We start from the raw sequence: 288,358 nt of genomic DNA, 5'->3' as shown, positions 1-288,358 counted from the left end.
CTTAAGATACACAACTAGTGGCGTATCGCTTCAGGCACACTGGAAACAGTATCTAAAAAATGTGTATTTGGGTGAGCAACTGGCACGAAACACTGTGACTCTCTTAGGGTAACCAATATCTCGTCACCAGTATAATCACATCTTCAAAGTCAAGAAACCACTGGCAAGAGTAACGATGTTTCTCTTAAGATACACAACTAGTGGCGTATCGCTTCAGGCAGACTGGCCACAGTATCTCAAAATGTGTATTTGGTTGAGCAACTGGCAGAAAGCACTATGACTCTCTTAAGGTAGCCAATGCCTCGTCACCAACATAATCACATCACCAACTTCAAGAAACCGCTTGCAAAGGTAACGAAGCTTCTCATAAGATACGCAGCTAGTGGGGTGTCACTTGAGGCAGACTGGCCAAAGTATCAAAAAAATGTGTATTTGGGTGAGCAACTAGCAGGAATCACTATGACACTCATAGGGTAGCCAATGCCTCGTCACCAGCATAATCACATCAGCAACTTCAAGAAACCCCTGGCAAAAGTTACAATGACTCTTAAGATACACAACTAGTGGCGTAGCTATCAGGCAGACTGGAAAGAATATCTAAAAAATGTGTATTTGGGTGAAGAACTGACAGGAATCTCTATGACTCTCTTGAGGTAGCCAATGCTTCGTCACCAGCAGAATCAAATCAGCAACTTCTAGAAACCCCTTTCAAAAGTAACGATGTTTCTCTTAAGATACACAACTAGTGGCGTATCGCTTCAGGCACACTGGAAACAGTATCTAAAAAATGTGTATTTCGGTGAGCAACTGGCACGAAACACTGTGACTCTCTTAGGGTAACCAATATCTCGTCACCAGTATAATCACATCTTCAAAGTCAAGAAACCACTGGCAAGAGTAACGATGTTTCTCTTAAGATACACAACTAGTGGCGTATCGCTTCAGGCAGACTGGCCACAGTATCTCAAAATGTGTATTTGGTTGAGCAACTGGCAGAAAGCACTATGACTCTCTTAAGGTAGCCAATGCCTCGTCACCAACATAATCACATCACCAACTTCAAGAAACCGCTTGCAAAGGTAACGAAGCTTCTCATAAGATACGCAGCTAGTGGGGTGTCACTTGAGGCAGACTGGCCAAAGTATCAAAAAAATGTGTATTTGGGTGAGCAACTAGCAGGAATCACTATGACACTCATAGGGTAGCCAATGCCTCGTCACCAGCATAATCACATCAGCAACTTCAAGAAACCCCTGGCAAAAGTTACAATGACTCTTAAGATACACAACTAGTGGCGTAGCTATCAGGCAGACTGGAAAGAATATCTAAAAAATGTGTATTTGGGTGAAGAACTGACAGGAATCTCTATGACTCTCTTGAGGTAGCCAATGCTTCGTCACCAGCAGAATCAAATCAGCAACTTCTAGAAACCCCTTTCAAAAGTAACGATGTTTCTCTTAAGATACACAACTAGTGGCGTATCGCTTCAGGCACACTGGAAACAGTATCTAAAAAATGTGTATTTGGGTGAGCAACTGGCACGAAACACTGTGACTCTCTTAGGGTAACCAATATCTCGTCACCAGTATAATCACATCTTCAAAGTCAAGAAACCACTGGCAAGAGTAACGATGTTTCTCTTAAGATACACAACTAGTGGCGTATCGCTTCAGGCAGACTGGCCACAGTATCTCAAAATGTGTATTTGGTTGAGCAACTGGCAGAAAGCACTATGACTCTCTTAAGGTAGCCAATGCCTCGTCACCAACATAATCACATCACCAACTTCAAGAAACCGCTTGCAAAGGTAACGAAGCTTCTCATAAGATACGCAGCTAGTGGGGTGTCACTTGAGGCAGACTGGCCAAAGTATCAAAAAAATGTGTATTTGGGTGAGCAACTAGCAGGAATCACTATGACACTCATAGGGTAGCCAATGCCTCGTCACCAGCATAATCACATCAGCAACTTCAAGAAACCCCTGGCAAAAGTTACAATGACTCTTAAGATAAACAACTAGTGGCGTAGCTATCAGGCAGACTGGAAAGAGTATCTAAAAAATGTGTATTTGGCTGAAGAACTGGCAGGAATCTCTATGACTCTCTTGAGGTAGCCAATGCCTCGTCACCAGCAGAATCAAATCAGCAACTTCTAGAAACCCCTTTCAAAAGTAACGATGTTTCTCTTAAGATACACAACTAGTGGCGTATCGCTTCAGGCACACTGGAAACAGTATCTAAAAAATGTGTATTTGGGTGAGCAACTGGCACGAAACACTGTGACTCTCTTAGGGTAACCAATATCTCGTCACCAGTATAATCACATCTTCAAAGTCAAGAAACCGCTGGCAAGAGTAACGATGTTTCTCTTAAGATACACAACTAGTGGCGTATCGCTTCAGGCAGACTGGCCACAGTATATCAAAATGTGTATTTGGTTGAGCAACTGGCAGAAAGCACTATGACTCTCTTAAGGTAGCCAATGCCTCGTCACCAACATAATCACATCACCAACTTCAAGAAACCGCTTGCAAAGGTAACGAAGCTTCTCATAAGATACGCAGCTAGTGGGGTGTCACTTGAGGCAGACTGGCCAAAGTATCAAAAAAATGTGTATTTGGGTGAGCAACTAGCAGGAATCACTATGACACTCATAGGGTAGCCAATGCCTCGTCACTGGCATAATCACATCAGCAACTTCAAGAAACCCCTGGCAAAAGTTACAATGACTCTTAAGATACACAACTAGTGGCGTAGCTATCAGGCAGACTGGAAAGAATATCTAAAAAATGTGTATTTGGGTGAAGAACTGACAGGAATCTCTATGACTCTCTTGAGGTAGCCAATGCTTCGTCACCAGCAGAATCAAATCAGCAACTTCTAGAAACCCCTTTCAAAAGTAACGATGTTTCTCTTAAGATACACAACTAGTGGCGTATCGCTTCAGGCACACTGGAAACAGTATCTAAAAAATGTGTATTTGGGTGAGCAACTGGCACGAAACACTGTGACTCTCTTAGGGTAACCAATATCTCGTCACCAGTATAATCACATCTTCAAAGTCAAGAAACCACTGGCAAGAGTAACGATGTTTCTCTTAAGATACACAACTAGTGGCGTATCGCTTCAGGCAGACTGGCCACAGTATCTCAAAATGTGTATTTGGTTGAGCAACTGGCAGAAAGCACTATGACTCTCTTAAGGTAGCCAATGCCTCGTCACCAACATAATCACATCACCAACTTCAAGAAACCGCTTGCAAAGGTAACGAAGCTTCTCATAAGATACGCAGCTAGTGGGGTGTCACTTGAGGCAGACTGGCCAAAGTATCAAAAAAATGTGTATTTGGGTGAGCAACTAGCAGGAATCACTATGACACTCATAGGGTAGCCAATGCCTCGTCACCAGCATAATCACATCAGCAACTTCAAGAAACCCCTGGCAAAAGTTACAATGACTCTTAAGATACACAACTAGTGGCGTAGCTATCAGGCAGACTGGAAAGAATATCTAAAAAATGTGTATTTGGGTGAAGAACTGACAGGAATCTCTATGACTCTCTTGAGGTAGCCAATGCTTCGTCACCAGCAGAATCAAATCAGCAACTTCTAGAAACCCCTTTCAAAAGTAACGATGTTTCTCTTAAGATACACAACTAGTGGCGTATCGCTTCAGGCACACTGGAAACAGTATCTAAAAAATGTGTATTTGGGTGAGTAACTGGCACGAAACACTGTGACTCTCTTAGGGTAACCAATATCTCGTCACCAGTATAATCACATCTTCAAAGTCAAGAAACCACTGGCAAGAGTAACGATGTTTCTCTTAAGATACACAACTAGTGGCGTATCGCTTCAGGCAGACTGGCCACAGTATCTCAAAATGTGTATTTGGTTGAGCAACTGGCAGAAAGCACTATGACTCTCTTAAGGTAGCCAATGCCTCGTCACCAACATAATCACATCACCAACTTCAAGAAACCGCTTGCAAAGGTAACGAAGCTTCTCATAAGATACGCAGCTAGTGGGGTGTCACTTGAGGCAGACTGGCCAAAGTATCAAAAAAATGTGTATTTGGGTGAGCAACTAGCAGGAATCACTATGACACTCATAGGGTAGCCAATGCCTCGTCACCAGCATAATCACATCAGCAACTTCAAGAAACCCCTGGCAAAAGTTACAATGACTCTTAAGATAAACAACTAGTGGCGTAGCTATCAGGCAGACTGGAAAGAGTATCTAAAAAATGTGTATTTGGCTGAAGAACTGGCAGGAATCTCTATGACTCTCTTGAGGTAGCCAATGCCTCGTCACCAGCAGAATCAAATCAGCAACTTCTAGAAACCCCTTTCAAAAGTAACGATGTTTCTCTTAAGATACACAACTAGTGGCGTATCGCTTCAGGCACACTGGAAACAGTATCTAAAAAATGTGTATTTGGGTGAGCAACTGGCACGAAACACTGTGACTCTCTTAGGGTAACCAATATCTCGTCACCAGTATAATCACATCTTCAAAGTCAAGAAACCGCTGGCAAGAGTAACGATGTTTCTCTTAAGATACACAACTAGTGGCGTATCGCTTCAGGCAGACTGGCCACAGTATCTCAAAATGTGTATTTGGTTGAGCAACTGGCAGAAAGCACTATGACTCTCTTAAGGTAGCCAATGCCTCGTCACCAACATAATCACATCACCAACTTCAAGAAACCGCTTGCAAAGGTAACGAAGCTTCTCATAAGATACGCAGCTAGTGGGGTGTCACTTGAGGCAGACTGGCCAAAGTATCAAAAAAATGTGTATTTGGGTGAGCAACTAGCAGGAATCACTATGACACTCATAGGGTAGCCAATGCCTCGTCACCAGCATAATCACATCAGCAACTTCAAGAAACCCCTGGCAAAAGTTACAATGACTCTTAAGATACACAACTAGTGGCGTAGCTATCAGGCAGACTGGAAAGAATATCTAAAAAATGTGTATTTGGGTGAAGAACTGACAGGAATCTCTATGACTCTCTTGAGGTAGCCAATGCTTCGTCACCAGCAGAATCAAATCAGCAACTTCTAGAAACCCCTTTCAAAAGTAACGATGTTTCTCTTAAGATACACAACTAGTGGCGTATCGCTTCAGGCACACTGGAAACAGTATCTAAAAAATGTGTATTTGGGTGAGCAACTGGCACGAAACACTGTGACTCTCTTAGGGTAACCAATATCTCGTCACCAGTGTAATCACATCTTCAAAGTCAAGAAACCACTGGCAAGAGTAACGATGTTTCTCTTAAGATACACAACTAGTGGCGTATCGCTTCAGGCAGACTGGCCACAGTATCTCAAAATGTGTATTTGGTTGAGCAACTGGCAGAAAGCACTATGACTCTCTTAAGGTAGCCAATGCCTCGTCACCAACATAATCACATCACCAACTTCAAGAAACCGCTTGCAAAGGTAACGAAGCTTCTCATAAGATACGCAGCTAGTGGGGTGTCACTTGAGGCAGACTGGCCAAAGTATCAAAAAAATGTGTATTTGGGTGAGCAACTAGCAGGAATCACTATGACACTCATAGGGTAGCCAATGCCTCGTCACCAGCATAATCACATCAGCAACTTCAAGAAACCCCTGGCAAAAGTTACAATGACTCTTAAGATAAACAACTAGTGGCGTAGCTATCAGGCAGACTGGAAAGAGTATCTAAAAAATGTGTATTTGGCTGAAGAACTGGCAGGAATCTCTATGACTCTCTTGAGGTAGCCAATGCCTCGTCACCAGCAGAATCAAATCAGCAACTTCTAGAAACCCCTTTCAAAAGTAACGATGTTTCTCTTAAGATACACAACTAGTGGCGTATCGCTTCAGGCACACTGGAAACAGTATCTAAAAAATGTGTATTTGGGTGAGCAACTGGCACGAAACACTGTGACTCTCTTAGGGTAACCAATATCTCGTCACCAGTATAATCACATCTTCAAAGTCAAGAAACCACTGGCAAGAGTAACGATGTTTCTCTTAAGATACACAACTAGTGGCGTATCGCTTCAGGCAGACTGGCCACAGTATCTCAAAATGTGTATTTGGTTGAGCAACTGGCAGAAAGCACTATGACTCTCTTAAGGTAGCCAATGCCTCGTCACCAACATAATCACATCACCAACTTCAAGAAACCGCTTGCAAAGGTAACGAAGCTTCTCATAAGATACGCAGCTAGTGGGGTGTCACTTGAGGCAGACTGGCCAAAGTATCAAAAAAATGTGTATTTGGGTGAGCAACTAGCAGGAATCACTATGACACTCATAGGGTAGCCAATGCCTCGTCACCAGCATAATCACATCAGCAACTTCAAGAAACCCCTGGCAAAAGTTACAATGACTCTTAAGATACACAACTAGTGGCGTAGCTATCAGGCAGACTGGAAAGAATATCTAAAAAATGTGTATTTGGGTGAAGAACTGACAGGAATCTCTATGACTCTCTTGAGGTAGCCAATGCTTCGTCACCAGCAGAATCAAATCAGCAACTTCTAGAAACCCCTTTCAAAAGTAACGATGTTTCTCTTAAGATACACAACTAGTGGCGTATCGCTTCAGGCACACTGGAAACAGTATCTAAAAAATGTGTATTTGGGTGAGCAACTGGCACGAAACACTGTGACTCTCTTAGGGTAACCAATATCTCGTCACCAGTGTAATCACATCTTCAAAGTCAAGAAACCACTGGCAAGAGTAACGATGTTTCTCTTAAGATACACAACTAGTGGCGTATCGCTTCAGGCAGACTGGCCACAGTATCTCAAAATGTGTATTTGGTTGAGCAACTGGCAGAAAGCACTATGACTCTCTTAAGGTAGCCAATGCCTCGTCACCAACATAATCACATCACCAACTTCAAGAAACCGCTTGCAAAGGTAACGAAGCTTCTCATAAGATACGCAGCTAGTGGGGTGTCACTTGAGGCAGACTGGCCAAAGTATCAAAAAAATGTGTATTTGGGTGAGCAACTAGCAGGAATCACTATGACACTCATAGGGTAGCCAATGCCTCGTCACCAGCATAATCACATCAGCAACTTCAAGAAACCCCTGGCAAAAGTTACAATGACTCTTAAGATAAACAACTAGTGGCGTAGCTATCAGGCAGACTGGAAAGAGTATCTAAAAAATGTGTATTTGGCTGAAGAACTGGCAGGAATCTCTATGACTCTCTTGAGGTAGCCAATGCCTCGTCACCAGCAGAATCAAATCAGCAACTTCTAGAAACCCCTTTCAAAAGTAACGATGTTTCTCTTAAGATACACAACTAGTGGCGTATCGCTTCAGGCACACTGGAAACAGTATCTAAAAAATGTGTATTTGGGTGAGCAACTGGCACGAAACACTGTGACTCTCTTAGGGTAACCAATATCTCGTCACCAGTATAATCACATCTTCAAAGTCAAGAAACCACTGGCAAGAGTAACGATGTTTCTCTTAAGATACACAACTAGTGGCGTATCGCTTCAGGCAGACTGGCCACAGTATCTCAAAATGTGTATTTGGTTGAGCAACTGGCAGAAAGCACTATGACTCTCTTAAGGTAGCCAATGCCTCGTCACCAACATAATCACATCACCAACTTCAAGAAACCGCTTGCAAAGGTAACGAAGCTTCTCATAAGATACGCAGCTAGTGGGGTGTCACTTGAGGCAGACTGGCCAAAGTATCAAAAAAATGTGTATTTGGGTGAGCAACTAGCAGGAATCACTATGACACTCATAGGGTAGCCAATGCCTCGTCACCAGCATAATCACATCAGCAACTTCAAGAAACCCCTGGCAAAAGTTACAATGACTCTTAAGATAAACAACTAGTGGCGTAGCTATCAGGCAGACTGGAAAGAGTATCTAAAAAATGTGTATTTGGCTGAAGAACTGGCAGGAATCTCTATGACTCTCTTGAGGTAGCCAATGCCTCGTCACCAGCAGAATCAAATCAGCAACTTCTAGAAACCCCTTTCAAAAGTAACGATGTTTCTCTTAAGATACACAACTAGTGGCGTATCGCTTCAGGCACACTGGAAACAGTATCTAAAAAATGTGTATTTGGGTGAGCAACTGGCACGAAACACTGTGACTCTCTTAGGGTAACCAATATCTCGTCACCAGTATAATCACATCTTCAAAGTCAAGAAACCGCTGGCAAGAGTAACGATGTTTCTCTTAAGATACACAACTAGTGGCGTATCGCTTCAGGCAGACTGGCCACAGTATCTCAAAATGTGTATTTGGTTGAGCAACTGGCAGAAAGCACTATGACTCTCTTAAGGTAGCCAATGCCTCGTCACCAACATAATCACATCACCAACTTCAAGAAACCGCTTGCAAAGGTAACGAAGCTTCTCATAAGATACGCAGCTAGTGGGGTGTCACTTGAGGCAGACTGGCCAAAGTATCAAAAAAATGTGTATTTGGGTGAGCAACTAGCAGGAATCACTATGACACTCATAGGGTAGCCAATGCCTCGTCACCAGCATAATCACATCAGCAACTTCAAGAAACCCCTGGCAAAAGTTACAATGACTCTTAAGATACACAACTAGTGGCGTAGCTATCAGGCAGACTGGAAAGAATATCTAAAAAATGTGTATTTGGGTGAAGAACTGACAGGAATCTCTATGACTCTCTTGAGGTAGCCAATGCTTCGTCACCAGCAGAATCAAATCAGCAACTTCTAGAAACCCCTTTCAAAAGTAACGATGTTTCTCTTAAGATACACAACTAGTGGCGTATCGCTTCAGGCACACTGGAAACAGTATCTAAAAAATGTGTATTTGGGTGAGCAACTGGCACGAAACACTGTGACTCTCTTAGGGTAACCAATATCTCGTCACCAGTATAATCACATCTTCAAAGTCAAGAAACCACTGGCAAGAGTAACGATGTTTCTCTTAAGATACACAACTAGTGGCGTATCGCTTCAGGCAGACTGGCCACAGTATCTCAAAATGTGTATTTGGTTGAGCAACTGGCAGAAAGCACTATGACTCTCTTAAGGTAGCCAATGCCTCGTCACCAACATAATCACATCACCAACTTCAAGAAACCGCTTGCAAAGGTAACGAAGCTTCTCATAAGATACGCAGCTAGTGGGGTGTCACTTGAGGCAGACTGGCCAAAGTATCAAAAAAATGTGTATTTGGGTGAGCAACTAGCAGGAATCACTATGACACTCATAGGGTAGCCAATGCCTCGTCACCAGCATAATCACATCAGCAACTTCAAGAAACCCCTGGCAAAAGTTACAATGACTCTTAAGATACACAACTAGTGGCGTAGCTATCAGGCAGACTGGAAAGAATATCTAAAAAATGTGTATTTGGGTGAAGAACTGACAGGAATCTCTATGACTCTCTTGAGGTAGCCAATGCTTCGTCACCAGCAGAATCAAATCAGCAACTTCTAGAAACCCCTTTCAAAAGTAACGATGTTTCTCTTAAGATACACAACTAGTGGCGTATCGCTTCAGGCACACTGGAAACAGTATCTAAAAAATGTGTATTTGGGTGAGTAACTGGCACGAAACACTGTGACTCTCTTAGGGTAACCAATATCTCGTCACCAGTATAATCACATCTTCAAAGTCAAGAAACCACTGGCAAGAGTAACGATGTTTCTCTTAAGATACACAACTAGTGGCGTATCGCTTCAGGCAGACTGGCCACAGTATCTCAAAATGTGTATTTGGTTGAGCAACTGGCAGAAAGCACTATGACTCTCTTAAGGTAGCCAATGCCTCGTCACCAACATAATCACATCACCAACTTCAAGAAACCGCTTGCAAAGGTAACGAAGCTTCTCATAAGATACGCAGCTAGTGGGGTGTCACTTGAGGCAGACTGGCCAAAGTATCAAAAAAATGTGTATTTGGGTGAGCAACTAGCAGGAATCACTATGACACTCATAGGGTAGCCAATGCCTCGTCACCAGCATAATCACATCAGCAACTTCAAGAAACCCCTGGCAAAAGTTACAATGACTCTTAAGATAAACAACTAGTGGCGTAGCTATCAGGCAGACTGGAAAGAGTATCTAAAAAATGTGTATTTGGCTGAAGAACTGGCAGGAATCTCTATGACTCTCTTGAGGTAGCCAATGCCTCGTCACCAGCAGAATCAAATCAGCAACTTCTAGAAACCCCTTTCAAAAGTAACGATGTTTCTCTTAAGATACACAACTAGTGGCGTATCGCTTCAGGCACACTGGAAACAGTATCTAAAAAATGTGTATTTGGGTGAGCAACTGGCACGAAACACTGTGACTCTCTTAGGGTAACCAATATCTCGTCACCAGTATAATCACATCTTCAAAGTCAAGAAACCGCTGGCAAGAGTAACGATGTTTCTCTTAAGATACACAACTAGTGGCGTATCGCTTCAGGCAGACTGGCCACAGTATCTCAAAATGTGTATTTGGTTGAGCAACTGGCAGAAAGCACTATGACTCTCTTAAGGTAGCCAATGCCTCGTCACCAACATAATCACATCACCAACTTCAAGAAACCGCTTGCAAAGGTAACGAAGCTTCTCATAAGATACGCAGCTAGTGGGGTGTCACTTGAGGCAGACTGGCCAAAGTATCAAAAAAATGTGTATTTGGGTGAGCAACTAGCAGGAATCACTATGACACTCATAGGGTAGCCAATGCCTCGTCACCAGCATAATCACATCAGCAACTTCAAGAAACCCCTGGCAAAAGTTACAATGACTCTTAAGATACACAACTAGTGGCGTAGCTATCAGGCAGACTGGAAAGAATATCTAAAAAATGTGTATTTGGGTGAAGAACTGACAGGAATCTCTATGACTCTCTTGAGGTAGCCAATGCTTCGTCACCAGCAGAATCAAATCAGCAACTTCTAGAAACCCCTTTCAAAAGTAACGATGTTTCTCTTAAGATACACAACTAGTGGCGTATCGCTTCAGGCACACTGGAAACAGTATCTAAAAAATGTGTATTTGGGTGAGCAACTGGCACGAAACACTGTGACTCTCTTAGGGTAACCAATATCTCGTCACCAGTGTAATCACATCTTCAAAGTCAAGAAACCACTGGCAAGAGTAACGATGTTTCTCTTAAGATACACAACTAGTGGCGTATCGCTTCAGGCAGACTGGCCACAGTATCTCAAAATGTGTATTTGGTTGAGCAACTGGCAGAAAGCACTATGACTCTCTTAAGGTAGCCAATGCCTCGTCACCAACATAATCACATCACCAACTTCAAGAAACCGCTTGCAAAGGTAACGAAGCTTCTCATAAGATACGCAGCTAGTGGGGTGTCACTTGAGGCAGACTGGCCAAAGTATCAAAAAAATGTGTATTTGGGTGAGCAACTAGCAGGAATCACTATGACACTCATAGGGTAGCCAATGCCTCGTCACCAGCATAATCACATCAGCAACTTCAAGAAACCCCTGGCAAAAGTTACAATGACTCTTAAGATAAACAACTAGTGGCGTAGCTATCAGGCAGACTGGAAAGAGTATCTAAAAAATGTGTATTTGGCTGAAGAACTGGCAGGAATCTCTATGACTCTCTTGAGGTAGCCAATGCCTCGTCACCAGCAGAATCAAATCAGCAACTTCTAGAAACCCCTTTCAAAAGTAACGATGTTTCTCTTAAGATACACAACTAGTGGCGTATCGCTTCAGGCACACTGGAAACAGTATCTAAAAAATGTGTATTTGGGTGAGCAACTGGCACGAAACACTGTGACTCTCTTAGGGTAACCAATATCTCGTCACCAGTATAATCACATCTTCAAAGTCAAGAAACCACTGGCAAGAGTAACGATGTTTCTCTTAAGATACACAACTAGTGGCGTATCGCTTCAGGCAGACTGGCCACAGTATCTCAAAATGTGTATTTGGTTGAGCAACTGGCAGAAAGCACTATGACTCTCTTAAGGTAGCCAATGCCTCGTCACCAACATAATCACATCACCAACTTCAAGAAACCGCTTGCAAAGGTAACGAAGCTTCTCATAAGATACGCAGCTAGTGGGGTGTCACTTGAGGCAGACTGGCCAAAGTATCAAAAAAATGTGTATTTGGGTGAGCAACTAGCAGGAATCACTATGACACTCATAGGGTAGCCAATGCCTCGTCACCAGCATAATCACATCAGCAACTTCAAGAAACCCCTGGCAAAAGTTACAATGACTCTTAAGATACACAACTAGTGGCGTAGCTATCAGGCAGACTGGAAAGAATATCTAAAAAATGTGTATTTGGGTGAAGAACTGACAGGAATCTCTATGACTCTCTTGAGGTAGCCAATGCTTCGTCACCAGCAGAATCAAATCAGCAACTTCTAGAAACCCCTTTCAAAAGTAACGATGTTTCTCTTAAGATACACAACTAGTGGCGTATCGCTTCAGGCACACTGGAAACAGTATCTAAAAAATGTGTATTTGGGTGAGCAACTGGCACGAAACACTGTGACTCTCTTAGGGTAACCAATATCTCGTCACCAGTGTAATCACATCTTCAAAGTCAAGAAACCACTGGCAAGAGTAACGATGTTTCTCTTAAGATACACAACTAGTGGCGTATCGCTTCAGGCAGACTGGCCACAGTATCTCAAAATGTGTATTTGGTTGAGCAACTGGCAGAAAGCACTATGACTCTCTTAAGGTAGCCAATGCCTCGTCACCAACATAATCACATCACCAACTTCAAGAAACCGCTTGCAAAGGTAACGAAGCTTCTCATAAGATACGCAGCTAGTGGGGTGTCACTTGAGGCAGACTGGCCAAAGTATCAAAAAAATGTGTATTTGGGTGAGCAACTAGCAGGAATCACTATGACACTCATAGGGTAGCCAATGCCTCGTCACCAGCATAATCACATCAGCAACTTCAAGAAACCCCTGGCAAAAGTTACAATGACTCTTAAGATAAACAACTAGTGGCGTAGCTATCAGGCAGACTGGAAAGAGTATCTAAAAAATGTGTATTTGGCTGAAGAACTGGCAGGAATCTCTATGACTCTCTTGAGGTAGCCAATGCCTCGTCACCAGCAGAATCAAATCAGCAACTTCTAGAAACCCCTTTCAAAAGTAACGATGTTTCTCTTAAGATACACAACTAGTGGCGTATCGCTTCAGGCACACTGGAAACAGTATCTAAAAAATGTGTATTTGGGTGAGCAACTGGCACGAAACACTGTGACTCTCTTAGGGTAACCAATATCTCGTCACCAGTATAATCACATCTTCAAAGTCAAGAAACCACTGGCAAGAGTAACGATGTTTCTCTTAAGATACACAACTAGTGGCGTATCGCTTCAGGCAGACTGGCCACAGTATCTCAAAATGTGTATTTGGTTGAGCAACTGGCAGAAAGCACTATGACTCTCTTAAGGTAGCCAATGCCTCGTCACCAACATAATCACATCACCAACTTCAAGAAACCGCTTGCAAAGGTAACGAAGCTTCTCATAAGATACGCAGCTAGTGGGGTGTCACTTGAGGCAGACTGGCCAAAGTATCAAAAAAATGTGTATTTGGGTGAGCAACTAGCAGGAATCACTATGACACTCATAGGGTAGCCAATGCCTCGTCACCAGCATAATCACATCAGCAACTTCAAGAAACCCCTGGCAAAAGTTACAATGACTCTTAAGATAAACAACTAGTGGCGTAGCTATCAGGCAGACTGGAAAGAGTATCTAAAAAATGTGTATTTGGCTGAAGAACTGGCAGGAATCTCTATGACTCTCTTGAGGTAGCCAATGCCTCGTCACCAGCAGAATCAAATCAGCAACTTCTAGAAACCCCTTTCAAAAGTAACGATGTTTCTCTTAAGATACACAACTAGTGGCGTATCGCTTCAGGCACACTGGAAACAGTATCTAAAAAATGTGTATTTGGGTGAGCAACTGGCACGAAACACTGTGACTCTCTTAGGGTAACCAATATCTCGTCACCAGTATAATCACATCTTCAAAGTCAAGAAACCGCTGGCAAGAGTAACGATGTTTCTCTTAAGATACACAACTAGTGGCGTATCGCTTCAGGCAGACTGGCCACAGTATCTCAAAATGTGTATTTGGTTGAGCAACTGGCAGAAAGCACTATGACTCTCTTAAGGTAGCCAATGCCTCGTCACCAACATAATCACATCACCAACTTCAAGAAACCGCTTGCAAAGGTAACGAAGCTTCTCATAAGATACGCAGCTAGTGGGGTGTCACTTGAGGCAGACTGGCCAAAGTATCAAAAAAATGTGTATTTGGGTGAGCAACTAGCAGGAATCACTATGACACTCATAGGGTAGCCAATGCCTCGTCACCAGCATAATCACATCAGCAACTTCAAGAAACCCCTGGCAAAAGTTACAATGACTCTTAAGATACACAACTAGTGGCGTAGCTATCAGGCAGACTGGAAAGAATATCTAAAAAATGTGTATTTGGGTGAAGAACTGACAGGAATCTCTATGACTCTCTTGAGGTAGCCAATGCTTCGTCACCAGCAGAATCAAATCAGCAACTTCTAGAAACCCCTTTCAAAAGTAACGATGTTTCTCTTAAGATACACAACTAGTGGCGTATCGCTTCAGGCACACTGGAAACAGTATCTAAAAAATGTGTATTTGGGTGAGCAACTGGCACGAAACACTGTGACTCTCTTAGGGTAACCAATATCTCGTCACCAGTATAATCACATCTTCAAAGTCAAGAAACCACTGGCAAGAGTAACGATGTTTCTCTTAAGATACACAACTAGTGGCGTATCGCTTCAGGCAGACTGGCCACAGTATCTCAAAATGTGTATTTGGTTGAGCAACTGGCAGAAAGCACTATGACTCTCTTAAGGTAGCCAATGCCTCGTCACCAACATAATCACATCACCAACTTCAAGAAACCGCTTGCAAAGGTAACGAAGCTTCTCATAAGATACGCAGCTAGTGGGGTGTCACTTGAGGCAGACTGGCCAAAGTATCAAAAAAATGTGTATTTGGGTGAGCAACTAGCAGGAATCACTATGACACTCATAGGGTAGCCAATGCCTCGTCACCAGCATAATCACATCAGCAACTTCAAGAAACCCCTGGCAAAAGTTACAATGACTCTTAAGATACACAACTAGTGGCGTAGCTATCAGGCAGACTGGAAAGAATATCTAAAAAATGTGTATTTGGGTGAAGAACTGACAGGAATCTCTATGACTCTCTTGAGGTAGCCAATGCTTCGTCACCAGCAGAATCAAATCAGCAACTTCTAGAAACCCCTTTCAAAAGTAACGATGTTTCTCTTAAGATACACAACTAGTGGCGTATCGCTTCAGGCACACTGGAAACAGTATCTAAAAAATGTGTATTTGGGTGAGTAACTGGCACGAAACACTGTGACTCTCTTAGGGTAACCAATATCTCGTCACCAGTATAATCACATCTTCAAAGTCAAGAAACCACTGGCAAGAGTAACGATGTTTCTCTTAAGATACACAACTAGTGGCGTATCGCTTCAGGCAGACTGGCCACAGTATCTCAAAATGTGTATTTGGTTGAGCAACTGGCAGAAAGCACTATGACTCTCTTAAGGTAGCCAATGCCTCGTCACCAACATAATCACATCACCAACTTCAAGAAACCGCTTGCAAAGGTAACGAAGCTTCTCATAAGATACGCAGCTAGTGGGGTGTCACTTGAGGCAGACTGGCCAAAGTATCAAAAAAATGTGTATTTGGGTGAGCAACTAGCAGGAATCACTATGACACTCATAGGGTAGCCAATGCCTCGTCACCAGCATAATCACATCAGCAACTTCAAGAAACCCCTGGCAAAAGTTACAATGACTCTTAAGATAAACAACTAGTGGCGTAGCTATCAGGCAGACTGGAAAGAGTATCTAAAAAATGTGTATTTGGCTGAAGAACTGGCAGGAATCTCTATGACTCTCTTGAGGTAGCCAATGCCTCGTCACCAGCAGAATCAAATCAGCAACTTCTAGAAACCCCTTTCAAAAGTAACGATGTTTCTCTTAAGATACACAACTAGTGGCGTATCGCTTCAGGCACACTGGAAACAGTATCTAAAAAATGTGTATTTGGGTGAGCAACTGGCACGAAACACTGTGACTCTCTTAGGGTAACCAATATCTCGTCACCAGTATAATCACATCTTCAAAGTCAAGAAACCGCTGGCAAGAGTAACGATGTTTCTCTTAAGATACACAACTAGTGGCGTATCGCTTCAGGCAGACTGGCCACAGTATCTCAAAATGTGTATTTGGTTGAGCAACTGGCAGAAAGCACTATGACTCTCTTAAGGTAGCCAATGCCTCGTCACCAACATAATCACATCACCAACTTCAAGAAACCGCTTGCAAAGGTAACGAAGCTTCTCATAAGATACGCAGCTAGTGGGGTGTCACTTGAGGCAGACTGGCCAAAGTATCAAAAAAATGTGTATTTGGGTGAGCAACTAGCAGGAATCACTATGACACTCATAGGGTAGCCAATGCCTCGTCACCAGCATAATCACATCAGCAACTTCAAGAAACCCCTGGCAAAAGTTACAATGACTCTTAAGATACACAACTAGTGGCGTAGCTATCAGGCAGACTGGAAAGAATATCTAAAAAATGTGTATTTGGGTGAAGAACTGACAGGAATCTCTATGACTCTCTTGAGGTAGCCAATGCTTCGTCACCAGCAGAATCAAATCAGCAACTTCTAGAAACCCCTTTCAAAAGTAACGATGTTTCTCTTAAGATACACAACTAGTGGCGTATCGCTTCAGGCACACTGGAAACAGTATCTAAAAAATGTGTATTTGGGTGAGCAACTGGCACGAAACACTGTGACTCTCTTAGGGTAACCAATATCTCGTCACCAGTGTAATCACATCTTCAAAGTCAAGAAACCACTGGCAAGAGTAACGATGTTTCTCTTAAGATACACAACTAGTGGCGTATCGCTTCAGGCAGACTGGCCACAGTATCTCAAAATGTGTATTTGGTTGAGCAACTGGCAGAAAGCACTATGACTCTCTTAAGGTAGCCAATGCCTCGTCACCAACATAATCACATCACCAACTTCAAGAAACCGCTTGCAAAGGTAACGAAGCTTCTCATAAGATACGCAGCTAGTGGGGTGTCACTTGAGGCAGACTGGCCAAAGTATCAAAAAAATGTGTATTTGGGTGAGCAACTAGCAGGAATCACTATGACACTCATAGGGTAGCCAATGCCTCGTCACCAGCATAATCACATCAGCAACTTCAAGAAACCCCTGGCAAAAGTTACAATGACTCTTAAGATAAACAACTAGTGGCGTAGCTATCAGGCAGACTGGAAAGAGTATCTAAAAAATGTGTATTTGGCTGAAGAACTGGCAGGAATCTCTATGACTCTCTTGAGGTAGCCAATGCCTCGTCACCAGCAGAATCAAATCAGCAACTTCTAGAAACCCCTTTCAAAAGTAACGATGTTTCTCTTAAGATACACAACTAGTGGCGTATCGCTTCAGGCACACTGGAAACAGTATCTAAAAAATGTGTATTTGGGTGAGCAACTGGCACGAAACACTGTGACTCTCTTAGGGTAACCAATATCTCGTCACCAGTATAATCACATCTTCAAAGTCAAGAAACCACTGGCAAGAGTAACGATGTTTCTCTTAAGATACACAACTAGTGGCGTATCGCTTCAGGCAGACTGGCCACAGTATCTCAAAATGTGTATTTGGTTGAGCAACTGGCAGAAAGCACTATGACTCTCTTAAGGTAGCCAATGCCTCGTCACCAACATAATCACATCACCAACTTCAAGAAACCGCTTGCAAAGGTAACGAAGCTTCTCATAAGATACGCAGCTAGTGGGGTGTCACTTGAGGCAGACTGGCCAAAGTATCAAAAAAATGTGTATTTGGGTGAGCAACTAGCAGGAATCACTATGACACTCATAGGGTAGCCAATGCCTCGTCACCAGCATAATCACATCAGCAACTTCAAGAAACCCCTGGCAAAAGTTACAATGACTCTTAAGATAAACAACTAGTGGCGTAGCTATCAGGCAGACTGGAAAGAGTATCTAAAAAATGTGTATTTGGCTGAAGAACTGGCAGGAATCTCTATGACTCTCTTGAGGTAGCCAATGCCTCGTCACCAGCAGAATCAAATCAGCAACTTCTAGAAACCCCTTTCAAAAGTAACGATGTTTCTCTTAAGATACACAACTAGTGGCGTATCGCTTCAGGCACACTGGAAACAGTATCTAAAAAATGTGTATTTGGGTGAGCAACTGGCACGAAACACTGTGACTCTCTTAGGGTAACCAATATCTCGTCACCAGTATAATCACATCTTCAAAGTCAAGAAACCGCTGGCAAGAGTAACGATGTTTCTCTTAAGATACACAACTAGTGGCGTATCGCTTCAGGCAGACTGGCCACAGTATCTCAAAATGTGTATTTGGTTGAGCAACTGGCAGAAAGCACTATGACTCTCTTAAGGTAGCCAATGCCTCGTCACCAACATAATCACATCACCAACTTCAAGAAACCGCTTGCAAAGGTAACGAAGCTTCTCATAAGATACGCAGCTAGTGGGGTGTCACTTGAGGCAGACTGGCCAAAGTATCAAAAAAATGTGTATTTGGGTGAGCAACTAGCAGGAATCACTATGACACTCATAGGGTAGCCAATGCCTCGTCACCAGCATAATCACATCAGCAACTTCAAGAAACCCCTGGCAAAAGTTACAATGACTCTTAAGATACACAACTAGTGGCGTAGCTATCAGGCAGACTGGAAAGAATATCTAAAAAATGTGTATTTGGGTGAAGAACTGACAGGAATCTCTATGACTCTCTTGAGGTAGCCAATGCTTCGTCACCAGCAGAATCAAATCAGCAACTTCTAGAAACCCCTTTCAAAAGTAACGATGTTTCTCTTAAGATACACAACTAGTGGCGTATCGCTTCAGGCACACTGGAAACAGTATCTAAAAAATGTGTATTTGGGTGAGCAACTGGCACGAAACACTGTGACTCTCTTAGGGTAACCAATATCTCGTCACCAGTATAATCACATCTTCAAAGTCAAGAAACCACTGGCAAGAGTAACGATGTTTCTCTTAAGATACACAACTAGTGGCGTATCGCTTCAGGCAGACTGGCCACAGTATCTCAAAATGTGTATTTGGTTGAGCAACTGGCAGAAAGCACTATGACTCTCTTAAGGTAGCCAATGCCTCGTCACCAACATAATCACATCACCAACTTCAAGAAACCGCTTGCAAAGGTAACGAAGCTTCTCATAAGATACGCAGCTAGTGGGGTGTCACTTGAGGCAGACTGGCCAAAGTATCAAAAAAATGTGTATTTGGGTGAGCAACTAGCAGGAATCACTATGACACTCATAGGGTAGCCAATGCCTCGTCACCAGCATAATCACATCAGCAACTTCAAGAAACCCCTGGCAAAAGTTACAATGACTCTTAAGATAAACAACTAGTGGCGTAGCTATCAGGCAGACTGGAAAGAGTATCTAAAAAATGTGTATTTGGCTGAAGAACTGGCAGGAATCTCTATGACTCTCTTGAGGTAGCCAATGCCTCGTCACCAGCAGAATCAAATCAGCAACTTCTAGAAACCCCTTTCAAAAGTAACGATGTTTCTCTTAAGATACACAACTAGTGGCGTATCGCTTCAGGCACACTGGAAACAGTATCTAAAAAATGTGTATTTGGGTGAGCAACTGGCACGAAACACTGTGACTCTCTTAGGGTAACCAATATCTCGTCACCAGTATAATCACATCTTCAAAGTCAAGAAACCGCTGGCAAGAGTAACGATGTTTCTCTTAAGATACACAACTAGTGGCGTATCGCTTCAGGCAGACTGGCCACAGTATCTCAAAATGTGTATTTGGTTGAGCAACTGGCAGAAAGCACTATGACTCTCTTAAGGTAGCCAATGCCTCGTCACCAACATAATCACATCACCAACTTCAAGAAACCGCTTGCAAAGGTAACGAAGCTTCTCATAAGATACGCAGCTAGTGGGGTGTCACTTGAGGCAGACTGGCCAAAGTATCAAAAAAATGTGTATTTGGGTGAGCAACTAGCAGGAATCACTATGACACTCATAGGGTAGCCAATGCCTCGTCACCAGCATAATCACATCAGCAACTTCAAGAAACCCCTGGCAAAAGTTACAATGACTCTTAAGATACACAACTAGTGGCGTAGCTATCAGGCAGACTGGAAAGAATATCTAAAAAATGTGTATTTGGGTGAAGAACTGACAGGAATCTCTATGACTCTCTTGAGGTAGCCAATGCTTCGTCACCAGCAGAATCAAATCAGCAACTTCTAGAAACCCCTTTCAAAAGTAACGATGTTTCTCTTAAGATACACAACTAGTGGCGTATCGCTTCAGGCACACTGGAAACAGTATCTAAAAAATGTGTATTTGGGTGAGCAACTGGCACGAAACACTGTGACTCTCTTAGGGTAACCAATATCTCGTCACCAGTGTAATCACATCTTCAAAGTCAAGAAACCACTGGCAAGAGTAACGATGTTTCTCTTAAGATACACAACTAGTGGCGTATCGCTTCAGGCAGACTGGCCACAGTATCTCAAAATGTGTATTTGGTTGAGCAACTGGCAGAAAGCACTATGACTCTCTTAAGGTAGCCAATGCCTCGTCACCAACATAATCACATCACCAACTTCAAGAAACCGCTTGCAAAGGTAACGAAGCTTCTCATAAGATACGCAGCTAGTGGGGTGTCACTTGAGGCAGACTGGCCAAAGTATCAAAAAAATGTGTATTTGGGTGAGCAACTAGCAGGAATCACTATGACACTCATAGGGTAGCCAATGCCTCGTCACCAGCATAATCACATCAGCAACTTCAAGAAACCCCTGGCAAAAGTTACAATGACTCTTAAGATAAACAACTAGTGGCGTAGCTATCAGGCAGACTGGAAAGAGTATCTAAAAAATGTGTATTTGGCTGAAGAACTGGCAGGAATCTCTATGACTCTCATGAGGTAGCCAATGCCTCGTCACCAGCAGAATCAAATCAGCAACTTCTAGAAACCCCTTTCAAAAGTAACGATGTTTCTCTTAAGATACACAACTAGTGGCGTATCGCTTCAGGCACACTGGAAACAGTATCTAAAAAATGTGTATTTGGGTGAGCAACTGGCACGAAACACTGTGACTCTCTTAGGGTAACCAATATCTCGTCACCAGTATAATCACATCTTCAAAGTCAAGAAACCACTGGCAAGAGTAACGATGTTTCTCTTAAGATACACAACTAGTGGCGTATCGCTTCAGGCAGACTGGCCACAGTATCTCAAAATGTGTATTTGGTTGAGCAACTGGCAGAAAGCACTATGACTCTCTTAAGGTAGCCAATGCCTCGTCACCAACATAATCACATCACCAACTTCAAGAAACCGCTTGCAAAGGTAACGAAGCTTCTCATAAGATACGCAGCTAGTGGGGTGTCACTTGAGGCAGACTGGCCAAAGTATCAAAAAAATGTGTATTTGGGTGAGCAACTAGCAGGAATCACTATGACACTCATAGGGTAGCCAATGCCTCGTCACCAGCATAATCACATCAGCAACTTCAAGAAACCCCTGGCAAAAGTTACAATGACTCTTAAGATAAACAACTAGTGGCGTAGCTATCAGGCAGACTGGAAAGAGTATCTAAAAAATGTGTATTTGGCTGAAGAACTGGCAGGAATCTCTATGACTCTCTTGAGGTAGCCAATGCCTCGTCACCAGCAGAATCAAATCAGCAACTTCTAGAAACCCCTTTCAAAAGTAACGATGTTTCTCTTAAGATACACAACTAGTGGCGTATCGCTTCAGGCACACTGGAAACAGTATCTAAAAAATGTGTATTTGGGTGAGCAACTGGCACGAAACACTGTGACTCTCTTAGGGTAACCAATATCTCGTCACCAGTATAATCACATCTTCAAAGTCAAGAAACCGCTGGCAAGAGTAACGATGTTTCTCTTAAGATACACAACTAGTGGCGTATCGCTTCAGGCAGACTGGCCACAGTATCTCAAAATGTGTATTTGGTTGAGCAACTGGCAGAAAGCACTATGACTCTCTTAAGGTAGCCAATGCCTCGTCACCAACATAATCACATCACCAACTTCAAGAAACCGCTTGCAAAGGTAACGAAGCTTCTCATAAGATACGCAGCTAGTGGGGTGTCACTTGAGGCAGACTGGCCAAAGTATCAAAAAAATGTGTATTTGGGTGAGCAACTAGCAGGAATCACTATGACACTCATAGGGTAGCCAATGCCTCGTCACCAGCATAATCACATCAGCAACTTCAAGAAACCCCTGGCAAAAGTTACAATGACTCTTAAGATACACAACTAGTGGCGTAGCTATCAGGCAGACTGGAAAGAATATCTAAAAAATGTGTATTTGGGTGAAGAACTGACAGGAATCTCTATGACTCTCTTGAGGTAGCCAATGCTTCGTCACCAGCAGAATCAAATCAGCAACTTCTAGAAACCCCTTTCAAAAGTAACGATGTTTCTCTTAAGATACACAACTAGTGGCGTATCGCTTCAGGCACACTGGAAACAGTATCTAAAAAATGTGTATTTGGGTGAGCAACTGGCACGAAACACTGTGACTCTCTTAGGGTAACCAATATCTCGTCACCAGTGTAATCACATCTTCAAAGTCAAGAAACCACTGGCAAGAGTAACGATGTTTCTCTTAAGATACACAACTAGTGGCGTATCGCTTCAGGCAGACTGGCCACAGTATCTCAAAATGTGTATTTGGTTGAGCAACTGGCAGAAAGCACTATGACTCTCTTAAGGTAGCCAATGCCTCGTCACCAACATAATCACATCACCAACTTCAAGAAACCGCTTGCAAAGGTAACGAAGCTTCTCATAAGATACGCAGCTAGTGGGGTGTCACTTGAGGCAGACTGGCCAAAGTATCAAAAAAATGTGTATTTGGGTGAGCAACTAGCAGGAATCACTATGACACTCATAGGGTAGCCAATGCCTCGTCACCAGCATAATCACATCAGCAACTTCAAGAAACCCCTGGCAAAAGTTACAATGACTCTTAAGATAAACAACTAGTGGCGTAGCTATCAGGCAGACTGGAAAGAGTATCTAAAAAATGTGTATTTGGCTGAAGAACTGGCAGGAATCTCTATGACTCTCTTGAGGTAGCCAATGCCTCGTCACCAGCAGAATCAAATCAGCAACTTCTAGAAACCCCTTTCAAAAGTAACGATGTTTCTCTTAAGATACACAACTAGTGGCGTATCGCTTCAGGCACACTGGAAACAGTATCTAAAAAATGTGTATTTGGGTGAGCAACTGGCACGAAACACTGTGACTCTCTTAGGGTAACCAATATCTCGTCACCAGTATAATCACATCTTCAAAGTCAAGAAACCACTGGCAAGAGTAACGATGTTTCTCTTAAGATACACAACTAGTGGCGTATCGCTTCAGGCAGACTGGCCACAGTATCTCAAAATGTGTATTTGGTTGAGCAACTGGCAGAAAGCACTATGACTCTCTTAAGGTAGCCAATGCCTCGTCACCAACATAATCACATCACCAACTTCAAGAAACCGCTTGCAAAGGTAACGAAGCTTCTCATAAGATACGCAGCTAGTGGGGTGTCACTTGAGGCAGACTGGCCAAAGTATCAAAAAAATGTGTATTTGGGTGAGCAACTAGCAGGAATCACTATGACACTCATAGGGTAGCCAATGCCTCGTCACCAGCATAATCACATCAGCAACTTCAAGAAACCCCTGGCAAAAGTTACAATGACTCTTAAGATAAACAACTAGTGGCGTAGCTATCAGGCAGACTGGAAAGAGTATCTAAAAAATGTGTATTTGGCTGAAGAACTGGCAGGAATCTCTATGACTCTCTTGAGGTAGCCAATGCCTCGTCACCAGCAGAATCAAATCAGCAACTTCTAGAAACCCCTTTCAAAAGTAACGATGTTTCTCTTAAGATACACAACTAGTGGCGTATCGCTTCAGGCACACTGGAAACAGTATCTAAAAAATGTGTATTTGGGTGAGCAACTGGCACGAAACACTGTGACTCTCTTAGGGTAACCAATATCTCGTCACCAGTATAATCACATCTTCAAAGTCAAGAAACCGCTGGCAAGAGTAACGATGTTTCTCTTAAGATACACAACTAGTGGCGTATCGCTTCAGGCAGACTGGCCACAGTATCTCAAAATGTGTATTTGGTTGAGCAACTGGCAGAAAGCACTATGACTCTCTTAAGGTAGCCAATGCCTCGTCACCAACATAATCACATCACCAACTTCAAGAAACCGCTTGCAAAGGTAACGAAGCTTCTCATAAGATACGCAGCTAGTGGGGTGTCACTTGAGGCAGACTGGCCAAAGTATCAAAAAAATGTGTATTTGGGTGAGCAACTAGCAGGAATCACTATGACACTCATAGGGTAGCCAATGCCTCGTCACCAGCATAATCACATCAGCAACTTCAAGAAACCCCTGGCAAAAGTTACAATGACTCTTAAGATACACAACTAGTGGCGTAGCTATCAGGCAGACTGGAAAGAATATCTAATAAATGTGTATTTGGGTGAAGAACTGACAGGAATCTCTATGACTCTCTTGAGGTAGCCAATGCTTCGTCACCAGCAGAATCAAATCAGCAACTTCTAGAAACCCCTTTCAAAAGTAACGATGTTTCTCTTAAGATACACAACTAGTGGCGTATCGCTTCAGGCACACTGGAAACAGTATCTAAAAAATGTGTATTTGGGTGAGCAACTGGCACGAAACACTGTGACTCTCTTAGGGTAACCAATATCTCGTCACCAGTGTAATCACATCTTCAAAGTCAAGAAACCACTGGCAAGAGTAACGATGTTTCTCTTAAGATACACAACTAGTGGCGTATCGCTTCAGGCAGACTGGCCACAGTATCTCAAAATGTGTATTTGGTTGAGCAACTGGCAGAAAGCACTATGACTCTCTTAAGGTAGCCAATGCCTCGTCACCAACATAATCACATCACCAACTTCAAGAAACCGCTTGCAAAGGTAACGAAGCTTCTCATAAGATACGCAGCTAGTGGGGTGTCACTTGAGGCAGACTGGCCAAAGTATCAAAAAAATGTGTATTTGGGTGAGCAACTAGCAGGAATCACTATGACACTCATAGGGTAGCCAATGCCTCGTCACCAGCATAATCACATCAGCAACTTCAAGAAACCCCTGGCAAAAGTTACAATGACTCTTAAGATAAACAACTAGTGGCGTAGCTATCAGGCAGACTGGAAAGAGTATCTAAAAAATGTGTATTTGGCTGAAGAACTGGCAGGAATCTCTATGACTCTCTTGAGGTAGCCAATGCCTCGTCACCAGCAGAATCAAATCAGCAACTTCTAGAAACCCCTTTCAAAAGTAACGATGTTTCTCTTAAGATACACAACTAGTGGCGTATCGCTTCAGGCACACTGGAAACAGTATCTAAAAAATGTGTATTTGGGTGAGCAACTGGCACGAAACACTGTGACTCTCTTAGGGTAACCAATATCTCGTCACCAGTATAATCACATCTTCAAAGTCAAGAAACCACTGGCAAGAGTAACGATGTTTCTCTTAAGATACACAACTAGTGGCGTATCGCTTCAGGCAGACTGGCCACAGTATCTCAAAATGTGTATTTGGTTGAGCAACTGGCAGAAAGCACTATGACTCTCTTAAGGTAGCCAATGCCTCGTCACCAACATAATCACATCACCAACTTCAAGAAACCGCTTGCAAAGGTAACGAAGCTTCTCATAAGATACGCAGCTAGTGGGGTGTCACTTGAGGCAGACTGGCCAAAGTATCAAAAAAATGTGTATTTGGGTGAGCAACTAGCAGGAATCACTATGACACTCATAGGGTAGCCAATGCCTCGTCACCAGCATAATCACATCAGCAACTTCAAGAAACCCCTGGCAAAAGTTACAATGACTCTTAAGATACACAACTAGTGGCGTAGCTATCAGGCAGACTGGAAAGAATATCTAAAAAATGTGTATTTGGGTGAAGAACTGACAGGAATCTCTATGACTCTCTTGAGGTAGCCAATGCTTCGTCACCAGCAGAATCAAATCAGCAACTTCTAGAAACCCCTTTCAAAAGTAACGATGTTTCTCTTAAGATACACAACTAGTGGCGTATCGCTTCAGGCACACTGGAAACAGTATCTAAAAAATGTGTATTTGGGTGAGCAACTGGCACGAAACACTGTGACTCTCTTAGGGTAACCAATATCTCGTCACCAGTATAATCACATCTTCAAAGTCAAGAAACCACTGGCAAGAGTAACGATGTTTCTCTTAAGATACACAACTAGTGGCGTATCGCTTCAGGCAGACTGGCCACAGTATCTCAAAATGTGTATTTGGTTGAGCAACTGGCAGAAAGCACTATGACTCTCTTAAGGTAGCCAATGCCTCGTCACCAACATAATCACATCACCAACTTCAAGAAACCGCTTGCAAAGGTAACGAAGCTTCTCATAAGATACGCAGCTAGTGGGGTGTCACTTGAGGCAGACTGGCCAAAGTATCAAAAAAATGTGTATTTGGGTGAGCAACTAGCAGGAATCACTATGACACTCATAGGGTAGCCAATGCCTCGTCACCAGCATAATCACATCAGCAACTTCAAGAAACCCCTGGCAAAAGTTACAATGACTCTTAAGATAAACAACTAGTGGCGTAGCTATCAGGCAGACTGGAAAGAGTATCTAAAAAATGTGTATTTGGCTGAAGAACTGGCAGGAATCTCTATGACTCTCTTGAGGTAGCCAATGCCTCGTCACCAGCAGAATCAAATCAGCAACTTCTAGAAACCCCTTTCAAAAGTAACGATGTTTCTCTTAAGATACACAACTAGTGGCGTATCGCTTCAGGCACACTGGAAACAGTATCTAAAAAATGTGTATTTGGGTGAGCAACTGGCACGAAACACTGTGACTCTCTTAGGGTAACCAATATCTCGTCACCAGTATAATCACATCTTCAAAGTCAAGAAACCGCTGGCAAGAGTAACGATGTTTCTCTTAAGATACACAACTAGTGGCGTATCGCTTCAGGCAGACTGGCCACAGTATCTCAAAATGTGTATTTGGTTGAGCAACTGGCAGAAAGCACTATGACTCTCTTAAGGTAGCCAATGCCTCGTCACCAACATAATCACATCACCAACTTCAAGAAACCGCTTGCAAAGGTAACGAAGCTTCTCATAAGATACGCAGCTAGTGGGGTGTCACTTGAGGCAGACTGGCCAAAGTATCAAAAAAATGTGTATTTGGGTGAGCAACTAGCAGGAATCACTATGACACTCATAGGGTAGCCAATGCCTCGTCACCAGCATAATCACATCAGCAACTTCAAGAAACCCCTGGCAAAAGTTACAATGACTCTTAAGATACACAACTAGTGGCGTAGCTATCAGGCAGACTGGAAAGAATATCTAAAAAATGTGTATTTGGGTGAAGAACTGACAGGAATCTCTATGACTCTCTTGAGGTAGCCAATGCTTCGTCACCAGCAGAATCAAATCAGCAACTTCTAGAAACCCCTTTCAAAAGTAACGATGTTTCTCTTAAGATACACAACTAGTGGCGTATCGCTTCAGGCACACTGGAAACAGTATCTAAAAAATGTGTATTTGGGTGAGCAACTGGCACGAAACACTGTGACTCTCTTAGGGTAACCAATATCTCGTCACCAGTGTAATCACATCTTCAAAGTCAAGAAACCACTGGCAAGAGTAACGATGTTTCTCTTAAGATACACAACTAGTGGCGTATCGCTTCAGGCAGACTGGCCACAGTATCTCAAAATGTGTATTTGGTTGAGCAACTGGCAGAAAGCACTATGACTCTCTTAAGGTAGCCAATGCCTCGTCACCAACATAATCACATCACCAACTTCAAGAAACCGCTTGCAAAGGTAACGAAGCTTCTCATAAGATACGCAGCTAGTGGGGTGTCACTTGAGGCAGACTGGCCAAAGTATCAAAAAAATGTGTATTTGGGTGAGCAACTAGCAGGAATCACTATGACACTCATAGGGTAGCCAATGCCTCGTCACCAGCATAATCACATCAGCAACTTCAAGAAACCCCTGGCAAAAGTTACAATGACTCTTAAGATAAACAACTAGTGGCGTAGCTATCAGGCAGACTGGAAAGAGTATCTAAAAAATGTGTATTTGGCTGAAGAACTGGCAGGAATCTCTATGACTCTCTTGAGGTAGCCAATGCCTCGTCACCAGCAGAATCAAATCAGCAACTTCTAGAAACCCCTTTCAAAAGTAACGATGTTTCTCTTAAGATACACAACTAGTGGCGTATCGCTTCAGGCACACTGGAAACAGTATCTAAAAAATGTGTATTTGGGTGAGCAACTGGCACGAAACACTGTGACTCTCTTAGGGTAACCAATATCTCGTCACCAGTATAATCACATCTTCAAAGTCAAGAAACCACTGGCAAGAGTAACGATGTTTCTCTTAAGATACACAACTAGTGGCGTATCGCTTCAGGCAGACTGGCCACAGTATCTCAAAATGTGTATTTGGTTGAGCAACTGGCAGAAAGCACTATGACTCTCTTAAGGTAGCCAATGCCTCGTCACCAACATAATCACATCACCAACTTCAAGAAACCGCTTGCAAAGGTAACGAAGCTTCTCATAAGATACGCAGCTAGTGGGGTGTCACTTGAGGCAGACTGGCCAAAGTATCAAAAAAATGTGTATTTGGGTGAGCAACTAGCAGGAATCACTATGACACTCATAGGGTAGCCAATGCCTCGTCACCAGCATAATCACATCAGCAACTTCAAGAAACCCCTGGCAAAAGTTACAATGACTCTTAAGATAAACAACTAGTGGCGTAGCTATCAGGCAGACTGGAAAGAGTATCTAAAAAATGTGTATTTGGCTGAAGAACTGGCAGGAATCTCTATGACTCTCTTGAGGTAGCCAATGCCTCGTCACCAGCAGAATCAAATCAGCAACTTCTAGAAACCCCTTTCAAAAGTAACGATGTTTCTCTTAAGATACACAACTAGTGGCGTATCGCTTCAGGCACACTGGAAACAGTATCTAAAAAATGTGTATTTGGGTGAGCAACTGGCACGAAACACTGTGACTCTCTTAGGGTAACCAATATCTCGTCACCAGTATAATCACATCTTCAAAGTCAAGAAACCGCTGGCAAGAGTAACGATGTTTCTCTTAAGATACACAACTAGTGGCGTATCGCTTCAGGCAGACTGGCCACAGTATCTCAAAATGTGTATTTGGTTGAGCAACTGGCAGAAAGCACTATGACTCTCTTAAGGTAGCCAATGCCTCGTCACCAACATAATCACATCACCAACTTCAAGAAACCGCTTGCAAAGGTAACGAAGCTTCTCATAAGATACGCAGCTAGTGGGGTGTCACTTGAGGCAGACTGGCCAAAGTATCAAAAAAATGTGTATTTGGGTGAGCAACTAGCAGGAATCACTATGACACTCATAGGGTAGCCAATGCCTCGTCACCAGCATAATCACATCAGCAACTTCAAGAAACCCCTGGCAAAAGTTACAATGACTCTTAAGATAAACAACTAGTGGCGTAGCTATCAGGCAGACTGGAAAGAGTATCTAAAAAATGTGTATTTGGCTGAAGAACTGGCAGGAATCTCTATGACTCTCTTGAGGTAGCCAATGCCTCGTCACCAGCAGAATCAAATCAGCAACTTCTAGAAACCCCTTTCAAAAGTAACGATGTTTCTCTTAAGATACACAACTAGTGGCGTATCGCTTCAGGCACACTGGAAACAGTATCTAAAAAATGTGTATTTGGGTGAGCAACTGGCACGAAACACTGTGACTCTCTTAGGGTAACCAATATCTCGTCACCAGTATAATCACATCTTCAAAGTCAAGAAACCGCTGGCAAGAGTAACGATGTTTCTCTTAAGATACACAACTAGTGGCGTATCGCTTCAGGCAGACTGGCCACAGTATCTCAAAATGTGTATTTGGTTGAGCAACTGGCAGAAAGCACTATGACTCTCTTAAGGTAGCCAATGCCTCGTCACCAACATAATCACATCACCAACTTCAAGAAACCGCTTGCAAAGGTAACGAAGCTTCTCATAAGATACGCAGCTAGTGGGGTGTCACTTGAGGCAGACTGGCCAAAGTATCAAAAAAATGTGTATTTGGGTGAGCAACTAGCAGGAATCACTATGACACTCATAGGGTAGCCAATGCCTCGTCACCAGCATAATCACATCAGCAACTTCAAGAAACCCCTGGCAAAAGTTACAATGACTCTTAAGATACACAACTAGTGGCGTAGCTATCAGGCAGACTGGAAAGAATATCTAAAAAATGTGTATTTGGGTGAAGAACTGACAGGAATCTCTATGACTCTCTTGAGGTAGCCAATGCTTCGTCACCAGCAGAATCAAATCAGCAACTTCTAGAAACCCCTTTCAAAAGTAACGATGTTTCTCTTAAGATACACAACTAGTGGCGTATCGCTTCAGGCACACTGGAAACAGTATCTAAAAAATGTGTATTTGGGTGAGCAACTGGCACGAAACACTGTGACTCTCTTAGGGTAACCAATATCTCGTCACCAGTGTAATCACATCTTCAAAGTCAAGAAACCACTGGCAAGAGTAACGATGTTTCTCTTAAGATACACAACTAGTGGCGTATCGCTTCAGGCAGACTGGCCACAGTATCTCAAAATGTGTATTTGGTTGAGCAACTGGCAGAAAGCACTATGACTCTCTTAAGGTAGCCAATGCCTCGTCACCAACATAATCACATCACCAACTTCAAGAAACCGCTTGCAAAGGTAACGAAGCTTCTCATAAGATACGCAGCTAGTGGGGTGTCACTTGAGGCAGACTGGCCAAAGTATCAAAAAAATGTGTATTTGGGTGAGCAACTAGCAGGAATCACTATGACACTCATAGGGTAGCCAATGCCTCGTCACCAGCATAATCACATCAGCAACTTCAAGAAACCCCTGGCAAAAGTTACAATGACTCTTAAGATAAACAACTAGTGGCGTAGCTATCAGGCAGACTGGAAAGAGTATCTAAAAAATGTGTATTTGGCTGAAGAACTGGCAGGAATCTCTATGACTCTCTTGAGGTAGCCAATGCCTCGTCACCAGCAGAATCAAATCAGCAACTTCTAGAAACCCCTTTCAAAAGTAACGATGTTTCTCTTAAGATACACAACTAGTGGCGTATCGCTTCAGGCACACTGGAAACAGTATCTAAAAAATGTGTATTTGGGTGAGCAACTGGCACGAAACACTGTGACTCTCTTAGGGTAACCAATATCTCGTCACCAGTATAATCACATCTTCAAAGTCAAGAAACCACTGGCAAGAGTAACGATGTTTCTCTTAAGATACACAACTAGTGGCGTATCGCTTCAGGCAGACTGGCCACAGTATCTCAAAATGTGTATTTGGTTGAGCAACTGGCAGAAAGCACTATGACTCTCTTAAGGTAGCCAATGCCTCGTCACCAACATAATCACATCACCAACTTCAAGAAACCGCTTGCAAAGGTAACGAAGCTTCTCATAAGATACGCAGCTAGTGGGGTGTCACTTGAGGCAGACTGGCCAAAGTATCAAAAAAATGTGTATTTGGGTGAGCAACTAGCAGGAATCACTATGACACTCATAGGGTAGCCAATGCCTCGTCACCAGCATAATCACATCAGCAACTTCAAGAAACCCCTGGCAAAAGTTACAATGACTCTTAAGATAAACAACTAGTGGCGTAGCTATCAGGCAGACTGGAAAGAGTATCTAAAAAATGTGTATTTGGCTGAAGAACTGGCAGGAATCTCTATGACTCTCTTGAGGTAGCCAATGCCTCGTCACCAGCAGAATCAAATCAGCAACTTCTAGAAACCCCTTTCAAAAGTAACGATGTTTCTCTTAAGATACACAACTAGTGGCGTATCGCTTCAGGCACACTGGAAACAGTATCTAAAAAATGTGTATTTGGGTGAGCAACTGGCACGAAACACTGTGACTCTCTTAGGGTAACCAATATCTCGTCACCAGTATAATCACATCTTCAAAGTCAAGAAACCGCTGGCAAGAGTAACGATGTTTCTCTTAAGATACACAACTAGTGGCGTATCGCTTCAGGCAGACTGGCCACAGTATCTCAAAATGTGTATTTGGTTGAGCAACTGGCAGAAAGCACTATGACTCTCTTAAGGTAGCCAATGCCTCGTCACCAACATAATCACATCACCAACTTCAAGAAACCGCTTGCAAAGGTAACGAAGCTTCTCATAAGATACGCAGCTAGTGGGGTGTCACTTGAGGCAGACTGGCCAAAGTATCAAAAAAATGTGTATTTGGGTGAGCAACTAGCAGGAATCACTATGACACTCATAGGGTAGCCAATGCCTCGTCACCAGCATAATCACATCAGCAACTTCAAGAAACCCCTGGCAAAAGTTACAATGACTCTTAAGATACACAACTAGTGGCGTAGCTATCAGGCAGACTGGAAAGAATATCTAAAAAATGTGTATTTGGGTGAAGAACTGACAGGAATCTCTATGACTCTCTTGAGGTAGCCAATGCTTCGTCACCAGCAGAATCAAATCAGCAACTTCTAGAAACCCCTTTCAAAAGTAACGATGTTTCTCTTAAGATACACAACTAGTGGCGTATCGCTTCAGGCACACTGGAAACAGTATCTAAAAAATGTGTATTTGGGTGAGCAACTGGCACGAAACACTGTGACTCTCTTAGGGTAACCAATATCTCGTCACCAGTATAATCACATCTTCAAAGTCAAGAAACCACTGGCAAGAGTAACGATGTTTCTCTTAAGATACACAACTAGTGGCGTATCGCTTCAGGCAGACTGGCCACAGTATCTCAAAATGTGTATTTGGTTGAGCAACTGGCAGAAAGCACTATGACTCTCTTAAGGTAGCCAATGCCTCGTCACCAACATAATCACATCACCAACTTCAAGAAACCGCTTGCAAAGGTAACGAAGCTTCTCATAAGATACGCAGCTAGTGGGGTGTCACTTGAGGCAGACTGGCCAAAGTATCAAAAAAATGTGTATTTGGGTGAGCAACTAGCAGGAATCACTATGACACTCATAGGGTAGCCAATGCCTCGTCACCAGCATAATCACATCAGCAACTTCAAGAAACCCCTGGCAAAAGTTACAATGACTCTTAAGATACACAACTAGTGGCGTAGCTATCAGGCAGACTGGAAAGAATATCTAAAAAATGTGTATTTGGGTGAAGAACTGACAGGAATCTCTATGACTCTCTTGAGGTAGCCAATGCTTCGTCACCAGCAGAATCAAATCAGCAACTTCTAGAAACCCCTTTCAAAAGTAACGATGTTTCTCTTAAGATACACAACTAGTGGCGTATCGCTTCAGGCACACTGGAAACAGTATCTAAAAAATGTGTATTTGGGTGAGCAACTGGCACGAAACACTGTGACTCTCTTAGGGTAACCAATATCTCGTCACCAGTATAATCACATCTTCAAAGTCAAGAAACCGCTGGCAAGAGTAACGATGTTTCTCTTAAGATACACAACTAGTGGCGTATCGCTTCAGGCAGACTGGCCACAGTATCTCAAAATGTGTATTTGGTTGAGCAACTGGCAGAAAGCACTATGACTCTCTTAAGGTAGCCAATGCCTCGTCACCAACATAATCACATCACCAACTTCAAGAAACCGCTTGCAAAGGTAACGAAGCTTCTCATAAGATACGCAGCTAGTGGGGTGTCACTTGAGGCAGACTGGCCAAAGTATCAAAAAAATGTGTATTTGGGTGAGCAACTAGCAGGAATCACTATGACACTCATAGGGTAGCCAATGCCTCGTCACCAGCATAATCACATCAGCAACTTCAAGAAACCCCTGGCAAAAGTTACAATGACTCTTAAGATAAACAACTAGTGGCGTAGCTATCAGGCAGACTGGAAAGAGTATCTAAAAAATGTGTATTTGGCTGAAGAACTGGCAGGAATCTCTATGACTCTCTTGAGGTAGCCAATGCTTCGTCACCAGCAGAATCAAATCAGCAACTTCTAGAAACCCCTTTCAAAAGTAACGATGTTTCTCTTAAGATACACAACTAGTGGCGTATCGCTTCAGGCACACTGGAAACAGTATCTAAAAAATGTGTATTTGGGTGAGCAACTGGCACGAAACACTGTGACTCTCTTAGGGTAACCAATATCTCGTCACCAGTATAATCACATCTTCAAAGTCAAGAAACCACTGGCAAGAGTAACGATGTTTCTCTTAAGATACACAACTAGTGGCGTATCGCTTCAGGCAGACTGGCCACAGTATCTCAAAATGTGTATTTGGTTGAGCAACTGGCAGAAAGCACTATGACTCTCTTAAGGTAGCCAATGCCTCGTCACCAACATAATCACATCACCAACTTCAAGAAACCGCTTGCAAAGGTAACGAAGCTTCTCATAAGATACGCAGCTAGTGGGGTGTCACTTGAGGCAGACTGGCCAAAGTATCAAAAAAATGTGTATTTGGGTGAGCAACTAGCAGGAATCACTATGACACTCATAGGGTAGCCAATGCCTCGTCACCAGCATAATCACATCAGCAACTTCAAGAAACCCCTGGCAAAAGTTACAATGACTCTTAAGATAAACAACTAGTGGCGTAGCTATCAGGCAGACTGGAAAGAGTATCTAAAAAATGTGTATTTGGCTGAAGAACTGGCAGGAATCTCTATGACTCTCTTGAGGTAGCCAATGCTTCGTCACCAGCAGAATCAAATCAGCAACTTCTAGAAACCCCTTTCAAAAGTAACGATGTTTCTCTTAAGATACACAACTAGTGGCGTATCGCTTCAGGCACACTGGAAACAGTATCTAAAAAATGTGTATTTGGGTGAGCAACTGGCACGAAACACTGTGACTCTCTTAGGGTAACCAATATCTCGTCACCAGTATAATCACATCTTCAAAGTCAAGAAACCACTGGCAAGAGTAACGATGTTTCTCTTAAGATACACAACTAGTGGCGTATCGCTTCAGGCAGACTGGCCACAGTATCTCAAAATGTGTATTTGGTTGAGCAACTGGCAGAAAGCACTATGACTCTCTTAAGGTAGCCAATGCCTCGTCACCAACATAATCACATCACCAACTTCAAGAAACCGCTTGCAAAGGTAACGAAGCTTCTCATAAGATACGCAGCTAGTGGGGTGTCACTTGAGGCAGACTGGCCAAAGTATCAAAAAAATGTGTATTTGGGTGAGCAACTAGCAGGAATCACTATGACACTCATAGGGTAGCCAATGCCTCGTCACCAGCATAATCACATCAGCAACTTCAAGAAACCCCTGGCAAAAGTTACAATGACTCTTAAGATACACAACTAGTGGCGTAGCTATCAGGCAGACTGGAAAGAATATCTAAAAAATGTGTATTTGGGTGAAGAACTGACAGGAATCTCTATGACTCTCTTGAGGTAGCCAATGCTTCGTCACCAGCAGAATCAAATCAGCAACTTCTAGAAACCCCTTTCAAAAGTAACGATGTTTCTCTTAAGATACACAACTAGTGGCGTATCGCTTCAGGCACACTGGAAACAGTATCTAAAAAATGTGTATTTGGGTGAGCAACTGGCACGAAACACTGTGACTCTCTTAGGGTAACCAATATCTCGTCACCAGTATAATCACATCTTCAAAGTCAAGAAACCGCTGGCAAGAGTAACGATGTTTCTCTTAAGATACACAACTAGTGGCGTATCGCTTCAGGCAGACTGGCCACAGTATCTCAAAATGTGTATTTGGTTGAGCAACTGGCAGAAAGCACTATGACTCTCTTAAGGTAGCCAATGCCTCGTCACCAACATAATCACATCACCAACTTCAAGAAACCGCTTGCAAAGGTAACGAAGCTTCTCATAAGATACGCAGCTAGTGGGGTGTCACTTGAGGCAGACTGGCCAAAGTATCAAAAAAATGTGTATTTGGGTGAGCAACTAGCAGGAATCACTATGACACTCATAGGGTAGCCAATGCCTCGTCACCAGCATAATCACATCAGCAACTTCAAGAAACCCCTGGCAAAAGTTACAATGACTCTTAAGATAAACAACTAGTGGCGTAGCTATCAGGCAGACTGGAAAGAGTATCTAAAAAATGTGTATTTGGCTGAAGAACTGGCAGGAATCTCTATGACTCTCTTGAGGTAGCCAATGCTTCGTCACCAGCAGAATCAAATCAGCAACTTCTAGAAACCCCTTTCAAAAGTAACGATGTTTCTCTTAAGATACACAACTAGTGGCGTATCGCTTCAGGCACACTGGAAACAGTATCTAAAAAATGTGTATTTGGGTGAGCAACTGGCACGAAACACTGTGACTCTCTTAGGGTAACCAATATCTCGTCACCAGTATAATCACATCTTCAAAGTCAAGAAACCACTGGCAAGAGTAACGATGTTTCTCTTAAGATACACAACTAGTGGCGTATCGCTTCAGGCAGACTGGCCACAGTATCTCAAAATGTGTATTTGGTTGAGCAACTGGCAGAAAGCACTATGACTCTCTTAAGGTAGCCAATGCCTCGTCACCAACATAATCACATCACCAACTTCAAGAAACCGCTTGCAAAGGTAACGAAGCTTCTCATAAGATACGCAGCTAGTGGGGTGTCACTTGAGGCAGACTGGCCAAAGTATCAAAAAAATGTGTATTTGGGTGAGCAACTAGCAGGAATCACTATGACACTCATAGGGTAGCCAATGCCTCGTCACCAGCATAATCACATCAGCAACTTCAAGAAACCCCTGGCAAAAGTTACAATGACTCTTAAGATAAACAACTAGTGGCGTAGCTATCAGGCAGACTGGAAAGAGTATCTAAAAAATGTGTATTTGGCTGAAGAAGTGGCAGGAATCTCTATGACTCTCTTGAGGTAGCCAATGCCTCGTCACCAGCAGAATCAAATCAGCAACTTCTAGAAACCCCTTTCAAAAGTAACGATGTTTCTCTTAAGATACACAACTAGTGGCGTATCGCTTCAGGCACACTGGAAACAGTATCTAAAAAATGTGTATTTGGGTGAGCAACTGGCACGAAACACTGTGACTCTCTTAGGGTAACCAATATCTCGTCACCAGTATAATCACATCTTCAAAGTCAAGAAACCGCTGGCAAGAGTAACGATGTTTCTCTTAAGATACACAACTAGTGGCGTATCGCTTCAGGCAGACTGGCCACAGTATCTCAAAATGTGTATTTGGTTGAGCAACTGGCAGAAAGCACTATGACTCTCTTAAGGTAGCCAATGCCTCGTCACCAACATAATCACATCACCAACTTCAAGAAACCGCTTGCAAAGGTAACGAAGCTTCTCATAAGATACGCAGCTAGTGGGGTGTCACTTGAGGCAGACTGGCCAAAGTATCAAAAAAATGTGTATTTGGGTGAGCAACTAGCAGGAATCACTATGACACTCATAGGGTAGCCAATGCCTCGTCACCAGCATAATCACATCAGCAACTTCAAGAAACCCCTGGCAAAAGTTACAATGACTCTTAAGATAAACAACTAGTGGCGTAGCTATCAGGCAGACTGGAAAGAGTATCTAAAAAATGTGTATTTGGCTGAAGAACTGGCAGGAATCTCTATGACTCTCTTGAGGTAGCCAATGCCTCGTCACCAGCAGAATCAAATCAGCAACTTCTAGAAACCCCTTTCAAAAGTAACGATGTTTCTCTTAAGATACACAACTAGTGGCGTATCGCTTCAGGCACACTGGAAACAGTATCTAAAAAATGTGTATTTGGGTGAGCAACTGGCACGAAACACTGTGACTCTCTTAGGGTAACCAATATCTCGTCACCAGTATAATCACATCTTCAAAGTCAAGAAACCGCTGGCAAGAGTAACGATGTTTCTCTTAAGATACACAACTAGTGGCGTATCGCTTCAGGCAGACTGGCCACAGTATCTCAAAATGTGTATTTGGTTGAGCAACTGGCAGAAAGCACTATGACTCTCTTAAGGTAGCCAATGCCTCGTCACCAACATAATCACATCACCAACTTCAAGAAACCGCTTGCAAAGGTAACGAAGCTTCTCATAAGATACGCAGCTAGTGGGGTGTCACTTGAGGCAGACTGGCCAAAGTATCAAAAAAATGTGTATTTGGGTGAGCAACTAGCAGGAATCACTATGACACTCATAGGGTAGCCAATGCCTCGTCACCAGCATAATCACATCAGCAACTTCAAGAAACCCCTGGCAAAAGTTACAATGACTCTTAAGATACACAACTAGTGGCGTAGCTATCAGGCAGACTGGAAAGAATATCTAAAAAATGTGTATTTGGGTGAAGAACTGACAGGAATCTCTATGACTCTCTTGAGGTAGCCAATGCTTCGTCACCAGCAGAATCAAATCAGCAACTTCTAGAAACCCCTTTCAAAAGTAACGATGTTTCTCTTAAGATACACAACTAGTGGCGTATCGCTTCAGGCACACTGGAAACAGTATCTAAAAAATGTGTATTTGGGTGAGCAACTGGCACGAAACACTGTGACTCTCTTAGGGTAACCAATATCTCGTCACCAGTATAATCACATCTTCAAAGTCAAGAAACCACTGGCAAGAGTAACGATGTTTCTCTTAAGATACACAACTAGTGGCGTATCGCTTCAGGCAGACTGGCCACAGTATCTCAAAATGTGTATTTGGTTGAGCAACTGGCAGAAAGCACTATGACTCTCTTAAGGTAGCCAATGCCTCGTCACCAACATAATCACATCACCAACTTCAAGAAACCGCTTGCAAAGGTAACGAAGCTTCTCATAAGATACGCAGCTATTGGGGTGTCACTTGAGGCAGACTGGCCAAAGTATCAAACAAATGTGTATTTGGGTGAGCAACTAGCAGGAATCACTATGACACTCATAGGGTAGCCAATGCCTCGTCACCAGCATAATCACATCAGCAACTTCAAGAAACCCCTGGCAAAAGTTACAATGACTCTTAAGATAAACAACTAGTGGCGTAGCTATCAGGCAGACTGGAAAGAATATCTAAAAAATGTGTATTTGGGTGAAGAACTGACAGGAATCTCTATGACTCTCTTGAGGTAGCCAATGCTTCGTCACCAGCAGAATCAAATCAGCAACTTCTAGAAACCCCTTTCAAAAGTAACGATGTTTCTCTTAAGATACACAACTAGTGGCGTATCGCTTCAGGCACACTGGAAACAGTATCTAAAAAATGTGTATTTGGGTGAGCAACTGGCACGAAACACTGTGACTCTCTTAGGGTAACCAATATCTCGTCACCAGTATAATCACATCTTCAAAGTCAAGAAACCACTGGCAAGAGTAACGATGTTTCTCTTAAGATACACAACTAGTGGCGTATCGCTTCAGGCAGACTGGCCACAGTATCTCAAAATGTGTATTTGGTTGAGCAACTGGCAGAAAGCACTATGACTCTCTTAAGGTAGCCAATGCCTCGTCACCAACATAATCACATCACCAACTTCAAGAAACCGCTTGCAAAGGTAACGAAGCTTCTCATAAGATACGCAGCTAGTGGGGTGTCACTTGAGGCAGACTGGCCAAAGTATCAAAAAAATGTGTATTTGGGTGAGCAACTAGCAGGAATCACTATGACACTCATAGGGTAGCCAATGCCTCGTCACCAGCATAATCACATCAGCAACTTCAAGAAACCCCTGGCAAAAGTTACAATGACTCTTAAGATACACAACTAGTGGCGTAGCTATCAGGCAGACTGGAAAGAATATCTAAAAAATGTGTATTTGGGTGAAGAACTGACAGGAATCTCTATGACTCTCTTGAGGTAGCCAATGCTTCGTCACCAGCAGAATCAAATCAGCAACTTCTAGAAACCCCTTTCAAAAGTAACGATGTTTCTCTTAAGATACACAACTAGTGGCGTATCGCTTCAGGCACACTGGAAACAGTATCTAAAAAATGTGTATTTGGGTGAGCAACTGGCACGAAACACTGTGACTCTCTTAGGGTAACCAATATCTCGTCACCAGTATAATCACATCTTCAAAGTCAAGAAACCACTGGCAAGAGTAACGATGTTTCTCTTAAGATACACAACTAGTGGCGTATCGCTTCAGGCAGACTGGCCACAGTATCTCAAAATGTGTATTTGGTTGAGCAACTGGCAGAAAGCACTATGACTCTCTTAAGGTAGCCAATGCCTCGTCACCAACATAATCACATCACCAACTTCAAGAAACCGCTTGCAAAGGTAACGAAGCTTCTCATAAGATACGCAGCTAGTGGGGTGTCACTTGAGGCAGACTGGCCAAAGTATCAAAAAAATGTGTATTTGGGTGAGCAACTAGCAGGAATCACTATGACACTCATAGGGTAGCCAATGCCTCGTCACCAGCATAATCACATCAGCAACTTCAAGAAACCCCTGGCAAAAGTTACAATGACTCTTAAGATAAACAACTAGTGGCGTAGCTATCAGGCAGACTGGAAAGAGTATCTAAAAAATGTGTATTTGGCTGAAGAACTGGCAGGAATCTCTATGACTCTCTTGAGGTAGCCAATGCCTCGTCACCAGCAGAATCAAATCAGCAACTTCTAGAAACCCCTTTCAAAAGTAACGATGTTTCTCTTAAGATACACAACTAGTGGCGTATCGCTTCAGGCACACTGGAAACAGTATCTAAAAAATGTGTATTTGGGTGAGCAACTGGCACGAAACACTGTGACTCTCTTAGGGTAACCAATATCTCGTCACCAGTATAATCACATCTTCAAAGTCAAGAAACCGCTGGCAAGAGTAACGATGTTTCTCTTAAGATACACAACTAGTGGCGTATCGCTTCAGGCAGACTGGCCACAGTATCTCAAAATGTGTATTTGGTTGAGCAACTGGCAGAAAGCACTATGACTCTCTTAAGGTAGCCAATGCCTCGTCACCAACATAATCACATCACCAACTTCAAGAAACCGCTTGCAAAGGTAACGAAGCTTCTCATAAGATACGCAGCTAGTGGGGTGTCACTTGAGGCAGACTGGCCAAAGTATCAAAAAAATGTGTATTTGGGTGAGCAACTAGCAGGAATCACTATGACACTCATAGGGTAGCCAATGCCTCGTCACCAGCATAATCACATCAGCAACTTCAAGAAACCCCTGGCAAAAGTTACAATGACTCTTAAGATACACAACTAGTGGCGTAGCTATCAGGCAGACTGGAAAGAATATCTAAAAAATGTGTATTTGGGTGAAGAACTGACAGGAATCTCTATGACTCTCTTGAGGTAGCCAATGCTTCGTCACCAGCAGAATCAAATCAGCAACTTCTAGAAACCCCTTTCAAAAGTAACGATGTTTCTCTTAAGATACACAACTAGTGGCGTATCGCTTCAGGCACACTGGAAACAGTATCTAAAAAATGTGTATTTGGGTGAGCAACTGGCACGAAACACTGTGACTCTCTTAGGGTAACCAATATCTCGTCACCAGTATAATCACATCTTCAAAGTCAAGAAACCACTGGCAAGAGTAACGATGTTTCTCTTAAGATACACAACTAGTGGCGTATCGCTTCAGGCAGACTGGCCACAGTATCTCAAAATGTGTATTTGGTTGAGCAACTGGCAGAAAGCACTATGACTCTCTTAAGGTAGCCAATGCCTCGTCACCAACATAATCACATCACCAACTTCAAGAAACCGCTTGCAAAGGTAACGAAGCTTCTCATAAGATACGCAGCTAGTGGGGTGTCACTTGAGGCAGACTGGCCAAAGTATCAAAAAAATGTGTATTTGGGTGAGCAACTAGCAGGAATCACTATGACACTCATAGGGTAGCCAATGCCTCGTCACCAGCATAATCACATCAGCAACTTCAAGAAACCCCTGGCAAAAGTTACAATGACTCTTAAGATACACAACTAGTGGCGTAGCTATCAGGCAGACTGGAAAGAATATCTAAAAAATGTCTATTTGGGTGAAGAACTGACAGGAATCTCTATGACTCTCTTGAGGTAGCCAATGCTTCGTCACCAGCAGAATCAAATCAGCAACTTCTAGAAACCCCTTTCAAAAGTAACGATGTTTCTCTTAAGATACACAACTAGTGGCGTATCGCTTCAGGCACACTGGAAACAGTATCTAAAAAATGTGTATTTGGGTGAGCAACTGGCACGAAACACTGTGACTCTCTTAGGGTAACCAATATCTCGTCACCAGTATAATCACATCTTCAAAGTCAAGAAACCACTGGCAAGAGTAACGATGTTTCTCTTAAGATACACAACTAGTGGCGTATCGCTTCAGGCAGACTGGCCACAGTATCTCAAAATGTGTATTTGGTTGAGCAACTGGCAGAAAGCACTATGACTCTCTTAAGGTAGCCAATGCCTCGTCACCAACATAATCACATCACCAACTTCAAGAAACCGCTTGCAAAGGTAACGAAGCTTCTCATAAGATACGCAGCTAGTGGGGTGTCACTTGAGGCAGACTGGCCAAAGTATCAAAAAAATGTGTATTTGGGTGAGCAACTAGCAGGAATCACTATGACACTCATAGGGTAGCCAATGCCTCGTCACCAGCATAATCACATCAGCAACTTCAAGAAACCCCTGGCAAAAGTTACAATGACTCTTAAGATAAACAACTAGTGGCGTAGCTATCAGGCAGACTGGAAAGAGTATCTAAAAAATGTGTATTTGGCTGAAGAACTGGCAGGAATCTCTATGACTCTCTTGAGGTAGCCAATGCCTCGTCACCAGCAGAATCAAATCAGCAACTTCTAGAAACCCCTTTCAAAAGTAACGATGTTTCTCTTAAGATACACAACTAGTGGCGTATCGCTTCAGGCACACTGGAAACAGTATCTAAAAAATGTGTATTTGGGTGAGCAACTGGCACGAAACACTGTGACTCTCTTAGGGTAACCAATATCTCGTCACCAGTATAATCACATCTTCAAAGTCAAGAAACCGCTGGCAAGAGTAACGATGTTTCTCTTAAGATACACAACTAGTGGCGTATCGCTTCAGGCAGACTGGCCACAGTATCTCAAAATGTGTATTTGGTTGAGCAACTGGCAGAAAGCACTATGACTCTCTTAAGGTAGCCAATGCCTCGTCACCAACATAATCACATCACCAACTTCAAGAAACCGCTTGCAAAGGTAACGAAGCTTCTCATAAGATACGCAGCTAGTGGGGTGTCACTTGAGGCAGACTGGCCAAAGTATCAAAAAAATGTGTATTTGGGTGAGCAACTAGCAGGAATCACTATGACACTCATAGGGTAGCCAATGCCTCGTCACCAGCATAATCACATCAGCAACTTCAAGAAACCCCTGGCAAAAGTTACAATGACTCTTAAGATACACAACTAGTGGCGTAGCTATCAGGCAGACTGGAAAGAATATCTAAAAAATGTGTATTTGGGTGAAGAACTGACAGGAATCTCTATGACTCTCTTGAGGTAGCCAATGCTTCGTCACCAGCAGAATCAAATCAGCAACTTCTAGAAACCCCTTTCAAAAGTAACGATGTTTCTCTTAAGATACACAACTAGTGGCGTATCGCTTCAGGCACACTGGAAACAGTATCTAAAAAATGTGTATTTGGGTGAGCAACTGGCACGAAACACTGTGACTCTCTTAGGGTAACCAATATCTCGTCACCAGTATAATCACATCTTCAAAGTCAAGAAACCACTGGCAAGAGTAACGATGTTTCTCTTAAGATACACAACTAGTGGCGTATCGCTTCAGGCAGACTGGCCACAGTATCTCAAAATGTGTATTTGGTTGAGCAACTGGCAGAAAGCACTATGACTCTCTTAAGGTAGCCAATGCCTCGTCACCAACATAATCACATCACCAACTTCAAGAAACCGCTTGCAAAGGTAACGAAGCTTCTCATAAGATACGCAGCTAGTGGGGTGTCACTTGAGGCAGACTGGCCAAAGTATCAAAAAAATGTGTATTTGGGTGAGCAACTAGCAGGAATCACTATGACACTCATAGGGTAGCCAATGCCTCGTCACCAGCATAATCACATCAGCAACTTCAAGAAACCCCTGGCAAAAGTTACAATGACTCTTAAGATACACAACTAGTGGCGTAGCTATCAGGCAGACTGGAAAGAATATCTAAAAAATGTCTATTTGGGTGAAGAACTGACAGGAATCTCTATGACTCTCTTGAGGTAGCCAATGCTTCGTCACCAGCAGAATCAAATCAGCAACTTCTAGAAACCCCTTTCAAAAGTAACGATGTTTCTCTTAAGATACACAACTAGTGGCGTATCGCTTCAGGCACACTGGAAACAGTATCTAAAAAATGTGTATTTGGGTGAGCAACTGGCACGAAACACTGTGACTCTCTTAGGGTAACCAATATCTCGTCACCAGTATAATCACATCTTCAAAGTCAAGAAACCACTGGCAAGAGTAACGATGTTTCTCTTAAGATACACAACTAGTGGCGTATCGCTTCAGGCAGACTGGCCACAGTATCTCAAAATGTGTATTTGGTTGAGCAACTGGCAGAAAGCACTATGACTCTCTTAAGGTAGCCAATGCCTCGTCACCAACATAATCACATCACCAACTTCAAGAAACCGCTTGCAAAGGTAACGAAGCTTCTCATAAGATACGCAGCTAGTGGGGTGTCACTTGAGGCAGACTGGCCAAAGTATCAAAAAAATGTGTATTTGGGTGAGCAACTAGCAGGAATCACTATGACACTCATAGGGTAGCCAATGCCTCGTCACCAGCATAATCACATCAGCAACTTCAAGAAACCCCTGGCAAAAGTTACAATGACTCTTAAGATAAACAACTAGTGGCGTAGCTATCAGGCAGACTGGAAAGAGTATCTAAAAAATGTGTATTTGGCTGAAGAACTGGCAGGAATCTCTATGACTCTCTTGAGGTAGCCAATGCCTCGTCACCAGCAGAATCAAATCAGCAACTTCTAGAAACCCCTTTCAAAAGTAACGATGTTTCTCTTAAGATACACAACTAGTGGCGTATCGCTTCAGGCACACTGGAAACAGTATCTAAAAAATGTGTATTTGGGTGAGCAACTGGCACGAAACACTGTGACTCTCTTAGGGTAACCAATATCTCGTCACCAGTATAATCACATCTTCAAAGTCAAGAAACCGCTGGCAAGAGTAACGATGTTTCTCTTAAGATACACAACTAGTGGCGTATCGCTTCAGGCAGACTGGCCACAGTATCTCAAAATGTGTATTTGGTTGAGCAACTGGCAGAAAGCACTATGACTCTCTTAAGGTAGCCAATGCCTCGTCACCAACATAATCACATCACCAACTTCAAGAAACCGCTTGCAAAGGTAACGAAGCTTCTCATAAGATACGCAGCTAGTGGGGTGTCACTTGAGGCAGACTGGCCAAAGTATCAAAAAAATGTGTATTTGGGTGAGCAACTAGCAGGAATCACTATGACACTCATAGGGTAGCCAATGCCTCGTCACCAGCATAATCACATCAGCAACTTCAAGAAACCCCTGGCAAAAGTTACAATGACTCTTAAGATACACAACTAGTGGCGTAGCTATCAGGCAGACTGGAAAGAATATCTAAAAAATGTGTATTTGGGTGAAGAACTGACAGGAATCTCTATGACTCTCTTGAGGTAGCCAATGCTTCGTCACCAGCAGAATCAAATCAGCAACTTCTAGAAACCCCTTTCAAAAGTAACGATGTTTCTCTTAAGATACACAACTAGTGGCGTATCGCTTCAGGCACACTGGAAACAGTATCTAAAAAATGTGTATTTGGGTGAGCAACTGGCACGAAACACTGTGACTCTCTTAGGGTAACCAATATCTCGTCACCAGTATAATCACATCTTCAAAGTCAAGAAACCACTGGCAAGAGTAACGATGTTTCTCTTAAGATACACAACTAGTGGCGTATCGCTTCAGGCAGACTGGCCACAGTATCTCAAAATGTGTATTTGGTTGAGCAACTGGCAGAAAGCACTATGACTCTCTTAAGGTAGCCAATGCCTCGTCACCAACATAATCACATCACCAACTTCAAGAAACCGCTTGCAAAGGTAACGAAGCTTCTCATAAGATACGCAGCTAGTGGGGTGTCACTTGAGGCAGACTGGCCAAAGTATCAAAAAAATGTGTATTTGGGTGAGCAACTAGCAGGAATCACTATGACACTCATAGGGTAGCCAATGCCTCGTCACCAGCATAATCACATCAGCAACTTCAAGAAACCCCTGGCAAAAGTTACAATGACTCTTAAGATACACAACTAGTGGCGTAGCTATCAGGCAGACTGGAAAGAATATCTAAAAAATGTGTATTTGGGTGAAGAACTGACAGGAATCTCTATGACTCTCTTGAGGTAGCCAATGCTTCGTCACCAGCAGAATCAAATCAGCAACTTCTAGAAACCCCTTTCAAAAGTAACGATGTTTCTCTTAAGATACACAACTAGTGGCGTATCGCTTCAGGCACACTGGAAACAGTATCTAAAAAATGTGTATTTGGGTGAGCAACTGGCACGAAACACTGTGACTCTCTTAGGGTAACCAATATCTCGTCACCAGTATAATCACATCTTCAAAGTCAAGAAACCGCTGGCAAGAGTAACGATGTTTCTCTTAAGATACACAACTAGTGGCGTATCGCTTCAGGCAGACTGGCCACAGTATCTCAAAATGTGTATTTGGTTGAGCAACTGGCAGAAAGCACTATGACTCTCTTAAGGTAGCCAATGCCTCGTCACCAACATAATCACATCACCAACTTCAAGAAACCGCTTGCAAAGGTAACGAAGCTTCTCATAAGATACGCAGCTAGTGGGGTGTCACTTGAGGCAGACTGGCCAAAGTATCAAAAAAATGTGTATTTGGGTGAGCAACTAGCAGGAATCACTATGACACTCATAGGGTAGCCAATGCCTCGTCACCAGCATAATCACATCAGCAACTTCAAGAAACCCCTGGCAAAAGTTACAATGACTCTTAAGATACACAACTAGTGGCGTAGCTATCAGGCAGACTGGAAAGAATATCTAAAAAATGTGTATTTGGGTGAAGAACTGACAGGAATCTCTATGACTCTCTTGAGGTAGCCAATGCTTCGTCACCAGCAGAATCAAATCAGCAACTTCTAGAAACCCCTTTCAAAAGTAACGATGTTTCTCTTAAGATACACAACTAGTGGCGTATCGCTTCAGGCACACTGGAAACAGTATCTAAAAAATGTGTATTTGGGTGAGCAACTGGCACGAAACACTGTGACTCTCTTAGGGTAACCAATATCTCGTCACCAGTATAATCACATCTTCAAAGTCAAGAAACCACTGGCAAGAGTAACGATGTTTCTCTTAAGATACACAACTAGTGGCGTATCGCTTCAGGCAGACTGGCCACAGTATCTCAAAATGTGTATTTGGTTGAGCAACTGGCAGAAAGCACTATGACTCTCTTAAGGTAGCCAATGCCTCGTCACCAACATAATCACATCACCAACTTCAAGAAACCGCTTGCAAAGGTAACGAAGCTTCTCATAAGATACGCAGCTAGTGGGGTGTCACTTGAGGCAGACTGGCCAAAGTATCAAAAAAATGTGTATTTGGGTGAGCAACTAGCAGGAATCACTATGACACTCATAGGGTAGCCAATGCCTCGTCACCAGCATAATCACATCAGCAACTTCAAGAAACCCCTGGCAAAAGTTACAATGACTCATAAGATACACAACTAGTGGCGTAGCTATCAGGCAGACTGGAAAGAATATCTAAAAAATGTGTATTTGGGTGAAGAACTGACAGGAATCTCTATGACTCTCTTGAGGTAGCCAATGCTTCGTCACCAGCAGAATCAAATCAGCAACTTCTAGAAACCCCTTTCAAAAGTAACGATGTTTCTCTTAAGATACACAACTAGTGGCGTATCGCTTCAGGCACACTGGAAACAGTATCTAAAAAATGTGTATTTGGGTGAGCAACTGGCACGAAACACTGTGACTCTCTTAGGGTAACCAATATCTCGTCACCAGTATAATCACATCTTCAAAGTCAAGAAAACGCTGGCAAGAGTAACGATGTTTCTCTTAAGATACACAACTAGTGGCGTATCGCTTCAGGCAGACTGGCCACAGTATCTCAAAATGTGTATTTGGTTGAGCAACTGGCAGAAAGCACTATGACTCTCTTAAGGTAGCCAATGCCTCGTCACCAACATAATCACATCACCAACTTCAAGAAACCGCTTGCAAAGGTAACGAAGCTTCTCATAAGATACGCAGCTAGTGGGGTGTCACTTGAGGCAGACTGGCCAAAGTATCAAAAAAATGTGTATTTGGGTGAGCAACTAGCAGGAATCACTATGACACTCATAGGGTAGCCAATGCCTCGTCACCAGCATAATCACATCAGCAACTTCAAGAAACCCCTGGCAAAAGTTACAATGACTCTTAAGATAAACAACTAGTGGCGTAGCTATCAGGCAGACTGGAAAGAATATCTAAAAAATGTGTATTTGGGTGAAGAACTGACAGGAATCTCTATGACTCTCTTGAGGTAGCCAATGCCTCGTCACCAGCAGAATCAAATCAGCAACTTCTAGAAACCTCTTTCAAAAGTAACGATGTTTCTCTTAAGACACACAACTAGTGGCGTATCGCTTCAGGCACACTGGAAACAGTATCTAAAAAATGTGTATTTGGGTGAGCAACTGGCACGAAACACTGTGACTCTCTTAGGGTAACCAATATCTCGTCACCAGTATAATCACATCTTCAAAGTCAAGAAACCACTGGCAAGAGTAACGATGTTTCTCTTAAGATACACAACTAGTGGCGTATCGCTTCAGGCAGACTGGCCACAGTATCTCAAAATGTGTATTTGGTTGAGCAACTGGCAGAAAGCACTATGACTCTCTTAAGGTAGCCAATGCCTCGTCACCAACATAATCACATCACCAACTTCAAGAAACCGCTTGCAAAGGTAACGAAGCTTCTCATAAGATACGCAGCTAGTGGGGTGTCACTTGAGGCAGACTGGCCAAAGTATCAAAAAAATGTGTATTTGGGTGAGCAACTAGCAGGAATCACTATGACACTCATAGGGTAGCCAATGCCTCGTCACCAGCATAATCACATCAGCAACTTCAAGAAACCCCTGGCAAAAGTTACAATGACTCTTAAGATACACAACTAGTGGCGTAGCTATCAGGCAGACTGGAAAGAATATCTAAAAAATGTGTATTTGGGTGAAGAACTGACAGGAATCTCTATGACTCTCTTGAGGTAGCCAATGCTTCGTCACCAGCAGAATCAAATCAGCAACTTCTAGAAACCCCTTTCAAAAGTAACGATGTTTCTCTTAAGATACACAACTAGTGGCGTATCGCTTCAGGCACACTGGAAACAGTATCTAAAAAATGTGTATTTGGGTGAGCAACTGGCACGAAACACTGTGACTCTCTTAGGGTAACCAATATCTCGTCACCAGTATAATCACATCTTCAAAGTCAAGAAACCACTGGCAAGAGTAACGATGTTTCTCTTAAGATACACAACTAGTGGCGTATCGCTTCAGGCAGACTGGCCACAGTATCTCAAAATGTGTATTTGGTTGAGCAACTGGCAGAAAGCACTATGACTCTCTTAAGGTAGCCAATGCCTCGTCACCAACATAATCACATCACCAACTTCAAGAAACCGCTTGCAAAGGTAACGAAGCTTCTCATAAGATACGCAGCTAGTGGGGTGTCACTTGAGGCAGACTGGCCAAAGTATCAAAAAAATGTGTATTTGGGTGAGCAACTAGCAGGAATCACTATGACACTCATAGGGTAGCCAATGCCTCGTCACCAGCATAATCACATCAGCAACTTCAAGAAACCCCTGGCAAAAGTTACAATGACTCTTAAGATACACAACTAGTGGCGTAGCTATCAGGCAGACTGGAAAGAATATCTAAAAAATGTGTATTTGGGTGAAGAACTGACAGGAATCTCTATGACTCTCTTGAGGTAGCCAATGCTTCGTCACCAGCAGAATCAAATCAGCAACTTCTAGAAACCCCTTTCAAAAGTAACGATGTTTCTCTTAAGATACACAACTAGTGGCGTATCGCTTCAGGCACACTGGAAACAGTATCTAAAAAATGTGTATTTGGGTGAGCAACTGGCACGAAACACTGTGACTCTCTTAGGGTAACCAATATCTCGTCACCAGTATAATCACATCTTCAAAGTCAAGAAACCGCTGGCAAGAGTAACGATGTTTCTCTTAAGATACACAACTAGTGGCGTATCGCTTCAGGCAGACTGGCCACAGTATCTCAAAATGTGTATTTGGTTGAGCAACTGGCAGAAAGCACTATGACTCTCTTAAGGTAGCCAATGCCTCGTCACCAACATAATCACATCACCAACTTCAAGAAACCGCTTGCAAAGGTAACGAAGCTTCTCATAAGATACGCAGCTAGTGGGGTGTCACTTGAGGCAGACTGGCCAAAGTATCAAAAAAATGTGTATTTGGGTGAGCAACTAGCAGGAATCACTATGACACTCATAGGGTAGCCAATGCCTCGTCACCAGCATAATCACATCAGCAACTTCAAGAAACCCCTGGCAAAAGTTACAATGACTCTTAAGATACACAACTAGTGGCGTAGCTATCAGGCAGACTGGAAAGAATATCTAAAAAATGTGTATTTGGGTGAAGAACTGACAGGAATCTCTATGACTCTCTTGAGGTAGCCAATGCTTCGTCACCAGCAGAATCAAATCAGCAACTTCTAGAAACCCCTTTCAAAAGTAACGATGTTTCTCTTAAGATACACAACTAGTGGCGTATCGCTTCAGGCACACTGGAAACAGTATCTAAAAAATGTGTATTTGGGTGAGCAACTGGCACGAAACACTGTGACTCTCTTAGGGTAACCAATATCTCGTCACCAGTATAATCACATCTTCAAAGTCAAGAAACCACTGGCAAGAGTAACGATGTTTCTCTTAAGATACACAACTAGTGGCGTATCGCTTCAGGCAGACTGGCCACAGTATCTCAAAATGTGTATTTGGTTGAGCAACTGGCAGAAAGCACTATGACTCTCTTAAGGTAGCCAATGCCTCGTCACCAACATAATCACATCACCAACTTCAAGAAACCGCTTGCAAAGGTAACGAAGCTTCTCATAAGATACGCAGCTAGTGGGGTGTCACTTGAGGCAGACTGGCCAAAGTATCAAAAAAATGTGTATTTGGGTGAGCAACTAGCAGGAATCACTATGACACTCATAGGGTAGCCAATGCCTCGTCACCAGCATAATCACATCAGCAACTTCAAGAAACCCCTGGCAAAAGTTACAATGACTCTTAAGATACACAACTAGTGGCGTAGCTATCAGGCAGACTGGAAAGAATATCTAAAAAATGTGTATTTGGGTGAAGAACTGACAGGAATCTCTATGACTCTCTTGAGGTAGCCAATGCTTCGTCACCAGCAGAATCAAATCAGCAACTTCTAGAAACCCCTTTCAAAAGTAACGATGTTTCTCTTAAGATACACAACTAGTGGCGTATCGCTTCAGGCACACTGGAAACAGTATCTAAAAAATGTGTATTTGGGTGAGCAACTGGCACGAAACACTGTGACTCTCTTAGGGTAACCAATATCTCGTCACCAGTATAATCACATCTTCAAAGTCAAGAAACCGCTGGCAAGAGTAACGATGTTTCTCTTAAGATACACAACTAGTGGCGTATCGCTTCAGGCAGACTGGCCACAGTATCTCAAAATGTGTATTTGGTTGAGCAACTGGCAGAAAGCACTATGACTCTCTTAAGGTAGCCAATGCCTCGTCACCAACATAATCACATCACCAACTTCAAGAAACCGCTTGCAAAGGTAACGAAGCTTCTCATAAGATACGCAGCTAGTGGGGTGTCACTTGAGGCAGACTGGCCAAAGTATCAAAAAAATGTGTATTTGGGTGAGCAACTAGCAGGAATCACTATGACACTCATAGGGTAGCCAATGCCTCGTCACCAGCATAATCACATCAGCAACTTCAAGAAACCCCTGGCAAAAGTTACAATGACTCTTAAGATAAACAACTAGTGGCGTAGCTATCAGGCAGACTGGAAAGAATATCTAAAAAATGTGTATTTGGGTGAAGAACTGACAGGAATCTCTATGACTCTCTTGAGGTAGCCAATGCCTCGTCACCAGCAGAATCAAATCAGCAACTTCTAGAAACCTCTTTCAAAAGTAACGATGTTTCTCTTAAGACACACAACTAGTGGCGTATCGCTTCAGGCACACTGGAAACAGTATCTAAAAAATGTGTATTTGGGTGAGCAACTGGCACGAAACACTGTGACTCTCTTAGGGTAACCAATATCTCGTCACCAGTATAATCACATCTTCAAAGTCAAGAAACCACTGGCAAGAGTAACGATGTTTCTCTTAAGATACACAACTAGTGGCGTATCGCTTCAGGCAGACTGGCCACAGTATCTCAAAATGTGTATTTGGTTGAGCAACTGGCAGAAAGCACTATGACTCTCTTAAGGTAGCCAATGCCTCGTCACCAACATAATCACATCACCAACTTCAAGAAACCGCTTGCAAAGGTAACGAAGCTTCTCATAAGATACGCAGCTAGTGGGGTGTCACTTGAGGCAGACTGGCCAAAGTATCAAAAAAATGTGTATTTGGGTGAGCAACTAGCAGGAATCACTATGACACTCATAGGGTAGCCAATGCCTCGTCACCAGCATAATCACATCAGCAACTTCAAGAAACCCCTGGCAAAAGTTACAATGACTCTTAAGATACACAACTAGTGGCGTAGCTATCAGGCAGACTGGAAAGAATATCTAAAAAATGTGTATTTGGGTGAAGAACTGACAGGAATCTCTATGACTCTCTTGAGGTAGCCAATGCTTCGTCACCAGCAGAATCAAATCAGCAACTTCTAGAAACCCCTTTCAAAAGTAACGATGTTTCTCTTAAGATACACAACTAGTGGCGTATCGCTTCAGGCACACTGGAAACAGTATCTAAAAAATGTGTATTTGGGTGAGCAACTGGCACGAAACACTGTGACTCTCTTAGGGTAACCAATATCTCGTCACCAGTATAATCACATCTTCAAAGTCAAGAAACCACTGGCAAGAGTAACGATGTTTCTCTTAAGATACACAACTAGTGGCGTATCGCTTCAGGCAGACTGGCCACAGTATCTCAAAATGTGTATTTGGTTGAGCAACTGGCAGAAAGCACTATGACTCTCTTAAGGTAGCCAATGCCTCGTCACCAACATAATCACATCACCAACTTCAAGAAACCGCTTGCAAAGGTAACGAAGCTTCTCATAAGATACGCAGCTAGTGGGGTGTCACTTGAGGCAGACTGGCCAAAGTATCAAAAAAATGTGTATTTGGGTGAGCAACTAGCAGGAATCACTATGACACTCATAGGGTAGCCAATGCCTCGTCACCAGCATAATCACATCAGCAACTTCAAGAAACCCCTGGCAAAAGTTACAATGACTCTTAAGATACACAACTAGTGGCGTAGCTATCAGGCAGACTGGAAAGAATATCTAAAAAATGTGTATTTGGGTGAAGAACTGACAGGAATCTCTATGACTCTCTTGAGGTAGCCAATGCTTCGTCACCAGCAGAATCAAATCAGCAACTTCTAGAAACCCCTTTCAAAAGTAACGATGTTTCTCTTAAGATACACAACTAGTGGCGTATCGCTTCAGGCACACTGGAAACAGTATCTAAAAAATGTGTATTTGGGTGAGCAACTGGCACGAAACACTGTGACTCTCTTAGGGTAACCAATATCTCGTCACCAGTATAATCACATCTTCAAAGTCAAGAAACCGCTGGCAAGAGTAACGATGTTTCTCTTAAGATACACAACTAGTGGCGTATCGCTTCAGGCAGACTGGCCACAGTATCTCAAAATGTGTATTTGGTTGAGCAACTGGCAGAAAGCACTATGACTCTCTTAAGGTAGCCAATGCCTCGTCACCAACATAATCACATCACCAACTTCAAGAAACCGCTTGCAAAGGTAACGAAGCTTCTCATAAGATACGCAGCTAGTGGGGTGTCACTTGAGGCAGACTGGCCAAAGTATCAAAAAAATGTGTATTTGGGTGAGCAACTAGCAGGAATCACTATGACACTCATAGGGTAGCCAATGCCTCGTCACCAGCATAATCACATCAGCAACTTCAAGAAACCCCTGGCAAAAGTTACAATGACTCTTAAGATACACAACTAGTGGCGTAGCTATCAGGCAGACTGGAAAGAATATCTAAAAAATGTGTATTTGGGTGAAGAACTGACAGGAATCTCTATGACTCTCTTGAGGTAGCCAATGCTTCGTCACCAGCAGAATCAAATCAGCAACTTCTAGAAACCCCTTTCAAAAGTAACGATGTTTCTCTTAAGATACACAACTAGTGGCGTATCGCTTCAGGCACACTGGAAACAGTATCTAAAAAATGTGTATTTGGGTGAGCAACTGGCACGAAACACTGTGACTCTCTTAGGGTAACCAATATCTCGTCACCAGTATAATCACATCTTCAAAGTCAAGAAACCACTGGCAAGAGTAACGATGTTTCTCTTAAGATACACAACTAGTGGCGTATCGCTTCAGGCAGACTGGCCACAGTATCTCAAAATGTGTATTTGGTTGAGCAACTGGCAGAAAGCACTATGACTCTCTTAAGGTAGCCAATGCCTCGTCACCAACATAATCACATCACCAACTTCAAGAAACCGCTTGCAAAGGTAACGAAGCTTCTCATAAGATACGCAGCTAGTGGGGTGTCACTTGAGGCAGACTGGCCAAAGTATCAAAAAAATGTGTATTTGGGTGAGCAACTAGCAGGAATCACTATGACACTCATAGGGTAGCCAATGCCTCGTCACCAGCATAATCACATCAGCAACTTCAAGAAACCCCTGGCAAAAGTTACAATGACTCTTAAGATAAACAACTAGTGGCGTAGCTATCAGGCAGACTGGAAAGAATATCTAAAAAATGTGTATTTGGGTGAAGAACTGACAGGAATCTCTATGACTCTCTTGAGGTAGCCAATGCCTCGTCACCAGCAGAATCAAATCAGCAACTTCTAGAAACCCCTTTCAAAAGTAACGATGTTTCTCTTAAGATACACAACTAGTGGCGTATCGCTTCAGGCACACTGGAAACAGTATCTAAAAAATGTGTATTTGGGTGAGCAACTGGCACGAAACACTGTGACTCTCTTAGGGTAACCAATATCTCGTCACCAGTATAATCACATCTTCAAAGTCAAGAAACCACTGGCAAGAGTAACGATGTTTCTCTTAAGATACACAACTAGTGGCGTATCGCTTCAGGCAGACTGGCCACAGTATCTCAAAATGTGTATTTGGTTGAGCAACTGGCAGAAAGCACTATGACTCTCTTAAGGTAGCCAATGCCTCGTCACCAACATAATCACATCACCAACTTCAAGAAACCGCTTGCAAAGGTAACGAAGCTTCTCATAAGATACGCAGCTAGTGGGGTGTCACTTGAGGCAGACTGGCCAAAGTATCAAAAAAATGTGTATTTGGGTGAGCAACTAGCAGGAATCACTATGACACTCATAGGGTAGCCAATGCCTCGTCACCAGCATAATCACATCAGCAACTTCAAGAAACCCCTGGCAAAAGTTACAATGACTCTTAAGATAAACAACTAGTGGCGTAGCTATCAGGCAGACTGGAAAGAGTATCTAAAAAATGTGTATTTGGCTTAAGAACTGGCAGGAATCTCTATGACTCTCTTGAGGTAGCCAATGCCTCGTCACCAGCAGAATCAAATCAGCAACTTCTAGAAACCCCTTTCAAAAGTAACGATGTTTCTCTTAAGATACACAACTAGTGGCGTATCGCTTCAGGCACACTGGAAACAGTATCTAAAAAATGTGTATTTGGGTGAGCAACTGGCACGAAACACTGTGACTCTCTTAGGGTAACCAATATCTCGTCACCAGTATAATCACATCTTCAAAGTCAAGAAACCGCTGGCAAGAGTAACGATGTTTCTCTTAAGATACACAACTAGTGGCGTATCGCTTCAGGCAGACTGGCCACAGTATCTCAAAATGTGTATTTGGTTGAGCAACTGGCAGAAAGCACTATGACTCTCTTAAGGTAGCCAATGCCTCGTCACCAACATAATCACATCACCAACTTCAAGAAACCGCTTGCAAAGGTAACGAAGCTTCTCATAAGATACGCAGCTAGTGGGGTGTCACTTGAGGCAGACTGGCCAAAGTATCAAAAAAATGTGTATTTGGGTGAGCAACTAGCAGGAATCACTATGACACTCATAGGGTAGCCAATGCCTCGTCACCAGCATAATCACATCAGCAACTTCAAGAAACCCCTGGCAAAAGTTACAATGACTCTTAAGATACACAACTAGTGGCGTAGCTATCAGGCAGACTGGAAAGAATATCTAAAAAATGTGTATTTGGGTGAAGAACTGACAGGAATCTCTATGACTCTCTTGAGGTAGCCAATGCTTCGTCACCAGCAGAATCAAATCAGCAACTTCTAGAAACCCCTTTCAAAAGTAACGATGTTTCTCTTAAGATACACAACTAGTGGCGTATCGCTTCAGGCACACTGGAAACAGTATCTAAAAAATGTGTATTTGGGTGAGCAACTGGCACGAAACACTGTGACTCTCTTAGGGTAACCAATATCTCGTCACCAGTATAATCACATCTTCAAAGTCAAGAAACCACTGGCAAGAGTAACGATGTTTCTCTTAAGATACACAACTAGTGGCGTATCGCTTCAGGCAGACTGGCCACAGTATCTCAAAATGTGTATTTGGTTGAGCAACTGGCAGAAAGCACTATGACTCTCTTAAGGTAGCCAATGCCTCGTCACCAACATAATCACATCACCAACTTCAAGAAACCGCTTGCAAAGGTAACGAAGCTTCTCATAAGATACGCAGCTAGTGGGGTGTCACTTGAGGCAGACTGGCCAAAGTATCAAAAAAATGTGTATTTGGGTGAGCAACTAGCAGGAATCACTATGACACTCATAGGGTAGCCAATGCCTCGTCACCAGCATAATCACATCAGCAACTTCAAGAAACCCCTGGCAAAAGTTACAATGACTCTTAAGATACACAACTAGTGGCGTAGCTATCAGGCAGACTGGAAAGAATATCTAAAAAATGTGTATTTGGGTGAAGAACTGACAGGAATCTCTATGACTCTCTTGAGGTAGCCAATGCTTCGTCACCAGCAGAATCAAATCAGCAACTTCTAGAAACCCCTTTCAAAAGTAACGATGTTTCTCTTAAGATACACAACTAGTGGCGTATCGCTTCAGGCACACTGGAAACAGTATCTAAAAAATGTGTATTTGGGTGAGCAACTGGCACGAAACACTGTGACTCTCTTAGGGTAACCAATATCTCGTCACCAGTATAATCACATCTTCAAAGTCAAGAAACCACTGGCAAGAGTAACGATGTTTCTCTTAAGATACACAACTAGTGGCGTATCGCTTCAGGCAGACTGGCCACAGTATCTCAAAATGTGTATTTGGTTGAGCAACTGGCAGAAAGCACTATGACTCTCTTAAGGTAGCCAATGCCTCGTCACCAACATAATCACATCACCAACTTCAAGAAACCGCTTGCAAAGGTAACGAAGCTTCTCATAAGATACGCAGCTAGTGGGGTGTCACTTGAGGCAGACTGGCCAAAGTATCAAAAAAATGTGTATTTGGGTGAGCAACTAGCAGGAATCACTATGACACTCATAGGGTAGCCAATGCCTCGTCACCAGCATAATCACATCAGCAACTTCAAGAAACCCCTGGCAAAAGTTACAATGACTCTTAAGATACACAACTAGTGGCGTAGCTATCAGGCAGACTGGAAAGAATATCTAAAAAATGTGTATTTGGGTGAAGAACTGACAGGAATCTCTATGACTCTCTTGAGGTAGCCAATGCTTCGTCACCAGCAGAATCAAATCAGCAACTTCTAGAAACCCCTTTCAAAAGTAACGATGTTTCTCTTAAGATACACAACTAGTGGCGTATCGCTTCAGGCACACTGGAAACAGTATCTAAAAAATGTGTATTTGGGTGAGCAACTGGCACGAAACACTGTGACTCTCTTAGGGTAACCAATATCTCGTCACCAGTATAATCACATCTTCAAAGTCAAGAAACCGCTGGCAAGAGTAACGATGTTTCTCTTAAGATACACAACTAGTGGCGTATCGCTTCAGGCAGACTGGCCACAGTATCTCAAAATGTGTATTTGGTTGAGCAACTGGCAGAAAGCACTATGACTCTCTTAAGGTAGCCAATGCCTCGTCACCAACATAATCACATCACCAACTTCAAGAAACCGCTTGCAAAGGTAACGAAGCTTCTCATAAGATACGCAGCTAGTGGGGTGTCACTTGAGGCAGACTGGCCAAAGTATCAAAAAAATGTGTATTTGGGTGAGCAACTAGCAGGAATCACTATGACACTCATAGGGTAGCCAATGCCTCGTCACCAGCATAATCACATCAGCAACTTCAAGAAACCCCTGGCAAAAGTTACAATGACTCTTAAGATACACAACTAGTGGCGTAGCTATCAGGCAGACTGGAAAGAATATCTAAAAAATGTGTATTTGGGTGAAGAACTGACAGGAATCTCTATGACTCTCTTGAGGTAGCCAATGCTTCGTCACCAGCAGAATCAAATCAGCAACTTCTAGAAACCCCTTTCAAAAGTAACGATGTTTCTCTTAAGATACACAACTAGTGGCGTATCGCTTCAGGCACACTGGAAACAGTATCTAAAAAATGTGTATTTGGGTGAGCAACTGGCACGAAACACTGTGACTCTCTTAGGGTAACCAATATCTCGTCACCAGTATAATCACATCTTCAAAGTCAAGAAACCACTGGCAAGAGTAACGATGTTTCTCTTAAGATACACAACTAGTGGCGTATCGCTTCAGGCAGACTGGCCACAGTATCTCAAAATGTGTATTTGGTTGAGCAACTGGCAGAAAGCACTATGACTCTCTTAAGGTAGCCAATGCCTCGTCACCAACATAATCACATCACCAACTTCAAGAAACCGCTTGCAAAGGTAACGAAGCTTCTCATAAGATACGCAGCTAGTGGGGTGTCACTTGAGGCAGACTGGCCAAAGTATCAAAAAAATGTGTATTTGGGTGAGCAACTAGCAGGAATCACTATGACACTCATAGGGTAGCCAATGCCTCGTCACCAGCATAATCACATCAGCAACTTCAAGAAACCCCTGGCAAAAGTTACAATGACTCTTAAGATAAACAACTAGTGGCGTAGCTATCAGGCAGACTGGAAAGAGTATCTAAAAAATGTGTATTTGGCTTAAGAACTGGCAGGAATCTCTATGACTCTCTTGAGGTAGCCAATGCCTCGTCACCAGCAGAATCAAATCAGCAACTTCTAGAAACCCCTTTCAAAAGTAACGATGTTTCTCTTAAGATACACAACTAGTGGCGTATCGCTTCAGGCACACTGGAAACAGTATCTAAAAAATGTGTATTTGGGTGAGCAACTGGCACGAAACACTGTGACTCTCTTAGGGTAACCAATATCTCGTCACCAGTATAATCACATCTTCAAAGTCAAGAAACCGCTGGCAAGAGTAACGATGTTTCTCTTAAGATACACAACTAGTGGCGTATCGCTTCAGGCAGACTGGCCACAGTATCTCAAAATGTGTATTTGGTTGAGCAACTGGCAGAAAGCACTATGACTCTCTTAAGGTAGCCAATGCCTCGTCACCAACATAATCACATCACCAACTTCAAGAAACCGCTTGCAAAGGTAACGAAGCTTCTCATAAGATACGCAGCTAGTGGGGTGTCACTTGAGGCAGACTGGCCAAAGTATCAAAAAAATGTGTATTTGGGTGAGCAACTAGCAGGAATCACTATGACACTCATAGGGTAGCCAATGCCTCGTCACCAGCATAATCACATCAGCAACTTCAAGAAACCCCTGGCAAAAGTTACAATGACTCTTAAGATACACAACTAGTGGCGTAGCTATCAGGCAGACTGGAAAGAATATCTAAAAAATGTGTATTTGGGTGAAGAACTGACAGGAATCTCTATGACTCTCTTGAGGTAGCCAATGCTTCGTCACCAGCAGAATCAAATCAGCAACTTCTAGAAACCCCTTTCAAAAGTAACGATGTTTCTCTTAAGATACACAACTAGTGGCGTATCGCTTCAGGCACACTGGAAACAGTATCTAAAAAATGTGTATTTGGGTGAGCAACTGGCACGAAACACTGTGACTCTCTTAGGGTAACCAATATCTCGTCACCAGTATAATCACATCTTCAAAGTCAAGAAACCACTGGCAAGAGTAACGATGTTTCTCTTAAGATACACAACTAGTGGCGTATCGCTTCAGGCAGACTGGCCACAGTATCTCAAAATGTGTATTTGGTTGAGCAACTGGCAGAAAGCACTATGACTCTCTTAAGGTAGCCAATGCCTCGTCACCAACATAATCACATCACCAACTTCAAGAAACCGCTTGCAAAGGTAACGAAGCTTCTCATAAGATACGCAGCTAGTGGGGTGTCACTTGAGGCAGACTGGCCAAAGTATCAAAAAAATGTGTATTTGGGTGAGCAACTAGCAGGAATCACTATGACACTCATAGGGTAGCCAATGCCTCGTCACCAGCATAATCACATCAGCAACTTCAAGAAACCCCTGGCAAAAGTTACAATGACTCTTAAGATAAACAACTAGTGGCGTAGCTATCAGGCAGACTGGAAAGAGTATCTAAAAAATGTGTATTTGGCTTAAGAACTGGCAGGAATCTCTATGACTCTCTTGAGGTAGCCAATGCCTCGTCACCAGCAGAATCAAATCAGCAACTTCTAGAAACCCCTTTCAAAAGTAACGATGTTTCTCTTAAGATACACAACTAGTGGCGTATCGCTTCAGGCACACTGGAAACAGTATCTAAAAAATGTGTATTTGGGTGAGCAACTGGCACGAAACACTGTGACTCTCTTAGGGTAACCAATATCTCGTCACCAGTATAATCACATCTTCAAAGTCAAGAAACCGCTGGCAAGAGTAACGATGTTTCTCTTAAGATACACAACTAGTGGCGTATCGCTTCAGGCAGACTGGCCACAGTATCTCAAAATGTGTATTTGGTTGAGCAACTGGCAGAAAGCACTATGACTCTCTTAAGGTAGCCAATGCCTCGTCACCAACATAATCACATCACCAACTTCAAGAAACCGCTTGCAAAGGTAACGAAGCTTCTCATAAGATACGCAGCTAGTGGGGTGTCACTTGAGGCAGACTGGCCAAAGTATCAAAAAAATGTGTATTTGGGTGAGCAACTAGCAGGAATCACTATGACACTCATAGGGTAGCCAATGCCTCGTCACCAGCATAATCACATCAGCAACTTCAAGAAACCCCTGGCAAAAGTTACAATGACTCTTAAGATACACAACTAGTGGCGTAGCTATCAGGCAGACTGGAAAGAATATCTAAAAAATGTGTATTTGGGTGAAGAACTGACAGGAATCTCTATGACTCTCTTGAGGTAGCCAATGCTTCGTCACCAGCAGAATCAAATCAGCAACTTCTAGAAACCCCTTTCAAAAGTAACGATGTTTCTCTTAAGATACACAACTAGTGGCGTATCGCTTCAGGCACACTGGAAACAGTATCTAAAAAATGTGTATTTGGGTGAGCAACTGGCACGAAACACTGTGACTCTCTTAGGGTAACCAATATCTCGTCACCAGTATAATCACATCTTCAAAGTCAAGAAACCACTGGCAAGAGTAACGATGTTTCTCTTAAGATACACAACTAGTGGCGTATCGCTTCAGGCAGACTGGCCACAGTATCTCAAAATGTGTATTTGGTTGAGCAACTGGCAGAAAGCACTATGACTCTCTTAAGGTAGCCAATGCCTCGTCACCAACATAATCACATCACCAACTTCAAGAAACCGCTTGCAAAGGTAACGAAGCTTCTCATAAGATACGCAGCTAGTGGGGTGTCACTTGAGGCAGACTGGCCAAAGTATCAAAAAAATGTGTATTTGGGTGAGCAACTAGCAGGAATCACTATGACACTCATAGGGTAGCCAATGCCTCGTCACCAGCATAATCACATCAGCAACTTCAAGAAACCCCTGGCAAAAGTTACAATGACTCTTAAGATAAACAACTAGTGGCGTAGCTATCAGGCAGACTGGAAAGAGTATCTAAAAAATGTGTATTTGGCTGAAGAACTGGCAGGAATCTCTATGACTCTCTTGAGGTAGCCAATGCCTCGTCACCAGCAGAATCAAATCAGCAACTTCTAGAAACCCCTTTCAAAAGTAACGATGTTTCTCTTAAGATACACAACTAGTGGCGTATCGCTTCAGGCACACTGGAAACAGTATCTAAAAAATGTGTATTTGGGTGAGCAACTGGCACGAAACACTGTGACTCTCTTAGGGTAACCAATATCTCGTCACCAGTATAATCACATCTTCAAAGTCAAGAAACCGCTGGCAAGAGTAACGATGTTTCTCTTAAGATACACAACTAGTGGCGTATCGCTTCAGGCAGACTGGCCACAGTATCTCAAAATGTGTATTTGGTTGAGCAACTGGCAGAAAGCACTATGACTCTCTTAAGGTAGCCAATGCCTCGTCACCAACATAATCACATCACCAACTTCAAGAAACCGCTTGCAAAGGTAACGAAGCTTCTCATAAGATACGCAGCTAGTGGGGTGTCACTTGAGGCAGACTGGCCAAAGTATCAAAAAAATGTGTATTTGGGTGAGCAACTAGCAGGAATCACTATGACACTCATAGGGTAGCCAATGCCTCGTCACCAGCATAATCACATCAGCAACTTCAAGAAACCCCTGGCAAAAGTTACAATGACTCTTAAGATACACAACTAGTGGCGTAGCTATCAGGCAGACTGGAAAGAATATCTAAAAAATGTGTATTTGTGTGAATAACTGACAGGAATCTCTATGACTCTCTTGAGGTAGCCAATGCTTCGTCACCAGCAGAATCAAATCAGCAACTTCTAGAAACCCCTTTCAAAAGTAACGATGTTTCTCTTAAGATACACAACTAGTGGCGTATCGCTTCAGGCACACTGGAAACAGTATCTAAAAAATGTGTATTTGGGTGAGCAACTGGCACGAAACACTGTGACTCTCTTAGGGTAACCAATATCTCGTCACCAGTATAATCACATCTTCAAAGTCAAGAAACCACTGGCAAGAGTAACGATGTTTCTCTTAAGATACACAACTAGTGGCGTATCGCTTCAGGCAGACTGGCCACAGTATCTCAAAATGTGTATTTGGTTGAGCAACTGGCAGAAAGCACTATGACTCTCTTAAGGTAGCCAATGCCTCGTCACCAACATAATCACATCACCAACTTCAAGAAACCGCTTGCAAAGGTAACGAAGCTTCTCATAAGATACGCAGCTAGTGGGGTGTCACTTGAGGCAGACTGGCCAAAGTATCAAAAAAATGTGTATTTGGGTGAGCAACTAGCAGGAATCACTATGACACTCATAGGGTAGCCAATGCCTCGTCACCAGCATAATCACATCAGCAACTTCAAGAAACCCCTGGCAAAAGTTACAATGACTCTTAAGATACACAACTAGTGGCGTAGCTATCAGGCAGACTGGAAAGAATATCTAAAAAATGTGTATTTGGGTGAAGAACTGACAGGAATCTCTATGACTCTCTTGAGGTAGCCAATGCTTCGTCACCAGCAGAATCAAATCAGCAACTTCTAGAAACCCCTTTCAAAAGTAACGATGTTTCTCTTAAGATACACAACTAGTGGCGTATCGCTTCAGGCACACTGGAAACAGTATCTAAAAAATGTGTATTTGGGTGAGCAACTGGCACGAAACACTGTGACTCTCTTAGGGTAACCAATATCTCGTCACCAGTATAATCACATCTTCAAAGTCAAGAAACCACTGGCAAGAGTAACGATGTTTCTCTTAAGATACACAACTAGTGGCGTATCGCTTCAGGCAGACTGGCCACAGTATCTCAAAATGTGTATTTGGTTGAGCAACTGGCAGAAAGCACTATGACTCTCTTAAGGTAGCCAATGCCTCGTCACCAACATAATCACATCACCAACTTCAAGAAACCGCTTGCAAAGGTAACGAAGCTTCTCATAAGATACGCAGCTAGTGGGGTGTCACTTGAGGCAGACTGGCCAAAGTATCAAAAAAATGTGTATTTGGGTGAGCAACTAGCAGGAATCACTATGACACTCATAGGGTAGCCAATGCCTCGTCACCAGCATAATCACATCAGCAACTTCAAGAAACCCCTGGCAAAAGTTACAATGACTCTTAAGATAAACAACTAGTGGCGTAGCTATCAGGCAGACTGGAAAGAGTATCTAAAAAATGTGTATTTGGCTGAAGAACTGGCAGGAATCTCTATGACTCTCTTGAGGTAGCCAATGCCTCGTCACCAGCAGAATCAAATCAGCAACTTCTAGAAACCCCTTTCAAAAGTAACGATGTTTCTCTTAAGATACACAACTAGTGGCGTATCGCTTCAGGCACACTGGAAACAGTATCTAAAAAATGTGTATTTGGGTGAGCAACTGGCACGAAACACTGTGACTCTCTTAGGGTAACCAATATCTCGTCACCAGTATAATCACATCTTCAAAGTCAAGAAACCGCTGGCAAGAGTAACGATGTTTCTCTTAAGATACACAACTAGTGGCGTATCGCTTCAGGCAGACTGGCCACAGTATCTCAAAATGTGTATTTGGGTGAGCAACTGGCAGAAAGCACTATGACTCTCTTAAGGTAGCCAATGCCTCGTCACCAACATAATCACATCACCAACTTCAAGAAACCGCTTGCAAAGGTAACGAAGCTTCTCATAAGATACGCAGCTAGTGGGGTGTCACTTGAGGCAGACTGGCCAAAGTATCAAAAAAATGTGTATTTGGGTGAGCAACTAGCAGGAATCACTATGACACTCATAGGGTAGCCAATGCCTCGTCACCAGCATAATCACATCAGCAACTTCAAGAAACCCCTGGCAAAAGTTACAATGACTCTTAAGATACACAACTAGTGGCGTAGCTATCAGGCAGACTGGAAAGAATATCTAAAAAATGTGTATTTGGGTGAAGAACTGACAGGAATCTCTATGACTCTCTTGAGGTAGCCAATGCTTCGTCACCAGCAGAATCAAATCAGCAACTTCTAGAAACCCCTTTCAAAAGTAACGATGTTTCTCTTAAGATACACAACTAGTGGCGTATCGCTTCAGGCACACTGGAAACAGTATCTAAAAAATGTGTATTTGGGTGAGCAACTGGCACGAAACACTGTGACTCTCTTAGGGTAACCAATATCTCGTCACCAGTATAATCACATCTTCAAAGTCAAGAAACCGCTGGCAAGAGTAACGATGTTTCTCTTAAGATACACAACTAGTGGCGTATCGCTTCAGGCAGACTGGCCACAGTATCTCAAAATGTGTATTTGGTTGAGCAACTGGCAGAAAGCACTATGACTCTCTTAAGGTAGCCAATGCCTCGTCACCAACATAATCACATCACCAACTTCAAGAAACCGCTTGCAAAGGTAACGAAGCTTCTCATAAGATACGCAGCTAGTGGGGTGTCACTTGAGGCAGACTGGCCAAAGTATCAAAAAAATGTGTATTTGGGTGAGCAACTAGCAGGAATCACTATGACACTCATAGGGTAGCCAATGCCTCGTCACCAGCATAATCACATCAGCAACTTCAAGAAACCCCTGGCAAAAGTTACAATGACTCTTAAGATACACAACTAGTGGCGTAGCTATCAGGCAGACTGGAAAGAATATCTAAAAAATGTGTATTTGTGTGAATAACTGACAGGAATCTCTATGACTCTCTTGAGGTAGCCAATGCTTCGTCACCAGCAGAATCAAATCAGCAACTTCTAGAAACCCCTTTCAAAAGTAACGATGTTTCTCTTAAGATACACAACTAGTGGCGTATCGCTTCAGGCACACTGGAAACAGTATCTAAAAAATGTGTATTTGGGTGAGCAACTGGCACGAAACACTGTGACTCTCTTAGGGTAACCAATATCTCGTCACCAGTATAATCACATCTTCAAAGTCAAGAAACCACTGGCAAGAGTAACGATGTTTCTCTTAAGATACACAACTAGTGGCGTATCGCTTCAGGCAGACTGGCCACAGTATCTCAAAATGTGTATTTGGTTGAGCAACTGGCAGAAAGCACTATGACTCTCTTAAGGTAGCCAATGCCTCGTCACCAACATAATCACATCACCAACTTCAAGAAACCGCTTGCAAAGGTAACGAAGCTTCTCATAAGATACGCAGCTAGTGGGGTGTCACTTGAGGCAGACTGGCCAAAGTATCAAAAAAATGTGTATTTGGGTGAGCAACTAGCAGGAATCACTATGACACTCATAGGGTAGCCAATGCCTCGTCACCAGCATAATCACATCAGCAACTTCAAGAAACCCCTGGCAAAAGTTACAATGACTCTTAAGATACACAACTAGTGGCGTAGCTATCAGGCAGACTGGAAAGAATATCTAAAAAATGTGTATTTGGGTGAAGAACTGACAGGAATCTCTATGACTCTCTTGAGGTAGCCAATGCTTCGTCACCAGCAGAATCAAATCAGCAACTTCTAGAAACCCCTTTCAAAAGTAACGATGTTTCTCTTAAGATACACAACTAGTGGCGTATCGCTTCAGGCACACTGGAAACAGTATCTAAAAAATGTGTATTTGGGTGAGCAACTGGCACGAAACACTGTGACTCTCTTAGGGTAACCAATATCTCGTCACCAGTATAATCACATCTTCAAAGTCAAGAAACCACTGGCAAGAGTAACGATGTTTCTCTTAAGATACACAACTAGTGGCGTATCGCTTCAGGCAGACTGGCCACAGTATCTCAAAATGTGTATTTGGTTGAGCAACTGGCAGAAAGCACTATGACTCTCTTAAGGTAGCCAATGCCTCGTCACCAACATAATCACATCACCAACTTCAAGAAACCGCTTGCAAAGGTAACGAAGCTTCTCATAAGATACGCAGCTAGTGGGGTGTCACTTGAGGCAGACTGGCCAAAGTATCAAAAAAATGTGTATTTGGGTGAGCAACTAGCAGGAATCACTATGACACTCATAGGGTAGCCAATGCCTCGTCACCAGCATAATCACATCAGCAACTTCAAGAAACCCCTGGCAAAAGTTACAATGACTCTTAAGATACACAACTAGTGGCGTAGCTATCAGGCAGACTGGAAAGAATATCTAAAAAATGTGTATTTGGGTGAAGAACTGACAGGAATCTCTATGACTCTCTTGAGGTAGCCAATGCTTCGTCACCAGCAGAATCAAATCAGCAACTTCTAGAAACCCCTTTCAAAAGTAACGATGTTTCTCTTAAGATACACAACTAGTGGCGTATCGCTTCAGGCACACTGGAAACAGTATCTAAAAAATGTGTATTTGGGTGAGCAACTGGCACGAAACACTGTGACTCTCTTAGGGTAACCAATATCTCGTCACCAGTATAATCACATCTTCAAAGTCAAGAAACCACTGGCAAGAGTAACGATGTTTCTCTTAAGATACACAACTAGTGGCGTATCGCTTCAGGCAGACTGGCCACAGTATCTCAAAATGTGTATTTGGTTGAGCAACTGGCAGAAAGCACTATGACTCTCTTAAGGTAGCCAATGCCTCGTCACCAACATAATCACATCACCAACTTCAAGAAACCGCTTGCAAAGGTAACGAAGCTTCTCATAAGATACGCAGCTAGTGGGGTGTCACTTGAGGCAGACTGGCCAAAGTATCAAAAAAATGTGTATTTGGGTGAGCAACTAGCAGGAATCACTATGACACTCATAGGGTAGCCAATGCCTCGTCACCAGCATAATCACATCAGCAACTTCAAGAAACCCCTGGCAAAAGTTACAATGACTCTTAAGATAAACAACTAGTGGCGTAGCTATCAGGCAGACTGGAAAGAGTATCTAAAAAATGTGTATTTGGCTGAAGAACTGGCAGGAATCTCTATGACTCTCTTGAGGTAGCCAATGCCTCGTCACCAGCAGAATCAAATCAGCAACTTCTAGAAACCCCTTTCAAAAGTAACGATGTTTCTCTTAAGATACACAACTAGTGGCGTATCGCTTCAGGCACACTGGAAACAGTATCTAAAAAATGTGTATTTGGGTGAGCAACTGGCACGAAACACTGTGACTCTCTTAGGGTAACCAATATCTCGTCACCAGTATAATCACATCTTCAAAGTCAAGAAACCGCTGGCAAGAGTAACGATGTTTCTCTTAAGATACACAACTAGTGGCGTATCGCTTCAGGCAGACTGGCCACAGTATCTCAAAATGTGTATTTGGTTGAGCAACTGGCAGAAAGCACTATGACTCTCTTAAGGTAGCCAATGCCTCGTCACCAACATAATCACATCACCAACTTCAAGAAACCGCTTGCAAAGGTAACGAAGCTTCTCATAAGATACGCAGCTAGTGGGGTGTCACTTGAGGCAGACTGGCCAAAGTATCAAAAAAATGTGTATTTGGGTGAGCAACTAGCAGGAATCACTATGACACTCATAGGGTAGCCAATGCCTCGTCACCAGCATAATCACATCAGCAACTTCAAGAAACCCCTGGCAAAAGTTACAATGACTCTTAAGATACACAACTAGTGGCGTAGCTATCAGGCAGACTGGAAAGAATATCTAAAAAATGTGTATTTGGGTGAAGAACTGACAGGAATCTCTATGACTCTCTTGAGGTAGCCAATGCTTCGTCACCAGCAGAATCAAATCAGCAACTTCTAGAAACCCCTTTCAAAAGTAACGATGTTTCTCTTAAGATACACAACTAGTGGCGTATCGCTTCAGGCACACTGGAAACAGTATCTAAAAAATGTGTATTTGGGTGAGCAACTGGCACGAAACACTGTGACTCTCTTAGGGTAACCAATATCTCGTCACCAGTATAATCACATCTTCAAAGTCAAGAAACCACTGGCAAGAGTAACGATGTTTCTCTTAAGATACACAACTAGTGGCGTATCGCTTCAGGCAGACTGGCCACAGTATCTCAAAATGTGTATTTGGTTGAGCAACTGGCAGAAAGCACTATGACTCTCTTAAGGTAGCCAATGCCTCGTCACCAACATAATCTCAACACCAACTTCAAGAAACCGCTTGCAAAGGTAACGAAGCTTCTCATAAGATACGCAGCTAGTGGGGTGTCACTTGAGGCAGACTGGCCAAAGTATCAAAAAAATGTGTATTTGGGTGAGCAACTAGCAGGAATCACTATGACACTCATAGGGTAGCCAATGCCTCGTCACCAGCATAATCACATCAGCAACTTCAAGAAACCCCTGGCAAAAGTTACAATGACTCTTAAGATAAACAACTAGTGGCGTAGCTATCAGGCAGACTGGAAAGAGTATCTAAAAAATGTGTATTTGGCTGAAGAACTGGCAGGAATCTCTATGACTCTCTTGAGGTAGCCAATGCCTCGTCACCAGCAGAATCAAATCAGCAACTTCTAGAAACCCCTTTCAAAAGTAACGATGTTTCTCTTAAGATACACAACTAGTGGCGTATCGCTTCAGGCACACTGGAAACAGTATCTAAAAAATGTGTATTTGGGTGAGCAACTGGCACGAAACACTGTGACTCTCTTAGGGTAACCAATATCTCGTCACCAGTATAATCACATCTTCAAAGTCAAGAAACCACTGGCAAGAGTAACGATGTTTCTCTTAAGATACACAACTAGTGGCGTATCGCTTCAGGCAGACTGGCCACAGTATCTCAAAATGTGTATTTGGTTGAGCAACTGGCAGAAAGCACTATGACTCTCTTAAGGTAGCCAATGCCTCGTCACCAACATAATCACATCACCAACTTCAAGAAACCGCTTGCAAAGGTAACGAAGCTTCTCATAAGATACGCAGCTAGTGGGGTGTCACTTGAGGCAGACTGGCCAAAGTATCAAAAAAATGTGTATTTGGGTGAGCAACTAGCAGGAATCACTATGACACTCATAGGGTAGCCAATGCCTCGTCACCAGCATAATCACATCAGCAACTTCAAGAAACCCCTGGCAAAAGTTACAATGACTCTTAAGATAAACAACTAGTGGCGTAGCTATCAGGCAGACTGGAAAGAGTATCTAAAAAATGTGTATTTGGCTGAAGAACTGGCAGGAATCTCTATGACTCTCTTGAGGTAGCCAATGCCTCGTCACCAGCAGAATCAAATCAGCAACTTCTAGAAACCCCTTTCAAAAGTAACGATGTTTCTCTTAAGATACACAACTAGTGGCGTATCGCTTCAGGCACACTGGAAACAGTATCTAAAAAATGTGTATTTGGGTGAGCAACTGGCACGAAACACTGTGACTCTCTTAGGGTAACCAATATCTCGTCACCAGTATAATCACATCTTCAAAGTCAAGAAACCGCTGGCAAGAGTAACGATGTTTCTCTTAAGATACACAACTAGTGGCGTATCGCTTCAGGCAGACTGGCCACAGTATCTCAAAATGTGTATTTGGTTGAGCAACTGGCAGAAAGCACTATGACTCTCTTAAGGTAGCCAATGCCTCGTCACCAACATAATCACATCACCAACTTCAAGAAACCGCTTGCAAAGGTAACGAAGCTTCTCATAAGATACGCAGCTAGTGGGGTGTCACTTGAGGCAGACTGGCCAAAGTATCAAAAAAATGTGTATTTGGGTGAGCAACTAGCAGGAATCACTATGACACTCATAGGGTAGCCAATGCCTCGTCACCAGCATAATCACATCAGCAACTTCAAGAAACCCCTGGCAAAAGTTACAATGACTCTTAAGATAAACAACTAGTGGCGTAGCTATCAGGCAGACTGGAAAGAGTATCTAAAAAATGTGTATTTGGGTGAAGAACTGGCAGGAATCTCTATGACTCTCTTGAGGTAGCCAATGCTTCGTCACCAGCAGAATCAAATCAGCAACTTCTAGAAACCCCTTTCAAAAGTAACGATGTTTCTCTTAAGATACACAACTAGTGGCGTATCGCTTCAGGCACACTGGAAACAGTATCTAAAAAATGTGTATTTGGGTGAGCAACTGGCACGAAACACTGTGACTCTCTTAGGGTAACCAATATCTCGTCACCAGTATAATCACATCTTCAAAGTCAAGAAACCACTGGCAAGAGTAACGATGTTTCTCTTAAGATACACAACTAGTGGCGTATCGCTTCAGGCAGACTGGCCACAGTATCTCAAAATGTGTATTTGGTTGAGCAACTGGCAGAAAGCACTATGACTCTCTTAAGGTAGCCAATGCCTCGTCACCAACATAATCACAACACCAACTTCAAGAAACCGCTTGCAAAGGTAACGAAGCTTCTCATAAGATACGCAGCTAGTGGGGTGTCACTTGAGGCAGACTGGCCAAAGTATCAAAAAAATGTGTATTTGGGTGAGCAACTAGCAGGAATCACTATGACACTCATAGGGTAGCCAATGCCTCGTCACCAGCATAATCACATCAGCAACTTCAAGAAACCCCTGGCAAAAGTTACAATGACTCTTAAGATAAACAACTAGTGGCGTAGCTATCAGGCAGACTGGAAAGAGTATCTAAAAAATGTGTATTTGGCTGAAGAACTGGCAGGAATCTCTATGACTCTCTTGAGGTAGCCAATGCCTCGTCACCAGCAGAATCAAATCAGCAACTTCTAGAAACCCCTTTCAAAAGTAACGATGTTTCTCTTAAGATACACAACTAGTGGCGTATCGCTTCAGGCACACTGGAAACAGTATCTAAAAAATGTGTATTTGGGTGAGCAACTGGCACGAAACACTGTGACTCTCTTAGGGTAACCAATATCTCGTCACCAGTATAATCACATCTTCAAAGTCAAGAAACCACTGGCAAGAGTAACGATGTTTCTCTTAAGATACACAACTAGTGGCGTATCGCTTCAGGCAGACTGGCCACAGTATCTCAAAATGTGTATTTGGTTGAGCAACTGGCAGAAAGCACTATGACTCTCTTAAGGTAGCCAATGCCTCGTCACCAACATAATCACATCACCAACTTCAAGAAACCGCTTGCAAAGGTAACGAAGCTTCTCATAAGATACGCAGCTAGTGGGGTGTCACTTGAGGCAGACTGGCCAAAGTATCAAAAAAATGTGTATTTGGGTGAGCAACTAGCAGGAATCACTATGACACTCATAGGGTAGCCAATGCCTCGTCACCAGCATAATCACATCAGCAACTTCAAGAAACCCCTGGCAAAAGTTACAATGACTCTTAAGATAAACAACTAGTGGCGTAGCTATCAGGCAGACTGGAAAGAGTATCTAAAAAATGTGTATTTGGCTGAAGAACTGGCAGGAATCTCTATGACTCTCTTGAGGTAGCCAATGCCTCGTCACCAGCAGAATCAAATCAGCAACTTCTAGAAACCCCTTTCAAAAGTAACGATGTTTCTCTTAAGATACACAACTAGTGGCGTATCGCTTCAGGCACACTGGAAACAGTATCTAAAAAATGTGTATTTGGGTGAGCAACTGGCACGAAACACTGTGACTCTCTTAGGGTAACCAATATCTCGTCACCAGTATAATCACATCTTCAAAGTCAAGAAACCGCTGGCAAGAGTAACGATGTTTCTCTTAAGATACACAACTAGTGGCGTATCGCTTCAGGCAGACTGGCCACAGTATCTCAAAATGTGTATTTGGTTGAGCAACTGGCAGAAAGCACTATGACTCTCTTAAGGTAGCCAATGCCTCGTCACCAACATAATCACATCACCAACTTCAAGAAACCGCTTGCAAAGGTAACGAAGCTTCTCATAAGATACGCAGCTAGTGGGGTGTCACTTGAGGCAGACTGGCCAAAGTATCAAAAAAATGTGTATTTGGGTGAGCAACTAGCAGGAATCACTATGACACTCATAGGGTAGCCAATGCCTCGTCACCAGCATAATCACATCAGCAACTTCAAGAAACCCCTGGCAAAAGTTACAATGACTCTTAAGATAAACAACTAGTGGCGTAGCTATCAGGCAGACTGGAAAGAGTATCTAAAAAATGTGTATTTGGGTGAAGAACTGGCAGGAATCTCTATGACTCTCTTGAGGTAGCCAATGCCTCGTCACCAGCAGAATCAAATCAGCAACTTCTAGAAACCCCTTTCAAAAGTAACGATGTTTCTCTTAAGATACACAACTAGTGGCGTATCGCTTCAGGCACACTGGAAACAGTATCTAAAAAATGTGTATTTGGGTGAGCAACTGGCACGAAACACTGTGACTCTCTTAGGGTAACCAATATCTCGTCACCAGTATAATCACATCTTCAAAGTCAAGAAACCGCTGGCAAGAGTAACGATGTTTCTCTTAAGATACACAACTAGTGGCGTATCGCTTCAGGCAGACTGGCCACAGTATCTCAAAATGTGTATTTGGTTGAGCAACTGGCAGAAAGCACTATGACTCTCTTAAGGTAGCCAATGCCTCGTCACCAACATAATCACATCACCAACTTCAAGAAACCGCTTGCAAAGGTAACGAAGCTTCTCATAAGATACGCAGCTAGTGGGGTGTCACTTGAGGCAGACTGGCCAAAGTATCAAAAAAATGTGTATTTGGGTGAGCAACTAGCAGGAATCACTATGACACTCATAGGGTAGCCAATGCCTCGTCACCAGCATAATCACATCAGCAACTTCAAGAAACCCCTGGCAAAAGTTACAATGACTCTTAAGATACACAACTAGTGGCGTAGCTATCAGGCAGACTGGAAAGAATATCTAAAAAATGTGTATTTGGGTGAAGAACTGACAGGAATCTCTATGACTCTCTTGAGGTAGCCAATGCTTCGTCACCAGCAGAATCAAATCAGCAACTTCTAGAAACCCCTTTCAAAAGTAACGATGTTTCTCTTAAGATACACAACTAGTGGCGTATCGCTTCAGGCACACTGGAAACAGTATCTAAAAAATGTGTATTTGGGTGAGCAACTGGCACGAAACACTGTGACTCTCTTAGGGTAACCAATATCTCGTCACCAGTATAATCACATCTTCAAAGTCAAGAAACCACTGGCAAGAGTAACGATGTTTCTCTTAAGATACACAACTAGTGGCGTATCGCTTCAGGCAGACTGGCCACAGTATCTCAAAATGTGTATTTGGTTGAGCAACTGGCAGAAAGCACTATGACTCTCTTAAGGTAGCCAATGCCTCGTCACCAACATAATCACATCACCAACTTCAAGAAACCGCTTGCAAAGGTAACGAAGCTTCTCATAAGATACGCAGCTAGTGGGGTGTCACTTGAGGCAGACTGGCCAAAGTATCAAAAAAATGTGTATTTGGGTGAGCAACTAGCAGGAATCACTATGACACTCATAGGGTAGCCAATGCCTCGTCACCAGCATAATCACATCAGCAACTTCAAGAAACCCCTGGCAAAAGTTACAATGACTCTTAAGATAAACAACTAGTGGCGTAGCTATCAGGCAGACTGGAAAGAGTATCTAAAAAATGTGTATTTGGCTGAAGAACTGGCAGGAATCTCTATGACTCTCTTGAGGTAGCCAATGCCTCGTCACCAGCAGAATCAAATCAGCAACTTCTAGAAACCCCTTTCAAAAGTAACGATGTTTCTCTTAAGATACACAACTAGTGGCGTATCGCTTCAGGCACACTGGAAACAGTATCTAAAAAATGTGTATTTGGGTGAGCAACTGGCACGAAACACTGTGACTCTCTTAGGGTAACCAATATCTCGTCACCAGTATAATCACATCTTCAAAGTCAAGAAACCGCTGGCAAGAGTAACGATGTTTCTCTTAAGATACACAACTAGTGGCGTATCGCTTCAGGCAGACTGGCCACAGTATCTCAAAATGTGTATTTGGTTGAGCAACTGGCAGAAAGCACTATGACTCTCTTAAGGTAGCCAATGCCTCGTCACCAACATAATCACATCACCAACTTCAAGAAACCGCTTGCAAAGGTAACGAAGCTTCTCATAAGATACGCAGCTAGTGGGGTGTCACTTGAGGCAGACTGGCCAAAGTATCAAAAAAATGTGTATTTGGGTGAGCAACTAGCAGGAATCACTATGACACTCATAGGGTAGCCAATGCCTCGTCACCAGCATAATCACATCAGCAACTTCAAGAAACCCCTGGCAAAAGTTACAATGACTCTTAAGATACACAACTAGTGGCGTAGCTATCAGGCAGACTGGAAAGAATATCTAAAAAAATGTGTATTTGGGTGAAGAACTGACAGGAATCTCTATGACTCTCTTGAGGTAGCCAATGCCTCGTCACCAGCAGAATCAAATCAGCAACTTCTAGAAACCCCTTTCAAAAGTAACGATGTTTCTCTTAAGATACACAACTAGTGGCGTATCGCTTCAGGCACACTGGAAACAGTATCTAAAAAATGTGTATTTGGGTGAGCAACTGGCACGAAACACTGTGACTCTCTTAGGGTAACCAATATCTCGTCACCAGTATAATCACATCTTCAAAGTCAAGAAACCGCTGGCAAGAGTAACGATGTTTCTCTTAAGATACACAACTAGTGGCGTATCGCTTCAGGCAGACTGGCCACAGTATCTCAAAATGTGTATTTGGTTGAGCAACTGGCAGAAAGCACTATGACTCTCTTAAGGTAGCCAATGCCTCGTCACCAACATAATCACATCACCAACTTCAAGAAACCGCTTGCAAAGGTAACGAAGCTTCTCATAAGATACGCAGCTAGTGGGGTGTCACTTGAGGCAGACTGGCCAAAGTATCAAAAAAATGTGTATTTGGGTGAGCAACTAGCAGGAATCACTATGACACTCATAGGGTAGCCAATGCCTCGTCACCAGCATAATCACATCAGCAACTTCAAGAAACCCCTGGCAAAAGTTACAATGACTCTTAAGATAAACAACTAGTGGCGTAGCTATCAGGCAGACTGGAAAGAGTATCTAAAAAATGTGTATTTGGCTGAAGAACTGGCAGGAATCTCTATGACTCTCTTGAGGTAGCCAATGCCTCGTCACCAGCAGAATCAAATCAGCAACTTCTAGAAACCCCTTTCAAAAGTAACGATGTTTCTCTTAAGATACACAACTAGTGGCGTATCGCTTCAGGCACACTGGAAACAGTATCTAAAAAATGTGTATTTGGGTGAGCAACTGGCACGAAACACTGTGACTCTCTTAGGGTAACCAATATCTCGTCACCAGTATAATCACATCTTCAAAGTCAAGAAACCACTGGCAAGAGTAACGATGTTTCTCTTAAGATACACAACTAGTGGCGTATCGCTTCAGGCAGACTGGCCACAGTATCTCAAAATGTGTATTTGGTTGAGCAACTGGCAGAAAGCACTATGACTCTCTTAAGGTAGCCAATGCCTCGTCACCAACATAATCACATCACCAACTTCAAGAAACCGCTTGCAAAGGTAAGGAAGCTTCTCATAAGATACGCAGCTAGTGGGGTGTCACTTGAGGCAGACTGGCCAAAGTATCAAAAAAATGTGTATTTGGGTGAGCAACTAGCAGGAATCACTATGACACTCATAGGGTAGCCAATGCCTCGTCACCAGCATAATCACATCAGCAACTTCAAGAAACCCCTGGCAAAAGTTACAATGACTCTTAAGATAAACAACTAGTGGCGTAGCTATCAGGCAGACTGGAAAGAGTATCTAAAAAATGTGTATTTGGCTGAAGAACTGGCAGGAATCTCTATGACTCTCTTGAGGTAGCCAATGCCTCGTCACCAGCAGAATCAAATCAGCAACTTCTAGAAACCCCTTTCAAAAGTAACGATGTTTCTCTTAAGATACACAACTAGTGGCGTATCGCTTCAGGCACACTGGAAACAGTATCTAAAAAATGTGTATTTGGGTGAGCAACTGGCACGAAACACTGTGACTCTCTTAGGGTAACCAATATCTCGTCACCAGTATAATCACATCTTCAAAGTCAAGAAACCACTGGCAAGAGTAACGATGTTTCTCTTAAGATACACAACTAGTGGCGTATCGCTTCAGGCAGACTGGCCACAGTATCTCAAAATGTGTATTTGGTTGAGCAACTGGCAGAAAGCACTATGACTCTCTTAAGGTAGCCAATGCCTCGTCACCAACATAATCACATCACCAACTTCAAGAAACCGCTTGCAAAGGTAAGGAAGCTTCTCATAAGATACGCAGCTAGTGGGGTGTCACTTGAGGCAGACTGGCCAAAGTATCAAAAAAATGTGTATTTGGGTGAGCAACTAGCAGGAATCACTATGACACTCATAGGGTAGCCAATGCCTCGTCACCAGCATAATCACATCAGCAACTTCAAGAAACCCCTGGCAAAAGTTACAATGACTCTTAAGATAAACAACTAGTGGCGTAGCTATCAGGCAGACTGGAAAGAGTATCTAAAAAATGTGTATTTGGCTGAAGAACTGGCAGGAATCTCTATGACTCTCTTGAGGTAGCCAATGCCTCGTCACCAGCAGAATCAAATCAGCAACTTCTAGAAACCCCTTTCAAAAGTAACGATGTTTCTCTTAAGATACACAACTAGTGGCGTATCGCTTCAGGCACACTGGAAACAGTATCTAAAAAATGTGTATTTGGGTGAGCAACTGGCACGAAACACTGTGACTCTCTTAGGGTAACCAATATCTCGTCACCAGTATAATCACATCTTCAAAGTCAAGAAACCACTGGCAAGAGTAACGATGTTTCTCTTAAGATACACAACTAGTGGCGTATCGCTTCAGGCAGACTGGCCACAGTATCTCAAAATGTGTATTTGGTTGAGCAACTGGCAGAAAGCACTATGACTCTCTTAAGGTAGCCAATGCCTCGTCACCAACATAATCACATCACCAACTTCAAGAAACCGCTTGCAAAGGTAACGAAGCTTCTCATAAGATACGCAGCTAGTGGGGTGTCACTTGAGGCAGACTGGCCAAAGTATCAAAAAAATGTGTATTTGGGTGAGCAACTAGCAGGAATCACTATGACACTCATAGGGTAGCCAATGCCTCGTCACCAGCATAATCACATCAGCAACTTCAAGAAACCCCTGGCAAAAGTTACAATGACTCTTAAGATACACAACTAGTGGCGTAGCTATCAGGCAGACTGGAAAGAATATCTAAAAAATGTGTATTTGGGTGAAGAACTGACAGGAATCTCTATGACTCTCTTGAGGTAGCCAATGCTTCGTCACCAGCAGAATCAAATCAGCAACTTCTAGAAACCCCTTTCAAAAGTAACGATGTTTCTCTTAAGATACACAACTAGTGGCGTATCGCTTCAGGCACACTGGAAACAGTATCTAAAAAATGTGTATTTGGGTGAGCAACTGGCACGAAACACTGTGACTCTCTTAGGGTAACCAATATCTCGTCACCAGTATAATCACATCTTCAAAGTCAAGAAACCACTGGCAAGAGTAACGATGTTTCTCTTAAGATACACAACTAGTGGCGTATCGCTTCAGGCAGACTGGCCACAGTATCTCAAAATGTGTATTTGGTTGAGCAACTGGCAGAAAGCACTATGACTCTCTTAAGGTAGCCAATGCCTCGTCACCAACATAATCACATCACCAACTTCAAGAAACCGCTTGCAAAGGTAACGAAGCTTCTCATAAGATACGCAGCTAGTGGGGTGTCACTTGAGGCAGACTGGCCAAAGTATCAAAAAAATGTGTATTTGGGTGAGCAACTAGCAGGAATCACTATGACACTCATAGGGTAGCCAATGCCTCGTCACCAGCATAATCACATCAGCAACTTCAAGAAACCCCTGGCAAAAGTTACAATGACTCTTAAGATAAACAACTAGTGGCGTAGCTATCAGGCAGACTGGAAAGAGTATCTAAAAAATGTGTATTTGGCTGAAGAACTGGCAGGAATCTCTATGACTCTCTTGAGGTAGCCAATGCCTCGTCACCAGCAGAATCAAATCAGCAACTTCTAGAAACCCCTTTCAAAAGTAACGATGTTTCTCTTAAGATACACAACTAGTGGCGTATCGCTTCAGGCACACTGGAAACAGTATCTAAAAAATGTGTATTTGGGTGAGCAACTGGCACGAAACACTGTGACTCTCTTAGGGTAACCAATATCTCGTCACCAGTATAATCACATCTTCAAAGTCAAGAAACCGCTGGCAAGAGTAACGATGTTTCTCTTAAGATACACAACTAGTGGCGTATCGCTTCAGGCAGACTGGCCACAGTATCTCAAAATGTGTATTTGGTTGAGCAACTGGCAGAAAGCACTATGACTCTCTTAAGGTAGCCAATGCCTCGTCACCAACATAATCACATCACCAACTTCAAGAAACCGCTTGCAAAGGTAACGAAGCTTCTCATAAGATACGCAGCTAGTGGGGTGTCACTTGAGGCAGACTGGCCAAAGTATCAAAAAAATGTGTATTTGGGTGAGCAACTAGCAGGAATCACTATGACACTCATAGGGTAGCCAATGCCTCGTCACCAGCATAATCACATCAGCAACTTCAAGAAACCCCTGGCAAAAGTTACAATGACTCTTAAGATAAACAACTAGTGGCGTAGCTATCAGGCAGACTGGAAAGAGTATCTAAAAAATGTGTATTTGGCTGAAGAACTGGCAGGAATCTCTATGACTCTCTTGAGGTAGCCAATGCCTCGTCACCAGCAGAATCAAATCAGCAACTTCTAGAAACCCCTTTCAAAAGTAACGATGTTTCTCTTAAGATACACAACTAGTGGCGTATCGCTTCAGGCACACTGGAAACAGTATCTAAAAAATGTGTATTTGGGTGAGCAACTGGCACGAAACACTGTGACTCTCTTAGGGTAACCAATATCTCGTCACCAGTATAATCACATCTTCAAAGTCAAGAAACCACTGGCAAGAGTAACGATGTTTCTCTTAAGATACACAACTAGTGGCGTATCGCTTCAGGCAGACTGGCCACAGTATCTCAAAATGTGTATTTGGTTGAGCAACTGGCAGAAAGCACTATGACTCTCTTAAGGTAGCCAATGCCTCGTCACCAACATAATCACATCACCAACTTCAAGAAACCGCTTGCAAAGGTAAGGAAGCTTCTCATAAGATACGCAGCTAGTGGGGTGTCACTTGAGGCAGACTGGCCAAAGTATCAAAAAAATGTGTATTTGGGTGAGCAACTAGCAGGAATCACTATGACACTCATAGGGTAGCCAATGCCTCGTCACCAGCATAATCACATCAGCAACTTCAAGAAACCCCTGGCAAAAGTTACAATGACTCTTAAGATAAACAACTAGTGGCGTAGCTATCAGGCAGACTGGAAAGAGTATCTAAAAAATGTGTATTTGGCTGAAGAACTGGCAGGAATCTCTATGACTCTCTTGAGGTAGCCAATGCCTCGTCACCAGCAGAATCAAATCAGCAACTTCTAGAAACCCCTTTCAAAAGTAACGATGTTTCTCTTAAGATACACAACTAGTGGCGTATCGCTTCAGGCACACTGGAAACAGTATCTAAAAAATGTGTATTTGGGTGAGCAACTGGCACGAAACACTGTGACTCTCTTAGGGTAACCAATATCTCGTCACCAGTATAATCACATCTTCAAAGTCAAGAAACCACTGGCAAGAGTAACGATGTTTCTCTTAAGATACACAACTAGTGGCGTATCGCTTCAGGCAGACTGGCCACAGTATCTCAAAATGTGTATTTGGTTGAGCAACTGGCAGAAAGCACTATGACTCTCTTAAGGTAGCCAATGCCTCGTCACCAACATAATCACATCACCAACTTCAAGAAACCGCTTGCAAAGGTAACGAAGCTTCTCATAAGATACGCAGCTAGTGGGGTGTCACTTGAGGCAGACTGGCCAAAGTATCAAAAAAATGTGTATTTGGGTGAGCAACTAGCAGGAATCACTATGACACTCATAGGGTAGCCAATGCCTCGTCACCAGCATAATCACATCAGCAACTTCAAGAAACCCCTGGCAAAAGTTACAATGACTCTTAAGATACACAACTAGTGGCGTAGCTATCAGGCAGACTGGAAAGAATATCTAAAAAATGTGTATTTGGGTGAAGAACTGACAGGAATCTCTATGACTCTCTTGAGGTAGCCAATGCTTCGTCACCAGCAGAATCAAATCAGCAACTTCTAGAAACCCCTTTCAAAAGTAACGATGTTTCTCTTAAGATACACAACTAGTGGCGTATCGCTTCAGGCACACTGGAAACAGTATCTAAAAAATGTGTATTTGGGTGAGCAACTGGCACGAAACACTGTGACTCTCTTAGGGTAACCAATATCTCGTCACCAGTATAATCACATCTTCAAAGTCAAGAAACCACTGGCAAGAGTAACGATGTTTCTCTTAAGATACACAACTAGTGGCGTATCGCTTCAGGCAGACTGGCCACAGTATCTCAAAATGTGTATTTGGTTGAGCAACTGGCAGAAAGCACTATGACTCTCTTAAGGTAGCCAATGCCTCGTCACCAACATAATCACATCACCAACTTCAAGAAACCGCTTGCAAAGGTAACGAAGCTTCTCATAAGATACGCAGCTAGTGGGGTGTCACTTGAGGCAGACTGGCCAAAGTATCAAAAAAATGTGTATTTGGGTGAGCAACTAGCAGGAATCACTATGACACTCATAGGGTAGCCAATGCCTCGTCACCAGCATAATCACATCAGCAACTTCAAGAAACCCCTGGCAAAAGTTACAATGACTCTTAAGATAAACAACTAGTGGCGTAGCTATCAGGCAGACTGGAAAGAGTATCTAAAAAATGTGTATTTGGCTGAAGAACTGGCAGGAATCTCTATGACTCTCTTGAGGTAGCCAATGCCTCGTCACCAGCAGAATCAAATCAGCAACTTCTAGAAACCCCTTTCAAAAGTAACGATGTTTCTCTTAAGATACACAACTAGTGGCGTATCGCTTCAGGCACACTGGAAACAGTATCTAAAAAATGTGTATTTGGGTGAGCAACTGGCACGAAACACTGTGACTCTCTTAGGGTAACCAATATCTCGTCACCAGTATAATCACATCTTCAAAGTCAAGAAACCACTGGCAAGAGTAACGATGTTTCTCTTAAGATACACAACTAGTGGCGTATCGCTTCAGGCAGACTGGCCACAGTATCTCAAAATGTGTATTTGGTTGAGCAACTGGCAGAAAGCACTATGACTCTCTTAAGGTAGCCAATGCCTCGTCACCAACATAATCACATCACCAACTTCAAGAAACCGCTTGCAAAGGTAACGAAGCTTCTCATAAGATACGCAGCTAGTGGGGTGTCACTTGAGGCAGACTGGCCAAAGTATCAAAAAAATGTGTATTTGGGTGAGCAACTAGCAGGAATCACTATGACACTCATAGGGTAGCCAATGCCTCGTCACCAGCATAATCACATCAGCAACTTCAAGAAACCCCTGGCAAAAGTTACAATGACTCTTAAGATAAACAACTAGTGGCGTAGCTATCAGGCAGACTGGAAAGAGTATCTAAAAAATGTGTATTTGGCTGAAGAACTGGCAGGAATCTCTATGACTCTCTTGAGGTAGCCAATGCCTCGTCACCAGCAGAATCAAATCAGCAACTTCTAGAAACCCCTTTCAAAAGTAACGATGTTTCTCTTAAGATACACAACTAGTGGCGTATCGCTTCAGGCACACTGGAAACAGTATCTAAAAAATGTGTATTTGGGTGAGCAACTGGCACGAAACACTGTGACTCTCTTAGGGTAACCAATATCTCGTCACCAGTATAATCACATCTTCAAAGTCAAGAAACCGCTGGCAAGAGTAACGATGTTTCTCTTAAGATACACAACTAGTGGCGTATCGCTTCAGGCAGACTGGCCACAGTATCTCAAAATGTGTATTTGGTTGAGCAACTGGCAGAAAGCACTATGACTCTCTTAAGGTAGCCAATGCCTCGTCACCAACATAATCACATCACCAACTTCAAGAAACCGCTTGCAAAGGTAACGAAGCTTCTCATAAGATACGCAGCTAGTGGGGTGTCACTTGAGGCAGACTGGCCAAAGTATCAAAAAAATGTGTATTTGGGTGAGCAACTAGCAGGAATCACTATGACACTCATAGGGTAGCCAATGCCTCGTCACCAGCATAATCACATCAGCAACTTCAAGAAACCCCTGGCAAAAGTTACAATGACTCTTAAGATAAACAACTAGTGGCGTAGCTATCAGGCAGACTGGAAAGAGTATCTAAAAAATGTGTATTTGGGTGAAGAACTGGCAGGAATCTCTATGACTCTCTTGAGGTAGCCAATGCCTCGTCACCAGCAGAATCAAATCAGCAACTTCTAGAAACCCCTTTCAAAAGTAACGATGTTTCTCTTAAGATACACAACTAGTGGCGTATCGCTTCAGGCACACTGGAAACAGTATCTAAAAAATGTGTATTTGGGTGAGCAACTGGCACGAAACACTGTGACTCTCTTAGGGTAACCAATATCTCGTCACCAGTATAATCACATCTTCAAAGTCAAGAAACCGCTGGCAAGAGTAACGATGTTTCTCTTAAGATACACAACTAGTGGCGTATCGCTTCAGGCAGACTGGCCACAGTATCTCAAAATGTGTATTTGGTTGAGCAACTGGCAGAAAGCACTATGACTCTCTTAAGGTAGCCAATGCCTCGTCACCAACATAATCACATCACCAACTTCAAGAAACCGCTTGCAAAGGTAACGAAGCTTCTCATAAGATACGCAGCTAGTGGGGTGTCACTTGAGGCAGACTGGCCAAAGTATCAAAAAAATGTGTATTTGGGTGAGCAACTAGCAGGAATCACTATGACACTCATAGGGTAGCCAATGCCTCGTCACCAGCATAATCACATCAGCAACTTCAAGAAACCCCTGGCAAAAGTTACAATGACTCTTAAGATACACAACTAGTGGCGTAGCTATCAGGCAGACTGGAAAGAATATCTAAAAAATGTGTATTTGGGTGAAGAACTGACAGGAATCTCTATGACTCTCTTGAGGTAGCCAATGCTTCGTCACCAGCAGAATCAAATCAGCAACTTCTAGAAACCCCTTTCAAAAGTAACGATGTTTCTCTTAAGATACACAACTAGTGGCGTATCGCTTCAGGCACACTGGAAACAGTATCTAAAAAATGTGTATTTGGGTGAGCAACTGGCACGAAACACTGTGACTCTCTTAGGGTAACCAATATCTCGTCACCAGTATAATCACATCTTCAAAGTCAAGAAACCACTGGCAAGAGTAACGATGTTTCTCTTAAGATACACAACTAGTGGCGTATCGCTTCAGGCAGACTGGCCACAGTATCTCAAAATGTGTATTTGGTTGAGCAACTGGCAGAAAGCACTATGACTCTCTTAAGGTAGCCAATGCCTCGTCACCAACATAATCACATCACCAACTTCAAGAAACCGCTTGCAAAGGTAACGAAGCTTCTCATAAGATACGCAGCTAGTGGGGTGTCACTTGAGGCAGACTGGCCAAAGTATCAAAAAAATGTGTATTTGGGTGAGCAACTAGCAGGAATCACTATGACACTCATAGGGTAGCCAATGCCTCGTCACCAGCATAATCACATCAGCAACTTCAAGAAACCCCTGGCAAAAGTTACAATGACTCTTAAGATAAACAACTAGTGGCGTAGCTATCAGGCAGACTGGAAAGAGTATCTAAAAAATGTGTATTTGGCTGAAGAACTGGCAGGAATCTCTATGACTCTCTTGAGGTAGCCAATGCCTCGTCACCAGCAGAATCAAATCAGCAACTTCTAGAAACCCCTTTCAAAAGTAACGATGTTTCTCTTAAGATACACAACTAGTGGCGTATCGCTTCAGGCACACTGGAAACAGTATCTAAAAAATGTGTATTTGGGTGAGCAACTGGCACGAAACACTGTGACTCTCTTAGGGTAACCAATATCTCGTCACCAGTATAATCACATCTTCAAAGTCAAGAAACCGCTGGCAAGAGTAACGATGTTTCTCTTAAGATACACAACTAGTGGCGTATCGCTTCAGGCAGACTGGCCACAGTATCTCAAAATGTGTATTTGGTTGAGCAACTGGCAGAAAGCACTATGACTCTCTTAAGGTAGCCAATGCCTCGTCACCAACATAATCACATCACCAACTTCAAGAAACCGCTAGCAAAGGTAACGAAGCTTCTCATAAGATACGCAGCTAGTGGGGTGTCACTTGAGGCAGACCGGCCAAAGTATCAAAAAAATGTGTATTTGGGTGAGCAACTAGCAGGAATCACTATGACACTCATAGGGTAGCCAATGCCTCGTCACCAGCATAATCACATCAGCAACTTCAAGAAACCCCTGGCAAAAGTTACAATGACTCTTAAGATAAACAACTAGTGGCGTAGCTATCAGGCAGACTGGAAAGAGTATCTAAAAAATGTGTATTTGGCTGAAGAACTGGCAGGAATCTCTATGACTCTCTTGAGGTAGCCAATGCCTCGTCACCAGCAGAATCAAATCAGCAACTTCTAGAAACCCCTTTCAAAAGTAACGATGTTTCTCTTAAGATACACAACTAGTGGCGTATCGCTTCAGGCACACTGGAAACAGTATCTAAAAAATGTGTATTTGGGTGAGCAACTGGCACGAAACACTGTGACTCTCTTAGGGTAACCAATATCTCGTCACCAGTATAATCACATCTTCAAAGTCAAGAAACCGCTGGCAAGAGTAACGATGTTTCTCTTAAGATACACAACTAGTGGCGTATCGCTTCAGGCAGACTGGCCACAGTATCTCAAAATGTGTATTTCGTTGAGCAACTGGCAGAAAGCACTATGACTCTCTTAAGGTAGCCAATGCCTCGTCACCAACATAATCACATCACCAACTTCAAGAAACCGCTTGCAAAGGTAACGAAGCTTCTCATAAGATACGCAGCTAGTGGGGTGTCACTTGAGGCAGACTGGCCAAAGTATCAAAAAAATGTGTATTTGGGTGAGCAACTAGCAGGAATCACTATGACACTCATAGGGTAGCCAATGCCTCGTCACCAGCATAATCACATCAGCAACTTCAAGAAACCCCTGGCAAAAGTTACAATGACTCTTAAGATAAACAACTAGTGGCGTAGCTATCAGGCAGACTGGAAAGAGTATCTAAAAAATGTGTATTTGGCTGAAGAACTGGCAGGAATCTCTATGACTCTCTTGAGGTAGCCAATGCCTCGTCACCAGCAGAATCAAATCAGCAACTTCTAGAAACCCCTTTCAAAAGTAACGATGTTTCTCTTAAGATACACAACTAGTGGCGTATCGCTTCAGGCACACTGGAAACAGTATCTAAAAAATGTGTATTTGGGTGAGCAACTGGCACGAAACACTGTGACTCTCTTAGGGTAACCAATATCTCGTCACCAGTATAATCACATCTTCAAAGTCAAGAAACCGCTGGCAAGAGTAACGATGTTTCTCTTAAGATACACAACTAGTGGCGTATCGCTTCAGGCAGACTGGCCACAGTATCTCAAAATGTGTATTTGGTTGAGCAACTGGCAGAAAGCACTATGACTCTCTTAAGGTAGCCAATGCCTCGTCACCAACATAATCACATCACCAACTTCAAGAAACCGCTTGCAAAGGTAACGAAGCTTCTCATAAGATACGCAGCTAGTGGGGTGTCACTTGAGGCAGACTGGCCAAAGTATCAAAAAAATGTGTATTTGGGTGAGCAACTAGCAGGAATCACTATGACACTCATAGGGTAGCCAATGCCTCGTCACCAGCATAATCACATCAGCAACTTCAAGAAACCCCTGGCAAAAGTTACAATGACTCTTAAGATAAACAACTAGTGGCGTAGCTATCAGGCAGACTGGAAAGAGTATCTAAAAAATGTGTATTTGGGTGAAGAACTGGCAGGAATCTCTATGACTCTCTTGAGGTAGCCAATGCCTCGTCACCAGCAGAATCAAATCAGCAACTTCTAGAAACCCCTTTCAAAAGTAACGATGTTTCTCTTAAGATACACAACTAGTGGCGTATCGCTTCAGGCACACTGGAAACAGTATCTAAAAAATGTGTATTTGGGTGAGCAACTGGCACGAAACACTGTGACTCTCTTAGGGTAACCAATATCTCGTCACCAGTATAATCACATCTTCAAAGTCAAGAAACCGCTGGCAAGAGTAACGATGTTTCTCTTAAGATACACAACTAGTGGCGTATCGCTTCAGGCAGACTGGCCACAGTATCTCAAAATGTGTATTTGGTTGAGCAACTGGCAGAAAGCACTATGACTCTCTTAAGGTAGCCAATGCCTCGTCACCAACATAATCACATCACCAACTTCAAGAAACCGCTTGCAAAGGTAACGAAGCTTCTCATAAGATACGCAGCTAGTGGGGTGTCACTTGAGGCAGACTGGCCAAAGTATCAAAAAAATGTGTATTTGGGTGAGCAACTAGCAGGAATCACTATGACACTCATAGGGTAGCCAATGCCTCGTCACCAGCATAATCACATCAGCAACTTCAAGAAACCCCTGGCAAAAGTTACAATGACTCTTAAGATACACAACTAGTGGCGTAGCTATCAGGCAGACTGGAAAGAATATCTAAAAAATGTGTATTTGGGTGAAGAACTGACAGGAATCTCTATGACTCTCTTGAGGTAGCCAATGCTTCGTCACCAGCAGAATCAAATCAGCAACTTCTAGAAACCCCTTTCAAAAGTAACGATGTTTCTCTTAAGATACACAACTAGTGGCGTATCGCTTCAGGCACACTGGAAACAGTATCTAAAAAATGTGTATTTGGGTGAGCAACTGGCACGAAACACTGTGACTCTCTTAGGGTAGCCAATATCTCGTCACCAGTATAATCACATCTTCAAAGTCAAGAAACCACTGGCAAGAGTAACGATGTTTCTCTTAAGATACACAACTAGTGGCGTATCGCTTCAGGCAGACTGGCCACAGTATCTCAAAATGTGTATTTGGTTGAGCAACTGGCAGAAAGCACTATGACTCTCTTAAGGTAGCCAATGCCTCGTCACCAACATAATCACATCACCAACTTCAAGAAACCGCTTGCAAAGGTAACGAAGCTTCTCATAAGATACGCAGCTAGTGGGGTGTCACTTGAGGCAGACTGGCCAAAGTATCAAAAAAATGTGTATTTGGGTGAGCAACTAGCAGGAATCACTATGACACTCATAGGGTAGCCAATGCCTCGTCACCAGCATAATCACATCAGCAACTTCAAGAAACCCCTGGCAAAAGTTACAATGACTCTTAAGATAAACAACTAGTGGCGTAGCTATCAGGCAGACTGGAAAGAGTATCTAAAAAATGTGTATTTGGCTGAAGAACTGGCAGGAATCTCTATGACTCTCTTGAGGTAGCCAATGCCTCGTCACCAGCAGAATCAAATCAGCAACTTCTAGAAACCCCTTTCAAAAGTAACGATGTTTCTCTTAAGATACACAACTAGTGGCGTATCGCTTCAGGCACACTGGAAACAGTATCTAAAAAATGTGTATTTGGGTGAGCAACTGGCACGAAACACTGTGACTCTCTTAGGGTAACCAATATCTCGTCACCAGTATAATCACATCTTCAAAGTCAAGAAACCGCTGGCAAGAGTAACGATGTTTCTCTTAAGATACACAACTAGTGGCGTATCGCTTCAGGCAGACTGGCCACAGTATCTCAAAATGTGTATTTGGTTGAGCAACTGGCAGAAAGCACTATGACTCTCTTAAGGTAGCCAATGCCTCGTCACCAACATAATCACATCACCAACTTCAAGAAACCGCTAGCAAAGGTAACGAAGCTTCTCATAAGATACGCAGCTAGTGGGGTGTCACTTGAGGCAGACCGGCCAAAGTATCAAAAAAATGTGTATTTGGGTGAGCAACTAGCAGGAATCACTATGACACTCATAGGGTAGCCAATGCCTCGTCACCAGCATAATCACATCAGCAACTTCAAGAAACCCCTGGCAAAAGTTACAATGACTCTTAAGATAAACAACTAGTGGCGTAGCTATCAGGCAGACTGGAAAGAGTATCTAAAAAATGTGTATTTGGCTGAAGAACTGGCAGGAATCTCTATGACTCTCTTGAGGTAGCCAATGCCTCGTCACCAGCAGAATCAAATCAGCAACTTCTAGAAACCCCTTTCAAAAGTAACGATGTTTCTCTTAAGATACACAACTAGTGGCGTATCGCTTCAGGCACACTGGAAACAGTATCTAAAAAATGTGTATTTGGGTGAGCAACTGGCACGAAACACTGTGACTCTCTTAGGGTAACCAATATCTCGTCACCAGTATAATCACATCTTCAAAGTCAAGAAACCGCTGGCAAGAGTAACGATGTTTCTCTTAAGATACACAACTAGTGGCGTATCGCTTCAGGCAGACTGGCCACAGTATCTCAAAATGTGTATTTCGTTGAGCAACTGGCAGAAAGCACTATGACTCTCTTAAGGTAGCCAATGCCTCGTCACCAACATAATCACATCACCAACTTCAAGAAACCGCTTGCAAAGGTAACGAAGCTTCTCATAAGATACGCAGCTAGTGGGGTGTCACTTGAGGCAGACTGGCCAAAGTATCAAAAAAATGTGTATTTGGGTGAGCAACTAGCAGGAATCACTATGACACTCATAGGGTAGCCAATGCCTCGTCACCAGCATAATCACATCAGCAACTTCAAGAAACCCCTGGCAAAAGTTACAATGACTCTTAAGATAAACAACTAGTGGCGTAGCTATCAGGCAGACTGGAAAGAGTATCTAAAAAATGTGTATTTGGCTGAAGAACTGGCAGGAATCTCTATGACTCTCTTGAGGTAGCCAATGCCTCGTCACCAGCAGAATCAAATCAGCAACTTCTAGAAACCCCTTTCAAAAGTAACGATGTTTCTCTTAAGATACACAACTAGTGGCGTATCGCTTCAGGCACACTGGAAACAGTATCTAAAAAATGTGTATTTGGGTGAGCAACTGGCACGAAACACTGTGACTCTCTTAGGGTAACCAATATCTCGTCACCAGTATAATCACATCTTCAAAGTCAAGAAACCGCTGGCAAGAGTAACGATGTTTCTCTTAAGATACACAACTAGTGGCGTATCGCTTCAGGCAGACTGGCCACAGTATCTCAAAATGTGTATTTGGTTGAGCAACTGGCAGAAAGCACTATGACTCTCTTAAGGTAGCCAATGCCTCGTCACCAACATAATCACATCACCAACTTCAAGAAACCGCTTGCAAAGGTAACGAAGCTTCTCATAAGATACGCAGCTAGTGGGGTGTCACTTGAGGCAGACTGGCCAAAGTATCAAAAAAATGTGTATTTGGGTGAGCAACTAGCAGGAATCACTATGACACTCATAGGGTAGCCAATGCCTCGTCACCAGCATAATCACATCAGCAACTTCAAGAAACCCCTGGCAAAAGTTACAATGACTCTTAAGATAAACAACTAGTGGCGTAGCTATGAGGCAGACTGGAAAGAGTATCTAAAAAATGTGTATTTGGCTGAAGAACTGGCAGGAATCTCTATGACTCTCTTGAGGTAGCCAATGCCTCGTCACCAGCAGAATCAAATCAGCAACTTCTAGAAACCCCTTTCAAAAGTAACGATGTTTCTCTTAAGATACACAACTAGTGGCGTATCGCTTCAGGCACACTGGAAACAGTATCTAAAAAATGTGTATTTGGGTGAGCAACTGGCACGAAACACTGTGACTCTCTTAGGGTAACCAATATCTCGTCACCAGTATAATCACATCTTCAAAGTCAAGAAACCGCTGGCAAGAGTAACGATGTTTCTCTTAAGATACACAACTAGTGGCGTATCGCTTCAGGCAGACTGGCCACAGTATCTCAAAATGTGTATTTGGTTGAGCAACTGGCAGAAAGCACTATGACTCTCTTAAGGTAGCCAATGCCTCGTCACCAACATAATCACATCACCAACTTCAAGAAACCGCTTGCAAAGGTAACGAAGCTTCTCATAAGATACGCAGCTAGTGGGGTGTCACTTGAGGCAGACTGGCCAAAGTATCAAAAAAATGTGTATTTGGGTGAGCAACTAGCAGGAATCACTATGACACTCATAGGGTAGCCAATGCCTCGTCACCAGCATAATCACATCAGCAACTTCAAGAAACCCCTGGCAAAAGTTACAATGACTCTTAAGATAAACAACTAGTGGCGTAGCTATGAGGCAGACTGGAAAGAGTATCTAAAAAATGTGTATTTGGCTGAAGAACTGGCAGGAATCTCTATGACTCTCTTGAGGTAGCCAATGCCTCGTCACCAGCAGAATCAAATCAGCAACTTCTAGAAACCCCTTTCAAAAGTAACGATGTTTCTCTTAAGATACACAACTAGTGGCGTATCGCTTCAGGCACACTGGAAACAGTATCTAAAAAATGTGTATTTGGGTGAGCAACTGGCACGAAACACTGTGACTCTCTTAGGGTAACCAATATCTCGTCACCAGTATAATCACATCTTCAAAGTCAAGAAACCACTGGCAAGAGTAACGATGTTTCTCTTAAGATACACAACTAGTGGCGTATCGCTTCAGGCAGACTGGCCACAGTATCTCAAAATGTGTATTTGGTTGAGCAACTGGCAGAAAGCACTATGACTCTCTTAAGGTAGCCAATGCCTCGTCACCAACATAATCACATCACCAACTTCAAGAAACCGCTTGCAAAGGTAACGAAGCTTCTCATAAGATACGCAGCTAGTGGGGTGTCACTTGAGGCAGACTGGCCAAAGTATCAAAAAAATGTGTATTTGGGTGAGCAACTAGCAGGAATCACTATGACACTCATAGGGTAGCCAATGCCTCGTCACCAGCATAATCACATCAGCAACTTCAAGAAACCCCTGGCAAAAGTTACAATGAGTCTTAAGATAAACAACTAGTGGCGTAGCTATCAGGCAGACTGGAAAGAGTATCTAAAAAATGTGTATTTGGCTGAAGAACTGGCAGGAATCTCTATGACTCTCTTGAGGTAGCCAATGCCTCGTCACCAGCAGAATCAAATCAGCAACTTCTAGAAACCCCTTTCAAAAGTAACGATGTTTCTCTTAAGATACACAACTAGTGGCGTATCGCTTCAGGCACACTGGAAACAGTATCTAAAAAATGTGTATTTGGGTGAGCAACTGGCACGAAACACTGTGACTCTCTTAGGGTAACCAATATCTCGTCACCAGTATAATCACATCTTCAAAGTCAAGAAACCGCTGGCAAGAGTAACGATGTTTCTCTTAAGATACACAACTAGTGGCGTATCGCTTCAGGCAGACTGGCCACAGTATCTCAAAATGTGTATTTGGGTGAGCAACTGGCAGAAAGCACTATGACTCTCTTAAGGTAGTCAATGCCTCGTCACCAACATAATCGCATCACTAACTTCAAGAAACCGCTTGCAAAGGTAACGAAGCTTCTCATAAGATACACAGCTAGTGGGGTGTCACTTGAGGCAGACTGGCCAAAGTATCAAAAAAATGTGTATTTGGGTGAGCAACTAGCAGGAATCACTATGACACTCATAGGGTAGCCAATGCCTCGTCACCAGCATAATCACATCAGCAACTTCAAGAAACCCCTGGCAAAAGTTACAATGACTCTTAAGATACACAACTAGTGGCGTAGCTATCAGGCAGACTGGAAAGAATATCTAAAAAATGTGTATTTGGGTGAAGAACTGACAGGAATCTCTATGACTCTCTTGAGGTAGCCAATGCCTCGTCACCAGCAGAATCAAATCAGCAACTTCTAGAAACCCCTTTCAAAAGTAACGATGTTTCTCTTAAGATACACAACTAGTGGCGTATCGCTTCAGGCACACTGGAAACAGTATCTAAAAAATGTGTATTTGGGTGAGCAACTGGCACGAAACACTGTGACTCTCTTAGGGTAACCAATATCTCGTCACCAGTATAATCACATCTTCAAAGTCAAGAAACCGCTGGCAAGAGTAACGATGTTTCTCTTAAGATACACAACTAGTGGCGTATCGCTTCAGGCAGACTGGCCACAGTATCTCAAAATGTGTATTTGGTTGAGCAACTGGCAGAAAGCACTATGACTCTCTTAAGGTAGCCAATGCCTCGTCACCAACATAATCACATCACCAACTTCAAGAAACCGCTTGCAAAGGTAACGAAGCTTCTCATAAGATACGCAGCTAGTGGGGTGTCACTTGAGGCAGACTGGCCAAAGTATCAAAAAAATGTGTATTTGGGTGAGCAACTAGCAGGAATCACTATGACACTCATAGGGTAGCCAATGCCTCGTCACCAGCATAATCACATCAGCAACTTCAAGAAACCCCTGGCAAAAGTTACAATGACTCTTAAGATAAACAACTAGTGGCGTAGCTATCAGGCAGACTGGAAAGAGTATCTAAAAAATGTGTATTTGGCTGAAGAACTGGCAGGAATCTCTATGACTCTCTTGAGGTAGCCAATGCCTCGTCACCAGCAGAATCAAATCAGCAACTTCTAGAAACCCCTTTCAAAAGTAACGATGTTTCTCTTAAGATACACAACTAGTGGCGTATCGCTTCAGGCACACTGGAAACAGTATCTAAAAAATGTGTATTTGGGTGAGCAACTGGCACGAAACACTGTGACTCTCTTAGGGTAACCAATATCTCGTCACCAGTATAATCACATCTTCAAAGTCAAGAAACCGCTGGCAAGAGTAACGATGTTTCTCTTAAGATACACAACTAGTGGCGTATCGCTTCAGGCAGACTGGCCACAGTATCTCAAAATGTGTATTTGGTTGAGCAACTGGCAGAAAGCACTATGACTCTCTTAAGGTAGCCAATGCCTCGTCACCAACATAATCACATCACCAACTTCAAGAAACCGCTTGCAAAGGTAACGAAGCTTCTCATAAGATACGCAGCTAGTGGGGTGTCACTTGAGGCAGACTGGCCAAAGTATCAAAAAAATGTGTATTTGGGTGAGCAACTAGCAGGAATCACTATGACACTCATAGGGTAGCCAATGCCTCGTCACCAGCATAATCACATCAGCAACTTCAAGAAACCCCTGGCAAAAGTTACAATGACTCTTAAGATAAACAACTAGTGGCGTAGCTATGAGGCAGACTGGAAAGAGTATCTAAAAAATGTGTATTTGGCTGAAGAACTGGCAGGAATCTCTATGACTCTCTTGAGGTAGCCAATGCCTCGTCACCAGCAGAATCAAATCAGCAACTTCTAGAAACCCCTTTCAAAAGTAACGATGTTTCTCTTAAGATACACAACTAGTGGCGTATCGCTTCAGGCACACTGGAAACAGTATCTAAAAAATGTGTATTTGGGTGAGCAACTGGCACGAAACACTGTGACTCTCTTAGGGTAACCAATATCTCGTCACCAGTATAATCACATCTTCAAAGTCAAGAAACCACTGGCAAGAGTAACGATGTTTCTCTTAAGATACACAACTAGTGGCGTATCGCTTCAGGCAGACTGGCCACAGTATCTCAAAATGTGTATTTGGTTGAGCAACTGGCAGAAAGCACTATGACTCTCTTAAGGTAGCCAATGCCTCGTCACCAACATAATCACATCACCAACTTCAAGAAACCGCTTGCAAAGGTAACGAAGCTTCTCATAAGATACGCAGCTAGTGGGGTGTCACTTGAGGCAGACTGGCCAAAGTATCAAAAAAATGTGTATTTGGGTGAGCAACTAGCAGGAATCACTATGACACTCATAGGGTAGCCAATGCCTCGTCACCAGCATAATCACATCAGCAACTTCAAGAAACCCCTGGCAAAAGTTACAATGAGTCTTAAGATAAACAACTAGTGGCGTAGCTATCAGGCAGACTGGAAAGAGTATCTAAAAAATGTGTATTTGGCTGAAGAACTGGCAGGAATCTCTATGACTCTCTTGAGGTAGCCAATGCCTCGTCACCAGCAGAATCAAATCAGCAACTTCTAGAAACCCCTTTCAAAAGTAACGATGTTTCTCTTAAGATACACAACTAGTGGCGTATCGCTTCAGGCACACTGGAAACAGTATCTAAAAAATGTGTATTTGGGTGAGCAACTGGCACGAAACACTGTGACTCTCTTAGGGTAACCAATATCTCGTCACCAGTATAATCACATCTTCAAAGTCAAGAAACCGCTGGCAAGAGTAACGATGTTTCTCTTAAGATACACAACTAGTGGCGTATCGCTTCAGGCAGACTGGCCACAGTATCTCAAAATGTGTATTTGGGTGAGCAACTGGCAGAAAGCACTATGACTCTCTTAAGGTAGTCAATGCCTCGTCACCAACATAATCGCATCACTAACTTCAAGAAACCGCTTGCAAAGGTAACGAAGCTTCTCATAAGATACACAGCTAGTGGGGTGTCACTTGAGGCAGACTGGCCAAAGTATCAAAAAAATGTGTATTTGGGTGAGCAACTAGCAGGAATCACTATGACACTCATAGGGTAGCCAATGCCTCGTCACCAGCATAATCACATCAGCAACTTCAAGAAACCCCTGGCAAAAGTTACAATGACTCTTAAGATACACAACTAGTGGCGTAGCTATCAGGCAGACTGGAAAGAATATCTAAAAAATGTGTATTTGGGTGAAGAACTGACAGGAATCTCTATGACTCTCTTGAGGTAGCCAATGCCTCGTCACCAGCAGAATCAAATCAGCAACTTCTAGAAACCCCTTTCAAAAGTAACGATGTTTCTCTTAAGATACACAACTAGTGGCGTATCGCTTCAGGCACACTGGAAACAGTATCTAAAAAATGTGTATTTGGGTGAGCAACTGGCACGAAACACTGTGACTCTCTTAGGGTAACCAATATCTCGTCACCAGTATAATCACATCTTCAAAGTCAAGAAACCGCTGGCAAGAGTAACGATGTTTCTCTTAAGATACACAACTAGTGGCGTATCGCTTCAGGCAGACTGGCCACAGTATCTCAAAATGTGTATTTGGTTGAGCAACTGGCAGAAAGCACTATGACTCTCTTAAGGTAGCCAATGCCTCGTCACCAACATAATCACATCACCAACTTCAAGAAACCGCTTGCAAAGGTAACGAAGCTTCTCATAAGATACGCAGCTAGTGGGGTGTCACTTGAGGCAGACTGGCCAAAGTATCAAAAAAATGTGTATTTGGGTGAGCAACTAGCAGGAATCACTATGACACTCATAGGGTAGCCAATGCCTCGTCACCAGCATAATCACATCAGCAACTTCAAGAAACCCCTGGCAAAAGTTACAATGACTCTTAAGATACACAACTAGTGGCGTAGCTATCAGGCAGACTGGAAAGAATATCTAAAAAATGTGTATTTGGGTGAAGAACTGACAGGAATCTCTATGACTCTCTTGAGGTAGCCAATGCTTTGTCACCAGCAGAATCAAATCAGCAACTTCTAGAAACCCCTTTCAAAAGTAACGATGTTTCTCTTAAGATACACAACTAGTGGCGTATCGCTTCAGGCACACTGGAAACAGTATCTAAAAAATGTGTATTTGGGTGAGCAACTGGCACGAAACACTGTGACTCTCTTAGGGTAACCAATATCTCGTCACCAGTATAATCACATCTTCAAAGTCAAGAAACCACTGGCAAGAGTAACGATGTTTCTCTTAAGATACACAACTAGTGGCGTATCGCTTCAGGCAGACTGGCCACAGTATCTCAAAATGTGTATTTGGTTGAGCAACTGGCAGAAAGCACTATGACTCTCTTAAGGTAGCCAATGCCTCGTCACCAACATAATCACATCACCAACTTCAAGAAACCGCTTGCAAAGGTAACGAAGCTTCTCATAAGATACGCAGCTAGTGGGGTGTCACTTGAGGCTGACTGGCCAAAGTATCTAAAAAATGTGTATTTGGGTGAGCAACTAGCAGGAATCACTATGACACTCATAGGGTAGCCAATGCCTCGTCACCAGCATAATCACATCAGCAACTTCAAGAAACCCCTGGCAAAAGTTACAATGACTCTTAAGATACACAACTAGTGGCGTAGCTATCAGGCAGACTGGAACGAATATCTAAAAAATGTGTATTTGGGTGAAGAACTGACAGGAATCTCTATGACTCTCTTGAGGTAGCCAATGCCTCGTCACCAGCAGAATCAAATCAGCAACTTCTAGAAACCCCTTTCAAAAGTAACGATGTTTCTCTTAAGATACACAACTAGTGGCGTATCGCTTCAGGCACACTGGAAACAGTATCTAAAAAATGTGTATTTGGGTGAGCAACTGGCACGAAACACTGTGACTCTCTTAGGGTAACCAATATCTCGTCACCAGTATAATCACATCTTCAAAGTCAAGAAACCGCTGGCAAGAGTAACGATGTTTCTCTTAAGATACACAACTAGTGGCGTATCGCTTCAGGCAGACTGGCCACAGTATCTCAAAATGTGTATTTCGTTGAGCAACTGGCAGAAAGCACTATGACTCTCTTAAGGTAGCCAATGCCTCGTCACCAACATAATCACATCACCAACTTCAAGAAACCGCTTGCAAAGGTAACGAAGCTTCTCATAAGATACGCAGCTAGTGGGGTGTCACTTGAGGCAGACTGGCCAAAGTATCAAAAAAATGTGTATTTGGGTGAGCAACTAGCAGGAATCACTATGACACTCATAGGGTAGCCAATGCCTCGTCACCAGCATAATCACATCAGCAACTTCAAGAAACCCCTGGCAAAAGTTACAATGACTCTTAAGATACACAACTAGTGGCGTAGCTATCAGGCAGACTGGAAAGAATATCTAAAAAATGTGTATTTGGGTGAAGAACTGACAGGAATCTCTATGACTCTCTTGAGGTAGCCAATGCCTCGTCACCAGCAGAATCAAATCAGCAACTTCTAGAAACCCCTTTCAAAAGTAACGATGTTTCTCTTAAGATACACAACTAGTGGCGTATCGCTTCAGGCACACTGGAAACAGTATCTAAAAAATGTGTATTTGGGTGAGCAACTGTCACGAAACACTGTGACTCTCTTAGGGTAACCAATATCTCGTCACCAGTATAATCACATCTTCAAAGTCAAGAAACCACTGGCAAGAGTAACGATGTTTCTCTTAAGATACACAACTAGTGGCGTATCGCTTCAGGCAGACTGGCCACAGTATCTCAAAATGTGTATTTGGTTGAGCAACTGGCAGAAAGCACTATGACTCTCTTAAGGTAGCCAATGCCTCGTCACCAACATAATCACATCACCAACTTCAAGAAACCGCTTGCAAAGGTAACGAAGCTTCTCATAAGATACGCAGCTAGTGGGGTGTCACTTGAGGCAGACTGGCCAAAGTATCAAAAAAATGTGTATTTGGGTGAGCAACTAGCAGGAATCACTATGACACTCATAGGGTAGCCAATGCCTCGTCACCAGCATAATCACATCAGCAACTTCAAGAAACCCCTGGCAAAAGTTACAATGACTCTTAAGATAAACAACTAGTGGCGTAGCTATCAGGCAGACTGGAAAGAGTATCTAAAAAATGTGTATTTGGCTGAAGAACTGGCAGGAATCTCTATGACTCTCTTGAGGTAGCCAATGCCTCGTCACCAGCAGAATCAAATCAGCAACTTCTAGAAACCCCTTTCAAAAGTAACGATGTTTCTCTTAAGATACACAACTAGTGGCGTATCGCTTCAGGCACACTGGAAACAGTATCTAAAAAATGTGTATTTGGGTGAGCAACTGGCACGAAACACTGTGACTCTCTTAGGGTAACCAATATCTCGTCACCAGTATAATCACATCTTCAAAGTCAAGAAACCACTGGCAAGAGTAACGATGTTTCTCTTAAGATACACAACTAGTGGCGTATCGCTTCAGGCAGACTGGCCACAGTATCTCAAAATGTGTATTTCGTTGAGCAACTGGCAGAAAGCACTATGACTCTCTTAAGGTAGCCAATGCCTCGTCACCAACATAATCACATCACCAACTTCAAGAAACCGCTTGCAAAGGTAACGAAGCTTCTCATAAGATACGCAGCTAGTGGGGTGTCACTTGAGGCTGACTGGCCAAAGTATCAAAAAAATGTGTATTTGGGTGAGCAACTAGCAGGAATCACTATGACACTCATAGGGTAGCCAATGCCTCGTCACCAGCATAATCACATCAGCAACTTCAAGAAACCCCTGGCAAAAGTTACAATGAGTCTTAAGATAAACAACTAGTGGCGTAGCTATCAGGCAGACTGGAAAGAGTATCTAAAAAATGTGTATTTGGCTGAAGAACTGGCAGGAATCTCTATGACTCTCTTGAGGTAGCCAATGCCTCGTCACCAGCAGAATCAAATCAGCAACTTCTAGAAACCCCTTTCAAAAGTAACGATGTTTCTCTTAAGATACACAACTAGTGGCGTATCGCTTCAGGCACACTGGAAACAGTATCTAAAAAATGTGTATTTGGGTGAGCAACTGGCACGAAACACTGTGACTCTCTTAGGGTAACCAATATCTCGTCACCAGTATAATCACATCTTCAAAGTCAAGAAACCGCTGGCAAGAGTAACGATGTTTCTCTTAAGATACACAACTAGTGGCGTATCGCTTCAGGCAGACTGGCCACAGTATCTCAAAATGTGTATTTGGGTGAGCAACTGGCAGAAAGCACTATGACTCTCTTAAGGTAGTCAATGCCTCGTCACCAACATAATCGCATCACTAACTTCAAGAAACCGCTTGCAAAGGTAACGAAGCTTCTCATAAGATACACAGCTAGTGGGGTGTCACTTGAGGCAGACTGGCCAAAGTATCAAAAAAATGTGTATTTGGGTGAGCAACTAGCAGGAATCACTATGACACTCATAGGGTAGCCAATGCCTCGTCACCAGCATAATCACATCAGCAACTTCAAGAAACCCCTGGCAAAAGTTACAATGACTCTTAAGATACACAACTAGTGGCGTAGCTATCAGGCAGACTGGAACGAATATCTAAAAAATGTGTATTTGGGTGAAGAACTGACAGGAATCTCTATGACTCTCTTGAGGTAGCCAATGCCTCGTCACCAGCAGAATCAAATCAGCAACTTCTAGAAACCCCTTTCAAAAGTAACGATGTTTCTCTTAAGATACACAACTAGTGGCGTATCGCTTCAGGCACACTGGAAACAGTATCTAAAAAATGTGTATTTGGGTGAGCAACTGTCACGAAACACTGTGACTCTCTTAGGGTAACCAATATCTCGTCACCAGTATAATCACATCTTCAAAGTCAAGAAACCACTGGCAAGAGTAACGATGTTTCTCTTAAGATACACAACTAGTGGCGTATCGCTTCAGGCAGACTGGCCACAGTATCTCAAAATGTGTATTTGGTTGAGCAACTGGCAGAAAGCACTATGACTCTCTTAAGGTAGCCAATGCCTCGTCACCAACATAATCACATCACCAACTTCAAGAAACCGCTTGCAAAGGTAACGAAGCTTCTCATAAGATACGCAGCTAGTGGGGTGTCACTTGAGGCAGACTGGCCAAAGTATCAAAAAAATGTGTATTTGGGTGAGCAACTAGCAGGAATCACTATGACACTCATAGGGTAGCCAATGCCTCGTCACCAGCATAATCACATCAGCAACTTCAAGAAACCCCTGGCAAAAGTTACAATGACTCTTAAGATAAACAACTAGTGGCGTAGCTATCAGGCAGACTGGAAAGAGTATCTAAAAAATGTGTATTTGGCTGAAGAACTGGCAGGAATCTCTATGACTCTCTTGAGGTAGCCAATGCCTCGTCACCAGCAGAATCAAATCAGCAACTTCTAGAAACCCCTTTCAAAAGTAACGATGTTTCTCTTAAGATACACAACTAGTGGCGTATCGCTTCAGGCACACTGGAAACAGTATCTAAAAAATGTGTATTTGGGTGAGCAACTGGCACGAAACACTGTGACTCTCTTAGGGTAACCAATATCTCGTCACCAGTATAATCACATCTTCAAAGTCAAGAAACCACTGGCAAGAGTAACGATGTTTCTCTTAAGATACACAACTAGTGGCGTATCGCTTCAGGCAGACTGGCCACAGTATCTCAAAATGTGTATTTCGTTGAGCAACTGGCAGAAAGCACTATGACTCTCTTAAGGTAGCCAATGCCTCGTCACCAACATAATCACATCACCAACTTCAAGAAACCGCTTGCAAAGGTAACGAAGCTTCTCATAAGATACGCAGCTAGTGGGGTGTCACTTGAGGCTGACTGGCCAAAGTATCAAAAAAATGTGTATTTGGGTGAGCAACTAGCAGGAATCACTATGACACTCATAGGGTAGCCAATGCCTCGTCACCAGCATAATCACATCAGCAACTTCAAGAAACCCCTGGCAAAAGTTACAATGAGTCTTAAGATAAACAACTAGTGGCGTAGCTATCAGGCAGACTGGAAAGAGTATCTAAAAAATGTGTATTTGGCTGAAGAACTGGCAGGAATCTCTATGACTCTCTTGAGGTAGCCAATGCCTCGTCACCAGCAGAATCAAATCAGCAACTTCTAGAAACCCCTTTCAAAAGTAACGATGTTTCTCTTAAGATACACAACTAGTGGCGTATCGCTTCAGGCACACTGGAAACAGTATCTAAAAAATGTGTATTTGGGTGAGCAACTGGCACGAAACACTGTGACTCTCTTAGGGTAACCAATATCTCGTCACCAGTATAATCACATCTTCAAAGTCAAGAAACCGCTGGCAAGAGTAACGATGTTTCTCTTAAGATACACAACTAGTGGCGTATCGCTTCAGGCAGACTGGCCACAGTATCTCAAAATGTGTATTTGGGTGAGCAACTGGCAGAAAGCACTATGACTCTCTTAAGGTAGTCAATGCCTCGTCACCAACATAATCGCATCACTAACTTCAAGAAACCGCTTGCAAAGGTAACGAAGCTTCTCATAAGATACACAGCTAGTGGGGTGTCACTTGAGGCAGACTGGCCAAAGTATCAAAAAAATGTGTATTTGGGTGAGCAACTAGCAGGAATCACTATGACACTCATAGGGTAGCCAATGCCTCGTCACCAGCATAATCACATCAGCAACTTCAAGAAACCCCTGGCAAAAGTTACAATGACTCTTAAGATACACAACTAGTGGCGTAGCTATCAGGCAGACTGGAACGAATATCTAAAAAATGTGTATTTGGGTGAAGAACTGACAGGAATCTCTATGACTCTCTTGAGGTAGCCAATGCCTCGTCACCAGCAGAATCAAATCAGCAACTTCTAGAAACCCCTTTCAAAAGTAACGATGTTTCTCTTAAGATACACAACTAGTGGCGTATCGCTTCAGGCACACTGGAAACAGTATCTAAAAAATGTGTATTTGGGTGAGCAACTGGCACGAAACACTGTGACTCTCTTAGGGTAACCAATATCTCGTCACCAGTATAATCACATCTTCAAAGTCAAGAAACCGCTGGCAAGAGTAACGATGTTTCTCTTAAGATACACAACTAGTGGCGTATCGCTTCAGGCAGACTGGCCACAGTATCTCAAAATGTGTATTTGGTTGAGCAACTGGCAGAAAGCACTATGACTCTCTTAAGGTAGCCAATGCCTCGTCACCAACATAATCACATCACCAACTTCAAGAAACCGCTTGCAAAGGTAACGAAGCTTCTCATAAGATACGCAGCTAGTGGGGTGTCACTTGAGGCAGACTGGCCAAAGTATCAAAAAAATGTGTATTTGGGTGAGCAACTAGCAGGAATCACTATGACACTCATAGGGTAGCCAATGCCTCGTCACCAGCATAATCACATCAGCAACTTCAAGAAACCCCTGGCAAAAGTTACAATGACTCTTAAGATACACAACTAGTGGCGTAGCTATCAGGCAGACTGGAAAGAATATCTAAAAAATGTGTATTTGGGTGAAGAACTGACAGGAATCTCTATGACTCTCTTGAGGTAGCCAATGCCTCGTCACCAGCAGAATCAAATCAGCAACTTCTAGAAACCCCTTTCAAAAGTAACGATGTTTCTCTTAAGATACACAACTAGTGGCGTATCGCTTCAGGCACACTGGAAACAGTATCTAAAAAATGTGTATTTGGGTGAGCAACTGGCACGAAACACTGTGACTCTCTTAGGGTAACCAATATCTCGTCACCAGTATAATCACATCTTCAAAGTCAAGAAACCACTGGCAAGAGTAACGATGTTTCTCTTAAGATACACAACTAGTGGCGTATCGCTTCAGGCAGACTGGCCACAGTATCTCAAAATGTGTATTTGGTTGAGCAACTGGCAGAAAGCACTATGACTCTCTTAAGGTAGCCAATGCCTCGTCACCAACATAATCACATCACCAACTTCAAGAAACCGCTTGCAAAGGTAACGAAGCTTCTCATAAGATACGCAGCTAGTGGGGAGTCACTTGAGGCAGACTGGCCAAAGTATCAAAAAAATGTGTATTTGGGTGAGCAACTAGCAGGAATCACTATGACACTCATAGGGTAGCCAATGCCTCGTCACCAGCATAATCACATCAGCAACTTCAAGAAACCCCTGGCAAAAGTTACAATGACTCTTAAGATAAACAACTAGTGGCGTAGCTATCAGGCAGACTGGAAAGAGTATCTAAAAAATGTGTATTTGGCTGAAGAACTGGCAGGAATCTCTATGACTCTCTTGAGGTAGCCAATGCCTCGTCACCAGCAGAATCAAATCAGCAACTTCTAGAAACCCCTTTCAAAAGTAACGATGTTTCTCTTAAGATACACAACTAGTGGCGTATCGCTTCAGGCACACTGGAAACAGTATCTAAAAAATGTGTATTTGGGTGAGCAACTGGCACGAAACACTGTGACTCTCTTAGGGTAACCAATATCTCGTCACCAGTATAATCACATCTTCAAAGTCAAGAAACCACTGGCAAGAGTAACGATGTTTCTCTTAAGATACACAACTAGTGGCGTATCGCTTCAGGCAGACTGGCCACAGTATCTCAAAATGTGTATTTGGTTGAGCAACTGGCAGAAAGCACTATGACTCTCTTAAGGTAGCCAATGCCTCGTCACCAACATAATCACATCACCAACTTCAAGAAACCGCTTGCAAAGGTAACGAAGCTTCTCATAAGATACGCAGCTAGTGGGGTGTCACTTGAGGCAGACTGGCCAAAGTATCAAAAAAATGTGTATTTGGGTGAGCAACTAGCAGGAATCACTATGACACTCATAGGGTAGCCAATGCCTCGTCACCAGCATAATCACATCAGCAACTTCAAGAAACCCCTGGCAAAAGTTACAATGACTCTTAAGATAAACAACTAGTGGCGTAGCTATCAGGCAGACTGGAAAGAGTATCTAAAAAATGTGTATTTGGCTGAAGAACTGGCAGGAATCTCTATGACTCTCTTGAGGTAGCCAATGCCTCGTCACCAGCAGAATCAAATCAGCAACTTCTAGAAACCCCTTTCAAAAGTAACGATGTTTCTCTTAAGATACACAACTAGTGGCGTATCGCTTCAGGCACACTGGAAACAGTATCTAAAAAATGTGTATTTGGGTGAGCAACTGGCATGAAACACTGTGACTCTCTTAGGGTAACCAATATCTCGTCACCTGTATAATCACATCTTCAAAGTCAAGAAACCGCTGGCAAGAGTAACGATGTTTCTCTTAAGATACACAACTAGTGGCGTATCGCTTCAGGCAGACTGGCCACAGTATCTCAAAATGTGTATTTGGGTGAGCAACTGGCAGAAAGCACTATGACTCTCTTAAGGTAGTCAATGCCTCGTCACCAACATAATCGCATCACTAACTTCAAGAAACCGCTTGCAAAGGTAACGAAGCTTCTCATAAGATACACAGCTAGTGGGGTGTCACTTGAGGCAGACTGGCCAAAGTATCAAAAAAATGTGTATTTGGGTGAGCAACTAGCAGGAATCACTATGACACTCATAGGGTAGCCAATGCCTCGTCACCAGCATAATCACATCAGCAACTTCAAGAAACCCCTGGCAAAAGTTACAATGACTCTTAAGATACACAACTAGTGGCGTAGCTATCAGGCAGACTGGAACGAATATCTAAAAAATGTGTATTTGGGTGAAGAACTGACAGGAATCTCTATGACTCTCTTGAGGTAGCCAATGCCTCGTCACCAGCAGAATCAAATCAGCAACTTCTAGAAACCCCTTTCAAAAGTAACGATGTTTCTCTTAAGATACACAACTAGTGGCGTATCGCTTCAGGCACACTGGAAACAGTATCTAAAAAATGTGTATTTGGGTGAGCAACTGGCACGAAACACTGTGACTCTCTTAGGGTAACCAATATCTCGTCACCAGTATAATCACATCTTCAAAGTCAAGAAACCACTGGCAAGAGTAACGATGTTTCTCTTAAGATACACAACTAGTGGCGTATCGCTTCAGGCAGACTGGCCACAGTATCTCAAAATGTGTATTTGGTTGAGCAACTGGCAGAAAGCACTATGACTCTCTTAAGGTAGCCAATGCCTCGTCACCAACATAATCACATCACCAACTTCAAGAAACCGCTTGCAAAGGTAACGAAGCTTCTCATAAGATACGCAGCTAGTGGGGTGTCACTTGAGGCTGACTGGCCAAAGTATCAAAAAAATGTGTATTTGGGTGAGCAACTAGCAGGAATCACTATGACACTCATAGGGTAGCCAATGCCTCGTCACCAGCATAATCACATCAGCAACTTCAAGAAACCCCTGGCAAAAGTTACAATGACTCTTAAGATAAACAACTAGTGGCGTAGCTATCAGGCAGACTGGAAAGAGTATCTAAAAAATGTGTATTTGGCTGAAGAACTGGCAGGAATCTCTATGACTCTCTTGAGGTAGCCAATGCCTCGTCACCAGCAGAATCAAATCAGCAACTTCTAGAAACCCCTTTCAAAAGTAACGATGTTTCTCTTAAGATACACAACTAGTGGCGTATCGCTTCAGGCACACTGGAAACAGTATCTAAAAAATGTGTATTTGGGTGAGCAACTGGCACGAAACACTGTGACTCTCTTAGGGTAACCAATATCTCGTCACCAGTATAATCACATCTTCAAAGTCAAGAAACCACTGGCAAGAGTAACGATGTTTCTCTTAAGATACACAACTAGTGGCGTATCGCTTCAGGCAGACTGGCCACAGTATCTCAAAATGTGTATTTGGGTGAGCAACTGGCAGAAAGCACTATGACTCTCTTAAGGTAGTCAATGCCTCGTCACCAACATAATCGCATCACTAACTTCAAGAAACCGCTTGCAAAGGTAACGAAGCTTCTCATAAGATACACAGCTAGTGGGGTGTCACTTGAGGCAGACTGGCCAAAGTATCAAAAAAATGTGTATTTGGGTGAGCAACTAGCAGGAATCACTATGACACTCATAGGGTAGCCAATGCCTCGTCACCAGCATAATCACATCAGCAACTTCAAGAAACCCCTGGCAAAAGTTACAATGACTCTTAAGATACACAACTAGTGGCGTAGCTATCAGGCAGACTGGAACGAATATCTAAAAAATGTGTATTTGGGTGAAGAACTGACAGGAATCTCTATGACTCTCTTGAGGTAGCCAATGCCTCGTCACCAGCAGAATCAAATCAGCAACTTCTAGAAACCCCTTTCAAAAGTAACGATGTTTCTCTTAAGATACACAACTAGTGGCGTATCGCTTCAGGCACACTGGAAACAGTATCTAAAAAATGTGTATTTGGGTGAGCAACTGGCACGAAACACTGTGACTCTCTTAGGGTAACCAATATCTCGTCACCAGTATAATCACATCTTCAAAGTCAAGAAACCGCTGGCAAGAGTAACGATGTTTCTCTTAAGATACACAACTAGTGGCGTATCGCTTCAGGCAGACTGGCCACAGTATCTCAAAATGTGTATTTGGTTGAGCAACTGGCAGAAAGCACTATGACTCTCTTAAGGTAGCCAATGCCTCGTCACCAACATAATCACATCACCAACTTCAAGAAACCGCTTGCAAAGGTAACGAAGCTTCTCATAAGATACGCAGCTAGTGGGGTGTCACTTGAGGCAGACTGGCCAAAGTATCAAAAAAATGTGTATTTGGGTGAGCAACTAGCAGGAATCACTATGACACTCATAGGGTAGCCAATGCCTCGTCACCAGCATAATCACATCAGCAACTTCAAGAAACCCCTGGCAAAAGTTACAATGACTCTTAAGATACACAACTAGTGGCGTAGCTATCAGGCAGACTGGAAAGAATATCTAAAAAATGTGTATTTGGGTGAAGAACTGACAGGAATCTCTATGACTCTCTTGAGGTAGCCAATGCCTCGTCACCAGCAGAATCAAATCAGCAACTTCTAGAAACCCCTTTCAAAAGTAACGATGTTTCTCTTAAGATACACAACTAGTGGCGTATCGCTTCAGGCACACTGGAAACAGTATCTAAAAAATGTGTATTTGGGTGAGCAACTGGCACGAAACACTGTGACTCTCTTAGGGTAACCAATATCTCGTCACCAGTATAATCACATCTTCAAAGTCAAGAAACCACTGGCAAGAGTAACGATGTTTCTCTTAAGATACACAACTAGTGGCGTATCGCTTCAGGCAGACTGGCCACAGTATCTCAAAATGTGTATTTGGTTGAGCAACTGGCAGAAAGCACTATGACTCTCTTAAGGTAGCCAATGCCTCGTCACCAACATAATCACATCACCAACTTCAAGAAACCGCTTGCAAAGGTAACGAAGCTTCTCATAAGATACGCAGCTAGTGGGGTGTCACTTGAGGCAGACTGGCCAAAGTATCAAAAAAATGTGTATTTGGGTGAGCAACTAGCAGGAATCACTATGACACTCATAGGGTAGCCAATGCCTCGTCACCAGCATAATCACATCAGCAACTTCAAGAAACCCCTGGCAAAAGTTACAATGACTCTTAAGATAAACAACTAGTGGCGTAGCTATCAGGCAGACTGGAAAGAGTATCTAAAAAATGTGTATTTGGCTGAAGAACTGGCAGGAATCTCTATGACTCTCTTGAGGTAGCCAATGCCTCGTCACCAGCAGAATCAAATCAGCAACTTCTAGAAACCCCTTTCAAAAGTAACGATGTTTCTCTTAAGATACACAACTAGTGGCGTATCGCTTCAGGCACACTGGAAACAGTATCTAAAAAATGTGTATTTGGGTGAGCAACTGGCACGAAACACTGTGACTCTCTTAGGGTAACCAATATCTCGTCACCTGTATAATCACATCTTCAAAGTCAAGAAACCGCTGGCAAGAGTAACGATGTTTCTCTTAAGATACACAACTAGTGGCGTATCGCTTCAGGCAGACTGGCCACAGTATCTCAAAATGTGTATTTGGGTGAGCAACTGGCAGAAAGCACTATGACTCTCTTAAGGTAGTCAATGCCTCGTCACCAACATAATCGCATCACTAACTTCAAGAAACCGCTTGCAAAGGTAACGAAGCTTCTCATAAGATACACAGCTAGTGGGGTGTCACTTGAGGCAGACTGGCCAAAGTATCAAAAAAATGTGTATTTGGGTGAGCAACTAGCAGGAATCACTATGACACTCATAGGGTAGCCAATGCCTCGTCACCAGCATAATCACATCAGCAACTTCAAGAAACCCCTGGCAAAAGTTACAATGACTCTTAAGATACACAACTAGTGGCGTAGCTATCAGGCAGACTGGAACGAATATCTAAAAAATGTGTATTTGGGTGAAGAACTGACAGGAATCTCTATGACTCTCTTGAGGTAGCCAATGCCTCGTCACCAGCAGAATCAAATCAGCAACTTCTAGAAACCCCTTTCAAAAGTAACGATGTTTCTCTTAAGATACACAACTAGTGGCGTATCGCTTCAGGCACACTGGAAACAGTATCTAAAAAATGTGTATTTGGGTGAGCAACTGGCACGAAACACTGTGACTCTCTTAGGGTAACCAATATCTCGTCACCAGTATAATCACATCTTCAAAGTCAAGAAACCACTGGCAAGAGTAACGATGTTTCTCTTAAGATACACAACTAGTGGCGTATCGCTTCAGGCAGACTGGCCACAGTATCTCAAAATGTGTATTTGGTTGAGCAACTGGCAGAAAGCACTATGACTCTCTTAAGGTAGCCAATGCCTCGTCACCAACATAATCACATCACCAACTTCAAGAAACCGCTTGCAAAGGTAACGAAGCTTCTCATAAGATACGCAGCTAGTGGGGTGTCACTTGAGGCTGACTGGCCAAAGTATCAAAAAAATGTGTATTTGGGTGAGCAACTAGCAGGAATCACTATGACACTCATAGGGTAGCCAATGCCTCGTCACCAGCATAATCACATCAGCAACTTCAAGAAACCCCTGGCAAAAGTTACAATGACTCTTAAGATAAACAACTAGTGGCGTAGCTATCAGGCAGACTGGAAAGAGTATCTAAAAAATGTGTATTTGGCTGAAGAACTGGCAGGAATCTCTATGACTCTCTTGAGGTAGCCAATGCCTCGTCACCAGCAGAATCAAATCAGCAACTTCTAGAAACCCCTTTCAAAAGTAACGATGTTTCTCTTAAGATACACAACTAGTGGCGTATCGCTTCAGGCACACTGGAAACAGTATCTAAAAAATGTGTATTTGGGTGAGCAACTGGCACGAAACACTGTGACTCTCTTAGGGTAACCAATATCTCGTCACCAGTATAATCACATCTTCAAAGTCAAGAAACCGCTGGCAAGAGTAACGATGTTTCTCTTAAGATACACAACTAGTGGCGTATCGCTTCAGGCAGACTGGCCACAGTATCTCAAAATGTGTATTTGGGTGAGCAACTGGCAGAAAGCACTATGACTCTCTTAAGGTAGTCAATGCCTCGTCACCAACATAATCGCATCACTAACTTCAAGAAACCGCTTGCAAAGGTAACGAAGCTTCTCATAAGATACACAGCTAGTGGGGTGTCACTTGAGGCAGACTGGCCAAAGTATCAAAAAAATGTGTATTTGGGTGAGCAACTAGCAGGAATCACTATGACACTCATAGGGTAGCCAATGCCTCGTCACCAGCATAATCACATCAGCAACTTCAAGAAACCCCTGGCAAAAGTTACAATGACTCTTAAGATACACAACTAGTGGCGTAGCTATCAGGCAGACTGGAACGAATATCTAAAAAATGTGTATTTGGGTGAAGAACTGACAGGAATCTCTATGACTCTCTTGAGGTAGCCAATGCCTCGTCACCAGCAGAATCAAATCAGCAACTTCTAGAAACCCCTTTCAAAAGTAACGATGTTTCTCTTAAGATACACAACTAGTGGCGTATCGCTTCAGGCACACTGGAAACAGTATCTAAAAAATGTGTATTTGGGTGAGCAACTGGCACGAAACACTGTGACTCTCTTAGGGTAACCAATATCTCGTCACCAGTATAATCACATCTTCAAAGTCAAGAAACCGCTGGCAAGAGTAACGATGTTTCTCTTAAGATACACAACTAGTGGCGTATCGCTTCAGGCAGACTGGCCACAGTATCTCAAAATGTGTATTTGGTTGAGCAACTGGCAGAAAGCACTATGACTCTCTTAAGGTAGCCAATGCCTCGTCACCAACATAATCACATCACCAACTTCAAGAAACCGCTTGCAAAGGTAACGAAGCTTCTCATAAGATACGCAGCTAGTGGGGTGTCACTTGAGGCAGACTGGCCAAAGTATCAAAAAAATGTGTATTTGGGTGAGCAACTAGCAGGAATCACTATGACACTCATAGGGTAGCCAATGCCTCGTCACCAGCATAATCACATCAGCAACTTCAAGAAACCCCTGGCAAAAGTTACAATGACTCTTAAGATACACAACTAGTGGCGTAGCTATCAGGCAGACTGGAAAGAATATCTAAAAAATGTGTATTTGGGTGAAGAACTGACAGGAATCTCTATGACTCTCTTGAGGTAGCCAATGCCTCGTCACCAGCAGAATCAAATCAGCAACTTCTAGAAACCCCTTTCAAAAGTAACGATGTTTCTCTTAAGATACACAACTAGTGGCGTATCGCTTCAGGCACACTGGAAACAGTATCTAAAAAATGTGTATTTGGGTGAGCAACTGGCACGAAACACTGTGACTCTCTTAGGGTAACCAATATCTCGTCACCAGTATAATCACATCTTCAAAGTCAAGAAACCACTGGCAAGAGTAACGATGTTTCTCTTAAGATACACAACTAGTGGCGTATCGCTTCAGGCAGACTGGCCACAGTATCTCAAAATGTGTATTTGGTTGAGCAACTGGCAGAAAGCACTATGACTCTCTTAAGGTAGCCAATGCCTCGTCACCAACATAATCACATCACCAACTTCAAGAAACCGCTTGCAAAGGTAACGAAGCTTCTCATAAGATACGCAGCTAGTGGGGTGTCACTTGAGGCAGACTGGCCAAAGTATCAAAAAAATGTGTATTTGGGTGAGCAACTAGCAGGAATCACTATGACACTCATAGGGTAGCCAATGCCTCGTCACCAGCATAATCACATCAGCAACTTCAAGAAACCCCTGGCAAAAGTTACAATGACTCTTAAGATAAACAACTAGTGGCGTAGCTATCAGGCAGACTGGAAAGAGTATCTAAAAAATGTGTATTTGGCTGAAGAACTGGCAGGAATCTCTATGACTCTCTTGAGGTAGCCAATGCCTCGTCACCAGCAGAATCAAATCAGCAACTTCTAGAAACCCCTTTCAAAAGTAACGATGTTTCTCTTAAGATACACAACTAGTGGCGTATCGCTTCAGGCACACTGGAAACAGTATCTAAAAAATGTGTATTTGGGTGAGCAACTGGCACGAAACACTGTGACTCTCTTAGGGTAACCAATATCTCGTCACCAGTATAATCACATCTTCAAAGTCAAGAAACCACTGGCAAGAGTAACGATGTTTCTCTTAAGATACACAACTAGTGGCGTATCGCTTCAGGCAGACTGGCCACAGTATCTCAAAATGTGTATTTCGTTGAGCAACTGGCAGAAAGCACTATGACTCTCTTAAGGTAGCCAATGCCTCGTCACCAACATAATCACATCACCAACTTCAAGAAACCGCTTGCAAAGGTAACGAAGCTTCTCATAAGATACGCAGCTAGTGGGGTGTCACTTGAGGCTGACTGGCCAAAGTATCAAAAAAATGTGTATTTGGGTGAGCAACTAGCAGGAATCACTATGACACTCATAGGGTAGCCAATGCCTCGTCACCAGCATAATCACATCAGCAACTTCAAGAAACCCCTGGCAAAAGTTACAATGAGTCTTAAGATAAACAACTAGTGGCGTAGCTATCAGGCAGACTGGAAAGAGTATCTAAAAAATGTGTATTTGGCTGAAGAACTGGCAGGAATCTCTATGACTCTCTTGAGGTAGCCAATGCCTCGTCACCAGCAGAATCAAATCAGCAACTTCTAGAAACCCCTTTCAAAAGTAACGATGTTTCTCTTAAGATACACAACTAGTGGCGTATCGCTTCAGGCACACTGGAAACAGTATCTAAAAAATGTGTATTTGGGTGAGCAACTGGCACGAAACACTGTGACTCTCTTAGGGTAACCAATATCTCGTCACCAGTATAATCACATCTTCAAAGTCAAGAAACCGCTGGCAAGAGTAACGATGTTTCTCTTAAGATACACAACTAGTGGCGTATCGCTTCAGGCAGACTGGCCACAGTATCTCAAAATGTGTATTTGGGTGAGCAACTGGCAGAAAGCACTATGACTCTCTTAAGGTAGTCAATGCCTCGTCACCAACATAATCGCATCACTAACTTCAAGAAACCGCTTGCAAAGGTAACGAAGCTTCTCATAAGATACACAGCTAGTGGGGTGTCACTTGAGGCAGACTGGCCAAAGTATCAAAAAAATGTGTATTTGGGTGAGCAACTAGCAGGAATCACTATGACACTCATAGGGTAGCCAATGCCTCGTCACCAGCATAATCACATCAGCAACTTCAAGAAACCCCTGGCAAAAGTTACAATGACTCTTAAGATACACAACTAGTGGCGTAGCTATCAGGCAGACTGGAACGAATATCTAAAAAATGTGTATTTGGGTGAAGAACTGACAGGAATCTCTATGACTCTCTTGAGGTAGCCAATGCCTCGTCACCAGCAGAATCAAATCAGCAACTTCTAGAAACCCCTTTCAAAAGTAACGATGTTTCTCTTAAGATACACAACTAGTGGCGTATCGCTTCAGGCACACTGGAAACAGTATCTAAAAAATGTGTATTTGGGTGAGCAACTGGCACGAAACACTGTGACTCTCTTAGGGTAACCAATATCTCGTCACCAGTATAATCACATCTTCAAAGTCAAGAAACCGCTGGCAAGAGTAACGATGTTTCTCTTAAGATACACAACTAGTGGCGTATCGCTTCAGGCAGACTGGCCACAGTATCTCAAAATGTGTATTTGGTTGAGCAACTGGCAGAAAGCACTATGACTCTCTTAAGGTAGCCAATGCCTCGTCACCAACATAATCACATCACCAACTTCAAGAAACCGCTTGCAAAGGTAACGAAGCTTCTCATAAGATACGCAGCTAGTGGGGTGTCACTTGAGGCAGACTGGCCAAAGTATCAAAAAAATGTGTATTTGGGTGAGCAACTAGCAGGAATCACTATGACACTCATAGGGTAGCCAATGCCTCGTCACCAGCATAATCACATCAGCAACTTCAAGAAACCCCTGGCAAAAGTTACAATGACTCTTAAGATACACAACTAGTGGCGTAGCTATCAGGCAGACTGGAAAGAATATCTAAAAATGTGTATTTGGGTGAAGAACTGACAGGAATCTCTATGACTCTCTTGAGGTAGCCAATGCCTCGTCACCAGCAGAATCAAATCAGCAACTTCTAGAAACCCCTTTCAAAAGTAACGATGTTTCTCTTAAGATACACAACTAGTGGCGTATCGCTTCAGGCACACTGGAAACAGTATCTAAAAAATGTGTATTTGGGTGAGCAACTGGCACGAAACACTGTGACTCTCTTAGGGTAACCAATATCTCGTCACCAGTATAATCACATCTTCAAAGTCAAGAAACCACTGGCAAGAGTAACGATGTTTCTCTTAAGATACACAACTAGTGGCGTATCGCTTCAGGCAGACTGGCCACAGTATCTCAAAATGTGTATTTGGTTGAGCAACTGGCAGAAAGCACTATGACTCTCTTAAGGTAGCCAATGCCTCGTCACCAACATAATCACATCACCAACTTCAAGAAACCGCTTGCAAAGGTAACGAAGCTTCTCATAAGATACGCAGCTAGTGGGGAGTCACTTGAGGCAGACTGGCCAAAGTATCAAAAAAATGTGTATTTGGGTGAGCAACTAGCAGGAATCACTATGACACTCATAGGGTAGCCAATGCCTCGTCACCAGCATAATCACATCAGCAACTTCAAGAAACCCCTGGCAAAAGTTACAATGACTCTTAAGATAAACAACTAGTGGCGTAGCTATCAGGCAGACTGGAAAGAGTATCTAAAAAATGTGTATTTGGCTGAAGAACTGGCAGGAATCTCTATGACTCTCTTGAGGTAGCCAATGCCTCGTCACCAGCAGAATCAAATCAGCAACTTCTAGAAACCCCTTTCAAAAGTAACGATGTTTCTCTTAAGATACACAACTAGTGGCGTATCGCTTCAGGCACACTGGAAACAGTATCTAAAAAATGTGTATTTGGGTGAGCAACTGGCACGAAACACTGTGACTCTCTTAGGGTAACCAATATCTCGTCACCAGTATAATCACATCTTCAAAGTCAAGAAACCACTGGCAAGAGTAACGATGTTTCTCTTAAGATACACAACTAGTGGCGTATCGCTTCAGGCAGACTGGCCACAGTATCTCAAAATGTGTATTTGGTTGAGCAACTGGCAGAAAGCACTATGACTCTCTTAAGGTAGCCAATGCCTCGTCACCAACATAATCACATCACCAACTTCAAGAAACCGCTTGCAAAGGTAACGAAGCTTCTCATAAGATACGCAGCTAGTGGGGTGTCACTTGAGGCAGACTGGCCAAAGTATCAAAAAAATGTGTATTTGGGTGAGCAACTAGCAGGAATCACTATGACACTCATAGGGTAGCCAATGCCTCGTCACCAGCATAATCACATCAGCAACTTCAAGAAACCCCTGGCAAAAGTTACAATGACTCTTAAGATAAACAACTAGTGGCGTAGCTATCAGGCAGACTGGAAAGAGTATCTAAAAAATGTGTATTTGGCTGAAGAACTGGCAGGAATCTCTATGACTCTCTTGAGGTAGCCAATGCCTCGTCACCAGCAGAATCAAATCAGCAACTTCTAGAAACCCCTTTCAAAAGTAACGATGTTTCTCTTAAGATACACAACTAGTGGCGTATCGCTTCAGGCACACTGGAAACAGTATCTAAAAAATGTGTATTTGGGTGAGCAACTGGCACGAAACACTGTGACTCTCTTAGGGTAACCAATATCTCGTCACCTGTATAATCACATCTTCAAAGTCAAGAAACCGCTGGCAAGAGTAACGATGTTTCTCTTAAGATACACAACTAGTGGCGTATCGCTTCAGGCAGACTGGCCACAGTATCTCAAAATGTGTATTTGGGTGAGCAACTGGCAGAAAGCACTATGACTCTCTTAAGGTAGTCAATGCCTCGTCACCAACATAATCGCATCACTAACTTCAAGAAACCGCTTGCAAAGGTAACGAAGCTTCTCATAAGATACACAGCTAGTGGGGTGTCACTTGAGGCAGACTGGCCAAAGTATCAAAAAAATGTGTATTTGGGTGAGCAACTAGCAGGAATCACTATGACACTCATAGGGTAGCCAATGCCTCGTCACCAGCATAATCACATCAGCAACTTCAAGAAACCCCTGGCAAAAGTTACAATGACTCTTAAGATACACAACTAGTGGCGTAGCTATCAGGCAGACTGGAACGAATATCTAAAAAATGTGTATTTGGGTGAAGAACTGACAGGAATCTCTATGACTCTCTTGAGGTAGCCAATGCCTCGTCACCAGCAGAATCAAATCAGCAACTTCTAGAAACCCCTTTCAAAAGTAACGATGTTTCTCTTAAGATACACAACTAGTGGCGTATCGCTTCAGGCACACTGGAAACAGTATCTAAAAAATGTGTATTTGGGTGAGCAACTGGCACGAAACACTGTGACTCTCTTAGGGTAACCAATATCTCGTCACCAGTATAATCACATCTTCAAAGTCAAGAAACCACTGGCAAGAGTAACGATGTTTCTCTTAAGATACACAACTAGTGGCGTATCGCTTCAGGCAGACTGGCCACAGTATCTCAAAATGTGTATTTGGTTGAGCAACTGGCAGAAAGCACTATGACTCTCTTAAGGTAGCCAATGCCTCGTCACCAACATAATCACATCACCAACTTCAAGAAACCGCTTGCAAAGGTAACGAAGCTTCTCATAAGATACGCAGCTAGTGGGGTGTCACTTGAGGCTGACTGGCCAAAGTATCAAAAAAATGTGTATTTGGGTGAGCAACTAGCAGGAATCACTATGACACTCATAGGGTAGCCAATGCCTCGTCACCAGCATAATCACATCAGCAACTTCAAGAAACCCCTGGCAAAAGTTACAATGACTCTTAAGATAAACAACTAGTGGCGTAGCTATCAGGCAGACTGGAAAGAGTATCTAAAAAATGTGTATTTGGCTGAAGAACTGGCAGGAATCTCTATGACTCTCTTGAGGTAGCCAATGCCTCGTCACCAGCAGAATCAAATCAGCAACTTCTAGAAACCCCTTTCAAAAGTAACGATGTTTCTCTTAAGATACACAACTAGTGGCGTATCGCTTCAGGCACACTGGAAACAGTATCTAAAAAATGTGTATTTGGGTGAGCAACTGGCACGAAACACTGTGACTCTCTTAGGGTAACCAATATCTCGTCACCAGTATAATCACATCTTCAAAGTCAAGAAACCGCTGGCAAGAGTAACGATGTTTCTCTTAAGATACACAACTAGTGGCGTATCGCTTCAGGCAGACTGGCCACAGTATCTCAAAATGTGTATTTGGGTGAGCAACTGGCAGAAAGCACTATGACTCTCTTAAGGTAGTCAATGCCTCGTCACCAACATAATCGCATCACTAACTTCAAGAAACCGCTTGCAAAGGTAACGAAGCTTCTCATAAGATACACAGCTAGTGGGGTGTCACTTGAGGCAGACTGGCCAAAGTATCAAAAAAATGTGTATTTGGGTGAGCAACTAGCAGGAATCACTATGACACTCATAGGGTAGCCAATGCCTCGTCACCAGCATAATCACATCAGCAACTTCAAGAAACCCCTGGCAAAAGTTACAATGACTCTTAAGATACACAACTAGTGGCGTAGCTATCAGGCAGACTGGAACGAATATCTAAAAAATGTGTATTTGGGTGAAGAACTGACAGGAATCTCTATGACTCTCTTGAGGTAGCCAATGCCTCGTCACCAGCAGAATCAAATCAGCAACTTCTAGAAACCCCTTTCAAAAGTAACGATGTTTCTCTTAAGATACACAACTAGTGGCGTATCGCTTCAGGCACACTGGAAACAGTATCTAAAAAATGTGTATTTGGGTGAGCAACTGGCACGAAACACTGTGACTCTCTTAGGGTAACCAATATCTCGTCACCAGTATAATCACATCTTCAAAGTCAAGAAACCGCTGGCAAGAGTAACGATGTTTCTCTTAAGATACACAACTAGTGGCGTATCGCTTCAGGCAGACTGGCCACAGTATCTCAAAATGTGTATTTGGTTGAGCAACTGGCAGAAAGCACTATGACTCTCTTAAGGTAGCCAATGCCTCGTCACCAACATAATCACATCACCAACTTCAAGAAACCGCTTGCAAAGGTAACGAAGCTTCTCATAAGATACGCAGCTAGTGGGGTGTCACTTGAGGCAGACTGGCCAAAGTATCAAAAAAATGTGTATTTGGGTGAGCAACTAGCAGGAATCACTATGACACTCATAGGGTAGCCAATGCCTCGTCACCAGCATAATCACATCAGCAACTTCAAGAAACCCCTGGCAAAAGTTACAATGACTCTTAAGATACACAACTAGTGGCGTAGCTATCAGGCAGACTGGAAAGAATATCTAAAAAATGTGTATTTGGGTGAAGAACTGACAGGAATCTCTATGACTCTCTTGAGGTAGCCAATGCCTCGTCACCAGCAGAATCAAATCAGCAACTTCTAGAAACCCCTTTCAAAAGTAACGATGTTTCTCTTAAGATACACAACTAGTGGCGTATCGCTTCAGGCACACTGGAAACAGTATCTAAAAAATGTGTATTTGGGTGAGCAACTGGCACGAAACACTGTGACTCTCTTAGGGTAACCAATATCTCGTCACCAGTATAATCACATCTTCAAAGTCAAGAAACCACTGGCAAGAGTAACGATGTTTCTCTTAAGATACACAACTAGTGGCGTATCGCTTCAGGCAGACTGGCCACAGTATCTCAAAATGTGTATTTGGTTGAGCAACTGGCAGAAAGCACTATGACTCTCTTAAGGTAGCCAATGCCTCGTCACCAACATAATCACATCACCAACTTCAAGAAACCGCTTGCAAAGGTAACGAAGCTTCTCATAAGATACGCAGCTAGTGGGGTGTCACTTGAGGCAGACTGGCCAAAGTATCAAAAAAATGTGTATTTGGGTGAGCAACTAGCAGGAATCACTATGACACTCATAGGGTAGCCAATGCCTCGTCACCAGCATAATCACATCAGCAACTTCAAGAAACCCCTGGCAAAAGTTACAATGACTCTTAAGATACACAACTAGTGGCGTAGCTATCAGGCAGACTGGAAAGAATATCTAAAAAATGTGTATTTGGGTGAAGAACTGACAGGAATCTCTATGACTCTCTTGAGGTAGCCAATGCCTCGTCACCAGCAGAATCAAATCAGCAACTTCTAGAAACCCCTTTCAAAAGTAACGATGTTTCTCTTAAGATACACAACTAGTGGCGTATCGCTTCAGGCACACTGGAAACAGTATCTAAAAAATGTGTATTTGGGTGAGCAACTGGCACGAAACACTGTGACTCTCTTAGGGTAACCAATATCTCGTCACCAGTATAATCACATCTTCAAAGTCAAGAAACCACTGGCAAGAGTAACGATGTTTCTCTTAAGATACACAACTAGTGGCGTATCGCTTCAGGCAGACTGGCCACAGTATCTCAAAATGTGTATTTGGTTGAGCAACTGGCAGAAAGCACTATGACTCTCTTAAGGTAGCCAATGCCTCGTCACCAACATAATCACATCACCAACTTCAAGAAACCGCTTGCAAAGGTAACGAAGCTTCTCATAAGATACGCAGCTAGTGGGGTGTCACTTGAGGCAGACTGGCCAAAGTATCAAAAAAATGTGTATTTGGGTGAGCAACTAGCAGGAATCACTATGACACTCATAGGGTAGCCAATGCCTCGTCACCAGCATAATCACATCAGCAACTTCAAGAAACCCCTGGCAAAAGTTACAATGACTCTTAAGATAAACAACTAGTGGCGTAGCTATCAGGCAGACTGGAAAGAGTATCTAAAAAATGTGTATTTGGCTGAAGAACTGGCAGGAATCTCTATGACTCTCTTGAGGTAGCCAATGCCTCGTCACCAGCAGAATCAAATCAGCAACTTCTAGAAACCCCTTTCAAAAGTAACGATGTTTCTCTTAAGATACACAACTAGTGGCGTATCGCTTCAGGCACACTGGAAACAGTATCTAAAAAATGTGTATTTGGGTGAGCAACTGGCACGAAACACTGTGACTCTCTTAGGGTAACCAATATCTCGTCACCAGTATAATCACATCTTCAAAGTCAAGAAACCGCGATCAAGAGTAACGATGTTTCTCTTAAGATACACAACTAGTGGCGTATCGCTTCAGGCAGACTGGCCACAGTATCTCAAAATGTGTATTTGGGTGAGCAACTGGCAGAAAGCACTATGACTCTCTTAAGGTAGTCAATGCCTCGTCACCAACATAATCGCATCACTAACTTCAAGAAACCGCTTGCAAAGGTAACGAAGCTTCTCATAAGATACACAGCTAGTGGGGTGTCACTTGAGGCAGACTGGCCAAAGTATCAAAAAAATGTGTATTTGGGTGAGCAACTAGCAGGAATCACTATGACACTCATAGGGTAGCCAATGCCTCGTCACCAGCATAATCACATCAGCAACTTCAAGAAACCCCTGGCAAAAGTTACAATGACTCTTAAGATACACAACTAGTGGCGTAGCTATCAGGCAGACTGGAACGAATATCTAAAAAATGTGTATTTGGGTGAAGAACTGACAGGAATCTCTATGACTCTCTTGAGGTAGCCAATGCCTCGTCACCAGCAGAATCAAATCAGCAACTTCTAGAAACCCCTTTCAAAAGTAACGATGTTTCTCTTAAGATACACAACTAGTGGCGTATCGCTTCAGGCACACTGGAAACAGTATCTAAAAAATGTGTATTTGGGTGAGCAACTGGCACGAAACACTGTGACTCTCTTAGGGTAACCAATATCTCGTCACCAGTATAATCACATCTTCAAAGTCAAGAAACCGCTGGCAAGAGTAACGATGTTTCTCTTAAGATACACAACTAGTGGCGTATCGCTTCAGGCAGACTGGCCACAGTATCTCAAAATGTGTATTTGGTTGAGCAACTGGCAGAAAGCACTATGACTCTCTTAAGGTAGCCAATGCCTCGTCACCAACATAATCACATCACCAACTTCAAGAAACCGCTTGCAAAGGTAACGAAGCTTCTCATAAGATACGCAGCTAGTGGGGTGTCACTTGAGGCAGACTGGCCAAAGTATCAAAAAAATGTGTATTTGGGTGAGCAACTAGCAGGAATCACTATGACACTCATAGGGTAGCCAATGCCTCGTCACCAGCATAATCACATCAGCAACTTCAAGAAACCCCTGGCAAAAGTTACAATGACTCTTAAGATACACAACTAGTGGCGTAGCTATCAGGCAGACTGGAAAGAATATCTAAAAAATGTGTATTTGGGTGAAGAACTGACAGGAATCTCTATGACTCTCTTGAGGTAGCCAATGCCTCGTCACCAGCAGAATCAAATCAGCAACTTCTAGAAACCCCTTTCAAAAGTAACGATGTTTCTCTTAAGATACACAACTAGTGGCGTATCGCTTCAGGCACACTGGAAACAGTATCTAAAAAATGTGTATTTGGGTGAGCAACTGGCACGAAACACTGTGACTCTCTTAGGGTAACCAATATCTCGTCACCAGTATAATCACATCTTCAAAGTCAAGAAACCACTGGCAAGAGTAACGATGTTTCTCTTAAGATACACAACTAGTGGCGTATCGCTTCAGGCAGACTGGCCACAGTATCTCAAAATGTGTATTTGGTTGAGCAACTGGCAGAAAGCACTATGACTCTCTTAAGGTAGCCAATGCCTCGTCACCAACATAATCACATCACCAACTTCAAGAAACCGCTTGCAAAGGTAACGAAGCTTCTCATAAGATACGCAGCTAGTGGGGTGTCACTTGAGGCAGACTGGCCAAAGTATCAAAAAAATGTGTATTTGGGTGAGCAACTAGCAGGAATCACTATGACACTCATAGGGTAGCCAATGCCTCGTCACCAGCATAATCACATCAGCAACTTCAAGAAACCCCTGGCAAAAGTTACAATGACTCTTAAGATAAACAACTAGTGGCGTAGCTATCAGGCAGACTGGAAAGAGTATCTAAAAAATGTGTATTTGGCTGAAGAACTGGCAGGAATCTCTATGACTCTCTTGAGGTAGCCAATGCCTCGTCACCAGCAGAATCAAATCAGCAACTTCTAGAAACCCCTTTCAAAAGTAACGATGTTTCTCTTAAGATACACAACTAGTGGCGTATCGCTTCAGGCACACTGGAAACAGTATCTAAAAAATGTGTATTTGGGTGAGCAACTGGCACGAAACACTGTGACTCTCTTAGGGTAACCAATATCTCGTCACCAGTATAATCACATCTTCAAAGTCAAGAAACCACTGGCAAGAGTAACGATGTTTCTCTTAAGATACACAACTAGTGGCGTATCGCTTCAGGCAGACTGGCCACAGTATCTCAAAATGTGTATTTGGTTGAGCAACTGGCAGAAAGCACTATGACTCTCTTAAGGTAGCCAATGCCTCGTCACCAACATAATCACATCACCAACTTCAAGAAACCGCTTGCAAAGGTAACGAAGCTTCTCATAAGATACGCAGCTAGTGGGGTGTCACTTGAGGCTGACTGGCCAAAGTATCAAAAAAATGTGTATTTGGGTGAGCAACTAGCAGGAATCACTATGACACTCATAGGGTAGCCAATGCCTCGTCACCAGCATAATCACATCAGCAACTTCAAGAAACCCCTGGCAAAAGTTACAATGAGTCTTAAGATAAACAACTAGTGGCGTAGCTATCAGGCAGACTGGAAAGAGTATCTAAAAAATGTGTATTTGGCTGAAGAACTGGCAGGAATCTCTATGACTCTCTTGAGGTAGCCAATGCCTCGTCACCAGCAGAATCAAATCAGCAACTTCTAGAAACCCCTTTCAAAAGTAACGATGTTTCTCTTAAGATACACAACTAGTGGCGTATCGCTTCAGGCACACTGGAAACAGTATCTAAAAAATGTGTATTTGGGTGAGCAACTGGCACGAAACACTGTGACTCTCTTAGGGTAACCAATATCTCGTCACCAGTATAATCACATCTTCAAAGTCAAGAAACCGCTGGCAAGAGTAACGATGTTTCACTTAAGATACACAACTAGTGGCGTATCGCTTCAGGCAGACTGGCCACAGTATCTCAAAATGTGTATTTGGGTGAGCAACTGGCAGAAAGCACTATGACTCTCTTAAGGTAGTCAATGCCTCGTCACCAACATAATCGCATCACTAACTTCAAGAAACCGCTTGCAAAGGTAACGAAGCTTCTCATAAGATACACAGCTAGTGGGGTGTCACTTGAGGCAGACTGGCCAAAGTATCAAAAAAATGTGTATTTGGGTGAGCAACTAGCAGGAATCACTATGACACTCATAGGGTAGCCAATGCCTCGTCACCAGCATAATCACATCAGCAACTTCAAGAAACCCCTGGCAAAAGTTACAATGACTCTTAAGATACACAACTAGTGGCGTAGCTATCAGGCAGACTGGAACGAATATCTAAAAAATGTGTATTTGGGTGAAGAACTGACAGGAATCTCTATGACTCTCTTGAGGTAGCCAATGCCTCGTCACCAGCAGAATCAAATCAGCAACTTCTAGAAACCCCTTTCAAAAGTAACGATGTTTCTCTTAAGATACACAACTAGTGGCGTATCGCTTCAGGCACACTGGAAACAGTATCTAAAAAATGTGTATTTGGGTGAGCAACTGGCACGAAACACTGTGACTCTCTTAGGGTAACCAATATCTCGTCACCAGTATAATCACATCTTCAAAGTCAAGAAACCGCTGGCAAGAGTAACGATGTTTCTCTTAAGATACACAACTAGTGGCGTATCGCTTCAGGCAGACTGGCCACAGTATCTCAAAATGTGTATTTGGTTGAGCAACTGGCAGAAAGCACTATGACTCTCTTAAGGTAGCCAATGCCTCGTCACCAACATAATCACATCACCAACTTCAAGAAACCGCTTGCAAAGGTAACGAAGCTTCTCATAAGATACGCAGCTAGTGGGGTGTCACTTGAGGCAGACTGGCCAAAGTATCAAAAAAATGTGTATTTGGGTGAGCAACTAGCAGGAATCACTATGACACTCATAGGGTAGCCAATGCCTCGTCACCAGCATAATCACATCAGCAACTTCAAGAAACCCCTGGCAAAAGTTACAATGACTCTTAAGATACACAACTAGTGGCGTAGCTATCAGGCAGACTGGAAAGAATATCTAAAAAATGTGTATTTGGGTGAAGAACTGACAGGAATCTCTATGACTCTCTTGAGGTAGCCAATGCCTCGTCACCAGCAGAATCAAATCAGCAACTTCTAGAAACCCCTTTCAAAAGTAACGATGTTTCTCTTAAGATACACAACTAGTGGCGTATCGCTTCAGGCACACTGGAAACAGTATCTAAAAAATGTGTATTTGGGTGAGCAACTGGCACGAAACACTGTGACTCTCTTAGGGTAACCAATATCTCGTCACCAGTATAATCACATCTTCAAAGTCAAGAAACCACTGGCAAGAGTAACGATGTTTCTCTTAAGATACACAACTAGTGGCGTATCGCTTCAGGCAGACTGGCCACAGTATCTCAAAATGTGTATTTGGTTGAGCAACTGGCAGAAAGCACTATGACTCTCTTAAGGTAGCCAATGCCTCGTCACCAACATAATCACATCACCAACTTCAAGAAACCGCTTGCAAAGGTAACGAAGCTTCTCATAAGATACGCAGCTAGTGGGGTGTCACTTGAGGCAGACTGGCCAAAGTATCAAAAAAATGTGTATTTGGGTGAGCAACTAGCAGGAATCACTATGACACTCATAGGGTAGCCAATGCCTCGTCACCAGCATAATCACATCAGCAACTTCAAGAAACCCCTGGCAAAAGTTACAATGACTCTTAAGATAAACAACTAGTGGCGTAGCTATCAGGCAGACTGGAAAGAGTATCTAAAAAATGTGTATTTGGCTGAAGAACTGGCAGGAATCTCTATGACTCTCTTGAGGTAGCCAATGCCTCGTCACCAGCAGAATCAAATCAGCAACTTCTAGAAACCCCTTTCAAAAGTAACGATGTTTCTCTTAAGATACACAACTAGTGGCGTATCGCTTCAGGCACACTGGAAACAGTATCTAAAAAATGTGTATTTGGGTGAGCAACTGGCACGAAACACTGTGACTCTCTTAGGGTAACCAATATCTCGTCACCAGTATAATCACATCTTCAAAGTCAAGAAACCACTGGCAAGAGTAACGATGTTTCTCTTAAGATACACAACTAGTGGCGTATCGCTTCAGGCAGACTGGCCACAGTATCTCAAAATGTGTATTTGGTTGAGCAACTGGCAGAAAGCACTATGACTCTCTTAAGGTAGCCAATGCCTCGTCACCAACATAATCACATCACCAACTTCAAGAAACCGCTTGCAAAGGTAACGAAGCTTCTCATAAGATACGCAGCTAGTGGGGTGTCACTTGAGGCTGACTGGCCAAAGTATCAAAAAAATGTGTATTTGGGTGAGCAACTAGCAGGAATCACTATGACACTCATAGGGTAGCCAATGCCTCGTCACCAGCATAATCACATCAGCAACTTCAAGAAACCCCTGGCAAAAGTTACAATGAGTCTTAAGATAAACAACTAGTGGCGTAGCTATCAGGCAGACTGGAAAGAGTATCTAAAAAATGTGTATTTGGCTGAAGAACTGGCAGGAATCTCTATGACTCTCTTGAGGTAGCCAATGCCTCGTCACCAGCAGAATCAAATCAGCAACTTCTAGAAACCCCTTTCAAAAGTAACGATGTTTCTCTTAAGATACACAACTAGTGGCGTATCGCTTCAGGCACACTGGAAACAGTATCTAAAAAATGTGTATTTGGGTGAGCAACTGGCACGAAACACTGTGACTCTCTTAGGGTAACCAATATCTCGTCACCAGTATAATCACATCTTCAAAGTCAAGAAACCGCTGGCAAGAGTAACGATGTTTCACTTAAGATACACAACTAGTGGCGTATCGCTTCAGGCAGACTGGCCACAGTATCTCAAAATGTGTATTTGGGTGAGCAACTGGCAGAAAGCACTATGACTCTCTTAAGGTAGTCAATGCCTCGTCACCAACATAATCGCATCACTAACTTCAAGAAACCGCTTGCAAAGGTAACGAAGCTTCTCATAAGATACACAGCTAGTGGGGTGTCACTTGAGGCAGACTGGCCAAAGTATCAAAAAAATGTGTATTTGGGTGAGCAACTAGCAGGAATCACTATGACACTCATAGGGTAGCCAATGCCTCGTCACCAGCATAATCACATCAGCAACTTCAAGAAACCCCTGGCAAAAGTTACAATGACTCTTAAGATACACAACTAGTGGCGTAGCTATCAGGCAGACTGGAACGAATATCTAAAAAATGTGTATTTGGGTGAAGAACTGACAGGAATCTCTATGACTCTCTTGAGGTAGCCAATGCCTCGTCACCAGCAGAATCAAATCAGCAACTTCTAGAAACCCCTTTCAAAAGTAACGATGTTTCTCTTAAGATACACAACTAGTGGCGTATCGCTTCAGGCACACTGGAAACAGTATCTAAAAAATGTGTATTTGGGTGAGCAACTGGCACGAAACACTGTGACTCTCTTAGGGTAACCAATATCTCGTCACCAGTATAATCACATCTTCAAAGTCAAGAAACCGCTGGCAAGAGTAACGATGTTTCTCTTAAGATACACAACTAGTGGCGTATCGCTTCAGGCAGACTGGCCACAGTATCTCAAAATGTGTATTTGGTTGAGCAACTGGCAGAAAGCACTATGACTCTCTTAAGGTAGCCAATGCCTCGTCACCAACATAATCACATCACCAACTTCAAGAAACCGCTTGCAAAGGTAACGAAGCTTCTCATAAGATACGCAGCTAGTGGGGTGTCACTTGAGGCAGACTGGCCAAAGTATCAAAAAAATGTGTATTTGGGTGAGCAACTAGCAGGAATCACTATGACACTCATAGGGTAGCCAATGCCTCGTCACCAGCATAATCACATCAGCAACTTCAAGAAACCCCTGGCAAAAGTTACAATGACTCTTAAGATACACAACTAGTGGCGTAGCTATCAGGCAGACTGGAAAGAATATCTAAAAAATGTGTATTTGGGTGAAGAACTGACAGGAATCTCTATGACTCTCTTGAGGTAGCCAATGCCTCGTCACCAGCAGAATCAAATCAGCAACTTCTAGAAACCCCTTTCAAAAGTAACGATGTTTCTCTTAAGATACACAACTAGTGGCGTATCGCTTCAGGCACACTGGAAACAGTATCTAAAAAATGTGTATTTGGGTGAGCAACTGGCACGAAACACTGTGACTCTCTTAGGGTAACCAATATCTCGTCACCAGTATAATCACATCTTCAAAGTCAAGAAACCACTGGCAAGAGTAACGATGTTTCTCTTAAGATACACAACTAGTGGCGTATCGCTTCAGGCAGACTGGCCACAGTATCTCAAAATGTGTATTTGGTTGAGCAACTGGCAGAAAGCACTATGACTCTCTTAAGGTAGCCAATGCCTCGTCACCAACATAATCACATCACCAACTTCAAGAAACCGCTTGCAAAGGTAACGAAGCTTCTCATAAGATACGCAGCTAGTGGGGTGTCACTTGAGGCTGACTGGCCAAAGTATCAAAAAAATGTGTATTTGGGTGAGCAACTAGCAGGAATCACTATGACACTCATAGGGTAGCCAATGCCTCGTCACCAGCATAATCACATCAGCAACTTCAAGAAACCCCTGGCAAAAGTTACAATGAGTCTTAAGATAAACAACTAGTGGCGTAGCTATCAGGCAGACTGGAAAGAGTATCTAAAAAATGTGTATTTGGCTGAAGAACTGGCAGGAATCTCTATGACTCTCTTGAGGTAGCCAATGCCTCGTCACCAGCAGAATCAAATCAGCAACTTCTAGAAACCCCTTTCAAAAGTAACGATGTTTCTCTTAAGATACACAACTAGTGGCGTATCGCTTCAGGCACACTGGAAACAGTATCTAAAAAATGTGTATTTGGGTGAGCAACTGGCACGAAACACTGTGACTCTCTTAGGGTAACCAATATCTCGTCACCAGTATAATCACATCTTCAAAGTCAAGAAACCGCTGGCAAGAGTAACGATGTTTCACTTAAGATACACAACTAGTGGCGTATCGCTTCAGGCAGACTGGCCACAGTATCTCAAAATGTGTATTTGGGTGAGCAACTGGCAGAAAGCACTATGACTCTCTTAAGGTAGTCAATGCCTCGTCACCAACATAATCGCATCACTAACTTCAAGAAACCGCTTGCAAAGGTAACGAAGCTTCTCATAAGATACACAGCTAGTGGGGTGTCACTTGAGGCAGACTGGCCAAAGTATCAAAAAAATGTGTATTTGGGTGAGCAACTAGCAGGAATCACTATGACACTCATAGGGTAGCCAATGCCTCGTCACCAGCATAATCACATCAGCAACTTCAAGAAACCCCTGGCAAAAGTTACAATGACTCTTAAGATACACAACTAGTGGCGTAGCTATCAGGCAGACTGGAACGAATATCTAAAAAATGTGTATTTGGGTGAAGAACTGACAGGAATCTCTATGACTCTCTTGAGGTAGCCAATGCCTCGTCACCAGCAGAATCAAATCAGCAACTTCTAGAAACCCCTTTCAAAAGTAACGATGTTTCTCTTAAGATACACAACTAGTGGCGTATCGCTTCAGGCACACTGGAAACAGTATCTAAAAAATGTGTATTTGGGTGAGCAACTGGCACGAAACACTGTGACTCTCTTAGGGTAACCAATATCTCGTCACCAGTATAATCACATCTTCAAAGTCAAGAAACCGCTGGCAAGAGTAACGATGTTTCTCTTAAGATACACAACTAGTGGCGTATCGCTTCAGGCAGACTGGCCACAGTATCTCAAAATGTGTATTTGGTTGAGCAACTGGCAGAAAGCACTATGACTCTCTTAAGGTAGCCAATGCCTCGTCACCAACATAATCACATCACCAACTTCAAGAAACCGCTTGCAAAGGTAACGAAGCTTCTCATAAGATACGCAGCTAGTGGGGTGTCACTTGAGGCAGACTGGCCAAAGTATCAAAAAAATGTGTATTTGGGTGAGCAACTAGCAGGAATCACTATGACACTCATAGGGTAGCCAATGCCTCGTCACCAGCATAATCACATCAGCAACTTCAAGAAACCCCTGGCAAAAGTTACAATGACTCTTAAGATACACAACTAGTGGCGTAGCTATCAGGCAGACTGGAAAGAATATCTAAAAAATGTGTATTTGGGTGAAGAACTGACAGGAATCTCTATGACTCTCTTGAGGTAGCCAATGCCTCGTCACCAGCAGAATCAAATCAGCAACTTCTAGAAACCCCTTTCAAAAGTAACGATGTTTCTCTTAAGATACACAACTAGTGGCGTATCGCTTCAGGCACACTGGAAACAGTATCTAAAAAATGTGTATTTGGGTGAGCAACTGGCACGAAACACTGTGACTCTCTTAGGGTAACCAATATCTCGTCACCAGTATAATCACATCTTCAAAGTCAAGAAACCACTGGCAAGAGTAACGATGTTTCTCTTAAGATACACAACTAGTGGCGTATCGCTTCAGGCAGACTGGCCACAGTATCTCAAAATGTGTATTTGGTTGAGCAACTGGCAGAAAGCACTATGACTCTCTTAAGGTAGCCAATGCCTCGTCACCAACATAATCACATCACCAACTTCAAGAAACCGCTTGCAAAGGTAACGAAGCTTCTCATAAGATACGCAGCTAGTGGGGTGTCACTTGAGGCAGACTGGCCAAAGTATCAAAAAAATGTGTATTTGGGTGAGCAACTAGCAGGAATCACTATGACACTCATAGGGTAGCCAATGCCTCGTCACCAGCATAATCACATCAGCAACTTCAAGAAACCCCTGGCAAAAGTTACAATGACTCTTAAGATACACAACTAGTGGCGTAGCTATCAGGCAGACTGGAAAGAATATCTAAAAAATGTGTATTTGGGTGAAGAACTGACAGGAATCTCTATGACTCTCTTGAGGTAGCCAATGCCTCGTCACCAGCAGAATCAAATCAGCAACTTCTAGAAACCCCTTTCAAAAGTAACGATGTTTCTCTTAAGATACACAACTAGTGGCGTATCGCTTCAGGCACACTGGAAACAGTATCTAAAAAATGTGTATTTGGGTGAGCAACTGGCACGAAACACTGTGACTCTCTTAGGGTAACCAATATCTCGTCACCAGTATAATCACATCTTCAAAGTCAAGAAACCACTGGCAAGAGTAACGATGTTTCTCTTAAGATACACAACTAGTGGCGTATCGCTTCAGGCAGACTGGCCACAGTATCTCAAAATGTGTATTTGGTTGAGCAACTGGCAGAAAGCACTATGACTCTCTTAAGGTAGCCAATGCCTCGTCACCAACATAATCACATCACCAACTTCAAGAAACCGCTTGCAAAGGTAACGAAGCTTCTCATAAGATACGCAGCTAGTGGGGTGTCACTTGAGGCAGACTGGCCAAAGTATCAAAAAAATGTGTATTTGGGTGAGCAACTAGCAGGAATCACTATGACACTCATAGGGTAGCCAATGCCTCGTCACCAGCATAATCACATCAGCAACTTCAAGAAACCCCTGGCAAAAGTTACAATGACTCTTAAGATAAACAACTAGTGGCGTAGCTATCAGGCAGACTGGAAAGAGTATCTAAAAAATGTGTATTTGGCTGAAGAACTGGCAGGAATCTCTATGACTCTCTTGAGGTAGCCAATGCCTCGTCACCAGCAGAATCAAATCAGCAACTTCTAGAAACCCCTTTCAAAAGTAACGATGTTTCTCTTAAGATACACAACTAGTGGCGTATCGCTTCAGGCACACTGGAAACAGTATCTAAAAAATGTGTATTTGGGTGAGCAACTGGCACGAAACACTGTGACTCTCTTAGGGTAACCAATATCTCGTCACCAGTATAATCACATCTTCAAAGTCAAGAAACCGCGATCAAGAGTAACGATGTTTCTCTTAAGATACACAACTAGTGGCGTATCGCTTCAGGCAGACTGGCCACAGTATCTCAAAATGTGTATTTGGGTGAGCAACTGGCAGAAAGCACTATGACTCTCTTAAGGTAGTCAATGCCTCGTCACCAACATAATCGCATCACTAACTTCAAGAAACCGCTTGCAAAGGTAACGAAGCTTCTCATAAGATACACAGCTAGTGGGGTGTCACTTGAGGCAGACTGGCCAAAGTATCAAAAAAATGTGTATTTGGGTGAGCAACTAGCAGGAATCACTATGACACTCATAGGGTAGCCAATGCCTCGTCACCAGCATAATCACATCAGCAACTTCAAGAAACCCCTGGCAAAAGTTACAATGACTCTTAAGATACACAACTAGTGGCGTAGCTATCAGGCAGACTGGAACGAATATCTAAAAAATGTGTATTTGGGTGAAGAACTGACAGGAATCTCTATGACTCTCTTGAGGTAGCCAATGCCTCGTCACCAGCAGAATCAAATCAGCAACTTCTAGAAACCCCTTTCAAAAGTAACGATGTTTCTCTTAAGATACACAACTAGTGGCGTATCGCTTCAGGCACACTGGAAACAGTATCTAAAAAATGTGTATTTGGGTGAGCAACTGGCACGAAACACTGTGACTCTCTTAGGGTAACCAATATCTCGTCACCAGTATAATCACATCTTCAAAGTCAAGAAACCGCTGGCAAGAGTAACGATGTTTCTCTTAAGATACACAACTAGTGGCGTATCGCTTCAGGCAGACTGGCCACAGTATCTCAAAATGTGTATTTGGTTGAGCAACTGGCAGAAAGCACTATGACTCTCTTAAGGTAGCCAATGCCTCGTCACCAACATAATCACATCACCAACTTCAAGAAACCGCTTGCAAAGGTAACGAAGCTTCTCATAAGATACGCAGCTAGTGGGGTGTCACTTGAGGCAGACTGGCCAAAGTATCAAAAAAATGTGTATTTGGGTGAGCAACTAGCAGGAATCACTATGACACTCATAGGGTAGCCAATGCCTCGTCACCAGCATAATCACATCAGCAACTTCAAGAAACCCCTGGCAAAAGTTACAATGACTCTTAAGATACACAACTAGTGGCGTAGCTATCAGGCAGACTGGAAAGAATATCTAAAAAATGTGTATTTGGGTGAAGAACTGACAGGAATCTCTATGACTCTCTTGAGGTAGCCAATGCCTCGTCACCAGCAGAATCAAATCAGCAACTTCTAGAAACCCCTTTCAAAAGTAACGATGTTTCTCTTAAGATACACAACTAGTGGCGTATCGCTTCAGGCACACTGGAAACAGTATCTAAAAAATGTGTATTTGGGTGAGCAACTGGCACGAAACACTGTGACTCTCTTAGGGTAACCAATATCTCGTCACCAGTATAATCACATCTTCAAAGTCAAGAAACCACTGGCAAGAGTAACGATGTTTCTCTTAAGATACACAACTAGTGGCGTATCGCTTCAGGCAGACTGGCCACAGTATCTCAAAATGTGTATTTGGTTGAGCAACTGGCAGAAAGCACTATGACTCTCTTAAGGTAGCCAATGCCTCGTCACCAACATAATCACATCACCAACTTCAAGAAACCGCTTGCAAAGGTAACGAAGCTTCTCATAAGATACGCAGCTAGTGGGGTGTCACTTGAGGCAGACTGGCCAAAGTATCAAAAAAATGTGTATTTGGGTGAGCAACTAGCAGGAATCACTATGACACTCATAGGGTAGCCAATGCCTCGTCACCAGCATAATCACATCAGCAACTTCAAGAAACCCCTGGCAAAAGTTACAATGACTCTTAAGATAAACAACTAGTGGCGTAGCTATCAGGCAGACTGGAAAGAGTATCTAAAAAATGTGTATTTGGCTGAAGAACTGGCAGGAATCTCTATGACTCTCTTGAGGTAGCCAATGCCTCGTCACCAGCAGAATCAAATCAGCAACTTCTAGAAACCCCTTTCAAAAGTAACGATGTTTCTCTTAAGATACACAACTAGTGGCGTATCGCTTCAGGCACACTGGAAACAGTATCTAAAAAATGTGTATTTGGGTGAGCAACTGGCACGAAACACTGTGACTCTCTTAGGGTAACCAATATCTCGTCACCAGTATAATCACATCTTCAAAGTCAAGAAACCACTGGCAAGAGTAACGATGTTTCTCTTAAGATACACAACTAGTGGCGTATCGCTTCAGGCAGACTGGCCACAGTATCTCAAAATGTGTATTTGGTTGAGCAACTGGCAGAAAGCACTATGACTCTCTTAAGGTAGCCAATGCCTCGTCACCAACATAATCACATCACCAACTTCAAGAAACCGCTTGCAAAGGTAACGAAGCTTCTCATAAGATACGCAGCTAGTGGGGTGTCACTTGAGGCTGACTGGCCAAAGTATCAAAAAAATGTGTATTTGGGTGAGCAACTAGCAGGAATCACTATGACACTCATAGGGTAGCCAATGCCTCGTCACCAGCATAATCACATCAGCAACTTCAAGAAACCCCTGGCAAAAGTTACAATGAGTCTTAAGATAAACAACTAGTGGCGTAGCTATCAGGCAGACTGGAAAGAGTATCTAAAAAATGTGTATTTGGCTGAAGAACTGGCAGGAATCTCTATGACTCTCTTGAGGTAGCCAATGCCTCGTCACCAGCAGAATCAAATCAGCAACTTCTAGAAACCCCTTTCAAAAGTAACGATGTTTCTCTTAAGATACACAACTAGTGGCGTATCGCTTCAGGCACACTGGAAACAGTATCTAAAAAATGTGTATTTGGGTGAGCAACTGGCACGAAACACTGTGACTCTCTTAGGGTAACCAATATCTCGTCACCAGTATAATCACATCTTCAAAGTCAAGAAACCGCTGGCAAGAGTAACGATGTTTCACTTAAGATACACAACTAGTGGCGTATCGCTTCAGGCAGACTGGCCACAGTATCTCAAAATGTGTATTTGGGTGAGCAACTGGCAGAAAGCACTATGACTCTCTTAAGGTAGTCAATGCCTCGTCACCAACATAATCGCATCACTAACTTCAAGAAACCGCTTGCAAAGGTAACGAAGCTTCTCATAAGATACACAGCTAGTGGGGTGTCACTTGAGGCAGACTGGCCAAAGTATCAAAAAAATGTGTATTTGGGTGAGCAACTAGCAGGAATCACTATGACACTCATAGGGTAGCCAATGCCTCGTCACCAGCATAATCACATCAGCAACTTCAAGAAACCCCTGGCAAAAGTTACAATGACTCTTAAGATACACAACTAGTGGCGTAGCTATCAGGCAGACTGGAACGAATATCTAAAAAATGTGTATTTGGGTGAAGAACTGACAGGAATCTCTATGACTCTCTTGAGGTAGCCAATGCCTCGTCACCAGCAGAATCAAATCAGCAACTTCTAGAAACCCCTTTCAAAAGTAACGATGTTTCTCTTAAGATACACAACTAGTGGCGTATCGCTTCAGGCACACTGGAACCAGTATCTAAAAAATGTGTATTTGGGTGAGCAACTGGCACGAAACACTGTGACTCTCTTAGGGTAACCAATATCTCGTCACCAGTATAATCACATCTTCAAAGTCAAGAAACCGCTGGCAAGAGTAACGATGTTTCTCTTAAGATACACAACTAGTGGCGTATCGCTTCAGGCAGACTGGCCACAGTATCTCAAAATGTGTATTTGGTTGAGCAACTGGCAGAAAGCACTATGACTCTCTTAAGGTAGCCAATGCCTCGTCACCAACATAATCACATCACCAACTTCAAGAAACCGCTTGCAAAGGTAACGAAGCTTCTCATAAGATACGCAGCTAGTGGGGTGTCACTTGAGGCAGACTGGCCAAAGTATCAAAAAAATGTGTATTTGGGTGAGCAACTAGCAGGAATCACTATGACACTCATAGGGTAGCCAATGCCTCGTCACCAGCATAATCACATCAGCAACTTCAAGAAACCCCTGGCAAAAGTTACAATGACTCTTAAGATAAACAACTAGTGGCGTAGCTATCAGGCAGACTGGAAAGAATATCTAAAAAATGTGTATTTGGGTGAAGAACTGACAGGAATCTCTATGACTCTCTTGAGGTAGCCAATGCCTCGTCACCAGCAGAATCAAATCAGCAACTTCTAGAAACCCCTTTCAAAAGTAACGATGTTTCTCTTAAGATACACAACTAGTGGCGTATCGCTTCAGGCACACTGGAAACAGTATCTAAAAAATGTGTATTTGGGTGAGCAACTGGCACGAAACACTGTGACTCTCTTAGGGTAACCAATATCTCGTCACCAGTATAATCACATCTTCAAAGTCAAGAAACCACTGGCAAGAGTAACGATGTTTCTCTTAAGATACACAACTAGTGGCGTATCGCTTCAGGCAGACTGGCCACAGTATCTCAAAATGTGTATTTGGTTGAGCAACTGGCAGAAAGCACTATGACTCTCTTAAGGTAGCCAATGCCTCGTCACCAACATAATCACATCACCAACTTCAAGAAACCGCTTGCAAAGGTAACGAAGCTTCTCATAAGATACGCAGCTAGTGGGGTGTCACTTGAGGCAGACTGGCCAAAGTATCAAAAAAATGTGTATTTGGGTGAGCAACTAGCAGGAATCACTATGACACTCATAGGGTAGCCAATGCCTCGTCACCAGCATAATCACATCAGCAACTTCAAGAAACCCCTGGCAAAAGTTACAATGACTCTTAAGATAAACAACTAGTGGCGTAGCTATCAGGCAGACTGGAAAGAGTATCTAAAAAATGTGTATTTGGCTGAAGAACTGGCAGGAATCTCTATGACTCTCTTGAGGTAGCCAATGCCTCGTCACCAGCAGAATCAAATCAGCAACTTCTAGAAACCCCTTTCAAAAGTAACGATGTTTCTCTTAAGATACACAACTAGTGGCGTATCGCTTCAGGCACACTGGAAACAGTATCTAAAAAATGTGTATTTGGGTGAGCAACTGGCACGAAACACTGTGACTCTCTTAGGGTAACCAATATCTCGTCACCAGTATAATCACATCTTCAAAGTCAAGAAACCGCTGGCAAGAGTAACGATGTTTCTCTTAAGATACACAACTAGTGGCGTATCGCTTCAGGCAGACTGGCCACAGTATCTCAAAATGTGTATTTGGGTGAGCAACTGGCAGAAAGCACTATGACTCTCTTAAGGTAGTCAATGCCTCGTCACCAACATAATCGCATCACTAACTTCAAGAAACCGCTTGCAAAGGTAACGAAGCTTCTCATAAGATACACAGCTAGTGGGGTGTCACTTGAGGCAGACTGGCCAAAGTATCAAAAAAATGTGTATTTGGGTGAGCAACTAGCAGGAATCACTATGACACTCATAGGGTAGCCAATGCCTCGTCACCAGCATAATCACATCAGCAACTTCAAGAAACCCCTGGCAAAAGTTACAATGACTCTTAAGATACACAACTAGTGGCGTAGCTATCAGGCAGACTGGAACGAATATCTAAAAAATGTGTATTTGGGTGAAGAACTGACAGGAATCTCTATGACTCTCTTGAGGTAGCCAATGCCTCGTCACCAGCAGAATCAAATCAGCAACTTCTAGAAACCCCTTTCAAAAGTAACGATGTTTCTCTTAAGATACACAACTAGTGGCGTATCGCTTCAGGCAGACTGGCCACAGTATCTCAAAATGTGTATTTGGTTGAGCAACTGGCAGAAAGCACTATGACTCTCTTAAGGTAGCCAATGCCTCGTCACCAACATAATCACATCACCAACTTCAAGAAACCGCTTGCAAAGGTAACGAAGCTTCTCATAAGATACGCAGCTAGTGGGGTGTCACTTGAGGCAGACTGGCCAAAGTATCAAAAAAATGTGTATTTGGGTGAGCAACTAGCAGGAATCACTATGACACTCATAGGGTAGCCAATGCCTCGTCACCAGCATAATCACATCAGCAACTTCAAGAAACCCCTGGCAAAAGTTACAATGACTCTTAAGATAAACAACTAGTGGCGTAGCTATCAGGCAGACTGGAAAGAATATCTAAAAAATGTGTATTTGGGTGAAGAACTGACAGGAATCTCTATGACTCTCTTGAGGTAGCCAATGCCTCGTCACCAGCAGAATCAAATCAGCAACTTCTAGAAACCCCTTTCAAAAGTAACGATGTTTCTCTTAAGATACACAACTAGTGGCGTATCGCTTCAGGCACACTGGAAACAGTATCTAAAAAATGTGTATTTGGGTGAGCAACTGGCACGAAACACTGTGACTCTCTTAGGGTAACCAATATCTCGTCACCAGTATAATCACATCTTCAAAGTCAAGAAACCACTGGCAAGAGTAACGATGTTTCTCTTAAGATACACAACTAGTGGCGTATCGCTTCAGGCAGACTGGCCACAGTATCTCAAAATGTGTATTTGGTTGAGCAACTGGCAGAAAGCACTATGACTCTCTTAAGGTAGCCAATGCCTCGTCACCAACATAATCACATCACCAACTTCAAGAAACCGCTTGCAAAGGTAACGAAGCTTCTCATAAGATACGCAGCTAGTGGGGTGTCACTTGAGGCAGACTGGCCAAAGTATCAAAAAAATGTGTATTTGGGTGAGCAACTAGCAGGAATCACTATGACACTCATAGGGTAGCCAATGCCTCGTCACCAGCATAATCACATCAGCAACTTCAAGAAACCCCTGGCAAAAGTTACAATGACTCTTAAGATAAACAACTAGTGGCGTAGCTATCAGGCAGACTGGAAAGAGTATCTAAAAAATGTGTATTTGGCTGAAGAACTGGCAGGAATCTCTATGACTCTCTTGAGGTAGCCAATGCCTCGTCACCAGCAGAATCAAATCAGCAACTTCTAGAAACCCCTTTCAAAAGTAACGATGTTTCTCTTAAGATACACAACTAGTGGCGTATCGCTTCAGGCACACTGGAAACAGTATCTAAAAAATGTGTATTTGGGTGAGCAACTGGCACGAAACACTGTGACTCTCTTAGGGTAACCAATATCTCGTCACCAGTATAATCACATCTTCAAAGTCAAGAAACCGCTGGCAAGAGTAACGATGTTTCTCTTAAGATACACAACTAGTGGCGTATCGCTTCAGGCAGACTGGCCACAGTATCTCAAAATGTGTATTTGGGTGAGCAACTGGCAGAAAGCACTATGACTGTCTTAAGGTAGTCAATGCCTCGTCACCAACATAATCGCATCACTAACTTCAAGAAACCGCTTGCAAAGGTAACGAAGCTTCTCATAAGATACACAGCTAGTGGGGTGTCACTTGAGGCAGACTGGCCAAAGTATCAAAAAAATGTGTATTTGGGTGAGCAACTAGCAGGAATCACTATGACACTCATAGGGTAGCCAATGCCTCGTCACCAGCATAATCACATCAGCAACTTCAAGAAACCCCTGGCAAAAGTTACAATGACTCTTAAGATACACAACTAGTGGCGTAGCTATCAGGCAGACTGGAACGAATATCTAAAAAATGTGTATTTGGGTGAAGAACTGACAGGAATCTCTATGACTCTCTTGAGGTAGCCAATGCCTCGTCACCAGCAGAATCAAATCAGCAACTTCTAGAAACCCCTTTCAAAAGTAACGATGTTTCTCTTAAGATACACAACTAGTGGCGTATCGCTTCAGGCACACTGGAAACAGTATCTAAAAAATGTGTATTTGGGTGAGCAACTGGCACGAAACACTGTGACTCTCTTAGGGTAACCAATATCTCGTCACCAGTATAATCACATCTTCAAAGTCAAGAAACCGCTGGCAAGAGTAACGATGTTTCTCTTAAGATACACAACTAGTGGCGTATCGCTTCAGGCAGACTGGCCACAGTATCTCAAAATGTGTATTTGGTTGAGCAACTGGCAGAAAGCACTATGACTCTCTTAAGGTAGCCAATGCCTCGTCACCAACATAATCACATCACCAACTTCAAGAAACCGCTTGCAAAGGTAACGAAGCTTCTCATAAGATACGCAGCTAGTGGGGTGTCACTTGAGGCAGACTGGCCAAAGTATCAAAAAAATGTGTATTTGGGTGAGCAACTAGCAGGAATCACTATGACACTCATAGGGTAGCCAATGCCTCGTCACCAGCATAATCACATCAGCAACTTCAAGAAACCCCTGGCAAAAGTTACAATGACTCTTAAGATACACAACTAGTGGCGTAGCTATCAGGCAGACTGGAAAGAATATCTAAAAAATGTGTATTTGGGTGAAGAACTGACAGGAATCTCTATGACTCTCTTGAGGTAGCCAATGCCTCGTCACCAGCAGAATCAAATCAGCAACTTCTAGAAACCCCTTTCAAAAGTAACGATGTTTCTCTTAAGATACACAACTAGTGGCGTATCGCTTCAGGCACACTGGAAACAGTATCTAAAAAATGTGTATTTGGGTGAGCAACTGGCACGAAACACTGTGACTCTCTTAGGGTAACCAATATCTCGTCACCAGTATAATCACATCTTCAAAGTCAAGAAACCACTGGCAAGAGTAACGATGTTTCTCTTAAGATACACAACTAGTGGCGTATCGCTTCAGGCAGACTGGCCACAGTATCTCAAAATGTGTATTTGGTTGAGCAACTGGCAGAAAGCACTATGACTCTCTTAAGGTAGCCAATGCCTCGTCACCAACATAATCACATCACCAACTTCAAGAAACCGCTTGCAAAGGTAACGAAGCTTCTCATAAGATACGCAGCTAGTGGGGTGTCACTTGAGGCAGACTGGCCAAAGTATCAAAAAAATGTGTATTTGGGTGAGCAACTAGCAGGAATCACTATGACACTCATAGGGTAGCCAATGCCTCGTCACCAGCATAATCACATCAGCAACTTCAAGAAACCCCTGGCAAAAGTTACAATGACTCTTAAGATAAACAACTAGTGGCGTAGCTATCAGGCAGACTGGAAAGAGTATCTAAAAAATGTGTATTTGGCTGAAGAACTGGCAGGAATCTCTATGACTCTCTTGAGGTAGCCAATGCCTCGTCACCAGCAGAATCAAATCAGCAACTTCTAGAAACCCCTTTCAAAAGTAACGATGTTTCTCTTAAGATACACAACTAGTGGCGTATCGCTTCAGGCACACTGGAAACAGTATCTAAAAAATGTGTATTTGGGTGAGCAACTGGCACGAAACACTGTGACTCTCTTAGGGTAACCAATATCTCGTCACCAGTATAATCACATCTTCAAAGTCAAGAAACCGCTGGCAAGAGTAACGATGTTTCTCTTAAGATACACAACTAGTGGCGTATCGCTTCAGGCAGACTGGCCACAGTATCTCAAAATGTGTATTTGGGTGAGCAACTGGCAGAAAGCACTATGACTCTCTTAAGGTAGCCAATGCCTCGTCACCAACATAATCGCATCACCAACTTCAAGAAACCGCTTGCAAAGGTAACGAAGCTTCTCATAAGATACACAGCTAGTGGGGTGTCACTTGAGGCAGACTGGCCAAAGTATCAAAAAAATGTGTATTTGGGTGAGCAACTAGCAGGAATCACTATGACACTCATAGGGTAGCCAATGCCTCGTCACCAGCATAATCACATCAGCAACTTCAAGAAACCCCTGGCAAAAGTTACAATGACTCTTAAGATACACAACTAGTGGCGTAGCTATCAGGCAGACTGGAAAGAATATCTAAAAAATGTGTATTTGGGTGAAGAACTGACAGGAATCTCTATGACTCTCTTGAGGTAGCCAATGCTTCGTCACCAGCAGAATCAAATCAGCAACTTCTAGAAACCCCTTTCAAAAGTAACGATGTTTCTCTTAAGATACACAACTAGTGGCGTATCGCTTCAGGCACACTGGAAACAGTATCTAAAAAATGTGTATTTGGGTGAGCAACTGGCACGAAACACTGTGACTCTCTTAGGGTAACCAATATCTCGTCACCAGTATAATCACATCTTCAAAGTCAAGAAACCACTGGCAAGAGTAACGATGTTTTTCTTAAGATACACAACTAGTGGCGTATCGCTTCAGGCAGACTGGCCACAGTATCTCAAAATGTGTATTTGGTTGAGCAACTGGCAGAAAGCACTATGACTCTCTTAAGGTAGCCAATGCCTCGTCACCAACATAATCACATCACCAACTTCAAGAAACCGCTTGCAAAGGTAACGAAGCTTCTCATAAGATACGCAGCTAGTGGGGTGTCACTTGAGGCAGACTGGCCAAAGTATCAAAAAAATGTGTATTTGGGTGAGCAACTAGCAGGAATCACTATGACACTCATAGGGTAGCCAATGCCTCGTCACCAGCATAATCACATCAGCAACTTCAAGAAACCCCTGGCAAAAGTTACAATGACTCTTAAGATAAACAACTAGTGGCGTAGCTATCAGGCAGACTGGAAAGAGTATCTAAAAAATGTGTATTTGGCTGAAGAACTGGCAGGAATCTCTATGACTCTCTTGAGGTAGCCAATGCCTCGTCACCAGCAGAATCAAATCAGCAACTTCTAGAAACCCCTTTCAAAAGTAACGATGTTTCTCTTAAGATACACAACTAGTGGCGTATCGCTTCAGGCACACTGGAAACAGTATCTAAAAAATGTGTATTTGGGTGAGCAACTGGCACGAAACACTGTGACTCTCTTAGGGTAACCAATATCTCGTCACCAGTATAATCACATCTTCAAAGTCAAGAAACCGCTGGCAAGAGTAACGATGTTTCTCTTAAGATACACAACTAGTGGCGTATCGCTTCAGGCAGACTGGCCACAGTATCTCAAAATGTGTATTTGGGTGAGCAACTGGCAGAAAGCACTATGACTCTCTTAAGGTAGTCAATGCCTCGTCACCAACATAATCGCATCACTAACTTCAAGAAACCGCTTGCAAAGGTAACGAAGCTTCTCATAAGATACACAGCTAGTGGGGTGTCACTTGAGGCAGACTGGCCAAAGTATCAAAAAAATGTGTATTTGGGTGAGCAACTAGCAGGAATCACTATGACACTCATAGGGTAGCCAATGCCTCGTCACCAGCATAATCACATCAGCAACTTCAAGAAACCCCTGGCAAAAGTTACAATGACTCTTAAGATACACAACTAGTGGCGTAGCTATCAGGCAGACTGGAACGAATATCTAAAAAATGTGTATTTGGGTGAAGAACTGACAGGAATCTCTATGACTCTCTTGAGGTAGCCAATGCCTCGTCACCAGCAGAATCAAATCAGCAACTTCTAGAAACCCCTTTCAAAAGTAACGATGTTTCTCTTAAGATACACAACTAGTGGCGTATCGCTTCAGGCACACTGGAAACAGTATCTAAAAAATGTGTATTTGGGTGAGCAACTGGCACGAAACACTGTGACTCTCTTAGGGTAACCAATATCTCGTCACCAGTATAATCACATCTTCAAAGTCAAGAAACCGCTGGCAAGAGTAACGATGTTTCTCTTAAGATACACAACTAGTGGCGTATCGCTTCAGGCAGACTGGCCACAGTATCTCAAAATGTGTATTTGGTTGAGCAACTGGCAGAAAGCACTATGACTCTCTTAAGGTAGCCAATGCCTCGTCACCAACATAATCACATCACCAACTTCAAGAAACCGCTTGCAAAGGTAACGAAGCTTCTCATAAGATACGCAGCTAGTGGGGTGTCACTTGAGGCAGACTGGCCAAAGTATCAAAAAAATGTGTATTTGGGTGAGCAACTAGCAGGAATCACTATGACACTCATAGGGTAGCCAATGCCTCGTCACCAGCATAATCACATCAGCAACTTCAAGAAACCCCTGGCAAAAGTTACAATGACTCTTAAGATACACAACTAGTGGCGTAGCTATCAGGCAGACTGGAAAGAATATCTAAAAAATGTGTATTTGGGTGAAGAACTGACAGGAATCTCTATGACTCTCTTGAGGTAGCCAATGCCTCGTCACCAGCAGAATCAAATCAGCAACTTCTAGAAACCCCTTTCAAAAGTAACGATGTTTCTCTTAAGATACACAACTAGTGGCGTATCGCTTCAGGCACACTGGAAACAGTATCTAAAAAATGTGTATTTGGGTGAGCAACTGGCACGAAACACTGTGACTCTCTTAGGGTAACCAATATCTCGTCACCAGTATAATCACATCTTCAAAGTCAAGAAACCACTGGCAAGAGTAACGATGTTTCTCTTAAGATACACAACTAGTGGCGTATCGCTTCAGGCAGACTGGCCACAGTATCTCAAAATGTGTATTTGGTTGAGCAACTGGCAGAAAGCACTATGACTCTCTTAAGGTAGCCAATGCCTCGTCACCAACATAATCACATCACCAACTTCAAGAAACCGCTTGCAAAGGTAACGAAGCTTCTCATAAGATACGCAGCTAGTGGGGTGTCACTTGAGGCAGACTGGCCAAAGTATCAAAAAAATGTGTATTTGGGTGAGCAACTAGCAGGAATCACTATGACACTCATAGGGTAGCCAATGCCTCGTCACCAGCATAATCACATCAGCAACTTCAAGAAACCCCTGGCAAAAGTTACAATGACTCTTAAGATAAACAACTAGTGGCGTAGCTATCAGGCAGACTGGAAAGAGTATCTAAAAAATGTGTATTTGGCTGAAGAACTGGCAGGAATCTCTATGACTCTCTTGAGGTAGCCAATGCCTCGTCACCAGCAGAATCAAATCAGCAACTTCTAGAAACCCCTTTCAAAAGTAACGATGTTTCTCTTAAGATACACAACTAGTGGCGTATCGCTTCAGGCACACTGGAAACAGTATCTAAAAAATGTGTATTTGGGTGAGCAACTGGCACGAAACACTGTGACTCTCTTAGGGTAACCAATATCTCGTCACCAGTATAATCACATCTTCAAAGTCAAGAAACCGCTGGCAAGAGTAACGATGTTTCTCTTAAGATACACAACTAGTGGCGTATCGCTTCAGGCAGACTGGCCACAGTATCTCAAAATGTGTATTTGGGTGAGCAACTGGCAGAAAGCACTATGACTCTCTTAAGGTAGCCAATGCCTCGTCACCAACATAATCGCATCACCAACTTCAAGAAACCGCTTGCAAAGGTAACGAAGCTTCTCATAAGATACACAGCTAGTGGGGTGTCACTTGAGGCAGACTGGCCAAAGTATCAAAAAAATGTGTATTTGGGTGAGCAACTAGCAGGAATCACTATGACACTCATAGGGTAGCCAATGCCTCGTCACCAGCATAATCACATCAGCAACTTCAAGAAACCCCTGGCAAAAGTTACAATGACTCTTAAGATACACAACTAGTGGCGTAGCTATCAGGCAGACTGGAAAGAATATCTAAAAAATGTGTATTTGGGTGAAGAACTGACAGGAATCTCTATGACTCTCTTGAGGTAGCCAATGCTTCGTCACCAGCAGAATCAAATCAGCAACTTCTAGAAACCCCTTTCAAAAGTAACGATGTTTCTCTTAAGATACACAACTAGTGGCGTATCGCTTCAGGCACACTGGAAACAGTATCTAAAAAATGTGTATTTGGGTGAGCAACTGGCACGAAACACTGTGACTCTCTTAGGGTAACCAATATCTCGTCACCAGTATAATCACATCTTCAAAGTCAAGAAACCACTGGCAAGAGTAACGATGTTTTTCTTAAGATACACAACTAGTGGCGTATCGCTTCAGGCAGACTGGCCACAGTATCTCAAAATGTGTATTTGGTTGAGCAACTGGCAGAAAGCACTATGACTCTCTTAAGGTAGCCAATGCCTCGTCACCAACATAATCACATCACCAACTTCAAGAAACCGCTTGCAAAGGTAACGAAGCTTCTCATAAGATACGCAGCTAGTGGGGTGTCACTTGAGGCAGACTGGCCAAAGTATCAAAAAAATGTGTATTTGGGTGAGCAACTAGCAGGAATCACTATGACACTCATAGGGTAGCCAATGCCTCGTCACCAGCATAATCACATCAGCAACTTCAAGAAACCCCTGGCAAAAGTTACAATGACTCTTAAGATACACAACTAGTGGCGTAGCTATCAGGCAGACTGGAACGAATATCTAAAAAATGTGTATTTGGGTGAAGAACTGACAGGAATCTCTATGACTCTCTTGAGGTAGCCAATGCCTCGTCACCAGCAGAATCAAATCAGCAACTTCTAGAAACCTCTTTCAAAAGTAACGATGTTTCTCTTAAGATACACAACTAGTGGCGTATCGCTTCAGGCACACTGGAAACAGTATCTAAAAAATGTGTATTTGGGTGAGCAACTGGCACGAAACACTGTGACTCTCTTAGGGTAACCAATATCTCGTCACCAGTATAATCACATCTTCAAAGTCAAGAAACCGCTGGCAAGAGTAACGATGTTTCTCTTAAGATACACAACTAGTGGCGTATCGCTTCAGGCAGACTGGCCACAGTATCTCAAAATGTGTATTTGGTTGAGCAACTGGCAGAAAGCACTATGACTCTCTTAAGGTAGCCAATGCCTCGTCACCAACATAATCACATCACCAACTTCAAGAAACCGCTTGCAAAGGTAACGAAGCTTCTCATAAGATACGCAGCTAGTTGGGTGTCACTTGAGGCAGACTGGCCAAAGTATCAAAAAAATGTGTATTTGGGTGAGCAACTAGCAGGAATCACTATGACACTCATAGGGTAGCCAATGCCTCGTCACCAGCATAATCACATCAGCAACTTCAAGAAACCCCTGGCAAAAGTTACAATGACTCTTAAGATACACAACTAGTGGCGTAGCTATCAGGCAGACTGGAAAGAGTATCTAAAAAATGTGTATTTGGCTGAAGAACTGGCAGGAATCTCTATGACTCTCTTGAGGTAGCCAATGCCTCGTCACCAGCAGAATCAAATCAGCAACTTCTAGAAACCCCTTTCAAAAGTAACGATGTTTCTCTTAAGATACACAACTAGTGGCGTATCGCTTCAGGCACACTGGAAACAGTATCTAAAAAATGTGTATTTGGGTGAGCAACTGGCACGAAACACTGTGACTCTCTTAGGGTAACCAATATCTCGTCACCAGTATAATCACATCTTCAAAGTCAAGAAACCGCTGGCAAGAGTAACGATGTTTCTCTTAAGATACACAACTAGTGGCGTATCGCTTCAGGCAGACTGGCCACAGTATCTCAAAATGTGTATTTGGGTGAGCAACTGGCAGAAAGCACTATGACTCTCTTAAGGTAGTCAATGCCTCGTCACCAACATAATCACATCACCAACTTCAAGAAACCGCTTGCAAAGGTAACGAAGCTTCTCATAAGATACACAGCTAGTGGGGTGTCACTTGAGGCAGACTGGCCAAAGTATCAAAAAAATGTGTATTTGGGTGAGCAACTAGCAGGAATCACTATGACACTCATAGGGTAGCCAATGCCTCGTCACCAGCAAAATCACATCAGCAACTTCAAGAAACCCCTGGCAAAAGTTACAATGACTCTTAAGATACACAACTAGTGGCGTAGCTATCAGGCAGACTGGAAAGAATATCTAAAAAATGTGTATTTGGGTGAAGAACTGACAGGAATCTCTATGACTCTCTTGAGGTAGCCAATGCTTTGTCACCAGCAGAATCAAATCAGCAACTTCTAGAAACCCCTTTCAAAAGTAACGATGTTTCTCTTAAGATACACAACTAGTGGCGTATCGCTTCAGGCACACTGGAAACAGTATCTAAAAAATGTGTATTTGGGTGAGCAACTGGCACGAAACACTGTGACTCTCTTAGGGTAACCAATATCTCGTCACCAGTATAATCACATCTTCAAAGTCAAGAAACCACTGGCAAGAGTAACGATGTTTCTCTTAAGATACACAACTAGTGGCGTATCGCTTCAGGCAGACTGGCCACAGTATCTCAAAATGTGTATTTGGTTGAGCAACTGGCAGAAAGCACTATGACTCTCTTAAGGTAGCCAATGCCTCGTCACCAACATAATCACATCACCAACTTCAAGAAACCGCTTGCAAAGGTAACGAAGCTTCTCATAAGATACGCAGCTAGTGGGGTGTCACTTGAGGCAGACTGGCCAAAGTATCAAAAAAATGTGTATTTGGGTGAGCAACTAGCAGGAATCACTATGACACTCATAGGGTAGCCAATGCCTCGTCACCAGCATAATCACATCAGCAACTTCAAGAAACCCCTGGCAAAAGTTACAATGAGTCTTAAGATAAACAACTAGTGGCGTAGCTATCAGGCAGACTGGAAAGAGTATCTAAAAAATGTGTATTTGGCTGAAGAACTGGCAGGAATCTCTATGACTCTCTTGAGGTAGCCAATGCCTCGTCACCAGCAGAATCAAATCAGCAACTTCTAGAAACCCCTTTCAAAAGTAACGATGTTTCTCTTAAGATACACAACTAGTGGCGTATCGCTTCAGGCACACTGGAAACAGTATCTAAAAAATGTGTATTTGGGTGAGCAACTGGCACGAAACACTGTGACTCTCTTAGGGTAACCAATATCTCGTCACCAGTATAATCACATCTTCAAAGTCAAGAAACCGCTGGCAAGAGTAACGATGTTTCTCTTAAGATACACAACTAGTGGCGTATCGCTTCAGGCAGACTGGCCACAGTATCTCAAAATGTGTATTTGGGTGAGCAACTGGCAGAAAGCACTATGACTCTCTTAAGGTAGTCAATGCCTCGTCACCAACATAATCGCATCACTAACTTCAAGAAACCGCTTGCAAAGGTAACGAAGCTTCTCATAAGATACACAGCTAGTGGGGTGTCACTTGAGGCAGACTGGCCAAAGTATCAAAAAAATGTGTATTTGGGTGAGCAACTAGCAGGAATCACTATGACACTCATAGGGTAGCCAATGCCTCGTCACCAGCATAATCACATCAGCAACTTCAAGAAACCCCTGGCAAAAGTTACAATGACTCTTAAGATACACAACTAGTGGCGTAGCTATCAGGCAGACTGGAACGAATATCTAAAAAATGTGTATTTGGGTGAAGAACTGACAGGAATCTCTATGACTCTCTTGAGGTAGCCAATGCCTCGTCACCAGCAGAATCAAATCAGCAACTTCTAGAAACCCCTTTCAAAAGTAACGATGTTTCTCTTAAGATACACAACTAGTGGCGTATCGCTTCAGGCACACTGGAAACAGTATCTAAAAAATGTGTATTTGGGTGAGCAACTGGCACGAAACACTGTGACTCTCTTAGGGTAACCAATATCTCGTCACCAGTATAATCACATCTTCAAAGTCAAGAAACCGCTGGCAAGAGTAACGATGTTTCTCTTAAGATACACAACTAGTGGCGTATCGCTTCAGGCAGACTGGCCACAGTATCTCAAAATGTGTATTTGGTTGAGCAACTGGCAGAAAGCACTATGACTCTCTTAAGGTAGCCAATGCCTCGTCACCAACATAATCACATCACCAACTTCAAGAAACCGCTTGCAAAGGTAACGAAGCTTCTCATAAGATACGCAGCTAGTGGGGTGTCACTTGAGGCAGACTGGCCAAAGTATCAAAAAAATGTGTATTTGGGTGAGCAACTAGCAGGAATCACTATGACACTCATAGGGTAGCCAATGCCTCGTCACCAGCATAATCACATCAGCAACTTCAAGAAACCCCTGGCAAAAGTTACAATGACTCTTAAGATAAACAACTAGTGGCGTAGCTATCAGGCAGACTGGAAAGAGTATCTAAAAAATGTGTATTTGGCTGAAGAACTGGCAGGAATCTCTATGACTCTCTTGAGGTAGCCAATGCCTCGTCACCAGCAGAATCAAATCAGCAACTTCTAGAAACCTCTTTCAAAAGTAACGATGTTTCTCTTAAGATACACAACTAGTGGCGTATCGCTTCAGGCACACTGGAAACAGTATCTAAAAAATGTGTATTTGGGTGAGCAACTGGCACGAAACACTGTGACTCTCTTAGGGTAACCAATATCTCGTCACCAGTATAATCACATCTTCAAAGTCAAGAAACCACTGGCAAGAGTAACGATGTTTCTCTTAAGATACACAACTAGTGGCGTATCGCTTCAGGCAGACTGGCCACAGTATCTCAAAATGTGTATTTGGTTGAGCAACTGGCAGAAAGCACTATGACTCTCTTAAGGTAGCCAATGCCTCGTCACCAACATAATCACATCACCAACTTCAAGAAACCGCTTGCAAAGGTAACGAAGCTTCTCATAAGATACGCAGCTAGTGGGGTGTCACTTGAGGCTGACTGGCCAAAGTATCAAAAAAATGTGTATTTGGGTGAGCAACTAGCAGGAATCACTATGACACTCATAGGGTAGCCAATGCCTCGTCACCAGCATAATCACATCAGCAACTTCAAGAAACCCCTGGCAAAAGTTACAATGAGTCTTAAGATAAACAACTAGTGGCGTAGCTATCAGGCAGACTGGAAAGAGTATCTAAAAAATGTGTATTTGGCTGAAGAACTGGCAGGAATCTCTATGACTCTCTTGAGGTAGCCAATGCCTCGTCACCAGCAGAATCAAATCAGCAACTTCTAGAAACCCCTTTCAAAAGTAACGATGTTTCTCTTAAGATACACAACTAGTGGCGTATCGCTTCAGGCACACTGGAAACAGTATCTAAAAAATGTGTATTTGGGTGAGCAACTGGCACGAAACACTGTGACTCTCTTAGGGTAACCAATATCTCGTCACCAGTATAATCACATCTTCAAAGTCAAGAAACCGCTGGCAAGAGTAACGATGTTTCTCTTAAGATACACAACTAGTGGCGTATCGCTTCAGGCAGACTGGCCACAGTATCTCAAAATGTGTATTTGGGTGAGCAACTGGCAGAAAGCACTATGACTCTCTTAAGGTAGTCAATGCCTCGTCACCAACATAATCGCATCACTAACTTCAAGAAACCGCTTGCAAAGGTAACGAAGCTTCTCATAAGATACACAGCTAGTGGGGTGTCACTTGAGGCAGACTGGCCAAAGTATCAAAAAAATGTGTATTTGGGTGAGCAACTAGCAGGAATCACTATGACACTCATAGGGTAGCCAATGCCTCGTCACCAGCATAATCACATCAGCAACTTCAAGAAACCCCTGGCAAAAGTTACAATGACTCTTAAGATACACAACTAGTGGCGTAGCTATCAGGCAGACTGGAACGAATATCTAAAAAATGTGTATTTGGGTGAAGAACTGACAGGAATCTCTATGACTCTCTTGAGGTAGCCAATGCCTCGTCACCAGCAGAATCAAATCAGCAACTTCTAGAAACCCCTTTCAAAAGTAACGATGTTTCTCTTAAGATACACAACTAGTGGCGTATCGCTTCAGGCACACTGGAAACAGTATCTAAAAAATGTGTATTTGGGTGAGCAACTGGCACGAAACACTGTGACTCTCTTAGGGTAACCAATATCTCGTCACCAGTATAATCACATCTTCAAAGTCAAGAAACCGCTGGCAAGAGTAACGATGTTTCTCTTAAGATACACAACTAGTGGCGTATCGCTTCAGGCAGACTGGCCACAGTATCTCAAAATGTGTATTTGGTTGAGCAACTGGCTGAAAGCACTATGACTCTCTTAAGGTAGCCAATGCCTCGTCACCAACATAATCACATCACCAACTTCAAGAAACCGCTTGCAAAGGTAACGAAGCTTCTCATAAGATACGCAGCTAGTGGGGTGTCACTTGAGGCAGACTGGCCAAAGTATCAAAAAAATGTGTATTTGGGTGAGCAACTAGCAGGAATCACTATGACACTCATAGGGTAGCCAATGCCTCGTCACCAGCATAATCACATCAGCAACTTCAAGAAACCCCTGGCAAAAGTTACAATGACTCTTAAGATAAACAACTAGTGGCGTAGCTATCAGGCAGACTGGAAAGAGTATCTAAAAAATGTGTATTTGGCTGAAGAACTGGCAGGAATCTCTATGACTCTCTTGAGGTAGCCAATGCCTCGTCACCAGCAGAATCAAATCAGCAACTTCTAGAAACCCCTTTCAAAAGTAACGATGTTTCTCTTAAGATACACAACTAGTGGCGTATCGCTTCAGGCACACTGGAAACAGTATCTAAAAAATGTGTATTTGGGTGAGCAACTGGCACGAAACACTGTGACTCTCTTAGGGTAACCAATATCTCGTCACCAGTATAATCACATCTTCAAAGTCAAGAAACCGCTGGCAAGAGTAACGATGTTTCTCTTAAGATACACAACTAGTGGCGTATCGCTTCAGGCAGACTGGCCACAGTATCTCAAAATGTGTATTTGGGTGAGCAACTGGCAGAAAGCACTATGACTCTCTTAAGGTAGTCAATGCCTCGTCACCAACATAATCGCATCACCAACTTCAAGAAACCGCTTGCAAAGGTAACGAAGCTTCTCATAAGATACACAGCTAGTGGGGTGTCACTTGAGGCAGACTGGCCAAAGTATCAAAAAAATGTGTATTTGGGTGAGCAACTAGCAGGAATCACTATGACACTCATAGGGTAGCCAATGCCTCGTCACCAGCATAATCACATCAGCAACTTCAAGAAACCCCTGGCAAAAGTTACAATGACTCTTAAGATACACAACTAGTGGCGTAGCTATCAGGCAGACTGGAAAGAATATCTAAAAAATGTGTATTTGGGTGAAGAACTGACAGGAATCTCTATGACTCTCTTGAGGTAGCCAATGCTTCGTCACCAGCAGAATCAAATCAGCAACTTCTAGAAACCCCTTTCAAAAGTAACGATGTTTCTCTTAAGATACACAACTAGTGGCGTATCGCTTCAGGCACACTGGAAACAGTATCTAAAAAATGTGTATTTGGGTGAGCAACTGGCACGAAACACTGTGACTCTCTTAGGGTAACCAATATCTCGTCACCAGTATAATCACATCTTCAAAGTCAAGAAACCACTGGCAAGAGTAACGATGTTTCTCTTAAGATACACAACTAGTGGCGTATCGCTTCAGGCAGACTGGCCACAGTATCTCAAAATGTGTATTTGGTTGAGCAACTGGCAGAAAGCACTATGACTCTCTTAAGGTAGCCAATGCCTCGTCACCAACATAATCACATCACCAACTTCAAGAAACCGCTTGCAAAGGTAACGAAGCTTCTCATAAGATACGCAGCTAGTGGGGTGTCACTTGAGGCAGACTGGCCAAAGTATCAAAAAAATGTGTATTTGGGTGAGCAACTAGCAGGAATCACTATGACACTCATAGGGTAGCCAATGCCTCGTCACCAGCATATTCACATCAGCAACTTCAAGAAACCCCTGGCAAAAGTTACAATGACTCTTAAGATACACAACTAGTGGCGTAGCTATCAGGCAGACTGGAAAGAATATCTAAAAAATGTGTATTTGGGTGAAGAACTGACAGGAATCTCTATGACTCTCTTGAGGTAGCCAATGCCTCGTCACCAGCAGAATCAAATCAGCAACTTCTAGAAACCCCTTTCAAAAGTAACGATGTTTCTCTTAAGATACACAACTAGTGGCGTATCGCTTCAGGCACACTGGAAACAGTATCTAAAAAATGTGTATTTGGGTGAGCAACTGGCACGAAACACTGTGACTCTCTTAGGGTAACCAATATCTCGTCACCAGTATAATCACATCTTCAAAGTCAAGAAACCACTGGCAAGAGTAACGATTTTTCTCTTAAGATACACAACTAGTGGCGTATCGCTTCAGGCAGACTGGCCACAGTATCTCAAAATGTGTATTTGGTTGAGCAACTGGCAGAAAGCACTATGACTCTCTTAAGGTAGCCAATGCCTCGTCACCAACATAATCACATCACCAACTTCAAGAAACCGCTTGCAAAGGTAACGAAGCTTCTCATAAGATACGCAGCTAGTGGGGTGTCACTTGAGGCAGACTGGCCAAAGTATCAAAAAAATGTGTATTTGGGTGAGCAACTAGCAGGAATCACTATGACACTCATAGGGTAGCCAATGCCTCGTCACCAGCATAATCACATCAGCAACTTCAAGAAACCCCTGGCAAAAGTTACAATGACTCTTAAGATAAACAACTAGTGGCGTAGCTATCAGGCAGACTGGAAAGAGTATCTAAAAAATGTGTATTTGGCTGAAGAACTGGCAGGAATCTCTATGACTCTCTTGAGGTAGCCAATGCCTCGTCACCAGCAGAATCAAATCAGCAACTTCTAGAAACCCCTTTCAAAAGTAACGATGTTTCTCTTAAGATACACAACTAGTGGCGTATCGCTTCAGGCACACTGGAAACAGTATCTAAAAAATGTGTATTTGGGTGAGCAACTGGCACGAAACACTGTGACTCTCTTAGGGTAACCAATATCTCGTCACCAGTATAATCACATCTTCAAAGTCAAGAAACCGCTGGCAAGAGTAACGATGTTTCTCTTAAGATACACAACTAGTGGCGTATCGCTTCAGGCAGACTGGCCACAGTATCTCAAAATGTGTATTTGGGTGAGCAACTGGCAGAAAGCACTATGACTCTCTTAAGGTAGTCAATGCCTCGTCACCAACATAATCGCATCACCAACTTCAAGAAACCGCTTGCAAAGGTAACGAAGCTTCTCATAAGATACACAGCTAGTGGGGTGTCACTTGAGGCAGACTGGCCAAAGTATCAAAAAAATGTGTATTTGGGTGAGCAACTAGCAGGAATCACTATGACACTCATAGGGTAGCCAATGCCTCGTCACCAGCATAATCACATCAGCAACTTCAAGAAACCCCTGGCAAAAGTTACAATGACTCTTAAGATACACAACTAGTGGCGTAGCTATCAGGCAGACTGGAAAGAATATCTAAAAAATGTGTATTTGGGTGAAGAACTGACAGGAATCTCTATGACTCTCTTGAGGTAGCCAATGCTTCGTCACCAGCAGAATCAAATCAGCAACTTCTAGAAACCCCTTTCAAAAGTAACGATGTTTCTCTTAAGATACACAACTAGTGGCGTATCGCTTCAGGCACACTGGAAACAGTATCTAAAAAATGTCTATTTGGGTGAGCAACTGGCACGAAACACTGTGACTCTCTTAGGGTAACCAATATCTCGTCACCAGTATAATCACATCTTCAAAGTCAAGAAACCACTGGCAAGAGTAACGATGTTTCTCTTAAGATACACAACTAGTGGCGTATCGCTTCAGGCAGACTGGCCACAGTATCTCAAAATGTGTATTTGGTTGAGCAACTGGCAGAAAGCACTATGACTCTCTTAAGGTAGCCAATGCCTCGTCACCAACATAATCACATCACCAACTTCAAGAAACCGCTTGCAAAGGTAACGAAGCTTCTCATAAGATACGCAGCTAGTGGGGTGTCACTTGAGGCAGACTGGCCAAAGTATCAAAAAAATGTGTATTTGGGTGAGCAACTAGCAGGAATCACTATGACACTCATAGGGTAGCCAATGCCTCGTCACCAGCATAATCACATCAGCAACTTCAAGAAACCCCTGGCAAAAGTTACAATGACTCTTAAGATACACAACTAGTGGCGTAGCTATCAGGCAGACTGGAACGAATATCTAAAAAATGTGTATTTGGGTGAAGAACTGACAGGAATCTCTATGACTCTCTTGAGGTAGCCAATGCCTCGTCACCAGCAGAATCAAATCAGCAACTTCTAGAAACCTCTTTCAAAAGTAACGATGTTTCTCTTAAGATACACAACTAGTGGCGTATCGCTTCAGGCACACTGGAAACAGTATCTAAAAAATGTGTATTTGGGTGAGCAACTGGCACGAAACACTGTGACTCTCTTAGGGTAACCAATATCTCGTCACCAGTATAATCACATCTTCAAAGTCAAGAAACCGCTGGCAAGAGTAACGATGTTTCTCTTAAGATACACAACTAGTGGCGTATCGCTTCAGGCAGACTGGCCACAGTATCTCAAAATGTGTATTTGGTTGAGCAACTGGCAGAAAGCACTATGACTCTCTTAAGGTAGCCAATGCCTCGTCACCAACATAATCACATCACCAACTTCAAGAAACCGCTTGCAAAGGTAACGAAGCTTCTCATAAGATACGCAGCTAGTTGGGTGTCACTTGAGGCAGACTGGCCAAAGTATCAAAAAAATGTGTATTTGGGTGAGCAACTAGCAGGAATCACTATGACACTCATAGGGTAGCCAATGCCTCGTCACCAGCATAATCACATCAGCAACTTCAAGAAACCCCTGGCAAAAGTTACAATGACTCTTAAGATACACAACTAGTGGCGTAGCTATCAGGCAGACTGGAAAGAGTATCTAAAAAATGTGTATTTGGCTGAAGAACTGACAGGAATCTCTATGACTCTCTTGAGGTAGCCAATGCCTCGTCACCAGCAGAATCAAATCAGCAACTTCTAGAAACCCCTTTCAAAAGTAACGATGTTTCTCTTAAGATACACAACTAGTGGCGTATCGCTTCAGGCACACTGGAAACAGTATCTAAAAAATGTGTATTTGGGTGAGCAACTGGCACGAAACACTGTGACTCTCTTAGGGTAACCAATATCTCGTCACCAGTATAATCACATCTTCAAAGTCAAGAAACCGCTGGCAAGAGTAACGATGTTTCTCTTAAGATACACAACTAGTGGCGTATCGCTTCAGGCAGACTGGCCACAGTATCTCAAAATGTGTATTTGGGTGAGCAACTGGCAGAAAGCACTATGACTCTCTTAAGGTAGTCAATGCCTCGTCACCAACATAATCACATCACCAACTTCAAGAAACCGCTTGCAAAGGTAACGAAGCTTCTCATAAGATACACAGCTAGTGGGGTGTCACTTGAGGCAGACTGGCCAAAGTATCAAAAACATGTGTATTTGGGTGAGCAACTAGCAGGAATCACTATGACACTCATAGGGTAGCCAATGCCTCGTCACCAGCAAAATCACATCAGCAACTTCAAGAAACCCCTGGCAAAAGTTACAATGACTCTTAAGATACACAACTAGTGGCGTAGCTATCAGGCAGACTGGAAAGAATATCTAAAAAATGTGTATTTGGGTGAAGAACTGACAGGAATCTCTATGACTCTCTTGAGGTAGCCAATGCTTTGTCACCAGCAGAATCAAATCAGCAACTTCTAGAAACCCCTTTCAAAAGTAACGATGTTTCTCTTAAGATACACAACTAGTGGCGTATCGCTTCAGGCACACTGGAAACAGTATCTAAAAAATGTGTATTTGGGTGAGCAACTGGCACGAAACACTGTGACTCTCTTAGGGTAACCAATATCTCGTCACCAGTATAATCACATCTTCAAAGTCAAGAAACCACTGGCAAGAGTAACGATGTTTCTCTTAAGATACACAACTAGTGGCGTATCGCTTCAGGCAGACTGGCCACAGTATCTCAAAATGTGTATTTGGTTGAGCAACTGGCAGAAAGCACTATGACTCTCTTAAGGTAGCCAATGCCTCGTCACCAACATAATCACATCACCAACTTCAAGAAACCGCTTGCAAAGGTAACGAAGCTTCTCATAAGATACGCAGCTAGTGGGGTGTCACTTGAGGCAGACTGGCCAAAGTATCAAAAAAATGTGTATTTGGGTGAGCAACTAGCAGGAATCACTATGACACTCATAGGGTAGCCAATGCCTCGTCACCAGCATAATCACATCAGCAACTTCAAGAAACCCCTGGCAAAAGTTACAATGAGTCTTAAGATAAACAACTAGTGGCGTAGCTATCAGGCAGACTGGAAAGAGTATCTAAAAAATGTGTATTTGGCTGAAGAACTGGCAGGAATCTCTATGACTCTCTTGAGGTAGCCAATGCCTCGTCACCAGCAGAATCAAATCAGCAACTTCTAGAAACCCCTTTCAAAAGTAACGATGTTTCTCTTAAGATACACAACTAGTGGCGTATCGCTTCAGGCACACTGGAAACAGTATCTAAAAAATGTGTATTTGGGTGAGCAACTGGCACGAAACACTGTGACTCTCTTAGGGTAACCAATATCTCGTCACCAGTATAATCACATCTTCAAAGTCAAGAAACCGCTGGCAAGAGTAACGATGTTTCTCTTAAGATACACAACTAGTGGCGTATCGCTTCAGGCAGACTGGCCACAGTATCTCAAAATGTGTATTTGGGTGAGCAACTGGCAGAAAGCACTATGACTCTCTTAAGGTAGTCAATGCCTCGTCACCAACATAATCGCATCACTAACTTCAAGAAACCGCTTGCAAAGGTAACGAAGCTTCTCATAAGATACACAGCTAGTGGGGTGTCACTTGAGGCAGACTGGCCAAAGTATCAAAAAAATGTGTATTTGGGTGAGCAACTAGCAGGAATCACTATGACACTCATAGGGTAGCCAATGCCTCGTCACCAGCATAATCACATCAGCAACTTCAAGAAACCCCTGGCAAAAGTTACAATGACTCTTAAGATACACAACTAGTGGCGTAGCTATCAGGCAGACTGGAACGAATATCTAAAAAATGTGTATTTGGGTGAAGAACTGACAGGAATCTCTATGACTCTCTTGAGGTAGCCAATGCCTCGTCACCAGCAGAATCAAATCAGCAACTTCTAGAAACCCCTTTCAAAAGTAACGATGTTTCTCTTAAGATACACAACTAGTGGCGTATCGCTTCAGGCACACTGGAAACAGTATCTAAAAAATGTGTATTTGGGTGAGCAACTGGCACGAAACACTGTGACTCTCTTAGGGTAACCAATATCTCGTCACCAGTATAATCACATCTTCAAAGTCAAGAAACCGCTGGCAAGAGTAACGATGTTTCTCTTAAGATACACAACTAGTGGCGTATCGCTTCAGGCAGACTGGCCACAGTATCTCAAAATGTGTATTTGGTTGAGCAACTGGCAGAAAGCACTATGACTCTCTTAAGGTAGCCAATGCCTCGTCACCAACATAATCACATCACCAACTTCAAGAAACCGCTTGCAAAGGTAACGAAGCTTCTCATAAGATACGCAGCTAGTGGGGTGTCACTTGAGGCAGACTGGCCAAAGTATCAAAAAAATGTGTATTTGGGTGAGCAACTAGCAGGAATCACTATGACACTCATAGGGTAGCCAATGCCTCGTCACCAGCATAATCACATCAGCAACTTCAAGAAACCCCTGGCAAAAGTTACAATGACTCTTAAGATAAACAACTAGTGGCGTAGCTATCAGGCAGACTGGAAAGAGTATCTAAAAAATGTGTATTTGGCTGAAGAACTGGCAGGAATCTCTATGACTCTCTTGAGGTAGCCAATGCCTCGTCACCAGCAGAATCAAATCAGCAACTTCTAGAAACCTCTTTCAAAAGTAACGATGTTTCTCTTAAGATACACAACTAGTGGCGTATCGCTTCAGGCACACTGGAAACAGTATCTAAAAAATGTGTATTTGGGTGAGCAACTGGCACGAAACACTGTGACTCTCTTAGGGTAACCAATATCTCGTCACCAGTATAATCACATCTTCAAAGTCAAGAAACCGCTGGCAAGAGTAACGATGTTTCTCTTAAGATACACAACTAGTGGCGTATCGCTTCAGGCAGACTGGCCACAGTATCTCAAAATGTGTATTTGGTTGAGCAACTGGCAGAAAGCACTATGACTCTCTTAAGGTAGCCAATGCCTCGTCACCAACATAATCACATCACCAACTTCAAGAAACCGCTTGCAAAGGTAACGAAGCTTCTCATAAGATACGCAGCTAGTTGGGTGTCACTTGAGGCAGACTGGCCAAAGTATCAAAAAAATGTGTATTTGGGTGAGCAACTAGCAGGAATCACTATGACACTCATAGGGTAGCCAATGCCTCGTCACCAGCATAATCACATCAGCAACTTCAAGAAACCCCTGGCAAAAGTTACAATGACTCTTAAGATACACAACTAGTGGCGTAGCTATCAGGCAGACTGGAAAGAGTATCTAAAAAATGTGTATTTGGCTGAAGAACTGGCAGGAATCTCTATGACTCTCTTGAGGTAGCCAATGCCTCGTCACCAGCAGAATCAAATCAGCAACTTCTAGAAACCCCTTTCAAAAGTAACGATGTTTCTCTTAAGATACACAACTAGTGGCGTATCGCTTCAGGCACACTGGAAACAGTATCTAAAAAATGTGTATTTGGGTGAGCAACTGGCACGAAACACTGTGACTCTCTTAGGGTAACCAATATCTCGTCACCAGTATAATCACATCTTCAAAGTCAAGAAACCGCTGGCAAGAGTAACGATGTTTCTCTTAAGATACACAACTAGTGGCGTATCGCTTCAGGCAGACTGGCCACAGTATCTCAAAATGTGTATTTGGGTGAGCAACTGGCAGAAAGCACTATGACTCTCTTAAGGTAGTCAATGCCTCGTCACCAACATAATCGCATCACCAACTTCAAGAAACCGCTTGCAAAGGTAACGAAGCTTCTCATAAGATACACAGCTAGTGGGGTGTCACTTGAGGCAGACTGGCCAAAGTATCAAAAAAATGTGTATTTGGGTGAGCAACTAGCAGGAATCACTATGACACTCATAGGGTAGCCAATGCCTCGTCACCAGCATAATCACATCAGCATCTTCAAGAAACCCCTGGCAAAAGTTACAATGACTCTTAAGATACACAACTAGTGGCGTAGCTATCAGGCAGACTGGAAAGAATATCTAAAAAATGTGTATTTGGGTGAAGAACTGACAGGAATCTCTATGACTCTCTTGAGGTAGCCAATGCCTCGTCACCAGCAGAATCAAATCAGCAACTTCTAGAAACCCCTTTCAAAAGTAACGATGTTTCTCTTAAGATACACAACTAGTGGCGTATCGCTTCAGGCACACTGGAAACAGTATCTAAAAAATGTGTATTTGGGTGAGCAACTGGCACGAAACACTGTGACTCTCTTAGGGTAACCAATATCTCGTCACCAGTATAATCACATCTTCAAAGTCAAGAAACCACTGGCAAGAGTAACGATGTTTCTCTTAAGATACACAACTAGTGGCGTATCGCTTCAGGCAGACTGGCCACAGTATCTCAAAATGTGTATTTGGTTGAGCAACTGGCAGAAAGCACTATGACTCTCTTAAGGTAGCCAATGCCTCGTCACCAACATAATCACATCACCAACTTCAAGAAACCGCTTGCAAAGGTAACGAAGCTTCTCATAAGATACGCAGCTAGTTGGGTGTCACTTGAGGCAGACTGGCCAAAGTATCAAAAAAATGTGTATTTGGGTGAGCAACTAGCAGGAATCACTATGACACTCATAGGGTAGCCAATGCCTCGTCACCAGCATAATCACATCAGCAACTTCAAGAAACCCCTGGCAAAAGTTACAATGACTCTTAAGATACACAACTAGTGGCGTAGCTATCAGGCAGACTGGAAAGAGTATCTAAAAAATGTGTATTTGGCTGAAGAACTGGCAGGAATCTCTATGACTCTCTTGAGGTAGCCAATGCCTCGTCACCAGCAGAATCAAATCAGCAACTTCTAGAAACCCCTTTCAAAAGTAACGATGTTTCTCTTAAGATACACAACTAGTGGCGTATCGCTTCAGGCACACTGGAAACAGTATCTAAAAAATGTGTATTTGGGTGAGCAACTGGCACGAAACACTGTGACTCTCTTAGGGTAACCAATATCTCGTCACCAGTATAATCACATCTTCAAAGTCAAGAAACCGCTGGCAAGAGTAACGATGTTTCTCTTAAGATACACAACTAGTGGCGTATCGCTTCAGGCAGACTGGCCACAGTATCTCAAAATGTGTATTTGGGTGAGCAACTGGCAGAAAGCACTATGACTCTCTTAAGGTAGTCAATGCCTCGTCACCAACATAATCGCATCACCAACTTCAAGAAACCGCTTGCAAAGGTAACGAAGCTTCTCATAAGATACACAGCTAGTGGGGTGTCACTTGAGGCAGACTGGCCAAAGTATCAAAAAAATGTGTATTTGGGTGAGCAACTAGCAGGAATCACTATGACACTCATAGGGTAGCCAATGCCTCGTCACCAGCATAATCACATCAGCATCTTCAAGAAACCCCTGGCAAAAGTTACAATGACTCTTAAGATACACAACTAGTGGCGTAGCTATCAGGCAGACTGGAAAGAATATCTAAAAAATGTGTATTTGGGTGAAGAACTGACAGGAATCTCTATGACTCTCTTGAGGTAGCCAATGCCTCGTCACCAGCAGAATCAAATCAGCAACTTCTAGAAACCCCTTTCAAAAGTAACGATGTTTCTCTTAAGATACACAACTAGTGGCGTATCGCTTCAGGCACACTGGAAACAGTATCTAAAAAATGTGTATTTGGGTGAGCAACTGGCACGAAACACTGTGACTCTCTTAGGGTAACCAATATCTCGTCACCAGTATAATCACATCTTCAAAGTCAAGAAACCACTGGCAAGAGTAACGATGTTTCTCTTAAGATACACAACTAGTGGCGTATCGCTTCAGGCAGACTGGCCACAGTATCTCAAAATGTGTATTTGGTTGAGCAACTGGCAGAAAGCACTATGACTCTCTTAAGGTAGCCAATGCCTCGTCACCAACATAATCACATCACCAACTTCAAGAAACCGCTTGCAAAGGTAACGAAGCTTCTCATAAGATACGCAGCTAGTTGGGTGTCACTTGAGGCAGACTGGCCAAAGTATCAAAAAAATGTGTATTTGGGTGAGCAACTAGCAGGAATCACTATGACACTCATAGGGTAGCCAATGCCTCGTCACCAGCATAATCACATCAGCAACTTCAAGAAACCCCTGGCAAAAGTTACAATGACTCTTAAGATACACAACTAGTGGCGTAGCTATCAGGCAGACTGGAAAGAGTATCTAAAAAATGTGTATTTGGCTGAAGAACTGGCAGGAATCTCTATGACTCTCTTGAGGTAGCCAATGCCTCGTCACCAGCAGAATCAAATCAGCAACTTCTAGAAACCCCTTTCAAAAGTAACGATGTTTCTCTTAAGATACACAACTAGTGGCGTATCGCTTCAGGCACACTGGAAACAGTATCTAAAAAATGTGTATTTGGGTGAGCAACTGGCACGAAACACTGTGACTCTCTTAGGGTAACCAATATCTCGTCACCAGTATAATCACATCTTCAAAGTCAAGAAACCGCTGGCAAGAGTAACGATGTTTCTCTTAAGATACACAACTAGTGGCGTATCGCTTCAGGCAGACTGGCCACAGTATCTCAAAATGTGTATTTGGGTGAGCAACTGGCAGAAAGCACTATGACTCTCTTAAGGTAGTCAATGCCTCGTCACCAACATAATCGCATCACCAACTTCAAGAAACCGCTTGCAAAGGTAACGAAGCTTCTCATAAGATACACAGCTAGTGGGGTGTCACTTGAGGCAGACTGGCCAAAGTATCAAAAAAATGTGTATTTGGGTGAGCAACTAGCAGGAATCACTATGACACTCATAGGGTAGCCAATGCCTCGTCACCAGCATAATCACATCAGCAACTTCAAGAAACCCCTGGCAAAAGTTACAATGACTCTTAAGATACACAACTAGTGGCGTAGCTATCAGGCAGACTGGAAAGAATATCTAAAAAATGTGTATTTGGGTGAAGAACTGACAGGAATCTCTATGACTCTCTTGAGGTAGCCAATGCTTTGTCACCAGCAGAATCAAATCAGCAACTTCTAGAAACCCCTTTCAAAAGTAACGATGTTTCTCTTAAGATACACAACTAGTGGCGTATCGCTTCAGGCACACTGGAAACAGTATCTAAAAAATGTGTATTTGGGTGAGCAACTGGCACGAAACACTGTGACTCTCTTAGGGTAACCAATATCTCGTCACCAGTATAATCACATCTTCAAAGTCAAGAAACCACTGGCAAGAGTAACGATGTTTCTCTTAAGATACACAACTAGTGGCGTATCGCTTCAGGCAGACTGGCCACAGTATCTCAAAATGTGTATTTGGTTGAGCAACTGGCAGAAAGCACTATGACTCTCTTAAGGTAGCCAATGCCTCGTCACCAACATAATCACATCACCAACTTCAAGAAACCGCTTGCAAAGGTAACGAAGCTTCTCATAAGATACACAGCTAGTGGGGTGTCACTTGAGGCAGACTGGCCAAAGTATCAAAAAAATGTGTATTTGGGTGAGCAACTAGCAGGAATCACTATGACACTCATAGGGTAGCCAATGCCTCGTCACCAGCATAATCACATCAGCAACTTCAAGAAACCCCTGGCAAAAGTTACAATGACTCTTAAGATACACAACTAGTGGCGTAGCTATCAGGCAGACTGGAACGAATATCTAAAAAATGTGTATTTGGGTGAAGAACTGACAGGAATCTCTATGACTCTCTTGAGGTAGCCAATGCCTCGTCACCAGCAGAATCAAATCAGCAACTTCTAGAAACCCCTTTCAAAAGTAACGATGTTTCTCTTAAGATACACAACTAGTGGCGTATCGCTTCAGGCACACTGGAAACAGTATCTAAAAAATGTGTATTTGGGTGAGCAACTGGCACGAAACACTGTGACTCTCTTAGGGTAACCAATATCTCGTCACCAGTATAATCACATCTTCAAAGTCAAGAAACCGCTGGCAAGAGTAACGATGTTTCTCTTAAGATACACAACTAGTGGCGTATCGCTTCAGGCAGACTGGCCACAGTATCTCAAAATGTGTATTTGGTTGAGCAACTGGCAGAAAGCACTATGACTCTCTTAAGGTAGCCAATGCCTCGTCACCAACATAATCACATCACCAACTTCAAGAAACCGCTTGCAAAGGTAACGAAGCTTCTCATAAGATACGCAGCTAGTGGGGTGTCACTTGAGGCAGACTGGCCAAAGTATCAAAAAAATGTGTATTTGGGTGAGCAACTAGCAGGAATCACTATGACACTCATAGGGTAGCCAATGCCTCGTCACCAGCATAATCACATCAGCAACTTCAAGAAACCCCTGGCAAAAGTTACAATGACTCTTAAGATACACAACTAGTGGCGTAGCTATCAGGCAGACTGGAACGAATATCTAAAAAATGTGTATTTGGGTGAAGAACTGACAGGAATCTCTATGACTCTCTTGAGGTAGCCAATGCCTCGTCACCAGCAGAATCAAATCAGCAACTTCTAGAAACCCCTTTCAAAAGTAACGATGTTTCTCTTAAGATACACAACTAGTGGCGTATCGCTTCAGGCACACTGGAAACAGTATCTAAAAAATGTGTATTTGGGTGAGCAACTGGCACGAAACACTGTGACTCTCTTAGGGTAACCAATATCTCGTCACCAGTATAATCACATCTTCAAAGTCAAGAAACCGCTGGCAAGAGTAACGATGTTTCTCTTAAGATACACAACTAGTGGCGTATCGCTTCAGGCAGACTGGCCACAGTATCTCAAAATGTGTATTTGGTTGAGCAACTGGCAGAAAGCACTATGACTCTCTTAAGGTAGCCAATGCCTCGTCACCAACATAATCACATCACCAACTTCAAGAAACCGCTTGCAAAGGTAACGAAGCTTCTCATAAGATACGCAGCTAGTGGGGTGTCACTTGAGGCAGACTGGCCAAAGTATCAAAAAAATGTGTATTTGGGTGAGCAACTAGCAGGAATCACTATGACACTCATAGGGTAGCCAATGCCTCGTCACCAGCATAATCACATCAGCAACTTCAAGAAACCCCTGGCAAAAGTTACAATGACTCTTAAGATAAACAACTAGTGGCGTAGCTATCAGGCAGACTGGAAAGAGTATCTAAAAAATGTGTATTTGGCTGAAGAACTGGCAGGAATCTCTATGACTCTCTTGAGGTAGCCAATGCCTCGTCACCAGCAGAATCAAATCAGCAACTTCTAGAAACCCCTTTCAAAAGTAACGATGTTTCTCTTAAGATACACAACTAGTGGCGTATCGCTTCAGGCACACTGGAAACAGTATCTAAAAAATGTGTATTTGGGTGAGCAACTGGCACGAAACACTGTGACTCTCTTAGGGTAACCAATATCTCGTCACCAGTATAATCACATCTTCAAAGTCAAGAAACCGCTGGCAAGAGTAACGATGTTTCTCTTAAGATACACAACTAGTGGCGTATCGCTTCAGGCAGACTGGCCACAGTATCTCAAAATGTGTATTTGGGTGAGCAACTGGCAGAAAGCACTATGACTCTCTTAAGGTAGTCAATGCCTCGTCACCAACATAATCGCATCACCAACTTCAAGAAACCGCTTGCAAAGGTAACGAAGCTTCTCATAAGATACACAGCTAGTGGGGTGTCACTTGAGGCAGACTGGCCAAAGTATCAAAAAAATGTGTATTTGGGTGAGCAACTAGCAGGAATCACTATGACACTCATAGGGTAGCCAATGCCTCGTCACCAGCATAATCACATCAGCATCTTCAAGAAACCCCTGGCAAAAGTTACAATGACTCTTAAGATACACAACTAGTGGCGTAGCTATCAGGCAGACTGGAAAGAATATCTAAAAAATGTGTATTTGGGTGAAGAACTGACAGGAATCTCTATGACTCTCTTGAGGTAGCCAATGCCTCGTCACCAGCAGAATCAAATCAGCAACTTCTAGAAACCCCTTTCAAAAGTAACGATGTTTCTCTTAAGATACACAACTAGTGGCGTATCGCTTCAGGCACACTGGAAACAGTATCTAAAAAATGTGTATTTGGGTGAGCAACTGGCACGAAACACTGTGACTCTCTTAGGGTAACCAATATCTCGTCACCAGTATAATCACATCTTCAAAGTCAAGAAACCACTGGCAAGAGTAACGATGTTTCTCTTAAGATACACAACTAGTGGCGTATCGCTTCAGGCAGACTGGCCACAGTATCTCAAAATGTGTATTTGGTTGAGCAACTGGCAGAAAGCACTATGACTCTCTTAAGGTAGCCAATGCCTCGTCACCAACATAATCACATCACCAACTTCAAGAAACCGCTTGCAAAGGTAACGAAGCTTCTCATAAGATACGCAGCTAGTTGGGTGTCACTTGAGGCAGACTGGCCAAAGTATCAAAAAAATGTGTATTTGGGTGAGCAACTAGCAGGAATCACTATGACACTCATAGGGTAGCCAATGCCTCGTCACCAGCATAATCACATCAGCAACTTCAAGAAACCCCTGGCAAAAGTTACAATGACTCTTAAGATACACAACTAGTGGCGTAGCTATCAGGCAGACTGGAAAGAGTATCTAAAAAATGTGTATTTGGCTGAAGAACTGGCAGGAATCTCTATGACTCTCTTGAGGTAGCCAATGCCTCGTCACCAGCAGAATCAAATCAGCAACTTCTAGAAACCCCTTTCAAAAGTAACGATGTTTCTCTTAAGATACACAACTAGTGGCGTATCGCTTCAGGCACACTGGAAACAGTATCTAAAAAATGTGTATTTGGGTGAGCAACTGGCACGAAACACTGTGACTCTCTTAGGGTAACCAATATCTCGTCACCAGTATAATCACATCTTCAAAGTCAAGAAACCGCTGGCAAGAGTAACGATGTTTCTCTTAAGATACACAACTAGTGGCGTATCGCTTCAGGCAGACTGGCCACAGTATCTCAAAATGTGTATTTGGGTGAGCAACTGGCAGAAAGCACTATGACTCTCTTAAGGTAGTCAATGCCTCGTCACCAACATAATCGCATCACCAACTTCAAGAAACCGCTTGCAAAGGTAACGAAGCTTCTCATAAGATACACAGCTAGTGGGGTGTCACTTGAGGCAGACTGGCCAAAGTATCAAAAAAATGTGTATTTGGGTGAGCAACTAGCAGGAATCACTATGACACTCATAGGGTAGCCAATGCCTCGTCACCAGCATAATCACATCAGCAACTTCAAGAAACCCCTGGCAAAAGTTACAATGACTCTTAAGATACACAACTAGTGGCGTAGCTATCAGGCAGACTGGAAAGAATATCTAAAAAATGTGTATTTGGGTGAAGAACTGACAGGAATCTCTATGACTCTCTTGAGGTAGCCAATGCTTTGTCACCAGCAGAATCAAATCAGCAACTTCTAGAAACCCCTTTCAAAAGTAACGATGTTTCTCTTAAGATACACAACTAGTGGCGTATCGCTTCAGGCACACTGGAAACAGTATCTAAAAAATGTGTATTTGGGTGAGCAACTGGCACGAAACACTGTGACTCTCTTAGGGTAACCAATATCTCGTCACCAGTATAATCACATCTTCAAAGTCAAGAAACCACTGGCAAGAGTAACGATGTTTCTCTTAAGATACACAACTAGTGGCGTATCGCTTCAGGCAGACTGGCCACAGTATCTCAAAATGTGTATTTGGTTGAGCAACTGGCAGAAAGCACTATGACTCTCTTAAGGTAGCCAATGCCTCGTCACCAACATAATCACATCACCAACTTCAAGAAACCGCTTGCAAAGGTAACGAAGCTTCTCATAAGATACACAGCTAGTGGGGTGTCACTTGAGGCAGACTGGCCAAAGTATCAAAAAAATGTGTATTTGGGTGAGCAACTAGCAGGAATCACTATGACACTCATAGGGTAGCCAATGCCTCGTCACCAGCATAATCACATCAGCAACTTCAAGAAACCCCTGGCAAAAGTTACAATGACTCTTAAGATACACAACTAGTGGCGTAGCTATCAGGCAGACTGGAACGAATATCTAAAAAATGTGTATTTGGGTGAAGAACTGACAGGAATCTCTATGACTCTCTTGAGGTAGCCAATGCCTCGTCACCAGCAGAATCAAATCAGCAACTTCTAGAAACCCCTTTCAAAAGTAACGATGTTTCTCTTAAGATACACAACTAGTGGCGTATCGCTTCAGGCACACTGGAAACAGTATCTAAAAAATGTGTATTTGGGTGAGCAACTGGCACGAAACACTGTGACTCTCTTAGGGTAACCAATATCTCGTCACCAGTATAATCACATCTTCAAAGTCAAGAAACCGCTGGCAAGAGTAACGATGTTTCTCTTAAGATACACAACTAGTGGCGTATCGCTTCAGGCAGACTGGCCACAGTATCTCAAAATGTGTATTTGGTTGAGCAACTGGCAGAAAGCACTATGACTCTCTTAAGGTAGCCAATGCCTCGTCACCAACATAATCACATCACCAACTTCAAGAAACCGCTTGCAAAGGTAACGAAGCTTCTCATAAGATACACAGCTAGTGGGGTGTCACTTGAGGCAGACTGGCCAAAGTATCAAAAAAATGTGTATTTGGGTGAGCAACTAGCAGGAATCACTATGACACTCATAGGGTAGCCAATGCCTCGTCACCAGCATAATCACATCAGCAACTTCAAGAAACCCCTGGCAAAAGTTACAATGACTCTTAAGATACACAACTAGTGGCGTAGCTATCAGGCAGACTGGAACGAATATCTAAAAAATGTGTATTTGGGTGAAGAACTGACAGGAATCTCTATGACTCTCTTGAGGTAGCCAATGCCTCGTCACCAGCAGAATCAAATCAGCAACTTCTAGAAACCCCTTTCAAAAGTAACGATGTTTCTCTTAAGATACACAACTAGTGGCGTATCGCTTCAGGCACACTGGAAACAGTATCTAAAAAATGTGTATTTGGGTGAGCAACTGGCACGAAACACTGTGACTCTCTTAGGGTAACCAATATCTCGTCACCAGTATAATCACATCTTCAAAGTCAAGAAACCGCTGGCAAGAGTAACGATGTTTCTCTTAAGATACACAACTAGTGGCGTATCGCTTCAGGCAGACTGGCCACAGTATCTCAAAATGTGTATTTGGTTGAGCAACTGGCAGAAAGCACTATGACTCTCTTAAGGTAGCCAATGCCTCGTCACCAACATAATCACATCACCAACTTCAAGAAACCGCTTGCAAAGGTAACGAAGCTTCTCATAAGATACGCAGCTAGTGGGGTGTCACTTGAGGCAGACTGGCCAAAGTATCAAAAAAATGTGTATTTGGGTGAGCAACTAGCAGGAATCACTATGACACTCATAGGGTAGCCAATGCCTCGTCACCAGCATAATCACATCAGCAACTTCAAGAAACCCCTGGCAAAAGTTACAATGACTCTTAAGATACACAACTAGTGGCGTAGCTATCAGGCAGACTGGAACGAATATCTAAAAAATGTGTATTTGGGTGAAGAACTGACAGGAATCTCTATGACTCTCTTGAGGTAGCCAATGCCTCGTCACCAGCAGAATCAAATCAGCAACTTCTAGAAACCCCTTTCAAAAGTAACGATGTTTCTCTTAAGATACACAACTAGTGGCGTATCGCTTCAGGCACACTGGAAACAGTATCTAAAAAATGTGTATTTGGGTGAGCAACTGGCACGAAACACTGTGACTCTCTTAGGGTAACCAATATCTCGTCACCAGTATAATCACATCTTCAAAGTCAAGAAACCGCTGGCAAGAGTAACGATGTTTCTCTTAAGATACACAACTAGTGGCGTATCGCTTCAGGCAGACTGGCCACAGTATCTCAAAATGTGTATTTGGTTGAGCAACTGGCAGAAAGCACTATGACTCTCTTAAGGTAGCCAATGCCTCGTCACCAACATAATCACATCACCAACTTCAAGAAACCGCTTGCAAAGGTAACGAAGCTTCTCATAAGATACGCAGCTAGTGGGGTGTCACTTGAGGCAGACTGGCCAAAGTATCAAAAAAATGTGTATTTGGGTGAGCAACTAGCAGGAATCACTATGACACTCATAGGGTAGCCAATGCCTCGTCACCAGCATAATCACATCAGCAACTTCAAGAAACCCCTGGCAAAAGTTACAATGACTCTTAAGATAAACAACTAGTGGCGTAGCTATCAGGCAGACTGGAAAGAGTATCTAAAAAATGTGTATTTGGCTGAAGAACTGGCAGGAATCTCTATGACTCTCTTGAGGTAGCCAATGCCTCGTCACCAGCAGAATCAAATCAGCAACTTCTAGAAACCCCTTTCAAAAGTAACGATGTTTCTCTTAAGATACACAACTAGTGGCGTATCGCTTCAGGCACACTGGAAACAGTATCTAAAAAATGTGTATTTGGGTGAGCAACTGGCACGAAACACTGTGACTCTCTTAGGGTAACCAATATCTCGTCACCAGTATAATCACATCTTCAAAGTCAAGAAACCACTGGCAAGAGTAACGATGTTTCTCTTAAGATACACAACTAGTGGCGTATCGCTTCAGGCAGACTGGCCACAGTATCTCAAAATGTGTATTTGGTTGAGCAACTGGCAGAAAGCACTATGACTCTCTTAAGGTAGCCAATGCCTCGTCACCAACATAATCACATCACCAACTTCAAGAAACCGCTTGCAAAGGTAACGAAGCTTCTCATAAGATACACAGCTAGTGGGGTGTCACTTGAGGCAGACTGGCCAAAGTATCAAAAAAATGTGTATTTGGGTGAGCAACTAGCAGGAATCACTATGACACTCATAGGGTAGCCAATGCCTCGTCACCAGCATAATCACATCAGCAACTTCAAGAAACCCCTGGCAAAAGTTACAATGACTCTTAAGATACACAACTAGTGGCGTAGCTATCAGGCAGACTGGAACGAATATCTAAAAAATGTGTATTTGGGTGAAGAACTGACCGGAATCTCTATGACTCTCTTGAGGTAGCCAATGCCTCGTCACCAGCAGAATCAAATCAGCAACTTATAGAAACCCCTTTCAAAAGTAACGATGTTTCTCTTAAGATACACAACTAGTGGCGTATCGCTTCAGGCACACTGGAAACAGTATCTAAAAAATGTGTATTTGGGTGAGCAACTGGCACGAAACACTGTGACTCTCTTAGGGTAACCAATATCTCGTCACCAGTATAATCACATCTTCAAAGTCAAGAAACCGCTGGCAAGAGTAACGATGTTTCTCTTAAGATACACAACTAGTGGCGTATCGCTTCAGGCAGACTGGCCACAGTATCTCAAAATGTGTATTTGGTTGAGCAACTGGCAGAAAGCACTATGACTCTCTTAAGGTAGCCAATGCCTCGTCACCAACATAATCACATCACCAACTTCAAGAAACCGCTTGCAAAGGTAACGAAGCTTCTCATAAGATACGCAGCTAGTGGGGTGTCACTTGAGGCAGACTGGCCAAAGTATCAAAAAAATGTGTATTTGGGTGAGCAACTAGCAGGAATCACTATGACACTCATAGGGTAGCCAATGCCTCGTCACCAGCATAATCACATCAGCAACTTCAAGAAACCCCTGGCAAAAGTTACAATGACTCTTAAGATACACAACTAGTGGCGTAGCTATCAGGCAGACTGGAACGAATATCTAAAAAATGTGTATTTGGGTGAAGAACTGACAGGAATCTCTATGACTCTCTTGAGGTAGCCAATGCCTCGTCACCAGCAGAATCAAATCAGCAACTTCTAGAAACCCCTTTCAAAAGTAACGATGTTTCTCTTAAGATACACAACTAGTGGCGTATCGCTTCAGGCACACTGGAAACAGTATCTAAAAAATGTGTATTTGGGTGAGCAACTGGCACGAAACACTGTGACTCTCTTAGGGTAACCAATATCTCGTCACCAGTATAATCACATCTTCAAAGTCAAGAAACCGCTGGCAAGAGTAACGATGTTTCTCTTAAGATACACAACTAGTGGCGTATCGCTTCAGGCAGACTGGCCACAGTATCTCAAAATGTGTATTTGGTTGAGCAACTGGCAGAAAGCACTATGACTCTCTTAAGGTAGCCAATGCCTCGTCACCAACATAATCACATCACCAACTTCAAGAAACCGCTTGCAAAGGTAACGAAGCTTCTCATAAGATACGCAGCTAGTGGGGTGTCACTTGAGGCAGACTGGCCAAAGTATCAAAAAAATGTGTATTTGGGTGAGCAACTAGCAGGAATCACTATGACACTCATAGGGTAGCCAATGCCTCGTCACCAGCATAATCACATCAGCAACTTCAAGAAACCCCTGGCAAAAGTTACAATGACTCTTAAGATAAACAACTAGTGGCGTAGCTATCAGGCAGACTGGAAAGAGTATCTAAAAAATGTGTATTTGGCTGAAGAACTGGCAGGAATCTCTATGACTCTCTTGAGGTAGCCAATGCCTCGTCACCAGCAGAATCAAATCAGCAACTTCTAGAAACCTCTTTCAAAAGTAACGATGTTTCTCTTAAGATACACAACTAGTGGCGTATCGCTTCAGGCACACTGGAAACAGTATCTAAAAAATGTGTATTTGGGTGAGCAACTGGCACGAAACACTGTGACTCTCTTAGGGTAACCAATATCTCGTCACCAGTATAATCACATCTTCAAAGTCAAGAAACCGCTGGCAAGAGTAACGATGTTTCTCTTAAGATACACAACTAGTGGCGTATCGCTTCAGGCAGACTGGCCACAGTATCTCAAAATGTGTATTTGGTTGAGCAACTGGCAGAAAGCACTATGACTCTCTTAAGGTAGCCAATGCCTCGTCACCAACATAATCACATCACCAACTTCAAGAAACCGCTTGCAAAGGTAACGAAGCTTCTCATAAGATACGCAGCTAGTTGGGTGTCACTTGAGGCAGACTGGCCAAAGTATCAAAAAAATGTGTATTTGGGTGAGCAACTAGCAGGAATCACTATGACACTCATAGGGTAGCCAATGCCTCGTCACCAGCATAATCACATCAGCAACTTCAAGAAACCCCTGGCAAAAGTTACAATGACTCTTAAGATACACAACTAGTGGCGTAGCTATCAGGCAGACTGGAAAGAGTATCTAAAAAATGTGTATTTGGCTGAAGAACTGGCAGGAATCTCTATGACTCTCTTGAGGTAGCCAATGCCTCGTCACCAGCAGAATCAAATCAGCAACTTCTAGAAACCCCTTTCAAAAGTAACGATGTTTCTCTTAAGATACACAACTAGTGGCGTATCGCTTCAGGCACACTGGAAACAGTATCTAAAAAATGTGTATTTGGGTGAGCAACTGGCACGAAACACTGTGACTCTCTTAGGGTAACCAATATCTCGTCACCAGTATAATCACATCTTCAAAGTCAAGAAACCGCTGGCAAGAGTAACGATGTTTCTCTTAAGATACACAACTAGTGGCGTATCGCTTCAGGCAGACTGGCCACAGTATCTCAAAATGTGTATTTGGGTGAGCAACTGGCAGAAAGCACTATGACTCTCTTAAGGTAGTCAATGCCTCGTCACCAACATAATCGCATCACCAACTTCAAGAAACCGCTTGCAAAGGTAACGAAGCTTCTCATAAGATACACAGCTAGTGGGGTGTCACTTGAGGCAGACTGGCCAAAGTATCAAAAAAATGTGTATTTGGGTGAGCAACTAGCAGGAATCACTATGACACTCATAGGGTAGCCAATGCCTCGTCACCAGCATAATCACATCAGCAACTTCAAGAAACCCCTGGCAAAAGTTACAATGACTCTTAAGATACACAACTAGTGGCGTAGCTATCAGGCAGACTGGAAAGAATATCTAAAAAATGTGTATTTGGGTGAAGAACTGACAGGAATCTCTATGACTCTCTTGAGGTAGCCAATGCTTTGTCACCAGCAGAATCAAATCAGCAACTTCTAGAAACCCCTTTCAAAAGTAACGATGTTTCTCTTAAGATACACAACTAGTGGCGTATCGCTTCAGGCACACTGGAAACAGTATCTAAAAAATGTGTATTTGGGTGAGCAACTGGCACGAAACACTGTGACTCTCTTAGGGTAACCAATATCTCGTCACCAGTATAATCACATCTTCAAAGTCAAGAAACCACTGGCAAGAGTAACGATGTTTCTCTTAAGATACACAACTAGTGGCGTATCGCTTCAGGCAGACTGGCCACAGTATCTCAAAATGTGTATTTGGTTGAGCAACTGGCAGAAAGCACTATGACTCTCTTAAGGTAGCCAATGCCTCGTCACCAACATAATCACATCACCAACTTCAAGAAACCGCTTGCAAAGGTAACGAAGCTTCTCATAAGATACACAGCTAGTGGGGTGTCACTTGAGGCAGACTGGCCAAAGTATCAAAAAAATGTGTATTTGGGTGAGCAACTAGCAGGAATCACTATGACACTCATAGGGTAGCCAATGCCTCGTCACCAGCATAATCACATCAGCAACTTCAAGAAACCCCTGGCAAAAGTTACAATGACTCTTAAGATACACAACTAGTGGCGTAGCTATCAGGCAGACTGGAACGAATATCTAAAAAATGTGTATTTGGGTGAAGAACTGACAGGAATCTCTATGACTCTCTTGAGGTAGCCAATGCCTCGTCACCAGCAGAATCAAATCAGCAACTTCTAGAAACCCCTTTCAAAAGTAACGATGTTTCTCTTAAGATACACAACTAGTGGCGTATCGCTTCAGGCACACTGGAAACAGTATCTAAAAAATGTGTATTTGGGTGAGCAACTGGCACGAAACACTGTGACTCTCTTAGGGTAACCAATATCTCGTCACCAGTATAATCACATCTTCAAAGTCAAGAAACCGCTGGCAAGAGTAACGATGTTTCTCTTAAGATACACAACTAGTGGCGTATCGCTTCAGGCAGACTGGCCACAGTATCTCAAAATGTGTATTTGGGTGAGCAACTGGCAGAAAGCACTATGACTCTCTTAAGGTAGTCAATGCCTCGTCACCAACATAATCGCATCACCAACTTCAAGAAACCGCTTGCAAAGGTAACGAAGCTTCTCATAAGATACACAGCTAGTGGGGTGTCACTTGAGGCAGACTGGCCAAAGTATCAAAAAAATGTGTATTTGGGTGAGCAACTAGCAGGAATCACTATGACACTCATAGGGTAGCCAATGCCTCGTCACCAGCATAATCACATCAGCAACTTCAAGAAACCCCTGGCAAAAGTTACAATGACTCTTAAGATACACAACTAGTGGCGTAGCTATCAGGCAGACTGGAAAGAATATCTAAAAAATGTGTATTTGGGTGAAGAACTGACAGGAATCTCTATGACTCTCTTGAGGTAGCCAATGCTTTGTCACCAGCAGAATCAAATCAGCAACTTCTAGAAACCCCTTTCAAAAGTAACGATGTTTCTCTTAAGATACACAACTAGTGGCGTATCGCTTCAGGCACACTGGAAACAGTATCTAAAAAATGTGTATTTGGGTGAGCAACTGGCACGAAACACTGTGACTCTCTTAGGGTAACCAATATCTCGTCACCAGTATAATCACATCTTCAAAGTCAAGAAACCACTGGCAAGAGTAACGATGTTTCTCTTAAGATACACAACTAGTGGCGTATCGCTTCAGGCAGACTGGCCACAGTATCTCAAAATGTGTATTTGGTTGAGCAACTGGCAGAAAGCACTATGACTCTCTTAAGGTAGCCAATGCCTCGTCACCAACATAATCACATCACCAACTTCAAGAAACCGCTTGCAAAGGTAACGAAGCTTCTCATAAGATACACAGCTAGTGGGGTGTCACTTGAGGCAGACTGGCCAAAGTATCAAAAAAATGTGTATTTGGGTGAGCAACTAGCAGGAATCACTATGACACTCATAGGGTAGCCAATGCCTCGTCACCAGCATAATCACATCAGCAACTTCAAGAAACCCCTGGCAAAAGTTACAATGACTCTTAAGATACACAACTAGTGGCGTAGCTATCAGGCAGACTGGAACGAATATCTAAAAAATGTGTATTTGGGTGAAGAACTGACAGGAATCTCTATGACTCTCTTGAGGTAGCCAATGCCTCGTCACCAGCAGAATCAAATCAGCAACTTCTAGAAACCCCTTTCAAAAGTAACGATGTTTCTCTTAAGATACACAACTAGTGGCGTATCGCTTCAGGCACACTGGAAACAGTATCTAAAAAATGTGTATTTGGGTGAGCAACTGGCACGAAACACTGTGACTCTCTTAGGGTAACCAATATCTCGTCACCAGTATAATCACATCTTCAAAGTCAAGAAACCGCTGGCAAGAGTAACGATGTTTCTCTTAAGATACACAACTAGTGGCGTATCGCTTCAGGCAGACTGGCCACAGTATCTCAAAATGTGTATTTGGTTGAGCAACTGGCAGAAAGCACTATGACTCTCTTAAGGTAGCCAATGCCTCGTCACCAACATAATCACATCACCAACTTCAAGAAACCGCTTGCAAAGGTAACGAAGCTTCTCATAAGATACGCAGCTAGTGGGGTGTCACTTGAGGCAGACTGGCCAAAGTATCAAAAAAATGTGTATTTGGGTGAGCAACTAGCAGGAATCACTATGACACTCATAGGGTAGCCAATGCCTCGTCACCAGCATAATCACATCAGCAACTTCAAGAAACCCCTGGCAAAAGTTACAATGACTCTTAAGATAAACAACTAGTGGCGTAGCTATCAGGCAGACTGGAAAGAGTATCTAAAAAATGTGTATTTGGCTGAAGAACTGGCAGGAATCTCTATGACTCTCTTGAGGTAGCCAATGCCTCGTCACCAGCAGAATCAAATCAGCAACTTCTAGAAACCTCTTTCAAAAGTAACGATGTTTCTCTTAAGATACACAACTAGTGGCGTATCGCTTCAGGCACACTGGAAACAGTATCTAAAAAATGTGTATTTGGGTGAGCAACTGGCACGAAACACTGTGACTCTCTTAGGGTAACCAATATCTCGTCACCAGTATAATCACATCTTCAAAGTCAAGAAACCGCTGGCAAGAGTAACGATGTTTCTCTTAAGATACACAACTAGTGGCGTATCGTTTCAGGCAGACTGGCCACAGTATCTCAAAATGTGTATTTGGTTGAGCAACTGGCAGAAAGCACTATGACTCTCTTAAGGTAGCCAATGCCTCGTCACCAACATAATCACATCACCAACTTCAAGAAACCGCTTGCAAAGGTAACGAAGCTTCTCATAAGATACGCAGCTAGTTGGGTGTCACTTGAGGCAGACTGGCCAAAGTATCAAAAAAATGTGTATTTGGGTGAGCAACTAGCAGGAATCACTATGACACTCATAGGGTAGCCAATGCCTCGTCACCAGCATAATCACATCAGCAACTTCAAGAAACCCCTGGCAAAAGTTACAATGTCTCTTAAGATACACAACTAGTGGCGTAGCTATCAGGCAGACTGGAAAGAGTATCTAAAAAATGTGTATTTGGCTGAAGAACTGGCAGGAATCTCTATGACTCTCTTGAGGTAGCCAATGCCTCGTCACCAGCAGAATCAAATCAGCAACTTCTAGAAACCCCTTTCAAAAGTAACGATGTTTCTCTTAAGATACACAACTAGTGGCGTATCGCTTCAGGCACACTGGAAACAGTATCTAAAAAATGTGTATTTGGGTGAGCAACTGGCACGAAACACTGTGACTCTCTTAGGGTAACCAATATCTCGTCACCAGTATAATCACATCTTCAAAGTCAAGAAACCGCTGGCAAGAGTAACGATGTTTCTCTTAAGATACACAACTAGTGGCGTATCGCTTCAGGCAGACTGGCCACAGTATCTCAAAATGTGTATTTGGGTGAGCAACTGGCAGAAAGCACTATGACTCTCTTAAGGTAGTCAATGCCTCGTCACCAACATAATCGCATCACCAACTTCAAGAAACCGCTTGCAAAGGTAACGAAGCTTCTCATAAGATACACAGCTAGTGGGGTGTCACTTGAGGCAGACTGGCCAAAGTATCAAAAAAATGTGTATTTGGGTGAGCAACTAGCAGGAATCACTATGACACTCATAGGGTAGCCAATGCCTCGTCACCAGCATAATCACATCAGCAACTTCAAGAAACCCCTGGCAAAAGTTACAATGACTCTTAAGATACACAACTAGTGGCGTAGCTATCAGGCAGACTGGAAAGAATATCTAAAAAATGTGTATTTGGGTGAAGAACTGACAGGAATCTCTATGACTCTCTTGAGGTAGCCAATGCTTTGTCACCAGCAGAATCAAATCAGCTACTTCTAGAAACCCCTTTCAAAAGTAACGATGTTTCTCTTAAGATACACAACTAGTGGCGTATCGCTTCAGGCACACTGGAAACAGTATCTAAAAAATGTGTATTTGGGTGAGCAACTGGCACGAAACACTGTGACTCTCTTAGGGTAACCAATATCTCGTCACCAGTATAATCACATCTTCAAAGTCAAGAAACCACTGGCAAGAGTAACGATGTTTCTCTTAAGATACACAACTAGTGGCGTATCGCTTCAGGCAGACTGGCCACAGTATCTCAAAATGTGTATTTGGTTGAGCAACTGGCAGAAAGCACTATGACTCTCTTAAGGTAGCCAATGCCTCGTCACCAACATAATCACATCACCAACTTCAAGAAACCGCTTGCAAAGGTAACGAAGCTTCTCATAAGATACGCAGCTAGTGGGGTGTCACTTGAGGCAGACTGGCCAAAGTATCAAAAAAATGTGTATTTGGGTGAGCAACTAGCAGGAATCACTATGACACTCATAGGGTAGCCAATGCCTCGTCACCAGCATAATCACATCAGCAACTTCAAGAAACCCCTGGCAAAAGTTACAATGACTCTTAAGATACACAACTAGTGGCGTAGCTATCAGGCAGACTGGAAAGAATATCTAAAAAATGTGTATTTGGGTGAAGAACTGACAGGAATCTCTATGACTCTCTTGAGGTAGCCAATGCCTCGTCACCAGCAGAATCAAATCAGCAACTTCTAGAAACCCCTTTCAAAAGTAACGATGTTTCTCTTAAGATACACAACTAGTGGCGTATCGCTTCAGGCACACTGGAAACAGTATCTAAAAAATGTGTATTTGGGTGAGCAACTGGCACGAAACACTGTGACTCTCTTAGGGTAACCAATATCTCGTCACCAGTATAATCACATCTTCAAAGTCAAGAAACCACTGGCAAGAGTAACGATGTTTCTCTTAAGATACACAACTAGTGGCGTATCGCTTCAGGCAGACTGGCCACAGTATCTCAAAATGTGTATTTGGTTGAGCAACTGGCAGAAAGCACTATGACTCTCTTAAGGTAGCCAATGCCTCGTCACCAACATAATCACATCACCAACTTCAAGAAACCGCTTGCAAAGGTAACGAAGCTTCTCATAAGATACACAGCTAGTGGGGTGTCACTTGAGGCAGACTGGCCAAAGTATCAAAAAAATGTGTATTTGGGTGAGCAACTAGCAGGAATCACTATGACACTCATAGGGTAGCCAATGCCTCGTCACCAGCATAATCACATCAGCAACTTCAAGAAACCCCTGGCAAAAGTTACAATGACTCTTAAGATACACAACTAGTGGCGTAGCTATCAGGCAGACTGGAACGAATATCTAAAAAATGTGTATTTGGGTGAAGAACTGACAGGAATCTCTATGACTCTCTTGAGGTAGCCAATGCCTCGTCACCAGCAGAATCAAATCAGCAACTTCTAGAAACCCCTTTCAAAAGTAACGATGTTTCTCTTAAGATACACAACTAGTGGCGTATCGCTTCAGGCACACTGGAAACAGTATCTAAAAAATGTGTATTTGGGTGAGCAACTGGCACGAAACACTGTGACTCTCTTAGGGTAACCAATATCTCGTCACCAGTATAATCACATCTTCAAAGTCAAGAAACCGCTGGCAAGAGTAACGATGTTTCTCTTAAGATACACAACTAGTGGCGTATCGCTTCAGGCAGACTGGCCACAGTATCTCAAAATGTGTATTTGGTTGAGCAACTGGCAGAAAGCACTATGACTCTCTTAAGGTAGCCAATGCCTCGTCACCAACATAATCACATCACCAACTTCAAGAAACCGCTTGCAAAGGTAACGAAGCTTCTCATAAGATACGCAGCTAGTGGGGTGTCACTTGAGGCAGACTGGCCAAAGTATCAAAAAAATGTGTATTTGGGTGAGCAACTAGCAGGAATCACTATGACACTCATAGGGTAGCCAATGCCTCGTCACCAGCATAATCACATCAGCAACTTCAAGAAACCCCTGGCAAAAGTTACAATGACTCTTAAGATAAACAACTAGTGGCGTAGCTATCAGGCAGACTGGAAAGAGTATCTAAAAAATGTGTATTTGGCTGAAGAACTGGCAGGAATCTCTATGACTCTCTTGAGGTAGCCAATGCCTCGTCACCAGCAGAATCAAATCAGCAACTTCTAGAAACCTCTTTCAAAAGTAACGATGTTTCTCTTAAGATACACAACTAGTGGCGTATCGCTTCAGGCACACTGGAAACAGTATCTAAAAAATGTGTATTTGGGTGAGCAACTGGCACGAAACACTGTGACTCTCTTAGGGTAACCAATATCTCGTCACCAGTATAATCACATCTTCAAAGTCAAGAAACCGCTGGCAAGAGTAACGATGTTTCTCTTAAGATACACAACTAGTGGCGTATCGCTTCAGGCAGACTGGCCACAGTATCTCAAAATGTGTATTTGGTTGAGCAACTGGCAGAAAGCACTATGACTCTCTTAAGGTAGCCAATGCCTCGTCACCAACATAATCACATCACCAACTTCAAGAAACCGCTTGCAAAGGTAACGAAGCTTCTCATAAGATACGCAGCTAGTTGGGTGTCACTTGAGGCAGACTGGCCAAAGTATCAAAAAAATGTGTATTTGGGTGAGCAACTAGCAGGAATCACTATGACACTCATAGGGTAGCCAATGCCTCGTCACCAGCATAATCACATCAGCAACTTCAAGAAACCCCTGGCAAAAGTTACAATGTCTCTTAAGATACACAACTAGTGGCGTAGCTATCAGGCAGACTGGAAAGAGTATCTAAAAAATGTGTATTTGGCTGAAGAACTGGCAGGAATCTCTATGACTCTCTTGAGGTAGCCAATGCCTCGTCACCAGCAGAATCAAATCAGCAACTTCTAGAAACCCCTTTCAAAAGTAACGATGTTTCTCTTAAGATACACAACTAGTGGCGTATCGCTTCAGGCACACTGGAAACAGTATCTAAAAAATGTGTATTTGGGTGAGCAACTGGCACGAAACACTGTGACTCTCTTAGGGTAGCCAATATCTCGTCACCAGTATAATCACATCTTCAAAGTCAAGAAACCGCTGGCAAGAGTAACGATGTTTCTCTTAAGATACACAACTAGTGGCGTATCGCTTCAGGCAGACTGGCCACAGTATCTCAAAATGTGTATTTGGGTGAGCAACTGGCAGAAAGCACTATGACTCTCTTAAGGTAGTCAATGCCTCGTCACCAACATAATCGCATCACCAACTTCAAGAAACCGCTTGCAAAGGTAACGAAGCTTCTCATAAGATACACAGCTAGTGGGGTGTCACTTGAGGCAGACTGGCCAAAGTATCAAAAAAATGTGTATTTGGGTGAGCAACTAGCAGGAATCACTATGACACTCATAGGGTAGCCAATGCCTCGTCACCAGCATAATCACATCAGCAACTTCAAGAAACCCCTGGCAAAAGTTACAATGACTCTTAAGATACACAACTAGTGGCGTAGCTATCAGGCAGACTGGAAAGAATATCTAAAAAATGTGTATTTGGGTGAAGAACTGACAGGAATCTCTATGACTCTCTTGAGGTAGCCAATGCTTTGTCACCAGCAGAATCAAATCAGCTACTTCTAGAAACCCCTTTCAAAAGTAACGATGTTTCTCTTAAGATACACAACTAGTGGCGTATCGCTTCAGGCACACTGGAAACAGTATCTAAAAAATGTGTATTTGGGTGAGCAACTGGCACGAAACACTGTGACTCTCTTAGGGTAACCAATATCTCGTCACCAGTATAATCACATCTTCAAAGTCAAGAAACCACTGGCAAGAGTAACGATGTTTCTCTTAAGATACACAACTAGTGGCGTATCGCTTCAGGCAGACTGGCCACAGTATCTCAAAATGTGTATTTGGTTGAGCAACTGGCAGAAAGCACTATGACTCTCTTAAGGTAGCCAATGCCTCGTCACCAACATAATCACATCACCAACTTCAAGAAACCGCTTGCAAAGGTAACGAAGCTTCTCATAAGATACGCAGCTAGTGGGGTGTCACTTGAGGCAGACTGGCCAAAGTATCAAAAAAATGTGTATTTGGGTGAGCAACTAGCAGGAATCACTATGACACTCATAGGGTAGCCAATGCCTCGTCACCAGCATAATCACATCAGCAACTTCAAGAAACCCCTGGCAAAAGTTACAATGACTCTTAAGATACACAACTAGTGGCGTAGCTATCAGGCAGACTGGAAAGAATATCTAAAAAATGTGTATTTGGGTGAAGAACTGACAGGAATCTCTATGACTCTCTTGAGGTAGCCAATGCCTCGTCACCAGCAGAATCAAATCAGCAACTTCTAGAAACCCCTTTCAAAAGTAACGATGTTTCTCTTAAGATACACAACTAGTGGCGTATCGCTTCAGGCACACTGGAAACAGTATCTAAAAAATGTGTATTTGGGTGAGCAACTGGCACGAAACACTGTGACTCTCTTAGGGTAACCAATATCTCGTCACCAGTATAATCACATCTTCAAAGTCAAGAAACCACTGGCAAGAGTAACGATGTTTCTCTTAAGATACACAACTAGTGGCGTATCGCTTCAGGCAGACTGGCCACAGTATCTCAAAATGTGTATTTGGTTGAGCAACTGGCAGAAAGCACTATGACTCTCTTAAGGTAGCCAATGCCTCGTCACCAACATAATCACATCACCAACTTCAAGAAACCGCTTGCAAAGGTAACGAAGCTTCTCATAAGATACGCAGCTAGTGGGGTGTCACTTGAGGCAGACTGGCCAAAGTATCAAAAAAATGTGTATTTGGGTGAGCAACTAGCAGGAATCACTATGACACTCATAGGGTAGCCAATGCCTCGTCACCAGCATAATCACATCAGCAACTTCAAGAAACCCCTGGCAAAAGTTACAATGACTCTTAAGATAAACAACTAGTGGCGTAGCTATCAGGCAGACTGGAAAGAGTATCTAAAAAATGTGTATTTGGCTGAAGAACTGGCAGGAATCTCTATGACTCTCTTGAGGTAGCCAATGCCTCGTCACCAGCAGAATCAAATCAGCAACTTCTAGAAACCTCTTTCAAAAGTAACGATGTTTCTCTTAAGATACACAACTAGTGGCGTATCGCTTCAGGCACACTGGAAACAGTATCTAAAAAATGTGTATTTGGGTGAGCAACTGGCACGAAACACTGTGACTCTCTTAGGGTAACCAATATCTCGTCACCAGTATAATCACATCTTCAAAGTCAAGAAACCGCTGGCAAGAGTAACGATGTTTCTCTTAAGATACACAACTAGTGGCGTATCGCTTCAGGCAGACTGGCCACAGTATCTCAAAATGTGTATTTGGTTGAGCAACTGGCAGAAAGCACTATGACTCTCTTAAGGTAGCCAATGCCTCGTCACCAACATAATCACATCACCAACTTCAAGAAACCGCTTGCAAAGGTAACGAAGCTTCTCATAAGATACGCAGCTAGTGGGGTGTCACTTGAGGCAGACTGGCCAAAGTATCAAAAAAATGTGTATTTGGGTGAGCAACTAGCAGGAATCACTATGACACTCATAGGGTAGCCAATGCCTCGTCACCAGCATAATCACATCAGCAACTTCAAGAAACCCCTGGCAAAAGTTACAATGACTCTTAAGATACACAACTAGTGGCGTAGCTATCAGGCAGACTGGAAAGAATATCTAAAAAATGTGTATTTGGGTGAAGAACTGACAGGAATCTCTATGACTCTCTTGAGGTAGCCAATGCCTCGTCACCAGCAGAATCAAATCAGCAACTTCTAGAAACCTCTTTCAAAAGTAACGATGTTTCTCTTAAGATACACAACTAGTGGCGTATCGCTTCAGGCACACTGGAAACAGTATCTAAAAAATGTGTATTTGGGTGAGCAACTGGCACGAAACACTGTGACTCTCTTAGGGTAACCAATATCTCGTCACCAGTATAATCACATCTTCAAAGTCAAGAAACCGCTGGCAAGAGTAACGATGTTTCTCTTAAGATACACAACTAGTGGCGTATCGCTTCAGGCAGACTGGCCACAGTATCTCAAAATGTGTATTTGGTTGAGCAACTGGCAGAAAGCACTATGACTCTCTTAAGGTAGCCAATGCCTCGTCACCAACATAATCACATCACCAACTTCAAGAAACCGCTTGCAAAGGTAACGAAGCTTCTCATAAGATACGCAGCTAGTGGGGTGTCACTTGAGGCAGACTGGCCAAAGTATCAAAAAAATGTGTATTTGGGTGAGCAACTAGCAGGAATCACTATGACACTCATAGGGTAGCCAATGCCTCGTCACCAGCATAATCACATCAGCAACTTCAAGAAACCCCTGGCAAAAGTTACAATGACTCTTAAGATACACAACTAGTGGCGTAGCTATCAGGCAGACTGGAAAGAATATCTTAAAAATGTGTATTTGGGTGAAGAACTGACAGGAATCTCTATGACTCTCTTGAGGTAGCCAATGCCTCGTCACCAGCAGAATCAAATCAGCAACTTCTAGAAACCTCTTTCAAAAGTAACGATGTTTCTCTTAAGATACACAACTAGTGGCGTATCGCTTCAGGCACACTGGAAACAGTATCTAAAAAATGTGTATTTGGGTGAGCAACTGGCACGAAACACTGTGACTCTCTTAGGGTAACCAATATCTCGTCACCAGTATAATCACATCTTCAAAGTCAAGAAACCGCTGGCAAGAGTAACGATGTTTCTCTTAAGATACACAACTAGTGGCGTATCGCTTCAGGCAGACTGGCCACAGTATCTCAAAATGTGTATTTGGTTGAGCAACTGGCAGAAAGCACTATGACTCTCTTAAGGTAGCCAATGCCTCGTCACCAACATAATCACATCACCAACTTCAAGAAACCGCTTGCAAAGGTAACGAAGCTTCTCATAAGATACGCAGCTAGTGGGGTGTCACTTGAGGCAGACTGGCCAAAGTATCAAAAAAATGTGTATTTGGGTGAGCAACTAGCAGGAATCACTATGACACTCATAGGGTAGCCAATGCCTCGTCACCAGCATAATCACATCAGCAACTTCAAGAAACCCCTGGCAAAAGTTACAATGACTCTTAAGATACACAACTAGTGGCGTAGCTATCAGGCAGACTGGAAAGAGTATCTAAAAAATGTGTATTTGGGTGAAGAACTGACAGGAATCTCTATGACTCTCTTGAGGTAGCCAATGCTTTGTCACCAGCAGAATCAAATCAGCAACTTCTAGAAACCCCTTTCAAAAGTAACGATGTTTCTCTTAAGATACACAACTAGTGGCGTATCGCTTCAGGCACACTGGAAACAGTATCTAAAAAATGTGTATTTGGGTGAGCAACTGGCACGAAACACTGTGACTCTCTTAGGGTAACCAATATCTCGTCACCAGTATAATCACATCTTCAAAGTCAAGAAACCACTGGCAAGAGTAACGATGTTTCTCTTAAGATACACAACTAGTGGCGTATCGCTTCAGGCAGACTGGCCACAGTATCTCAAAATGTGTATTTGGTTGAGCAACTGGCAGAAAGCACTATGACTCTCTTAAGGTAGCCAATGCCTCGTCACCAACATAATCACATCACCAACTTCAAGAAACCGCTTGCAAAGGTAACGAAGCTTCTCATAAGATACACAGCTAGTGGGGTGTCACTTGAGGCAGACTGGCCAAAGTATCAAAAAAATGTGTATTTGGGTGAGCAACTAGCAGGAATCACTATGACACTCATAGGGTAGCCAATGCCTCGTCACCAGCATAATCACATCAGCAACTTCAAGAAACCCCTGGCAAAAGTTACAATGACTCTTAAGATACACAACTAGTGGCGTAGCTATCAGGCAGACTGGAACGAATATCTAAAAAATGTGTATTTGGGTGAAGAACTGACAGGAATCTCTATGACTCTCTTGAGGTAGCCAATGCCTCGTCACCAGCAGAATCAAATCAGCAACTTCTAGAAACCCCTTTCAAAAGTAACGATGTTTCTCTTAAGATACACAACTAGTGGCGTATCGCTTCAGGCACACTGGAAACAGTATCTAAAAAATGTGTATTTGGGTGAGCAACTGGCACGAAACACTGTGACTCTCTTAGGGTAACCAATATCTCGTCACCAGTATAATCACATCTTCAAAGTCAAGAAACCGCTGGCAAGAGTAACGATGTTTCTCTTAAGATACACAACTAGTGGCGTATCGCTTCAGGCAGACTGGCCACAGTATCTCAAAATGTGTATTTGGTTGAGCAACTGGCAGAAAGCACTATGACTCTCTTAAGGTAGCCAATGCCTCGTCACCAACATAATCACATCACCAACTTCAAGAAACCGCTTGCAAAGGTAACGAAGCTTCTCATAAGATACGCAGCTAGTTGGGTGTCACTTGAGGCAGACTGGCCAAAGTATCAAAAAAATGTGTATTTGGGTGAGCAACTAGCAGGAATCACTATGACACTCATAGGGTAGCCAATGCCTCGTCACCAGCATAATCACATCAGCAACTTCAAGAAACCCCTGGCAAAAGTTACAATGACTCTTAAGATAAACAACTAGTGGCGTAGCTATCAGGCAGACTGGAAAGAGTATCTAAAAAATGTGTATTTGGCTGAAGAACTGGCAGGAATCTCTATGACTCTCTTGAGGTAGCCAATGCCTCGTCACCAGCAGAATCAAATCAGCAACTTCTAGAAACCTCTTTCAAAAGTAACGATGTTTCTCTTAAGATACACAACTAGTGGCGTATCGCTTCAGGCACACTGGAAACAGTATCTAAAAAATGTGTATTTGGGTGAGCAACTGGCACGAAACACTGTGACTCTCTTAGGGTAACCAATATCTCGTCACCAGTATAATCACATCTTCAAAGTCAAGAAACCGCTGGCAAGAGTAACGATGTTTCTCTTAAGATACACAACTAGTGGCGTATCGCTTCAGGCAGACTGGCCACAGTATCTCAAAATGTGTATTTGGTTGAGCAACTGGCAGAAAGCACTATGACTCTCTTAAGGTAGCCAATGCCTCGTCACCAACATAATCACATCACCAACTTCAAGAAACCGCTTGCAAAGGTAACGAAGCTTCTCATAAGATACGCAGCTAGTTGGGTGTCACTTGAGGCAGACTGGCCAAAGTATCAAAAAAATGTGTATTTGGGTGAGCAACTAGCAGGAATCACTATGACACTCATAGGGTAGCCAATGCCTCGTCACCAGCATAATCACATCAGCAACTTCAAGAAACCCCTGGCAAAAGTTACAATGACTCTTAAGATACACAACTAGTGGCGTAGCTATCAGGCAGACTGGAAAGAGTATCTAAAAAATGTGTATTTGGGTGAAGAACTGACAGGAATCTCTATGACTCTCTTGAGGTAGCCAATGCTTTGTCACCAGCAGAATCAAATCAGCAACTTCTAGAAACCCCTTTCAAAAGTAACGATGTTTCTCTTAAGATACACAACTAGTGGCGTATCGCTTCAGGCACACTGGAAACAGTATCTAAAAAATGTGTATTTGGGTGAGCAACTGGCACGAAACACTGTGACTCTCTTAGGGTAACCAATATCTCGTCACCAGTATAATCACATCTTCAAAGTCAAGAAACCACTGGCAAGAGTAACGATGTTTCTCTTAAGATACACAACTAGTGGCGTATCGCTTCAGGCAGACTGGCCACAGTATCTCAAAATGTGTATTTGGTTGAGCAACTGGCAGAAAGCACTATGACTCTCTTAAGGTAGCCAATGCCTCGTCACCAACATAATCACATCACCAACTTCAAGAAACCGCTTGCAAAGGTAACGAAGCTTCTCATAAGATACACAGCTAGTGGGGTGTCACTTGAGGCAGACTGGCCAAAGTATCAAAAAAATGTGTATTTGGGTGAGCAACTAGCAGGAATCACTATGACACTCATAGGGTAGCCAATGCCTCGTCACCAGCATAATCACATCAGCAACTTCAAGAAACCCCTGGCAAAAGTTACAATGACTCTTAAGATACACAACTAGTGGCGTAGCTATCAGGCAGACTGGAACGAATATCTAAAAAATGTGTATTTGGGTGAAGAACTGACAGGAATCTCTATGACTCTCTTGAGGTAGCCAATGCCTCGTCACCAGCAGAATCAAATCAGCAACTTCTAGAAACCCCTTTCAAAAGTAACGATGTTTCTCTTAAGATACACAACTAGTGGCGTATCGCTTCAGGCACACTGGAAACAGTATCTAAAAAATGTGTATTTGGGTGAGCAACTGGCACGAAACACTGTGACTCTCTTAGGGTAACCAATATCTCGTCACCAGTATAATCACATCTTCAAAGTCAAGAAACCGCTGGCAAGAGTAACGATGTTTCTCTTAAGATACACAACTAGTGGCGTATCGCTTCAGGCAGACTGGCCACAGTATCTCAAAATGTGTATTTGGTTGAGCAACTGGCAGAAAGCACTATGACTCTCTTAAGGTAGCCAATGCCTCGTCACCAACATAATCACATCACCAACTTCAAGAAACCGCTTGCAAAGGTAACGAAGCTTCTCATAAGATACGCAGCTAGTGGGGTGTCACTTGAGGCAGACTGGCCAAAGTATCAAAAAAATGTGTATTTGGGTGAGCAACTAGCAGGAATCACTATGACACTCATAGGGTAGCCAATGCCTCGTCACCAGCATAATCACATCAGCAACTTCAAGAAACCCCTGGCAAAAGTTACAATGACTCTTAAGATACACAACTAGTGGCGTAGCTATCAGGCAGACTGGAAAGAGTATCTAAAAAATGTGTATTTGGGTGAAGAACTGACAGGAATCTCTATGACTCTCTTGAGGTAGCCAATGCCTCGTCACCAGCAGAATCAAATCAGCAACTTCTAGAAACCCCTTTCAAAAGTAACGATGTTTCTCTTAAGATACACAACTAGTGGCGTATCGCTTCAGGCAGACTGGCCACAGTATCTCAAAATGTGTATTTGGTTGAGCAACTGGCAGAAAGCACTATGACTCTCTTAAGGTAGTCAATGCCTCGTCACCAACATAATCACATCACCAACTTCAAGAAACCGCTTGCAAAGGTAACGAAGCTTCTCATAAGATACGCAGCTAGTTGGGTGTCACTTGAGGCAGACTGGCCAAAGTATCAAAAAAATGTGTATTTGGGTGAGCAACTAGCAGGAATCACTATGACACTCATAGGGTAGCCAATGCCTCGTCACCAGCATAATCACATCAGCAACTTCAAGAAACCCCTGGCAAAAGTTACAATGACTCTTAAGATACACAACTAGTGGCGTAGCTATCAGGCAGACTGGAACGAATATCTAAAAAATGTGTATTTGGGTGAAGAACTGACAGGAATCTCTATGACTCTCTTGAGGTAGCCAATGCCTCGTCACCAGCAGAATCAAATCAGCAACTTCTAGAAACCCCTTTCAAAAGTAACGATGTTTCTCTTAAGATACACAACTAGTGGCGTATCGCTTCAGGCACACTGGAAACAGTATCTAAAAAATGTGTATTTGGGTGAGCAACTGGCACGAAACACTGTGACTCTCTTAGGGTAACCAATATCTCGTCACCAGTATAATCACATCTTCAAAGTCAAGAAACCACTGGCAAGAGTAACGATGTTTCTCTTAAGATACACAACTAGTGGCGTATCGCTTCAGGCAGACTGGCCACAGTATCTCAAAATGTGTATTTGGTTGAGCAACTGGCAGAAAGCACTATGACTCTCTTAAGGTAGCCAATGCCTCGTCACCAACATAATCACATCACCAACTTCAAGAAACCGCTTGCAAAGGTAACGAAGCTTCTCATAAGATACGCAGCTAGTTGGGTGTCACTTGAGGCAGACTGGCCAAAGTATCAAAAAAATGTGTATTTGGGTGAGCAACTAGCAGGAATCACTATGACACTCATAGGGTAGCCAATGCCTCGTCACCAGCATAATCACATCAGCAACTTCAAGAAACCCCTGGCAAAAGTTACAATGACTCTTAAGATACACAACTAGTGGCGTAGCTATCAGGCAGACTGGAAAGAGTATCTAAAAAATGTGTATTTGGGTGAAGAACTGACAGGAATCTCTATGACTCTCTTGAGGTAGCCAATGCTTTGTCACCAGCAGAATCAAATCAGCAACTTCTAGAAACCCCTTTCAAAAGTAACGATGTTTCTCTTAAGATACACAACTAGTGGCGTATCGCTTCAGGCACACTGGAAACAGTATCTAAAAAATGTGTATTTGGGTGAGCAACTGGCACGAAACACTGTGACTCTCTTAGGGTAACCAATATCTCGTCACCAGTATAATCACATCTTCAAAGTCAAGAAACCACTGGCAAGAGTAACGATGTTTCTCTTAAGATACACAACTAGTGGCGTATCGCTTCAGGCAGACTGGCCACAGTATCTCAAAATGTGTATTTGGTTGAGCAACTGGCAGAAAGCACTATGACTCTCTTAAGGTAGCCAATGCCTCGTCACCAACATAATCACATCACCAACTTCAAGAAACCGCTTGCAAAGGTAACGAAGCTTCTCATAAGATACACAGCTAGTGGGGTGTCACTTGAGGCAGACTGGCCAAAGTATCAAAAAAATGTGTATTTGGGTGAGCAACTAGCAGGAATCACTATGACACTCATAGGGTAGCCAATGCCTCGTCACCAGCATAATCACATCAGCAACTTCAAGAAACCCCTGGCAAAAGTTACAATGACTCTTAAGATACACAACTAGTGGCGTAGCTATCAGGCAGACTGGAACGAATATCTAAAAAATGTGTATTTGGGTGAAGAACTGACAGGAATCTCTATGACTCTCTTGAGGTAGCCAATGCCTCGTCACCAGCAGAATCAAATCAGCAACTTCTAGAAACCCCTTTCAAAAGTAACGATGTTTCTCTTAAGATACACAACTAGTGGCGTATCGCTTCAGGCAGACTGGCCACAGTATCTCAAAATGTGTATTTGGTTGAGCAACTGGCAGAAAGCACTATGACTCTCTTAAGGTAGCCAATGCCTCGTCACCAACATAATCACATCACCAACTTCAAGAAACCGCTTGCAAAGGTAACGAAGCTTCTCATAAGATACGCAGCTAGTTGGGTGTCACTTGAGGCAGACTGGCCAAAGTATCAAAAAAATGTGTATTTGGGTGAGCAACTAGCAGGAATCACTATGACACTCATAGGGTAGCCAATGCCTCGTCACCAGCATAATCACATCAGCAACTTCAAGAAACCCCTGGCAAAAGTTACAATGACTCTTAAGATAAACAACTAGTGGCGTAGCTATCAGGCAGACTGGAAAGAGTATCTAAAAAATGTGTATTTGGCTGAAGAACTGGCAGGAATCTCTATGACTCTCTTGAGGTAGCCAATGCCTCGTCACCAGCAGAATCAAATCAGCAACTTCTAGAAACCTCTTTCAAAAGTAACGATGTTTCTCTTAAGATACACAACTAGTGGCGTATCGCTTCAGGCACACTGGAAACAGTATCTAAAAAATGTGTATTTGGGTGAGCAACTGGCACGAAACACTGTGACTCTCTTAGGGTAACCAATATCTCGTCACCAGTATAATCACATCTTCAAAGTCAAGAAACCGCTGGCAAGAGTAACGATGTTTCTCTTAAGATACACAACTAGTGGCGTATCGCTTCAGGCAGACTGGCCACAGTATCTCAAAATGTGTATTTGGTTGAGCAACTGGCAGAAAGCACTATGACTCTCTTAAGGTAGCCAATGCCTCGTCACCAACATAATCACATCACCAACTTCAAGAAACCGCTTGCAAAGGTAACGAAGCTTCTCATAAGATACGCAGCTAGTTGGGTGTCACTTGAGGCAGACTGGCCAAAGTATCAAAAAAATGTGTATTTGGGTGAGCAACTAGCAGGAATCACTATGACACTCATAGGGTAGCCAATGCCTCGTCACCAGCATAATCACATCAGCAACTTCAAGAAACCCCTGGCAAAAGTTACAATGACTCTTAAGATACACAACTAGTGGCGTAGCTATCAGGCAGACTGGAAAGAGTATCTAAAAAATGTGTATTTGGGTGAAGAACTGACAGGAATCTCTATGACTCTCTTGAGGTAGCCAATGCTTTGTCACCAGCAGAATCAAATCAGCAACTTCTAGAAACCCCTTTCAAAAGTAACGATGTTTCTCTTAAGATACACAACTAGTGGCGTATCGCTTCAGGCACACTGGAAACAGTATCTAAAAAATGTGTATTTGGGTGAGCAACTGGCACGAAACACTGTGACTCTCTTAGGGTAACCAATATCTCGTCACCAGTATAATCACATCTTCAAAGTCAAGAAACCACTGGCAAGAGTAACGATGTTTCTCTTAAGATACACAACTAGTGGCGTATCGCTTCAGGCAGACTGGCCACAGTATCTCAAAATGTGTATTTGGTTGAGCAACTGGCAGAAAGCACTATGACTCTCTTAAGGTAGCCAATGCCTCGTCACCAACATAATCACATCACCAACTTCAAGAAACCGCTTGCAAAGGTAACGAAGCTTCTCATAAGATACACAGCTAGTGGGGTGTCACTTGAGGCAGACTGGCCAAAGTATCAAAAAAATGTGTATTTGGGTGAGCAACTAGCAGGAATCACTATGACACTCATAGGGTAGCCAATGCCTCGTCACCAGCATAATCACATCAGCAACTTCAAGAAACCCCTGGCAAAAGTTACAATGACTCTTAAGATACACAACTAGTGGCGTAGCTATCAGGCAGACTGGAACGAATATCTAAAAAATGTGTATTTGGGTGAAGAACTGACAGGAATCTCTATGACTCTCTTGAGGTAGCCAATGCCTCGTCACCAGCAGAATCAAATCAGCAACTTCTAGAAACCCCTTTCAAAAGTAACGATGTTTCTCTTAAGATACACAACTAGTGGCGTATCGCTTCAGGCACACTGGAAACAGTATCTAAAAAATGTGTATTTGGGTGAGCAACTGGCACGAAACACTGTGACTCTCTTAGGGTAACCAATATCTCGTCACCAGTATAATCACATCTTCAAAGTCAAGAAACCGCTGGCAAGAGTAACGATGTTTCTCTTAAGATACACAACTAGTGGCGTATCGCTTCAGGCAGACTGGCCACAGTATCTCAAAATGTGTATTTGGTTGAGCAACTGGCAGAAAGCACTATGACTCTCTTAAGGTAGCCAATGCCTCGTCACCAACATAATCACATCACCAACTTCAAGAAACCGCTTGCAAAGGTAACGAAGCTTCTCATAAGATACGCAGCTAGTGGGGTGTCACTTGAGGCAGACTGGCCAAAGTATCAAAAAAATGTGTATTTGGGTGAGCAACTAGCAGGAATCACTATGACACTCATAGGGTAGCCAATGCCTCGTCACCAGCATAATCACATCAGCAACTTCAAGAAACCCCTGGCAAAAGTTACAATGACTCTTAAGATACACAACTAGTGGCGTAGCTATCAGGCAGACTGGAACGAATATCTAAAAAATGTGTATTTGGGTGAAGAACTGACAGGAATCTCTATGACTCTCTTGAGGTAGCCAATGCCTCGTCACCAGCAGAATCAAATCAGCAACTTCTAGAAACCCCTTTCAAAAGTAACGATGTTTCTCTTAAGATACACAACTAGTGGCGTATCGCTTCAGGCACACTGGAAACAGTATCTAAAAAATGTGTATTTGGGTGAGCAACTGGCACGAAACACTGTGACTCTCTTAGGGTAACCAATATCTCGTCACCAGTATAATCACATCTTCAAAGTCAAGAAACCACTGGCAAGAGTAACGATGTTTCTCTTAAGATACACAACTAGTGGCGTATCGCTTCAGGCAGACTGGCCACAGTATCTCAAAATGTGTATTTGGTTGAGCAACTGGCAGAAAGCACTATGACTCTCTTAAGGTAGCCAATGCCTCGTCACCAACATAATCACATCACCAACTTCAAGAAACCGCTTGCAAAGGTAACGAAGCTTCTCATAAGATACGCAGCTAGTTGGGTGTCACTTGAGGCAGACTGGCCAAAGTATCAAAAAAATGTGTATTTGGGTGAGCAACTAGCAGGAATCACTATGACACTCATAGGGTAGCCAATGCCTCGTCACCAGCATAATCACATCAGCAACTTCAAGAAACCCCTGGCAAAAGTTACAATGACTCTTAAGATACACAACTAGTGGCGTAGCTATCAGGCAGACTGGAAAGAGTATCTAAAAAATGTGTATTTGGGTGAAGAACTGACAGGAATCTCTATGACTCTCTTGAGGTAGCCAATGCTTTGTCACCAGCAGAATCAAATCAGCAACTTCTAGAAACCCCTTTCAAAAGTAACGATGTTTCTCTTAAGATACACAACTAGTGGCGTATCGCTTCAGGCACACTGGAAACAGTATCTAAAAAATGTGTATTTGGGTGAGCAACTGGCACGAAACACTGTGACTCTCTTAGGGTAACCAATATCTCGTCACCAGTATAATCACATCTTCAAAGTCAAGAAACCACTGGCAAGAGTAACGATGTTTCTCTTAAGATACACAACTAGTGGCGTATCGCTTCAGGCAGACTGGCCACAGTATCTCAAAATGTGTATTTGGTTGAGCAACTGGCAGAAAGCACTATGACTCTCTTAAGGTAGCCAATGCCTCGTCACCAACATAATCACATCACCAACTTCAAGAAACCGCTTGCAAAGGTAACGAAGCTTCTCATAAGATACACAGCTAGTGGGGTGTCACTTGAGGCAGACTGGCCAAAGTATCAAAAAAATGTGTATTTGGGTGAGCAACTAGCAGGAATCACTATGACACTCATAGGGTAGCCAATGCCTCGTCACCAGCATAATCACATCAGCAACTTCAAGAAACCCCTGGCAAAAGTTACAATGACTCTTAAGATACACAACTAGTGGCGTAGCTATCAGGCAGACTGGAACGAATATCTAAAAAATGTGTATTTGGGTGAAGAACTGACAGGAATCTCTATGACTCTCTTGAGGTAGCCAATGCCTCGTCACCAGCAGAATCAAATCAGCAACTTCTAGAAACCCCTTTCAAAAGTAACGATGTTTCTCTTAAGATACACAACTAGTGGCGTATCGCTTCAGGCACACTGGAAACAGTATCTAAAAAATGTGTATTTGGGTGAGCAACTGGCACGAAACACTGTGACTCTCTTAGGGTAACCAATATCTCGTCACCAGTATAATCACATCTTCAAAGTCAAGAAACCGCTGGCAAGAGTAACGATGTTTCTCTTAAGATACACAACTAGTGGCGTATCGCTTCAGGCAGACTGGCCACAGTATCTCAAAATGTGTATTTGGTTGAGCAACTGGCAGAAAGCACTATGACTCTCTTAAGGTAGCCAATGCCTCGTCACCAACATAATCACATCACCAACTTCAAGAAACCGCTTGCAAAGGTAACGAAGCTTCTCATAAGATACGCAGCTAGTGGGGTGTCACTTGAGGCAGACTGGCCAAAGTATCAAAAAAATGTGTATTTGGGTGAGCAACTAGCAGGAATCACTATGACACTCATAGGGTAGCCAATGCCTCGTCACCAGCATAATCACATCAGCAACTTCAAGAAACCCCTGGCAAAAGTTACAATGACTCTTAAGATACACAACTAGTGGCGTAGCTATCAGGCAGACTGGAAAGAGTATCTAAAAAATGTGTATTTGGGTGAAGAACTGACAGGAATCTCTATGACTCTCTTGAGGTAGCCAATGCCTCGTCACCAGCAGAATCAAATCAGCAACTTCTAGAAACCCCTTTCAAAAGTAACGATGTTTCTCTTAAGATACACAACTAGTGGCGTATCGCTTCAGGCAGACTGGCCACAGTATCTCAAAATGTGTATTTGGTTGAGCAACTGGCAGAAAGCACTATGACTCTCTTAAGGTAGTCAATGCCTCGTCACCAACATAATCACATCACCAACTTCAAGAAACCGCTTGCAAAGGTAACGAAGCTTCTCATAAGATACGCAGCTAGTTGGGTGTCACTTGAGGCAGACTGGCCAAAGTATCAAAAAAATGTGTATTTGGGTGAGCAACTAGCAGGAATCACTATGACACTCATAGGGTAGCCAATGCCTCGTCACCAGCATAATCACATCAGCAACTTCAAGAAACCCCTGGCAAAAGTTACAATGACTCTTAAGATACACAACTAGTGGCGTAGCTATCAGGCAGACTGGAACGAATATCTAAAAAATGTGTATTTGGGTGAAGAACTGACAGGAATCTCTATGACTCTCTTGAGGTAGCCAATGCCTCGTCACCAGCAGAATCAAATCAGCAACTTCTAGAAACCCCTTTCAAAAGTAACGATGTTTCTCTTAAGATACACAACTAGTGGCGTATCGCTTCAGGCACACTGGAAACAGTATCTAAAAAATGTGTATTTGGGTGAGCAACTGGCACGAAACACTGTGACTCTCTTAGGGTAACCAATATCTCGTCACCAGTATAATCACATCTTCAAAGTCAAGAAACCACTGGCAAGAGTAACGATGTTTCTCTTAAGATACACAACTAGTGGCGTATCGCTTCAGGCAGACTGGCCACAGTATCTCAAAATGTGTATTTGGTTGAGCAACTGGCAGAAAGCACTATGACTCTCTTAAGGTAGCCAATGCCTCGTCACCAACATAATCACATCACCAACTTCAAGAAACCGCTTGCAAAGGTAACGAAGCTTCTCATAAGATACGCAGCTAGTGGGGTGTCACTTGAGGCAGACTGGCCAAAGTATCAAAAAAATGTGTATTTGGGTGAGCAACTAGCAGGAATCACTATGACACTCATAGGGTAGCCAATGCCTCGTCACCAGCATAATCACATCAGCAACTTCAAGAAACCCCTGGCAAAAGTTACAATGACTCTTAAGATACACAACTAGTGGCGTAGCTATCAGGCAGACTGGAAAGAATATCTAAAAAATGTGTATTTGGGTGAAGAACTGACAGGAATCTCTATGACTCTCTTGAGGTAGCCAATGCCTCGTCACCAGCAGAATCAAATCAGCAACTTCTAGAAACCCCTTTCAAAAGTAACGATGTTTCTCTTAAGATACACAACTAGTGGCGTATCGCTTCAGGCACACTGGAAACAGTATCTAAAAAATGTGTATTTGGGTGAGCAACTGGCACGAAACACTGTGACTCTCTTAGGGTAACCAATATCTCGTCACCAGTATAATCACATCTTCAAAGTCAAGAAACCACTGGCAAGAGTAACGATGTTTCTCTTAAGATACACAACTAGTGGCGTATCGCTTCAGGCAGACTGGCCACAGTATCTCAAAATGTGTATTTGGTTGAGCAACTGGCAGAAAGCACTATGACTCTCTTAAGGTAGCCAATGCCTCGTCACCAACATAATCACATCACCAACTTCAAGAAACCGCTTGCAAAGGTAACGAAGCTTCTCATGAGATACGCAGCTAGTGGGGTGTCACTTGAGGCAGACTGGCCAAAGTATCAAAAAAATGTGTATTTGGGTGAGCAACTAGCAGGAATCACTATGACACTCATAGGGTAGCCAATGCCTCGTCACCAGCATAATCACATCAGCAACTTCAAGAAACCCCTGGCAAAAGTTACAATGACTCTTAAGATAAACAACTAGTGGCGTAGCTATCAGGCAGACTGGAAAGAGTATCTAAAAAATGTGTATTTGGCTGAAGAACTGGCAGGAATCTCTATGACTCTCTTGAGGTAGCCAATGCCTCGTCACCAGCAGAATCAAATCAGCAACTTCTAGAAACCTCTTTCAAAAGTAACGATGTTTCTCTTAAGATACACAACTAGTGGCGTATCGCTTCAGGCACACTGGAAACAGTATCTAAAAAATGTGTATTTGGGTGAGCAACTGGCAGGAAACACTGTGACTCTCTTAGGGTAACCAATATCTCGTCACCAGTATAATCACATCTTCAAAGTCAAGAAACCGCTGGCAAGAGTAACGATGTTTCTCTTAAGATACACAACTAGTGGCGTATCGCTTCAGGCAGACTGGCCACAGTATCTCAAAATGTGTATTTGGTTGAGCAACTGGCAGAAAGCACTATGACTCTCTTAAGGTAGCCAATGCCTCGTCACCAACATAATCACATCACCAACTTCAAGAAACCGCTTGCAAAGGTAACGAAGCTTCTCATAAGATACGCAGCTAGTTGGGTGTCACTTGAGGCAGACTGGCCAAAGTATCAAAAAAATGTGTATTTGGGTGAGCAACTAGCAGGAATCACTATGACACTCATAGGGTAGCCAATGCCTCGTCACCAGCATAATCACATCAGCAACTTCAAGAAACCCCTGGCAAAAGTTACAATGACTCTTAAGATACACAACTAGTGGCGTAGCTATCAGGCAGACTGGAAAGAGTATCTAAAAAATGTGTATTTGGGTGAAGAACTGACAGGAATCTCTATGACTCTCTTGAGGTAGCCAATGCTTTGTCACCAGCAGAATCAAATCAGCAACTTCTAGAAACCCCTTTCAAAAGTAACGATGTTTCTCTTAAGATACACAACTAGTGGCGTATCGCTTCAGGCACACTGGAAACAGTATCTAAAAAATGTGTATTTGGGTGAGCAACTGGCACGAAACACTGTGACTCTCTTAGGGTAACCAATATCTCGTCACCAGTATAATCACATCTTCAAAGTCAAGAAACCACTGGCAAGAGTAACGATGTTTCTCTTAAGATACACAACTAGTGGCGTATCGCTTCAGGCAGACTGGCCACAGTATCTCAAAATGTGTATTTGGTTGAGCAACTGGCAGAAAGCACTATGACTCTCTTAAGGTAGCCAATGCCTCGTCACCAACATAATCACATCACCAACTTCAAGAAACCGCTTGCAAAGGTAACGAAGCTTCTCATAAGATACACAGCTAGTGGGGTGTCACTTGAGGCAGACTGGCCAAAGTATCAAAAAAATGTGTATTTGGGTGAGCAACTAGCAGGAATCACTATGACACTCATAGGGTAGCCAATGCCTCGTCACCAGCATAATCACATCAGCAACTTCAAGAAACCCCTGGCAAAAGTTACAATGACTCTTAAGATACACAACTAGTGGCGTAGCTATCAGGCAGACTGGAACGAATATCTAAAAAATGTGTATTTGGGTGAAGAACTGACAGGAATCTCTATGACTCTCTTGAGGTAGCCAATGCCTCGTCACCAGCAGAATCAAATCAGCAACTTCTAGAAACCCCTTTCAAAAGTAACGATGTTTCTCTTAAGATACACAACTAGTGGCGTATCGCTTCAGGCACACTGGAAACAGTATCTAAAAAATGTGTATTTGGGTGAGCAACTGGCACGAAACACTGTGACTCTCTTAGGGTAACCAATATCTCGTCACCAGTATAATCACATCTTCAAAGTCAAGAAACCGCTGGCAAGTGTAACGATGTTTCTCTTAAGATACACAACTAGTGGCGTATCGCTTCAGGCAGACTGGCCACAGTATCTCAAAATGTGTATTTGGTTGAGCAACTGGCAGAAAGCACTATGACTCTCTTAAGGTAGCCAATGCCTCGTCACCAACATAATCACATCACCAACTTCAAGAAACCGCTTGCAAAGGTAACGAAGCTTCTCATAAGATACGCAGCTAGTGGGGTGTCACTTGAGGCAGACTGGCCAAAGTATCAAAAAAATGTGTATTTGGGTGAGCAACTAGCAGGAATCACTATGACACTCATAGGGTAGCCAATGCCTCGTCACCAGCATAATCACATCAGCAACTTCAAGAAACCCCTGGCAAAAGTTACAATGACTCTTAAGATACACAACTAGTGGCGTAGCTATCAGGCAGACTGGAAAGAGTATCTAAAAAATGTGTATTTGGGTGAAGAACTGACAGGAATCTCTATGACTCTCTTGAGGTAGCCAATGCCTCGTCACCAGCAGAATCAAATCAGCAACTTCTAGAAACCCCTTTCAAAAGTAACGATGTTTCTCTTAAGATACACAACTAGTGGCGTATCGCTTCAGGCAGACTGGCCACAGTATCTCAAAATGTGTATTTGGTTGAGCAACTGGCAGAAAGCACTATGACTCTCTTAAGGTAGTCAATGCCTCGTCACCAACATAATCACATCACCAACTTCAAGAAACCGCTTGCAAAGGTAACGAAGCTTCTCATAAGATACGCAGCTAGTTGGGTGTCACTTGAGGCAGACTGGCCAAAGTATCAAAAAAATGTGTATTTGGGTGAGCAACTAGCAGGAATCACTATGACACTCATAGGGTAGCCAATGCCTCGTCACCAGCATAATCACATCAGCAACTTCAAGAAACCCCTGGCAAAAGTTACAATGACTCTTAAGATACACAACTAGTGGCGTAGCTATCAGGCAGACTGGAAAGAGTATCTAAAAAATGTGTATTTGGGTGAAGAACTGACAGGAATCTCTATGACTCTCTTGAGGTAGCCAATGCTTTGTCACCAGCAGAATCAAATCAGCAACTTCTAGAAACCCCTTTCAAAAGTAACGATGTTTCTCTTAAGATACACAACTAGTGGCGTATCGCTTCAGGCACACTGGAAACAGTATCTAAAAAATGTGTATTTGGGTGAGCAACTGGCACGAAACACTGTGACTCTCTTAGGGTAACCAATATCTCGTCACCAGTATAATCACATCTTCAAAGTCAAGAAACCACTGGCAAGAGTAACGATGTTTCTCTTAAGATACACAACTAGTGGCGTATCGCTTCAGGCAGACTGGCCACAGTATCTCAAAATGTGTATTTGGTTGAGCAACTGGCAGAAAGCACTATGACTCTCTTAAGGTAGCCAATGCCTCGTCACCAACATAATCACATCACCAACTTCAAGAAACCGCTTGCAAAGGTAACGAAGCTTCTCATAAGATACACAGCTAGTGGGGTGTCACTTGAGGCAGACTGGCCAAAGTATCAAAAAAATGTGTATTTGGGTGAGCAACTAGCAGGAATCACTATGACACTCATAGGGTAGCCAATGCCTCGTCACCAGCATAATCACATCAGCAACTTCAAGAAACCCCTGGCAAAAGTTACAATGACTCTTAAGATACACAACTAGTGGCGTAGCTATCAGGCAGACTGGAACGAATATCTAAAAAATGTGTATTTGGGTGAAGAACTGACAGGAATCTCTATGACTCTCTTGAGGTAGCCAATGCCTCGTCACCAGCAGAATCAAATCAGCAACTTCTAGAAACCCCTTTCAAAAGTAACGATGTTTCTCTTAAGATACACAACTAGTGGCGTATCGCTTCAGGCACACTGGAAACAGTATCTAAAAAATGTGTATTTGGGTGAGCAACTGGCACGAAACACTGTGACTCTCTTAGGGTAACCAATATCTCGTCACCAGTATAATCACATCTTCAAAGTCAAGAAACCGCTGGCAAGAGTAACGATGTTTCTCTTAAGATACACAACTAGTGGCGTATCGCTTCAGGCAGACTGGCCACAGTATCTCAAAATGTGTATTTGGTTGAGCAACTGGCAGAAAGCACTATGACTCTCTTAAGGTAGCCAATGCCTCGTCACCAACATAATCACATCACCAACTTCAAGAAACCGCTTGCAAAGGTAACGAAGCTTCTCATAAGATACGCAGCTAGTGGGGTGTCACTTGAGGCAGACTGGCCAAAGTATCAAAAAAATGTGTATTTGGGTGAGCAACTAGCAGGAATCACTATGACACTCATAGGGTAGCCAATGCCTCGTCACCAGCATAATCACATCAGCAACTTCAAGAAACCCCTGGCAAAAGTTACAATGACTCTTAAGATACACAACTAGTGGCGTAGCTATCAGGCAGACTGGAAAGAGTATCTAAAAAATGTGTATTTGGGTGAAGAACTGACAGGAATCTCTATGACTCTCTTGAGGTAGCCAATGCTTTGTCACCAGCAGAATCAAATCAGCAACTTCTAGAAACCCCTTTCAAAAGTAACGATGTTTCTCTTAAGATACACAACTAGTGGCGTATCGCTTCAGGCACACTGGAAACAGTATCTAAAAAATGTGTATTTGGGTGAGCAACTGGCACGAAACACTGTGACTCTCTTAGGGTAACCAATATCTCGTCACCAGTATAATCACATCTTCAAAGTCAAGAAACCACTGGCAAGAGTAACGATGTTTCTCTTAAGATACACAACTAGTGGCGTATCGCTTCAGGCAGACTGGCCACAGTATCTCAAAATGTGTATTTGGTTGAGCAACTGGCAGAAAGCACTATGACTCTCTTAAGGTAGCCAATGCCTCGTCACCAACATAATCACATCACCAACTTCAAGAAACCGCTTGCAAAGGTAACGAAGCTTCTCATAAGATACACAGCTAGTGGGGTGTCACTTGAGGCAGACTGGCCAAAGTATCAAAAAAATGTGTATTTGGGTGAGCAACTAGCAGGAATCACTATGACACTCATAGGGTAGCCAATGCCTCGTCACCAGCATAATCACATCAGCAACTTCAAGAAACCCCTGGCAAAAGTTACAATGACTCTTAAGATACACAACTAGTGGCGTAGCTATCAGGCAGACTGGAACGAATATCTAAAAAATGTGTATTTGGGTGAAGAACTGACAGGAATCTCTATGACTCTCTTGAGGTAGCCAATGCCTCGTCACCAGCAGAATCAAATCAGCAACTTCTAGAAACCCCTTTCAAAAGTAACGATGTTTCTCTTAAGATACACAACTAGTGGCGTATCGCTTCAGGCACACTGGAAACAGTATCTAAAAAATGTGTATTTGGGTGAGCAACTGGCACGAAACACTGTGACTCTCTTAGGGTAACCAATATCTCGTCACCAGTATAATCACATCTTCAAAGTCAAGAAACCGCTGGCAAGAGTAACGATGTTTCTCTTAAGATACACAACTAGTGGCGTATCGCTTCAGGCAGACTGGCCACAGTATCTCAAAATGTGTATTTGGTTGAGCAACTGGCAGAAAGCACTATGACTCTCTTAAGGTAGCCAATGCCTCGTCACCAACATAATCACATCACCAACTTCAAGAAACCGCTTGCAAAGGTAACGAAGCTTCTCATAAGATACGCAGCTAGTGGGGTGTCACTTGAGGCAGACTGGCCAAAGTATCAAAAAAATGTGTATTTGGGTGAGCAACTAGCAGGAATCACTATGACACTCATAGGGTAGCCAATGCCTCGTCACCAGCATAATCACATCAGCAACTTCAAGAAACCCCTGGCAAAAGTTACAATGACTCTTAAGATACACAACTAGTGGCGTAGCTATCAGGCAGACTGGAAAGAATATCTAAAAAATGTGTATTTGGGTGAAGAACTGACAGGAATCTCTATGACTCTCTTGAGGTAGCCAATGCCTCGTCACCAGCAGAATCAAATCAGCAACTTCTAGAAACCCCTTTCAAAAGTAACGATGTTTCTCTTAAGATACACAACTAGTGGCGTATCGCTTCAGGCACACTGGAAACAGTATCTAAAAAATGTGTATTTGGGTGAGCAACTGGCACGAAACACTGTGACTCTCTTAGGGTAACCAATATCTCGTCACCAGTATAATCACATCTTCAAAGTCAAGAAACCACTGGCAAGAGTAACGATGTTTCTCTTAAGATACACAACTAGTGGCGTATCGCTTCAGGCAGACTGGCCACAGTATCTCAAAATGTGTATTTGGTTGAGCAACTGGCAGAAAGCACTATGACTCTCTTAAGGTAGCCAATGCCTCGTCACCAACATAATCACATCACCAACTTCAAGAAACCGCTTGCAAAGGTAACGAAGCTTCTCATAAGATACGCAGCTAGTGGGGTGTCACTTGAGGCAGACTGGCCAAAGTATCAAAAAAATGTGTATTTGGGTGAGCAACTAGCAGGAATCACTATGACACTCATAGGGTAGCCAATGCCTCGTCACCAGCATAATCACATCAGCAACTTCAAGAAACCCCTGGCAAAAGTTACAATGACTCTTAAGATAAACAACTAGTGGCGTAGCTATCAGGCAGACTGGAAAGAGTATCTAAAAAATGTGTATTTGGCTGAAGAACTGGCAGGAATCTCTATGACTCTCTTGAGGTAGCCAATGCCTCGTCACCAGCAGAATCAAATCAGCAACTTCTAGAAACCTCTTTCAAAAGTAACGATGTTTCTCTTAAGATACACAACTAGTGGCGTATCGCTTCAGGCACACTGGAAACAGTATCTAAAAAATGTGTATTTGGGTGAGCAACTGGCACGAAACACTGTGACTCTCTTAGGGTAACCAATATCTCGTCACCAGTATAATCACATCTTCAAAGTCAAGAAACCGCTGGCAAGAGTAACGATGTTTCTCTTAAGATACACAACTAGTGGCGTATCGCTTCAGGCAGACTGGCCACAGTATCTCAAAATGTGTATTTGGGTGAGCAACTGGCAGAAAGCACTATGACTCTCTTAAGGTAGTCAATGCCTCGTCACCAACATAATCGCATCACCAACTTCAAGAAACCGCTTGCAAAGGTAACGAAGCTTCTCATAAGATACACAGCTAGTGGGGTGTCACTTGAGGCAGACTGGCCAAAGTATCAAAAAAATGTGTATTTGGGTGAGCAACTAGCAGGAATCACTATGACACTCATAGGGTAGCCAATGCCTCGTCACCAGCATAATCACATCAGCAACTTCAAGAAACCCCTGGCAAAAGTTACAATGACTCTTAAGATACACAACTAGTGGCGTAGCTATCAGGCAGACTGGAAAGAATATCTAAAAAATGTGTATTTGGGTGAAGAACTGGCAGGAATCTCTATGACTCTCTTGAGGTAGCCAATGCCTCGTCACCAGCAGAATCAAATCAGCAACTTCTAGAAACCCCTTTCAAAAGTAACGATGTTTCTCTTAAGATACACAACTAGTGGCGTATCGCTTCAGGCACACTGGAAACAGTATCTAAAAAATGTGTATTTGGGTGAGCAACTGGCACGAAACACTGTGACTCTCTTAGGGTAACCAATATCTCGTCACCAGTATAATCACATCTTCAAAGTCAAGAAACCACTGGCAAGAGTAACGATGTTTCTCTTAAGATACACAACTAGTGGCGTATCGCTTCAGGCAGACTGGCCACAGTATCTCAAAATGTGTATTTGGTTGAGCAACTGGCAGAAAGCACTATGACTCTCTTAAGGTAGCCAATGCCTCGTCACCAACATAATCACATCACCAACTTCAAGAAACCGCTTGCAAAGGTAACGAAGCTTCTCATAAGATACGCAGCTAGTGGGGTGTCACTTGAGGCAGACTGGCCAAAGTATCAAAAAAATGTGTATTTGGGTGAGCAACTAGCAGGAATCACTATGACACTCATAGGGTAGCCAATGCCTCGTCACCAGCATAATCACATCAGCAACTTCAAGAAACCCCTGGCAAAAGTTACAATGACTCTTAAGATACACAACTAGTGGCGTAGCTATCAGGCAGACTGGAAAGAATATCTAAAAAATGTGTATTTGGGTGAAGAACTGACAGGAATCTCTATGACTCTCTTGAGGTAGCCAATGCCTCGTCACCAGCAGAATCAAATCAGCAACTTCTAGAAACCCCTTTCAAAAGTAACGATGTTTCTCTTAAGATACACAACTAGTGGCGTATCGCTTCAGGCACACTGGAAACAGTATCTAAAAAATGTGTATTTGGGTGAGCAACTGGCACGAAACACTGTGACTCTCTTAGGGTAACCAATATCTCGTCACCAGTATAATCACATCTTCAAAGTCAAGAAACCACTGGCAAGAGTAACGATGTTTCTCTTAAGATACACAACTAGTGGCGTATCGCTTCAGGCAGACTGGCCACAGTATCTCAAAATGTGTATTTGGTTGAGCAACTGGCAGAAAGCACTATGACTCTCTTAAGGTAGCCAATGCCTCGTCACCAACATAATCACATCACCAACTTCAAGAAACCGCTTGCAAAGGTAACGAAGCTTCTCATAAGATACGCAGCTAGTGGGGTGTCACTTGAGGCAGACTGGCCAAAGTATCAAAAAAATGTGTATTTGGGTGAGCAACTAGCAGGAATCACTATGACACTCATAGGGTAGCCAATGCCTCGTCACCAGCATAATCACATCAGCAACTTCAAGAAACCCCTGGCAAAAGTTACAATGACTCTTAAGATAAACAACTAGTGGCGTAGCTATCAGGCAGACTGGAAAGAGTATCTAAAAAATGTGTATTTGGCTGAAGAACTGGCAGGAATCTCTATGACTCTCTTGAGGTAGCCAATGCCTCGTCACCAGCAGAATCAAATCAGCAACTTCTAGAAACCTCTTTCAAAAGTAACGATGTTTCTCTTAAGATACACAACTAGTGGCGTATCGCTTCAGGCACACTGGAAACAGTATCTAAAAAATGTGTATTTGGGTGAGCAACTGGCACGAAACACTGTGACTCTCTTAGGGTAACCAATATCTCGTCACCAGTATAATCACATCTTCAAAGTCAAGAAACCGCTGGCAAGAGTAACGATGTTTCTCTTAAGATACACAACTAGTGGCGTATCGCTTCAGGCAGACTGGCCACAGTATCTCAAAATGTGTATTTGGGTGAGCAACTGGCAGAAAGCACTATGACTCTCTTAAGGTAGTCAATGCCTCGTCACCAACATAATCGCATCACCAACTTCAAGAAACCGCTTGCAAAGGTAACGAAGCTTCTCATAAGATACACAGCTAGTGGGGTGTCACTTGAGGCAGACTGGCCAAAGTATCAAAAAAATGTGTATTTGGGTGAGCAACTAGCAGGAATCACTATGACACTCATAGGGTAGCCAATGCCTCGTCACCAGCATAATCACATCAGCAACTTCAAGAAACCCCTGGCAAAAGTTACAATGACTCTTAAGATACACAACTAGTGGCGTAGCTATCAGGCAGACTGGAAAGAATATCTAAAAAATGTGTATTTGGGTGAAGAACTGGCAGGAATCTCTATGACTCTCTTGAGGTAGCCAATGCCTCGTCACCAGCAGAATCAAATCAGCAACTTCTAGAAACCCCTTTCAAAAGTAACGATGTTTCTCTTAAGATACACAACTAGTGGCGTATCGCTTCAGGCACACTGGAAACAGTATCTAAAAAATGTGTATTTGGGTGAGCAACTGGCACGAAACACTGTGACTCTCTTAGGGTAACCAATATCTCGTCACCAGTATAATCACATCTTCAAAGTCAAGAAACCACTGGCAAGAGTAACGATGTTTCTCTTAAGATACACAACTAGTGGCGTATCGCTTCAGGCAGACTGGCCACAGTATCTCAAAATGTGTATTTGGTTGAGCAACTGGCAGAAAGCACTATGACTCTCTTAAGGTAGCCAATGCCTCGTCACCAACATAATCACATCACCAACTTCAAGAAACCGCTTGCAAAGGTAACGAAGCTTCTCATAAGATACGCAGCTAGTGGGGTGTCACTTGAGGCAGACTGGCCAAAGTATCAAAAAAATGTGTATTTGGGTGAGCAACTAGCAGGAATCACTATGACACTCATAGGGTAGCCAATGCCTCGTCACCAGCATAATCACATCAGCAACTTCAAGAAACCCCTGGCAAAAGTTACAATGAGTCTTAAGATAAACAACTAGTGGCGTAGCTATCAGGCAGACTGGAAAGAGTATCTAAAAAATGTGTATTTGGCTGAAGAACTGGCAGGAATCTCTATGACTCTCTTGAGGTAGCCAATGCCTCGTCACCAGCAGAATCAAATCAGCAACTTCTAGAAACCCCTTTCAAAAGTAACGATGTTTCTCTTAAGATACACAACTAGTGGCGTATCGCTTCAGGCACACTGGAAACAGTATCTAAAAAATGTGTATTTGGGTGAGCAACTGGCACGAAACACTGTGACTCTCTTAGGGTAACCAATATCTCGTCACCAGTATAATCACATCTTCAAAGTCAAGAAACCGCTGGCAAGAGTAACGATGTTTCTCTTAAGATACACAACTAGTGGCGTATCGCTTCAGGCAGACTGGCCACAGTATCTCAAAATGTGTATTTGGTTGAGCAACTGGCAGAAAGCACTATGACTCTCTTAAGGTAGCCAATGCCTCGTCACCAACATAATCACATCACCAACTTCAAGAAACCGCTTGCAAAGGTAACGAAGCTTCTCATAAGATACACAGCTAGTGGGGTGTCACTTGAGGCAGACTGGCCAAAGTATCAAAAAAATGTGTATTTGGGTGAGCAACTAGCAGGAATCACTATGACACTCATAGGGTAGCCAATGCCTCGTCACCAGCATAATCACATCAGCAACTTCAAGAAACCCCTGGCAAAAGTTACAATGACTCTTAAGATACACAACTAGTGGCGTAGCTATCAGGCAGACTGGAAAGAATATCTAAAAAATGTGTATTTGGGTGAAGAACTGGCAGGAATCTCTATGACTCTCTTGAGGTAGCCAATGCCTCGTCACCAGCAGAATCAAATCAGCAACTTCTAGAAACCCCTTTCAAAAGTAACGATGTTTCTCTTAAGATACACAACTAGTGGCGTATCGCTTCAGGCACACTGGAAACAGTATCTAAAAAATGTGTATTTGGGTGAGCAACTGGCACGAAACACTGTGACTCTCTTAGGGTAACCAATATCTCGTCACCAGTATAATCACATCTTCAAAGTCAAGAAACCACTGGCAAGAGTAACGATGTTTCTCTTAAGATACACAACTAGTGGCGTATCGCTTCAGGCAGACTGGCCACAGTATCTCAAAATGTGTATTTGGTTGAGCAACTGGCAGAAAGCACTATGACTCTCTTAAGGTAGCCAATGCCTCGTCACCAACATAATCACATCACCAACTTCAAGAAACCGCTTGCAAAGGTAACGAAGCTTCTCATAAGATACGCAGCTAGTGGGGTGTCACTTGAGGCAGACTGGCCAAAGTATCAAAAAAATGTGTATTTGGGTGAGCAACTAGCAGGAATCACTATGACACTCATAGGGTAGCCAATGCCTCGTCACCAGCATAATCACATCAGCAACTTCAAGAAACCCCTGGCAAAAGTTACAATGAGTCTTAAGATAAACAACTAGTGGCGTAGCTATCAGGCAGACTGGAAAGAGTATCTAAAAAATGTGTATTTGGCTGAAGAACTGGCAGGAATCTCTATGACTCTCTTGAGGTAGCCAATGCCTCGTCACCAGCAGAATCAAATCAGCAACTTCTAGAAACCCCTTTCAAAAGTAACGATGTTTCTCTTAAGATACACAACTAGTGGCGTATCGCTTCAGGCACACTGGAAACAGTATCTAAAAAATGTGTATTTGGGTGAGCAACTGGCACGAAACACTGTGACTCTCTTAGGGTAACCAATATCTCGTCACCAGTATAATCACATCTTCAAAGTCAAGAAACCGCTGGCAAGAGTAACGATGTTTCTCTTAAGATACACAACTAGTGGCGTATCGCTTCAGGCAGACTGGCCACAGTATCTCAAAATGTGTATTTGGGTGAGCAACTGGCAGAAAGCACTATGACTCTCTTAAGGTAGTCAATGCCTCGTCACCAACATAATCGCATCACTAACTTCAAGAAACCGCTTGCAAAGGTAACGAAGCTTCTCATAAGATACACAGCTAGTGGGGTGTCACTTGAGGCAGACTGGCCAAAGTATCAAAAAAATGTGTATTTGGGTGAGCAACTAGCAGGAATCACTATGACACTCATAGGGTAGCCAATGCCTCGTCACCAGCATAATCACATCAGCAACTTCAAGAAACCCCTGGCAAAAGTTACAATGACTCTTAAGATACACAACTAGTGGCGTAGCTATCAGGCAGACTGGAACGAATATCTAAAAAATGTGTATTTGGCTGAAGAACTGGCAGGAATCTCTATGACTCTCTTGAGGTAGCCAATGCCTCGTCACCAGCAGAATCAAATCAGCAACTTCTAGAAACCCCTTTCAAAAGTAACGATGTTTCTCTTAAGATACACAACTAGTGGCGTATCGCTTCAGGCACACTGGAAACAGTATCTAAAAAATGTGTATTTGGGTGAGCAACTGGCACGAAACACTGTGACTCTCTTAGGGTAACCAATATCTCGTCACCAGTATAATCACATCTTCAAAGTCAAGAAACCGCTGGCAAGAGTAACGATGTTTCTCTTAAGATACACAACTAGTGGCGTATCGCTTCAGGCAGACTGGCCACAGTATCTCAAAATGTGTATTTGGGTGAGCAACTGGCAGAAAGCACTATGACTCTCTTAAGGTAGTCAATGCCTCGTCACCAACATAATCGCATCACTAACTTCAAGAAACCGCTTGCAAAGGTAACGAAGCTTCTCATAAGATACACAGCTAGTGGGGTGTCACTTGAGGCAGACTGGCCAAAGTATCAAAAAAATGTGTATTTGGGTGAGCAACTAGCAGGAATCACTATGACACTCATAGGGTAGCCAATGCCTCGTCACCAGCATAATCACATCAGCAACTTCAAGAAACCCCTGGCAAAAGTTACAATGACTCTTAAGATACACAACTAGTGGCGTAGCTATCAGGCAGACTGGAACGAATATCTAAAAAATGTGTATTTGGGTGAAGAACTGACAGGAATCTCTATGACTCTCTTGAGGTAGCCAATGCCTCGTCACCAGCAGAATCAAATCAGCAACTTCTAGAAACCCCTTTCAAAAGTAACGATGTTTCTCTTAAGATACACAACTAGTGGCGTATCGCTTCAGGCACACTGGAAACAGTATCTAAAAAATGTGTATTTGGGTGAGCAACTGGCACGAAACACTGTGACTCTCTTAGGGTAACCAATATCTCGTCACCAGTATAATCACATCTTCAAAGTCAAGAAACCACTGGCAAGAGTAACGATGTTTCTCTTAAGATACACAACTAGTGGCGTATCGCTTCAGGCAGACTGGCCACAGTATCTCAAAATGTGTATTTGGTTGAGCAACTGGCAGAAAGCACTATGACTCTCTTAAGGTAGCCAATGCCTCGTCACCAACATAATCACATCACCAACTTCAAGAAACCGCTTGCAAAGGTAACGAAGCTTCTCATAAGATACGCAGCTAGTGGGGTGTCACTTGAGGCAGACTGGCCAAAGTATCAAAAAAATGTGTATTTGGGTGAGCAACTAGCAGGAATCACTATGACACTCATAGGGTAGCCAATGCCTCGTCACCAGCATAATCACATCAGCAACTTCAAGAAACCCCTGGCAAAAGTTACAATGACTCTTAAGATAAACAACTAGTGGCGTAGCTATCAGGCAGACTGGAAAGAGTATCTAAAAAATGTGTATTTGGCTGAAGAACTGGCAGGAATCTCTATGACTCTCTTGAGGTAGCCAATGCCTCGTCACCAGCAGAATCAAATCAGCAACTTCTAGAAACCCCTTTCAAAAGTAACGATGTTTCTCTTAAGATACACAACTAGTGGCGTATCGCTTCAGGCACACTGGAAACAGTATCTAAAAAATGTGTATTTGGGTGAGCAACTGGCACGAAACACTGTGACTCTCTTAGGGTAACCAATATCTCGTCACCAGTATAATCACATCTTCAAAGTCAAGAAACCGCTGGCAAGAGTAACGATGTTTCTCTTAAGATACACAACTAGTGGCGTATCGCTTCAGGCAGACTGGCCACAGTATCTCAAAATGTGTATTTGGGTGAGCAACTGGCAGAAAGCACTATGACTCTCTTAAGGTAGTCAATGCCTCGTCACCAACATAATCGCATCACCAACTTCAAGAAACCGCTTGCAAAGGTAACGAAGCTTCTCATAAGATACACAGCTAGTGGGGTGTCACTTGAGGCAGACTGGCCAAAGTATCAAAAAAATGTGTATTTGGGTGAGCAACTAGCAGGAATCACTATGACACTCATAGGGTAGCCAATGCCTCGTCACCAGCATAATCACATCAGCAACTTCAAGAAACCCCTGGCAAAAGTTACAATGACTCTTAAGATACACAACTAGTGGCGTAGCTATCAGGCAGACTGGAACGAATATCTAAAAAATGTGTATTTGGGTGAAGAACTGACAGGAATCTCTATGACTCTCTTGAGGTAGCCAATGCCTCGTCACCAGCAGAATCAAATCAGCAACTTCTAGAAACCCCTTTCAAAAGTAACGATGTTTCTCTTAAGATACACAACTAGTGGCGTATCGCTTCAGGCACACTGGAAACAGTATCTAAAAAATGTGTATTTGGGTGAGCAACTGGCACGAAACACTGTGACTCTCTTAGGGTAACCAATATCTCGTCACCAGTATAATCACATCTTCAAAGTCAAGAAACCGCTGGCAAGAGTAACGATGTTTCTCTTAAGATACACAACTAGTGGCGTATCGCTTCAGGCAGACTGGCCACAGTATCTCAAAATGTGTATTTGGGTGAGCAACTGGCAGAAAGCACTATGACTCTCTTAAGGTAGTCAATGCCTCGTCACCAACATAATCGCATCACCAACTTCAAGAAACCGCTTGCAAAGGTAACGAAGCTTCTCATAAGATACACAGCTAGTGGGGTGTCACTTGAGGCAGACTGGCCAAAGTATCAAAAAAATGTGTATTTGGGTGAGCAACTAGCAGGAATCACTATGACACTCATAGGGTAGCCAATGCCTCGTCACCAGCATAATCACATCAGCAACTTCAAGAAACCCCTGGCAAAAGTTACAATGACTCTTAAGATACACAACTAGTGGCGTAGCTATCAGGCAGACTGGAAAGAATATCTAAAAAATGTGTATTTGGGTGAAGAACTGACAGGAATCTCTATGACTCTCTTGAGGTAGCCAATGCTTCGTCACCAGCAGAATCAAATCAGCAACTTCTAGAAACCCCTTTCAAAAGTAACGATGTTTCTCTTAAGATACACAACTAGTGGCGTATCGCTTCAGGCACACTGGAAACAGTATCTAAAAAATGTGTATTTGGGTGAGCAACTGGCACGAAACACTGTGACTCTCTTAGGGTAACCAATATCTCGTCACCAGTATAATCACATCTTCAAAGTCAAGAAACCACTGGCAAGAGTAACGATGTTTCTCTTAAGATACACAACTAGTGGCGTATCGCTTCAGGCAGACTGGCCACAGTATCTCAAAATGTGTATTTGGTTGAGCAACTGGCAGAAAGCACTATGACTCTCTTAAGGTAGCCAATGCCTCGTCACCAACATAATCACATCACCAACTTCAAGAAACCGCTTGCAAAGGTAACGAAGCTTCTCATAAGATACGCAGCTAGTGGGGTGTCACTTGAGGCAGACTGGCCAAAGTATCAAAAAAATGTGTATTTGGGTGAGCAACTAGCAGGAATCACTATGACACTCATAGGGTAGCCAATGCCTCGTCACCAGCATAATCACATCAGCAACTTCAAGAAACCCCTGGCAAAAGTTACAATGACTCTTAAGATACACAACTAGTGGCGTAGCTATCAGGCAGACTGGAACGAATATCTAAAAAATGTGTATTTGGGTGAAGAACTGACAGGAATCTCTATGACTCTCTTGAGGTAGCCAATGCCTCGTCACCAGCAGAATCAAATCAGCAACTTCTAGAAACCCCTTTCAAAAGTAACGATGTTTCTCTTAAGATACACAACTAGTGGCGTATCGCTTCAGGCACACTGGAAACAGTATCTAAAAAATGTGTATTTGGGTGAGCAACTGGCACGAAACACTGTGACTCTCTTAGGGTAACCAATATCTCGTCACCAGTATAATCACATCTTCAAAGTCAAGAAACCGCTGGCAAGAGTAACGATGTTTCTCTTAAGATACACAACTAGTGGCGTATCGCTTCAGGCAGACTGGCCACAGTATCTCAAAATGTGTATTTGGGTGAGCAACTGGCAGAAAGCACTATGACTCTCTTAAGGTAGTCAATGCCTCGTCACCAACATAATCGCATCACTAACTTCAAGAAACCGCTTGCAAAGGTAACGAAGCTTCTCATAAGATACACAGCTAGTGGGGTGTCACTTGAGGCAGACTGGCCAAAGTATCAAAAAAATGTGTATTTGGGTGAGCAACTAGCAGGAATCACTATGACACTCATAGGGTAGCCAATGCCTCGTCACCAGCATAATCACATCAGCAACTTCAAGAAACCCCTGGCAAAAGTTACAATGACTCTTAAGATACACAACTAGTGGCGTAGCTATCAGGCAGACTGGAACGAATATCTAAAAAATGTGTATTTGGGTGAAGAACTGACAGGAATCTCTATGACTCTCTTGAGGTAGCCAATGCCTCGTCACCAGCAGAATCAAATCAGCAACTTCTAGAAACCCCTTTCAAAAGTAACGATGTTTCTCTTAAGATACACAACTAGTGGCGTATCGCTTCAGGCACACTGGAAACAGTATCTAAAAAATGTGTATTTGGGTGAGCAACTGGCACGAAACACTGTGACTCTCTTAGGGTAACCAATATCTCGTCACCAGTATAATCACATCTTCAAAGTCAAGAAACCGCTGGCAAGAGTAACGATGTTTCTCTTAAGATACACAACTAGTGGCGTATCGCTTCAGGCAGACTGGCCACAGTATCTCAAAATGTGTATTTGGGTGAGCAACTGGCAGAAAGCACTATGACTCTCTTAAGGTAGTCAATGCCTCGTCACCAACATAATCGCATCACCAACTTCAAGAAACCGCTTGCAAAGGTAACGAAGCTTCTCATAAGATACACAGCTAGTGGGGTGTCACTTGAGGCAGACTGGCCAAAGTATCAAAAAAATGTGTATTTGGGTGAGCAACTAGCAGGAATCACTATGACACTCATAGGGTAGCCAATGCCTCGTCACCAGCATAATCACATCAGCAACTTCAAGAAACCCCTGGCAAAAGTTACAATGACTCTTAAGATACACAACTAGTGGCGTAGCTATCAGGCAGACTGGAAAGAATATCTAAAAAATGTGTATTTGGGTGAAGAACTGACAGGAATCTCTATGACTCTCTTGAGGTAGCCAATGCTTCGTCACCAGCAGAATCAAATCAGCAACTTCTAGAAACCCCTTTCAAAAGTAACGATGTTTCTCTTAAGATACACAACTAGTGGCGTATCGCTTCAGGCACACTGGAAACAGTATCTAAAAAATGTGTATTTGGGTGAGCAACTGGCACGAAACACTGTGACTCTCTTAGGGTAACCAATATCTCGTCACCAGTATAATCACATCTTCAAAGTCAAGAAACCACTGGCAAGAGTAACGATGTTTCTCTTAAGATACACAACTAGTGGCGTATCGCTTCAGGCAGACTGGCCACAGTATCTCAAAATGTGTATTTGGGTGAGCAACTGGCAGAAAGCACTATGACTCTCTTAAGGTAGTCAATGCCTCGTCACCAACATAATCGCATCACCAACTTCAAGAAACCGCTTGCAAAGGTAACGAAGCTTCTCATAAGATACGCAGCTAGTGGGGTGTCACTTGAGGCAGACTGGCCAAAGTATCAAAAAAATGTGTATTTGGGTGAGCAACTAGCAGGAATCACTATGACACTCATAGGGTAGCCAATGCCTCGTCACCAGCATAATCACATCAGCAACTTCAAGAAACCCCTGGCAAAAGTTACAATGACTCTTAAGATAAACAACTAGTGGCGTAGCTATCAGGCAGACTGGAAAGAGTATCTAAAAAATGTGTATTTGGCTGAAGAACTGGCAGGAATCTCTATGACTCTCTTGAGGTAGCCAATGCCTCGTCACCAGCAGAATCAAATCAGCAACTTCTAGAAACCCCTTTCAAAAGTAACGATGTTTCTCTTAAGATACACAACTAGTGGCGTATCGCTTCAGGCACACTGGAAACAGTATCTAAAAAATGTGTATTTGGGTGAGCAACTGGCACGAAACACTGTGACTCTCTTAGGGTAACCAATATCTCGTCACCAGTATAATCACATCTTCAAAGTCAAGAAACCGCTGGCAAGAGTAACGATGTTTCTCTTAAGATACACAACTAGTGGCGTATCGCTTCAGGCAGACTGGCCACAGTATCTCAAAATGTGTATTTGGGTGAGCAACTGGCAGAAAGCACTATGACTCTCTTAAGGTAGTCAATGCCTCGTCACCAACATAATCGCATCACCAACTTCAAGAAACCGCTTGCAAAGGTAACGAAGCTTCTCATAAGATACACAGCTAGTGGGGTGTCACTTGAGGCAGACTGGCCAAAGTATCAAAAAAATGTGTATTTGGGTGAGCAACTAGCAGGAATCACTATGACACTCATAGGGTAGCCAATGCCTCGTCACCAGCATAATCACATCAGCAACTTCAAGAAACCCCTGGCAAAAGTTACAATGACTCTTAAGATACACAACTAGTGGCGTAGCTATCAGGCAGACTGGAAAGAATATCTAAAAAATGTGTATTTGGGTGAAGAACTGACAGGAATCTCTATGACTCTCTTGAGGTAGCCAATGCTTCGTCACCAGCAGAATCAAATCAGCAACTTCTAGAAACCCCTTTCAAAAGTAACGATGTTTCTCTTAAGATACACAACTAGTGGCGTATCGCTTCAGGCACACTGGAAACAGTATCTAAAAAATGTGTATTTGGGTGAGCAACTGGCACGAAACACTGTGACTCTCTTAGGGTAACCAATATCTCGTCACCAGTATAATCACATCTTCAAAGTCAAGAAACCACTGGCAAGAGTAACGATGTTTCTCTTAAGATACACAACTAGTGGCGTATCGCTTCAGGCAGACTGGCCACAGTATCTCAAAATGTGTATTTGGTTGAGCAACTGGCAGAAAGCACTATGACTCTCTTAAGGTAGCCAATGCCTCGTCACCAACATAATCACATCACCAACTTCAAGAAACGGCTTGCAAAGGTAACGAAGCTTCTCATAAGATACGCAGCTAGTGGGGTGTCACTTGAGGCAGACTGGCCAAAGTATCAAAAAAATGTGTATTTGGGTGAGCAACTAGCAGGAATCACTATGACACTCATAGGGTAGCCAATGCCTCGTCACCAGCATAATCACATCAGCAACTTCAAGAAACCCCTGGCAAAAGTTACAATGACTCTTAAGATACACAACTAGTGGCGTAGCTATCAGGCAGACTGGAACGAATATCTAAAAAATGTGTATTTGGGTGAAGAACTGACAGGAATCTCTATGACTCTCTTGAGGTAGCCAATGCCTCGTCACCAGCAGAATCAAATCAGCAACTTCTAGAAACCCCTTTCAAAAGTAACGATGTTTCTCTTAAGATACACAACTAGTGGCGTATCGCTTCAGGCACACTGGAAACAGTATCTAAAAAATGTGTATTTGGGTGAGCAACTGGCACGAAACACTGTGACTCTCTTAGGGTAACCAATATCTCGTCACCAGTATAATCACATCTTCAAAGTCAAGAAACCGCTGGCAAGAGTAACGATGTTTCTCTTAAGATACACAACTAGTGGCGTATCGCTTCAGGCAGACTGGCCACAGTATCTCAAAATGTGTATTTGGGTGAGCAACTGGCAGAAAGCACTATGACTCTCTTAAGGTAGTCAATGCCTCGTCACCAACATAATCGCATCACTAACTTCAAGAAACCGCTTGCAAAGGTAACGAAGCTTCTCATAAGATACACAGCTAGTGGGGTGTCACTTGAGGCAGACTGGCCAAAGTATCAAAAAAATGTGTATTTGGGTGAGCAACTAGCAGGAATCACTATGACACTCATAGGGTAGCCAATGCCTCGTCACCAGCATAATCACATCAGCAACTTCAAGAAACCCCTGGCAAAAGTTACAATGACTCTTAAGATACACAACTAGTGGCGTAGCTATCAGGCAGACTGGAACGAATATCTAAAAAATGTGTATTTGGGTGAAGAACTGACAGGAATCTCTATGACTCTCTTGAGGTAGCCAATGCCTCGTCACCAGCAGAATCAAATCAGCAACTTCTAGAAACCCCTTTCAAAAGTAACGATGTTTCTCTTAAGATACACAACTAGTGGCGTATCGCTTCAGGCACACTGGAAACAGTATCTAAAAAATGTGTATTTGGGTGAGCAACTGGCACGAAACACTGTGACTCTCTTAGGGTAACCAATATCTCGTCACCAGTATAATCACATCTTCAAAGTCAAGAAACCGCTGGCAAGAGTAACGATGTTTCTCTTAAGATACACAACTAGTGGCGTATCGCTTCAGGCAGACTGGCCACAGTATCTCAAAATGTGTATTTGGTTGAGCAACTGGCAGAAAGCACTATGACTCTCTTAAGGTAGCCAATGCCTCGTCACCAACATAATCACATCACCAACTTCAAGAAACCGCTTGCAAAGGTAACGAAGCTTCTCATAAGATACGCAGCTAGTGGGGTGTCACTTGAGGCAGACTGGCCAAAGTATCAAAAAAATGTGTATTTGGGTGAGCAACTAGCAGGAATCACTATGACACTCATAGGGTAGCCAATGCCTCGTCACCAGCATAATCACATCAGCAACTTCAAGAAACCCCTGGCAAAAGTTACAATGACTCTTAAGATAAACAACTAGTGGCGTAGCTATCAGGCAGACTGGAAAGAGTATCTAAAAAATGTGTATTTGGCTGAAGAACTGGCAGGAATCTCTATGACTCTCTTGAGGTAGCCAATGCCTCGTCACCAGCAGAATCAAATCAGCAACTTCTAGAAACCCCTTTCAAAAGTAACGATGTTTCTCTTAAGATACACAACTAGTGGCGTATCGCTTCAGGCACACTGGAAACAGTATCTAAAAAATGTGTATTTGGGTGAGCAACTGGCACGAAACACTGTGACTCTCTTAGGGTAACCAATATCTCGTCACCAGTATAATCACATCTTCAAAGTCAAGAAACCGCTGGCAAGAGTAACGATGTTTCTCTTAAGATACACAACTAGTGGCGTATCGCTTCAGGCAGACTGGCCACAGTATCTCAAAATGTGTATTTGGGTGAGCAACTGGCAGAAAGCACTATGACTCTCTTAAGGTAGTCAATGCCTCGTCACCAACATAATCGCATCACCAACTTCAAGAAACCGCTTGCAAAGGTAACGAAGCTTCTCATAAGATACACAGCTAGTGGGGTGTCACTTGAGGCAGACTGGCCAAAGTATCAAAAAAATGTGTATTTGGGTGAGCAACTAGCAGGAATCACTATGACACTCATAGGGTAGCCAATGCCTCGTCACCAGCATAATCACATCAGCAACTTCAAGAAACCCCTGGCAAAAGTTACAATGACTCTTAAGATACACAACTAGTGGCGTAGCTATCAGGCAGACTGGAAAGAATATCTAAAAAATGTGTATTTGGGTGAAGAACTGACAGGAATCTCTATGACTCTCTTGAGGTAGCCAATGCTTCGTCACCAGCAGAATCAAATCAGCAACTTCTAGAAACCCCTTTCAAAAGTAACGATGTTTCTCTTAAGATACACAACTAGTGGCGTATCGCTTCAGGCACACTGGAAACAGTATCTAAAAAATGTGTATTTGGGTGAGCAACTGGCACGAAACACTGTGACTCTCTTAGGGTAACCAATATCTCGTCACCAGTATAATCACATCTTCAAAGTCAAGAAACCACTGGCAAGAGTAACGATGTTTCTCTTAAGATACACAACTAGTGGCGTATCGCTTCAGGCAGACTGGCCACAGTATCTCAAAATGTGTATTTGGTTGAGCAACTGGCAGAAAGCACTATGACTCTCTTAAGGTAGCCAATGCCTCGTCACCAACATAATCACATCACCAACTTCAAGAAACCGCTTGCAAAGGTAACGAAGCTTCTCATAAGATACGCAGCTAGTGGGGTGTCACTTGAGGCAGACTGGCCAAAGTATCAAAAAAATGTGTATTTGGGTGAGCAACTAGCAGGAATCACTATGACACTCATAGGGTAGCCAATGCCTCGTCACCAGCATAATCACATCAGCAACTTCAAGAAACCCCTGGCAAAAGTTACAATGACTCTTAAGATACACAACTAGTGGCGTAGCTATCAGGCAGACTGGAAAGAGTATCTAAAAAATGTGTATTTGGCTGAAGAACTGGCAGGAATCTCTATGACTCTCTTGAGGTAGCCAATGCCTCGTCACCAGCAGAATCAAATCAGCAACTTCTAGAAACCCCTTTCAAAAGTAACGATGTTTCTCTTAAGATACACAACTAGTGGCGTATCGCTTCAGGCACACTGGAAACAGTATCTAAAAAATGTGTATTTGGGTGAGCAACTGGCACGAAACACTGTGACTCTCTTAGGGTAACCAATATCTCGTCACCAGTATAATCACATCTTCAAAGTCAAGAAACCGCTGGCAAGAGTAACGATGTTTCTCTTAAGATACACAACTAGTGGCGTATCGCTTCAGGCAGACTGGCCACAGTATCTCAAAATGTGTATTTGGTTGAGCAACTGGCAGAAAGCACTATGACTCTCTTAAGGTAGCCAATGCCTCGTCACCAACATAATCACATCACCAACTTCAAGAAACCGCTTGCAAAGGTAACGAAGCTTCTCATAAGATACGCAGCTAGTTGGGTGTCACTTGAGGCAGACTGGCCAAAGTATCAAAAAAATGTGTATTTGGGTGAGCAACTAGCAGGAATCACTATGACACTCATAGGGTAGCCAATGCCTCGTCACCAGCATAATCACATCAGCAACTTCAAGAAACCCCTGGCAAAAGTTACAATGACTCTTAAGATACACAACTAGTGGCGTAGCTATCAGGCAGACTGGAACGAATATCTAAAAAATGTGTATTTGGGTGAAGAACTGACAGGAATCTCTATGACTCTCTTGAGGTAGCCAATGCCTCGTCACCAGCAGAATCAAATCAGCAACTTCTAGAAACCTCTTTCAAAAGTAACGATGTTTCTCTTAAGATACACAACTAGTGGCGTATCGCTTCAGGCACACTGGAAACAGTATCTAAAAAATGTGTATTTGGGTGAGCAACTGGCACGAAACACTGTGACTCTCTTAGGGTAACCAATATCTCGTCACCAGTATAATCACATCTTCAAAGTCAAGAAACCGCTGGCAAGAGTAACGATGTTTCTCTTAAGATACACAACTAGTGGCGTATCGCTTCAGGCAGACTGGCCACAGTATCTCAAAATGTGTATTTGGTTGAGCAACTGGCAGAAAGCACTATGACTCTCTTAAGGTAGCCAATGCCTCGTCACCAACATAATCACATCACCAACTTCAAGAAACCGCTTGCAAAGGTAACGAAGCTTCTCATAAGATACGCAGCTAGTTGGGTGTCACTTGAGGCAGACTGGCCAAAGTATCAAAAAAATGTGTATTTGGGTGAGCAACTAGCAGGAATCACTATGACACTCATAGGGTAGCCAATGCCTCGTCACCAGCATAATCACATCAGCAACTTCAAGAAACCCCTGGCAAAAGTTACAATGACTCTTAAGATAAACAACTAGTGGCATAGCTATCAGGCAGACTGGAAAGAGTATCTAAAAAATGTGTATTTGGCTGAAGAACTGGCAGGAATCTCTATGACTCTCTTGAGGTAGCCAATGCCTCGTCACCAGCAGAATCAAATCAGCAACTTCTAGAAACCCCTTTCAAAAGTAACGATGTTTCTCTTAAGATACACAACTAGTGGCGTATCGCTTCAGGCACACTGGAAACAGTATCTAAAAAATGTGTATTTGGGTGAGCAACTGGCACGAAACACTGTGACTCTCTTAGGGTAACCAATATCTCGTCACCAGTATAATCACATCTTCAAAGTCAAGAAACCGCTGGCAAGAGTAACGATGTTTCTCTTAAGATACACAACTAGTGGCGTATCGCTTCAGGCAGACTGGCCACAGTATCTCAAAATGTGTATTTGGGTGAGCAACTGGCAGAAAGCACTATGACTCTCTTAAGGTAGTCAATGCCTCGTCACCAACATAATCGCATCACTAACTTCAAGAAACCGCTTGCAAAGGTAACGAAGCTTCTCATAAGATACACAGCTAGTGGGGTGTCACTTGAGGCAGACTGGCCAAAGTATCAAAAAAATGTGTATTTGGGTGAGCAACTAGCAGGAATCACTATGACACTCATAGGGTAGCCAATGCCTCGTCACCAGCATAATCACATCAGCAACTTCAAGAAACCCCTGGCAAAAGTTACAATGACTCTTAAGATACACAACTAGTGGCGTAGCTATCAGGCAGACTGGAACGAATATCTAAAAAATGTGTATTTGGGTGAAGAACTGACAGGAATCTCTATGACTCTCTTGAGGTAGCCAATGCCTCGTCACCAGCAGAATCAAATCAGCAACTTCTAGAAACCCCTTTCAAAAGTAACGATGTTTCTCTTAAGATACACAACTAGTGGCGTATCGCTTCAGGCACACTGGAAACAGTATCTAAAAAATGTGTATTTGGGTGAGCAACTGGCACGAAACACTGTGACTCTCTTAGGGTAACCAATATCTCGTCACCAGTATAATCACATCTTCAAAGTCAAGAAACCGCTGGCAAGAGTAACGATGTTTCTCTTAAGATACACAACTAGTGGCGTATCGCTTCAGGCAGACTGGCCACAGTATCTCAAAATGTGTATTTGGTTGAGCAACTGGCAGAAAGCACTATGACTCTCTTAAGGTAGCCAATTCCTCGTCACCAACATAATCACATCACCAACTTCAAGAAACCGCTTGCAAAGGTAACGAAGCTTCTCATAAGATACGCAGCTAGTGGGGTGTCACTTGAGGCAGACTGGCCAAAGTATCAAAAAAATGTGTATTTGGGTGAGCAACTAGCAGGAATCACTATGACACTCATAGGGTAGCCAATGCCTCGTCACCAGCATAATCACATCAGCAACTTCAAGAAACCCCTGGCAAAAGTTACAATGACTCTTAAGATAAACAACTAGTGGCGTAGCTATCAGGCAGACTGGAAAGAGTATCTAAAAAATGTGTATTTGGCTGAAGAACTGGCAGGAATCTCTATGACTCTCTTGAGGTAGCCAATGCCTCGTCACCAGCAGAATCAAATCAGCAACTTCTAGAAACCCCTTTCAAAAGTAACGATGTTTCTCTTAAGATACACAACTAGTGGCGTATCGCTTCAGGCACACTGGAAACAGTATCTAAAAAATGTGTATTTGGGTGAGCAACTGGCACGAAACACTGTGACTCTCTTAGGGTAACCAATATCTCGTCACCAGTATAATCACATCTTCAAAGTCAAGAAACCGCTGGCAAGAGTAACGATGTTTCTCTTAAGATACACAACTAGTGGCGTATCGCTTCAGGCAGACTGGCCACAGTATCTCAAAATGTGTATTTGGGTGAGCAACTGGCAGAAAGCACTATGACTCTCTTAAGGTAGTCAATGCCTCGTCACCAACATAATCGCATCACCAACTTCAAGAAACCGCTTGCAAAGGTAACGAAGCTTCTCATAAGATACACAGCTAGTGGGGTGTCACTTGAGGCAGACTGGCCAAAGTATCAAAAAAATGTGTATTTGGGTGAGCAACTAGCAGGAATCACTATGACACTCATAGGGTAGCCAATGCCTCGTCACCAGCATAATCACATCAGCAACTTCAAGAAACCCCTGGCAAAAGTTACAATGACTCTTAAGATACACAACTAGTGGCGTAGCTATCAGGCAGACTGGAAAGAATATCTAAAAAATGTGTATTTGGGTGAAGAACTGACAGGAATCTCTATGACTCTCTTGAGGTAGCCAATGCTTCGTCACCAGCAGAATCAAATCAGCAACTTCTAGAAACCCCTTTCAAAAGTAACGATGTTTCTCTTAAGATACACAACTAGTGGCGTATCGCTTCAGGCACACTGGAAACAGTATCTAAAAAATGTGTATTTGGGTGAGCAACTGGCACGAAACACTGTGACTCTCTTAGGGTAACCAATATCTCGTCACCAGTATAATCACATCTTCAAAGTCAAGAAACCACTGGCAAGAGTAACGATGTTTCTCTTAAGATACACAACTAGTGGCGTATCGCTTCAGGCAGACTGGCCACAGTATCTCAAAATGTGTATTTGGTTGAGCAACTGGCAGAAAGCACTATGACTCTCTTAAGGTAGCCAATGCCTCGTCACCAACATAATCACATCACCAACTTCAAGAAACCGCTTGCAAAGGTAACGAAGCTTCTCATAAGATACGCAGCTAGTGGGGTGTCACTTGAGGCAGACTGGCCAAAGTATCAAAAAAATGTGTATTTGGGTGAGCAACTAGCAGGAATCACTATGACACTCATAGGGTAGCCAATGCCTCGTCACCAGCATAATCACATCAGCAACTTCAAGAAACCCCTGGCAAAAGTTACAATGACTCTTAAGATACACAACTAGTGGCGTAGCTATCAGGCAGACTGGAACGAATATCTAAAAAATGTGTATTTGGGTGAAGAACTGACAGGAATCTCTATGACTCTCTTGAGGTAGCCAATGCCTCGTCACCAGCAGAATCAAATCAGCAACTTCTAGAAACCTCTTTCAAAAGTAACGATGTTTCTCTTAAGATACACAACTAGTGGCGTATCGCTTCAGGCACACTGGAAACAGTATCTAAAAAATGTGTATTTGGGTGAGCAACTGGCACGAAACACTGTGACTCTCTTAGGGTAACCAATATCTCGTCACCAGTATAATCACATCTTCAAAGTCAAGAAACCGCTGGCAAGAGTAACGATGTTTCTCTTAAGATACACAACTAGTGGCGTATCGCTTCAGGCAGACTGGCCACAGTATCTCAAAATGTGTATTTGGTTGAGCAACTGGCAGAAAGCACTATGACTCTCTTAAGGTAGCCAATGCCTCGTCACCAACATAATCACATCACCAACTTCAAGAAACCGCTTGCAAAGGTAACGAAGCTTCTCATAAGATACGCAGCTAGTTGGGTGTCACTTGAGGCAGACTGGCCAAAGTATCAAAAAAATGTGTATTTGGGTGAGCAACTAGCAGGAATCACTATGACACTCATAGGGTAGCCAATGCCTCGTCACCAGCATAATCACATCAGCAACTTCAAGAAACCCCTGGCAAAAGTTACAATGACTCTTAAGATACACAACTAGTGGCGTAGCTATCAGGCAGACTGGAAAGAGTATCTAAAAAATGTGTATTTGGCTGAAGAACTGGCAGGAATCTCTATGACTCTCTTGAGGTAGCCAATGCCTCGTCACCAGCAGAATCAAATCAGCAACTTCTAGAAACCCCTTTCAAAAGTAACGATGTTTCTCTTAAGATACACAACTAGTGGCGTATCGCTTCAGGCACACTGGAAACAGTATCTAAAAAATGTGTATTTGGGTGAGCAACTGGCACGAAACACTGTGACTCTCTTAGGGTAACCAATATCTCGTCACCAGTATAATCACATCTTCAAAGTCAAGAAACCACTGGCAAGAGTAACGATGTTTCTCTTAAGATACACAACTAGTGGCGTATCGCTTCAGGCAGACTGACCACAGTATCTCAAAATGTGTATTTGGTTGAGCAACTGGCAGAAAGCACTATGACTCTCTTAAGGTAGCCAATGCCTCGTCACCAACATAATCACATCACCAACTTCAAGAAACCGCTTGCAAAGGTAACGAAGCTTCTCATAAGATACGCAGCTAGTGGGGTGTCACTTGAGGCAGACTGGCCAAAGTATCAAAAAAATGTGTATTTGGGTGAGCAACTAGCAGGAATCACTATGACACTCATAGGGTAGCCAATGCCTCGTCACCAGCATAATCACATCAGCAACTTCAAGAAACCCCTGGCAAAAGTTACAATGACTCTTAAGATACACAACTAGTGGCGTAGCTATCAGGCAGACTGGAACGAATATCTAAAAAATGTGTATTTGGGTGAAGAACTGACAGGAATCTCTATGACTCTCTTGAGGTAGCCAATGCCTCGTCACCAGCAGAATCAAATCAGCAACTTCTAGAAACCTCTTTCAAAAGTAACGATGTTTCTCTTAAGATACACAACTAGTGGCGTATCGCTTCAGGCACACTGGAAACAGTATCTAAAAAATGTGTATTTGGGTGAGCAACTGGCACGAAACACTGTGACTCTCTTAGGGTAACCAATATCTCGTCACCAGTATAATCACATCTTCAAAGTCAAGAAACCGCTGGCAAGAGTAACGATGTTTCTCTTAAGATACACAACTAGTGGCGTATCGCTTCAGGCAGACTGGCCACAGTATCTCAAAATGTGTATTTGGTTGAGCAACTGGCAGAAAGCACTATGACTCTCTTAAGGTAGCCAATGCCTCGTCACCAACATAATCACATCACCAACTTCAAGAAACCGCTTGCAAAGGTAACGAAGCTTCTCATAAGATACGCAGCTAGTTGGGTGTCACTTGAGGCAGACTGGCCAAAGTATCAAAAAAATGTGTATTTGGGTGAGCAACTAGCAGGAATCACTATGACACTCATAGGGTAGCCAATGCCTCGTCACCAGCATAATCACATCAGCAACTTCAAGAAACCCCTGGCAAAAGTTACAATGACTCTTAAGATACACAACTAGTGGCGTAGCTATCAGGCAGACTGGAACGAATATCTAAAAAATGTGTATTTGGGTGAAGAACTGACAGGAATCTCTATGACTCTCTTGAGGTAGCCAATGCCTCGTCACCAGCAGAATCAAATCAGCAACTTCTAGAAACCTCTTTCAAAAGTAACGATGTTTCTCTTAAGATACACAACTAGTGGCGTATCGCTTCAGGCACACTGGAAACAGTATCTAAAAAATGTGTATTTGGGTGAGCAACTGGCACGAAACACTGTGACTCTCTTAGGGTAACCAATATCTCGTCACCAGTATAATCACATCTTCAAAGTCAAGAAACCGCTGGCAAGAGTAACGATGTTTCTCTTAAGATACACAACTAGTGGCGTATCGCTTCAGGCAGACTGGCCACAGTATCTCAAAATGTGTATTTGGTTGAGCAACTGGCAGAAAGCACTATGACTCTCTTAAGGTAGCCAATGCCTCGTCACCAACATAATCACATCACCAACTTCAAGAAACCGCTTGCAAAGGTAACGAAGCTTCTCATAAGATACGCAGCTAGTGGGGTGTCACTTGAGGCAGACTGGCCAAAGTATCAAAAAAATGTGTATTTGGGTGAGCAACTAGCAGGAATCACTATGACACTCATAGGGTAGCCAATGCCTCGTCACCAGCATAATCACATCAGCAACTTCAAGAAACCCCTGGCAAAAGTTACAATGACTCTTAAGATACACAACTAGTGGCGTAGCTATCAGGCAGACTGGAACGAATATCTAAAAAATGTGTATTTGGGTGAAGAACTGACAGGAATCTCTATGACTCTCTTGAGGTAGCCAATGCCTCGTCACCAGCAGAATCAAATCAGCAACTTCTAGAAACCTCTTTCAAAAGTAACGATGTTTCTCTTAAGATACACAACTAGTGGCGTATCGCTTCAGGCACACTGGAAACAGTATCTAAAAAATGTGTATTTGGGTGAGCAACTGGCACGAAACACTGTGACTCTCTTAGGGTAACCAATATCTCGTCACCAGTATAATCACATCTTCAAAGTCAAGAAACCGCTGGCAAGAGTAACGATGTTTCTCTTAAGATACACAACTAGTGGCGTATCGCTTCAGGCAGACTGGCCACAGTATCTCAAAATGTGTATTTGGTTGAGCAACTGGCAGAAAGCACTATGACTCTCTTAAGGTAGCCAATGCCTCGTCACCAACATAATCACATCACCAACTTCAAGAAACCGCTTGCAAAGGTAACGAAGCTTCTCATAAGATACGCAGCTAGTGGGGTGTCACTTGAGGCAGACTGGCCAAAGTATCAAAAAAATGTGTATTTGGGTGAGCAACTAGCAGGAATCACTATGACACTCATAGGGTAGCCAATGCCTCGTCACCAGCATAATCACATCAGCAACTTCAAGAAACCCCTGGCAAAAGTTACAATGACTCTTAAGATACACAACTAGTGGCGTAGCTATCAGGCAGACTGGAACGAATATCTAAAAAATGTGTATTTGGGTGAAGAACTGACAGGAATCTCTATGACTCTCTTGAGGTAGCCAATGCCTCGTCACCAGCAGAATCAAATCAGCAACTTCTAGAAACCTCTTTCAAAAGTAACGATGTTTCTCTTAAGATACACAACTAGTGGCGTATCGCTTCAGGCACACTGGAAACAGTATCTAAAAAATGTGTATTTGGGTGAGCAACTGGCACGAAACACTGTGACTCTCTTAGGGTAACCAATATCTCGTCACCAGTATAATCACATCTTCAAAGTCAAGAAACCGCTGGCAAGAGTAACGATGTTTCTCTTAAGATACACAACTAGTGGCGTATCGCTTCAGGCAGACTGGCCACAGTATCTCAAAATGTGTATTTGGTTGAGCAACTGGCAGAAAGCACTATGACTCTCTTAAGGTAGCCAATGCCTCGTCACCAACATAATCACATCACCAACTTCAAGAAACCGCTTGCAAAGGTAACGAAGCTTCTCATAAGATACGCAGCTAGTTGGGTGTCACTTGAGGCAGACTGGCCAAAGTATCAAAAAAATGTGTATTTGGGTGAGCAACTAGCAGGAATCACTATGACACTCATAGGGTAGCCAATGCCTCGTCACCAGCATAATCACATCAGCAACTTCAAGAAACCCCTGGCAAAAGTTACAATGACTCTTAAGATACACAACTAGTGGCGTAGCTATCAGGCAGACTGGAACGAATATCTAAAAAATGTGTATTTGGGTGAAGAACTGACAGGAATCTCTATGACTCTCTTGAGGTAGCCAATGCCTCGTCACCAGCAGAATCAAATCAGCAACTTCTAGAAACCTCTTTCAAAAGTAACGATGTTTCTCTTAAGATACACAACTAGTGGCGTATCGCTTCAGGCACACTGGAAACAGTATCTAAAAAATGTGTATTTGGGTGAGCAACTGGCACGAAACACTGTGACTCTCTTAGGGTAACCAATATCTCGTCACCAGTATAATCACATCTTCAAAGTCAAGAAACCGCTGGCAAGAGTAACGATGTTTCTCTTAAGATACACAACTAGTGGCGTATCGCTTCAGGCAGACTGGCCACAGTATCTCAAAATGTGTATTTGGTTGAGCAACTGGCAGAAAGCACTATGACTCTCTTAAGGTAGCCAATGCCTCGTCACCAACATAATCACATCACCAACTTCAAGAAACCGCTTGCAAAGGTAACGAAGCTTCTCATAAGATACGCAGCTAGTTGGGTGTCACTTGAGGCAGACTGGCCAAAGTATCAAAAAAATGTGTATTTGGGTGAGCAACTAGCAGGAATCACTATGACACTCATAGGGTAGCCAATGCCTCGTCACCAGCATAATCACATCAGCAACTTCAAGAAACCCCTGGCAAAAGTTACAATGACTCTTAAGATAAACAACTAGTGGCATAGCTATCAGGCAGACTGGAAAGAGTATCTAAAAAATGTGTATTTGGCTGAAGAACTGGCAGGAATCTCTATGACTCTCTTGAGGTAGCCAATGCCTCGTCACCAGCAGAATCAAATCAGCAACTTCTAGAAACCCCTTTCAAAAGTAACGATGTTTCTCTTAAGATACACAACTAGTGGCGTATCGCTTCAGGCACACTGGAAACAGTATCTAAAAAATGTGTATTTGGGTGAGCAACTGGCACGAAACACTGTGACTCTCTTAGGGTAACCAATATCTCGTCACCAGTATAATCACATCTTCAAAGTCAAGAAACCGCTGGCAAGAGTAACGATGTTTCTCTTAAGATACACAACTAGTGGCGTATCGCTTCAGGCAGACTGGCCACAGTATCTCAAAATGTGTATTTGGTTGAGCAACTGGCAGAAAGCACTATGACTCTCTTAAGGTAGCCAATGCCTCGTCACCAACATAATCACATCACCAACTTCAAGAAACCGCTTGCAAAGGTAACGAAGCTTCTCATAAGATACGCAGCTAGTGGGGTGTCACTTGAGGCAGACTGGCCAAAGTATCAAAAAAATGTGTATTTGGGTGAGCAACTAGCAGGAATCACTATGACACTCATAGGGTAGCCAATGCCTCGTCACCAGCATAATCACATCAGCAACTTCAAGAAACCCCTGGCAAAAGTTACAATGACTCTTAAGATAAACAACTAGTGGCGTAGCTATCAGGCAGACTGGAAAGAGTATCTAAAAAATGTGTATTTGGCTGAAGAACTGGCAGGAATCTCTATGACTCTCTTGAGGTAGCCAATGCCTCGTCACCAGCAGAATCAAATCAGCAACTTCTAGAAACCCCTTTCAAAAGTAACGATGTTTCTCTTAAGATACACAACTAGTGGCGTATCGCTTCAGGCACACTGGAAACAGTATCTAAAAAATGTGTATTTGGGTGAGCAACTGGCACGAAACACTGTGACTCTCTTAGGGTAACCAATATCTCGTCACCAGTATAATCACATCTTCAAAGTCAAGAAACCGCTGGCAAGAGTAACGATGTTTCTCTTAAGATACACAACTAGTGGCGTATCGCTTCAGGCAGACTGGCCACAGTATCTCAAAATGTGTATTTGGGTGAGCAACTGGCAGAAAGCACTATGACTCTCTTAAGGTAGTCAATGCCTCGTCACCAACATAATCGCATCACCAACTTCAAGAAACCGCTTGCAAAGGTAACGAAGCTTCTCATAAGATACACAGCTAGTGGGGTGTCACTTGAGGCAGACTGGCCAAAGTATCAAAAAAATGTGTATTTGGGTGAGCAACTAGCAGGAATCACTATGACACTCATAGGGTAGCCAATGCCTCGTCACCAGCATAATCACATCAGCAACTTCAAGAAACCCCTGGCAAAAGTTACAATGACTCTTAAGATACACAACTAGTGGCGTAGCTATCAGGCAGACTGGAAAGAATATCTAAAAAATGTGTATTTGGGTGAAGAACTGACAGGAATCTCTATGACTCTCTTGAGGTAGCCAATGCTTCGTCACCAGCAGAATCAAATCAGCAACTTCTAGAAACCCCTTTCAAAAGTAACGATGTTTCTCTTAAGATACACAACTAGTGGCGTATCGCTTCAGGCACACTGGAAACAGTATCTAAAAAATGTGTATTTGGGTGAGCAACTGGCACGAAACACTGTGACTCTCTTAGGGTAACCAATATCTCGTCACCAGTATAATCACATCTTCAAAGTCAAGAAACCACTGGCAAGAGTAACGATGTTTCTCTTAAGATACACAACTAGTGGCGTATCGCTTCAGGCAGACTGGCCACAGTATCTCAAAATGTGTATTTGGTTGAGCAACTGGCAGAAAGCACTATGACTCTCTTAAGGTAGCCAATGCCTCGTCACCAACATAATCACATCACCAACTTCAAGAAACCGCTTGCAAAGGTAACGAAGCTTCTCATAAGATACGCAGCTAGTGGGGTGTCACTTGAGGCAGACTGGCCAAAGTATCAAAAAAATGTGTATTTGGGTGAGCAACTAGCAGGAATCACTATGACACTCATAGGGTAGCCAATGCCTCGTCACCAGCATAATCACATCAGCAACTTCAAGAAACCCCTGGCAAAAGTTACAATGACTCTTAAGATACACAACTAGTGGCGTAGCTATCAGGCAGACTGGAACGAATATCTAAAAAATGTGTATTTGGGTGAAGAACTGACAGGAATCTCTATGACTCTCTTGAGGTAGCCAATGCCTCGTCACCAGCAGAATCAAAACAGCAACTTCTAGAAACCCCTTTCAAAAGTAACGATGTTTCTCTTAAGATACACAACTAGTGGCGTATCGCTTCAGGCACACTGGAAACAGTATCTAAAAAATGTGTATTTGGGTGAGCAACTGGCACGAAACACTGTGACTCTCTTAGGGTAACCAATATCTCGTCACCAGTATAATCACATCTTCAAAGTCAAGAAACCGCTGGCAAGAGTAACGATGTTTCTCTTAAGATACACAACTAGTGGCGTATCGCTTCAGGCAGACTGGCCACAGTATCTCAAAATGTGTATTTGGTTGAGCAACTGGCAGAAAGCACTATGACTCTCTTAAGGTAGCCAATGCCTCGTCACCAACATAATCACATCACCAACTTCAAGAAACCGCTTGCAAAGGTAACGAAGCTTCTCATAAGATACGCAGCTAGTTGGGTGTCACTTGAGGCAGACTGGCCAAAGTATCAAAAAAATGTGTATTTGGGTGAGCAACTAGCAGGAATCACTATGACACTCATAGGGTAGCCAATGCCTCGTCACCAGCATAATCACATCAGCAACTTCAAGAAACCCCTGGCAAAAGTTACAATGACTCTTAAGATAAACAACTAGTGGCATAGCTATCAGGCAGACTGGAAAGAGTATCTAAAAAATGTGTATTTGGCTGAAGAACTGGCAGGAATCTCTATGACTCTCTTGAGGTAGCCAATGCCTCGTCACCAGCAGAATCAAATCAGCAACTTCTAGAAACCCCTTTCAAAAGTAACGATGTTTCTCTTAAGATACACAACTAGTGGCGTATCGCTTCAGGCACACTGGAAACAGTATCTAAAAAATGTGTATTTGGGTGAGCAACTGGCACGAAACACTGTGACTCTCTTAGGGTAACCAATATCTCGTCACCAGTATAATCACATCTTCAAAGTCAAGAAACCGCTGGCAAGAGTAACGATGTTTCTCTTAAGATACACAACTAGTGGCGTATCGCTTCAGGCAGACTGGCCACAGTATCTCAAAATGTGTATTTGGTTGAGCAACTGGCAGAAAGCACTATGACTCTCTTAAGGTAGCCAATGCCTCGTCACCAACATAATCACATCACCAACTTCAAGAAACCGCTTGCAAAGGTAACGAAGCTTCTCATAAGATACGCAGCTAGTGGGGTGTCACTTGAGGCAGACTGGCCAAAGTATCAAAAAAATGTGTATTTGGGTGAGCAACTAGCAGGAATCACTATGACACTCATAGGGTAGCCAATGCCTCGTCACCAGCATAATCACATCAGCAACTTCAAGAAACCCCTGGCAAAAGTTACAATGACTCTTAAGATAAACAACTAGTGGCGTAGCTATCAGGCAGACTGGAAAGAGTATCTAAAAAATGTGTATTTGGCTGAAGAACTGGCAGGAATCTCTATGACTCTCTTGAGGTAGCCAATGCCTCGTCACCAGCAGAATCAAATCAGCAACTTCTAGAAACCCCTTTCAAAAGTAACGATGTTTCTCTTAAGATACACAACTAGTGGCGTATCGCTTCAGGCACACTGGAAACAGTATCTAAAAAATGTGTATTTGGGTGAGCAACTGGCACGAAACACTGTGACTCTCTTAGGGTAACCAATATCTCGTCACCAGTATAATCACATCTTCAAAGTCAAGAAACCGCTGGCAAGAGTAACGATGTTTCTCTTAAGATACACAACTAGTGGCGTATCGCTTCAGGCAGACTGGCCACAGTATCTCAAAATGTGTATTTGGGTGAGCAACTGGCAGAAAGCACTATGACTCTCTTAAGGTAGTCAATGCCTCGTCACCAACATAATCGCATCACCAACTTCAAGAAACCGCTTGCAAAGGTAACGAAGCTTCTCATAAGATACACAGCTAGTGGGGTGTCACTTGAGGCAGACTGGCCAAAGTATCAAAAAAATGTGTATTTGGGTGAGCAACTAGCAGGAATCACTATGACACTCATAGGGTAGCCAATGCCTCGTCACCAGCATAATCACATCAGCAACTTCAAGAAACCCCTGGCAAAAGTTACAATGACTCTTAAGATACACAACTAGTGGCGTAGCTATCAGGCAGACTGGAAAGAATATCTAAAAAATGTGTATTTGGGTGAAGAACTGACAGGAATCTCTATGACTCTCTTGAGGTAGCCAATGCTTCGTCACCAGCAGAATCAAATCAGCAACTTCTAGAAACCCCTTTCAAAAGTAACGATGTTTCTCTTAAGATACACAACTAGTGGCGTATCGCTTCAGGCACACTGGAAACAGTATCTAAAAAATGTGTATTTGGGTGAGCAACTGGCACGAAACACTGTGACTCTCTTAGGGTAACCAATATCTCGTCACCAGTATAATCACATCTTCAAAGTCAAGAAACCACTGGCAAGAGTAACGATGTTTCTCTTAAGATACACAACTAGTGGCGTATCGCTTCAGGCAGACTGGCCACAGTATCTCAAAATGTGTATTTGGTTGAGCAACTGGCAGAAAGCACTATGACTCTCTTAAGGTAGCCAATGCCTCGTCACCAACATAATCACATCACCAACTTCAAGAAACCGCTTGCAAAGGTAACGAAGCTTCTCATAAGATACGCAGCTAGTGGGGTGTCACTTGAGGCAGACTGGCCAAAGTATCAAAAAAATGTGTATTTGGGTGAGCAACTAGCAGGAATCACTATGACACTCATAGGGTAGCCAATGCCTCGTCACCAGCATAATCACATCAGCAACTTCAAGAAACCCCTGGCAAAAGTTACAATGACTCTTAAGATACACAACTAGTGGCGTAGCTATCAGGCAGACTGGAACGAATATCTAAAAAATGTGTATTTGGGTGAAGAACTGACAGGAATCTCTATGACTCTCTTGAGGTAGCCAATGCCTCGTCACCAGCAGAATCAAAACAGCAACTTCTAGAAACCCCTTTCAAAAGTAACGATGTTTCTCTTAAGATACACAACTAGTGGCGTATCGCTTCAGGCACACTGGAAACAGTATCTAAAAAATGTGTATTTGGGTGAGCAACTGGCACGAAACACTGTGACTCTCTTAGGGTAACCAATATCTCGTCACCAGTATAATCACATCTTCAAAGTCAAGAAACCGCTGGCAAGAGTAACGATGTTTCTCTTAAGATACACAACTAGTGGCGTATCGCTTCAGGCAGACTGGCCACAGTATCTCAAAATGTGTATTTGGTTGAGCAACTGGCAGAAAGCACTATGACTCTCTTAAGGTAGCCAATGCCTCGTCACCAACATAATCACATCACCAACTTCAAGAAACCGCTTGCAAAGGTAACGAAGCTTCTCATAAGATACGCAGCTAGTGGGGTGTCACTTGAGGCAGACTGGCCAAAGTATCAAAAAAATGTGTATTTGGGTGAGCAACTAGCAGGAATCACTATGACACTCATAGGGTAGCCAATGCCTCGTCACCAGCATAATCACATCAGCAACTTCAAGAAACCCCTGGCAAAAGTTACAATGACTCTTAAGATAAACAACTAGTGGCGTAGCTATCAGGCAGACTGGAAAGAGTATCTAAAAAATGTGTATTTGGCTGAAGAACTGGCAGGAATCTCTATGACTCTCTTGAGGTAGCCAATGCCTCGTCACCAGCAGAATCAAATCAGCAACTTCTAGAAACCCCTTTCAAAAGTAACGATGTTTCTCTTAAGATACACAACTAGTGGCGTATCGCTTCAGGCACACTGGAAACAGTATCTAAAAAATGTGTATTTGGGTGAGCAACTGGCACGAAACACTGTGACTCTCTCAGGGTAACCAATATCTCGTCACCAGTATAATCACATCTTCAAAGTCAAGAAACCGCTGGCAAGAGTAACGATGTTTCTCTTAAGATACACAACTAGTGGCGTATCGCTTCAGGCAGACTGGCCACAGTATCTCAAAATGTGTATTTGGGTGAGCAACTGGCAGAAAGCACTATGACTCTCTTAAGGTAGTCAATGCCTCGTCACCAACATAATCGCATCACCAACTTCAAGAAACCGCTTGCAAAGGTAACGAAGCTTCTCATAAGATACACAGCTAGTGGGGTGTCACTTGAGGCAGACTGGCCAAAGTATCAAAAAAATGTGTATTTGGGTGAGCAACTAGCAGGAATCACTATGACACTCATAGGGTAGCCAATGCCTCGTCACCAGCATAATCACATCAGCAACTTCAAGAAACCCCTGGCAAAAGTTACAATGACTCTTAAGATACACAACTAGTGGCGTAGCTATCAGGCAGACTGGAAAGAATATCTAAAAAATGTGTATTTGGGTGAAGAACTGACAGGAATCTCTATGACTCTCTTGAGGTAGCCAATGCTTCGTCACCAGCAGAATCAAATCAGCAACTTCTAGAAACCCCTTTCAAAAGTAACGATGTTTCTCTTAAGATACACAACTAGTGGCGTATCGCTTCAGGCACACTGGAAACAGTATCTAAAAAATGTGTATTTGGGTGAGCAACTGGCACGAAACACTGTGACTCTCTTAGGGTAACCAATATCTCGTCACCAGTATAATCACATCTTCAAAGTCAAGAAACCACTGGCAAGAGTAACGATGTTTCTCTTAAGATACACAACTAGTGGCGTATCGCTTCAGGCAGACTGGCCACAGTATCTCAAAATGTGTATTTGGTTGAGCAACTGGCAGAAAGCACTATGACTCTCTTAAGGTAGCCAATGCCTCGTCACCAACATAATCACATCACCAACTTCAAGAAACCGCTTGCAAAGGTAACGAAGCTTCTCATAAGATACGCAGCTAGTGGGGTGTCACTTGAGGCAGACTGGCCAAAGTATCAAAAAAATGTGTATTTGGGTGAGCAACTAGCAGGAATCACTATGACACTCATAGGGTAGCCAATGCCTCGTCACCAGCATAATCACATCAGCAACTTCAAGAAACCCCTGGCAAAAGTTACAATGACTCTTAAGATACACAACTAGTGGCGTAGCTATCAGGCAGACTGGAACGAATATCTAAAAAATGTGTATTTGGGTGAAGAACTGACAGGAATCTCTATGACTCTCTTGAGGTAGCCAATGCCTCGTCACCAGCAGAATCAAAACAGCAACTTCTAGAAACCCCTTTCAAAAGTAACGATGTTTCTCTTAAGATACACAACTAGTGGCGTATCGCTTCAGGCACACTGGAAACAGTATCTAAAAAATGTGTATTTGGGTGAGCAACTGGCACGAAACACTGTGACTCTCTTAGGGTAACCAATATCTCGTCACCAGTATAATCACATCTTCAAAGTCAAGAAACCGCTGGCAAGAGTAACGATGTTTCTCTTAAGATACACAACTAGTGGCGTATCGCTTCAGGCAGACTGGCCACAGTATCTCAAAATGTGTATTTGGTTGAGCAACTGGCAGAAAGCACTATGACTCTCTTAAGGTAGCCAATGCCTCGTCACCAACATAATCACATCACCAACTTCAAGAAACCGCTTGCAAAGGTAACGAAGCTTCTCATAAGATACGCAGCTAGTGGGGTGTCACTTGAGGCAGACTGGCCAAAGTATCAAAAAAATGTGTATTTGGGTGAGCAACTAGCAGGAATCACTATGACACTCATAGGGTAGCCAATGCCTCGTCACCAGCATAATCACATCAGCAACTTCAAGAAACCCCTGGCAAAAGTTACAATGACTCTTAAGATAAACAACTAGTGGCGTAGCTATCAGGCAGACTGGAAAGAGTATCTAAAAAATGTGTATTTGGCTGAAGAACTGGCAGGAATCTCTATGACTCTCTTGAGGTAGCCAATGCCTCGTCACCAGCAGAATCAAATCAGCAACTTCTAGAAACCCCTTTCAAAAGTAACGATGTTTCTCTTAAGATACACAACTAGTGGCGTATCGCTTCAGGCACACTGGAAACAGTATCTAAAAAATGTGTATTTGGGTGAGCAACTGGCACGAAACACTGTGACTCTCTCAGGGTAACCAATATCTCGTCACCAGTATAATCACATCTTCAAAGTCAAGAAACCGCTGGCAAGAGTAACGATGTTTCTCTTAAGATACACAACTAGTGGCGTATCGCTTCAGGCAGACTGGCCACAGTATCTCAAAATGTGTATTTGGGTGAGCAACTGGCAGAAAGCACTATGACTCTCTTAAGGTAGTCAATGCCTCGTCACCAACATAATCGCATCACCAACTTCAAGAAACCGCTTGCAAAGGTAACGAAGCTTCTCATAAGATACACAGCTAGTGGGGTGTCACTTGAGGCAGACTGGCCAAAGTATCAAAAAAATGTGTATTTGGGTGAGCAACTAGCAGGAATCACTATGACACTCATAGGGTAGCCAATGCCTCGTCACCAGCATAATCACATCAGCAACTTCAAGAAACCCCTGGCAAAAGTTACAATGACTCTTAAGATACACAACTAGTGGCGTAGCTATCAGGCAGACTGGAAAGAATATCTAAAAAATGTGTATTTGGGTGAAGAACTGACAGGAATCTCTATGACTCTCTTGAGGTAGCCAATGCTTCGTCACCAGCAGAATCAAATCAGCAACTTCTAGAAACCCCTTTCAAAAGTAACGATGTTTCTCTTAAGATACACAACTAGTGGCGTATCGCTTCAGGCACACTGGAAACAGTATCTAAAAAATGTGTATTTGGGTGAGCAACTGGCACGAAACACTGTGACTCTCTTAGGGTAACCAATATCTCGTCACCAGTATAATCACATCTTCAAAGTCAAGAAACCACTGGCAAGAGTAACGATGTTTCTCTTAAGATACACAACTAGTGGCGTATCGCTTCAGGCAGACTGGCCACAGTATCTCAAAATGTGTATTTGGTTGAGCAACTGGCAGAAAGCACTATGACTCTCTTAAGGTAGCCAATGCCTCGTCACCAACATAATCACATCACCAACTTCAAGAAACCGCTTGCAAAGGTAACGAAGCTTCTCATAAGATACGCAGCTAGTGGGGTGTCACTTGAGGCAGACTGGCCAAAGTATCAAAAAAATGTGTATTTGGGTGAGCAACTAGCAGGAATCACTATGACACTCATAGGGTAGCCAATGCCTCGTCACCAGCATAATCACATCAGCAACTTCAAGAAACCCCTGGCAAAAGTTACAATGACTCTTAAGATACACAACTAGTGGCGTAGCTATCAGGCAGACTGGAACGAATATCTAAAAAATGTGTATTTGGGTGAAGAACTGACAGGAATCTCTATGACTCTCTTGAGGTAGCCAATGCCTCGTCACCAGCAGAATCAAAACAGCAACTTCTAGAAACCCCTTTCAAAAGTAACGATGTTTCTCTTAAGATACACAACTAGTGGCGTATCGCTTCAGGCACACTGGAAACAGTATCTAAAAAATGTGTATTTGGGTGAGCAACTGGCACGAAACACTGTGACTCTCTTAGGGTAACCAATATCTCGTCACCAGTATAATCACATCTTCAAAGTCAATAAACCGCTGGCAAGAGTAACGATGTTTCTCTTAAGATACACAACTAGTGGCGTATCGCTTCAGGCAGACTGGCCACAGTATCTCAAAATGTGTATTTGGTTGAGCAACTGGCAGAAAGCACTATGACTCTCTTAAGGTAGCCAATGCCTCGTCACCAACATAATCACATCACCAACTTCAAGAAACTTCTAGAAACCCCTTTCAAAAGTAACGATGTTTCTCTTAAGATACACAACTAGTGGCGTATCGCTTCAGGCACACTGGAAACAGTATCTAAAAAATGTGTATTTGGATGAGCAACTGGCACGAAACACTGTGACTCTCTTAGGGTAACCAATATCTCGTCACCAGTATAATCACATCTTCAAAGTCAAGAAACCACTGGCAAGAGTAACGATGTTTCTCTTAAGATACACAACTAGTGGCGTATCGCTTCAGGCAGACTGGCCACAGTATCTCAAAATGTGTATTTGGTTGAGCAACTGGCAGAAAGCACTATGACTCTCTTAAGGTAGCCAATGCCTCGTCACCAACATAATCACATCACCAACTTCAAGAAACCGCTTGCAAAGGTAACGAAGCTTCTCATAAGATACGCAGCTAGTGGGGTGTCACTTGAGGCAGACTGGCCAAAGTATCAAAAAAATGTGTATTTGGGTGAGCAACTAGCAGGAATCACTATGACACTCATAGGGTAGCCAATGCCTCGTCACCAGCATAATCACATCAGCAACTTCAAGAAACCCCTGGCAAAAGTTACAATGACTCTTAAGATACACAACTAGTGGCGTAGCTATCAGGCAGACTGGAACGAATATCTAAAAAATGTGTATTTGGGTGAAGAACTGACAGGAATCTCTATGACTCTCTTGAGGTAGCCAATGCCTCGTCACCAGCAGAATCAAAACAGCAACTTCTAGAAACCCCTTTCAAAAGTAACGATGTTTCTCTTAAGATACACAACTAGTGGCGTATCGCTTCAGGCACACTGGAAACAGTATCTAAAAAATGTGTATTTGGGTGAGCAACTGGCACGAAACACTGTGACTCTCTTAGGGTAACCAATATCTCGTCACCAGTATAATCACATCTTCAAAGTCAAGAAACCGCTGGCAAGAGTAACGATGTTTCTCTTAAGATACACAACTAGTGGCGTATCGCTTCAGGCAGACTGGCCACAGTATCTCAAAATGTGTATTTGGTTGAGCAACTGGCAGAAAGCACTATGACTCTCTTAAGGTAGCCAATGCCTCGTCACCAACATAATCACATCACCAACTTCAAGAAACCGCTTGCAAAGGTAACGAAGCTTCTCATAAGATACGCAGCTAGTGGGGTGTCACTTGAGGCAGACTGGCCAAAGTATCAAAAAAATGTGTATTTGGGTGAGCAACTAGCAGGAATCACTATGACACTCATAGGGTAGCCAATGCCTCGTCACCAGCATAATCACATCAGCAACTTCAAGAAACCCCTGGCAAAAGTTACAATGACTCTTAAGATACACAACTAGTGGCGTAGCTATCAGGCAGACTGGAAAGAATATCTAAAAAATGTGTATTTGGGTGAAGAACTGACAGGAATCTCTATGACTCTCTTGAGGTAGCCAATGCTTCGTCACCAGCAGAATCAAATCAGCAACTTCTAGAAACCCCTTTCAAAAGTAACGATGTTTCTCTTAAGATACACAACTAGTGGCGTATCGCTTCAGGCACACTGGAAACAGTATCTAAAAAATGTGTATTTGGGTGAGCAACTGGCACGAAACACTGTGACTCTCTTAGGGTAACCAATATCTCGTCACCAGTATAATCACATCTTCAAAGTCAAGAAACCACTGGCAAGAGTAACGATGTTTCTCTTAAGATACACAACTAGTGGCGTATCGCTTCAGGCAGACTGGCCACAGTATCTCAAAATGTGTATTTGGTTGAGCAACTGGCAGAAAGCACTATGACTCTCTTAAGGTAGTCAATGCCTCGTCACCAACATAATCGCATCACCAACTTCAAGAAACCGCTTGCAAAGGTAACGAAGCTTCTCATAAGATACACAGCTAGTGGGGTGTCACTTGAGGCAGACTGGCCAAAGTATCAAAAAAATGTGTATTTGGGTGAGCAACTAGCAGGAATCACTATGACACTCATAGGGTAGCCAATGCCTCGTCACCAGCATAATCACATCAGCAACTTCAAGAAACCCCTGGCAAAAGTTACAATGACTCTTAAGATACACAACTAGTGGCGTAGCTATCAGGCAGACTGGAAAGAATATCTAAAAAATGTGTATTTGGGTGAAGAACTGACAGGAATCTCTATGACTCTCTTGAGGTAGCCAATGCTTCGTCACCAGCAGAATCAAATCAGCAACTTCTAGAAACCCCTTTCAAAAGTAACGATGTTTCTCTTAAGATACACAACTAGTGGCGTATCGCTTCAGGCACACTGGAAACAGTATCTAAAAAATGTGTATTTGGGTGAGCAACTGGCACGAAACACTGTGACTCTCTTAGGGTAACCAATATCTCGTCACCAGTATAATCACATCTTCAAAGTCAAGAAACCACTGGCAAGAGTAACGATGTTTCTCTTAAGATACACAACTAGTGGCGTATCGCTTCAGGCAGACTGGCCACAGTATCTCAAAATGTGTATTTGGTTGAGCAACTGGCAGAAAGCACTATGACTCTCTTAAGGTAGCCAATGCCTCGTCACCAACATAATCACATCACCAACTTCAAGAAACCGCTTGCAAAGGTAACGAAGCTTCTCATAAGATACGCAGCTAGTGGGGTGTCACTTGAGGCAGACTGGCCAAAGTATCAAAAAAATGTGTATTTGGGTGAGCAACTAGCAGGAATCACTATGACACTCATAGGGTAGCCAATGCCTCGTCACCAGCATAATCACATCAGCAACTTCAAGAAACCCCTGGCAAAAGTTACAATGACTCTTAAGATACACAACTAGTGGCGTAGCTATCAGGCAGACTGGAACGAATATCTAAAAAATGTGTATTTGGGTGAAGAACTGACAGGAATCTCTATGACTCTCTTGAGGTAGCCAATGCCTCGTCACCAGCAGAATCAAATCAGCAACTTCTAGAAACCCCTTTCAAAAGTAACGATGTTTCTCTTAAGATACACAACTAGTGGCGTATCGCTTCAGGCACACTGGAAACAGTATCTAAAAAATGTGTATTTGGGTGAGCAACTGGCACGAAACACTGTGACTCTCTTAGGGTAACCAATATCTCGTCACCAGTATAATCACATCTTCAAAGTCAAGAAACCGCTGGCAAGAGTAACGATGTTTCTCTTAAGATACACAACTAGTGGCGTATCGCTTCAGGCAGACTGGCCACAGTATCTCAAAATGTGTATTTGGGTGAGCAACTGGCACAAAGCACTATGACTCTCTTAAGGTAGTCAATGCCTCGTCACCAACATAATCGCATCACCAACTTCAAGAAACCGCTTGCAAAGGTAACGAAGCTTCTCATAAGATACACAGCTAGTGGGGTGTCACTTGAGGCAGACTGGCCAAAGTATCAAAAAAATGTGTATTTGGGTGAGCAACTAGCAGGAATCACTATGACACTCATAGGGTAGCCAATGCCTCGTCACCAGCATAATCACATCAGCAACTTCAAGAAACCCCTGGCAAAAGTTACAATGACTCTTAAGATACACAACTAGTGGCGTAGCTATCAGGCAGACTGGAAAGAATATCTAAAAAATGTGTATTTGGGTGAAGAACTGACAGGAATCTCTATGACTCTCTTGAGGTAGCCAATGCTTCGTCACCAGCAGAATCAAATCAGCAACTTCTAGAAACCCCTTTCAAAAGTAACGATGTTTCTCTTAAGATACACAACTAGTGGCGTATCGCTTCAGGCACACTGGAAACAGTATCTAAAAAATGTGTATTTGGGTGAGCAACTGGCACGAAACACTGTGACTCTCTTAGGGTAACCAATATCTCGTCACCAGTATAATCACATCTTCAAAGTCAAGAAACCACTGGCAAGAGTAACGATGTTTCTCTTAAGATACACAACTAGTGGCGTATCGCTTCAGGCAGACTGGCCACAGTATCTCAAAATGTGTATTTGGTTGAGCAACTGGCAGAAAGCACTATGACTCTCTTAAGGTAGCCAATGCCTCGTCACCAACATAATCACATCACCAACTTCAAGAAACCGCTTGCAAAGGTAACGAAGCTTCTCATAAGATACGCAGCTAGTGGGGTGTCACTTGAGGCAGACTGGCCAAAGTATCAAAAAAATGTGTATTTGGGTGAGCAACTAGCAGGAATCACTATGACACTCATAGGGTAGCCAATGCCTCGTCACCAGCATAATCACATCAGCAACTTCAAGAAACCCCTGGCAAAAGTTACAATGACTCTTAAGATACACAACTAGTGGCGTAGCTATCAGGCAGACTGGAACGAATATCTAAAAAATGTGTATTTGGGTGAAGAACTGACAGGAATCTCTATGACTCTCTTGAGGTAGCCAATGCCTCGTCACCAGCAGAATCAAAACAGCAACTTCTAGAAACCCCTTTCAAAAGTAACGATGTTTCTCTTAAGATACACAACTAGTGGCGTATCGCTTCAGGCACACTGGAAACAGTATCTAAAAAATGTGTATTTGGGTGAGCAACTGGCACGAAACACTGTGACTCTCTTAGGGTAACCAATATCTCGTCACCAGTATAATCACATCTTCAAAGTCAAGAAACCGCTGGCAAGAGTAACGATGTTTCTCTTAAGATACACAACTAGTGGCGTATCGCTTCAGGCAGACTGGCCACAGTATCTCAAAATGTGTATTTGGTTGAGCAACTGGCAGAAAGCACTATGACTCTCTTAAGGTAGCCAATGCCTCGTCACCAACATAATCACATCACCAACTTCAAGAAACCGCTTGCAAAGGTAACGAAGCTTCTCATAAGATACGCAGCTAGTGGGGTGTCACTTGAGGCAGACTGGCCAAAGTATCAAAAAAATGTGTATTTGGGTGAGCAACTAGCAGGAATCACTATGACACTCATAGGGTAGCCAATGCCTCGTCACCAGCATAATCACATCAGCAACTTCAAGAAACCCCTGGCAAAAGTTACAATGACTCTTAAGATAAACAACTAGTGGCGTAGCTATCAGGCAGACTGGAAAGAGTATCTAAAAAATGTGTATTTGGCTGAAGAACTGGCAGGAATCTCTATGACTCTCTTGAGGTAGCCAATGCCTCGTCACCAGCAGAATCCAATCAGAAACTTCTAGAAACCCCTTTCAAAAGTAACGATGTTTCTCTTAAGATACACAACTAGTGGCGTATCGCTTCAGGCACACTGGAAACAGTATCTAAAAAATGTGTATTTGGGTGAGCAACTGGCACGAAACACTGTGACTCTCTTAGGGTAACCAATATCTCGTCACCAGTATAATCACATCTTCAAAGTCAAGAAACCGCTGGCAAGAGTAACGATGTTTCTCTTAAGATACACAACTAGTGGCGTATCGCTTCAGGCAGACTGGCCACAGTATCTCAAAATGTGTATTTGGGTGAGCAACTGGCAGAAAGCACTATGACTCTCTTAAGGTAGTCAATGCCTCGTCACCAACATAATCGCATCACCAACTTCAAGAAACCGCTTGCAAAGGTAACGAAGCTTCTCATAAGATACACAGCTAGTGGGGTGTCACTTGAGGCAGACTGGCCAAAGTATCAAAAAAATGTGTATTTGGGTGAGCAACTAGCAGGAATCACTATGACACTCATAGGGTAGCCAATGCCTCGTCACCAGCATAATCACATCAGCAACTTCAAGAAACCCCTGGCAAAAGTTACAATGACTCTTAAGATACACAACTAGTGGCGTAGCTATCAGGCAGACTGGAAAGAATATCTAAAAAATGTGTATTTGGGTGAAGAACTGACAGGAATCTCTATGACTCTCTTGAGGTAGCCAATGCTTCGTCACCAGCAGAATCAAATCAGCAACTTCTAGAAACCCCTTTCAAAAGTAACGATGTTTCTCTTAAGATACACAACTAGTGGCGTATCGCTTCAGGCACACTGGAAACAGTATCTAAAAAATGTGTATTTGGGTGAGCAACTGGCACGAAACACTGTGACTCTCTTAGGGTAACCAATATCTCGTCACCAGTATAATCACATCTTCAAAGTCAAGAAACCACTGGCAAGAGTAACGATGTTTCTCTTAAGATACACAACTAGTGGCGTATCGCTTCAGGCAGACTGGCCACAGTATCTCAAAATGTGTATTTGGTTGAGCAACTGGCAGAAAGCACTATGACTCTCTTAAGGTAGCCAATGCCTCGTCACCAACATAATCACATCACCAACTTCAAGAAACCGCTTGCAAAGGTAACGAAGCTTCTCATAAGATACGCAGCTAGTGGGGTGTCACTTGAGGCAGACTGGCCAAAGTATCAAAAAAATGTGTATTTGGGTGAGCAACTAGCAGGAATCACTATGACACTCATATGGTAGCCAATGCCTCGTCACCAGCATAATCACATCAGCAACTTCAAGAAACCCCTGGCAAAAGTTACAATGACTCTTAAGATACACAACTAGTGGCGTAGCTATCAGGCAGACTGGAACGAATATCTAAAAAATGTGTATTTGGGTGAAGAACTGACAGGAATCTCTATGACTCTCTTGAGGTAGCCAATGCCTCGTCACCAGCAGAATCAAATCAGCAACTTCTAGAAACCCCTTTCTAAAGTAACGATGTTTCTCTTAAGATACACAACTAGTGGCGTATCGCTTCAGGCACACTGGAAACAGTATCTAAAAAATGTGTATTTGGGTGAGCAACTGGCACGAAACACTGTGACTCTCTTAGGGTAACCAATATCTCGTCACCAGTATAATCACATCTTCAAAGTCAAGAAACCGCTGGCAAGAGTAACGATGTTTCTCTTAAGATACACAACTAGTGGCGTATCGCTTCAGGCAGACTGGCCACAGTATCTCAAAATGTTTTTTGGGTAAGCAACTGGCAGAAAGCACTATGACTCTCTTAAGGTAGTCAATGCCTCGTCACCAACATAATCGCATCACCAACTTCAAGAAACCGCTTGCAAAGGTAACGAAGCTTCTCATAAGATACACAGCTAGTGGGGTGTCACTTGAGGCAGACTGGCCAAAGTATCAAAAAAATGTGTATTTGGGTGAGCAACTAGCAGGAATCACTATGACACTCATAGGGTAGCCAATGCCTCGTCACCAGCATAATCACATCAGCAACTTCAAGAAACCCCTGGCAAAAGTTACAATGACTCTTAAGATACACAACTAGTGGCGTAGCTATCAGGCAGACTGGAAAGAATATCTAAAAAATGTGTATTTGGGTGAAGAACTGACAGGAATCTCTATGACTCTCTTGAGGTAGCCAATGCTTCGTCACCAGCAGAATCAAATCAGCAACTTCTAGAAACCCCTTTCAAAAGTAACGATGTTTCTCTTAAGATACACAACTAGTGGCGTATCGCTTCAGGCACACTGGAAACAGTATCTAAAAAATGTGTATTTGGGTGAGCAACTGGCACGAAACACTGTGACTCTCTTAGGGTAACCAATATCTCGTCACCAGTATAATCACATCTTCAAAGTCAAGAAACCACTGGCAAGAGTAACGATGTTTCTCTTAAGATACACAACTAGTGGCGTATCGCTTCAGGCAGACTGGCCACAGTATCTCAAAATGTGTATTTGGTTGAGCAACTGGCAGAAAGCACTATGACTCTCTTAAGGTAGTCAATGCCTCGTCACCAACATAATCGCATCACCAACTTCAAGAAACCGCTTGCAAAGGTAACGAAGCTTCTCATAAGATACACAGCTAGTGGGGTGTCACTTGAGGCAGACTGGCCAAAGTATCAAAAAAATGTGTATTTGGGTGAGCAACTAGCAGGAATCACTATGACACTCATAGGGTAGCCAATGCCTCGTCACCAGCATAATCACATCAGCAACTTCAAGAAACCCCTGGCAAAAGTTACAATGACTCTTAAGATACACAACTAGTGGCGTAGCTATCAGGCAGACTGGAAAGAATATCTAAAAAATGTGTATTTGGGTGAAGAACTGACAGGAATCTCTATGACTCTCTTGAGGTAGCCAATGCTTCGTCACCAGCAGAATCAAATCAGCAACTTCTAGAAACCCCTTTCAAAAGTAACGATGTTTCTCTTAAGATACACAACTAGTGGCGTATCGCTTCAGGCACACTGGAAACAGTATCTAAAAAATGTGTATTTGGGTGAGCAACTGGCACGAAACACTGTGACTCTCTTAGGGTAACCAATATCTCGTCACCAGTATAATCACATCTTCAAAGTCAAGAAACCACTGGCAAGAGTAACGATGTTTCTCTTAAGATACACAACTAGTGGCGTATCGCTTCAGGCAGACTGGCCACAGTATCTCAAAATGTGTATTTGGTTGAGCAACTGGCAGAAAGCACTATGACTCTCTTAAGGTAGCCAATGCCTCGTCACCAACATAATCACATCACCAACTTCAAGAAACCGCTTGCAAAGGTAACGAAGCTTCTCATAAGATACGCAGCTAGTGGGGTGTCACTTGAGGCAGACTGGCCAAAGTATCAAAAAAATGTGTATTTGGGTGAGCAACTAGCAGGAATCACTATGACACTCATAGGGTAGCCAATGCCTCGTCACCAGCATAATCACATCAGCAACTTCAAGAAACCCCTGGCAAAAGTTACAATGACTCTTAAGATACACAACTAGTGGCGTAGCTATCAGGCAGACTGGAAAGAATATCTAAAAAATGTGTATTTGGGTGAAGAACTGACAGGAATCTCTATGACTCTCTTGAGGTAGCCAATGCTTCGTCACCAGCAGAATCAAATCAGCAACTTCTAGAAACCCCTTTCAAAAGTAACGATGTTTCTCTTAAGATACACAACTAGTGGCGTATCGCTTCAGGCACACTGGAAACAGTATCTAAAAAATGTGTATTTGGGTGAGCAACTGGCACGAAACACTGTGACTCTCTTAGGGTAACCAATATCTCGTCACCAGTATAATCACATCTTCAAAGTCAAGAAACCACTGGCAAGAGTAACGATGTTTCTCTTAAGATACACAACTAGTGGCGTATCGCTTCAGGCAGACTGGCCACAGTATCTCAAAATGTGTATTTGGTTGAGCAACTGGCAGAAAGCACTATGACTCTCTTAAGGTAGCCAATGCCTCGTCACCAACATAATCACATCACCAACTTCAAGAAACCGCTTGCAAAGGTAACGAAGCTTCTCATAAGATACGCAGCTAGTGGGGTGTCACTTGAGGCAGACTGGCCAAAGTATCAAAAAAATGTGTATTTGGGTGAGCAACTAGCAGGAATCACTATGACACTCATAGGGTAGCCAATGCCTCGTCACCAGCATAATCACATCAGCAACTTCAAGAAACCCCTGGCAAAAGTTACAATGACTCTTAAGATACACAACTAGTGGCGTAGCTATCAGGCAGACTGGAACGAATATCTAAAAAATGTGTATTTGGGTGAAGAACTGACAGGAATCTCTATGACTCTCTTGAGGTAGCCAATGCCTCGTCACCAGCAGAATCAAATCAGCAACTTCTAGAAACCCCTTTCAAAAGTAACGATGTTTCTCTTAAGATACACAACTAGTGGCGTATCGCTTCAGGCACACTGGAAACAGTATCTAAAAAATGTGTATTTGGGTGAGCAACTGGCACGAAACACTGTGACTCTCTTAGGGTAACCAATATCTCGTCACCAGTATAATCACATCTTCAAAGTCAAGAAACCGCTGGCAAGAGTAACGATGTTTCTCTTAAGATACACAACTAGTGGCGTATCGCTTCAGGCAGACTGGCCACAGTATCTCAAAATGTGTATTTGGGTGAGCAACTGGCAGAAAGCACTATGACTCTCTTAAGGTAGTCAATGCCTCGTCACCAACATAATCGCATCACCAACTTCAAGAAACCGCTTGCAAAGGTAACGAAGCTTCTCATAAGATACACAGCTAGTGGGGTATCACTTGAGGCAGACTGGCCAAAGTATCAAAAAAATGTGTATTTGGGTGAGCAACTAGCAGGAATCACTATGACACTCATAGGGTAGCCAATGCCTCGTCACCAGCATAATCACATCAGCAACTTCAAGAAACCCCTGGCAAAAGTTACAATGACTCTTAAGATACACAACTAGTGGCGTAGCTATCAGGCAGACTGGAAAGAATATCTAAAAAATGTGTATTTGGGTGAAGAACTGACAGGAATCTCTATGACTCTCTTGAGGTAGCCAATGCTTCGTCACCAGCAGAATCAAATCAGCAACTTCTAGAAACCCCTTTCAAAAGTAACGATGTTTCTCTTAAGATACACAACTAGTGGCGTATCGCTTCAGGCACACTGGAAACAGTATCTAAAAAATGTGTATTTGGGTGAGCAACTGGCACGAAACACTGTGACTCTCTTAGGGTAACCAATATCTCGTCACCAGTATAATCACATCTTCAAAGTCAAGAAACCACTGGCAAGAGTAACGATGTTTCTCTTAAGATACACAACTAGTGGCGTATCGCTTCAGGCAGACTGGCCACAGTATCTCAAAATGTGTATTTGGTTGAGCAACTGGCAGAAAGCACTATGACTCTCTTAAGGTAGCCAATGCCTCGTCACCAACATAATCACATCACCAACTTCAAGAAACCGCTTGCAAAGGTAACGAAGCTTCTCATAAGATACGCAGCTAGTGGGGTGTCACTTGAGGCAGACTGGCCAAAGTATCAAAAAAATGTGTATTTGGGTGAGCAACTAGCAGGAATCACTATGACACTCATAGGGTAGCCAATGCCTCGTCACCAGCATAATCACATCAGCAACTTCAAGAAACCCCTGGCAAAAGTTACAATGACTCTTAAGATACACAACTAGTGGCGTAGCTATCAGGCAGACTGGAACGAATATCTAAAAAATGTGTATTTGGGTGAAGAACTGACAGGAATCTCTATGACTCTCTTGAGGTAGCCAATGCCTCGTCACCAGCAGAATCAAATCAGCAACTTCTAGAAACCCCTTTCAAAAGTAACGATGTTTCTCTTAAGATACACAACTAGTGGCGTATCGCTTCAGGCACACTGGAAACAGTATCTAAAAAATGTGTATTTGGGTGAGCAACTGGCACGAAACACTGTGACTCTCTTAGGGTAACCAATATCTCGTCACCAGTATAATCACATCTTCAAAGTCAAGAAACCGCTGGCAAGAGTAACGATGTTTCTCTTAAGATACACAACTAGTGGCGTATCGCTTCAGGCAGACTGGCCACAGTATCTCAAAATGTGTATTTGGGTGAGCAACTGGCAGAAAGCACTATGACTCTCTTAAGGTAGTCAATGCCTCGTCACCAACATAATCGCATCACCAACTTCAAGAAACCGCTTGCAAAGGTAACGAAGCTTCTCATAAGATACACAGCTAGTGGGGTGTCACTTGAGGCAGACTGGCCAAAGTATCAAAAAAATGTGTATTTGGGTGAGCAACTAGCAGGAATCACTATGACACTCATAGGGTAGCCAATGCCTCGTCACCAGCATAATCACATCAGCAACTTCAAGAAACCCCTGGCAAAAGTTACAATGACTCTTAAGATACACAACTAGTGGCGTAGCTATCAGGCAGACTGGAAAGAATATCTAAAAAATGTGTATTTGGGTGAAGAACTGACAGGAATCTCTATGACTCTCTTGAGGTAGCCAATGCTTCGTCACCAGCAGAATCAAATCAGCAACTTCTAGAAACCCCTTTCAAAAGTAACGATGTTTCTCTTAAGATACACAACTAGTGGCGTATCGCTTCAGGCACACTGGAAACAGTATCTAAAAAATGTGTATTTGGGTGAGCAACTGGCACGAAACACTGTGACTCTCTTAGGGTAACCAATATCTCGTCACCAGTATAATCACATCTTCAAAGTCAAGAAACCGCTGGCAAGAGTAACGATGTTTCTCTTAAGATACACAACTAGTGGCGTATCGCTTCAGGCAGACTGGCCACAGTATCTCAAAATGTGTATTTGGGTGAGCAACTGGCAGAAAGCACTATGACTCTCTTAAGGTAGTCAATGCCTCGTCACCAACATAATCGCATCACCAACTTCAAGAAACCGCTTGCAAAGGTAACGAAGCTTCTCATAAGATACACAGCTAGTGGGGTGTCACTTGAGGCAGACTGGCCAAAGTATCAAAAAAATGTGTATTTGGGTGAGCAACTAGCAGGAATCACTATGACACTCATAGGGTAGCCAATGCCTCGTCACCAGCATAATCACATCAGCAACTTCAAGAAACCCCTGGCAAAAGTTACAATGACTCTTAAGATACACAACTAGTGGCGTAGCTATCAGGCAGACTGGAAAGAATATCTAAAAAATGTGTATTTGGGTGAAGAACTGACAGGAATCTCTATGACTCTCTTGAGGTAGCCAATGCTTCGTCACCAGCAGAATCAAATCAGCAACTTCTAGAAACCCCTTTCAAAAGTAACGATGTTTCTCTTAAGATACACAACTAGTGGCGTATCGCTTCAGGCACACTGGAAACAGTATCTAAAAAATGTGTATTTGGGTGAGCAACTGGCACGAAACACTGTGACTCTCTTAGGGTAACCAATATCTCGTCACCAGTATAATCACATCTTCAAAGTCAAGAAACCACTGGCAAGAGTAACGATGTTTCTCTTAAGATACACAACTAGTGGCGTATCGCTTCAGGCAGACTGGCCACAGTATCTCAAAATGTGTATTTGGGTGAGCAACTAGCAGGAATCACTATGACACTCATAGGGTAGCCAATGCCTCGTCACCAACATAATCACATCACCAACTTCAAGAAACCGCTTGCAAAGGTAACGAAGCTTCTCATAAGATACGCAGCTAGTGGGGTGTCACTTGAGGCAGACTGGCCAAAGTATCAAAAAAATGTGTATTTGGGTGAGCAACTAGCAGGAATCACTATGACACTCATAGGGTAGCCAATGCCTCGTCACCAGCATAATCACATCAGCAACTTCAAGAAACCCCTGGCAAAAGTTACAATGACTCTTAAGATACACAACTAGTGGCGTAGCTATCAGGCAGACTGGAACGAATATCTAAAAAATGTGTATTTGGGTGAAGAACTGACAGGAATCTCTATGACTCTCTTGAGGTAGCCAATGCCTCGTCACCAGCAGAATCAAATCAGCAACTTCTAGAAACCCCTTTCAAAAGTAACGATGTTTCTCTTAAGATACACAACTAGTGGCGTATCGCTTCAGGCACACTGGAAACAGTATCTAAAAAATGTGTATTTGGGTGAGCAACTGGCACGAAACACTGTGACTCTCTTAGGGTAACCAATATCTCGTCACCAGTATAATCACATCTTCAAAGTCAAGAAACCGCTGGCAAGAGTAACGATGTTTCTCTTAAGATACACAACTAGTGGCGTATCGCTTCAGGCAGACTGGCCACAGTATCTCAAAATGTGTATTTGGGTGAGCAACTGGCAGAAAGCACTATGACTCTCTTAAGGTAGTCAATGCCTCGTCACCAACATAATCGCATCACCAACTTCAAGAAACCGCTTGCAAAGGTAACGAAGCTTCTCATAAGATACACAGCTAGTGGGGTGTCACTTGAGGCAGACTGGCCAAAGTATCAAAAAAATGTGTATTTGGGTGAGCAACTAGCAGGAATCACTATGACACTCATAGGGTAGCCAATGCCTCGCCACCAGCATAATCACATCAGCAACTTCAAGAAACCCCTGGCAAAAGTTACAATGACTCTTAAGATACACAACTAGTGGCGTAGCTATCAGGCAGACTGGAAAGAATATCTAAAAAATGTGTATTTGGGTGAAGAACTGACAGGAATCTCTATGACTCTCTTGAGGTAGCCAATGCTTCGTCACCAGCAGAATCAAATCAGCAACTTCTAGAAACCCCTTTCAAAAGTAACGATGTTTCTCTTAAGATACACAACTAGTGGCGTATCGCTTCAGGCACACTGGAAACAGTATCTAAAAAATGTGTATTTGGGTGAGCAACTGGCACGAAACACTGTGACTCTCTTAGGGTAACCAATATCTCGTCACCAGTATAATCACATCTTCAAAGTCAAGAAACCACTGGCAAGAGTAACGATGTTTCTCTTAAGATACACAACTAGTGGCGTATCGCTTCAGGCAGACTGGCCACAGTATCTCAAAATGTGTATTTGGTTGAGCAACTGGCAGAAAGCACTATGACTCTCTTAAGGTAGCCAATGCCTCGTCACCAACATAATCACATCACCAACTTCAAGAAACCGCTTGCAAAGGTAACGAAGCTTCTCATAAGATACGCAGCTAGTGGGGTGTCACTTGAGGCAGACTGGCCAAAGTATCAAAAAAATGTGTATTTGGGTGAGCAACTAGCAGGAATCACTATGACACTCATAGGGTAGCCAATGCCTCGTCACCAGCATAATCACATCAGCAACTTCAAGAAACCCCTGGCAAAAGTTACAATGACTCTTAAGATACACAACTAGTGGCGTAGCTATCAGGCAGACTGGAACGAATATCTAAAAAATGTGTATTTGGGTGAAGAACTGACAGGAATCTCTATGACTCTCTTGAGGTAGCCAATGCCTCGTCACCAGCAGAATCAAATCAGCAACTTCTAGAAACCCCTTTCAAAAGTAACGATGTTTCTCTTAAGATACACAACTAGTGGCGTATCGCTTCAGGCACACTGGAAACAGTATCTAAAAAATGTGTATTTGGGTGAGCAACTGGCACGAAACACTGTGACTCTCTTAGGGTAACCAATATCTCGTCACCAGTATAATCACATCTTCAAAGTCAAGAAACCGCTGGCAAGAGTAACGATGTTTCTCTTAAGATACACAACTAGTGGCGTATCGCTTCAGGCAGACTGGCCACAGTATCTCAAAATGTGTATTTGGGTGAGCAACTGGCAGAAAGCACTATGACTCTCTTAAGGTAGTCAATGCCTCGTCACCAACATAATCGCATCACCAACTTCAAGAAACCGCTTGCAAAGGTAACGAAGCTTCTCATAAGATACACAGCTAGTGGGGTGTCACTTGAGGCAGACTGGCCAAAGTATCAAAAAAATGTGTATTTGGGTGAGCAACTAGCAGGAATCACTATGACACTCATAGGGTAGCCAATGCCTCGTCACCAGCATAATCACATCAGCAACTTCAAGAAACCCCTGGCAAAAGTTACAATGACTCTTAAGATACACAACTAGTGGCGTAGCTATCAGGCAGACTGGAAAGAATATCTAAAAAATGTGTATTTGGGTGAAGAACTGACAGGAATCTCTATGACTCTCTTGAGGTAGCCAATGCTTCGTCACCAGCAGAATCAAATCAGCAACTTCTAGAAACCCCTTTCAAAAGTAACGATGTTTCTCTTAAGATACACAACTAGTGGCGTATCGCTTCAGGCACACTGGAAACAGTATCTAAAAAATGTGTATTTGGGTGAGCAACTGGCACGAAACACTGTGACTCTCTTAGGGTAACCAATATCTCGTCACCAGTATAATCACATCTTCAAAGTCAAGAAACCACTGGCAAGAGTAACGATGTTTCTCTTAAGATACACGACTAGTGGCGTATCGCTTCAGGCAGACTGGCCACAGTATCTCAAAATGTGTATTTGGTTGAGCAACTGGCAGAAAGCACTATGACTCTCTTAAGGTAGCCAATGCCTCGTCACCAACATAATCACATCACCAACTTCAAGAAACCGCTTGCAAAGGTAACGAAGCTTCTCATAAGATACGCAGCTAGTGGGGTGTCACTTGAGGCAGACTGGCCAAAGTATCAAAAAAATGTGTATTTGGGTGAGCAACTAGCAGGAATCACTATGACACTCATAGGGTAGCCAATGCCTCGTCACCAGCATAATCACATCAGCAACTTCAAGAAACCCCTGGCAAAAGTTACAATGACTCTTAAGATACACAACTAGTGGCGTAGCTATCAGGCAGACTGGAACGAATATCTAAAAAATGTGTATTTGGGTGAAGAACTGACAGGAATCTCTATGACTCTCTTGAGGTAGCCAATGCCTCGTCACCAGCAGAATCAAATCAGCAACTTCTAGAAACCCCTTTCAAAAGTAACGATGTTTCTCTTAAGATACACAACTAGTGGCGTATCGCTTCAGGCACACTGGAAACAGTATCTAAAAAATGTGTATTTGGGTGAGCAACTGGCACGAAACACTGTGACTCTCTTAGGGTAACCAATATCTCGTCACCAGTATAATCACATCTTCAAAGTCAAGAAACCGCTGGCAAGAGTAACGATGTTTCTCTTAAGATACACAACTAGTGGCGTATCGCTTCAGGCAGACTGGCCACAGTATCTCAAAATGTGTATTTGGTTGAGCAACTGGCAGAAAGCACTATGACTCTCTTAAGGTAGCCAATGCCTCGTCACCAACATAATCACATCACCAACTTCAAGAAACCGCTTGCAAAGGTAACGAAGCTTCTCATAAGATACGCAGCTAGTGGGGTGTCACTTGAGGCAGACTGGCCAAAGTATCAAAAAAATGTGTATTTGGGTGAGCAACTAGCAGGAATCACTATGACACTCATAGGATAGCCAATGCCTCGTCACCAGCATAATCACATCAGCAACTTCAAGAAACCCCTGGCAAAAGTTACAATGACTCTTAAGATACACAACTAGTGGCGTAGCTATCAGGCAGACTGGAACGAATATCTAAAAAATGTGTATTTGGGTGAAGAACTGACAGGAATCTCTATGACTCTCTTGAGGTAGCCAATGCCTCGTCACCAGCAGAATCAAATCAGCAACTTCTAGAAACCCCTTTCAAAAGTAACGATGTTTCTCTTAAGATACACAACTAGTGGCGTATCGCTTCAGGCACACTGGAAACAGTATCTAAAAAATGTGTATTTGGGTGAGCAACTGGCACGAAACACTGTGACTCTCTTAGGGTAACCAATATCTCGTCACCAGTATAATCACATCTTCAAAGTCAAGAAACCACTGGCAAGAGTAACGATGTTTCTCTTAAGATACACAACTAGTGGCGTATCGCTTCAGGCAGACTGGCCACAGTATCTCAAAATGTGTATTTGGTTGAGCAACTGGCAGAAAGCACTATGACTCTCTTAAGGTAGCCAATGCCTCGTCACCAACATAATCACATCACCAACTTCAAGAAACCGCTTGCAAAGGTAACGAAGCTTCTCATAAGATACGCAGCTAGTGGGGTGTCACTTGAGGCAGACTGGCCAAAGTATCAAAAAAATGTGTATTTGGGTGAGCAACTAGCAGGAATCACTATGACACTCATAGGGTAGCCAATGCCTCGTCACCAGCATAATCACATCAGCAACTTCAAGAAACCCCTGGCAAAAGTTACAATGACTCTTAAGATACACAACTAGTGGCGTAGCTATCAGGCAGACTGGAACGAATATCTAAAAAATGTGTATTTGGGTGAAGAACTGACAGGAATCTCTATGACTCTCTTGAGGTAGCCAATGCCTCGTCACCAGCAGAATCAAATCAGCAACTTCTAGAAACCCCTTTCAAAAGTAACGATGTTTCTCTTAAGATACACAACTAGTGGCGTATCGCTTCAGGCACACTGGAAACAGTATCTAAAAAATGTGTATTTGGGTGAGCAACTGGCACGAAACACTGTGACTCTCTTAGGGTAACCAATATCTCGTCACCAGTATAATCACATCTTCAAAGTCAAGAAACCGCTGGCAAGAGTAACGATGTTTCTCTTAAGATACACAACTAGTGGCGTATCGCTTCAGGCAGACTGGCCACAGTATCTCAAAATGTGTATTTGGTTGAGCAACTGGCAGAAAGCACTATGACTCTCTTAAGGTAGCCAATGCCTCGTCACCAACATAATCACATCACCAACTTCAAGAAACCGCTTGCAAAGGTAACGAAGCTTCTCATAAGATACGCAGCTAGTGGGGTGTCACTTGAGGCAGACTGGCCAAAGTATCAAAAAAATGTGTATTTGGGTGAGCAACTAGCAGGAATCACTATGACACTCATAGGGTAGCCAATGCCTCGTCACCAGCATAATCACATCAGCAACTTCAAGAAACCCCTGGCAAAAGTTACAATGACTCTTAAGATACACAACTAGTGGCGTAGCTATCAGGCAGACTGGAACGAATATCTAAAAAATGTGTATTTGGGTGAAGAACTGACAGGAATCTCTATGACTCTCTTGAGGTAGCCAATGCCTCGTCACCAGCAGAATCAAATCAGCAACTTCTAGAAACCCCTTTCAAAAGTAACGATGTTTCTCTTAAGATACACAACTAGTGGCGTATCGCTTCAGGCACACTGGAAACAGTATCTAAAAAATGTGTATTTGGGTGAGCAACTGGCACGAAACACTGTGACTCTCTTAGGGTAACCAATATCTCGTCACCAGTATAATCACATCTTCAAAGTCAAGAAACCGCTGGCAAGAGTAACGATGTTTCTCTTAAGATACACAACTAGTGGCGTATCGCTTCAGGCAGACTGGCCACAGTATCTCAAAATGTGTATTTGGGTGAGCAACTGGCAGAAAGCACTATGACTCTCTTAAGGTAGTCAATGCCTCGTCACCAACATAATCGCATCACCAACTTCAAGAAACCGCTTGCAAAGGTAACGAAGCTTCTCATAAGATACACAGCTAGTGGGGTGTCACTTGAGGCAGACTGGCCAAAGTATCAAAAAAATGTGTATTTGGGTGAGCAACTAGCAGGAATCACTATGACACTCATAGGGTAGCCAATGCCTCGTCACCAGCATAATCACATCAGCAACTTCAAGAAACCCCTGGCAAAAGTTACAATGACTCTTAAGATACACAACTAGTGGCGTAGCTATCAGGCAGACTGGAACGAATATCTAAAAAATGTGTATTTGGGTGAAGAACTGACAGGAATCTCTATGACTCTCTTGAGGTAGCCAATGCCTCGTCACCAGCAGAATCAAATCAGCAACTTCTAGAAACCCCTTTCAAAAGTAACGATGTTTCTCTTAAGATACACAACTAGTGGCGTATCGCTTCAGGCACACTGGAAACAGTATCTAAAAAATGTGTATTTGGGTGAGCAACTGGCACGAAACACTGTGACTCTCTTAGGGTAACCAATATCTCGTCACCAGTATAATCACATCTTCAAAGTCAAGAAACCGCTGGCAAGAGTAACGATGTTTCTCTTAAGATACACAACTAGTGGCGTATCGCTTCAGGCAGACTGGCCACAGTATCTCAAAATGTGTATTTGGGTGAGCAACTGGCAGAAAGCACTATGACTCTCTTAAGGTAGTCAATGCCTCGTCACCAACATAATCGCATCACCAACTTCAAGAAACCGCTTGCAAAGGTAACGAAGCTTCTCATAAGATACACAGCTAGTGGGGTGTCACTTGAGGCAGACTGGCCAAAGTATCAAAAAAATGTGTATTTGGGTGAGCAACTAGCAGGAATCACTATGACACTCATAGGGTAGCCAATGCCTCGTCACCAGCATAATCACATCAGCAACTTCAAGAAACCCCTGGCAAAAGTTACAATGACTCTTAAGATACACAACTAGTGGCGTAGCTATCAGGCAGACTGGAACGAATATCTAAAAAATGTGTATTTGGGTGAAGAACTGACAGGAATCTCTATGACTCTCTTGAGGTAGCCAATGCCTCGTCACCAGCAGAATCAAATCAGCAACTTCTAGAAACCCCTTTCAAAAGTAACGATGTTTCTCTTAAGATACACAACTAGTGGCGTATCGCTTCAGGCACACTGGAAACAGTATCTAAAAAATGTGTATTTGGGTGAGCAACTGGCACGAAACACTGTGACTCTCTTAGGGTAACCAATATCTCGTCACCAGTATAATCACATCTTCAAAGTCAAGAAACCGCTGGCAAGAGTAACGATGTTTCTCTTAAGATACACAACTAGTGGCGTATCGCTTCAGGCAGACTGGCCACAGTATCTCAAAATGTGTATTTGGGTGAGCAACTGGCAGAAAGCACTATGACTCTCTTAAGGTAGTCAATGCCTCGTCACCAACATAATCGCATCACCAACTTCAAGAAACCGCTTGCAAAGGTAACGAAGCTTCTCATAAGATACACAGCTAGTGGGGTGTCACTTGAGGCAGACTGGCCAAAGTATCAAAAAAATGTGTATTTGGGTGAGCAACTAGCAGGAATCACTATGACACTCATAGGGTAGCCAATGCCTCGTCACCAGCATAATCACATCAGCAACTTCAAGAAACCCCTGGCAAAAGTTACAATGACTCTTAAGATACACAACTAGTGGCGTAGCTATCAGGCAGACTGGAAAGAATATCTAAAAAATGTGTATTTGGGTGAAGAACTGACAGGAATCTCTATGACTCTCTTGAGGTAGCCAATGCTTCGTCACCAGCAGAATCAAATCAGCAACTTCTAGAAACCCCTTTCAAAAGTAACGATGTTTCTCTTAAGATACACAACTAGTGGCGTATCGCTTCAGGCACACTGGAAACAGTATCTAAAAAATGTGTATTTGGGTGAGCAACTGGCACGAAACACTGTGACTCTCTTAGGGTAACCAATATCTCGTCACCAGTATAATCACATCTTCAAAGTCAAGAAACCACTGGCAAGAGTAACGATGTTTCTCTTAAGATACACAACTAGTGGCGTATCGCTTCAGGCAGACGCCACAGTATCTCAAAATGTGTATTTGGTTGAGCAACTGGCAGAAAGCACTATGACTCTCTTAAGGTAGCCAATGCCTCGTCACCAACATAATCACATCACCAACTTCAAGAAACCGCTTGCAAAGGTAACGAAGCTTCTCATAAGATACGCAGCTAGTGGGGTGTCACTTGAGGCAGACTGGCCAAAGTATCAAAAAAATGTGTATTTGGGTGAGCAACTAGCAGGAATCACTATGACACTCATAGGATAGCCAATGCCTCGTCACCAGCATAATCACATCAGCAACTTCAAGAAACCCCTGGCAAAAGTTACAATGACTCTTAAGATACACAACTAGTGGCGTAGCTATCAGGCAGACTGGAACGAATATCTAAAAAATGTGTATTTGGGTGAAGAACTGACAGGAATCTCTATGACTCTCTTGAGGTAGCCAATGCCTCGTCACCAGCAGAATCAAATCAGCAACTTCTAGAAACCCCTTTCAAAAGTAACGATGTTTCTCTTAAGATACACAACTAGTGGCGTATCGCTTCAGGCACACTGGAAACAGTATCTAAAAAATGTGTATTTGGGTGAGCAACTGGCACGAAACACTGTGACTCTCTTAGGGTAACCAATATCTCGTCACCAGTATAATCACATCTTCAAAGTCAAGAAACCGCTGGCAAGAGTAACGATGTTTCTCTTAAGATACACAACTAGTGGCGTATCGCTTCAGGCAGACTGGCCACAGTATCTCAAAATGTGTATTTGGTTGAGCAACTGGCAGAAAGCACTATGACTCTCTTAAGGTAGCCAATGCCTCGTCACCAACATAATCACATCACCAACTTCAAGAAACCGCTTGCAAAGGTAACGAAGCTTCTCATAAGATACGCAGCTAGTGGGGTGTCACTTGAGGCAGACTGGCCAAAGTATCAAAAAAATGTGTATTTGGGTGAGCAACTAGCAGGAATCACTATGACACTCATAGGGTAGCCAATGCCTCGTCACCAGCATAATCACATCAGCAACTTCAAGAAACCCCTGGCAAAAGTTACAATGACTCTTAAGATACACAACTAGTGGCGTAGCTATCAGGCAGACTGGAACGAATATCTAAAAAATGTGTATTTGGGTGAAGAACTGACAGGAATCTCTATGACTCTCTTGAGGTAGCCAATGCCTCGTCACCAGCAGAATCAAATCAGCAACTTCTAGAAACCCCTTTCAAAAGTAACGATGTTTCTCTTAAGATACACAACTAGTGGCGTATCGCTTCAGGCACACTGGAAACAGTATCTAAAAAATGTGTATTTGGGTGAGCAACTGGCACGAAACACTGTGACTCTCTTAGGGTAACCAATATCTCGTCACCAGTATAATCACATCTTCAAAGTCAAGAAACCGCTGGCAAGAGTAACGATGTTTCTCTTAAGATACACAACTAGTGGCGTATCGCTTCAGGCAGACTGGCCACAGTATCTCAAAATGTGTATTTGGTTGAGCAACTGGCAGAAAGCACTATGACTCTCTTAAGGTAGCCAATGCCTCGTCACCAACATAATCACATCACCAACTTCAAGAAACCGCTTGCAAAGGTAACGAAGCTTCTCATAAGATACGCAGCTAGTGGGGTGTCACTTGAGGCAGACTGGCCAAAGTATCAAAAAAATGTGTATTTGGGTGAGCAACTAGCAGGAATCACTATGACACTCATAGGGTAGCCAATGCCGCGTCACCAGCATAATCACATCAGCAACTTCAAGAAACCCCTGGCAAAAGTTACAATGACTCTTAAGATACACAACTAGTGGCGTAGCTATCAGGCAGACTGGAACGAATATCTAAAAAATGTGTATTTGGGTGAAGAACTGACAGGAATCTCTATGACTCTCTTGAGGTAGCCAATGCCTCGTCACCAGCAGAATCAAATCAGCAACTTCTAGAAACCCCTTTCAAAAGTAACGATGTTTCTCTTAAGATACACAACTAGTGGCGTATCGCTTCAGGCACACTGGAAACAGTATCTAAAAAATGTGTATTTGGGTGAGCAACTGGCACGAAACACTGTGACTCTCTTAGGGTAACCAATATCTCGTCACCAGTATAATCACATCTTCAAAGTCAAGAAACCGCTGGCAAGAGTAACGATGTTTCTCTTAAGATACACAACTAGTGGCGTATCGCTTCAGGCAGACTGGCCACAGTATCTCAAAATGTGTATTTGGGTGAGCAACTGGCAGAAAGCACTATGACTCTCTTAAGGTAGTCAATGCCTCGTCACCAACATAATCGCATCACCAACTTCAAGAAACCGCTTGCAAAGGTAACGAAGCTTCTCATAAGATACACAGCTAGTGGGGTGTCACTTGAGGCAGACTGGCCAAAGTATCAAAAAAATGTGTATTTGGGTGAGCAACTAGCAGGAATCACTATGACACTCATAGGGTAGCCAATGCCTCGTCACCAGCATAATCACATCAGCAACTTCAAGAAACCCCTGGCAAAAGTTACAATGACTCTTAAGATACACAACTAGTGGCGTAGCTATCAGGCGGACTGGAACGAATATCTAAAAAATGTGTATTTGGGTGAAGAACTGACAGGAATCTCTATGACTCTCTTGAGGTAGCCAATGCCTCGTCACCAGCAGAATCAAATCAGCAACTTCTAGAAACCCCTTTCAAAAGTAACGATGTTTCTCTTAAGATACACAACTAGTGGCGTATCGCTTCAGGCACACTGGAAACAGTATCTAAAAAATGTGTATTTGGGTGAGCAACTGGCACGAAACACTGTGACTCTCTTAGGGTAACCAATATCTCGTCACCAGTATAATCACATCTTCAAAGTCAAGAAACCGCTGGCAAGAGTAACGATGTTTCTCTTAAGATACACAACTAGTGGCGTATCGCTTCAGGCAGACTGGCCACAGTATCTCAAAATGTGTATTTGGGTGAGCAACTGGCAGAAAGCACTATGACTCTCTTAAGGTAGTCAATGCCTCGTCACCAACATAATCGCATCACCAACTTCAAGAAACCGCTTGCAAAGGTAACGAAGCTTCTCATAAGATACACAGCTAGTGGGGTGTCACTTGAGGCAGACTGGCCAAAGTATCAAAAAAATGTGTATTTGGGTGAGCAACTAGCAGGAATCACTATGACACTCATAGGGTAGCCAATGCCTCGTCACCAGCATAATCACATCAGCAACTTCAAGAAACCCCTGGCAAAAGTTACAATGACTCTTAAGATACACAACTAGTGGCGTAGCTATCAGGCAGACTGGAAAGAATATCTAAAAAATGTGTATTTGGGTGAAGAACTGACAGGAATCTCTATGACTCTCTTGAGGTAGCCAATGCCTCGTCACCAGCAGAATCAAATCAGCAACTTCTAGAAACCCCTTTCAAAAGTAACGATGTTTCTCTTAAGATACACAACTAGTGGCGTATCGCTTCAGGCACACTGGAAACAGTATCTAAAAAATGTGTATTTGGGTGAGCAACTGGCACGAAACACTGTGACTCTCTTAGGGTAACCAATATCTCGTCACCAGTATAATCACATCTTCAAAGTCAAGAAACCGCTGGCAAGAGTAACGATGTTTCTCTTAAGATACACAACTAGTGGCGTATCGCTTCAGGCAGACTGGCCACAGTATCTCAAAATGTGTATTTGGGTGAGCAACTGGCAGAAAGCACTATGACTCTCTTAAGGTAGTCAATGCCTCGTCACCAACATAATCGCATCACCAACTTCAAGAAACCGCTTGCAAAGGTAACGAAGCTTCTCATAAGATACACAGCTAGTGGGGTGTCACTTGAGGCAGACTGGCCAAAGTATCAAAAAAATGTGTATTTGGGTGAGCAACTAGCAGGAATCACTATGACACTCATAGGGTAGCCAATGCCTCGTCACCAGCATAATCACATCAGCAACTTCAAGAAACCCCTGGCAAAAGTTACAATGACTCTTAAGATACACAACTAGTGGCGTAGCTATCAGGCAGACTGGAAAGAATATCTAAAAAATGTGTATTTGGGTGAAGAACTGACAGGAATCTCTATGACTCTCTTGAGGTAGCCAATGCTTCGTCACCAGCAGAATCAAATCAGCAACTTCTAGAAACCCCTTTCAAAAGTAACGATGTTTCTCTTAAGATACACAACTAGTGGCGTATCGCTTCAGGCACACTGGAAACAGTATCTAAAAAATGTGTATTTGGGTGAGCAACTGGCACGAAACACTGTGACTCTCTTAGGGTAACCAATATCTCGTCACCAGTATAATCACATCTTCAAAGTCAAGAAACCACTGGCAAGAGTAACGATGTTTCTCTTAAGATACACAACTAGTGGCGTATCGCTTCAGGCAGACTGGCCACAGTATCTCAAAATGTGTATTTGGTTGAGCAACTGGCAGAAAGCACTATGACTCTCTTAAGGTAGCCAATGCCTCGTCACCAACATAATCACATCACCAACTTCAAGAAACCGCTTGCAAAGGTAACGAAGCTTCTCATAAGATACGCAGCTAGTGGGGTGTCACTTGAGGCAGACTGGCCAAAGTATCAAAAAAATGTGTATTTGGGTGAGCAACTAGCAGGAATCACTATGACACTCATAGGGTAGCCAATGCCTCGTCACCAGCATAATCACATCAGCAACTTCAAGAAACCCCTGGCAAAAGTTACAATGACTCTTAAGATACACAACTAGTGGCGTAGCTATCAGGCAGACTGGAACGAATATCTAAAAAATGTGTATTTGGGTGAAGTACTGACAGGAATCTCTATGACTCTCTTGAGGTAGCCAATGCCTCGTCACCAGCAGAATCAAATCAGCAACTTCTAGAAACCCCTTTCAAAAGTAACGATGTTTCTCTTAAGATACACAACTAGTGGCGTATCGCTTCAGGCACACTGGAAACAGTATCTAAAAAATGTGTATTTGGGTGAGCAACTGGCACGAAACACTGTGACTCTCTTAGGGTAACCAATATCTCGTCACCAGTATAATCACATCTTCAGAGTCAAGAAACCGCTGGCAAGAGTAACGATGTTTCTCTTAAGATACACAACTAGTGGCGTATCGCTTCAGGCAGACTGGCCACAGTATCTCAAAATGTGTATTTGGTTGAGCAACTGGCAGAAAGCACTATGACTCTCTTAAGGTAGCCAATGCCTCGTCACCAACATAATCACATCACCAACTTCAAGAAACCGCTTGCAAAGGTAACGAAGCTTCTCATAAGATACACAGCTAGTGGGGTGTCACTTGAGGCAGACTGGCCAAAGTATCAAAAAAATGTGTATTTGGGTGAGCAACTAGCAGGAATCACTATGACACTCATAGGGTAGCCAATGCCTCGTCACCAGCATAATCACATCAGCAACTTCAAGAAACCCCTGGCAAAAGTTACAATGACTCTTAAGATACACAACTAGTGGCGTAGCTATCAGGCAGACTGGAACGAATATCTAAAAAATGTGTATTTGGGTGAAGAACTGACAGGAATCTCTATGACTCTCTTGAGGTAGCCAATGCCTCGTCACCAGCAGAATCAAATCAGCAACTTCTAGAAACCCCTTTCAAAAGTAACGATGTTTCTCTTAAGATACACAACTAGTGGCGTATCGCTTCAGGCACACTGGAAACAGTATCTAAAAAATGTGTATTTGGGTGAGCAACTGGCACGAAACACTGTGACTCTCTTAGGGTAACCAATATCTCGTCACCAGTATAATCACATCTTCAAAGTCAAGAAACCGCTGGCAAGAGTAACGATGTTTCTCTTAAGATACACAACTAGTGGCGTATCGCTTCAGGCAGACTGGCCACAGTATCTCAAAATGTGTATTTGGGTGAGCAACTGGCAGAAAGCACTATGACTCTCTTAAGGTAGTCAATGCCTCGTCACCAACATAATCGCATCACCAACTTCAAGAAACCGCTTGCAAAGGTAACGAAGCTTCTCATAAGATACACAGCTAGTGGGGTGTCACTTGAGGCAGACTGGCCAAAGTATCAAAAAAATGTGTATTTGGGTGAGCAACTAGCAGGAATCACTATGACACTCATAGGGTAGCCAATGCCTCGTCACCAGCATAATCACATCAGCAACTTCAAGAAACCCCTGGCAAAAGTTACAATGACTCTTAAGATACACAACTAGTGGCGTAGCTATCAGGCAGACTGGAACGAATATCTAAAAAATGTGTATTTGGGTGAAGAACTGACAGGAATCTCTATGACTCTCTTGAGGTAGCCAATGCCTCGTCACCAGCAGAATCAAATCAGCAACTTCTAGAAACCCCTTTCAAAAGTAACGATGTTTCTCTTAAGATACACAACTAGTGGCGTATCGCTTCAGGCACACTGGAAACAGTATCTAAAAAATGTGTATTTGGGTGAGCAACTGGCACGAAACACTGTGACTCTCTTAGGGTAACCAATATCTCGTCACCAGTATAATCACATCTTCAAAGTCAAGAAACCGCTGGCAAGAGTAACGATGTTTCTCTTAAGATACACAACTAGTGGCGTATCGCTTCAGGCAGACTGGCCACAGTATCTCAAAATGTGTATTTGGGTGAGCAACTGGCAGAAAGCACTATGACTCTCTTAAGGTAGTCAATGCCTCGTCACCAACATAATCGCATCACCAACTTCAAGAAACCGCTTGCAAAGGTAACGAAGCTTCTCATAAGATACACAGCTAGTGGGGTGTCACTTGAGGCAGACTGGCCAAAGTATCAAAAAAATGTGTATTTGGGTGAGCAACTAGCAGGAATCACTATGACACTCATAGGGTAGCCAATGCCTCGTCACCAGCATAATCACATCAGCAACTTCAAGAAACCCCTGGCAAAAGTTACAATGACTCTTAAGATACACAACTAGTGGCGTAGCTATCAGGCAGACTGGAAAGAATATCTAAAAAATGTGTATTTGGGTGAAGAACTGACAGGAATCTCTATGACTCTCTTGAGGTAGCCAATGCTTCGTCACCAGCAGAATCAAATCAGCAACTTCTAGAAACCCCTTTCAAAAGTAACGATGTTTCTCTTAAGATACACAACTAGTGGCGTATCGCTTCAGGCACACTGGAAACAGTATCTAAAAAATGTGTATTTGGGTGAGCAACTGGCACGAAACACTGTGACTCTCTTAGGGTAACCAATATCTCGTCACCAGTATAATCACATCTTCAAAGTCAAGAAACCACTGGCAAGAGTAACGATGTTTCTCTTAAGATACACAACTAGTGGCGTATCGCTTCAGGCAGACTGGCCACAGTATCTCAAAATGTGTATTTGGTTGAGCAACTGGCAGAAAGCACTATGACTCTCTTAAGGTAGCCAATGCCTCGTCACCAACATAATCACATCACCAACTTCAAGAAACCGCTTGCAAAGGTAACGAAGCTTCTCATAAGATACGCAGCTAGTGGGGTGTCACTTGAGGCAGACTGGCCAAAGTATCAAAAAAATGTGTATTTGGGTGAGCAACTAGCAGGAATCACTATGACACTCATAGGGTAGCCAATGCCTCGTCACCAGCATAATCACATCAGCAACTTCAAGAAACCCCTGGCAAAAGTTACAATGACTCTTAAGATACACAACTAGTGGCGTAGCTATCAGGCAGACTGGAACGAATATCTAAAAAATGTGTATTTGGGTGAAGTACTGACAGGAATCTCTATGACTCTCTTGAGGTAGCCAATGCCTCGTCACCAGCAGAATCAAATCAGCAACTTCTAGAAACCCCTTTCAAAAGTAACGATGTTTCTCTTAAGATACACAACTAGTGGCGTATCGCTTCAGGCACACTGGAAACAGTATCTAAAAAATGTGTATTTGGGTGAGCAACTGGCACGAAACACTGTGACTCTCTTAGGGTAACCAATATCTCGTCACCAGTATAATCACATCTTCAAAGTCAAGAAACCGCTGGCAAGAGTAACGATGTTTCTCTTAAGATACACAACTAGTGGCGTATCGCTTCAGGCAGACTGGCCACAGTATCTCAAAATGTGTATTTGGTTGAGCAACTGGCAGAAAGCACTATGACTCTCTTAAGGTAGCCAATGCCTCGTCACCAACATAATCGCATCACCAACTTCAAGAAACCGCTTGCAAAGGTAACGAAGCTTCTCATAAGATACGCAGCTAGTGGGGTGTCACTTGAGGCAGACTGGCCAAAGTATCAAAAAAATGTGTATTTGGGTGAGCAACTAGCAGGAATCACTATGACACTCATAGGGTAGCCAATGCCTCGTCACCAGCATAATCACATCAGCAACTTCAAGAAACCCCTGGCAAAAGTTACAATGACTCTTAAGATAAACAACTAGTGGCGTAGCTATCAGGCAGACTGGAAAGAGTATCTAAAAAATGTGTATTTGGCTGAAGAACTGGCAGGAATCTCTATGACTCTCTTGAGGTAGCCAATGCCTCGTCACCAGCAGAATCAAATCAGCAACTTCTAGAAACCCCTTTCAAAAGTAACGATGTTTCTCTTAAGATACACAACTAGTGGCGTATCGCTTCAGGCACACTGGAAACAGTATCTAAAAAATGTGTATTTGGGTGAGCAACTGGCACGAAACACTGTGACTCTCTTAGGGTAACCAATATCTCGTCACCAGTATAATCACATCTTCAAAGTCAAGAAACCGCTGGCAAGAGTAACGATGTTTCTCTTAAGATACACAACTAGTGGCGTATCGCTTCAGGCAGACTGGCCACAGTATCTCAAAATGTGTATTTGGGTGAGCAACTGGCAGAAAGCACTATGACTCTCTTAAGGTAGTCAATGCCTCGTCACCAACATAATCGCATCACCAACTTCAAGAAACCGCTTGCAAAGGTAACGAAGCTTCTCATAAGATACACAGCTAGTGGGGTGTCACTTGAGGCAGACTGGCCAAAGTATCAAAAAAATGTGTATTTGGGTGAGCAACTAGCAGGAATCACTATGACACTCATAGGGTAGCCAATGCCTCGTCACCAGCATAATCACATCAGCAACTTCAAGAAACCCCTGGCAAAAGTTACAATGACTCTTAAGATACACAACTAGTGGCGTAGCTATCAGGCAGACTGGAAAGAATATCTAAAAAATGTGTATTTGGGTGAAGAACTGACAGGAATCTCTATGACTCTCTTGAGGTAGCCAATGCTTCGTCACCAGCAGAATCAAATCAGCAACTTCTAGAAACCCCTTTCAAAAGTAACGATGTTTCTCTTAAGATACACAACTAGTGGCGTATCGCTTCAGGCACACTGGAAACAGTATCTAAAAAATGTGTATTTGGGTGAGCAACTGGCACGAAACACTGTGACTCTCTTAGGGTAACCAATATCTCGTCACCAGTATAATCACATCTTCAAAGTCAAGAAACCGCTGGCAAGAGTAACGATGTTTCTCTTAAGATACACAACTAGTGGCATATCGCTTCAGGCAGACTGGCCACAGTATCTCAAAATGTGTATTTGGTTGAGCAACTGGCAGAAAGCACTATGACTCTCTTAAGGTAGCCAATGCCTCGTCACCAACATAATCACATCACCAACTTCAAGAAACCGCTTGCAAAGGTAACGAAGCTTCTCATAAGATACGCAGCTAGTGGGGTGTCACTTGAGGCAGACTGGCCAAAGTATCAAAAAAATGTGTATTTGGGTGAGCAACTAGCAGGAATCACTATGACACTCATAGGGTAGCCAATGCCTCGTCACCAGCATAATCACATCAGCAACTTCAAGAAACCCCTGGCAAAAGTTACAATGACTCTTAAGATAAACAACTAGTGGCGTAGCTATCAGGCAGACTGGAAAGAGTATCTAAAAAATGTGTATTTGGCTGAAGAACTGGCAGGAATCTCTATGACTCTCTTGAGGTAGCCAATGCCTCGTCACCAGCAGAATCAAATCAGCAACTTCTAGAAACCCCTTTCAAAAGTAACGATGTTTCTCTTAAGATACACAACTAGTGGCGTATCGCTTCAGGCACACTGGAAACAGTATCTAAAAAATGTGTATTTGGGTGAGCAACTGGCACGAAACACTGTGACTCTCTTAGGGTAACCAATATCTCGTCACCAGTATAATCACATCTTCAAAGTCAAGAAACCGCTGGCAAGAGTAACGATGTTTCTCTTAAGATACACAACTAGTGGCGTATCGCTTCAGGCAGACTGGCCACAGTATCTCAAAATGTGTATTTGGTTGAGCAACTGGCAGAAAGCACTATGACTCTCTTAAGGTAGCCAATGCCTCGTCACCAACATAATCACATCACCAACTTCAAGAAACCGCTTGCAAAGGTAACGAAGCTTCTCATAAGATACGCAGCTAGTGGGGTGTCACTTGAGGCAGACTGGCCAAAGTATCAAAAAAATGTGTATTTGGGTGAGCAACTAGCAGGAATCACTATGACACTCATAGGGTAGCCAATGCCTCGTCACCAGCATAATCACATCAGCAACTTCAAGAAACCCCTGGCAAAAGTTACAATGACTCTTAAGATAAACAACTAGTGGCGTAGCTATCAGGCAGACTGGAAAGAGTATCTAAAAAATGTGTATTTGGCTGAAGAACTGGCAGGAATCTCTATGACTCTCTTGAGGTAGCCAATGCCTCGTCACCAGCAGAATCAAATCAGCAACTTCTAGAAACCCCTTTCAAAAGTAACGATGTTTCTCTTAAGATACACAACTAGTGGCGTATCGCTTCAGGCACACTGGAAACAGTATCTAAAAAATGTGTATTTGGGTGAGCAACTGGCACGAAACACTGTGACTCTCTTAGGGTAACCAATATCTCGTCACCAGTATAATCACATCTTCAAAGTCAAGAAACCGCTGGCAAGAGTAACGATGTTTCTCTTAAGATACACAACTAGTGGCGTATCGCTTCAGGCAGACTGGCCACAGTATCTCAAAATGTGTATTTGGGTGAGCAACTGGCAGAAAGCACTATGACTCTCTTAAGGTAGTCAATGCCTCGTCACCAACATAATCGCATCACCAACTTCAAGAAACCGCTTGCAAAGGTAACGAAGCTTCTCATATGATACACAGCTAGTGGGGTGTCACTTGAGGCAGACTGGCCAAAGTATCAAAAAAATGTGTATTTGGGTGAGCAACTAGCAGGAATCACTATGACACTCATAGGGTAGCCAATGCCTCGTCACCAGCATAATCACATCAGCAACTTCAAGAAACCCCTGGCAAAAGTTACAATGACTCTTAAGATAAACAACTAGTGGCGTAGCTATCAGGCAGACTGGAAAGAGTATCTAAAAAATGTGTATTTGGCTGAAGAACTGGCAGGAATCTCTATGACTCTCTTGAGGTAGCCAATGCCTCGTCACCAGCAGAATCATATCAGCAACTTCTAGAAACCCCTTTCAAAAGTAACGATGTTTCTCTTAAGATACACAACTAGTGGCGTATCGCTTCAGGCACACTGGAAACAGTATCTAAAAAATGTGTATTTGGGTGAGCAACTGGCACGAAACACTGTGACTCTCTTAGGGTAACCAATATCTCGTCACCAGTATAATCACATCTTCAAAGTCAAGAAACCGCTGGCAAGAGTAACGATGTTTCTCTTAAGATACACAACTAGTGGCGTATCGCTTCAGGCAGACTGGCCACAGTATCTCAAAATGTGTATTTGGGTGAGCAACTGGCAGAAAGCACTATGACTCTCTTAAGGTAGTCAATGCCTCGTCACCAACATAATCGCATCACTAACTTCAAGAAACCGCTTGCAAAGGTAACGAAGCTTCTCATAAGATACACAGCTAGTGGGGTGTCACTTGAGGCAGACTGGCCAAAGTATCAAAAAAATGTGTATTTGGGTGAGCAACTAGCAGGAATCACTATGACACTCATAGGGTAGCCAATGCCTCGTCACCAGCATAATCACATCAGCAACTTCAAGAAACCCCTGGCAAAAGTTACAATGACTCTTAAGATACACAACTAGTGGCGTAGCTATCAGGCAGACTGGAAAGAGTATCTAAAAAATGTGTATTTGGGTGAGGAACTGGCAGGAATCTCTATGACTCTCTTGAGGTAGCCAATGCCTCGTCACCAGCAGAATCAAATCAGCAACTTCTAGAAACCCCTTTCAAAAGTAACGATGTTTCTCTTAAGATACACAACTAGTGGCGTATCGCTTCAGGCACACTGGAAACAGTATCTAAAAAATGTGTATTTGGGTGAGCAACTGGCACGAAACACTGTGACTCTCTTAGGGTAACCAATATCTCGTCACCAGTATAATCACATCTTCAAAGTCAAGAAACCGCTGGCAAGAGTAACGATGTTTCTCTTAAGATACACAACTAGTGGCGTATCGCTTCAGGCAGACTGGCCACAGTATCTCAAAATGTGTATTTGGGTGAGCAACTGGCAGAAAGCACTATGACTCTCTTAAGGTTGTTAATGCCTCGTCACCAACATAATCGCATCACCAACTTCAAGAAACCGCTTGCAAAGGTAACGAAGCTTCTCATATGATACACAGCTAGTGGGGTGTCACTTGAGGCAGACTGGCCAAAGTATCAAAAAAATGTGTATTTGGGTGAGCAACTAGCAGGAATCACTATGACACTCATAGGGTAGCCAATGCCTCGTCACCAGCATAATCACATCAGCAACTTCAAGAAACCCCTGGCAAAAGTTACAATGACTCTTAAGATACACAACTAGTGGCGTAGCTATCAGGCAGACTGGAAAGAATATCTAAAAAATGTGTATTTGGGTGAAGAACTGACAGGAATCTCTATGACTCTCTTGAGGTAGCCAATGCTTCGTCACCAGCAGAATCAAATCAGCAACTTCTAGAAACCCCTTTCAAAAGTAACGATGTTTCTCTTAAGATACACAACTAGTGGCGTATCGCTTCAGGCACACTGGAAACAGTATCTAAAAAATGTGTATTTGGGTGAGCAACTGGCACGAAACACTGTGACTCTCTTAGGGTAACCAATATCTCGTCACCAGTATAATCACATCTTCAAAGTCAAGAAACCGCTGGCAAGAGTAACGATGTTTCTCTTAAGATACACAACTAGTGGCGTATCGCTTCAGGCAGACTGGCCACAGTATCTCAAAATGTGTATTTGGTTGAGCAACTGGCAGAAAGCACTATGACTCTCTTAAGGTAGCCAATGCCTCGTCACCAACATAATCACATCACCAACTTCAAGAAACCGCTTGCAAAGGTAACGAAGCTTCTCATAAGATACGCAGCTAGTGGGGTGTCACTTGAGGCAGACTGGCCAAAGTATCAAAAAATGTGTATTTGGGTGAGCAACTAGCAGGAATCACTATGACACTCATATGGTAGCCAATGCCTCGTCACCAGCATAATCACATCAGCAACTTCAAGAAACCCCTGGCAAAAGTTACAATGACTCTTAAGATAAACAACTAGTGGCGTAGCTATCAGGCAGACTGGAAAGAGTATCTAAAAAATGTGTATTTGGCTGAAGAACTGGCAGGAATCTCTATGACTCTCTTGAGGTAGCCAATGCCTCGTCACCAGCAGAATCAAATCAGCAACTTCTAGAAACCCCTTTCAAAAGTAACGATGTTTCTCTTAAGATACACAACTAGTGGCGTATCGCTTCAGGCACACTGGAAACAGTATCTAAAAAATGTGTATTTGGGTGAGCAACTGGCACGAAACACTGTGACTCTCTTAGGGTAACCAATATCTCGTCACCAGTATAATCACATCTTCAAAGTCAAGAAACCGCTGGCAAGAGTAACGATGTTTCTCTTAAGATACACAACTAGTGGCGTATCGCTTCAGGCAGACTGGCCACAGTATCTCAAAATGTGTATTTGGTTGAGCAACTGGCAGAAAGCACTATGACTCTCTTAAGGTAGCCAATGCCTCGTCACCAACATAATCACATCACCAACTTCAAGAAACCGCTTGCAAAGGTAACGAAGCTTCTCATAAGATACGCAGCTAGTGGGGTGTCACTTGAGGCAGACTGGCCAAAGTATCAAAAAAATGTGTATTTGGGTGAGCAACTAGCAGGAATCACTATGACACTCATAGGGTAGCCAATGCCTCGTCACCAGCATAATCACATCAGCAACTTCAAGAAACCCCTGGCAAAAGTTACAATGACTCTTAAGATAAACAACTAGTGGCGTAGCTATCAGGCAGACTGGAAAGAGTATCTAAAAAATGTGTATTTGGCTGAAGAACTGGCAGGAATCTCTATGACTCTCTTGAGGTAGCCAATGCCTCGTCACCAGCAGAATCAAATCAGCAACTTCTAGAAACCCCTTTCAAAAGTAACGATGTTTCTCTTAAGATACACAACTAGTGGCGTATCGCTTCAGGCACACTGGAAACAGTATCTAAAAAATGTGTATTTGGGTGAGCAACTGGCACGAAACACTGTGACTCTCTTAGGGTAACCAATATCTCGTCACCAGTATAATCACATCTTCAAAGTCAAGAAACCGCTGGCAAGAGTAACGATGTTTCTCTTAAGATACACAACTAGTGGCGTATCGCTTCAGGCAGACTGGCCACAGTATCTCAAAATGTGTATTTGGGTGAGCAACTGGCAGAAAGCACTATGACTCTCTTAAGGTAGTCAATGCCTCGTCACCAACATAATCGCATCACCAACTTCAAGAAACCGCTTGCAAAGGTAACGAAGCTTCTCATAAGATACACAGCTAGTGGGGTGTCACTTGAGGCAGACTGGCCAAAGTATCAAAAAAATGTGTATTTGGGTGAGCAACTAGCAGGAATCACTATGACACTCATAGGGTAGCCAATGCCTCGTCACCAGCATAATCACATCAGCAACTTCAAGAAACCCCTGGCAAAAGTTACAATGACTCTTAAGATACACAACTAGTGGCGTAGCTATCAGGCAGACTGGAAAGAATATCTAAAAAATGTGTATTTGGGTGAAGAACTGACAGGAATCTCTATGACTCTCTTGAGGTAGCCAATGCTTCGTCACCAGCAGAATCAAATCAGCAACTTCTAGAAACCCCTTTCAAAAGTAACGATGTTTCTCTTAAGATACACAACTAGTGGCGTATCGCTTCAGGCACACTGGAAACAGTATCTAAAAAATGTGTATTTGGGTGAGCAACTGGCACGAAACACTGTGACTCTCTTAGGGTAACCAATATCTCGTCACCAGTATAATCACATCTTCAAAGTCAAGAAACCACTGGCAAGAGTAACGATGTTTCTCTTAAGATACACAACTAGTGGCGTATCGCTTCAGGCAGACTGGCCACAGTATCTCAAAATGTGTATTTGGTTGAGCAACTGGCAGAAAGCACTATGACTCTCTTAAGGTAGCCAATGCCTCGTCACCAACATAATCACATCACCAACTTCAAGAAACCGCTTGCAAAGGTAACGAAGCTTCTCATAAGATACGCAGCTAGTGGGGTGTCACTTGAGGCAGACTGGCCAAAGTATCAAAAAAATGTGTATTTGGGTTAGCAACTAGCAGGAATCACTATGACACTCATAGGGTAGCCAATGCCTCGTCACCAGCATAATCACATCAGCAACTTCAAGAAACCCCTGGCAAAAGTTACAATGACTCTTAAGATACACAACTAGTGGCGTAGCTATCAGGCAGACTGGAACGAATATCTAAAAAATGTGTATTTGGGTGAAGAACTGACAGGAATCTCTATGACTCTCTTGAGGTAGCCAATGCCTCGTCACCAGCAGAATCAAATCAGCAACTTCTAGAAACCCCTTTCAAAAGTAACGATGTTTCTCTTAAGATACACAACTAGTGGCGTATCGCTTCAGGCACACTGGAAACAGTATCTAAAAAATGTGTATTTGGGTGAGCAACTGGCACGAAACACTGTGACTCTCTTAGGGTAACCAATATCTCGTCACCAGTATAATCACATCTTCAAAGTCAAGAAACCGCTGGCAAGAGTAACGATGTTTCTCTTAAGATACACAACTAGTGGCGTATCGCTTCAGGCAGACTGGCCACAGTATCTCAAAATGTGTATTTGGGTGAGCAACTGGCAGAAAGCACTATGACTCTCTTAAGGTAGTCAATGCCTCGTCACCAACATAATCGCATCACCAACTTCAAGAAACCGCTTGCAAAGGTAACGAAGCTTCTCATAAGATACACAGCTAGTGGGGTGTCACTTGAGGCAGACTGGCCAAAGTTTCAAAAAAATGTGTATTTGGGTGAGCAACTAGCAGGAATCACTATGACACTCATAGGGTAGCCAATGCCTCGTCACCAGCATAATCACATCAGCAACTTCAAGAAACCCCTGGCAAAAGTTACAATGACTCTTAAGATACACAACTAGTGGCGTAGCTATCAGGCAGACTGGAAAGAATATCTAAAAAATGTGTATTTGGGTGAAGAACTGACAGGAATCTCTATGACTCTCTTGAGGTAGCCAATGCTTCGTCACCAGCAGAATCAAATCAGCAACTTCTAGAAACCCCTTTCAAAAGTAACGATGTTTCTCTTAAGATACACAACTAGTGGCGTATCGCTTCAGGCACACTGGAAACAGTATCTAAAAAATGTGTATTTGGGTGAGCAACTGGCACGAAACACTGTGACTCTCTTAGGGTAACCAATATCTCGTCACCAGTATAATCACATCTTCAAAGTCAAGAAACCACTGGCAAGAGTAACGATGTTTCTCTTAAGATACACAACTAGTGGCGTATCGCTTCAGGCAGACTGGCCACAGTATCTCAAAATGTGTATTTGGTTGAGCAACTGGCAGAAAGCACCATGACTCTCTTAAGGTAGCCAATGCCTCGTCACCAACATAATCACATCACCAACTTCAAGAAACCGCTTGCAAAGGTAACGAAGCTTCTCATAAGATACGCAGCTAGTGGGGTGTCACTTGAGGCAGACTGGCCAAAGTATCAAAAAAATGTGTATTTGGGTGAGCAACTAGCAGGAATCACTATGACACTCATAGGGTAGCCAATGCCTCGTCACCAGCATAATCACATCAGCAACTTCAAGAAACCCCTGGCAAAAGTTACAATGACTCTTAAGATACACAACTAGTGGCGTAGCTATCAGGCAGACTGGAACGAATATCTAAAAAATGTGTATTTGGGTGAAGAACTGACAGGAATCTCTATGACTCTCTTGAGGTAGCCAATGCCTCGTCACCAGCAGAATCAAATCAGCAACTTCTAGAAACCCCTTTCAAAAGTAACGATGTTTCTCTTAAGATACACAACTAGTGGCGTATCGCTTCAGGCACACTGGAAACAGTATCTAAAAAATGTGTATTTGGGTGAGCAACTGGCACGAAACACTTTGACTCTCTTAGGGTAACCAATATCTCGTCACCAGTATAATCACATCTTCAAAGTCAAGAAACCGCTGGCAAGAGTAACGATGTTTCTCTTAAGATACACAACTAGTGGCGTATCGCTTCAGGCAGACTGGCCACAGTATCTCAAAATGTGTATTTGGTTGAGCAACTGGCAGAAAGCACTATGACTCTCTTAAGGTAGCCAATGCCTCGTCACCAACATAATCACATCACCAACTTCAAGAAACCGCTTGCAAAGGTAACGAAGCTTCTCATAAGATACGCAGCTAGTGGGGTGTCACTTGAGGCAGACTGGCCAAAGTATCAAAAAAATGTGTATTTGGGTGAGCAACTAGCAGGAATCACTATGACACTCATAGGGTAGCCAATGCCTCGTCACCAGCATAATCACATCAGCAACTTCAAGAAACCCCTGGCAAAAGTTACAATGACTCTTAAGATACACAACTAGTGGCGTAGCTATCAGGCAGACTGGAACGAATATCTAAAAAATGTGTATTTGGGTGAAGAACTGACAGGAATCTCTATGACTCTCTTGAGGTAGCCAATGCCTCGTCACCAGCAGAATCAAATCAGCAACTTCTAGAAACCCCTTTCAAAAGTAACGATGTTTCTCTTAAGATACACAACTAGTGGCGTATCGCTTCAGGCACACTGGAAACAGTATCTAAAAAATGTGTATTTGGGTGAGCAACTGGCACGAAACACTGTGACTCTCTTAGGGTAACCAATATCTCGTCACCAGTATAATCACATCTTCAAAGTCAAGAAACCGCTGGCAAGAGTAACGATGTTTCTCTTAAGATACACAACTAGTGGCGTATCGCTTCAGGCAGACTGGCCACAGTATCTCAAAATGTGTATTTGGTTGAGCAACTGGCAGAAAGCACTATGACTCTCTTAAGGTAGCCAATGCCTCGTCACCAACATAATCACATCACCAACTTCAAGAAACCGCTTGCAAAGGTAACGAAGCTTCTCATAAGATACGCAGCTAGTGGGGTGTCACTTGAGGCAGACTGGCCAAAGTATCAAAAAAATGTGTATTTGGGTGAGCAACTAGCAGGAATCACTATGACACTCATAGGGTAGCCAATGCCTCGTCACCAGCATAATCACATCAGCAACTTCAAGAAACCCCTGGCAAAAGTTACAATGACTCTTAAGATAAACAACTAGTGGCGTAGCTATCAGGCAGACTGGAAAGAGTATCTAAAAAATGTGTATTTGGCTGAAGAACTGGCAGGAATCTCTATGACTCTCTTGAGGTAGCCAATGCCTCGTCACCAGCAGAATCAAATCAGCAACTTCTAGAAACCCCTTTCAAAAGTAACGATGTTTCTCTTAAGATACACAACTAGTGGCGTATCGCTTCAGGCACACTGGAAACAGTATCTAAAAAATGTGTATTTGGGTGAGCAACTGGCACGAAACACTGTGACTCTCTTAGGGTAACCAATATCTCGTCACCAGTATAATCACATCTTCAAAGTCAAGAAACCGCTGGCAAGAGTAACGATGTTTCTCTTAAGATACACAACTAGTGGCGTATCGCTTCAGGCAGACTGGCCACAGTATCTCAAAATGTGTATTTGGGTGAGCAACTGGCAGAAAGCACTATGACTCTCTTAAGGTAGTCAATGCCTCGTCACCAACATAATCGCATCACTAACTTCAAGAAACCGCTTGCAAAGGTAACGAAGCTTCTCATAAGATACACAGCTAGTGGGGTGTCACTTGAGGCAGACTGGCCAAAGTATCAAAAAAATGTGTATTTGGGTGAGCAACTAGCAGGAATCACTATGACACTCATAGGGTAGCCAATGCCTCGTCACCAGCATAATCACATCAGCAACTTCAAGAAACCCCTGGCAAAAGTTACAATGACTCTTAAGATACACAACTAGTGGCGTAGCTATCAGGCAGACTGGAACGAATATCTAAAAAATGTGTATTTGGGTGAAGAACTGACAGGAATCTCTATGACTCTCTTGAGGTAGCCAATGCCTCGTCACCAGCAGAATCAAATCAGCAACTTCTAGAAACCCCTTTCAAAAGTAACGATGTTTCTCTTAAGATACACAACTAGTGGCGTATCGCTTCAGGCACACTGGAAACAGTATCTAAAAAATGTGTATTTGGGTGAGCAACTGGCACGAAACACTGTGACTCTCTTAGGGTAACCAATATCTCGTCACCAGTATAATCACATCTTCAAAGTCAAGAAACCGCTGGCAAGAGTAACGATGTTTCTCTTAAGATACACAACTAGTGGCGTATCGCTTCAGGCAGACTGGCCACAGTATCTCAAAATGTGTATTTGGGTGAGCAACTGGCAGAAAGCACTATGACTCTCTTAAGGTAGTCAATGCCTCGTCACCAACATAATCGCATCACTAACTTCAAGAAACCGCTTGCAAAGGTAACGAAGCTTCTCATAAGATACACAGCTAGTGGGGTGTCACTTGAGGCAGACTGGCCAAAGTATCAAAAAAATGTGTATTTGGGTGAGCAACTAGCAGGAATCACTATGACACTCATAGGGTAGCCAATGCCTCGTCACCAGCATAATCACATCAGCAACTTCAAGAAACCCCTGGCAAAAGTTACAATGACTCTTAAGATACACAACTAGTGGCGTAGCTATCAGGCAGACTGGAACGAATATCTAAAAAATGTGTATTTGGGTGAAGAACTGACAGGAATCTCTATGACTCTCTTGAGGTAGCCAATGCCTCGTCACCAGCAGAATCAAATCAGCAACTTCTAGAAACCCCTTTCAAAAGTAACGATGTTTCTCTTAAGATACACAACTAGTGGCGTATCGCTTCAGGCACACTGGAAACAGTATCTAAAAAATGTGTATTTGGGTGAGCAACTGGCACGAAACACTGTGACTCTCTTAGGGTAACCAATATCTCGTCACCAGTATAATCACATCTTCAAAGTCAAGAAACCGCTGGCAAGAGTAACGATGTTTCTCTTAAGATACACAACTAGTGGCGTATCGCTTCAGGCAGACTGGCCACAGTATCTCAAAATGTGTATTTGGTTGAGCAACTGGCAGAAAGCACTATGACTCTCTTAAGGTAGCCAATGCCTCGTCACCAACATAATCACATCACCAACTTCAAGAAACCGCTTGCAAAGGTAACGAAGCTTCTCATAAGATACGCAGCTAGTGGGGTGTCACTTGAGGCAGACTGGCCAAAGTATCAAAAAAATGTGTATTTGGGTGAGCAACTAGCAGGAATCACTATGACACTCATAGGGTAGCCAATGCCTCGTCACCAGCATAATCACATCAGCAACTTCAAGAAACCCCTGGCAAAAGTTACAATGACTCTTAAGATACACAACTAGTGGCGTAGCTATCAGGCAGACTGGAAAGAATATCTAAAAAATGTGTATTTGGGTGAAGAACTGACAGGAATCTCTATGACTCTCTTGAGGTAGCCAATGCTTCGTCACCAGCAGAATCAAATCAGCAACTTCTAGAAACCCCTTTCAAAAGTAACGATGTTTCTCTTAAGATACACAACTAGTGGCGTATCGCTTCAGGCACACTGGAAACAGTATCTAAAAAATGTGTATTTGGGTGAGCAACTGGCACGAAACACTGTGACTCTCTTAGGGTAACCAATATCTCGTCACCAGTATAATCACATCTTCAAAGTCAAGAAACCGCTGGCAAGAGTAACGATGTTTCTCTTAAGATACACAACTAGTGGCATATCGCTTCAGGCAGACTGGCCACAGTATCTCAAAATGTGTATTTGGTTGAGCAACTGGCAGAAAGCACTATGACTCTCTTAAGGTAGCCAATGCCTCGTCACCAACATAATCACATCACCAACTTCAAGAAACCGCTTGCAAAGGTAACGAAGCTTCTCATAAGATACGCAGCTAGTGGGGTGTCACTTGAGGCAGACTGGCCAAAGTATCAAAAAAATGTGTATTTGGGTGAGCAACTAGCAGGAATCACTATGACACTCATAGGGTAGCCAATGCCTCGTCACCAGCATAATCACATCAGCAACTTCAAGAAACCCCTGGCAAAAGTTACAATGACTCTTAAGATAAACAACTAGTGGCGTAGCTATCAGGCAGACTGGAAAGAGTATCTAAAAAATGTGTATTTGGCTGAAGAACTGGCAGGAATCTCTATGACTCTCTTGAGGTAGCCAATGCCTCGTCACCAGCAGAATCAAATCAGCAACTTCTAGAAACCCCTTTCAAAAGTAACGATGTTTCTCTTAAGATACACAACTAGTGGCGTATCGCTTCAGGCACACTGGAAACAGTATCTAAAAAATGTGTATTTGGGTGAGCAACTGGCACGAAACACTGTGACTCTCTTAGGGTAACCAATATCTCGTCACCAGTATAATCACATCTTCAAAGTCAAGAAACCGCTGGCAAGAGTAACGATGTTTCTCTTAAGATACACAACTAGTGGCGTATCGCTTCAGGCAGACTGGCCACAGTATCTCAAAATGTGTATTTGGTTGAGCAACTGGCAGAAAGCACTATGACTCTCTTAAGGTAGCCAATGCCTCGTCACCAACATAATCACATCACCAACTTCAAGAAACCGCTTGCAAAGGTAACGAAGCTTCTCATAAGATACGCAGCTAGTGGGGTGTCACTTGAGGCAGACTGGCCAAAGTATCAAAAAAATGTGTATTTGGGTGAGCAACTAGCAGGAATCACTATGACACTCATAGGGTAGCCAATGCCTCGTCACCAGCATAATCACATCAGCAACTTCAAGAAACCCCTGGCAAAAGTTACAATGACTCTTAAGATAAACAACTAGTGGCGTAGCTATCAGGCAGACTGGAAAGAGTATCTAAAAAATGTGTATTTGGCTGAAGAACTGGCAGGAATCTCTATGACTCTCTTGAGGTAGCCAATGCCTCGTCACCAGCAGAATCAAATCAGCAACTTCTAGAAACCCCTTTCAAAAGTAACGATGTTTCTCTTAAGATACACAACTAGTGGCGTATCGCTTCAGGCACACTGGAAACAGTATCTAAAAAATGTGTATTTGGGTGAGCAACTGGCACGAAACACTGTGACTCTCTTAGGGTAACCAATATCTCGTCACCAGTATAATCACATCTTCAAAGTCAAGAAACCGCTGGCAAGAGTAACGATGTTTCTCTTAAGATACACAACTAGTGGCGTATCGCTTCAGGCAGACTGGCCACAGTATCTCAAAATGTGTATTTGGGTGAGCAACTGGCAGAAAGCACTATGACTCTCTTAAGGTAGTCAATGCCTCGTCACCAACATAATCGCATCACCAACTTCAAGAAACCGCTTGCAAAGGTAACGAAGCTTCTCATATGATACACAGCTAGTGGGGTGTCACTTGAGGCAGACTGGCCAAAGTATCAAAAAAATGTGTATTTGGGTGAGCAACTAGCAGGAATCACTATGACACTCATAGGGTAGCCAATGCCTCGTCACCAGCATAATCACATCAGCAACTTCAAGAAACCCCTGGCAAAAGTTACAATGACTCTTAAGATAAACAACTAGTGGCGTAGCTATCAGGCAGACTGGAAAGAGTATCTAAAAAATGTGTATTTGGCTGAAGAACTGGCAGGAATCTCTATGACTCTCTTGAGGTAGCCAATGCCTCGTCACCAGCAGAATCATATCAGCAACTTCTAGAAACCCCTTTCAAAAGTAACGATGTTTCTCTTAAGATACACAACTAGTGGCGTATCGCTTCAGGCACACTGGAAACAGTATCTAAAAAATGTGTATTTGGGTGAGCAACTGGCACGAAACACTGTGACTCTCTTAGGGTAACCAATATCTCGTCACCAGTATAATCACATCTTCAAAGTCAAGAAACCGCTGGCAAGAGTAACGATGTTTCTCTTAAGATACACAACTAGTGGCGTATCGCTTCAGGCAGACTGGCCACAGTATCTCAAAATGTGTATTTGGGTGAGCAACTGGCAGAAAGCACTATGACTCTCTTAAGGTAGTCAATGCCTCGTCACCAACATAATCGCATCACTAACTTCAAGAAACCGCTTGCAAAGGTAACGAAGCTTCTCATAAGATACACAGCTAGTGGGGTGTCACTTGAGGCAGACTGGCCAAAGTATCAAAAAAATGTGTATTTGGGTGAGCAACTAGCAGGAATCACTATGACACTCATAGGGTAGCCAATGCCTCGTCACCAGCATAATCACATCAGCAACTTCAAGAAACCCCTGGCAAAAGTTACAATGACTCTTAAGATACACAACTAGTGGCGTAGCTATCAGGCAGACTGGAAAGAGTATCTAAAAAATGTGTATTTGGGTGAGGAACTGGCAGGAATCTCTATGACTCTCTTGAGGTAGCCAATGCCTCGTCACCAGCAGAATCAAATCAGCAACTTCTAGAAACCCCTTTCAAAAGTAACGATGTTTCTCTTAAGATACACAACTAGTGGCGTATCGCTTCAGGCACACTGGAAACAGTATCTAAAAAATGTGTATTTGGGTGAGCAACTGGCACGAAACACTGTGACTCTCTTAGGGTAACCAATATCTCGTCACCAGTATAATCACATCTTCAAAGTCAAGAAACCGCTGGCAAGAGTAACGATGTTTCTCTTAAGATACACAACTAGTGGCGTATCGCTTCAGGCAGACTGGCCACAGTATCTCAAAATGTGTATTTGGGTGAGCAACTGGCAGAAAGCACTATGACTCTCTTAAGGTTGTTAATGCCTCGTCACCAACATAATCGCATCACCAACTTCAAGAAACCGCTTGCAAAGGTAACGAAGCTTCTCATATGATACACAGCTAGTGGGGTGTCACTTGAGGCAGACTGGCCAAAGTATCAAAAAAATGTGTATTTGGGTGAGCAACTAGCAGGAATCACTATGACACTCATAGGGTAGCCAATGCCTCGTCACCAGCATAATCACATCAGCAACTTCAAGAAACCCCTGGCAAAAGTTACAATGACTCTTAAGATACACAACTAGTGGCGTAGCTATCAGGCAGACTGGAAAGAATATCTAAAAAATGTGTATTTGGGTGAAGAACTGACAGGAATCTCTATGACTCTCTTGAGGTAGCCAATGCTTCGTCACCAGCAGAATCAAATCAGCAACTTCTAGAAACCCCTTTCAAAAGTAACGATGTTTCTCTTAAGATACACAACTAGTGGCGTATCGCTTCAGGCACACTGGAAACAGTATCTAAAAAATGTGTATTTGGGTGAGCAACTGGCACGAAACACTGTGACTCTCTTAGGGTAACCAATATCTCGTCACCAGTATAATCACATCTTCAAAGTCAAGAAACCGCTGGCAAGAGTAACGATGTTTCTCTTAAGATACACAACTAGTGGCGTATCGCTTCAGGCAGACTGGCCACAGTATCTCAAAATGTGTATTTGGTTGAGCAACTGGCAGAAAGCACTATGACTCTCTTAAGGTAGCCAATGCCTCGTCACCAACATAATCACATCACCAACTTCAAGAAACCGCTTGCAAAGGTAACGAAGCTTCTCATAAGATACGCAGCTAGTGGGGTGTCACTTGAGGCAGACTGGCCAAAGTATCAAAAAATGTGTATTTGGGTGAGCAACTAGCAGGAATCACTATGACACTCATATGGTAGCCAATGCCTCGTCACCAGCATAATCACATCAGCAACTTCAAGAAACCCCTGGCAAAAGTTACAATGACTCTTAAGATAAACAACTAGTGGCGTAGCTATCAGGCAGACTGGAAAGAGTATCTAAAAAATGTGTATTTGGCTGAAGAACTGGCAGGAATCTCTATGACTCTCTTGAGGTAGCCAATGCCTCGTCACCAGCAGAATCAAATCAGCAACTTCTAGAAACCCCTTTCAAAAGTAACGATGTTTCTCTTAAGATACACAACTAGTGGCGTATCGCTTCAGGCACACTGGAAACAGTATCTAAAAAATGTGTATTTGGGTGAGCAACTGGCACGAAACACTGTGACTCTCTTAGGGTAACCAATATCTCGTCACCAGTATAATCACATCTTCAAAGTCAAGAAACCGCTGGCAAGAGTAACGATGTTTCTCTTAAGATACACAACTAGTGGCGTATCGCTTCAGGCAGACTGGCCACAGTATCTCAAAATGTGTATTTGGTTGAGCAACTGGCAGAAAGCACTATGACTCTCTTAAGGTAGCCAATGCCTCGTCACCAACATAATCACATCACCAACTTCAAGAAACCGCTTGCAAAGGTAACGAAGCTTCTCATAAGATACGCAGCTAGTGGGGTGTCACTTGAGGCAGACTGGCCAAAGTATCAAAAAAATGTGTATTTGGGTGAGCAACTAGCAGGAATCACTATGACACTCATAGGGTAGCCAATGCCTCGTCACCAGCATAATCACATCAGCAACTTCAAGAAACCCCTGGCAAAAGTTACAATGACTCTTAAGATAAACAACTAGTGGCGTAGCTATCAGGCAGACTGGAAAGAGTATCTAAAAAATGTGTATTTGGCTGAAGAACTGGCAGGAATCTCTATGACTCTCTTGAGGTAGCCAATGCCTCGTCACCAGCAGAATCAAATCAGCAACTTCTAGAAACCCCTTTCAAAAGTAACGATGTTTCTCTTAAGATACACAACTAGTGGCGTATCGCTTCAGGCACACTGGAAACAGTATCTAAAAAATGTGTATTTGGGTGAGCAACTGGCACGAAACACTGTGACTCTCTTAGGGTAACCAATATCTCGTCACCAGTATAATCACATCTTCAAAGTCAAGAAACCGCTGGCAAGAGTAACGATGTTTCTCTTAAGATACACAACTAGTGGCGTATCGCTTCAGGCAGACTGGCCACAGTATCTCAAAATGTGTATTTGGTTGAGCAACTGGCAGAAAGCACTATGACTCTCTTAAGGTAGCCAATGCCTCGTCACCAACATAATCACATCACCAACTTCAAGAAACCGCTTGCAAAGGTAACGAAGCTTCTCATAAGATACGCAGCTAGTGGGGTGTCACTTGAGGCAGACTGGCCAAAGTATCAAAAAAATGTGTATTTGGGTGAGCAACTAGCAGGAATCACTATGACACTCATAGGGTAGCCAATGCCTCGTCACCAGCATAATCACATCAGCAACTTCAAGAAACCCCTGGCAAAAGTTACAATGACTCTTAAGATAAACAACTAGTGGCGTAGCTATCAGGCAGACTGGAAAGAGTATCTAAAAAATGTGTATTTGGCTGAAGAACTGGCAGGAATCTCTATGACTCTCTTGAGGTAGCCAATGCCTCGTCACCAGCAGAATCAAATCAGCAACTTCTAGAAACCCCTTTCAAAAGTAACGATGTTTCTCTTAAGATACACAACTAGTGGCGTATCGCTTCAGGCACACTGGAAACAGTATCTAAAAAATGTGTATTTGGGTGAGCAACTGGCACGAAACACTGTGACTCTCTTAGGGTAACCAATATCTCGTCACCAGTATAATCACATCTTCAAAGTCAAGAAACCGCTGGCAAGAGTAACGATGTTTCTCTTAAGATACACAACTAGTGGCGTATCGCTTCAGGCAGACTGGCCACAGTATCTCAAAATGTGTATTTGGGTGAGCAACTGGCAGAAAGCACTATGACTCTCTTAAGGTAGTCAATGCCTCGTCACCAACATAATCGCATCACCAACTTCAAGAAACCGCTTGCAAAGGTAACGAAGCTTCTCATAAGATACACAGCTAGTGGGGTGTCACTTGAGGCAGACTGGCCAAAGTATCAAAAAAATGTGTATTTGGGTGAGCAACTAGCAGGAATCACTATGACACTCATAGGGTAGCCAATGCCTCGTCACCAGCATAATCACATCAGCAACTTCAAGAAACCCCTGGCAAAAGTTACAATGACTCTTAAGATACACAACTAGTGGCGTAGCTATCAGGCAGACTGGAAAGAATATCTAAAAAATGTGTATTTGGGTGAAGAACTGACAGGAATCTCTATGACTCTCTTGAGGTAGCCAATGCTTCGTCACCAGCAGAATCAAATCAGCAACTTCTAGAAACCCCTTTCAAAAGTAACGATGTTTCTCTTAAGATACACAACTAGTGGCGTATCGCTTCAGGCACACTGGAAACAGTATCTAAAAAATGTGTATTTGGGTGAGCAACTGGCACGAAACACTGTGACTCTCTTAGGGTAACCAATATCTCGTCACCAGTATAATCACATCTTCAAAGTCAAGAAACCACTGGCAAGAGTAACGATGTTTCTCTTAAGATACACAACTAGTGGCGTATCGCTTCAGGCAGACTGGCCACAGTATCTCAAAATGTGTATTTGGTTGAGCAACTGGCAGAAAGCACTATGACTCTCTTAAGGTAGCCAATGCCTCGTCACCAACATAATCACATCACCAACTTCAAAAAACCGCTTGCAAAGGTAACGAAGCTTCTCATAAGATACGCAGCTAGTGGGGTGTCACTTGAGGCAGACTGGCCAAAGTATCAAAAAAATGTGTATTTGGGTTAGCAACTAGCAGGAATCACTATGACACTCATAGGGTAGCCAATGCCTCGTCACCAGCATAATCACATCAGCAACTTCAAGAAACCCCTGGCAAAAGTTACAATGACTCTTAAGATACACAACTAGTGGCGTAGCTATCAGGCAGACTGGAACGAATATCTAAAAAATGTGTATTTG

The sequence above is a fragment of the Schistocerca nitens genome, chromosome 10, assembly GCF_023898315.1.
Source record: "Schistocerca nitens isolate TAMUIC-IGC-003100 chromosome 10, iqSchNite1.1, whole genome shotgun sequence".
Lineage (NCBI taxonomy): Eukaryota > Metazoa > Arthropoda > Insecta > Orthoptera > Acrididae > Schistocerca > Schistocerca nitens.
Note: the sequence above shows the minus strand (reverse complement) of the source record.